This window comes from Gopherus flavomarginatus, chromosome 3 (assembly GCF_025201925.1).
Source record: "Gopherus flavomarginatus isolate rGopFla2 chromosome 3, rGopFla2.mat.asm, whole genome shotgun sequence".
Lineage (NCBI taxonomy): Eukaryota > Metazoa > Chordata > Testudines > Testudinidae > Gopherus > Gopherus flavomarginatus.
Genome location: NC_066619.1, coordinates 70,121,575 through 70,409,932, shown reverse-complemented (window position 1 = coordinate 70,409,932; position 288,358 = coordinate 70,121,575). Strand labels below are relative to the sequence as shown.

The 288,358-nt window shown below is 40.7% G+C and overlaps 1 protein-coding gene across 2 annotated transcripts; it reads right to left on the bottom strand.

Moving 5' to 3' along the window:
* Positions 1–73,234: 73,234 nt before the first annotated feature.
* MAN2A1 (mannosidase alpha class 2A member 1) lies at positions 73,235–273,442 on the bottom strand. 2 transcript variants are annotated; one of them, XM_050945619.1, is made up of 22 exons: positions 272,783–273,441; positions 260,810–261,070; positions 251,117–251,261; positions 215,838–216,009; positions 206,595–206,722; positions 205,066–205,239; positions 200,599–200,785; positions 198,191–198,368; positions 189,877–190,079; positions 176,384–176,569; positions 173,778–173,892; positions 169,904–169,971; positions 149,338–149,503; positions 145,197–145,433; positions 144,965–145,087; positions 139,535–139,649; positions 128,794–128,927; positions 126,775–126,916; positions 120,454–120,587; positions 98,072–98,266; positions 77,755–77,865; positions 73,235–76,320 (listed from the first exon to the last, which is right to left on the bottom strand). In XM_050945619.1, the coding sequence occupies exons 1-22, from the start codon at positions 272,915–272,917 to the stop codon at positions 76,168–76,170; spliced, it is 3,462 nt and encodes a 1,153-aa protein (XP_050801576.1). In that variant the 5' UTR covers positions 272,918–273,441; the 3' UTR covers positions 73,235–76,167. The 2 variants fall into 2 exon arrangements, with proteins under 2 accessions (XP_050801576.1, XP_050801577.1); XM_050945620.1 differs by lacking the exons at positions 73,235–76,320; positions 77,755–77,865 and adding an exon at positions 96,792–97,935 and having other exon boundaries at positions 272,783–273,442.
* Between the last annotated feature and the right edge of the window lie 14,916 nt (positions 273,443–288,358).

The window sequence follows — 288,358 nt, the reverse complement described above, 5'->3', positions numbered from 1 at the left end:
TCCAGAAAGTGTGTGTTTATCCTATCTATCCTATCTAACAGAGCTGGATAAGTATCTTCCTGCAGGAAACAGAGCCAATCATTTAGCTGCTGCTTAGCTAGATCTGCTGGCTCTCACTGAAGTCAATGGGTTTGCACAGGTATCGCTAAAGACAGTACTCAAAGACAATGGGGTTGCCCAGAAGTAACTGAGAGCTTAATTTTCTTTGGAAAATCTTTTTTATGGGTAATGTTAAGCAAGTTAGAAAAAAATCTAACCTGCCTTTCAGTCTGGTTTATGAATTTCATTGTTGGCAGTTAAGAATAATAATTATTTCATTTATAAACTGAGCACATTTGCTGCAGAAATAACAGAGACAGATATGGAACCACATGTTACCATTGTCACAGTCACTTGTCAGGGAAGAACTGTACGTTAATATAAGATTTTAGTAACTTTACTGATGAAACTCTTATATCACACACTTAAGGTTTACACATGCCCTGGATGCAGTCCATATAAAACATAAGGCAGGCCCTATTAGATATTACATTGTACACCCCCTACAGTACTAAGAATTGGACACTTATCAAGTCAGACATTTCATGCAAAGGTCACGCTTTAAAAGTTTATTCCAGTTTTGGAGCTTTTATCAATTCCAGTGGTATACCCCACTTTTAAATATAGAAAAACCACTGTCAAACCAGCAGAAGCTTCCAAAGAGAATGAACTTTTAGTGTAATCACTGTATGTCAAATCAGCCACCTTTTAGTGAATTACTATAAATGCACCAGCTATTGAACCAAAGTTATTACCTCATAAATCATATCAGTATCAAGTCAGTGTCAGACACAGTGCATAGTTGAATAGATATATTCCCCCTGTAAATTAAAAAGCTGATATCTACATCAGCTAACATTTACGAAAGCAATTATACTCAAAACTAAACTGAGGGTTTAACTTCCTGGGAAACTCTTGATATATTCTCTTTCTGGGATGACTTCAGTACAACCAAAGAGAAGTTACGAAGAGCAGAAGATTTTTTTCATGGCCGCAGATGTAATATAGACTTTCACAGATTTATCATGCTATTTTAGAGCAAATTACTTGATAACACTGTCAAATACTGCATTCTTACTTTATCTGTGCAATTATTTGAATGTAAGAGATTGTTTGTTAAATAGACTGATTAGCAACATGTTTACTGAGGCTTAATAATTACACCTGATATTACAAATACTAATTTTCATATAATGGTTAATAATATCTGTTCATATCCATATATATTAGGATGAACAATGGTTGCCATTAAAATCTTTGTAACTGCTGCTCGCAAATAGTAATGTTTACTAGATAAAATGTATAATTTAAACAGTTATTTAATGTGTTATAATTTTATCTACACACATTCAAATTAAGATAATAGAGCTGGCGGAAATTTTCTGATAGACCCTCTTTCCATTGAAAAAATGCCAATTCATTGAAATAAAAATGTTCCATGGAAAATTTTCTTTTAAAAAAATTTGAAATAAAGTATTTTGATAAGGTCAAAATGTTCTATTGTGACCTCAGCAGAATGGCATGTTCTGATTTTTTGCTTCAAAATGACTTTTTGTTTAGAAAATTATTTTATTTATAGTCTGTTATAATATAAAATAGAATATTGAAATCAAAATGAAACATTTTGATTTTATTGAAAAGAAACATTTCAATTAACTGTAAACAATTTTTCCCCAAAAAATGTCATTTTGCAGAAAATTTCAAAATTTGATGTTTTGTTCTGATTTGGAATGAAAACAAATTTCAAAATTGTGGAATTGGGACTGAGTGTAACCTCAAATGAAAGAGAAGAGTAGCAGGTGTGTGTGAGTGTGTGTGTGTGTGCGTGCGCGCATGAGAGAGAGAATGAACAGGATAATGTTCAAGTTCTATTACTGATAGCTCTTAATTATATGGATGAGGTATCAAGAGAAAAGTGACACATGAACAAAGTAGTAAAATTCTTATATAGACTAAGCATATTTTCTGCAGGAGGAAATTTTTCTTTCAGAAGGGAATCTGTAAGTTACCAGAATTTACTAGGAAAACATCCAAAAAGTTTTACAAACGTGTAAAAGAAAAATAAACCAATTTTCAGATACATTAAAACTCCACTTCTGGGCACATCACAGGACTCCAGGTTTTGATAAAGTTTTTATTTTTCCTGGCTCACTTTGAAGATTGCTACTTCAGAATGATATTTCAACATAAAACAAGATAAACTCAAAGAGTCCTCCATGCAGGCCTTGGAAAGTTTGAGGATATGGTAGTTCCTCTGTTAAATGTTTTATAATGTCAAGAATTAGAGGGGATATCTGGCATCCTGGAAAATGCTAATAATTTAATTATTTGCTAGAACAACTAGATACTCATTTCTGGTTAGCAGGGCCATGAGAAAACCAATTCAAATGGCTCCACTGGGTTCAAACAGCTCCAGTAGAACCATGCCTAGGACCTCTTCTCCCCCCACCCACTCACCTTTTTTTTTTTTTTAAACTTCTCCCTCCTTTCTTCCATTGTGGGTCCTTAGCCTTCTCTGAAACGTTTCCCTTCACCTTGATTAACCTTACCTGCATTCTTGAGCTCTTTCTCATTAGTTTCACCTGATATAGCGCTGAGTTTCTCAGAGATATGATGACTTTTCACCTTCTAGTGCAGTCTTTCCAAACCTAGCAATTAATTAGTGAAGAACTCAGTGGGCAAATTCTTATGGTCAACTGTGATTTCCACCCTGAATATCTATAAACACAAGAGTGGTACTCAAAATGCAAGTTGTAGCAGGCCCATGAAAAAGATGATCAGAAAAGTGCAAGCGGTCTACAAAATATCTTGAAATGTGCGAAGTTTGACTATGTTGCTGGTGAACTATCTGCAGATGGTTCTGCTACTTGCATTTCTGGCCCTTCCTTAGCTAGTGAGGACATCAATTTGGATTTGTCAGGCTTGTTCGTTTCTAGATTCTCTGATTCTGGCACAACACTTGGCATTGTCTTGTTGGGTCCCAGTCTCTCAGATTTTCAGGAGAAATATGCCCATTAGTTGCTAGTGCTACTGTTATGGACATGGACTCAAAGTGGTTTGGTTATTGGAAGCAGGGGGCAGAATTTTGGGGAGGGAGATCTGGCTATTCAACCACAAGAGACAGATTATGTTAATTTAAAACAAGACTTTTTGCCTTGCAAATGCAAATGAAGGCAAGTATTAAAATTGTGGCTCTTTGTCAAAACTCCTAATGGGGTGTTGCACCGGTGATCTGGGTTGCTATGCAACTTGATTCTTGCCTTCTTGTTCTGTTTTGTTTGTTTGATTTTCCAGACAAATTCCTCATCTTTCTTTCCAAACTGTAAAACTGGGTCCACAAACTTTTTCCACTTTAGCAAGGGATTATGTCTACATGAATGTTCAAAAGAACACTTAGTGGCCATTGCTCTCTGGATGAACTTGCAGAACGGCTGGAAAAGAGTATACAAATCTGCTATCAGATACAGGAGGACATATGATGCAATATTTTGCATTACTCCCATGAGAGATGCTTAGCTCTGCAAGATTTAGAGGAGAAATTAGACAGTCATTATGGTAGTTTTTTGCATTTACTTTCATTGTTTGCATGGTATGATAGTGTGTTGTGAGATCATGTGGAAATTATTGTGGCCAGACCAGTACCTCAAAGATGATGTACTTATCAAACCAAATTCAAAATGAATTTAATCAGTAAAATAGCAAGAAAAATATGTAGACTATTGTTGACAAATTTAGGAAAGTAAAATACTTCTTAATTATGTTTGAGTGCACTCCAGACCTCTTCCAAATGGAACAAATGTTTCAGGTGTTAAGTTATGTTGAGGTTTTGAAAGACTGAACAAAGGTTGATGACAGCTTTGTAGATTGCATTGATATTCACACCCAAACAGGGGACAGTATGACAGAGGTTATTTTAGAGACACTGGAAAAAGATCATTTAGGTACGGTTAACTGGAGAGGACAAAGCTATGACAACACAGCTAACATGGCTGCCGCATACAAAGGTGTTCAAAATAAAGTTCAGTAGATAAATCAGAATGCATCTTTTGTCCCATGCTGCCCACTCACTGAATTTTTTTTTGGAGAAACTGCTGCAATGGTTTTTCCCATAGTTTTTCTGTATTTTAGAATTGTTCAAAGATTGTATTTCGCTTCTACTAGTTGTTGGAATGTGTTGAAAATTCATAATAGAATTACATTAAAATATCAAAGTGCAACAAAATTGTCCACAAGGTTAAAGGCAATCTATCCACTATGAAATTAGATTGAGGGGATTCATAAGAATGGCGATATTGGGCCCAGTCTTCTGACAGGGGCCCGTGCCAGATATATCAGAGGGAATGAACAGAACAGGACAATTTTCAGTGATGCGTCTGGTTGTCCAATTCCAACTTCTGCCAATCAGTGGCCTAGGGACACCCAGAGCATGGGGTTCTCTCTCTGACCATCTTGGCTAATGGCCTTTGATGGCTTTATTCTCCAGGAACTTATCTAATTCTTTTTTGAATCCAGCTATACTTTTGGCCTCCACAACATCTGATAGCAGTGAGTTCCACAGGTTGTCTGTGCATTGAGTAAAGAAGTACTTCCTTATTTTTGTTTTAAACCTGCTGCTTATTGATTTCATTGGGTGACCCCTTGTTCTTTTGTTATGTGAAGGATTGAATAACGCTTCCTTATTCATTTCTCCACGCCATTCATGATTTTCTAGACCTCTATCATATCCCCCTTAATCATTTCTTTCCTAAAGCTGAAGAAGCCCAGTCTTATTAATCTCTCCTCATATGGAAACTGTTCCAAATACTTAAAATCATTTTTTTTGCCCCTTGTCTGTACTTTTTCCTATTCTAATACATCTTTTTTGAGCTAAGGCGACCAAAACTGCATGCAGTATTCAAAGTATGGGGATACCATTGATTTATATAGTGGCATTATGATATTTTGTGCCTTATTATCTATCCCTTTCCTCTCCTCTTTACTAGGATATAAAGAATCCCTTTTAATAAATTTTCCTCCATGGAATGTCTCTGTCCTTTGTGCTTCTTCTTGATGCTTTAAATGAGATCAAGACTTCACTCAGTCATGCTGCAAAACTTAAGTCTGAAGCTAACAGCTTGCAAATAAAAGTTTCAGAGTTTTCATTTCTTGTTTTGGCCAAGATGTGGTATACTATGTTATCAGAAATTAACGTTGTGAGCAAAATCTTGCAGAGTCCAGATCTTAACATTTAAATGGTTCATGGTTTGTTTGGTGGCCTTCAAGCCACTTTATTAGAATTACGGCTGGTATCAGAATTGAAGGCTGAAACATTAGGAATACCCATGCAGTTCAAAGAGAAACAATCCTGAAGGAGGAAAGTAATGCCAGATAAACTTGCAAAGGATGAAAGGTCATTAGATCCTCAAGACGGTTTCGAATGAGAGGTTTTCAACCCCATCTTAAACCAATATCAACACATTGGGCAATAAGATGAGTAAGGACGATGGAATCTGAGAAAAATTTGCTTTTTTGACAGGTGAGAAACTAAAAAGTCTAAGCTTCAAAGACCTAAAGAGGCACACTCAAACCTTAGCATGTAGCTACCCTGAGGATTTAAACTCAGAGTTCTGGAGACAAGATTGAGCCCTTCACCTTTTCTGCAAGCGAAGCTTTAAGAAAATGAAAGTGCCAACTGATTTCCTTAGCTATGTTCCCAAAAGGTCATTAAATGCCAGGTTTCCGAACACAGAAATAACACTGAGTATTTTTATTTTTTTTTGGCTGATGTCTTGTAACAGTGGCTGATAATGAAAGGAGTTTCAGCAAGCTAAAATTAATCAAGACCTATCCAAGTACATCCATGGGCCAGAAAAGGTTAAGCTATCAGGTGGTTATTTCTGTAGAGGACTCGGAAGCACGGCAGATAGACTGGGATGAGTTAGTTAATGAGATTGCTTAAGAGAAGGCTAGGAAGGTCCCTTTGTAAAAGTACTTAGTGGTGATTGAATTTTATTTATTTATTGGGAGGAGGCATAGAATGGCACCGCACTGTTGGTTAGTGGATGATGCATTCTGGTATTTAACTACAATTAGAACTGAGGAGTTGCTAGCCCTATAGTATATGAAATAATATTTGAAAAAAGAGCCTTAAAGAATCCATGGACTTTTTGAAGGGCAGATTTATTAAATCCAGCTCTACATACATGTAGAACAGAACAATTCATAACACACAATTGGACAAATTTCTTCTCTTTTGCTTGCAAATTGTCCACTGACAAACTGTTCCATTTTCAGATTTATTATTCACAATTATTTTTTTATTCAGTCAGTTAATAATTCTTGAGCTGCAGATTGGTCAGGACATTTCATTGTAAATTAAAAAATATAAAACTGAAATCCACACAGTGTTGGGTACGTAGATGCCTGACGTATTGTCTGTGTGCCCTGGCAGGATGACTTATGTAACTAAATATTAGCAGTGTGAATTTTGAATTGCATATCTGTGTGTTAAATGCACAATAGTTTTCTATTATTTATGCAATTTGAATTTCACTTTTGAAGAATATTCAAGTTTAAAATGCAGTTTTTGCAAGTATTTGTGCTGGTAAAGCTACTTCACTAGAACTGCAGAAAGCAGAACATAAAAGGGGCTCAAACATATCCAAGATTAATTCATTTAAAAAATTAAATTCATCTTTTTTGTTACTGTTTTTGATATTCAGCTAAGTCTACCTATAAGGAGGGACATGGAAAGCCATTCTTCCTAGTTAGAATCATTAGTTCTGCAACTGACCTCTTAGAATGTAAGGCAGCACAGTCTGTGTTCTGAAATATACTTACAAAGAGACATTTTCCCTCTACACAAGGGAGGAACATTAGTACAACTTAAACTAGAGATATGTTCATAAATAGAAAAATTAAAGCTTAATGAACTTGGAAAAATGATGGTTATATTTCTCTCCTGAGCATGGAAGCAGTGAAAATTAAAACATTTTAACGATCCTTTAATAAAAAGAAACAAAAGATTAGAATGAACATTTACTGTACATAGTTAATTTATCTCTTGCTTTTTAATAAATCAGTTTAGAAAACACTATTGGTGCAATAATCTGGGAGATAAATTGTCTTTCGATTTTCTGGAGCCTAGTTTCTCAACACAGAATCTTTTGTGAAATTTTCTTCTGCAGAGCCCACTCCACTGACCACAACACTGCAATGGGAAATCTAAACCTGTACCATTATTATAAATTAAATAAAAGTGCATAGTTGGTTGATATCTGTCTGTTTCTCTTATTTGACTATATTAAAAATAGGAATTTTCCACTGAAATGTTTTTCAAACAGAAAATGTGGCTTCTGCCAAATCAAAATTTTCCATGGGAAAAAGCACATTTTTACAAAATTGACAATCAGGAAAATGTAAATGAAATGTTTTGTTTTGGGTTGAATTGAATCAAATCCATACTGATTTGTTGAACTAAATTGAACCATTTTATTTTGGGTCAGGCTGACATCAATTTGCATCTTCCGCTGTGCAGCTGACCAGTGCCATTCAATATCAAACCAACCTAAAACTAACGATTTCAACGTTTAAGAATAAAATTATTTTGGAACTTTTCATTCTGTATAAGGATAGCTATTGTGTTACCAATATAGATGAGCATGATAATAGCTATATTAAACCTGATCCAAGCTAGCATGTTGCAGCTAGCATGTCTAGAAGACATGAAATAAATGGATTTAAGCTGCAACACTAAGTATTTCTGGAGCAGAACAGAAAAGGGAATATAATGAAAAGCATGAAAGTGGGCTTGAGATCAACCAAAAAGGTAGGTTTGCTGGCCAATTTTTTTGATCATATATTTTTTATGTCCATATATATTATAAACACACACGGATTGGAGCCTCTGTGTCCCACATAGTAAACAATCCAAACTAACACTGTTAGAATTCTGTATACTTTTTGGACAATGTCATTTAAGAGCGTGTTTGTGTGCATAATTCAGAGCTCCTGAGCTTCAGATGACAAATAATTAATTACAAGTGCTAATAAATTACTATATTTTTATCTGTATTCTTTCCAGGTTGTACACATTTAGATAAATGAACCAAGGACTTTGACTAAACTACCTTCAACCTGAGAGCAACATTCCAATTCTTGTCATAGGCAAGTTTGGCAGTGCCACCTATTAGGCCATGTCTACACAGGAGTTCCTGCACAGAAAGCCACAGTGTGAATTTACAGAGCATCAGCTACTTGCACAGTAAAGTCCCATGTGTACCACACTACGATGCAGTGGAAGTTCCAGAGTGCAGCTTAGCGACTACGCTTTCAGACAGTAGTGCACTAACTGTACTCTGGGGCTTTCACTGTGCTATAGCAGCATCTATATGGTGAATTAGTACATGGTAAGCTGGTGCACTGTAGATTCCCACGCTGGCTGGCTGCCAATGGCATACCATCTATGCATGCATTGCATACCTGGCTGGCTGGCTGTGTGCTCAACTGGCAGCCTGCAGGCTGGATCTGGTCCAGCTATGACTCCATCTGGCCTCTATGCAGGATGCTATTTTGTGTACAGCTTGACCTTGCACAAACCACACAGGTGAAGACATACCGCAGAGAGGACACCATTTTGGCCCACTGAAGGCATGCAAGTGAGCTATTGCATGTCTTCACAATGTGTCCACCACTGTGGATGTTTAATAGTTACATTGTTATGGTTTCAGCATTTCAGATCCCCATGGGTATCTCTACTACAGTATTCTGCCTGACTACATATGCAAAACTTCCAATCAAGATCTGCTGCACTGATCGAAGCAGAATATTGGCCTTTTAATTGTTTTGTTATTTCCTGGAGCTGCTGATTGTGCATTCATGTTTTTGTTGGATTAAATACCTAGTGTCTTGTCAGACCCAGTTCCATTCCAAGAATCAGCCAGCTAGAGGCATGTGTGAATTGAGAATCTGTCACTCCTCCCTCCTAAGCATCAAATAAGTCATCTTTCTAATGCACCTGAGAGCCATGGTCCAGGAGATGGAGAAAACCTCTCTGAGCACTCTTGGAAACGCTGGATATTCAGCCTCCTCACTGGCACTTTGCTCGGCCATTTATTAATTAAACATAAATACTGATACAGTTTTAATGAATAGTAAAGTGGTTCCAGTGGAGGAGAATTGGCAGCTGCTATGGGAAGATCAAATGGTTTAATAATGGTTGAGTAATAAATTATTAGAATTGCCAACTAATGTAATAAAAGAGCATTTTCTTGATTAACTCTTTAGAATACTGACAGTTTTTCCAAACTAGCATGACATGAATGCTTATTTGCATGTTTGTGTAATACACACACAAAGAGCATCCAAAGGGGCTATTAAAAGAGTTCTGTTTCCTCATTCAGAATGAAGCAGAGCAGCAGCTGTTTGCACATAAAGTTCTTTGCATAGTATTCCCTTGCTAAAGTGGGATGCCTATAGGGAACAGAAAATTTGTCTTCCTCTGGAAAATTGAGATAAGCTCATTTGGTGATTAATTCAGTTCATTTCCTGGTATATTTGTTTCTGTAAATGTTATATTAACAATGACGTGTGCATTTGATCTGTCAGGTGATAACGCTATTCTAACGTGTATTACAATGATATTGAATATTGCTATGATGTAGTACGCAATATTTTGTATTGGGTAGATCTACAAAGTATTCTCTGTAGGTACAAAATGAGTGTAATTTATTGCTTTTATATATTATTGCACCATTGTGAATTTTTACTTTTCTTTCATAGAGTTGGCAACTCTTTTAGCTCTCTAAATTCACTCTTCTGCAGAGTCAGTTGATGTACTGTTCATTATTAACAATAAGAAGCCGGGAAGAAATTGCATTCTCATCATTCCAGGGTCTAAATCTTAATCAAGGTGACAGGTCCTGTCGCTGTTTCAAGATGATGGACTCAGGGTACATTGGCTGAAGCAGAACTGTAAGCCTACAATCAGCTAGTGACTAAAGAGAACTCAGGTTTGGGTGACAGGGAACAGCTCAAGATGATCCTTTTGCCTTCCTCTCTCCTCCCAGCATAAGAGAAACACACCCTTTCACCCCAAGCTTCTGAGACCATGCAATGTACAGGTAGCAGCACCTTCTTTCCCCTACACACACTTGCTACCTTTTCACCCTTATGGAAGCAGCATGATGCTAGGCACCCAGCTGAGCCTCTCACTTAATCCCTCTGGGAAGCAAGCAACATGATAACTGACTATCGTTCCCTCGCCCCATCTCCGTGGGTTAAAATAACAGCAATAACCTTTGTCTGTGGGCAAGAAGTGCTACAAAGGGTCTTCCTCACCCTCCCTCCACCTTACTGTTTCAGGTAGCACAAGCTGGGTAATAAGCTGAGCAGACTGCACGTATCTAACACTGGCCTGGCTCATTATTAAAAGAACTATTTACAGAGGTGCACAAGTGCAGCTAACATTTCAGTTACAGGTGCACAGATTACCTGGTGCCTCCTCCTAAACTCTGCCTTCCCTCCAAGTTCCAAGCTGGTTACTACAGTAACTGCCTTAATATTATTAAAGTAGACTAATGAGGGAGGGCGCATTTCCTCATCCTTTTCACTAACTCCTTCCTAGACTTGTCACTCTTGGCAGGCAGGAAGTTGCCATACCCTCAAAGCTTTTGCCAGTTCAATTTGTCTCCCATAGGAAGGCGGCTTTCCCAGGCCTTGTGCGCTGAGCATCAAGAAAACCAACCAAAAAGAGATTCTATTTGTCTTCATATTTGGCAGATTGGCTTCTAAGGGTATGTCTACACTATGAAATTAGGTCGATTTAGTAGAAGTCAATTTTTTAGAAACTGATTTGATACCGTCAATTGTGTGTCCCCCTACTAAGTGCATTAAGTTGGTAGTGTGCGTCCACAGTACCGAGGCTAGCCTCAACTTTCAGAGCATTGCACTGTGGTAGCTATCATAGACTCATAGACTTTAAGGTCAGAAGGGACCATTATGATCATCTAGCCTGACCTCCTGCACAACGCAGGCCACACAATATCACCCATCCACTCCTGTAGCAAACCTTTAGCCTATGTCTGAGTTATTGAAGTCCTCAAACTGTAGTTTGAAGACCTCAAGCTGCAGAGAATCCTCCAGCAAGTGACTCGTGCCCCATGCTGCAGAAGAAGGTGCAAAATCTCCAGGGCCCCTGCCAATCTGCCCTGGAGGAAAATTCCTTCCTGATCCCAAATATGGCGATCAGTTAAACCCTGAGCATGTGGGCAAGACTCACCAGCCAGCACCCAGGAAAGAATTCTCTGTAGTAATTCAGATCCCACCCCATCTATCATCCCATCACAGAGCACTGGGCATACTTACCTGCTGATAATCAAAGATCAACTGCCAAATTCATTGCCAAAATTAGGCTATTCCATCATACCATCCCCTCCATAAACTTATCAAGCTTAGTCTTGAAGCCAGATATGTCTTTTGCCCCCTTGGAAGGCTGTTCCAGAACTTCACTCCTCTAATGGTTAGAAACCTTCATCTAATTTCGAGTCTAAACTTCCTAGTGTCCAGTTTATATCCATTTGTTCTTGTGTCCACATTGGTACTAAGCTGAAATAATTCCTCTCCCTCCCTAATATTTATCCCTCTTATATATTTATAAAGAACAATCATATCCCCCCTCAGCCTTCTTTTGGTTAGGCTAAACAAGCCAAACTCTTTCAGTCTCCTTTCATAAGATAAGCAGCAAGAAGTCCTGTGGCACCTTATAGACTAACAGACGTTTTGGAGCATGAGCTTTCGTGGGTGAATACCCACTTCGTCAGATGCATGTCACTTCATGCAATACCCACTTCGCCAGATTCATGCATACCTGACTTTCATAAGATAAGTTTTCCATTCCTTGGATCATCCTAGTAGCCCTTCTCTGTACCTGTTCCAGTTTGAATTCATTCTTCTTAAACATAGGAGACCAGAACTGCACATAGTACTCCAGAGGAGGCCTCACCAGTGCCTTGTATAATGGTATTAACACCTCCTTGTCTTTACTGGAAATACCCCGCCTGATGCATCCTAAAACTGCATTAGCTTTTTTAACCATCATATCACATTGGCAACTCATAGTCATCCTATGATCAACCAATACTCTGAGGTCTTTCTCCTCCTCTGTTACTTCTGACTGATGTGTCCCCAATTTATAACTAAAATTCTTGTTGTTAATTCCTAAATGTATGACCTTGCACTTTTCACTATTAAATTTCACCATATTACTATTACTCCAATTTACAAGGTCATCCAGATCTTCCTGTATGATATCCCGGTCCTTCTCTGTGTTAGCAATACCTCCCAGCTTTGTATCATCTGCAAACTTTATTAGCACATTCCCACTTTTTGTGCCAAGGTCAGTAATAAAGAGATTAAATAAGATTGGGCCCAAAACTGATCCCTGAGGAACTCCACTAGTAACCTTCTTCCAGCCTGACAGTTCACCTTTCAGTATGACCCGTTGTAGTCTCCCCTTTAACCAGTTCCTTATCCACTTTTCAATCTTCATATTGATCCCCATCTTTTCCAATTTAACTAGTAATTCCCCATGTGGAACCGTATCAAATGCCTTATTGAAATCAAGGTAAAATAGATCCACTGCGTTTCCTTTGTCTAAAAAATCTGTTACCTTCTCAAAAAAGGAGATCAGGTTGGTTTGGCACTATCTACCTTTTGTAAAACCATGTTGTAATTTGTCCCAATTACCATTGACCTCAATGTCCTTAACTACTTTCTCCTTCAAATTTTTTTTTCCAAGACCTTACATACTATAGATGTCAAACTAACAGGCCTATAGTTACCAGGATCACTTTTGTTCCCCGTTCTTAAAAATAGGAACTATGTTAGCAATTCTCCAATCATACGGTACAACCCCTGAGTTTACTGATTCATTAAAAATTCTTGTTAACGGGCTTGCAGTTTCCTGTGCCAGTTCAATATTCTTGGATGAAGATGATCTGGGCCCTCCGATTTAGTCCCATTAAGGTGTTCGAGTTTGGCTTCTACCTCGGATGTGGTAATACCTACCTCCATATCCTCATTCCCATTTGTCATCCTATCGTTATCCCTAAGCACCTCATTAAAGACTGAGGCAAAGTATTTGTTTAGATATTGGGCCATGCCTAGATTATCCTTAACCTCCATTCCACTCTCAGTGTTTAGCGGTCCCACTTCTTTCTTTGTTTTCTTCTTATTTATATGGCTATAGAACTTTTTACTATTGGTTTTAATTCCCTTTGCAAGGTCCAACTCTACTTGGCTTTTGGCCTTTCTCACTTTAACCCTACATGTTCTGACCTCAATAAGATAGGAGGGATTAGCAAGGAAAGCTATCTTCCACTCTTTGTAGGCTTTCTGCTTTTTCTTAAGCACCTCTTTAAGATGCTTGCTCATCCAGCTTGGTCTACAACTCCTGCCTATGAATTTTTTCCCCTTTCTTGGGATGCAAGATAGTTTCTGCAACTTTGACTTGAAGTAATTCCAGGCCTCCTCTGCCTTTAGATCTACAAGTTCTTCAGCCCAATCTACCTCCCTAACTAATTTCCTTAATTCTTCAAAGTTAGCCCTTTTGAAATGAAAAACCCACAGTTCCCATAGTCTCTGCCGCCCACTGGAATTCTGGGTTGAGACCCAAATGCCTGATGGGTCAAAAACATTGTCGCAGGTGGTTCTGGGTATATGTAATTAGGCCCTCCTCCCTCCGTGAAGCAACGGCAAAAAATCATTTTTCCTGGGTTACCCCTGCAGATGACATATCACGGCAATCATGGAGACCGCTCCGCACACTGTTGCCATATGTCTCCTGTGCGCTGCTGGCAGATGCAGTACTGCAGTGCTACACAGCAGCATCCCCTTGCCTTGCGGACGGCAGATGGTACAATACTAATGTTAACTGTCATCGTTGTCCCATGGGTGCTCCTGGCCAATCTCATTTGGGTTGGTTGGGGGCGCCTGGACCTAAATGAGAGTGACTCCAAGTCAATTCTCTTCTTTAAGTTTTGTCTAATGGAGATTCAGTCCTGCCTGGAATATCATGCGAGCTGAAGGCTTCTGCCTCAGGCTGCTCTCCCAGTCAGCAGCACCACGTGGTCGCGCCAAGCCCATCCTACCCCTTGCTCCCATGGCTTATGAAGCCTGGACAGTAGTAAGGAGCAGTTCAACTGTAAGCTGAGCAAGTGCATAATGGCGGTAGAATGTGCCTTTGGACATTTAAAAGCTAGCTGGTGCAGTTTACTGACTCAGTTAGACCTCAGCCTAACCAATATTCCCATCGTTATTACTGCTTGCTGTGTGCTCCACAATATCTGTGAGAGTAAGGGGGAGATGCTTATGGCGGGGTAGGAGGTTGAGGCAAATCGCCTGACCACAGATTACGCGCAGGCGCACAGCAGGGTGCACTGTGCATCAGAGCAGCTTTGAAAACCAGTTTCATGACTGGCCAGGCTAGAGTGTGAAAATTCTGTTTGTTTCTCCTTGATGAAAACCCGCCCCCTTGGTTCACTCTACTTCCCTGTAAGCCAACCACCATCCCCTCCCCCATTTGAGCTCCACTTGCAGAGGCAATAAAGTCATTATTGTTTCAAATTCATCCATTCTTTATTAATTTGTCACACAAATGGGGGGATAACTGTCAAGGTAGCCTGGGAGGGGTGGGGGAGGAGGGAAGCACAGGGGTGGAGTAGTTGTAGAGCACCCCCTAGAATGGCATGCAGCTCATCATAGAAGCGGCACATCTGGGGCTGTGATCCGGAGCCTCCATTTGCCTCTCTGGTAGGCTTGCCTGAGCTCCTTAAGTTTCATGCGGCATTGCTGTGGGTCCCTGTTATAACCTCTGTCCTTCATGCCCTTGGAGATTTTTTCAAATATTCCGGCATTTCATGTTTTGCAACGGAGTTTGGATAGCACAGATTCATCTCCCCATACAGTGATCAGATTCAGTACCATCCATTCAGTCCATGCTGGAGATCTTTTGCGATTCTGGGACTCCATGGTCACCTGTGCTGATCAGCTTGCGACGCTGAGCAAACAGGAAATGAAATTCAAAAGTTCACGGGGCTTTTCCTGTCTACCTGGCAGTGCATTGGAGTTGAGAGTGCTGTCCAGAGCAGTGAAAATGGAGTACTCTGGGATAGCTCCCGGAGGCCAATACCATCAAATTGCATCCACATTACCCCAAATTCGACCCAGCAGGGTCAATTTCAGTGCTAATCCCCTCATCAGGGAGGAGTACAGAAATTGATTTTAAGAGCCCTTTAAGTCGACAAAAATGGCTTAAATGTGTGGACAGGTGCAGGGTTAAATTGATCTAAAGCTGCTAAATTCAACCTAAACTCATAGTGTAGACCCAGGTTAAGTATTAACAGGCTGCTATAGAGGCCTGGTCTATACTACGCGTTTAAACCGATTTTAGCAGCGTTAAACCGATTTAACGCTGTACCCGTCCACACAGCAAGGCCCTTTATATTGCTATAAAGGGCTCTTTAAATCGGTTTACGTACTCCTCCCCAATGAGAGGAGTAGCGCTAAAATCAGTATTACCATATCGGATTAGGGTTAGTGTGGCCACAAATTGACGGTATTGGCCTCCAGGCGGTATCCCACAGTGCACCATTGTGACCGCTCTGGACAGCAATCTGAACTCGGATGCACTGGCCAGGTAAACAGGAAAAGCCCTGCGAACTTTTGAATTTCATTTCCTGTTTGCCCAGCGTGGAGCTCTGATCAGCACGGGTGGCGATGCAGTCCCAAATCCAAAAAGAGCTCCAGTATGGACCGTAAGGGAGATACTGGATCTGATCGCTGTATGAGGAGACAAATCTGTTCTATCAGAGCTCCGTTACAGAAGACGAAATGCCAAAGCATTTGAAAAAAATCTCCAGGCTACACAGTGCTGCGTGGCAAGCGTAATGGGAAGCCAAAGAATCAAATGGAAGCTCATGGAGGGAGAGAGGGGGTACTGAGGACTCCAGCTATCCCACAGTCCACAGCAGTCTCCAAAAAGTATTTACATTCTTGGCTGAGCTCCCAGTGCCTGTAGGTTCAAACACATTGTCCGGCGTGGTTCAGGGAATAGCTCAACAATTTACTCCCTCCTCCCCCACGTGAAAGAAAAGGGAAAGAAATCGTTCCTTGACTTCTTTCAATGTCACCCTATGTCTACTGAATGCTGCTGGTAGATGTGATGCTGCAGCAGGGAACAGCAGTATCCGCTCCTCTCCCCTCCCTGGTGGCAGATGGTGCAGTAGGACTGCTAGCCGTCCTTGTCATGAGCCCGTGAGTGCTCCTGGCTGGCCTCAGGTGAGGCTGGCTGGGGGTGCCTGGGTAAAAATAGGAATGATTCCCAGTAGATGGTACAGAACAGCTGGTAACTGTCATCATAGCAACTGGGGGCTGAGCTCCATCAGCCCCCTCCCTTTCCTGTGTAAAGAAAAGATTCTGTACTGCCTGGACTATCATAGCAGAGGGAGGCTGGGCTCCTCTCTCCCGCACTGCTTAATGTTCTGCCTGGACTGTCATAGCACCGGGAGGCTGCCTCCCCCTCATTTTATCTCCCTAACAAGTCACTGTTTCTTATTCCTGCATTCTTTACAACTTCATGACACAAATGGGGGGATACTGCCACGGTAGCCCAGGAAGGTTGGGGGAGGAGGGAAGCAACGGGTAGGGTTGTTGCAGGGGCACCCCCCCCCATGAATGGCATGTAGCTCATCATTTCTGCGGGATCTGACATGGAGCAGCTGTACTCTCTGATACACTGGTTCTCTAGTACACTTGCCCCATATTCTAGGCAGGACTGACTATTTTTAGAAACCATAAAGGAGGGACTGACTCAGGGAGTCATTCCCAGTTTTGCCTTTGCGCCCCTGGCCGACCTCAGCCAGGGGCACCCATGATAGCAGCAGACAGTACAGAAAGACTGATAACCGTCTCTGCTATCACACAAAAGCAAACGAATGCTGCTGTGTAGCGCTGCAGAAACATCTCTGTTAGCGGCATCCAGTACACATATGGTGACAGTAAAAAAAAGCTGACTGGGCTCCATGGTTGCCGTGCTATGGCGTCTGCCAGGGCAATCCAGGGGAAAAGGGCGCAAAATGATTGCCTGCCGTTGTTTTCCTGGAGGAAGGAATGGCTGACGACATTTACCCAGAACCACCCGCGACAATGATTTTTGCCCCATCAGGCACTGGGATCTCAACCCAGAATTCCAAGGGGCGGGGGAGACTGCGGAAACTATGGGAAAGCTACACAATAGCTACCCACAGTGCAATGCTCTGGAAATCGACGCTAGCCTCGGACCATGGACGCACACCGCCGAATTAATGTGCTTAGTGTGGCCGCGTGCACTCGACTTTATACAATCTGTTTTACAAAACCAGTTTATGTAAAATCAGAATAATCGCATAGTATAGATGTACCCTTAGTCTGCAGCAAAATTTCTGGAAACCTTCTTATACTGAGGTAGCTGGCTGCTGCAACTTCCAGAACACCATGTCTTGGCAGCCCTTTTTGGCAGGAACACCTCACATACGGTAGAGAAGCTGGAAGAAATGCCTGCCAGGCTAACCAGACCCTGCTTATGCTGTGTCAGCCATGCCACTCCTGATAATCATGCTTTCCTCAATCCCCTCCAAACAGCCAGCCCTGGAGGGATGAGAGAGAGCAACCCAGTCACAGAGGAGCAAGCAGACAGTGATGGGCCTCTTGACTAACCATTCATCTCTGACTATTTTCCCACCCTCTTTAAGAAGGAGTGAGTGAGCACTTATGTAACATTGCCTGGCTCACTGTGGGACTCTGAGATAACATGGCTGATGTCAATGGCTATGTAATATTGCCCATCCCTAAGACTCAGATTATTGTTTGTTTTTTGAGGAGAAGTGATCTGAAACCATTCTAGGGAGTATTATGCAGACTCTGTATTCCTCCAGAAGAGCCCCAGAAAAAGGAAATGCGAGGAAGTGGGAGAGAAAGGCAGTGAGTCCCAGTCACAAGTAAATCGGTCATGATTTATCCTGCCAAAAAAGTTGATTCATGTGTGAAATGTGATTTTTCAAAGATGTATAACTTGGCCACATTTGTGCAGATTTTCATTGACTGAAAAAGGACATCCCTGATACTGAGGCTACCCCCCTCAGCCAAATTTCAAGTCCCCGCTTCAAAGCATGAGATCGCTAGAGCCTTTCAAAGAAAAGGTTGCCAGATTTTTTTTTTTAACATGGATGAACCATTTTGGCTGCAATTAAAAAAAATTAGCCTGAGGCAGACATCTGACATGGTTATAAGCAACTTAAAACAAGGTCTTATAATGGGAAGTGTTGGGCAACATTAATAGGCAGTGCTACCAGACCCATCTATAATGTACTATTTCTTTTAAAAGACATCCATCACCTCAAGCATCTTTTAGTTCTCTCCATTGCAACACACTGCTATTGGACAGCACATTTTAATGCATCTTTTCCTTGTGAAGAAGAATAAGAACCTCTATCTTAATATATCCAAAAAATTCCTTTCTTCTAGCAGGAATGTTCACAGAACCAACCCACCCAGCACAAGGATTCTGATTCTGAGGGGGACTTTTGGCTGCACTGACTGTCTGTGAGCCCCTAGAAGACCAGGAGTTATGGGCATCTTTCATGACCACAACACCCTTCCAAGTGGACTTTTAGCTGCTAGAGTTCTGTACGCTGGGTTACACTAGTAGAAGCCATCAAAAACACAGTGTTGAATCCAAGCTATCAAATGAGTCAGTAAACTACAGTTTCTTCATATACAAGCAGCACTGGGTGAAATCCCAGGTATTTACAGGGGAATTCAATACACAACTCACTAAAATCCACTTTCTTAAAACTCAAATGACTAATTTAAAATGTACTTTACACATGATCTTTAAACATCTGAAAGGAGAAAATAGTCACTGAAATAGCATAGAAGTAGATTGTCGAGTTGTCACCTCTCTCTCTCCTCCTTACATATCATACACTCAGCACTACCTGTAGCCCAATAAATCTCACAGTTCACAGAAAAAATGACTTAAAATTCAACTAAACAAATTCACTTCAAACGTTGGTAACAAAAAACACTTTTTTATTGAACTTTCCTCATAACAAAAGATACCTTGACTTCTGTAACAAATTTTGTTGTATTTTTCCAGCATTAATCTCCTTTACAAGCTCTCACACCCAGGAGACCAGCACACCCATAATCATTCAACTCCAGCAAGTTTCTGATCAAGCAGAAAAGCCCATCTTTCTGTCAACATAGAGAGAGGACTTGAAAATGTCCTACAAAAATCACCACGAAGGTTAGAGGTATCAGAGGGGTAGCTGTGTTAGTCTTCACATGTGTCTGAAGAAGTGGGTATTCACTCATGAAAGCTCATGCCTAGTCTATAAGGTGCCACAGGACTCTGTTACCATGAAGGTTGTTGCTCACTTTGTAGCATTATTTGGCTGAAATCATAAGCACTATAATAACCCGTATAATATGACATATGTATCATCTTACCAACAGCAGAATGTAGACTAGGCTTCAGTGCACAAAGAAACAGAGGTCAAGGATCCAAGACTCTGTCTAAAGCAGGGGTCGGCAACCTTTCAGAAGTGCTGTGCCGAGTCTTCATTTATTCACTATAATTTAAGGTTTCGCATGCCAGTAATACATTTTAACATTTTTAGAAGGTCTCTTTCTATAAGTCTATAATATATAACTAAACTATTATTATATGTAAAGTACATAAGGTTTTTAAAATGTTTAAGAAGCTTCATTTAAAATTAAATTAAAATGCAGAGCCCCCCAGACCGGTAGCCAGGACCCAGGTAGTATGAGTGCCACTGAAAACCAGCGTGTGTGCCGCCTTCAGCACATGTGCCATAGGTTGCTTACCCCTGGCCTAAAGAATAGGTAGTGTATTGGTGATGTGGTAGCCAATACAGCATAGGGAGTAGGGAGCAGTGTTGGAGCCACTCCAGTGGACAGGAGCATTTGAAGAAAGACAGCTATGAAGGGCACAGTAATAGTCAAGATTGTTTATGGTAAAAGCCTGGCTGAGGGTCAATAGCATTTGACTGGAATATTTATCTTGGCAGTAAATCTAAAGTGGTAACATAAAACATGCTACAGAGAATTACAACTGTCAGTCAAACCTGCAGTACAGAGCAGTGGATAGAACACTGGGATTCAAAAGACGTGGGTTCTATTTCTGGCTCTGCTAATAGCTGTGTGTGTGACTGTGGGCAAGTCACTTCACCTCTCTGCACTTCTGCATACCCTCCCCTCCCACCTTTGGTCTGTCTTATCTATTTAATATGTAAACTCTTCAGGGGAGGAGCAGGCCCTTACTATGTATTTGCAGTGCCTGGAACAATAGGACCGTGATTTTAGTTGAAGCCTCTAGGTTCTGTTGCAATATAAACAACAATAAAGGTCACTTATAACATTTGTCAAACTGGGGCATTTATCAAAAAAGAAAGAACAATAAACCAGCCTTTTAAAACAGCTGTAGCTAACCTGCCAAAATGATAGGGGGGAGGAGGCAGGAAGCCTAATTAATGTTTCTGTCCCTTCCCTATGAATGGTTGAATTAAGTCAATAAAAATGTCTCTGAAATGCATAAAAAGCTATATTCTGAAAAAGTTGTCAATTTTCTCTTCCAAAACAAGAAGATGAAATGGCTGTCTATTGGGTTTTCTGTCTAGAAAATATAATTTATACAAACAGTACCCATATTTTTTTCCATAAAATACTCCAAGTAAGAATTGTCTGAGCCAAGAAGTCTATTTTTATTTGGGAAATCCATGAAGGAAACTGGATAATAAGCGGGGATGGGGAGGAAGAGTTTCTGATTTGGGTGTTTTATACTTCTTGTTTGAAGAAAATTAATTCACCTGAAAATTCCTAGATTCAAGTACCCCAAAGCTTGTAGGAATTATACATTTACTCTTTTGAATACTTATTTTCTAGTCACTCTCTGAACACCAAAGCACAAATCTAGAAAAGCTAGTTATCTGTTAGTAACAAAAATAATAGTACTATATAGCTGAATACATTTACATGGTGATTTACTACAATAACGGAGAAAGATGTTGTCCCTACCATAAACAGATTGTAATTAAACAGAAAAGATATGGAAAAATAGGTCAGACAAAGGAAAATGTGGAGAAAGTTGCAGTAAAATAAGATCTCCCTGGAACAAGTAGGTCAAAGAAGGGGTTTTTTTTTGTCCTAGAAAATCAAAGATTCTGAATACCCACCCACCATGATCCAACATGTAAAGACTTTCATTCCAAACATCAAGAGCACAGAAGAGACACTATTCACTATGGTATGTGTGGTATGGTATGTGAAAGCTTTACGTATGGTATGTGAACGCTTCTTTATTTCATTTACTGTACTCCAGGATATTGTACTGGTGTTTCATATATTTTCATTTGTCAGTAGTTTTTTCATCCTTTTGCATAGTGCATCTATTTGTTTATAAAGCACCTGGCACACATTGAGCACTATATAAATAATAATATGTATGTAAATAAGGACAATGGTGTTTTTTGATTTTCAGTTTGAACTTTTCACACTACCAGTTGCAATCTTGGAAATTAATTGGTTCCTTGAATCTTGGAATATCCCATTCACTGTAATAAAATATTATTATGAGGAAAAGAAATTCTTCTTGTTTAGTCTGCCAAGGCACAACTAATTTCTAACCATCGAGGATTCTATTTCCAGCTACCACATTCCAGTACAAAGACAGCTCTCTCTCAGGGTCAGAGGGAAGAAATGTGTAAATCTAGATATTATCTGTGACACAGTGACAACATAGATAAAACTGCTTAATAGTAGCTCAGAATGGTGACATGTGGATGCTAAATATGAGTGAGTTACAAAACAGAGTCCTGAAGGATTACAAATATAATTTGAACATTAAAAGATTTTCTTTTTCTAAGGGTTACAAATGAACACCCCTGAAAGCAAATTTCACCCCAAACAGCTAACACCATCACAGCAGATCAACAAAATACACCTCTACCCTGATATAACACTGTCCTCGGTAGCCAAAAAATCTTCCCTCATTATAGGTGAAACCGGGTTATATCCAACTTGCTTTGATCCCCCGGAGTGCGCAGCATCCTCCTGTCCCCCCCTCCAAAGCACTGCTTTACCATGTTATATCCAAATTTATGTTATATCAGGTTGCGTTATATCCGGGTAGAGGTGTATATTCAAGAATGTTGCAGACAGCTCACGGTAGAGCTCCTGCAATAACAGAGCCAGAACTTATTTTTAAGTGTCTTAAGCAGGCAAAACCCAACTGCCTGGTGTTACACACTTTTAAGAATAACAATTTTTTTTTCTGTAATATGATTAGCTTTAGGGAGAAATGTGGCTAGTAGTCAGAGCACAGAAGTGGAAGTCAAAACTCCTGGGTTCTATTGCTGGTCCTGCTGCTGACTCACTTTGAAAAGTCATTTAATCTTCATATAACCCACTTTGCTATCTGTGAAATAGATATATGTACCTATTTTACAGAGGTGCTGGGAAGTGTATCCTAAAGGAAAGGGCTTTGATATCCTCCAGATGAAAGATGTTCTAACTGAAAATCATTCAATTTTATTACAGAACTGTATGCAGAACTCTAAGGTACTTTAAGTCTGGGACTCCGATGACCATGCCAAGAATCTGTGTAGCTTTCTCCTCTCAGAACTGGAGGATGGGAAACATTTAGGGGGCATTGTACAAGAGTTTCTTGTGTTTTTTTTAAGAGACATCTAAGCATACATTTTGTGTTTCATTACGACTGAGGCCTCTTTACAAGTCAAAAGACTAACTTTTTTTCATTTCCCCACACCAGGTGTGGGGTTTGGTGCCCTCTCTGCAAAGTTGAGTCATGACAGGTGGGATGTATGTAGAGCGGAGACATTTTGAGACATTAACCTGACTGTGTTACACTAGGGTGCAGGTAGATCAGAGCAAAGATGTGGAATTTGCTAACACTCATACATATGCATGAGTAATTCTGCACTTGCAGCAAGACTCTTGCCAGAAGATTTATTGTTGCTTATTTTAGTTTAAGAAATACATGAATGAAAACTAATGATACACGGGAAAGCGCATTAATTACCGGACACGTTTATCAGTTAATAAGTGGGCCAGACTTACCTCGGAGGGCAATGGAGAAGGCATTTAATAACTACTGGACAGATAATAGAAGAGAAAAGATTAGACTGTTCCACCAGGCTATCAGTACAGATTTTCCCTTTCAGACCCACTGGAACCATTAACCATAAATTTAACAGTTTGAACCAAATTTTCCTTTCAGTTCTAACTGAGAGGAGAGTTTGATCCTGTGTGCACAGCACCTTTTCACTGTCTTCTTTATACCAGGAGTTGGTCCTCATCTCTCTCTTTTCCCTCTGTTTAGGTTTCTTTTCTCTGTTTTTTTTCTCACCATTCCTGCTTCCCACGGCTTGTATTCACAGATCTTCTTTAATTAGAATTTTGTTCCTGCTTATGCAGAAATATCCATGCTCTGTAGACAATTGCTCTTAGAATTGTGACAAGGAATTTAGTGCTTAGGGCCCTTTTTCATGCACTGTTATTTCTTGCGCTGTCATTCTTTCACATTTCCCCCTTTGTTATGCTATTTTAACTATGGATGAGGCAGTGTTGCCTAGTATGTAATTTGTATTTGTGACCCAAATCAATAAAAACTCCTGCCAAACTAGCATGCAGCCCATTCCATCTGGATATTTGATATGCTAATTATTATAATAACTTCTGCCATAATAGATTTGATTGAATAATATAGTGCAATGAACACTGAAGACAGGATGAAGTAAACATGAAATGGTTTTAATTTCATATTTTCAGGCCTCCTAGTCCACTGAAATATCAGAGTTAATGAGCATACTCATTAATATGCTTAAACATTGTTAAGAGGATTGTCACTGCTTATCCACATTCTGGTGTGCACATCAGTATGGTGAAGAGGAAAAGACCTTCCAGAATCTCTGAGCACACCTGAAAGATGCATCTGGGAGTGAACACTGGGTAGAGAGTAGAAAGCAAGTAATAGGGTCATTCCCATTCCTCTTCCTTTGTTTTTTGTCACAGCAAACATCATGTATTTGATCTGCATTTTGTAAAGCTACTTTGACATCTTGGATGTGAATACTTGCTGTGACTGTCACAGCTGTACTATAGACAGAAATGGACACCTTCAAGGTCATGCAGCAGTGAGAACGAATCACATTTTTCTGTCACCACATACCTGCCCCTTAGCCCAGCAAAAACTCTATTCTCCACATACCGTACGTAGGCGAGCCATTTTAATTTTCCATCCTAGCTAGCATTTTTAATGCTCTTTCCTATACAAGATCGCAGCCTAAAAACTGCCTTGATCAGTGAAGGATTTTCAGTCACTCTGGCCATGCTCAGAACCAAGTCCCCAGGCTGAACAGCTGCAGAACTTAATCCAGCTTCCCTATAATGAATTCTTTCAGCTCATTCATATGCAAGTCATGTATAAGATCACAACTTTAAAGTAAGACCAATCTTTTTAAATGGAGTGAATGTACAGTAGATCTAGACTGTAAAGACTTGTATAGAAGTCAAAAAGTATTTGCTGTGTTAATCAGGGAAGCAGCACACTTTGCTGCTGGATACCTCTCTTTCTGTGGTACCATTTAATTTTTTCTCTTAACTACAAATGATGCCAGCCATTGCTACATCTTAACTCCATCTGAGAGACAGGAACCTGAGACCATTTTGCACCCAAGAGGACGGACAAGCAACGTTACAGAACAAGTGCACCTTATCTCTGATGTGCCTGGTGCACACTAGTCTGGGTGTGGAAGCAAACAGGCCAGCTCCTCAGCAGGGTTCTCCCAAATGCCAGCTTAGATTATCACTGTCTCATATTTAGTCTAGTTAGTATAAATTCCTCCTGCTTCACCCCAGCCCCTATTTCTGATACAGCATCTGATACAGGTTTCTAATGGAAACCAGGGCTGGATTAAGGCTGGGGGTTTAGGAGCTGCAGCCCAGGGCCCCGGCTCAGGGAGGGCCCCCCAAAATAAATCACGGGCAGCGATCTCCAACTCCAGGCCACTAAAAGTCCCGTGGCACAGCAGGGTGCTCAGGCTGGCTGCCTGAATGCCGCAGCCCCACGCTGCTCCCGGAAGTGGTCGCCCACTAGCACGTCTCTTTGGCCCTTGGCGGTAGGGGCAAGGCGGCAGCTCTGCTCACTGCCCCCACACCCAGCACTGTCCCCACAGCTCTCATTGGCCGGGAACCAACCAATGGGAGCTACGGTGGTATTGCTTGCTGGCATGGGCAGCGCACAGAGACATGCTGTCGTCCTCCCCTGAGGGGCCGTAGAGACATGCTAGCAGCCAACTGCTTCCGAGAGAATCCTGGGGCTATGGCAGGCAGGCAGGCAGCCTGCCGGAACCCTGCTGCACAGCTGGCCAGCTGGGAGCCACCTGCTGTAAACACCTGTGGGGGAAAATTATGGGTCTAGACTTTTCTGCTTGTCCAGGGCCCGCCTGGCGGCTGACAGGCCCAAAACCTAAGTTAAGCTAAGTATTGTGCTCCCTGACAAAGGCAGTCAGGGGTTGGGGCGTGGGGGCAGAGGGCAGACAATGGAAAGCCCCCAGAACAGGAACAATTTGCAATATGTGCCTACTGCTGTTAAAATATAATAGCTGCTTGCATGAAGCAATAAGATAACCTATAAGTGTGAATCAGTCGTAGACCATACCTCCCCCTACCCCATTTGTGTAACTACCCCATTGTGTAACTGGATCCCGTAAAAGGACAATTGTGTAATAAGCACCCCATAAAAGGCAAGGTTGTAATAGCATTGAAAACCACCAAAAAGCCCCCTACTCACATTGCACCCATCCTAGGCAAGGTTGCAACAGATGGCTGGAAAGTACCAAAAGACCCTAACTCTATTTTTCCTAATAGGGTCACTGTTACTCAAGTGTGTGTAATTTGATTCCTAATACGGTCACTTATTCCTTAACTGCGTGTAATTTGTTTGCGACTTCAAGCTTTAAAAGCTGTTGTGTGTTTAACATCAGGGGAGCAGTTCCAACAACTGCTAGCCCCAACACATTGGTGTGTTCATCAATAAACAGGCCTCAGGCTGAGTCTCTGATCAAAATGATACATAGGTGAATCTGTCCACAACATGCCTCCCAGCTGGAGCATGCACCTCACACCCCCTCCTGCACTCCAACTCCCAGATCAGAACCCCCTCCTGCACCCAAACTGCCTCCCAAATCCTGCACCCCCAACCCCTGCCCAGCCCCCTCCTGCACCAAACTCCCTTCATGGAAAAGACTTGTATAAAGGAGCCCCACAAAATCTAATAGCCTCAGGCCCACAGGAGTTAATCCGGCCCAGCTGGAAACGGAACAATATGGCAGTAATACGGTAGTAATACCAGGCCCCAGTCATAACTCCTCAATGTCTCCTATCTATGGCTGTGGCCTCGCAAAGCACTTACATATGTGCTTAATATTAAACACATGGGTAGTCCCATAGATTTTAAAGGGACGATTCATATGCTTAATGGAAAATGCATATTTAAGTACTTTGCTGGATCAGGGCATTTATGTCAAGTTGTAATCTGGTCATTTCAGTGCAACTTCCACAGCATGCGATAATTTAAAACTCCCGATGTTAGTGAGGGAAAGCATGTTATTTGCCACAAGTGAAAACAGAAGTCTTCATGGGAGAGGAGAAAGAAGAGCAGAGTATGGAATATGAAGCAGAAAATTTTGTGTTAAAATTGAAGAGCAGGGAAAAGGATACAAAGGGGCTGCGTTATCTGAAGTAGGCATGGGAGTCGGAGTCAAGAATCCACATTCTAATCCCAGTTCTGACAGTGACACAGTCTGTGGCCTTGGGCAATTTCCTTATCCTCTATGACTCAATTTCCCCATCCACAAAATGCAGATAGTACCATAGTACTTGCCTAACTCATAGGAGTTGTGTGGATTAATATTTGTATAGTGCTTTCACGATGTTAAGCAGTATTATATAAAATTATGTGCACTAAACTTTGCTTTGTTAGGGATTCCATTTGAATCCTTTCTACATGGCTATATCTACTTTAGGCTTATCTACATTACAGAGACTACACTGGCACAACTAGGTGCTGCAGCAGTAGTTCCATAGTGCAGACATCAGCTACAGCGATGAAAGTGGTTTTTTCCATCACTCTACTAATCACCCTCTCATGTGGCAGTTGCTAGGTTGATGGAAGAATTCTTCTGTCAGTCTAGCAGTGTTTTTACTGGAGCATCCCCAATGGTGTGAAATTTTCACATCCGAGCAACATAGCTAGGTTGACCTAAGTTTTAGGTCTAGACTGGGCTTTAGTACCACTATGATGGGATCCCCAGGGTGTAGCCTGAGACTATGAGACCACTGTAGCTGAGCCTGAGCTGTCTATCACAATGCTTTGCCAGCGACAAGCAACAAACCCCTCCAGGTTTATCACCCGTACAACCACATTTGGAGCCCCACATACAGCTAGATTGCATGAATGATACCAGAGCCACTCATGAATCACACAGAGAAAGGCCAAACATGGGTCCACTGTGTTCTGTTTTATATCCTTAGTCCATGTGCTTGAAGAACACAAGCCCAGGCATGTCTGGTGGGCATTGTTGAGTCACCAATTCTACTGGTGTGGCCTTATGCAAGTTAGTTATTGCATTGTAGCTCCCTTGCTGGACAATGGCTGTTGATGGTTGTTCGACACACGCCCAGGAGTTGGTTAGCTCCTTTGTCACTGGAGATCTAATATCTGGGCAATTTCCCAACTCACAGCATATTTTAGTGACAACCATACAACATATTCTCACAACTTCATATGCATTAATTATATACATATTTAGATGGAACAGTGAGTTTCAGTCGATCATAACCTTTCCCACGATACCATATAGCATGCTTTATACGAAATATCACAATTATATACAAATGATGAATATGGGGCTACAGGGTGCTCCTCCGAGGTACAGCATGTCACAAACACATTAGGTCCAAGTATATCTCCAAATGCCCAAGATGAAGAGGTACTTGTTTCCTATAAGTGCATCTCAGAGGCCCAGCTTCAGCTGTGGTGCTAGATCCTTCTCCCAAGGGCAGTCAAACCAGGTTGCTGATAGTAAGAAGGAGAAAAGGAGTCCACTGCTAAGGTTTTGGCTACACTAGGAATTGTTTTCTGTCTGCTACTGTGCTATTAGTGCCCCTCCTCTGTGGTAGGAGTGCTAGTGTTGACCCAGCATTGGTGGCCACCAGTATTTTAAGCATCATGTTGTGCTGGAACCCTGTCTACACTAGTGGTGTCACCATTGCTAACATTAGTGAAGTTGACCCAGTGATAATGCTTGTGGAAAATTTTAGAGGAACAGGGCTACAGAAAAAAGCCTGATTCCAGCAGTGCTGGCCTATGTTTCTGTAGCTGGGGTGTTTGCTGTTATTGCCACATCTTATACTATGAGCATGTGCTAAGCAACCCTGTAGATCAATCAAAGATACATTAGTTAGGCCTATTTTAAACATTCCTCTCAAATGCCACTCTTAGGTCCAAAGTTACTTCTGTTCCTCACAAACTAGTGTCCCTTCCTTTTTTTGGTTGCAAATTATTTACATCAGAAAAAACTGAAACTGAAGATACTGCTGTAACTGTGTCAGGCCAAGGATATGAGAGAGACAAGGTGCATTAGATAATGTATTTTATTGGATCAACTTCTGCTGGTGAAAGAGAAACTTTTGAGCCATAGAGCTCTTCTTCAAGTGCAAGCTGGGACGCTTGTCTTTTTCACTACCAGAAGTTGGTCCAATAAAAAGTATTAGATATTAAAAGATATGACCTCATCCACCTTATCTCTGAAACTGAAGAGTTAGTTATTTGCATCCCAGACCATTTTACATTTCCTGCATGAATCATTTTTGTCCCCCTCAGTTTCAGCCTGTGTCACACCTAGTGGGCCAGGCTGAGAGGTATGAGGTTTCAATCTCATTTGGCCTGTGTAGTAGACTAGGTATAACCACTCTATAACAACATTTAAAACCCATGTTCAAGTCTAAAAAGGGTTCAGCTAACAGGGTTTCATCCCCAGTGTATTACTGAAGAGTGGATTATTTTTCTTTAAATGTCTCTTTTCTGAAAGCTGTACCCTCTTGACCTCATAAGAATCTCATTCTGCAATTAGGATTCTGTGTTTGGCTGAAGCACTTTTTTATCCAATTCTTAACACATGGCCAAAGCTACCCAGTTCAGAGATCCCTGAAATACAGTCACTAACCTGCAATAAGGAAAAACACATTCATCTAGTCCATTAGTCATTTGTAAGTAGTGAGCTCTTTTATGTTGGCAATTGCTCAAAACTGACATGGCTAAGCACCATCCTTTCACTAGGGTTTGCCCTATTTTCAGCCAAACCTTTAGCATTTCACTTTTTTAAAACAACACTTTACGCAAATTCGACAGAACTGTCATAATTCTGATGGAATTCAGCAGGCAGTGTGCCTGTAGGGATTTGTTTGTCTGAAATACTACTGTTGCCAGGATACAGTGGTGGCAGATGTCAAAAGATGACAAACTGAAAGGGCAGACTCTAGAGACTAGCCTGAAATTTGCTCCTCGCATACTTATAAACGTAGGGCCTGATCCTGTCCCTGTTGACATCAGTGAGAATAAGATCAGGCTGTTAGTTTCACTCAGAGATGTGCTACAGGGGGTCTTGGAAGCTCTCCTGAGCCTTTGTTAAATTTCTAATACCAAACTGAAGAAGGGGGAGTGAGGTGATTTCCCTGCTGCTGGTGAAGTTCACCATCTATCTGGATACTAAATCATTCCTGCCAGAAAGGACTTATTCCTGGAGCTCCTAAAACTGCTTCTGGAGAGCAAAACTCTATGCCTTTGGAGTGAACCACATAGCACAAAGCAAAACAGGACCCTGGGGAAAGTATCTCTTAATAGTTCTTGTAGGTGATCAGATACCATGGTTATGAGCTCAATATAAAAACTGTACACTTGGATCATGCAATCTAACCTGCCTGGGCAGATCCATTGAAGTCAGTGGGGCCCCATACATGTGCAGGAATCTGCCCAACATCCAGTGGCTGGAAGATGAAGTTAGACAAATTCAGACTGGAAACATGGCTCACATTTCTAATAGTGAGGGCAATTAACCATTGGAACAACTTACCAAAGGACGTGAAGGATTCTCCATCACTTGAAGTCTTCAGATCAATATTGGAGGCGTCTCTAAAAGATGCGCCCCAGCTCAGCCAGAAGTTACAAGCCTAATGCAGGAATCACTTTCTGAAATTCCGTGGCCTGAGTTACGCAGGAGGTCAGATTAGATCATCATATTGTTCCCTTCTATTTTTAAAATCTATGCATCTATGTGGAACAGATTGCAAAATGAGGGAGTCTAAGTTCTTTTCACGGCACTCATCCCCAACCTTACTGAACCACTTACATGATCACCCTCTCTAGACTCACTTTAATTTATAGGCATGAACACTGTGCTATATTATCAAGGTATCAGAATAGTTTTCAAATATTTATACAAAATACAAAAACCATTACCAAGTACATTTAAGATGTGTTTGTTTAGCTGCAAGAGAAAACAGATACATTACCCAGTCCTTCATCCAGCTTCATCTTTTATGCAGTACATGCACCCTGGGACACAGAGTTTATCACAGACTGCATGCAAACATTTTTGGGGAGCCCATTGTTAAAATATTGCCAGCACAACTGTACTTTCACTTTGTGCTGTTTATAGCCAGTATAATAAACATACTTCATTTAAACTCTCTTCAGGGAGCCACAATCAATCACTAAGGAAGGCAATAAATAGTTAACCCTCCCCCTCTATTTTAATATAACACTAACATGCAGAACGGGATCTTCTGTGATTCATTAACACATGACTGATTCATTAAAAAGCACAAATTCACAGGTCACTAAAATACATCTTGTCACATCCAAACCCCTTTGAAGTCATGGGCATAATATGGCTTTTTAGATTGCATGATTTCATATATCTTGCCTTTTTCTTTTGTTTTGCTATTTTATGGACTATCCCTTTTCACCATGAAAGAGACTATGTATGTTGTACAAAACAGATGGTATTTGCCCTAGGCTCTCTTCACTCTGAAATTCACCAGGGTATTTTACCAGCTACATTTATGAAAAGTTTGAGTGTTTCAGTTGCTGAACAAGTGGCTGTGATACATGCTTAATGTGATGCGACGTACTGAGGTCTACAGAATGTATTGTGTAGTATGTTTAAAAAGATCCCCCTTCTCATATTTTATTTAGCTTCATAAAAACATGTGCCCATTGCTCAAGTCTGAGTCTATACATAATATATAGGACTAAATAATAAATGATACTAAAAATGAATATATTGCCACCAACCCTTATCAAAAATATTATAGTGATTGCCAAAAATACTGTAGGATCGCCAGAATCAAATGCAGTGTCTGGGAACTGTACTGTAGTACTTTTAACAAAGGAAATGACAACATCAGACCAGTCCCCAAAATTATTTCAGCTCTGCTATAAGACTTAAAACAACCACTCTCCTAGATTCCTGAACCAATACATTAAATTATCATTCTTAACATCTACATTGCTTCACAGCAATGGCCTGAGCAAACAGATGGACCTTTTGCGGTGGCCTGAATGCAGGTCGAACAAATATGGGAACCACAACTGGAGCCTCAGAGTCAAAGGCCAGTGACTATCTCAATATATGACTGGTACATAGACATCCATAGACGGTAGAGTAGAACTGTAGTCAGGACATTTGCAGTTGCCTAATTAGAGTGCTGTCTTGTACAGGTTTCACTGTACTATTTCACAGCTTGTTACATTTGTTACAAGGTTATCTGCCCCTTGCCAAGCTAAATGTCAGCATTTGTGGAAGCAGAAGCTGCAGGAGACAGCACCGTTGTTATAAATGCCAACTTAGGAAGACAACAAAGACAGGAAGAACTTTGAAATCAACAATCTTGAAATGTCTTGAATAGACTGCAAAAAAATAAAATAAAATCATAGTCCAGCCATTGTACTCTGGAAATTACTGGAGTTAGAACTAATGAGTGACAACCTTATTTCTTGAAGTCCCTGCTGTGTTAATAAATGAAAAATGGAAATAAAAGTTTTTTTTGCTTGTGTTAAGTTTACTAAAAGCAGTAATTCCCTTATAGCACCTGAAATGGAAAATATAAAATCTGACTCTTTTGTAAAATTGTCAGTCTATGAAGAGGAGTACTGTGCTAATTCTTGCAAAGCCAGACAACATTATTAGCATGCTAAATTTACAGCATATTTATTGTTCAGTGAATTGATGATGATATCCCATGGAAAATGATCAATAGCAGGTAACTGCAACAGAAAAGAACAAGGAAAAATGGGCACAATTAACAGAATGGTTTTTTATGCAATTCCATTTCTTTATTTTATTTAGTTTTGTAACTTACAGTGAAATAGTACCTTGTCACATGGAGTGCATCAAACATAAAAGCAAACACCAATTTCTAACTACCTACAATGGGAAGCAATCCTACAGCCATGTCCACCAACCAGAAAAGAACTCAGAAGAGCAGAAAAACCAAGTATCTTAGTTTAAAGCCTTCCAGCAAAGACTTGATCTGAAAGAAAGTCCCATGCTGGGTTCTGAAGGTTAACAAACTTCGTTTTGGATAGACTAGCAATAGGAGAATGTTCCAGTGTTTGGCACTCTCCAACAAGATCACCCTTCCCTCAACCTCAAGAGCATACATTAACACTCTACTAAATTCACTAGATCCAGCCCTGAGTGGGAGATTTCTAAAAAGAGAAAATATGCAGAGAACAAGTGTGATTTTTTTGTTTTATTTTTGTTTATCTGTATTTAAAATCCAGACCAGGATAAAATTTCATGTAGCATATAAAGGATGGCTAAGTATCACGTTCTGTACTAAATATCAGGGAGACCAAAGGGAGTTTTTGGAATATAGTAAGAATACCAAGAAAGAATAGATATGATATTTTGAGAAAGAGGATATTTTAAATGGGGTAGAACAGACCATCAGAGAAAAAAGCCCACTCACAACTGACATTCACTTCTAATTGTATTTTCTCTTTATGGTGAATTTGATTAATTTTTTTTTAGTTTATGTATTTCCAAAGCATTATATTGTTTCCCCATGTGGGATATAGAATCATAGGTAAGAGGCAATTAATAAGCTTACCAGGTACAGATGAAGGATCATTAATAGCTGTTAGGTGATTTGTTGCCAGTTCCAATAGCACCTAAATCTTGAGATAAATATATTCCAGGGCTTTGTTATCTCAAGAGAGAACATGCATCATTTTTCTTTTATTAACACTGGAGCAGCAACAGCAACATATTTATTTATATGCACATTTCCAGGCCTAAAAGCTTGTCCCTTTAAAATTGCTAGCACTAAATTCTGATCTGCCCTTGATGAAAGGAAGAATTATGAATCAGCAGCAATCCTGCTAACATCTGTGCACAATGCATTTTAAAAAGAAACAAAAATCAAAGGAGGTCCTGTAGAATATATTAGTTTCTACTCCAAGAGGATTATGGAATAAAATGTGCAAAATTACTTACTGTTCTTAATCATACTAATCACAAGCATTAGTCAAGAACTGAACCTAGATCTTAGTAATGTTGGGATACCAATACATTTAGTAATGTGCAGTTGACCTCTTAATGATGAACACCAGCAAATCAGTGCTTCAACATCATGTAATAAATTAACAATCTCCACCTTATATATCTGTAAAGGTAAGCCTAGATCTGAATGTGTCCATCCCTTATTCAGTACTTCATTTTCAATCTATCGTTCTAGATATTTATTTACAATGTATGGTTTAAAAGTTAATTCCTTAATCTTCTAAATTATTGCAGTCCTTGTAGTGGTAGAAACTTTTAACTTCTTTGAGTACATCAGTGTGGATCCCATAGATGTGCATGCGTCACAGACGTGTGAGCTCAGAATCTGTATAGCCAAGCCAACTGGGGTCACATATTTGCCCTGTGTTTCCTTATGCTCCCTGACAAGGGCGTAGCAGCCTTAACCTTCCCTCAGCTCCCTTTTACCAACCACAATAAAGCAACAGAACCTGGACTATGTCTGGCCCACTTTGGTGTTTTGTCTGAGCCTCAAAACCTATATTGTGTGAAGAGATATTCTTCATCTGCTTAGTTTTAGTTGGGGGAAAAGAGAGAGCGCGCGCGCTCAAGGGGGAGGCCCCAGGGACCATGAAGTGAAGTGCATAACCTTTGGAAATGGTGGAGCCTAAGAGTCCTGAGGATTTAAACCCCATGCCTAGTGCAATTTTTGGCTGACCCTGACTGACAAGCATAGCAGCTGTCTTCTGCCTCACAGAAGGAAACGTCTCTAATAAATGCTCTATTTCACACTCCTCCTCCTGCATCTGGACAGATACAAGGCTCAGACTGCACCTCTTGCAGCAATCCATGAAAGTAGCCTCCAACTCTGGGGAGGATATGACATCTAAATGAAGCCAAGGAGGCATTCCTCAGCAGGTGTTTCAGCAATCAGTCCCACCACTGTGTCCAGCGTTGATACAAGGTCAAAAAGCATCAGCACCAGGATCCCCTGCATCACCAGTCATCTCCTCACCACCAAAGACATCAGTACCAACGTTCTTGGCGCCGACTTAATCCAGAACACTCCATGTTAGATGCAGAGCAGCACACGCACAAACACAAATCTGAGTGGGCATCACATCCATCCTGGAAGGAGGATTCTAAGGACAAAACATTGATGGCCCCAGTTTGAAGGATGGTAGCAAGGCACTGCTGATGAAGGCAGCCAGGGAGACTACAGTACTAATACCGACATAGACACTGAGAGCCTTATTGGTACCAACCTTGGCAGCAGCCTTGGCGCCTCTGGACCAGGGGCCAAGGTTTGCATTGAAGATCCACCCTCACCTTCTTTCCAGCACAGATCATGGCACCAGCTTTGACATCAGCACTAGAACCACTCTTGACAATGCCACAATTCCCTAAAGAATTCTTCTCCTCCTCTTCTTCTGATTCCAGCAGGTAGCCAGCTGCCAGTTATGAGGCTGGAACACTAAGTGATTATCCTAGGAGTACCCAGTACCAAGGACTGCTACAGGAGCGTCAATGGGCAGGTCACCCATACTCCAGCCAATACCAATACAATCTCCCACAATCAACCTACTGGAAGCACCATCCTGCCAGTCCTGCAGTGATGCCCCATTACATGTCTCCACAAATTGGAGGAGGTCCTGATCCCCTGCAGTGTCCTTAGTTAGAGCCTTGGAACAAGAAGAGCCTCTGTGTAAGTTGGTGTAACAGACCGGGAGATGCTCGGCTACCATCCCCACCTAAGGAATCCTCTTCCTCCCCTGACAAGGCTCCACCAACTGAGGATGACTTTTGCTTTGGATGAGAAATAGGTGCTTGAAACTGTTGCCATGGCTACTCCATCCAATTCCTTTCCTTACCCCCACCTACCCCTTTCTCCATTCACCTTCAGGGACCCTTCTCACAAGAACCTTTTACAAGAAGTGGCTTTATTGCTTCATTTGGGAGCTACAGATGTTCCTCAAGAATTCATGGGGAAGGGATTCTACTACCTTTATTTATCATTCCAAAGCAGAAAGGGGTTTTTTGGCCTACCCTAGAACTGAGGAGGCTGAAGAAATACATATGGCATAAAGTTTACTGTCATTCCATAGCTTCAGGCTCAGGACTACTTTGTGGTTCCTTACTTGCAGGATATATACTTCCACCCACATTTCTATCCATCCAGGGCACAGGAAGTACATCAAATTTACAGTAAGGCCAAACCATTGTCAGTACAAGGTACTTTCCTTTGGACTCCTCACTTGCCCAGCCTTTGTAACTACAGAAAAAAAAAAGGATTTCATGTCCACCCTTATCTGAAAGATCAGCTGTTGTCAGGAAACTCTGACACACATCAAATGAGCTTGTTCTCTTGCTCAGCTGGACCTCATGGTAAACCAACAGAAATCTTCCTTCAGTCTAGTGTGGACAATAAGAGTTAAGGAGAGACTGTGATGGCAAGGACATATTTACCTCAGGACATGTTCCTCTGAGTGCCATCACTGATAAATGGGGCACTCCCAAGCATGACAGTGCAGACTTGCCTCAATGAATTATGAGGCCAGATGTAATTAACATACAGAAATGCCTATCAGTGACTAATTCTAAATCAAAACCTTAAATCTTGGGTACTACTGGCTGCCAAGGCTTTTCAGGAAGCTGTGTCAGAAAGTGAGGGTGAAAGTGAAAGATCAGAGCAAACTCAACTTCTCTGAATTGAATTTCTCAATTGCCAGTATAACAGAATTACTGGTCTAGCCACTATCCAGTCACTGTGGCCTGGGCATTTATTATGGGAAGACAAGGGTGCCAAAACATTCCAAAGAGACATCCTTATCATCCATGAATCATGGGCAGGAGCAAGGAACACAGTTCAAATGGTGAACATGGAAAAATAAATGATCTGGTTGCATGTCTGTATAGCAGCTGTGACCAATAGCAGCATAAGTTGCTAGTGCAATATTTACATTTTGTTCTTTTGAATGCAAGTATAAAATAACTTTTTTGTTCTTTGCTATGCTCTAAGATACCAGATAAATCAATTTTTCACTAAAGAAAGGTGCACGTAATAAAATTAATATCCCAACAGACAAGTCATGTTTAAACATAAGACCTTCTACTCAGGCAAAACTCTCATTGATTTCAGTGGCACTTCATACCCTGAATAACTGTTTGCAGGAACAGGCTCAATCTCCAAATGTAGCTGAAGAGTCTCACTCTTATATTAAGTTAGCAGAGGCATAAGAAGTCTCTTTGTGCAGCTTGTGACATTCTATCCTTGTAGCTTCAAATGAGTTAAAATTCCTGTTACTTTTCTGAACTCTAATCATGGACTAATTCCTCTGATACAGCCACTCTAGTCTGCCATTCAGCCCAAACACTTGGCACACAGCCCTGAATCTGCTTTAGGAACTTACTGCCACTGTATCTCCTGTGACTGGAGCTCAGGCAATGACTTTATCACTCTTTGTTGAACCTTTTTAACCTATTTATTAGGACTATTTTTAAAAGCTTGCCAAAACAATTAGGGCTAGAGCTCAGCCAGAAATTACAAAGCCATTTAAGTATTAGGCACCATATATGACTTTTGACAGAGAATCATAGCAATTCCTTGTCAAATACACCCGACACTGACTCTAATAAGGCAATAACAACAATACAGCCTGTTGGATGTTCTTGCAGCAACATATTTATGAATTTCCATTACATTATTGCCAGCTGAGCCCTCCACTAATCCCTGACAAGTATATTGTTTGATATGTCTAGTTTAGTACACATGTAATATGCATTTCAGAATGTCTTCTGAAACCCTTGTATATTAATAATTTATTCTTTGCATCTTCCATCTGAGTTTCTCAAAATACTTATAAACACAAATTAAGACTCCATATTCAGTAAGGTAGGGGAAAACTTACAATTGAGGAGACTGATGCAGGAAAAGGTTAAGTGACTTCTTCAAGGCCACTCAGGAAGTCAGTGGCAGAGTCAGGACTAGAATCCATATCTTTTGACTCCTAGTCCTGTGCCTTGATAGCTCGATCATCCTTTTTTCAAGGGAAATGTAATTAAGGGCAGTTCTGAAACCCCTGAGATTTCAAATTCTGCTCTCTTTCACTGATTAGATCTTACTCTAATTCCATCTGAACAATTTCATCATTGGCAGAATCTCACAGAAAAGCAAAGGATATGCAGATATTTTCAAACACTAATTAATTCAGATGAAATTCATTCCTTAAAAATAGGCCGAGAATCCTAGGAACAAAGAAGAAGAACAAAATGCTAAAAAAATCTCCTGAGACACCAGAAAGGTCATTGCTATCAGTCTGGAGATACTAGCCTTTACTTTGTTTCATCATCTCCTTGCAAGAAAGAGAGAATCCAATTTCAAAGAACATTGTGGGCATGGCTACACTTGCAGATACAGAGTGCTGGGAGTTAAACCAGCCTTCGGAGACCACAGCAGGGAAAAGGCTGCTGAGTGTTTACACTCTCAGCTGGAAGCGCAGTGGCATGGCCACTGTCAAGGTTTTTTCCCCCACTTTGAACTTTAGGGTACAAAAAGTGGGGACCTGCATGAACACTTTTAAGTTTAATTACTAGCTTAAATCTGGTACGCTGCCACCAGGCAGAATTTAGTGTCTGGCACACTTTCTGTTCCCCCAAAACCTTCCCTGGGGAACCCAGACCCAAACCCCTTGGGTCTTAAAACAAGGAGAAATTAACCATCCCCCTCCTTTCCCCCCCCAGATTTTCCCCTCCCTGGGTTGCCTTGAGAGGCTTCACACCAATCCAAACTCCTTGGATCTTAAAACAAGGAGGAATTAACCATCCCCCTCCTTTCCCCCCACCAATCCCTGGTGAGTTCAGACTCAATCCCTTGGATTTTAAAATAAGGAAAAATCAATCAGGTTCTTAAAAAGAAAGCTTTTAATTAAAGAAAAAAAAGAGTAAAAGTTATCTCTGTAAAATCAGGATGGAAAATGCTTTACAGGGTACACAGATTCATATAGACCAGAGGAACCCGCCCCCCAGCCTTAGATTCAGAGTTACAGCAAACAGAGGTAAAAATCCTTCCAGCAAAAAGACACATTTACAAGTTAAGAAAACAAACATAAGACTAATCCGCCTTGCCTGGCTATTACTTACAGTTTTGAAACATGAAAGACTGATTCAGAAAGATTGGGAAAGCCTGGAATCATGTCCCGTCCCTCTCAGTCCCGAGAGCGAACCATGAACCAAACAAAAACCACAAACAAAGACTTCCCTCCACCAAGATTTGAAAATACCTTGTCCCCCTATTGGTCCTCTGGTCAGGTATCAGCCAGATTTACTGAGCTTCTTAACCCTTTACAGGTAAAAGAGACATAAACCCTTAACCATCTGTTTATGACAGCCACATTAGCAGCTCTTGCAATGCCACAAAGAGCAGTGCATTGTGGTAGCTATCCCAGAGTTCAAGTGGCTGCAACGTGCTTTTCAAATGCGGGGGGTGGGATGGAGTGAGACAGGGAGTGTGTTGTGTGTATGTGGAGGGACAAAGTGTGTCAATATGCTGTCTTGTAAGTTCAGACCCCACTCCCCCCGCCTCTCTCTCACACACTCACAACAAGCAACATTCCACACTAATAGCTTGCTTTGTCCCGGAGCAGACAAGCATGTCAAAAACAGAGCTTTGAAAGGGGATATCCGCATTCCTACAGCCGATTCCAAAACAATGACAAGAGTGGCCATTTGACTTAAGGGGATTATGGGATGTTTCGGGTGGCCAATCGCAATAATGCAACACCTTATTCACACTGATGCTGGGGCATTTCAGCTGAGGTGCAACAAGCATTATGCTTCTCTTGGAGGTGGAGTACCAGGAGTGCTCCAGTTGCAGAATCCAGGCGCTCTAAGTGCTTTGCCAGTGTGGATGGGTTGGGAGTTAGGGAGCCGGAGGCTGCTTTAATGTGCTCTAACTTGCAAGGGTAGCCAAGCCCTTTGTTTCCTACTATTCTTCTTTCCCTTTGAAATAGCATCATCCCCAATCCAAACATAATAGGGCAGTTATTTTCACTTTAGAAAGATATCCTAAAGTAAAATATTTTCAGAGCATCCTGTCTTCTGTGTGCAAATCGATACCTTTGCAATGGTAAGACTGTTGTAGGAGACATGCCTGTTATCAGGTTTATGTGAGATCAAATTTGGTCATTATCTTGGAAAAGAATTATCTCATGTTGACAAAAATCCCTTAGAGTTCACTGTGGAAAACTTCTAATTTCCACATTGAAATGAGGTTTGAATTTGATCAAGCATCAATTAAATGCTGTGCATTCTGACAACGAACTGAGATTGAGATAACAGGTTTACATAGCACTGCATCACTATGCATGCTCACCCTAGCGGGTTTATTTCCTTCCAGAATTAGACTCAAAAGTCTTAGGCCTTGGAAGGATGGCCCTGGTTCAGTTGTTCAATAATAGAATAGCTAATACACCGATTTAACTTAGCTGCAAAGCCTTTTCACTTGAACACTGGTCCAGTCTGCTTGTTTGCCCAGTTAGTGGCCAACACCAGCTGCTTTAAAAGAAAGAAAATTGTCATAATGAGCTTCATCAAGTGTGAAGTGCTGCCCATAAAATGAAGGGATAAAAATTCCACTACTGTCCCTTGTGATAACCAGCTTACACCCTGAAGTGAAAAGGTTGATTACTTTGACATAATTGTTTTAACTATAGCTACAAATGTAATTAATGGTCATAATATTATCTGGTCCTTAAGAAGCAGTAACATTGTGATTCAATGACTGCCACAGTATATACTGGTTCACACATTTTCTTTTAAATGTACAGCTATGCATCCTTATTCTTATATTGAGGTTAAAAGACCCAGCTTGTTTCCATAACCACCTTTATCATTATGTATAGCAAAGCGTATAACTCAATGATAAGCCAGAGCAAGCTTGCCCCTGCCAGCCTCCACAATGCTCTTAGTGCCTAGTGATGTACTGTTCTATTTTGAGCCAAGTTGTGATTATACCTCTCGCTCCCTCCCAGTTTGTCTGCTCTGCCTTGCCCCCCCCAGTCACATACACCTGATCACAGTACCCAGTCAAACCCTATGCTAGTTTCTAGGCAGACTCTATTAAGCCTTCTTTTAGAAGTGGCCTCTTAATTATTTCTTACAGTTACATTGAGTGAATGATGTATTCACACATCCGTTTTAATAAGGCTTTAATTCAACCCATAACATATTGCTCATAACAACCCAGCTCATAACAATACAAAAGGTTCTCTCTCTCTCTCTCTTTTAACCCTTAGACTAATCCTGTTATTTCCAAGTGAACATATGGATATATCCAAGTGGATGTATAAACCTGTGTGTGTTATAAAAGAGTTAGAAGGTTGGAATTTGTCTTTTCAGGAAGGGAGTGGTATCAGATGAGTATTTCAGCTGAGAAAGGACGGTTGTCAGGACAGATAACTTGGGAAAAGAGTGTTAAATGAGGATTTGGTCAGATAGGTTGTCTGCAGTAATCGATGTAGGAGAGTTTGACAAATGGGAGGGGGACTTTTGTCTAGGAAGGGAGTTAGCTGAAGGTTCAGCATGTGCCAGGGATGGGATCAACGCTAGGCATTTCTGAGAGTCAGAATCAGACATTTATGAGGTAAGTTTGACAGCTTGAAGTGAGTTTGGGATGAGGCATTTATGGCTGTGGGGCAGCAGGGGGGTAAAAGATCAACAAGCAGGAGTGAGGATCTGAGTGGAGAGGTTAGCGATGGAAGGTTTTGCAAGTTAAAAATTAAGAGAAAAGTTTGGAACTGTATGTTTGTCATATGTGGTAAGGGTCAGCAGAAGGACAAGCGTACATATTGGCAAGGACAAGTATACATGTTATCAAAAGCAAGGGGCTGAGAATTAGGAGATCTAAGTTTTGTTTCCAACTCTGCCATAGACCTTGCAACTATGCATTTCTACCATGCTTATTGTTACGTTCACAGCATACACACTGAAGTTAAATAAGAACATGAACACTTTCGCTGAACAACTAGTTTATTTCTTAGAATTCAGAACAACAACAAATGAGAACCCAAAAAAATCTAGACATACAGATCAGGCTGCTCCCAAAAATGGAGAGGCACAATTCCCCACCCTCCTTACTCTAAGCTGTTTTTCTGCAGACTGACTGCTGCTAGGCCCAGATTACATGCTTCCTTACAGAGTCCCCAAGACTGCAAGTGGGAACTGGAAAGCTCCCTAAAATGTAAAGTGACAGCCTACAATTTTAACATAGTTTTCACACACCACCAATTATCACTATAGTATCTGATTGCTGTGTGACTAGATAGCTCAGGCAACCTTGTGTGCCCCTCTTTTATAATACTTCCCTACCTCACAAACATTTTGTAAGGCCTTTGAAAACTTCGGATGGAAGGCACTATAGAAATGAATAGTTATCATTACTACCACCCCAGTACAATTTCCAGACAATCAGTATACCAGTTCTTGATGTCCTAAAGGTTCAACGTAAATTTTTACTATCTTTTTGTAGATATGCAAAGCACATGGCCATATAAAGAAAATTCAGTATAATAAAGATAATAATAAATCATACTTAAGTGCTTTGTATCTTCAAAGTACCCTACAAACACTAACTGATAAATCAAATAAACACAATCAGACAAGTATGCTTATTTTCCAGGATAACAACCCTGCTGTAACTGATTTTATAGTTAGCAATTTAAAGAGCTTAAAAAAGTAATTAGATCACAATTGTGTCCTATATCTAGATCTGTCAGTCAAAAATTAAGACTGGGGAAAAGCTGCCTGCCCTGGGAATACAGGATAGCATTACAACACTAATTACTGGCAAGGGGGGTGGGGTGGGGTGAGAGACAGGAATATACTGTACACAACTCTAAATATTTATTGCATGATATTACCTCTAATAGAATCGCACGTGCTGTGTTTTCAGATTTCTCAAGAGAGGAGCAGTTTGGATGTTGATTCTGTATGCTTAATGTTGTTTTATTCTCAACATTTTGCTGTGAAGAAGACTCTGAACATGTATTAAACTGAATTAAAAGCAGTAACATTGGTTCTTAACTAGTTTTTAAATTTGTCTTTTTTTCCTGACCTTCAATATCAGTGTGAAATAAGTAACTTGTACGGACATTTCTGAGCACCATTTATGCGTTTTTAGTCTTCACATGTACATTTCAGTTTAAACTACCCCAAGATTTAACAGAACTGGTTAATACCGGAATGATCTTCTGAAACTTGTATTTTCCGTCTTGGTGTCTGCACTGCCATTTTTACAGATACATAGCTTATTCATTTGCCCTCTATGCTACCAGCACTTAGATGTGTGTGTGTGCTACTATTCTATGGTATTTTTCTAATCTCCTCTCTGTTTATTTAGACAGGATATTACTTCATGAATATTTTTAAACTATATAATAACAACTAGCTAAATCATTTGGAATTTCTAGCCTTTGACATGTTGACAGTTTTAGCTCTATTTGTCTAAGATATTATCAGCAGTGTCTCATGCAGAATGCCCATCTAAACAAATAGGTAGATAGCCAGTGGCCCATGAAATAAAGGGTTAGTTTGCCACTTGTTCCATCAAATGGCAGCTGAGGCAATGCCATGTAATACAACTCACTGTTGTACCGATATTCATCTCCTGAAACAGTGCCTCAGCGGTGGTGTTTTTGGAAATGAGATTGCAGAATGGCAGGTTAGTGGGTAAGTACAAGTACAGTACCTACACAGAGAGGTATCTTACTACCTGTACTGCCCTCCAAGCTCTGTTCCATGTAGGGTAGTAGGTGGGAAAAGGACACCAGAAACAGCTATGACTCCCTGATCCTGTGACAGACAGGTTGCTGCACCAGTTTGAGCAGCCTAGGGAACCAACCAACATCTGAAGGAAGGGCCAACTTCCAGATCGGAGAGATTGGCCACAAGGGGAGGGACCAATAACAGCTAAAGAATTGTCAGACACACAAAGCTTACCTGTTGGGCAGATTTGTCCTTTCCTATATTAAAACCTTTTGACTGGTGTATAGGGTTAGTGACAACTGGGACTGATAAAATCTTTTGATAGGAGAACGTAAACAAAAGGGGGCTGACCTCTCAGGTCATTTTAGAGATAGGATTCACATTAGGATTATTTTTGTTCATTTAACAGTAATCTGATTATTTGATAACTGGTTGAATTTATTCTTTTTGATGGTTTCATTTCCAACAGGAAAGATAGTGTTAGCTAGTGGAAGATCTGGTTTGTATTTTTTTTTTATTTTATTAAATAATAGCAGAGCCGGTGCTTCCATTTAGGTAACCTAGGCGGTCGCCTAGGGCACCAGGATTTGTGGGGGGTGGGATTTTGCCACCCTCGGAGGCAATTCAGCAGTGGAGGGTCCATCCGCACTCGGGGTCTTCAGCCGCAATTCTGCAGCAGGCCCTTCACTCGCTCCGGAACCTGCCGCCAAAGTGCCCCAAAGGCCGGGAGCAAGGATGGACCCCCGCCTAGGGCACCAAAAACTCTGGCACTGCTCCTGAATGGTAGGAGGGACTAACAAAGCACATCTCAAATCCATTTCTTTAGTTTAAACAAGGAGATTCCACTCAAACCATCATGTGGAAGTAAAATAGAACCTTGACTATTGAGTATGGCTTTGTCTACTCTACAAATACTTTGCTGGTATAGCTATAATGGTATAGCTATAGTGTCAGGGTCCATCTGTACAGATTCAGTGGATACCGATAGAAGGAATTTTTCCATCAGCATAGTAACACATCTACACAAATGTTAGCTATGCCGATAGAAGCGGTCTTTTATCAGAATAAATGTGCCTATGTTGGAGTTTTTGCTGGTATAGCTATGTTGACTGGGGGGGGGGGGTGTAATTTTTCATATAAATGACCGACATAACTATAAGGACACAACTTTGTGGTGTAGACCTGGCTTTTTTCTCTAACTGTTCTCCCAAAATAAATTACTTCTAAAAATGGAGCTTTGCCCAACTCCTGATGCTTGGCCAAAAAAAAAAAAAAGAAAACAGTTTAAAAACAAATTATGTGTTAACTCAATAATTGAAAACATTATTCAAAACATATTCTTGAGTTTAACTTAAACAGTTTATACTAGTAGCAAAATAATTTTTTCTGTATGCTGAGGAATTGTAAAAACTCTCATTTTGAGCTAACAACTGAATAAAACTCACCCTGAAATATGAGAGCAAGCTTAACTCATCTTTAACTAATTATTTCATTAGCAAAGAGTGAAGCTGAACGCACGTTAAATTAGACAAGTGGAACTTAATTAAACCCCATTCACAGCTCTGTCCATGTGACTGTGTTGCTTCCAGTCCAGCTCCTTATATTCATTGTTTTCTGTGGTCCCATCAATAACAGTCCCTCCAGGGAACATGTTCCCACTGAATCCAGTTCCACTGATCATGATACATTACTGATGTTATTTTACTGTTGCACTTTATCTTTGACAAGGCACCTGAGGTATATGAAACAAAATGAGAAGGCTGTAGAAATTTAACATTTCCTCCCCTCACCCCACTTCCTCAAGTAAATATCCTTAATATATAGGAGAAACAACATGTTGAATTTTAGGTTGCTTGTAGCTTATCAGTATTTAATAGTTTTTTGCTTCAGTACCCTGAATTAATTTCTAAAAATGCAGGGCTTTACAGACATGGTTAACTGCTTATCCTGGGCAAATTAAATTAAGCCTCTGGCATATGAGGAAAAGTTTGCTTCACCTAATTGAGCATCTAATGGATATGGATGAATTTGAGCTACAGATAGAAATATTGTTTTTCAAAGCTTTTTTGATTAACATCCATTCAAATGGGTTAAAAAGCACATCACATTTATTTTTGTGTTTTTGCAAGAAAGCTCAAAATAAATTGTTGAGCCCTCCAGAAGGCTTCACACCACTCTATGTCATGTCTTGTGTCAATACCTGTGGTATTCACATATTACTACAGACATTCCCCATACCCCACTTTTCCTGTTGAATATAAAATTGCCTCTTGGTTTTTTCAGTGAGTTTTTCCACAGAACAAAGGGCACAGCCATTAAAAGATTATGCTATTCAGAAGCTTTTAATTATTCTGATCAAATTCAGAATCTTAACTTTTTCTTCTATAGATTATGCACCTGGCAACCAGATGCAACTTCCTTGCCTCCTCAATACGAAGTAATGGGTAGATGGGTGAGCAAAGTGCTGGTGATGAATCAACCTGAGGGTTCTTTTGAGATTTCAGAAATGTTTATACTCTTGAACTTGTAACTCTTCTCTGAATTCATCTTAACAGTATAGAATGTGTACAAAAAATAGAGGTGGGCTCTTGATTTCTTTTCTCATCAGTGCACATCAGTAAAACTCAAGAATATGTTTGTCTTCGGGTCCTGGATAAACAAAGAAAATCTCTAATTGATAAAAGCCACATTTAGATTTCATCCTAGAACTGTTTTCTCATTTAAGAAATCCATATGCTTTTAGTGTGGATTTAAATGAAGTGTGTGAAAAAAAAGTTCAGTCATTTTTCTCACACTGTACAGCTTGGTTACCAGTCCCTTTACTAAGGACTCTCATGATAAGCTACAATTGTTTTCTTAGGTTTCAGTTTAAAAACATGCCTTACAAATCATTCCAGATTTGACCACGTAGCTTCCCTTTCTGAAGGTTAGCACTAACTTTCCCCCTCTTATACATTTTGTTCTAGCTTCACCTCACTTTCAAATTATTTATTGTGCTCCTGCCTACATCTCTGCCTTAATCTCCTCCTATAACCATTCTGCCCTGCTCCATTTTTTATTTAGTCTTCCTTTCTTATTGTGTCCTTCATTTCTTTTTCTTACTCTTGACTCGTTGCCTTTCCTTGGGCCCAGAACACTTTCTCATTCAATATGTATCATGCATTCTCCTTTTCTTTCTTCAAAAAGCTTCCATAAAAAGAACATGACACTGTGGGCTTGGCTACATGGTGGAATAATGCACACTATGGGTATGTTTTGTCTAAAGCACATTAAATTAAAGTGCACTAGGAAACATTTAGTGCACACCAGCAGGGTCTACATGGACCAAATAATTCACAACAGGCTAGTGTTTAGAAGTGACACTTTAGAAGTCACATCTCCTGGGAGCACATTACCCCATCATGTAGACAAGCCCTGTATTTGACTGGCTTGTTACTTTATTTCTCTCTCACATCATTTAACACAGCTGTTCAAATAAGAATATTGTTAACAATTCTCCCCTGGACACAAAGAGCTTATATTCAAACACTAAAAGAGATCCCAAGAAGATTATCACCTTAAATTAAATGCTAAGCAATGAAAGTGGGTCTCACTCCCAAAGAACTTTAAAAATGTAAATGAGAAGTCAGCGAAATTTGGCCAAGAATACCAAAATTCCTCATTATATATACACCTTTTTGGAGTGCTTGATACTTTTCATATAATCTCTGTCTGTGACAGAACAGAACTTGATCACAGATGTCCTTATTAAATCATTTACCTAGTATTAAAAATAATCACCTTTGTGAAATGGGAATGATTTAGATTTTTCAGTAACTTTGTGTGTTGATAATCCATAGAAAAGTTGCACAGTCTCTAGGTTTTGTTTATACTTAACAGTTTTCTTGTGCAGTACCTACTCTCCATTTTTTGGTCAAATTATCTGCTTTAATTTCTCCAGCTAGTATGTTAACTATGAAAATAAAAAGGCAAAGGCATTATCAAAGTTTTCAATTTTGCTATCTATCCTGGATACTGCAACCTTATTTGCTTTTGAAAAGCAAATTTTAATATAATAGTTGGGCAGAGTCTTTATTTAGACCTAGCTCATATGTGATCATTAAATTACAATAGTTTTCCTCACAAAATAATGGGTAAGACTTTCTTTTTTAATAGGTTGACATCAGGATTTTATTGTCTGAATAGGAGCAGAACCTAAAGTGCTTTTGCTGTTGAACTCTTGGAAGAACAAATCCAAAAGTTTTTATAAGTTAGTCCTCTCTCTAGTTGTTGGGCTATGTAAGCTTGTACAAAACTGACTCATCTCTTAGATTTGATGAAAAATGTATCTAGGACATCTGCTATTAAATTCTGTTGGCCTCCAGATGAACTGCAGTTTGTCTACCAGTGCTGATTTTTGCTTTCTACAAACTAGATTAAGATTTCATACGATCCATATAGGTTTTAGCATCCTCCAAGGTATTCTTTTCACCAGATTTCCAATTCAAGACAACTGCATTTTGCACTCTGATGGAGTCTATGTCCCCTTCAATTCAGTAGTGGAAGATTACTCAACTCCCAATTTTCACTGCACTACTTTTAGAACAAAAAGTAAAACTGCAGATCTCATTTTAGGTGGCTTTAAAAAAACAATACAGGTAGAGCTGTTTTTCAACTACATCTCTATATATTTACAAATATTTAACATTTCATTTTTATTAGAAAGCCATTCATTATTACACCTGCATGAATCTTGGATTGCATCTACTCACTCTTTTTTAAACGAATGACAAAAATGTGAATGCCTGTGGATAGAAAAGTCAATATAAAGACTAATCAGCTTCCTTTTTCTGTATAACTTCCATTTCAAGATCTTCCTTTCTCCAATTAGTTTTCCCAAATGGATTGTTTAATGTATAACTAATCTTGAACTTGCTCTCTATCTTGCTGATGGAAAAATTACAGTTCATTTTGTTCAAGCCATGGTGCTTATGTTGCACATTTATCAAATGGTGGTATTTTAAAAAGCTTCATGGCAGCTGTTTTGCTTTTCCTCAGTGGAAATATTAGAGTCAATTGCATTGATAAATATGCAAAGCTCTCCTTTGGTATATACAAGAAAAAGAACATTACTTTTTTCTATCAGTTCAGAATCTTCCCTGCATGATCCTGGGAGTTATATGCCCATGTATAGTGTTATTGGAAACATATTACAGCTTGAGGTGGGCAGAAAGTTGGCAGAAAGGGATAAACGTTACTTTCTCCAGGCTAGCCAAAAAAGTAGACATGGAAGTTTGTATTACATCTATTATTTTGGCCACGCTAGATAGATCTGAACTACAGTGAACCAATAATTATAAGTCATACATTTTCACTGAAAGTGAGTTTGAATCAAAGTCCCAACTCCAAAACCCCTGGGGCCCTTCAGAACTCATGACCAAAGCCAACATCTTTGCATAGGGCCTTTTTAGGTTGTACTGTTCCAAGGTTGTTTTTTCCCCCCTCAAGCGGTTGTTTCATATAGTACTGGTAAAGACTAATACGGTCAGCACATTTTATTCAGAAGGAAATTGCAGCACTTGTTTTCACTCTTTTTTGCCACTGACGCAAATCATTTTGTAAATTCTCTTTGCAACACAAAGTTCAGAGTGCAGCGTAAGGGTAAGTCTGCTGGAACGGTAAAGTAAAATGCATTGCAGAGGAATACAGTGAAGATAAAATATACATAGGACTAAAGCCTCATTATTGGAAAACCACAGAGGGGAGCTTGGCTGCTGATGGGTGTAGAGCACCCATCAATTTTTCCCCGTGGGTTCTTCAGCCCCAGAGTACCCATGGATTCCGCTCCTATGCCTACAATCCATCTGACAATACTTCTGTATAGAGAGAGGCTATGGATTTTGATTTCACAGGACACAGAAGGGGTTGGAGTCTGTTTCATGCCCTCAATGCAGACATATATTTTTTAAATGCATGTAATCGAATCAGGCAAGATCTCTATAGAAGCATCACTTCAGAAGTTTCCACATAAAGACACATATAGTGCCCTCTGCATAACTAGATCATGCTTAATTGGGAATTACTCCTAAGGTGGATGAAACTGTCCACTGAGGATAGCTATTAAGAGGATTCTATTGTTTGTATTTTGTATTATTGATATGTACTGTAACACACAGACTGCTGAATCGCAAAAGAAGCTGTGTCGAACAAGTCACAGAGTCCCTACAGTGAAGTGTTACAAAGGCAGGGGAATAATATATAAAAAATACATACATCACTTAAAAGTACTAAAAATAAAACATATCTTTAATTAAGGGTATGGACCCACCCACTAGGGCAGACAGGCAGAATACTTCTTAAAAGTATACTACAGTAAGGACCCAAGTAACTCTTGTTCAACATTTTTTATTAGAACTTAACTCTAGTAGTGCTGTTGTAAGCTGTACCATGTCAAACTATTACTAACTCACATTGACTTCAGTGGGTCCAGGATGTAACAGGAGTGTGGTCTTCAATTTCCTACACAAATATTTGTCCCACTGCAAGTATTTCTACAGTAGAATATTCTATAGTGTCTCCTATAGATGTCTGTAGAAAGTAAATAACAGGTTAAGTAACGTGTCTGAATAAAGGCAGTGCTGTATCATATGTCAAATTATTTAAGCATTTAAATTTGGAAGACTTCAGAGAACAATGAACTATGAAAATGTTAAAGAACAGCTCAATCTTGTCTGGTAGTGTAGTGCACAGACACAGGAACTATAGGTAAGATCTCCTCCCACTCATTCTTTCCATAGCTTCAGGAGAGTCAGTCCAGAAGGATTTGATCAGCAATCACCAAAAGAACTCACACTAAACTGGGCAGGTGAGAGAACAATTATTTTGCAACTGTCACTGATTCCATGTATCAGCTATGAAAAATTAATGAAAAAAACCTACAATGAAAGTAATGAACAAATCCATAAGGCTATTACTCTCTCTCCTCAAAATCCACTTCTGCCAAGATGCTCACACCAAAAAAAAAATAAAAAAAAGCCAGCGCATGTTGGTTAAATGATGGGACAGTCAAAGACAACTGATATTTATAGGTAAAAAGAAAACTTGCCAAGAATTAAGAAATCCTAGGTCATGCCTGTGATGGAATGGAGCTACTCTGTAGTAATACTGTAGGCTGTCCTGATTATTGAGATGTTTAGTGTACGAATATATTGGGTTAGTTTAGAGGGTGGGGGATTAAGAAAAACAAGCAAGAAGGAAGGAGATACCTGAAGATAAGCCACTTCTGGATAAACACTTAAGGGTTATTAAGAGACAGTGTCATTCACAGGAAAAGACATGGGAATCAGAAGATCAAAAAGACTATGGATATTTCAGATGACACACACTCTCAGGCAAAGAGGGCTTGTCATGGTATAATCCCTCACTCTGAACCTTAGCATCCAAAAGATGGGGTACCAGCATGAATTCCTCTAAGCTCAATTACCAGTTCGGTACTTGTAGCGCTGCCGCCAACCAGGAATTCCAGTGCCTAGTACACTCTAGTCCCCCCAAAACCTTGCCCGGGGACCCCCAAGACCCAGACCCTCTGGATCTTAACACAAGGAAAGTAAACCCTTTCCCTTACCATTGCCTCTCCCAGGCTTCCCCTCCTTGGGTTACCCTGGAAGATCACTGTGATTCAAACTCCTTGAATTTTAAAACAGAGAGGAAAATTCACCTTCCCCCTCCTTCTCTCTCCCCATCCCAGAATCTCCCTGAGAGAGACATAATCCTAACACAGAGAGAAATTAGCCTCTCTCCCCCACTTCCCTCCTTTCTCCCCACCAATTCCCTGGTGAATCCAGACCCAGTCCCCTGGGGTCTCACCAGAATAAAAAAACAATCAGGTTCTTAAACAAGAAAAGCTTTTAATTAAAGAAAGAAAAAACAGTAAAAATTATCTTTGTAAATTTAAGATGGAATATATTACAGGGTCTTTCAGCTATAGACACTGGGAATACCCTCCCAGCGTAAGTATACAAGTACAAATTAAAATCCTTTCAGTAAAAAACAAATTTGAACTCCTTCCAGCCAAATACACATTTGCAAATAAAGAAAACAACCATAAGCCTAACTCGCTTTATCTACCTAGTACTTACTATTCTGGACATATAAGAGACTGTATCAGAGAGATTGGAGAGAAATCTGGTTGCATGTCTGGTCACTTTCAGAACCCAGAGAGAACAACCACCAAAAACTAACAGCACACACAAAAACTTCCCTCCCTCAAGATTTGAAAGTATCCTGTCCCCTGACTGGTCCTCTGGTCAGGTGACAGCCAGGCTCACTGAACTTGTTAATCCTTTACAGTCAAAAGAGACATGAAGTACTCCTGTTCTATTAACCCTTAACTATCTGTTTATGACAGGGCTGCTGTTCAGGCTGTAGTTCAGAGAAACCAGGATGACACACAGGCATCTGCTAGGGGCATCTGAAGATGTGATGCCTGTCTAGATGGCAAGCCCCTACATAAGATAGATAAGAACTTTGACTTATTTTAAATCCCCTTTCCTCTATATCCTTTGTTTCTCATAGACCTTAAAGTCAGAGGGGACCATCAAGTTTATCTAATCTCATCTCCTGCACATCGCAGGCCACAGAACCTCACCCACTCACTCCTGTAACAGACCCTTAACCACTGGCTGAGTTACTGAAGTCCTCAAATCATGGTTTAAAGGAAGGCGGACCGAATGCTGCAGAGGAAGGTGAAAAAAACCCTAGCATCTTTGCCAATCTGACCTGGGGAAAATTCCTTCCTGACTCCAAATATGGCAAAGTGGGCAAGACCCACTAGGCAGATACCTGGGAAAGAATTCCCTGTAATAACTCTGAGCCCTTCCGATTTAGTGTCCAATCTCCAGCTGTTGGAGATTTTTGCTACTGGTACTTGCTGATGGGCCGCATGTAATTGTAGGCAGTCCCATTGTACCATCCCCTCCATAAACTTATCAAGCTCAGTCTTAAAGCCAGTTAATTTTTTTCCCCACTGTTAAAACAAACAAAACATTGGTTTTAAGAAAGCTGTTTTGTCAATACATACATCTCTCCTTTGGAAAACACCTCACAGAAAGAATTGCAGCGTCCAAACCCAGTCAGACCTACTGGGCAAGCACAGTTGATACACAGGGCACCATAGATCATGGTGTGGTCTGTGTGGAGGAAAAGAAGAGATAAAGGACTGAGACCTGGGGGGAAGGGTGCATGTGATGCTTCCCAGCATTGCCCAGTGTTGTGAGGCACCTCAGTATCACCTGCCTTTAGCATGAGGAAGTCTTGTCTGTGCCTGCTGTGGGTCAGTTTCCTGACTCCACCTCTCTGGCAACACAAGCACTGCCTTCCAGGCCTCCACAGAACCTCACTTTCTCTTTACAGGTGATAGGCAGTCCTCCAAGCATCCTGCTGGACTGCTCAGCTGCTGTTCCACTGAAAACTCTCAGAGTCACTACTTCCAGAGGAATAGTGCACACCAGCTTACAGGGATTCCACTCAGGAACACCACTCCACTTAAAACAGAGAGCTGAGAAGAAGGAGAAGGAGAAGTAGTTTATTATCAAGAACAGAGATTCAAATGATAGTAAGAAAGAATATTGGAAACAAATGGTTACATACAAAACAAAATCATAACACATTTTCTAGATGCTAAAACTTAACTGACAGGACATTCCCCTGTCTTCTACAGGTAGCTTACCTCAAGTCCTTTCCCACAGTGTTTGCAACCCAAAAAGGCTGAGAACCCCTTTCATAAAATGAAGTCCCCTGGTAACTTGTATTCTCAGACTGAATGATGCCAGGGTGTCTCTTTGTACCCTCAGTTATACCAGACCAGGACTTTGATGCTCACCTGAAAATTAGGTCCCTCTCCCCTTGCTGTTTACCTCTTGTTAATTTCCTTCTGAAGTCTCTGCAAGCTCTTCATTAGCATTTGACTAATAGACTTCTATTGTAAGACACTCAATACACAATGGTCCAACAGAAGATAAGTGTCTCCCACCTCCTGCCTGGAGAAATTTGTCTCTTTGAGTGACCTGCCTTTACCCAAGGCCTAGAGAACATTTTTCAGAATGTACATAACTCCTCATGTGTTTGTTGTACATACATGATTATGATGACCGGTGTGACACAGACTTTACATGACATCATTTTGCTGAACCCTCTGTGCCCTCTGCCAGTTGGCTTCAGGAGGTCCTTGGGTCCCAGTGCACTTAGAGAGACTAGGAAGAAAACAGAGGTGCAGCTAGTTCTGCAATTGTGATAATATATATAAGCTGCCTCCATTACTGTAGGACCTTATTACTGTCACAAATGGCATGGGGGAAGACCCTCACTTGTATGTTGTTTCAAAATACACTGCAAACTTTTTAGAGCAGGGAGTGTGTCTGCACTGGGCTTAGCACAATGGGATCTGTACGTGCTACCACAACATAAATTATATAAAAAAATAACAGATGGTTGAGACACCACATCTGCATCTACAGGAAAAGAAATCCCAAACCTTTCAAATTAACAGGTCTCCATGATCTGTGGAAAAGTTGCTAGCACTTCAGAAGAAAAACTTGTCAGACTTAGCCTTTAAGAAGCTACGTGGTCAGCTACAGATGTTCTAAAATGTGGTAGAGTACTGGGACTTGGTGATGGTGAAGAGAAGGAAGGCAAAAGGAACGGGTGATATATTTGTACTTTGCTGAACTCATCAAGCAGAGGTACTAAAGATGGGAGGCAATATTCTGATTGAGCAGCTAAAAAATTAAAAAAATGGGTGAAAGATCAAGCAACACAAGAAGAAATCACAACTGGATGACAATGGCATGTTACCAACACCACTGCTAGCTTCTCCTGCCTGCACCTATGGGGGTCCCCGCCAAACAAGTATTCTGACTCTGGAGGCTTCAACTCAGGCCCTGGTCTTGACTTGCTGGAAATGTGGCCTGTCTATGCTGATGAAAGCCAGGAAGGGGGAAACCACTTGACATGAGAGGTGTCTGTTGGTGGAGTCCCTTAGGAAGCAGGTAAGTGAGGTGCTGGAGGAGGCTTCTTGTCCATGTAGCATCTATAAGCATAAGAACTTCATTGGCAGGATGTACATGTAACCATTTGGGATAGAGGACATTAGCTGTCTACAGATGACTGCAGCATTACTAAAGGAGGAAGCAGACCTGGCTGCTGGCCACCTAAGGTAGTAGAATGTTTTCCATACCCCACTCTGGTCCCCTGTCCATCACAGTCAAGAACTGTTTCGCTGTACTCACAACAGGAGGTGAGGAACAGACACCAATGATGGAGAAGGTGAAGCCACCTGCCTCCAAAGCTTGAAGGCTCATGATCTCCACACCCAAGAGAAGGCATAAGGTGCTGGTGATTGTCTCCCTCAGAAGTGAGTCCCAGAGGCATCCATCTGCCAACATGACATGATGTTCTGAGAGGTGCGCTGCCTGCCGAAAGCCCACATCTGAGATGTTACAAAAAGGTTGCTGAGGTGCATCCATCCCTTTGACCACTGTCCCATGCTGCTCATCCATGTGGGCCCTCATGATACTGCCAGGTTTGACCCTGAGCAGATCAGCAGTGACCATAGGGCTCTGGGAACAAGGGTGAAGTAGTAAAGGACACAGGTTGTGTTATCATCCATCCTTCCAGCTGAGGGTAAGAGTCCAGACAGGGACATGTGCATTCCGGAGATTAATGCATAGCTGCACAGATGGTGTTGATGGCAGGGAGTCTGCTTCCTCAACTATGGGATGCTGTTCCGGGAAGGAGGACTGCTAGGAAGAGATGGACAAGAAAGTCATACACTGACTTGCCAACCAAGTAAGAAGAGCTTTAAACTAAATTCAAAGAAGGCAGGTGACAAAAGGCACAGGTAATCATAAAAAGGCAACCTTAACAGAGAGCTAGATTTGGGGGAAGGCTATTGAACAGGTAATAAGGTAATAGAAGCCACAAGAATGAAATAGGTGGGGAAATCAGCGCATCTCAGGTGTCTATACACAAATGCAAGAAATATTGGTAACAAACAGGAAGAACTGGAAATATTAGTCCAGAAGCTAATTTCTGGATTTAATTGGCATCACAGAGACTTGCTGGGATAAAACTCATGACTGGAATATTGGTTTACAGGAATATGGCTACTTAAGGAAGGACAGGAAAGAAACAAAGGGAGGAGGTGTAGCATCAAAAAGGTCCAGAAAGAAGTGACAGTCAAACCAGCTGAAAGTCTCTGGGTAAAGATAAAGGGGAGGGGGAGAATAAGGATGATGTCATGGTAGCAGTCTACTATAGACCACCAAATTAGGAAAAGGAGGTGGATGAGGCATTTCTAGACCAAACAACAGAAATATCCACAACACAAGACCTGGTAGTAATGGAGGACTTTAACAGTACCTCATGATTGTCCACACACTCAGATGGACAATATAAAAGGAGGACCAAGCTCCGTGACAGGGAGGGTGAAAACAGGAGAGAATAGGGACCAAACTTTCCCATAATCAGAGCAGAAGGCTACAGGCAGGTGGGACTGTGGATCCTCTCACAGTGTAGGGGAAGTCCCTGCTCAGAAGTTACAAGGCAGAGGGCCCAAGTCAGAACCCACAATTTTTTTGTTTGGGAAGACAATAATCAAAGCCCCAAAGGAAGGTACAGAAACTAAGCTGAGCTTGATTATTTGTTCCTAGCTGGCACTTAGGACCACCAGCCTACACCAACCTAATTTCCTTATTTGATAGCGTTTACTGGTCTAGTGGATGGAGGGAAGCAGTTGACATGATATATCTTGATTTTAGTGAGGCTTTTGACACAGTCCCACATGACATTCACATCTGCAAACTAGGAAAATGTCGTCTAGATGAAATAACTATAAGATGGGGTACCCAACCAGTTGAAAGACCATAATCAAGGAGTAGTTATCAAAGGTTTGCTCTCAAACTGGGAGGGTTTATCTAGTGAGGTTCTACTAGAGGGTGTATCTAGAGGGTTCAGTACTATTCAATATTTTCCTGAACAACTTGGATGACACCAAGGTAGGTGAGGTTGTAAATGTTGTGAAAGACAGGATTAGAATTCAAAGCAACCTTGACCAATTAGAAAAATGGCCTGAAATCAACAAGATGAAATTCATGTGCCATGTATTACACTTATGAAGGAAAAATCAAATGCACAAATACAAAATGAGGAATAACTGGCTAGGTAGTAACACTGGAGAAAGGGATTTGGGGTTAGAATGGATCACAAATTGAATGAGTCAATGATGTGATGCAAAAAAGGCTAGTATTCTGGGGTGTATTAACAGGAGTGTCGCATATAAGAAAGGGGGTAACTGTCCTGTTCTACTTGAGTGCAGTACTGTGTTCAATTTGGGGCACCACACTTTAGGAAAGATGTGGACAAATAGGAGAGAGTCCAGAGGAGAGCAACAAAAATGATATAAGGTTTAGGAAACCTGACCTCTGAAGATAGGTTAAAAAATGGGCCTGTTTAGTTTTGAGAAGATAAGACTGAGGGAAGTCTCAAACAACAGTCTTCAGATATGTTAATGGCTGTTACAAAGAAGACTGTGATCAATTGTTCTCCATGTTCACTGAAGGTAAGGTAAGAAGTACTGGGCTTAATCTGAAGCAAGGGGGATTTAGATTAGATATCACTAACTTTCTAACTATCAAGGTAGCTAATTTCTGGGATAGATTTCCAAGCGTGGTTGTTGAATCCCCATCATTGGAGGTTTTTATGAACAGGCTGGGCAAACACTTAGTAGGGATGGCCTAAATTTACTTGGTCCTGCCTCAGCACAGGGGCTGGACTTGATGACCTCTTGATGTCCCTTCCAGCCCTATATTTCTATGACTATGTAAAGGTGTACATGGGTGGAAAAGAAATCAAACTGGTAAGAAGAGTTCTGCTATTTGGGGAGCGTGATGAGATTTGAAGGTGGTTGCAATATGATATTCATGAGAGAATAGGAAAAGCAGACACCACTTGTTGAAGGACAAACATCTGCTCAAACAGAGCTCTGCACACCATACTGAAGATTAGACAATACCAGTAGTTCTCAACCTGGGGTACACGTATCTCTTTGTATACACAGAAGTCTTCCGTGGGATACATCAGCTCATCCAGATATCTGCCTAGTTTTACAACAGACTACATAAAAAGTGCTAGCAAGTCAGAACAAACTAAAATTTCATATAGACCAGTGGTTCCCAAAGTTGAACAACCTGTGAACGCCTTCAACTAAAAGGTCGTCTCGTGAACCCCCTCCTAAAAATTAATATTTTCAGGGATTTTCTCCTTTACCTGAGTATAAATTATAAAAGCAGTGATCTTGGAAATATAAAATTTGTTTTTATGGCATGCTTATTACACACTTTATTATTAATTATTATTACAGTATTTTTATTGCATTATGAAAACAGCAACACTCTTCCAAGATCTCACTTTTGTAGCTTGTATCACTTTGAATAAGCCTGTTATAAGACAAGGCTCCTATGTTTCATCAAGGAGTATCAGATGTAAAACAGCATGAAGGTACTTAGGAAGCCAACTCAAAGAGTTCCTCCTACACAAGCATTCAAGTCTTGAGCAGTCCATGCAAACATCACACATTACAACAAAGCTTAGCTGCCTATTTAATTTTAAAAACAGCAAAATATCAACCTCCCTTTCCTTTTTCTTATAAGGAGTCTTGAAGTTTAAATCTCCTCAGCGTGATTGATATACTTGCTTTGATCTGCTTAGCTCTTCAAAGTCCAGGGGCTCTGGGCTGCTGGCCCCGTGCTGCCCAGGGTCCCCAGAGACAGCTCTGTCCACCATTAGGGATTTTTTCCCCTCAAGAATCCCTTGTAACGTTTCGAGAACTCCCACGGGTTCATGAAGCCCAGTCTGGGAACCACTGATATAGACAATTACTTGTTTATACGAATCTATATACTATACATTGAAATGTAAGTACAATATTTTTATTCCAATTGATTTATTTTATAATTATATGGTAAAAATAAGAAAGTGAGCCTTTTTCAGTAATAGTGTGCTGTGACACTCTTGTATTTTTATGCCTGATTTTGTAAGCAAGTAGATTTTAAGTGAGGTGAAACTTGGGGGTACTCAAGACAAATCAGACTCCTGAAAGGAGTACTGTAATCTGGAAAGGTTGACAGCCACTGGATTATACCAAGCGACTGTACTGAGCATGCTACTGTACAAAGCAGAGACTTAGCTGATGACAGTGGCTAACAAAAGGAGACTGGAAGTTGCCCATCACAGATGGTGGAGGAAGATACTACACCTTTCATGGAAAGATAAAATAAATACAAGATTAAGGGAGCTGACAGAGAGAGATGCATATATTCTAAAGCCAGAAGGGACCATCATGATCATCTGTATATCACAGGTCATAGAAACTTCCCCCAAAATAATTCCCAGAGCATATTTCAGAAAAACATCCAAGCTTAACTTAAAAATTGATATGTTAGGAAATATCATCCAAGAAAGAAGAATCAGGTAGTTGGAACATGTATGTTGTGTGGAAGATAGGAGACATCGTAAGCAACTGGATATTCAATGGAGGAAAGAGAAAATGAGGAAGACTAAGAAATAACTATCAGAAGCCTGTGACAAAAGCTATTGAATGCATTGGCATTACCTGGGAAGAAATACTACAGATAGTAAGTGCCTAATCAATGGAGGAACTGGATTGCCTGATGGGTCAGTGGCAGAAGAGGAATGAACGTCTAAGGGATCCAGCTACCTTTTCTTCAGGAAGGAAACACATAGTGACCTGTTATTCTGTCACTTCTAGCTTTCTTCAGGGTTTTGTAACTTATGTGTATTGAGGAGAAAGCATAAGTCAAAGAGAAGGAACAGGAGATATCTACTGCAGGGGCTAGCCAGCCTTTGCACTCTGGGAAATGGCTAGAATCCAGGATGATTAGATTCCTTTTTGGCAAATATAAATGTTATATTGAGACCTGCACAATAACAATCCCTGCTAAGATTATAAGTGATGGCGTAGGCATGCTTGACATTCTCAATAGTAGCAAGTCATTATGAATGACAAATATAGCACATGGACTGTAAGTAAAATCTTGAGATTTCACCCAGATTTTTTCAATGTGCATACTTTTCCGTCATCTTCCATCCTGTTAGGACAACCTGAATGATCGTCCAAAAGAATTTTGACAAAATATTTTGTAATTTCGAGGAATTGCGGGGAAGAGGTTTTATAAATCTCATATAGTCAAGAGATTTTCGATATAGCTCAGGCCATTTTTCATATTGAACCATTTTAAACTGTCTCAAACAACATAATTAAAATAGTGAAGTAAATGACAAGCCATGATCATATGGATACTTTCAACAGACAAATCTAGTTTTGGAGACCCCATATCTCAAATAGTCAGAATGAACATCTCAAAACTTTAGGCCCTCGTTTCCCAGATACAGGTTTTTGTGATTTAGCCAGGCCACCTGTAATTCATCTCCACCATTCTGATATATGCATACACATACATTTCTTCATAGGACAATTTCCCCTGAGCAGCTCCACAACACAGATATGCACCCCAACCTCAAAGACAGTTATTTCTGGTTATTGTGATCCATTAAGATTTCTGAGTGGCATACTATTGTGCAAAGGTGACTCAGGCTTCCTTAAGCAATGGCATCGATGAGTGAAGCAAGATACATTGCTTCTGACATAAGAGGTGAACATCCAGGCACCACTAAAATAAATGGGAATTTTGCCATTAACTTCAAAGGTCCAGGATTTTACCCAAGGTTATTCACTCCTTTCTGACTCTTTAAAATATTCTCTGGGGAAGAAACATTACAGCTGACTTGCCATTAAAGTGAGAACCTAAATGAATTACTGTAGCTTTCACACACAATCCCCTCCCACACCCCTCTTCCCCCAACCTAAACACTGGCCTGAGGCACAGAACAGGCAATATTCTGACCTGCACTATGGAAAATTTCAGGTTTACTATCTAGCAATCCATCATGACTAGACATGGATCATTTAACCAGTAGGAAGAGGAGGCACCAGGCTTTCCAATGGCTACATTTGCTTGTAGTTCTGGAGGGCCACAAGTTAATGAACTTTTGAAATTGTGACTTCTTAAAATAGAAAAGGTGATGGAAGTGGAAGTTCTAAAAATGTATTAATTAGATTTTTTCCCTCTCCCTCTGAGGTCTGTATATGTAAACTCTTGGTAAAGTATTCTGACTGTAAGGGGAATTGATATAAAAATAACCCCAATAAATTTTTGGAAAAAGTCTCTAAAATATACCAGAAATAGCTTTTCTGTAAACAATATAGCATATACAGTCCAATACATGATAAGACAAAGATTTTATTAGCATTCATAGAATCATAGGGTTAGAAGGGAGAGCAAAGGTCATCTAGTCTAATCCCCTCCCAAGAGGCATGATTTGTTGCATCTAAACCATCCAAGAGATAGCTATCCAGCCTTCTTTTGAAAACCTCCAGAGAAGGAGATTCCACACTCTCCCACGGTAGTCTGTTCCATTGTTGTGCCGTTCTTACAGTTAGGAAGTTCATTTATTAGCATTCATTCATTTCATGCTACAGTGCCCCCCTGTTCAGGGAAAAAGATGGCAGAACTCTTTGGAAGTAACCTGAGGAACATTGGGGAAAACATCCCAACATACCTCCCACTCTCTCTTTTGGGCAGATTCCCTGTTGGCCACCATCATAATGATGTAACATTTCTTCATAGCATGGCAAAGCTGTTTGAAGTGGATTGAGAGGTGAATTTTGGGCTTGTGCTAAGAGATCCCTAATTGGATGGATTTGCAGAGGGACCCAGTTTTGTTTGAACCAGCTTTACTTTATTTTAGTGGAAATGTTTATGATATATATACACACACAAACACACACATATATATACATACATATATACAGAGAGAGAGAGAGAGAGAGAGAGAGAGAGAGAGAGAGAGAGAGAGAGTGAATGAGTATCTGTTCTCTGTACAGCCAAAGAGTGAGATCCACTAACACTATCTAGGAGCCAGAGTCTGCTCCATGGAACATTTTTAGCAGACGTGAGTAGAGGAATTAGGAACTTTGCTTTTCTAATATGTATTCCATGCACACTGATACAGATCAAGCAGGGCATATTGTGTTTGTGATAGCCACAAACTGTAAGGAAAACAAATGCCATGTTTCAGAGAGTCCTATACACTTTTTGACCATGAAGCATTTATATGAAAATTTACACAGGGAATTTTTGACATAAGTAGCCAGCCCTGGACAATGTTCTCAGAAAAGCTTATCAAGTAATAGTGAAAGGCTGCAAGGGGCAATAAGTCCTTCTCTAGGACCATTTGATGGAAACGATGATGAGTTACCCAAGGCAGATAGCATAAATTTAATTAAAATAAGGAACCAACATGAATGGTTTGGACTGCATCTACACAGCGAAATTTAGAACTTGTAATTCACCACCTGTAATTCTTGGAATTGCAAGAGTGGTAGAGGATATTCAGAGAGCCCAGAAATTATTTACCAGTGTAATCTAAGTCTGCTTAGAGCTACATGAGACAGTGGTAAAAATGCATAAGTCCTGTCTATCCTACAACCTCCATCACTACCACGAGTGCAGCTGCAATGATGGTTCACTACAAGTCCTAAATTTGCCATTGGAAGCGGCTGGAAGTGGGGATCAGAGCCGCCGCTTTGGTTGATTGCTCACTCCGTTGAACAGAAATATGGAAATAATGTACAAAATACAAGTTGAGTTGGCACAGAAGTGAAGAACACCTTGCAGTCTTTGTTGTCCAAGGATTCATCAACACTCATCAGTGGGACACTGTCTTACAGAGGTCCATGAGTATGAAATGAGAGGAGAACTTGACAGAGCTGAAACATCTCTTATTCCAAAGTACAAAGATATCATCATGACCCTTGCTAATTTATATTCACTCTTTCTACAGAAGCAGAAATGTCCTGACAGACCTGGTCACTTGCAGACCTAAAGTTTAATCTATTCTGTATTCACATGTCATCATTTTTATTTCAAGACTTAGTTATCAGTCATGTTTTCTTATCTTGTTTGCTGTTAGTCTTCTATTAACTTTCTTATCTTATCTTTTCTTTCTGTAAGGTATTTGGAGCAGGAACAAGCTGAGCATCAAGCTCTGAGGAAGAAGAGCAAGCGCAGAATAAATGCTAAGCATGAAACAGAGACCAGAGCCATTGTCATGGCAACAAAGATCAGATGTGAATGGTTCAGCTACCACTGTGCCAGTGAGTGGGTGAAAATCCTTACTTCTGGACTCATTGCTGAAATCTTTGGTTAAACATTTCAGCTCTCTAAAATCTGTAACCTTATTCACAGAAATTCCAAATTAAAAGATCTGGAAAAAGAACATTTGGATACAAACTAAGCCAAAAACAGCTTATTATTGTAGAACATGGATTACTATACTGCTATATTATATAGGGCAAAATTCTCAGAGTTGCTGAGCACCTTTCAAGATTTGTCTCTTCTCATTTTATAGGAATTGTTACAGTTTTCCAAACATATAAATAGCTCCTAATAGAATATCCTTAAACATTTTTTTCCCCAAAGTCCAAATACAAACAGAATTTATATAATGAGTACAGCGTGTATGGGGCCTGTACACTACATAGAAAAAAGACATGATCACTGACACATGGGGTAAACAATATAAAAAAAGAATGATTTCTAGAAAGTATTCTATTTACCTTTTTTTTTTGCTGAAAAGGTCATGTGTGTTTGAAACAGCTTCTCAAATAGGATGGATCTACTCTCCCTATACCAGCCAACAAACAGCTTGCCTGCATTCCCAAAGTTCAGTACATTAGCTACTTAAAAAGAAGTACTGGACACACTGATGGAGTCTCAATGAAAGACCTGTGAATCCAGCCCATGCTTTTCCTGGCTAGTGAAAGAATGTCATGAGAAACTGCCACTCGTGGTGGAAATAGACAACTCATTCAGGGAAGTAATCTTTCCCTTCCTCCTTTAAACATGCAGCAGTCCAACCAGCACAGAATAAGCTCACCTTAGATATATCGATTCTAGCCAATTATTGCCCAGTATCAAACCTGCTGTTCCTGAGCAAGCTCAGAGAAACCAAAGACCAACTACAAACACATACAATTGAAGCTAACATTCTACAATAGTGACAATATAGAAAATAAGGAGCTTAACAACAATAATGCCAGACATCCACATTACACCTGAATCTTGGCATAACTTAGGCCTAAGCCTTCAAAACATGTTGAACATCAGATGCTGTTTTTCTCTGTTTCACGCAGAGGAGATGTAGGCTGAATCACTACAACAGCTATCTATCTAAGCTTAACCACAAACTCTTGCTAAATTGTGAAGTAACTTCCTTTTTTACGCTTTTTCTTCTATTTTATACATTTTATGCCTATAAATTTATAACAGATATCATATCAAATAATATAACTTTATCTAGTGTATCCTAAGTTATATGATTTTATTACCAGATAAAATAATTTTTTTAAATGTTAAGATTTAAGAAACAAATATCAGAATATTAAAGCTTCCTAAAGGCATTCTGAACCAGACCCCCTTCAGTCTGAGGTTGTTTCATTGCTTAGGCAATGTGATCACAAGGTATGGCAAATAGTATAGGCCATGCTGTCTATTTTAAATAGAAATGGATCAGGAAGAAATATATGACTGATCCTTAAAGTTATATATACACAAAATATTTTTTTAATTAAAGAAGCTGATACATTAAAATGGTACGCTGAGAAGCCAATGAGAAGGGAAAATCTTTAAGGTGAACCAACCACAATGATGTAAGGTCTAAATGACCATAAGGCCTGATCAACTGTGATTGGCAGTTGCACAGAAAGACTTTAACATATGAAGCAAACCTACTAACTTTATCACTAAGGTGTAGGGAAAGATCAATCACTAGTATAGAGGAGTATACAGTTATTTTGTATTATTTCATTGATTATAATATCCTACTGGTGATATAACAAGCAAAAGGGTTATATAACTTTATATTGCTGCATCATGAACTACTTAAAGCCAGAAACATCAAAGAGTGTCAAGAGAGAGACTTTATTCTAATTTCAAAATGAACTTTCCTGCAGACAGCAGAGTGCTGGATGAAAGAGCATGGAGTCATGCAAAGTTGGCCAAAGGATCACAGTTCAAAGCCCCCCTCTGCCACCCCCCCCCCAAAAAAAACGGTAAGAGATGGGAGTTAGGCCAGCAGGTGTTCAATGTGTGGTCTAACATGTCTTACACAAATAGGTACGACAAGATGTTTTACATGAAGACAACAGAATTTTTCAGACAATACTGCAAGAAACCATAAAGGAGATATCTTGTTTTCTCACTGGATGATAAGAATAGGACCGGCTCTAGCTTTGGCAGTTTCACTATCGGAGATGTTTTTAGTTTTTTTCACTTGGGGTGGCAAAAAACCTAAAGTCGGTTCTGCATAAGAAGAGACATAGCTTGTTGGACATTTCAGATCTTTGCCAGAAACACAGGTCACTCTGATTGTCCCACATCATCTTTGTTAAGCAGAGGAACCAGGTCATACCACCCACGAGAAAACATAGAAAATGCCCCGTGTTGTTCAACACATTACTCATTGAAACTGAAACATCTGGATGAGGGAGCAGGAGAGGACTGATGTGAGCAGGACAGTTATCACCTGGCCAGGGAAAACACCCCCAACCAGGGCCGGCTCCAGGGTTTTTGCTGCCCCAAGCAGCAAAAAGGAAAAAAAAAAAAAAAAGCAATCACGATCTGCAGCTCTACCGCTGCCGCTTTAGTCTTCAGCAGCAATTCAGCGGCTGGTCTTCCGCTCCGAAAGGGAGTAAGGGACCTGTCACTGAATTGCTACCGAAGAGCTGGATGTGCCACCCCTCTCCGTTGGCAACTCCAAGCAGCTGCTTGCAGGGCTAGTGCCTGGAGCCGGCTCTGCCCCCAGCTTGGTAATAACTCAAGTCTTGTCTCTGATAAGCATCCTGTTGACTCTCTTTTACAGTCCTATCTAGGAACACCACTGAGAAATCCAGAAAGCGAATAGGAATACAACTGTCATGGCAGTGAACTCTATCTTGAAAAACCAGTCATTGCAACTGTGAAACTGAACTCTAAAACCAACCTTCATTCCAGTCTGATAAGTGAAAAATGTGTATTGTTTACCCAAGTGACAACATGGTTACATTAAGCTAAATGCTACTACCAAAGTATGTGTATTAGTTAAAATTCTCTAAATGATTAAAATGTATGATGTGTACTTGTCTTTTACTAACAAGTTTAGCCTAGTTGTCTAGAAGTTATGCTTAATCAAGAATTGAGAAAATTGAGGCTGGGGGAACTCATTACACTAGCTAAACTTAGCATTGATTGCAATAGGTAACTGCGCTTCCCTACAGCAAAAGTTAGTTCTGAATACAACTGAGTATTTCAAAGAGTTCAATTCCAAAATCACACAATTTGTGGTCAAGACCTTCTTAGACAAAAGCAGCAGCTTTGGCTTTTAAGCTTTTACCACTATTTGAAACTTTAGTTAAAGTGGCATACGAGCTTACAGCAGTAGTGAAATTCCAAGAAGTTAGAGTAGCTGCAACATAATTACTTAATTATGTTTTGGGTTTAGTGTGTGATAGTCTTGTGTGTGTACAAGTGGCAAAGCTTGGTTACGAGTAACACCTGGTAAGGTAATGTTGAACTGAATTAAATTTTTTTGATAAAAAATTGCTTGTCTAAATTTGTATATCTGCTTTAGAATGGTTTTGGTTGAACTGACATGAGCAGACCCATAATTACATTGGCATATAAACTTGAAGATCAATAACAATCAATATTGAAGGATCCATAGTTCCACCATGATATCAAAATCACCTGCCCAGACTAGTACAGAACTAGGAACTCACCTTTGTAATATGAGTATAAGACGACCTTGAATTGATTGAACAGATTTATTAATCTCTTACAAACTGTAACATCCCATGTTGAATTTAATTTTGATATTGTAAACACTATCATATAACTATCTTTATTTTTCTTTCTGTAATTCTATTTTAATTAAAAGCTATTTTGGCTAATAAACTCAAATTTATAATAATCTGAGTTTCTACTTTAGCTAAAGAACACAAATCTAAAGAACAAAATGCAGTAGGGGTAACTGGTTAACTATTTAACCAATGTGTATTTTATCATGAAGGCACTTCATTTTCAGTTTTTTTGTTTAAATTTCCCAGGAATTTAACAATTTTTATAAAAAATTTGAAAACAGGTGAAAAATATTGCAAAAATTAACTTCAGTTTTCTGAGTAACTATCACTTTCCTTGGTGTGTTTTTTTTTTTTAAACAAAACCAAACCTTCTTTCCTGAAACAGCCAGATACAGGTTTTTGGTTTTGATTCTCATTAGTCCACTAATTGTAATTTGCCTTGAATGCTGGTAATTATTCACACTATCTGTAAAAGCTGGTAATGTGTATATCATAGACATGGGATTGTCTACAATATGGACACCAGCGCTTGAGTCATTCTGGCCTAGCTTTTGGCCCCGCACCATTTTGGAAGAAAGACAGCGGCTTGATAGTCTGGGCTACCCCAGTTACCAAGGCACCATCTCTTCCTGAAGTGAGCCTGGAAGTAGAACAGGTGAAGAAGGCCACATGAGGAGATGACAGCTTCGCCTTCTCCAGCCTCTTCCACTTTTGGGTCTGCTCTGGAAGGCTAGGTGGTGGCTCAGTGACTTGGGCATCCCAGGGTAACCAAGATTTTGTCATGGTTATTTTTAGTAATAGTCACGGACAGGTCGAGGACAAAAGCAAAAATTCATGGAAGCCTGCAACCTGCCTGACGTTTACTAAAAATTATTGGGGGGGGGGGTTTGAGGACTTGAAGGGGAGGCGACTGAAACCAGAACCCTGCTGTGTGTGTGTGTGGGGGGGGATGCCACCACCCACCATCGCTGATACCTCTGGGGCTCTCACTGCACCCCCAGCAGCTCAGAGCTCCAGGGTCCACCAGCTGACAGCTCCAGCTCACTGTCCTGGGGCACGGGGCTGAAGTTTTCACATAAATCTCAAAATCATGGAATCCGTAACCACATCTTATCCTTACTCATGAATCTGAAGCTCTGAAACGTGTGATCATGAAATATTAGTATAACTTTTACTTTTTTGGGTAGCACAAGCTACAGAGGTCATATTCAGTAGGGAAATAGTTGTTTTTTCTATTATACTCATTAACCTCAGTGTTATTAAATAATTCATATGGACAAGGGAAAGTACAATAATTTAAATAATACATTATTGATACACTAATCTAACCTTTTGTATTTCAAACACCAAATCCAATAGTACATGATAAATATTAATTAGTTCATAAAATGTAGATATTAAAGAGAATGATAATTAGACCCATAATCTAAGAATATAATCTGAATAATGTTTAAAGCGTTGCTGTGAAAAGTTCCCCTAAAAAGGAAGAGGAACAGGAAGCAATAAAGCAAACACCTTTACACCTCACGAGTTCCCCAATATGAACTATGTCTAGGGTCCTCTGGTATATTTATGTTTATATATCTTTTCAAGGAGATAAATTTACCATTTATCAAAACTTTGTTATTTGTTTCTTAAATCTGTACAGCCAAATACCATGAGGATAAAGGAATTGTGCCAAATTATATAACAGTTTGATCTATATAATTTCTCTTACCATACGCAGTTTGCTGCCACTCAAAGCCATTCGTCATAAATCAGGGGAATTTGTTTACGCCCCTTTACAAGGCTGCACATTTTAGAGTATGGCAACAGAAATCAAAGCAGTTATCTAAAGAGAGCTATTTCATTGAAAATTACACCAGCAGACCAAGTGTGAAATATACTGGACAGTACTTTCACAGTATCTTTAAAATATGTACACACCTTTCTCACATACATATCTCCAATATGGAGATATGAAGCACCCATATTTGCAGATTTAGATGGATTCTAAAATGTAATATATTGACTTTACTGTCGACCATGATGTTTCAAAAAGGGAAAGAAAGGTTACTCACCTGTAACTCGAATTTTCAGAGTACATTCTCAATGCACTCATCCACTTCAGATGTGTGTTCCCCTTTATTTTGTAGATGGTTGAGTTCTGAAGTTTTTTATTGGCATACCACCTTACTTAACAACGTCCCTACTGGGTCAGACCAAAGGTCCATCTGGCCCAGTATCCTGTCTTCTGACATGACCAGTGCCAGGTGCCCCAGAGGGAATGAACAGAACAGGTAATCATCAAGTGATCCATCCCCTCTCGCTCATTCCCAGCTTCTGGCAAACAGAGGCTAGGGACACCATTCCTGCCCATCCTGGCTAACAGCCATTGATGGACCTATCCTCCATGAATTTATCTAGTTCTTTTTTGAACTCTTATGGTTTTGGCCTTCACAACATCCTCTGGCAAGGAGTTCCACAGGTTGTAAGTTGTATGAAGAAATACTTCCTTTTGTTTTAAACCTGCTGCCTATTAATTTCATTTGGTGACCCCTAGTTCTTGTGTTATGAGAAGTAGTAAACAACACTTCCTTATCTACTTTCTCTACACCAGTCATGATTTTATAGACCTCTATATCACATCACCCCCTAGTCATCTCTTTTCCGAGCAGAAAAGTCCCATTCTTTTCTCTCTCCTCATATGGAAGCTTTTCCACACCCCTAACCATTTTTGTTTCTCTGTACCTTTTCCAATTCCAATATATCTTTTTTTGAGATGGGGTGACCACATCTGCACACAGTATTCAAGATGTGGGCTACCATGGATTTATACAGAGGCAACATAATCTCTTCTGTCCTATTATCTATCCCTTTCTTAATTATTCCCAGCATTCTGTTAGCTTTTTTGACTGTCACTGCACATTGAATGGATGTTTTCAGAGAACTATCCACAATGACTTCAAGATTTCTTTCTTGAGTGGTAACAGCTAATTTAGACCCCATCATTTTATATGTATAATTGGGATTATCCTTTCCAATGTGCATTACTTGGCATTTATCAACATTAAATTTCATCTGCCCTTTTGTTGCCCAGTCACCCAAGTTTTGAGAGATCCTTTTGTAGCTCTTTGCAGTCTGCCTGGGTCTTAACTATCTTGAGTAGTTTTGTATCATCTGCAAATTTTGCCACCTTACTGTTTACCCCTTTTTCCAGGTCATTTATGAATATGTTGAATAGGACTAGTCCCAGAACAGACCCCTGGGGGACATCACTATTTACCTCTCAGAAGTTTGACATGCTGCTGTAAAGAGATCCAACTATCTAATCTGCTGTCCAGTCCTGGAAGATACTAATTTAGAGCTAATGAAACAAATGTCCCCTTGAAGATGCTGCTCCTCCTTATATTGCTCTTCTCTATTACAGTGTCAGGAAAGACCTCTACAATTCTCTTAAAATCATGGTTTTTGAGTTCAGCTTATATCCCTAGCTAAACAGGAGATGCTCTCTCAGACCATGAACTGAATCAAGTAATCCAACTTATCAGGATGGGATTCTAAAAAAACTGACCCACTGCAACCAACTGTTGTGATACACCACTCCCCTCTAGGTGTCTAGGAGATGTGCTCTGAGCACCATAAGCTTGAATGCAAGCACTTGCACACTAGGTTGACCAGGCTCTATACTGGGTGGCTCACCATTAAGAGTCCAGATAACAGAGGATTTACTTTACTAGGGGTCCCAGAAAATAAAAGGTGCAAGCAACCTAGGTATAATTACTTTTATTGCTACAATACTCATCAACTTAAAATTGCTATGTCAGCTCCTGGGGCAGTCCAGTACCTGGGTATAAAGGTAACTGTATTCCGTGGGAATCTTCAGGCTTAGTGCCAGGGATACTTTGTCTTTTCCTCTCACAGAGGAATGAAACATGGCCCGCAGACCTAAGTGGCTAGAGCTCAATTCTTCTGTCCAGTCTTGTTGGGCCCATCTGCATGGTCCTAGTGTCCACAGGTGCAGTTAACACCTTCTGCCACTGTGCTGTTTCCTGTTGCTGTGACTCCTGCCAACAACAGGGTGGTTTACTATTCAGCTCTCAGTTCCCGGTCACAGCTCTAAGGCTGTTGACTGCCCAATCTTCTTTCTGATAGCTAACACCTAGGCTAGAGTTCATGTGCAGCTTCTTGTTCTCTGCCAAGCCTGATCCCTTGTGATCTCTTTCCTATTCTCTCAACATTGTGGAGGTCTCTACTGACCAGGTTTTGAAATAGATAACAGTCCTTTTCCTTCAGTTCACTCTGGATGGTTAGAAAGCATCCAGTAAAGAGCAAGCAAGATCAATATGCTATAATCCTCACCAAAAGAGGAGATTAGTTTAACATGGTTTAGAGATCTGCAGCTTAAAATTGACAAGAAAGGAAGGATGGGTGGAAGTATGATCCCTTTCTTGTTTCATGGTCACCTTGTGTCTCAGCACCAGCACAAGACCAGCCAGATCTCCACTAATCAACAGCAGTGGTCCATGACGACATTTTGGAGACCATTGCTTTAAATTCTACTACTGAATGCTTTGTATGTAAGTGGCATCCATGTGAGCTCCCACATTTCTTTCCTGATGGTGCTGAACAAAAACAAGTAATTCTGAAAGGAGAAAACATTTGCTCCATCACTGGTAAACTATCTGTAACCAATTATGATTCCACAGTAAGGTGATCTTAGAAAAGGTGCTTTGGTACTCCAGAAATGATCAGCATGTGCCCAGTGTAGTGCATGCCGCACACTGCAGCGCACACAGTTAATTTTGTTCTTTATTCTCTAACTTCTGATTTAAAATCCTGGAGCTTGAGATTTTACACTTTTTTATCACCTGGTTAAACATCAGTTAACTTCTTGGCTCTGGCTGAATGTGTCCTCCCATTAAGCCAACTTTCTGCTAATTCTCTCAAATAAACAGCAGCCATTGCTATTGACTATCATTATGCTAAATGAGCTCCTTGGAAGATGTTCTAATAAACCAAGCATCTGTCCCAATTAAAGGCGTCACAAATAAATGGTGTATGCTGTAGTTAGTTTTAAAAAATGCAAGACATTCATAATCATTTTAATGAAAAAATATAATCCAGTTAGTGTATTGTCATTTTGACTGCATTTTCTAACAGTCTGCACTTGTTAATTTACTTAACGAAGTTGTTGAAGTAAATTGGGAGTAGTCTCCACTTAAACACTCTCGAATGCATAAAAACAGAACTGAGCTGAATTCTTCTTTTAAATCTTATTAGAAAACAACTATAAATTATTTTAAAGCCACTCATTCTCTATTACTTGGTACAACATTTTCCTTTTTGATATTACAGAGCATCTCCTTTTGAATTAAATATTCTTCTCATTTCCTTTGGTCAGAAGTCGCATATATTTAGTTTTCTGAAGTTAGTATCTATCCTTTATCTACTTGACCCCAGAGAATAATGAATGAGATCTCCTCCTCAAGGCCCTTCATTTTCAGTTTTTATTTATTTTTACCAATTTTATTCCCAGTTTTCACAAAAGCCATTATGGGGTTGTTTTTAAAAAACAAACAAACTGATTTTCATCATATTTTGGAAGTGCTGGAACTCCCTAAACCCATCTCCCTGCTCCAGGAGACATGGATGCTTGGCAGCCTGGGCCACCCAGGGTACTGAGCCACCATCTCTCCCCTAGAGTGGACCCTGAAGGAGAAGAGGTGAGGGAGATAAGGGCACCATCTCCTCATGCTGCCTCCTCCACTTCCAGGTCTGCCCCAAGAGAGATGAAGACTCTGTAACTAAGTTACTGAAATGCCATTTCTCTTTCCAAAAGAGGGTGTTGGCTCAGAAGTACCAGAAAGACTCGAGTGGGTACGTCTACACTACAGGATAAATTTGAATTAGCTTAAACCGATTTTATAAAACAGATATTATAAAGTCGATTGTGCGCATCCACATTAGGCACATTAATTTGGTGGTGTGCCTCCGTGGTCTGAGGCTAGGGTCGATTTCTGGAGCGGTGCACTCTGGGTAGCTACTGTAAAAGAATGAGGCTAATAATGTCAATTTGCGTCCACACTAACCCTAAATCGATATAGTAATATCGATTTTAGCGTTACTCTCGTTTGGTAGGAGTACAGAAATCGATTTAAAGAGCCCTTCAAATCGATATAAAGAGCAGTGTAGTGCGGACGGGTGCAGCGTTAAATCGATTTAACGCTGTTAAAATCGGTTTAACAGAGTAGTGTGGACCAGGCCTTGGTCTCCAGATTGCTGTCAATCCCATTTCCACCACATACATACTACCAGCTTTACAGATAGCAAGGATAGTTATCAGCATGCAAAGCGAATCTAAGTTAGTGAATTACTTTTCATGTCAAAATGGGTCAAAAACAAAAAGTCATCTGATGTTTGATAACAAAAGGATTTTTTCAAAAGTTAAAAAAAAAAAATCAGGAGAAGAGAGTGATATTTATCCAGAAAACTGTAAAGTCAGTTTTCGCACTGATTTTCAAGCGTTTAATTTTTGTAACAAACACTGATATATTCCTGGGAAATTTTAAACAAAATAAAAACCAAAAATGAAAGGTCCCAGGCATCCTTCACTAGCAATGCATTTCACAACAGAACATCCTTATATCCATGAAATGTTACTGAAGTTTCAGCCTTTTTAAAGCACCTATATTTTCTGTTTTTAATCAACTGTGGTCAAGACATTGATGACACAGACAGCATATCACCATAAGGTTATCTTTTATTAGAGATCTTATATTCCATTTCCCCAAAAAGATATAAAACCTTCCAAGAGAAAATATCAAAAACCTTCCATTTAAATCAGTTTGTTTCAGAGATATAATGAACAAGAAAAATCAAAGACATTTAAGATAAGGGAATGTGAAAAGAAAATCTCAGTACAGGTACAACTCTGGTCTGGAAAATAAGTACAGTGTTTGAAACCATATCTTCAACAGCATTTTATTTAAATCCATATTTGTGGAAAATAAGGATGCTTGGCTCTCTTAACCACCAGTGCAGCTATGAAAATTAGAAAAAATGTAAAAGAACATGATTAATTGGCGTATATAGTGAATGAACAGAAAACCAAAAATGTCACCAAACCTGCAATAATACAACTGAAGTATTGAGTAACCATTCCCAGGAGGCATGGAAGAAAAGCAAGAGCCCAATCTTGAATTGATCACCTAGGCAAAATCTCTGTTTGCTGACTTTGGTGGAAATTTTGATTGGTATTAAGGAGTTCAACATTGGGCCTCAAATTGACTCAAAGTCATAATTTATAACTTAAACAGAATGCATTTCAGTTTTTCCTTCTGATAAAAAAAATAAAATTATTAGAACAAAGCAGAAGTCTGCTGGTTAAGGAGTATTCAGGCATTATGATTGTACAGCTGGTGACAAATGAAAAACTGATACAATACATTGTTTAATTATATTGAAACATATCCTTTGGAAACAAGTCCAACACGCAAGAATACTTTAAAATTTATTGCATCAAAATTTTAAATTTTCTGCTTAACAGAATTTAAGATATTATTTTGAATATCCTCTTTGCACAGAATCTACAGAGTGCTCTGAAGATTTCTCATCTCCATATGCAACAAAAATAGAAAATGTTACCACAATTTTCTGCTGGCAAGCATAAAGATTGTAAATTTTAACTAAAAAGGGAGAAAAATTCATATACTGTAATGAAGAAAACTTACAGTACATGTTTATTGCATGAAAACATCAATTTACTGTTCTATATACTCTCAAATTCAGTTCTTACTTTTCATAAATGGTTAGTGGTCAATATATCTTTGACGTAATTCACACCAGATTCTGCTAAATATTCTACTCTTAAGTACAAAATATTTAGCAGATTGAACTAAATTATGAATTATGCAATCATGACAAAGAGAGATCCAAACCATGACAATACATACAAAAAAATGTAAAAATTTAATTTTATGTTTGAAGTTGGATGTATGGCTACAAGATATAAATTGATATCCACAGCACCAAAATTACCTAATTAAAATAGTACAGCAGTCAATTTTAGAGTTAGACAGTATGTCTTTTCCAGTTAAGAGGATTTATCATCTGTTAATATTAAAGAAAATCACTGATGAATGCATAAATAAAGCCTAAGCAAAATGAAGTCAGAGGTACAAAGATTAAGGAAGATTAGTAAAGGGAAAAATACTCAGATGCAAATTAGTATATTTTAATTGTAAACAGTAGCTGTATTCAGGGAAATAGAATTTTCATACTCACATGGCTTCAGCACTCAATGCAAAATACTTGATATGGTGAAAATGAAGTGAGAGGAGTAAGATGCTATTCCTCAATAAGGTAAACATTGACAACATATGTAAGCATGATTATTAGGTTTGAAGAGCGACATTTTTAAAATATAGGCACGTGATTCTCAATGCACAGTTTACTACAATCTGTGAAATGTAAATACATTGTATGATGGGTTTTGCAAACTATGTCTTATACGCTATCAATTCTCTGCATCAAGTTGCAGTTTCCTTGACAGTGGCTGAATTTGAATATTACAATATTCCTTATTCTTCCAATATTTAGTTTTATGACATTGTTTCAGTACATTCAAATAGTCAAAATGTTCAGAACAACACAGCACAAATTTGGTGCTGGAGGACATAGATCAGAGTGTGGCCAGCATGGTCAAATAGAAGACACACAGTTTAAGTATTATATAAACTACCCTTTTCCCCAAAACAGTGATGTGGACAGTAAAATACTAATGGGACACATTAAAAAATAAGGCACATTTATCTTGATATGGTAATCTTGATATAGAAAACCCATTTCAGAGAACATCAGTATCCAAATGAGTTTTGTAAAAAATCTTATATTCATGATTATTACAGATTTATTTTTTTATTGTATATGATAATGGAATAATTGCACATATCCCAATGTGTCAAATAACAAAATGGGACTTTTATTAAATATTTCTATAGTTTTCCATTGCAGGATTAATTTGAAAATCTCTCTTTTCTTAAGCTATGAAATTCATGAAGTGATGGTAGGGCAAAAAGTGTTAAAATCTACCATCGCTTATGAGACAAAGTCTCCGGTCTTTCACTTTACCACAGAATTCAAATCTCCATCCCATAGAATAAATTGAAATTCAATATGGAATAAACTGAGATTACGGTCACTTACATAAATGGTTTCAAATATTTGGACATTAGCTATTACACAAGAGCTTTTTATTCCATTTAAGTTCCAAGCTTTATTAGTGATTTCAACACTGCAATTTGTATATAAATTAATCACGGCTCAGCAAAAAGAGTCATTTAAGTCCCACTCCCTCTCCCTTCAAAAACAAAAAACCCCAGAAACCATTAATTATCATTTAACCTGAGATTCAATTTATTGTCGAGAGGTTAACATCCTTAGAAATTTCTTCATGTGTTGCGTTAACTTACACTGCTGTTGGTATTTTATGTAAAAACAAAAAAGTTGTTTGCAACATGGCTATTCACTGTGTTGGTCAAAAAAATAATTCTAGAATGCATGTTTTCTCACAGTATCCAGAAGCTGGAATAACAATGTGCTTCTTTATTGCACGCCAAACTTAGAGGAAATATAATTGCAGACTCCTCCTCACTATATGAATATTAAAGCCAGGTTTCATCTCAGTCGAATCCGGAAAGTATTTATCTCCATAGAACTCATATCGATCTCACTAATATTTCTGGCATCTGGAGGCGAATGCATCAAAGATAAAGATGTAGGTATAAGACTTTCAACGATTAGCTTATTAAAGAGTTTGTGCACCTTTATCTGAAAAACACAAAATTAAATAAAGTCAATGATATTTAGAAAATTTAATACAAGTTTGAAAGCCAATTTTAAAGTAACTAAGGGCTTGTCTACCTGACATAGCAATGAGCACTATGGCTGTATAAATTCTAATGCACACTAGAGTATTGCACACTAACTGGCCTGTGTTGACCCTGCTGGTGTGCATTACAAGTTCCCCACTATGCATTAATGTAGTGATGTCTGAAACAGTACTACATGAATGTGCACTAAGGAACTTTTAGTATGCACCATCAAGGTCGACACAGGTCAGTTAGTGTGTGATACCATAGTGCTCACTGCTGCATCACGGAGACAAGCCCTTAGTTATTGTAAAATTGGTTTTCAAACTTGTATTGTAATTGCATTTACTGCACACTGCAGAACCATGTAGACAAGCCCTAAATTAACTTAATTTTAAACCTTTATAATGATCATTATGTCACATCTCATTACAGGCAACAGCATGCATGACAGGGAATCGTAACCCCAAAGTCATTGAAAATTCCTAACTGACCATATTTAAAATGTTATAAGTTATGCTAGAAAGAACCCATTAGACACTAGTCACTTTGTGTCACATTTGAAAGCAACTAATTAAAATTTATCAGTACATAGGTTTTATTATAGGCATTATATGTTTGGCAATATTATAATGAAAATTTTAACCAAGAAAACATTTCATCTTGCCCCACTAACCTTCCAGACAACCCTTCAGTAAAGTACTTCCAGGTTGGATTAAATCTACTCTGTGAATTTTATGGATTCATTACCACCAAACAAATTTCTATGACCCACTCCCCCAAATCTGATTACATAATCAAAGAATCAGAGATGGTAAAGTCATTAATGTTTGTGAAGTGTTCAGATACCACAGAGATGTGGGCCACACAAGTGCCTAGATACACAGAGAAGTTGACAGAAATGCTTGGGTTGCTATGCTGTTTGCTGCAACCTTCAAGGCTGCATTCACATGGGAGAATTCATATTTATGTTAACTAATCATATGTGCAGAAGAAAAATACATTTAAAACTGCATAATAAGTATTTCTGTAGTATTTATGTAGTAAACTCATTTTAAACAAAAAGCTACTATTTGAAATCATATTTACAAAAAGTTAATAAGATTGAACTCCAACCCAGAAGTTTATGGCAACATTTTACTAGGGTATTTTTACTTGCCAATACCAAATTAATCTACACACATCAGAATCTTCATATAGTTGTCAAATATAGAACATGTTACTTGGTTTTCAAAACACATTAAATCACAAGCATCCTGAAAATATGACATTTTAAAAAATTAAATAATTATTCAGCCAGAATTCATACCATAACTGTTTTAAAATATTTTAAATTAAGCATGCATGCAAAAATTACCTTATAAGCTAAAAACCCTCTAATATTTCAACATACCTTTCCCTGAGTAGTAGAGCATAATAGCCTTGTGTCTTTGTTTGAAAATTTACAGTCAAATCCTTTTCTGTGAAGGATCAAGGCTGCTTCATCAGATGGCCCAGAATCTGCCTGCAAACAAGCAAAATGTAAGTGTACCTTGGAAACTAACTGCTACAAACAGGAGACTTTTAGAACCACAGACTAATCATTAGCATTTGACCTTTGGGCCACTTATGTTATGAATACCAATCTCCCTAAGCCGACAGAACACATTTCATGTAATAGTTTAAAAAGACAATGTGCAAGAATTTTCTTTATTTTTCAAGTATCTTAAAAACCTGGTCCTAAATTTAAATGCACTGGTAATAGTTGTATTAACAGGCTTCCCAGAATAAGCAAGGAAGTAAAGGCTTCATAATTATGCAGGCACACCTCCAGGTTTAATTACTGACTATGACTTTGGTCCCTGCCAAGCTTTAAAACTGTAGACTTAAAGAACAGGAGTACTTGTGGCACCTTAGAGACTAACAAATTTATTTCAGCATGAGCTTTCGTGAGCTACAGCTCACTTCTTTGGATGCACAGAATGGAACACACAGAAAGGAGATATTTATACATACAGAGAACATGAAAAGGTGGAAGTATGCATACCAACAGGAAGAGTTTAATCAATTGAGAAGAGCTATCATCAGCAGGAGAAAAAAAACTTTTGAAGTGATAATTAAGATGACCCATAGAAAGTATGAGGAGAACTTAACATAGGGAAATAGATTCAATTAGTGTAATAATCCAACCATTCCCAGTCTCTGTTTGCATATTAATTCGAGTTCAGCAGTCTCTCTTTGGAGTCTGTTTTTGAAGTTTTTTTGTTGCAAAATTGCCACCTTCAAGTCTGTCACTGAGTGGGTAGAGAGGTTGAAGTGTTCTCCCACTGGTTTTTGAATGTTATGATTCCTGATGTCAGATTTGTGTCCATTTATTCTTAGAAACCTAGCTATTAATCCGTTACAAAACTTACTAGAGACTATGACCAATAATGTACAACTATGAGATTAACTGTGCAGGTTGGTACATGGGCGCAGAACCCACAAGAAGGAATATGCAAGAGTTCAGGTACTCATTGAAACTCAGTTGTGTTTCTAATATGTAAAGTCTCTTCAAGTAATCATCACCACAATTATTATTACTAATTGCTTATATTACAGTAGCATAAAAAAGCCTCAATCAGAACTCACCTTGTTAGGTATTCTACAAAAACAAAGACAGACAATACAGCTGTCTGGGAAATAATTTCACTTCCATGAAAAATTCCCAAATTGGAATGAAAAGCCAAAACTCCAAATTTTTTCATGGAAGTTAACTTCTGCAATAGTTTGTTTCAGAAATGAAACATGCTCCCAGTACTCCCAAGGAGTCTGGCTGGCTGCAGAGGAGCCAGGCAACCAAGCTGGCAGGATACATGGCTTGAAACTGAAGGACACCTGCCTGGTTTTAATCAAAAGTTTCATTGAAATCAACACATTTCCACAGAACATTTTGATTTCAATGAATTGGTGTTTACTGAATGAAAAAACTTCGCACTGGAAAATTCCAGACCAGCTTTAGCAGAGTATACCTGCTTTAAAGAGCTTATAAACTCAGATGACAAATCATGCAGGAAAGGGCAACAGACAGGAAAACACCAAAACATGTACAGTTTTTACGTACAAATACACTTTTTTGTGGCCACTGAGCCTAAGAATTTGGTACTATGGAGTATTTGCACAATTTTAGAGCTAATCAGAAATTTTCTGACAAAACACTTTTGCATTGGAAGATGCAGATTTGTTGACAATTAACTTTTCTGCGGAAGTGTGTAGATTTTGGTGAAACTTTCAATGGAAATCAGGCAGGCAATGGAAACCCGTCTAGTTTCCTGCCAGCTCAACCACCTTCCTGTCACCTCCACACAGTCCACTAAATGAGTTGCCACAGAATCATGGTGCCCAGGCTTCCTGGCTCTGCCCTTTAGAGGCAAAAGATTTTTTTCAAAAATTGAACATTGGTCATGGATGGGAAAGACTGTTTTCCAGCTAGCTCTAAACAAAATACTTCACTAATTTCACAAAATCAGAGTAAATTCATTCTTTCATTTAGTTCTTCCCCATTAAGTATTTCTACTAATAAATCAAAAACAGATTGTAAGTCAACAAATGCTGCAAAACACGAGATTTATATTTAATGTGTTTAATAAACAGTAAAATATTCAAGTAATGTCATTTTTAGAGTAAGCATCCTACAACCATCCTGCTATTCAATAATTAAGTCCATGCATTCTATCCAGTGTTAAGATCCATCAATGAACATGTGCCATATATTTTAGCAGAGATATCAGTACACTTTCACCCACTTTACAAAAGAGCGGAAGTATAAAAGGAAAGGAAGGGAATGCATAAAGATGTCCTTCAACTGAGCAGAAGGGTAAGTTATCTGATAAGCCCCTTCCATTTCTTGCCATTTGAACACAAAATATGGTAACATTTGGCCTTCGAGTATGAGATTAATATCTGGACTGCAACAGTTACTGAGCAGTTGGTCTGCAACCGATTGCCAAATTGCACATATATGTGAACATTTGGAGACTTCTAAGTCTATTGTGTACAAAAGTCCTGATACTACTATCTATGATGTAGGAATAGCCCAAAGGCAGGCCTTAAATTGTTCTGCTTTTAAATTACCATCTGCGAAGGTAAATGCTACATATATAGCCACTAGCATAGCCCTCTGATAACTGAGAAGAAGGCTGCTGGTAATAGGAGCCAAGAGTTCTAACAAGTTTGCTTCTATGCTGACTTCTCCTTGATGAGCTCAGCCTGAGGCTGCACGACCCACACATGGGCTTCTCAGCATAGGTTTGAAGCTTTTTCATTATGGTGGGTACATGAAGTTCAAAATGCTAAAAAACTATTATTACAGAATATACACAGGGCCTCACCAAATAGCCAAAACTATGGATCATCAGCAGGAGAGACCTCTGAGCCTAAGTCCAGAGAAGCAAAGAAAGTGGAAACTACCTTCCTATCCAAATTTTTCACATTGTCAGGTGCTAGACTGGTCTACTAGGAGCTGTGGAACAGAAAAAAGAGGAGTTCGAGTGATCTCTGGAAAAATAACTCCGGATCCAGTCCAATGGCTCAATACACATGAATTACTGTGACTACAGCAGAGGGTAGCTTCTGCTTTTTTCCTTGACTTTAGTATGGCTTTTGATACCGTCCCACATGATCGCCTCATAAACAAATGGTAGAAATACAGCCAAGATGGAGCTGCTGTAAGGTAGGTACGTAATTGGTTGAAAAAAACATTCCCAGAAAGTAGTTATCAGTAGTTCAAAGTCAAACTGGAAGAGCACACCTAGTATGGTGTCGCGAGGACAGGTCCTGCTTCTGATTCCATTCAATATATCTTCATCAATGATATAGATAATGGCAGAGAGAGAACTCTTATAATGTTTGAGGATAACAACAACCTGGTAGGGGTTGCAAGCGCTTTAAGGACAGGATTAAAATTCAAAATGATGTGGACAAACTGGAGAAATGGTCTGAAGTACACAGAATGAAATTCAACAAAGATAAATACAAAGCACTCCATTTAGGAAGCACCAATCAATTGCACACACACAAAATGGGAAATGACTGTCTTGGAAGAAGAAACATGGAAAGGGATCTGGGAGTTATATGGATCACAAGCTAAATGAGTCTGTTGCAAAAAACAACAAGTAGTAATTCTTCCATTCTATTCCATGCTGACAAGGCCTCAACTGGAGTATTGTGTCCAGTTCTGGGCACCATATTTCAGCAAAGATGTGGATAAACTGGAGAAAGTTCTGAGGAGAGCAACAAAAATTATTAAAGACATAGAAAGCATGACCTGTGAGGAAAGACTGAAAAAACTGGGTTTGTTTAATCTGGAGAACAGAAGACTGGAGAGAGGGGGGACAAGATTCAAGTACATAAAAGATTGTTACAAGGAGGAGGGTGAAAAATTGTTCCTTGTAACCTCTGAGGATAGGACAAAAAGCAAGGGGCTCAAATTGTAGCAAGGGAGGTTGAGGTTGGACAATAAGAAAAATTCCTGTCAGAGTAGTTAAGCATTGGACCAAATTGCCCAGGGAGGTTGTGGAATCTCTGTCACTAGAGGTTTTTAAGAACAGGTTAGACAAACACCTGTCAGGAATGGTCTAGTTATTACTTAGTCCTGCCCTGAGTGCAGGGGACCTGACTAGATGACCTATTGAGGTCCCTTCCAGTTCTACACTTCTATAATTATGATTCCTGAGCTCCTGGAGCAATCCCTTGTACAGCTGGCCACAGAAACAACTCTCACACAGAAAGGCTACAGGCTCAGAAAGCTGTTCAACAGCCCAAACTCTGTGTCTCTGTTCTCACAACAGAGTTCAGCAGTCAGATCACAGGTTCTGGGAGCTATACAATGATTCGCCCTACTTTGAGCAACTTAAAGCCTTCTAGCAAGTAAGATTGCTGGCTGAGAAGCAGCCAGTGGCAAGGAACAAAGAATCTGATATCACAAATAAAAACAGAAAATGAAAACAGAACAATATATAAGATAAGGAGAACAAAAGAAAAAGCAGTCATACAACAACAGTGCTAGGTGTAAGGGGTATCATGAGTGTGTGGAGGTGGATGGGGAAATGGCGTAAATGACATTTATCCATCAAAAGGAAACGCCAACAAAAGAAAACTGGAAATGACTGATCCAAGACACTTTCAATTCAACCATCACTGTACTGACAAAACCCACTGTTAATGTGGATCAACCTGGAATAATGAAGATGAGGTTGAGCCTAAATCAACTCATTGTCATGTTTTGGGTACACCTGAAGATTCAGTTATTGAGCAGAAGTTGCCACTTGCCACTAAATATCCTTGATGCAAATACCCTTTTCCGGGTGGAAAGACAATACCATGTCTCAACTGGCTTCCTTGCTCAGTTAAGACTAAAAGCATTTTCTATGAGACTCCTGTTATCAAGATCTTGAGTATGGAGAGCACTAAACCAAGTACTACAAGAAAACAACTATGGCATTCTGGATCACCTTATTGGTAAAACATCATCTCCCATAGCACAGTGTCTCATAGTAGAATAAAATCCCAAGCACTCATTACTGACTGAAAAGAAAAAAAAAAGTGTAACGATATCACTAAGTAGAACTTGAGCTTTACTTGAAAGTTCCTCACTGAAAATAAGATCCTTAATTACTGAGTTGTGTATACATTGTAGAATAGTATTAAGCAAGTATACTGTACTTAGTACATCTGTGAGTCAAGATTTTCTCTATATTGTTTATTAGAATAATAACTCATTAATATATTATTGACCAAAATAAAAAGAATGGGATAAAAATAATCAATATTGAGTTTCTAACTATGAAATACCACACTTAGTATTAGTTCAAAACATAATTTCAGAAGTTAATTAAGTTACACTCAGAAAACTAGACAAAACATTTTTGTTTTGCACACAAAATAATAATGTCTGTGTAAAGAGCAGGCTAGAGAAACATTACTGAAAATTCATGGTGCAGAAGCCTGACTTCCGTATAGGGGTGAAGTGATAATAGAAATGACAAGCCAATCATCCAGTGGACTTATCTTGTAGTGATCTACATAACAAATGATGGTATGAATATTTAAACTCAATTTTAAATTAAAAATTATTCTAATTAAGAATTTGAATCTATTAAAATATAAATGTATTAATAAAAACAATTACATGTTAATGAATGGACTTCAAGTAAAATATAGGCATGTCTATGGTTTAGTAATCATATAGGCTATGCCTACGCTGCAGAACACTTGTTTCAGCATGTAGGGGCTGGGGTTAAACACAAGCCACACTGCAGTGTATAGCTACAAAATGCAGTGAAAGTCTCTCACAGGAGCGAGGCAGCAGGAAAAGGTTCTGGCAACAGGGAGCTGCCAGAGCCTTTCCCTAAAGCCTCCATCCTAACAGAGTTTTGCACAGCAGTGGGAGACAGGGACAGGCACCGCTTGGGGATATAGAGAGCTCCTTATACCACCTTGGCATGTAAATTAGACTGACCACAATTATGTCTAGGGGAGTGACTAGGTGTAAGGGAATCAAACTTACAACATCTCATACCTCACTTATGAATTTGGTTTGATATGATTAATGTATGAAAATCCACTTTACTCTTCTCAGCCCTGTAAAATTTTATACTTTGCTATGGGACAAAAATTGCTAAGTTACTGCACTATCAAATCTCCCAACTTTTCTGTACAGCTGCCAACCCCTTCAACGCTGATTTAATTTTGAACCCTCGACAGTTTAGAACTGTCAAGTTCTTGGCTGATAAAAACAAAAAAGCCCTGTGCCATGAATTCTCATAAGCAGCATCCCAGGGCAACACTGCTAAGATTTTTATTTGAGTGAGGGAGAAGCGCCATTTCAACAATTTTTAAGTGATTACCATAAGACTTATAGTCATTTATTGGGACGTTTAAGCAACACTATAAAGATACACATTTGCTATAAAAGAGTATTTAAAAAGCAGTTTTTAATGTTAAAAACCAATTTATTTATAGTATATCATTTTACATCAATCCACTTTTGTTAAAATAAATGTTCCATACCCCTGAGGCACTATGATAGGAAGGTTGAAGTTTTACAATATTATGAATTACCATTTTTTCCTTAGAGGAACAGAATTTAAAAATTGAAACAACATTTTATCATAGGATTTTCTCATTTGTTCTTTCATGGACTCATTTTGATTTCTGCTGTCTTAAATCTAAATAATGCTTTCCTTGTAATTTTGTAAGGTTCTTTTTAATATGTAAAATGGTAACACACTGTAACTTCTCTAAAATATGCATCAACAGCTAGAGCAGTGCAAAGAATTTATAACTGCAAGAAAGACATATGTTTTATAGGTTAGCAAATAAAAATTATGACATTTATCATTTTCACTTTGAATTTTCTGAAAAAAATGAAAGACTGTTTCTTTGTATAAGAAATTCATTTAACTGAGTAATGCAGTTTTTGCTACGGAAAAGAAAGGTTTCATACCTACAAATGTTATTCGCTTCACATACTGTCTCGGCAGATTTACACTTTGCAAGTGCACATATCAGTACTGCAAGCCCTGGAGCCCTCTATAAAGCACTGATTGAACACATGCACCTTTGTGGTTACATAAAGGATCACAACCCCAACCAACCCATCCAAGCTCTGGATCAGCAGTGGCACTTACAGACCAGTTATAGATTGGAAAATAGAGAATTCCCTCTGTAGATGTTCACAGATGGGAGTAAAAACCTCTTGAAGAAGGGCTGTAGCAAATAAATGAGGCTAAGAACTGGGTCGCTAACCAGAGCCTCCTTCAGCGCCCGGAAAGCCTCCTGGCACTGCTCAGTCCAGATCACCTTGTCTGGCTTCTCCTTTTTGCACAGTTCAGTGATGGGGCCGGCTATGGCACTGAAGTGGGGCACGAACCTTCGATAGTACCCCGCCATCCCAATAAAGGCCTGGACCTGCTTTTTGGTTTGGGGAGCAGGCCAGTCTCTGATCACCTCCACCTTGGCTGGTTCCGGCTTCAGGCAGCCGCTCCCCACCCGATGGCCCAGGTAAGATACTTCAGCCATCCCCACCTTGCACTTCTCAGCCTTTACTGTTAACCCAGTCTTTCGGAGTCGGTCCAGGACTTGTTTAATCTGGGACACGTGGTCCTCCCAGGTCTGGCTGAAGACGCAGATGTGGTCAATATACGTCACGGCAAAACTCTCCATCCCCCTCAGTAGCTGATCCACCAGGCGCTGGAAGGTGGCCGGCGCTCCCTTGAGGCCGAAGGGCAGGGTCAAAAACTCATAGAGCCCCAGAGGGGTGATAAAGGCCGATTTCAGCCTGGCATCTGCATCCAGCGGCACTTGCCAGTAGCCTTTGGTAAGATCCATAGTGGTGAGGTACCGAGCACCTCCCAGCTTGTCTAGGAGCTCGTCAGGCCTGGGCATAGGGTAGGCATCAGATACGGTGATGGCATTGAGCTTTCGATAGTCCACACAGAACCGGATTGACCCATCCTTCTTGGGAACCAGCACTACTGGCGAGGCCCAAGGGCTGGAAGACGGCTGGATCACCCCCAAAGCCAGCATGTCCCTGACCTCTCTTTCAAGATCCTGGGCAGTTTTACCAGTGACCCGAAAAGGGGAGCATCTTATAGGGGGATGTGACCCGGTCTCCACCCAGTGGACAGTCAAATTAGTGCGTCCAGGCTGGTTGGAAAACAGCCGTCGGTATAGATGCAGCACCCCTCTGATCTCAGCATGCTGGCCCGGGGTCAGCTGATCAGAGAGGGGAATCGCCTCCAGGTGGCAACCAGCTTTTGTCCCAGGGAATACATCTACTAAGGGGTCTCCCTGCCCCTCCCAATGTCCACACACGGCCAGCACCACATTCCCCCTGTCATAGTATGGTTTCATCATGGTCACATGGTACACCCGACGGTGATGTGCCCGGTTTGACAGCTCCACCACATAGTTTACCTCATTCAGTTGCTTGATAACTTTGAAGGGGCCTTCCCAGGCGGCCTGGAGTTTGTTTCTCCTCACGGGGATGAGGGTGGGGAAGGCCCGGGGCAAGGGGAAAGCGGCTTTGAGGCCTTTACCCATCATAGAAGAACCTTTCCAGAAGGTGGCCATGACCGGGTCATCTTGCTGAGGGTTCCCACTATGTCCATGGCCACCTTCTGGAAAGGTTCAACGGGACGCTGAAGATGATGCTAAAAACATTTATGAACCAGCACCCGCAGGACTGGGACAAGTACTTACCTCACCTGCTGTTCGCGTACAGGGAGGTGCCCCAGGAATCTACCAGGTTTTCACCTTTCGAACTGTTGTATGGAAGGCGGGTAAGGGGGCCCCTAGACCTGATGAGGGACGAATGGGAGGGGAAGGCCTCTCCCGAGGGAGAGTCAGTGGTGGAGTATGTCCTGACCTTCCGGGAAAGACTGGCCGAGCTCATGGGCCTGGCCAGGGAGAATCTGGCCCGAGCCCAGAGGAGGCAGAAGGTCTGGTATGACCGCACGGCACGGGCCCGTGCCTTCGCCACCGGAGATCAGGTGATGGTCCTCATCCCCGTGAGGAGAAAAACTCCAGGCCGCCTGGGAAGGCCCCTTCAAGGTTATCAAGCAACTGAATGAGGTAAACTATGTGGTGGAGCTGTCAAACCGGGCACATCACCGTCGGGTGTACCATGTGACCATGATGAAACCATACTATGACAGGGGGAATGTGGTGTTGGCCGTGTGTGGACATTGGGAGGGGCAGGGAGATGACCCCTTAGTAGATGTATTCCCTGGGACAAAAGCTGGTTGCCACCTGGAGGCGATTCCCCTCTCTGATCAGCTGACCCCGGGCCAGCATGCTGAGATCAGAGGGGTGCTGCATCTATACCGACGGCTGTTTTCCAACCAGCCTGGACGCACTAATTTGACTGTCCACCGGGTGGAGACCGGGTCACATCCCCCTATAAGATGCTCCCCTTTTCGGGTCACTGGTAAAACTGCCCAGGATCTTGAAAGAGAGGTCAGGGACATGCTGGCTTTGGGGGTGATCCAGCCGTCTTCCAGCCCTTGGGCCTCGCCAGTAGTGCTGGTTCCCAAGAAGGATGGGTCAATCTGGTTCTGTGTGGACTATCGAAAGCTCAATGCCATCACCGTATCTGATGCCTACCCTATGCCCAGGCCTGACGAGCTCCTAGACAAGCTGGGAGGTGCTCGGTACCTCACCACTATGGATCTTACCAAAGGCTACTGGCAAGTGCCGCTGGACGCAGATGCCAGGCTGAAATCGGCCTTATCACCCCTCTGGGGCTCTATGAGTTTTTGACCCTGCCCTTCGGCCTCAAGGGAGCGCCGGCCACCTTCCAGCGCCTGGTGGATCAGCTACTGAGGGGGATGGAGAGTTTTGCCGTGGCGTATATTGACCACATCTGCGTCTTCAGCCAGACCTGGGAGGACCACGTGTCCCAGGTTAAACAAGTCCTGGACCGACTCCGAAAGGCTGGGTTAACAGTAAAGGCTGAGAAGTGCAAGGTGGGGATGGCTGAAGTATCTTACCTGGGCCATCGGGTGGGGAGCGGCTGCCTGAAGCCGGAACCAGCCAAGGTGGAGGTGATCAGAGACTGGCCTGCTCCCCAAACCAAAAAGCAGGTCCAGGCCTTTATTGGGATGGCGGGGTACTATCGAAGGTTCGTGCCCCACTTCAGTGCCATAGCCGGCCCCATCACTGAACTGTGCAAAAAGGGGAAGCCAGACAAGGTGATCTGGACTGAGCAGTGCCAGGAGGCTTTCCGGGCGCTGAAGGAGGCTCTGGTTAGCGACCCAGCTCTGGCAAACCCAGATTTTGACAAACCCTTTATGGTGTTCACCGATGCCTCAGACACGGGACTGGGGGCGGTGTTAATGCAGGAGGATGAAAAGGGGGAGAGACACCCCATCGTGTACCTGAGTAAGAAGCTGCTACCCCGGGAACAAAGCTAAGCGGCCATCGAGAAGGAATGCCTGGCCATGGTGTGGGCCCTTAAGAAGCTAGAGCCATATCTCTTCGGGCGACACTTCACCGTGTACGCCGACCACTCTCCCCTGACCTGGCTGCACCAGATGAAAGGAGCCAACACCAAGCTCCTGAGGTGGAGCCTGCTCCTGCAGGACTATGACATGGACGTGGTCCATGTGAAGGGAAGTGCCAACCTGACAGCGGATGCGTTGTCCCGGAGAGGGGACCCTGAACTTCCCCAGGTAACTGGGCAGAGTGACCCCGCTCAGTTCAGTCTCGAAGGGGGGAGAGATGTGATGCAGTAGGGACTGTCTGTGTGGGGAGCGGGAGAGCAGGGGAGGACTTTAGGGGATGGACGATGCCAGGGCCTGTAACCTGAGCTAGGTAAGGGAGGGGAAAGGTCAACACCTTTTCCCCGGGAAGGGGACAAAGGAAGGGAGTGGCAGGAGGGAAGCAGTTTGAGTTTGGGCTTGGGGCTGTGTGGGCGGAATTCCGGGTATCCTAGCTAGGATCCAAGCACCCTGAAAGCCCAGAAGGACTCGGTGGAGGGGTCCTGACTGTGCCTGCAAGCTCTGCTGTAACCTGTGTTCCTGTTGTCCAATAAACCTTCTGTTTTACTGGCTGGCTGAGAGTCACTGTGGATCCCAGGAAGAGGGGTGCAGGGCCGGACTCCCCCACACTCCGTGACAACTGGACTAGCAATTTGCTCTCCTAAAGGAGCATCTGCTTTGGCCTCTAAGGGTATGGCTACACTGCAATTAAAAACCCGTGGCAGGCCTGTGCCAGCTGGCTTGGGCTATGGAGCTGTTTACTTGTAGTATAGACATTCAGCCTTGGCTGGATCCTGGGCTTTAGGATCCTGCAAGATGTGAGATCCTGCAGCCTGAGCCCCAACATCTACACCACAATTAAACAGCCCCTCAGCCTAAGCCCTGAGAGCCAAAGTCAGCTGACAAAGGTCAGTCACAAGTTTTTAACTTTAGTATAGACATGACCAGAATCACATAATTAATGGTAAGAAAATTTATGGATTGAGCTGTTGTAAATGACATTGTAAAAATAAATCTGAGGAAACAGTGGCTTGAAAGAGTAGATCCTGGAGTCGTCAGTTATAAATTTAACTCCAAAGAAGGTGGTTGGTCCTGCCAAGGACTGATGTGGGCTGGGCTCATGTATCTGTCTAACATTCTGTTGAACACTTACCCCCACATCCTAAGTCCTTGAGGCTCATGTGAGGGGAACAAAGTCTTTGAATTAGAAGATAACAGGTTGCTATTGGTGCCACATATCCTGTTGAACATCATGGTAGCTCGTTAATATTAAAATCACTGAATAACCCTATGTAGGAAAGGATGTGGGCAGAAGGGGAAGATATGGGTCCCTTGCATTAAAGATAGTATTATCTGTTCTAGAGTTATTGATAGTTCAGAAAGACAGGACCTGTAATGCTTATGTATCAGTTACTGCCTGATAAATCACAAAAAGTGGCACAGGTGTGGTTTGCTGAGCAAATCAGATGAGGAAACAGGACAAGCTGCACATTCAAAATCTATCTAGAATATGTAGAAAAAATTATGGGAGATTTCAATCAGAGACATATGCTGGAGGTCTCATGCTGGTGTAAAACATCCTGGGAATTTCTAAAAATTATAGGTAACGAAAATTAAACACTGCAACCATCTCCAGGTAATTCTATATCAGATTTCATTCTGATGGATATAGATGTAAGATCATTGAATTAAAACTGACGGCTGCTTAGATTCAAGTGATCATGATCTAATTTCATTTGCTATGTGCAAACACAATAGTCCTGAACAGTAATATATACACTTGTTGCTTTAAAAAAGGAAAAAATTCCCAAAGCTAAAAACAATTATGAACAAAAATTAAAGTACAAAATATGAAGGATAATTGGGAATTGTTTACAAAGGCCTTATTAGATGCCAATCTCCACCCACCCATTCCACAGTCAGTAAAGAGGTCTTCTTTGGTTAAAAAAAATCATAGTTAGAGGGTAGGTGAAAGCAGCAATACAAAAACAACAAAAATCCAATATGTAACTAATGGAAAAAGAAGAAAGTCAATAGTAAATAGTATACATCAGCAATTACGAGTTACACAGACAGACAATCATAAACAAAGCTAAAAGTATCACTGAAAAATCTGTGGCAAGTAGGGTGAAAAAAATTATATTTTAAAAAATATATCGGGAACAAATTCAATTCTTACAATGGTACAGATCTGACACTAGACAATGATGGTAAAATTATCAATAATGATGCAGAAACGGGAGACATACAAGAATATTTCCGTTCTGTATTCAGAAAGCAGCAAAATGGCTGTATCCATATCTTACAGGAGTAAGAAAATACTTTCCTCATCAGTAACCAGGGAGGCTATTAAACAGCAACTATAAAAATTTAGTGGGACCAGATAATTTGCATTGAAAAGTACTAAAATAATAGGTTGAGGAGCTATCTGAACCATTAATATTGACTTTTAACAAAACTTGGAACACGGTTAAAGTTTTAGAGGACTACAGAAAAACCCAATATTTTTCCAGTATTTAAAACGCATGGAAAAACAGGATGACACAGGAAACTATTGGCTGATTAGCCTAACAACAATTCCAACTATATCATGGAACAGCTGATATAGGATGCAATCAGTAAAGATTTAAAGCTTGAAACATAATTAATGCCAACCAATTTGTTTTTAATGGGAAATAAGAAAGAGTTTTTTATCTTTTATTTAAATCACAAGTTTGGTTGATAAAAGTAACTGTGTTGGCATAATATACATATTTCTGTAAGGCATCTGATTTAGAATCACAGAAGATTAGGGTTGGAAGAGACCTCACGAGGTCATCTAGTCCATCCCCCTACTCAAAGCAGGACTTAATCTTCTTTGATATTCCAATTTTAAAAAAAATTGCACTATAAAAAGTCAATGCAGACATTTTAAATGAATTTAAAACTGGCTGATAAATCCCAAGAAGTAATTGTAAATGCAGAATTGTTGTCCAATGGTCTAGTGGGATCCTGCAGGAAAAATTTGGTGGAGTGGCCAGTTACACAGACCACCCTAGATCTCTTGGTATGGTGGTCTCATTTAAATAACACAGCCAAATGCAAGATCATGAATCTAGCAATAAAGAATGAAGGAAACTAAGAGGGTGTGTGTGATTGTATCCTGGAAAGCAGTGACTGTGAAAAAGGGCTAAAGAGTTCTTGGGCATCAGGAAATAGCGGGGTCTTTCTTCTATGCCCCCCTATAGATGGAGGAAATCTTCCTCCAATAGGCTTCTCTCATGAGATGTGTCTGCAAAGAGGAAGGAAGAAAGGAGAGGAAAGTGAAGTGGCCTGGTGCAGAACTGTATGAAACAACCTTTGCAGTTATGTTTAGTACTCAACAGTTGGAAGTAATCCAGGCACTGATAAAGGAGAAGACATAAGGTCCGAAAGATGGAGGCACAGGTGCGTAGTTTTCAACCATCCTACCAAAAAGCTGTTGATTAGAAGCCAAAGTTCAGCTGATGAGCAGTGAGGAATCCTCCTTCTATATGGATATTTTTTATTAGAAGCAGGCTTAGTCAAGGAAGCAAACTGGCCACCATCTCTGAGGCTGCATCCCCTTGTTTCTGCAGAAAGGGAGGCTTTTGGAAGCCGAATGTTGGATTCAAATGTTTCCTTCTTATAGCGGACAGATTAAATAAGCTTTAAGGATCGGGCAGTGACTGTGTTCTTCTGATCTTTTCCAAAGGCCTCGGTCTTCAAAGAATGTTCTTTGATGTTCTTTTGTGACTCAGAAGAAAGGCCAGAAGACCTTAACCAGGAGTACCTTCCCTAAGGCTATATAGACACTTCCTGGTCCCTGAGTCACATATACCTTTGGTTATAGCTCTCGCAATAGTATCTGAGGCATTACAGGCTCCTCTGAATTTTCTCTAGCATTCAACTTGGGTAATCAAAGGCTTCATAGCCTCCTTTTACTTCTCTGGTAAAGAGTCCAAAATGGGACTCCTGGTGTCCCATAGTGTGTAGTTATATTAAGACATCATGGCCTGATAATTGGCTACGTGAAAACCCAGGGAGTGGAGCAAACAGGTCTTTCTGCCAAAAGTGTTCAGTTTGTATCCTTTCCTGTCAGAGGGGAAAGAGTGAGATGTCTTGTTACGACTGGCAAGATAACACCATGGAGTGCTGCTTAAAAATGTTATAGTGAAAATTGATGACCCTCAGTAAGTACTGGGCACATTCTGCCAGCTCTCTTTGATACTGGTGCTGAGGAAAACAAGAGAGCCAAATGTTCTTGGATCATTAAGATGGCCTGGATTAATAGGAATAGTCAATTTATCTTCAATATGCAGCTGCAAAATATCAAAAAGAGGATCAAAGCAATTCTGTTGCCAAAACAGCTGGTTCAAATTGAAGAGTGCTAACCATTAGCTCCAAAAGTTCATGGAATTGCCTTTGTTCATCCAGGAAGAAGCCCATCTGATCCTCTTTGATGGGTGACTTGTCAATTCCTTCAGAAGGGGTCTCATCCCACTCAACAGGTACTGACAATTCTTCTTGAGGAGAAGAAATGCCAATGCAGGTTGTGATTTTCAGTTCTGAGTTCTGCAGCTCAATACCATATCCCACAAGTAGGAACATACAGAGGTTCTCAAAAAGAAACTTGTCCTATAGTCAGAGACTAAAGAAACTCAATATACTTAGTTTATCCAAAAGGAAGTCAAGAGTTGTCTTGATCACAGTTTCATAAGCATCAAAATGGGGAAGTGATTTCTAATAGTAGACTTCTCTTTAAATCAATCAGAAAAAGTCATAATGAGATCCAGTGCTGGACTGGATGGTTGTCAAGATGAAGGCAAACTAATTCAGATTAGAAATGAGGCACAATTTTTTAACAGTGAGGCTAATTAACCATCAGAAGAATTTAGCATAGGGATGTGGTGCATTCTGCATCAAATGAGGACTTTAAATCAAGACTGGATATCTTTTGTATATGCTATACCTGAAACATAAATGATGGGATTGATGTACACATTTTTGGAGGAGGTTCTTTGGCTTGTTTTATGCAGATGACCATAACGATCTTTCTTCTGGCCTGAATCTCTGTGAATCTATGATTTGAGGAAGGAAAAAGAGACAAGTGGGAATGTATACAGGCTGCATCAATCTAATGTAGGACAAATGCATGGTCAGAGTACCCTGCCTGCTCTTTACAATAAAGAAGGTATTTGGCTTTGAAAGGAGTAAAAAAAAAAAAAAAGTTCTCATTAGGGTTGTAACCATTTTCTGAAGATTCTTTTGACCACCTATGTATTTTAAGGGACTATTTATTCAGATGTCTACCTCTTAAATTGTCTCTGAACGATTCTCCCTGATCCCAAGTGCCTCCTTGTAGTTGAGCACCTTAACACTGGAGTTGCCATACCCTTTCCCCTCTCAAGTTCCAAAGGACTCCACAATAGGCTCTCTTGCCTCAGTAATACCCCTCCTTGGGACAGATTTATTAGAACAACGTAGTGTAAATAATCTATAACAAACTCGCCAAACAGTCCATCTTTCACCCACTGTGCATTAGTCCTTAAAAATCCCATGACTTCTAGTCCATTGATGTAGCACATATAGTTCACCACATCTGGGCTCTTCTTCACTCTTGACCCTACAAGTCACTACAGGAACCAAGAAGGATGGCTTCCCCACCTGCTGGAAGCTACTTTAACACTTGCTCTCTGGAGATTTCATGGAAAGATTTAATTAAGCCTTCTGATATTAAGTTTACTTTGCAAGATCAAGTATTTTTTTCTTGAAGAAAAGCTCAGGTAGACCAAAGATTTAGTTGCTAACTTGCTCCCTTAAGTTTTAAGAGTTTCATCATCCTGCTAAATAGGTCTGAACCTTCAAAAGACAGTTTAAAAATTTAGATTTGAGGGATAGGCTGGAGGTCCCAAACTTAACAGCCATTGTATTGATCTTGTGGCAGCTCCCAATGAACAGCTGAATCAAAGTAAAAACTGACCTGATCATCAATGGACTGACAATCAGTGGTGTGGAGAGTATTAGAAAATTATAACTTTGATCCACATAACCTAACCTCCTGGATACTCTTCTGAGGTAAAGAGAAAGATTTACTCCACTACATTGTGTGTGTCAAACCTACACATCCCACTGAACCATTTACTTCGGGCTGAAGCTCTCTCTTCACTCTCCAAAGCATTTGGACCACAGCCACTGCAATTCAAAAGGACCAGAGATATAGATTGGCAGGACTGAACAAGAAGTCACTCATCTTGTGCAGTAATGATGGTTCTTTGAGATGTGTCCTCCTATGGGTGCTCCACTGTAGGAATATCTGTGCCCCTGCACTTCTAATTGGAGATTTTAGGTAGCAATGTGCATTCAGCCTTTACATGAGCTCTCCCTGCCTCATGATCTGCCTCGGGGCTATCTAGCAAACCCCCCTCAGTTAGATAGCCCTGAGGCAGACCACAAGAGAGGGAGAATCCATGTATGGGCTGAATGGATACTGTTACCTAAAATCTCTAGTTAGAGGTGCAGGGGCGCAGATACACCTACAGTGGAGTACCCATAGAGACACTACTTGAAGAAGAAGTAGGAGCTCATGCTAGACTGGTCAAGAGCAATTGAGCTTCTTCCTCCCTATCTGCTTCCTTTCTCTGGCTTGCTTTCAAGAGGAACTCTTTCCAAGACTTTTTCCCCACCTCCTTGTTGGTGCTGTGGCTACTGAGCACTCCAGAAACAGAATTAGGAGAATGGTTTCTTCACTCCACCCCTCAATTTCATGTTGATCCAACAAACCCAGCCTCAGGGAACAGTTGTCTATTCAATTCCCATCCCTCAATGACCACTCCTGATCCTGCGGCACCAGCTCCCAGAGGCTGTGGTGAATTAAAAGAGGAAGGAGAGGCCAACTGCCCAAGGGGGGGAATTGAAAGAGGGAAAATTGACAAGAGGGGAGACAGAGGGAGAGCTGTTTATAGTGGAAATATATGGACACTTAATCTATTGGACAAAGATAAAGAGGTTGCATACAATGTACTTTAAGAAATTATTTTCTTTACATGCATCATTTAACTTCACTGACTAAAGAGGATTATTATGCAGTTGGCCAAGACAGCAACATTTACCTCTTGCCCATGACATTTTTACTTCCAGCCCACATACTAATAAAGAATAATTTTGCCCTCAATACAGAATGAGTTGGACACTCCTGCACTATATCTTTATGATGTTAAAAACGAAAGTATTCTTAAAACAGACTGACAGAAGAAAGCCAAAACTTTTTCCTGAACTCCAGTGATTAAAAAATCACGTTAGAAAATAGCTGATAGAAATAAGCACAAATTGGAGAAAAAAAGTTATATAAATGTAGTGTGTTTTTGCTGAAATATGACTGGTGAAATTACTTCCAAAGATGTCTACCACAAGTTGGCATAATGATGTACAAGAAATTCTTTGAAATGGAAAACAGTTATGTTTGGGGCATTGGAATTATTTTTATTTGGTTAAAGTGACGAGACACACGACTGACCATGCCTCTTCTGAAAATCTGAGAGTCCTGCACAAAGGCATCTTTGGGACCTTAAAATCCTCAACATCCTAATCTCACTCAAGGGACAATACTTCTGCATAAGGACTCTGGTGAAGCCCTCAGACACACCCAACTCACAAAGATTAGTGAGGATGTCAGGCCATCACTACTGGATTGACTGAAACGTATGATAATAGTTGCAAGCCATACTTTCTCTTAAATGTTATTTCACCTTTATTCTATTCTCTCTTTCCTATCCCCCTTTTTGGCTTCTGTGTAATCAAGATCAAGCTTGACTGGTTTTGTATCAGCTGAAATCCATGATACCATCATCATATCTAGCATCACAGGTTAAAGCAGCATAAATAACCTTGTTCAATTATCAAGACCTACCAGTGGTGTGAAGTTTCAGAGGCTGAAGGGCACAGACCTGTATGTGTAACATATTCTGTCTCCAGCATGTGAATAAAGCAAATATCGGTGAGACAGAAGTTAGTCTTTTCTATTCTCTCACTCCCTCTTGTGCGTTTGTCATGCTTGTTTAGGGAGCAGGAATAATTTTAACAATAACTATTTATCTAAGAAAGAATGACTCTTTCTTTGCCCCAAGAAAAACTTAGTATCAGCAAGATTTTTGAGAGAGATATTTCATTCTGAAGAACTTTGCTAAACACAAATTAAATCATTGCCAGAATTAACAGCCTTTTGACTTTTAAACACAAGTATTTCAACATCTGTTTTCTTTGTTCTCTTTATATGCTCTGTAAGTATTAGAATGGACCTGTACAGCATGGTTGCTACTTTGTATGCAGGGCAAAAGCTCATTATACATACTCATGAACCATAAAATTAACTCCTGTGATAGTAAAAACCAGAGTTCTAGTAAGAAATTAACATTTTTAAGGCGGATACTCTTTCACTCCCATCCATCAGCACAACAGTAATGAGGAGGTCAAATGAAGCCTTTTTGCCACTTCCTGTCTTGTACCAGCTTCATGGCTTCACTCATCATTAAAATGCTTTGTTCTATGTCATTTTTCACTGTGTTTATCTAATGCGTGCTCGGTCTTCCTCTATTTCTAGTTCCTTGCACTCATATGTATCACCATGTATGGTATACTTTCCGAGTTCATTCTTGACACGTGTCTAAACCACCACAGTCGTCATTTTTTAGTCTTCTGTCATAGCATTATTTTTTGCCCTACTTGTTTTCTTTTCATTTCATTTTTTCCAGCAGTCTCAAAACTCTCAATAGTCTCCTCAGCCAATTCATTTCTGAGGTCAATATCTTTAGTCCGTCAGCCTTCTTCATACTCCAGCATTCCAACCTGGTACAGCAGCAACGGCACAGCAGTTGTTTCATATACACTGATTTTCATTTTTATCAACATTTCTTTAGCTTTCCAGTTCTTGCAGAGTATTCTAAGTGCAGTAGCGGCTACTTGGATTCTTCTTTTGATGTCATCTTCACAGTTCCCATTCTTCGATACTTGTCCTCCAGGGAACACATTTTTTTCTCTTTATCCTGGTTCTTTGTCTGCAACTTTGATCTTTATTTCTTCCTCTTGTCTTGCAATTGAAGTAATTCTTGTCTTCTCTTTGCCAACCTTCAGTTTGAATCTTCTGCTTCCCTGTCTCCCTTGGCAATTATTCTCTGTAAATCCTCCAGTCTATGAGGACAATACAATCAAGTGAATAACTTAAGATCCAAGGAAGGCACATATGGACCTCTAAGCGCATGAAGTCTCCTATGGTTATGACACCAGCAATACAACTTTTAAGGTATAACATTGGCAGAAACAGTGCTGAAGCAAGCTTGTGGAATGAAGAGTAGAGATGCAGACAGATTACAGTACACTGGTCAACCACAAAGTCAAGGAGTTGTGGTTAAACACTTAGTGAATATTGGACCCTAGATTGCTTTTCTCCATCTTCCGAGTTCTCTCACTACTGCTGGAGGCAGGATGGACTTAATACACATATATGTGATGTGGAACATCAAATCTTATGTTTGTATGATGTTTCAAAAATAGTGACTGGTGAGAAGATGAAAATCCTTCAGCTGTTGCAGAAGAAAAAGACCTGGTGACTACATCCTATGCGGATTCATAATTTACTTTTATAGAATGAAATATTTTCTAGAATACATGGCTAGTTATATCATACATTTGTTCATAACATTAATATTTTGAACATACCTTTGATTGTATTGTCCTTAGATTGACCACATGCATGTCACAAGGCATGGAAGAAGTGAGTGGAGAAAAGACATTCAAAATCTGTGGGACACCAGATTCTGCATATGTAGTCATTGGAATTACAGGATGATTTATGAAAGAAGAAGTCATATGGCTCAGAAGAGAGGGGAAACTGACTGATGACTTCTCTTCTTTCTATAAAAAAGCAGATAAAACCTTAATTAAATGCAAGTCTGTAAATTAAGACTATTATTTACAAAGACAAAACTTCTCAATCAGCTACTCATCTGCTTCTCTAATAATAAAAATGGTTACGTACTGGCTCGGTAACTGTTCTTCAACGTGTGTTGCACAGGTCCTTTCCATTTTAGGTGTGTTGATTACCTGTGCACTGAAGCCAGAGAACTTTTTCCGATAGTGGTACCTGTTCTTGTGGAGCATGTGCCCTCTGCACATTTGTTCAACTAGCTGAAGTTATGAAGGGGCGGAGCCTCTCTGACCTCACTGAGTTCCTTGGCCCAGGGAGCCAGAGTTTGCTGTGGCGCCCATGTAGAGAGCAAGGAGGATGGGTCATGGAATGGACATGTGCACACATCTTAAAGAACAGTAGTTTCTGAACTGGTAACTAACATTTAAGTGCTTGCATGTGTCCATTCCACTTTAGGTGTCTGACTATTTCAAATGGAGGAGGAAATTGGTGTCTACCTAAACAAGGACTCCCACACTACTCTCCCAAACATATTGGCTCTTAGGGCATAGGACCAAGTCATAGCCCTGCAAATATCACTATGGGAACATGGCCTAGGAAAGCAGCTGACACTGCTTATGCTCTCATAATGTGCTAAAACTCTTTGAGGTCATGGACATTATCGTAGCACAGATAAATACAAGAGCAGATCCAGGAAGAAATCATCTGTCAAGAGACGGGATGCCCTTTCATCCTGTCAGTGGACATGAACAAGAGTATAAGGTGGAGATGCCATAAACTCTTTAATTCTGTTCAGCTAAAAGGCCACATCTTATAAATGCCCAAGGTATGAAGATTTCCCCTATCTTTGTGGGTGTGAGGTTTTGAAAAAAAGGTAGTAAGTATGCAGAATTATTTACATGAAAATCTGACATCACTTTAGTAAGAAATTTGAGGTGTGGATGCCAATTAACTTTACTTTTATAAAACAGTATCTAAGGAGTGTCAGCTACCAAGGCCTGAAGTTCTGCTACCTCCTGGCTAAAATAGTGGCCACCAGGAATACTAACTTCATTGAGAGATGAAAAAGGGGGAGTAGCTATAGGTTTGAATGACGGCCCTGTTAAAATGGAAAGAACCAAACTCAGATTGCAGGATGATGTGGGATCCCTAATAAGAGGCAAGTTCTGTCCAAACCTTTCAAGAACCTAACAGTCTTAGGCAACACTGCCAGAACCGTGGCCCCACCTCTGCTCTTCCTCATTCCCCATAGCCATGTCCCTGCTCCTTCTCTTCCCCCCGACCCAAGGCTCCACCCTGAGGCCAGCCCAGAACTTGGAGTTGGGCCATGCTAAGAGTCACCCAGGGAGCCCAGACTGTTGTGGGGCCCATGTTCCCACCCATCCCGGTGCATTGCCCAGAGCAAGTGGAGGGTCCATGGCTCCCCACAGCGATTCTGGATCCCTGGGAGGCTCTTATTACAGACCAGCTCAGACTTTTGGCCTTGCCGGGAGCAGGGTCTTGGAGGGGAAGAGAGGAGGGTCCAGGTCTCAAGGCAAGGGGGACTAAGGTCCCCTTTAGTACCCCCACTGGAAAGAGGCTGGCACTGCCGGCAGGGGCTGCACTTCATGGTGGGGGAGCTGATCAGCTCCCCTGACACAAAGCACAGGTGCTGCAGTCACCACTCTGCACCCCCAAACTACACCTATGTTAAAAAGTGGGTGGGCAGTACAACTTAAGATGCCAGAGTCTATGACTCTACATTTCTAGAATGCGGCACTGGAGAGCACCTTGCAGGAGTTATCTTAACTATAACTAACTTCGGTACTGGTCATTTTATGTGAGTGTGTTGAGGACTTAGCCCTCAGAGAAGAAGAGGTCTATGGGCTGTGCTTCTGCTGCCTGCATGGCACCAGAGACGGAGAGTGGTGTCTTCTCACCAGCTCTCTTCCACTCTCTTCCAAGTCTGGTGGTGCACTCGGAGATGGAGTTAAGTCCAAATGCCTGCATACTTAGCATGGGTTCTGAATGAGAGCACAAAAGCTGTTTCAACCAGGATGTCTTGAAGTTCAACTTCCTACTCCTTGTTTTAAATACCTTACAAATAGGGCAGTTATACCTGATGTGTCCTTCTCCCAAACACTTCTATCAGTGGGAGTGAGGATCACGGACTGGCCTAAATTTGTTATAGCCAGAACAGTAAGTAAATCTTGAGCCCAAAACAAGTACCGCTATCTAAACTACAACTATACTAAACTACTTACAATAAAAGACCTCTAGAAAGTTTTCTTAAAGGGAAATACGGGAAAGACCATAAGACTCACACCCACACACTCTGACTACCAACCGTGGGTGGTCAGAAGGAACTAAAGGGGGGCTGGGATGGTTCCAACCCTTTATGTTTTCAGCAAGCAGCATGTACTGTCCCAACAAGTACAACTATTGGGAAAAGTTCTCCAGCTTCAGTGCACTGGTGTGAACACACCTAAAGTGGAACGGACATGTGCAAGCACTCCAAGAATTATAATTCTTATTCTTAATGGAGTACTTATACAAATAATCAGTAGCTTTCTCAAAAAGTTTGCAAAGGAGGTATCATTAACAGTTCTGTGCTTTTTTTCCATGCCACCCGTCAAACCTCCTGTAAAATCTGTAAAGTCTCTTCATCCTCCTTCAAGTATCTCCTTAAGACTTACTAATGCTGTAATGTCTACAAAACACTCCAGATGATAATGGCTAGACAGTTAGCAAAAAGACTATGGTCTCCTAGGAAATGTACCATTTACTGTTATCTTGTCTTGCCATTCCACTTGTCTATTTCATTTACCTACTCGGTCTTGTCATATATCTAGACTGTAAACTGTGGAGCAAGGATTTAGTTGTACAGCACTAATTTCAGTGGAGTCCTGATCATTTAGTGTAATACAAATAATTAATAGTGCCAGCAAATTAAAATTAAAGCAAGCTACAGAGTTCTATACAATTTAAAATGAAGATGTTTTGATTAGTTCTCAACAGATAAGATACATGCTAACTTTTTAAGGAAGAAGTGAGTGTTGCTCTTCCTCCTCTCGGTTAGCAGCACAACACATTTTTAATTTTTTTTGTGTGTGGGTACAACAAACAGCAAACATCTGATATGTGATTCAGCTGAGAACTAAACAAGTAAACATATCTAAATTACAAACAGGTTGCTCAATCTTAATGATAGGAAATGGTATAAACATTTCAAGTATATTATTTCATATATTTTACTGAAGATATTACTGCATATGTCAAAAGAAGACAGAAGGCATAGGTTTCTGGAAGTGAATCACTGGCTAGGTAAGTGGTCTAGGCTCTGGTTTTGTGAAATATTGGCCCATCTTCTATGGAGGAGAGGAGGCTATATTGTTTGGATGGTCACCACCTCAACAGAAGGGGGACCAAACTTCTTGAGGACAGGCTGGCTAGAGTAGTCAGGAAGGTGTTAAATTAATAGCATTCGGGGAGCGTAAAAAGAGGAAAGATATGAGAATTCAGCACAAAATCAAGATATCGAGAACAAAATTTACCAAGGAATCAAAGGACATAAACAGGAGAAATGCTTCAATTACGTATACATTAATGCTAAGAGTCTGACCAACAAACCAGAGGAACTGGACTTGGTCATTTAGGAGCAAAAATTCAATCTACAGTAGAAGCTCAGAGTTACGAACACCTCAGGAATGAAGGCTGTTAGAAACTCTGAAATGTTTCTAACTCTGAACAAAACATTAGGGTGGTTCTTTCAAAAGTTTACAACTTATACACCTTTGAAACTTTATTATGCAGAAGAAAAATGCTACTTTTAACCATCTTAATTTAAATGAAACAAGCACGGTAACAGTTTCCTTACCTTATCAATTTTTTGTAAACTCTTCCCTCCCCCTTTTTTTTTTTTTTAGTAGTTTACATGTAACACAACACTATACTGTAGAGTATATGGGATTTTTGGTCTCTGCTGCCTGATTGCATACTTCCAGTTCCAAACATCCTTGGAATTTCTAAACGTTATAGATGAGAATTTCCTAACTCAAAAGCCATCATGGGGGAATTCTATGTTAGACCTTGTTCCAACAGATAATGAGGAACTGACCACAAGACTAAAAGTAATATATATACTTGGTGCTTTAATAGGGCCAATTTCACAAAGCTGAAAACAGTATGAGCCAAATAAGCTGGGGAAAAGAATTTAATTAAAAAAACGTGAATGATTATTGGGAATCGTTTAACACCTTACTAAATGCACCAAAAGCCTCAATCCCACAATTGAGGAAGAAGGCTGTGCTGCTTAAAAAAAACAACTGTTTAGAAAAGAAGTGAAGGCAGCTTTAAAATATAAAAGAAATAATATATAACAAATGGAAGAAAGGGGAAGTTAACATTAATGAATAACTCAGAAGTTGGGAATTGCAGAAAATCGATAAGGGACACAAAAGGAGAAAAATGTATGGCAAGCAGAGTTAAAGACAGTAAGAGTTTTTTAAACACACTAGGAACAAAAAGAATCCTGACAATGGTATAGGTCCATCACTAAATGGAAACGCTAGAAAAATTATTAAATGATTAATTAATAATAATAAGTAATACAGAAAAGATGTTCAATAAATATTTGTTCTGTATTGGGAGGGAGAACAGATGATGCAGTCTCATAATATGGTAATAACAATGTTTTTTTCCATTCCACTAAAGTCAGAAATATTAAAATCCGCAGATCCAGATAACCTGCATCCAAAGAGTTTCGAAAGACTGGCTAAGGATCTTGCTGATTCTCAATAAGTTTTGGAACACTAGGAGTTCCAGAAGACTGGAAGAAAGCTAATGTTGTGCCGATTTTTAAAAAGGGTAAGCGGAATGACCCAGGTAATTATGGGCCTGTCAGCCTAACATCAATGCCAGGCAAGATAATGGAATGGCTGATACAGGACTCAATTAATAAAGAACTAAAGGAGGATAATGTAACTGACAAATCAACATGAGTTTATCGAAAATAGAGCCTGTCAAACTAACTCTCTCTGTATTTGGCACGACGTGACCACTGCCAGGGCTGCCCGGGGCAGGGGGAGGCAGCTAGTGGATGCCCTTCAGTGCTGCCAAAGATGAGGAGTGACTGAAGGGCTCCTCGCTGCCAAAATGCTGCTGAAGACCAGGACCGCTGCCGGATGAATACAAGCGTCGCAGCTCCCCCACTTTGCCCCAGATCCCTTGAATCCTCTGGACAGCCCTGACCACTGCTGGAATAACGTGGGCACTTCTGGTGCCCACAACTCAAGAAAGTTGTTGATAAATTAGTGTGGGTTCGGCAAAGAGCCACAAGAATGACTGAAGGATGAGAAAACATGCCTAATAAACATGTCTCAAGGAGCTCAATCTATTTAGCTTGACAAAGAGAAGTGTAAAGGGCAAGAAGTTGTAGAACAGCTGACTTCAAATGGTCCATCTTGAACCACAGGTGGGCAGGTCCACACACCCCTATATATCCTGGTAGGGCAGCACAAAGAGCTTTTCTGTGCAGGTGTGGGCCCACAATCACTGGTTTACAATCTCCAGTTGAGAGTGCACATGCACATTCTATGGTGGAGCACCCACAGGGACATAGACTCAAAAAATGCAGCAACTCCACTGAACAGTTCTGAACAGTTGTTCTATACAGTACTACTGTTTGTATTTCAAACAATTTTTCTAAAAATATTTTCAATCACATGTAGGACTTTTTAAAACTAATCCAAGTACTCAGTTCTATACTTAAACAATTAGGATAATAGCAAACAGCTTTAGATATTCAACTAAATACCTCCCGGCACAAGCTTAGTTTTCATCTAAATATTTTACCACACTTAAAATCCCTGATCTAGGATCTCCTAAATTTATAAACACATGCAGGCAATGTTTATGGTGTTGTTTATCACGGAGTTCTCTGGAATTATCTCCAACAAATATTTCATATGACACCAACATAAAACTAAAATAATGAATTGTCAAACTGAAAAAGTACTTGAAACATTTACTTACTTCTTGTCTTATGCCACTGTCAAACAGATAGCTAAGGGTTAATGTTCTTTTAAGTGTTCTTAAAATGTAGAAGTCTGTTAGTTACATACTTAGTGGTATATGTAAAGGTGCATGTGTTGTATTAATCTGTTTATTTTAAAGTTCTAGGAGGAAATCGCCGCCAGTGAGGTTCCCCACTGTCTGCAATTTGGGGTGTGTGTCATAAACAGATAACTAAGGGTTAATGTTCTTTTACCTGTAAAGGGTTAACACAGGGAACCTGAAACACCTGACCAGAGGACCAATCAGGAAACAAGACTTTTTCAAATCTGGGTGGAGGGAAGTTTTGGGTGTGAGTTGTTTGTTCTTTGTCTTTTGTCTGGGCCCTCTCGGCTCTGAGAGTGATTTTTCTATCTCCTGCCTTTCTAATCTTCTGTTTCCAAGTTGTAAGTACAAAAATAGTAAGACAATAGGTTTATATTGTTTTTTTTTGTATTTACATGTGTGTAGTTGCTGGAGTGTTTTGAATTGTATTCTTTTTGGATAAGGCTGTTTATTCACTTTTTTTTCTTAAGCAATTGACCCTGTATATTTTCACCTTATACAGAGACTATTTTTAATGTATTTTTCCTTCTTTTTATAAAGCTTTCTTTTTAAGACCTGTTGGAGTTTTTCTTTAGTGGGGACTCCAGGGAATTGAGTCTGCAGCTCACCAGGGAATTGGTGGGAGGAAGAAGTCAGGGGGAAAATCTCTTTGTGTTAGATTTACTAAGCCTGACTTTGCATACCCTCTGGGTAAGGAGGAAGAGAGATTAGCTCTCTTGGTACTTGTGTTTCCAGGACTGGAAACAGGGAGGGTGGAGTCCCTCTGTTTAGATTCATGGAGCTTGCTTCTGTATATCTCTCCAGGAACCCAGGGAGGGAACACCTGGAGGGGAGGAGGGGGAAGGGAAATGGTTTATTCCCCTTTGTTGTGAGACTCAAGGAATCTGAGTCTTGGGGTCCCCCATGGAAGGTTTTGAGGAGACCACAGTGAGCTAGGCACTGTATAAATCCCTAGCTGGTGGCAGCTTTACCAGGTCCAAGCTGGTAACTAAGCTTGGAGGTTTTCATGCTAACACCCATATTTTGGATGCTAAGGTCCAGATCTGGGAAAAAATGTTATGACAGCCACTAGCACAAGACTATGTTAAGATAAATATCTCTTGATTGTGAAAGTTATCCTGCCGTTCCAAACAGTTTTATAAATTATGTTGAATAAACGCTCTTGCCAATTCTGTTCAAGACAGACTGACGATCTCTCTCAACTCCAAAATATTAAATCTTTTCATTATTTAAAGTTTGAAAAAGTCATGACTTGTTAATTGTTACAAAATTATATTTAATATTTTTCCTTCTGCTAACACTCCTTATCCCCCATTTAAACCTTTCCCCTGCATAATGCCATTATTTAGGAGTAAATATGTTCTTTTAAATCACTGATGAATATACAACATGCAGCTGCAAGTAAGGAAATATACACTACATCCTGTAATGACCAAACAATACTACTGGATAAGAAAGGATTACATGACTAATGACAATTTATCATTATTACCTCCGCAACTAGTCAATGGCTGAATAGTCACAGCCAACTAGTTAGTCTTGACTTCTGAATATTTCCCTATTCTTTTTCTGCATAATCTTTCCCATTCCATCTAATTCTTCATCTAATTCTCAGCTTCATCTTATTGCCATGTCCCACTTCTCCATTTTTATCTGCCTTCTCCTCAGAATTACGTTTTCTGGAAGCAACAACAGGTAGTGCCATCTTTGTCTGAGTCTCAAGTATTTTAGGATTACGTCCACCAGTTGTGTTTAAGGCCATGGCAGTAGCCACTATCAAATGCTCCAAGATCTATAGCACAGCAGTTGCAATGTTTAAAAGGAGCTGCAGAAGTGGTACCAAGGATCCTGACATGTGTCTAAAGACGTATACATTTGCACTGGCTGCTACAGCTCCCCAGAAACCTGCTTTTAAGGAGAAAGTATGTGAGTACAGGAGTAGAAGACTCGGACAACTATTAATTTTTTTTTAAAAAAGGTAGAAGGAAAGATGTCATGAGCAAGAGGTTGGAAAAATGTGGGTAGAACTATTTCTGCTTTCCATTTTTTTAGGAGAGGTGTGTGTGTATGTCATTTATTTGTAACAAAAATTATTGCTTTTTGTGATTAAATACAACCTCCCTTATGCAAGAGCATTCACAGTCAAATGGCTGAAAGTACAATATCCAGAGTTACATTAGATTCATAGATTCTAGGACTGGAAGGGACCTCGAGTAGTCATCGAGTCCAGTCCCCTGCCCTCATGGCAGGACCAAATACTGTCTAGACCATCCCTGATACACATTTATCTAACCTACTCTTAAATATCTCCAGAGATGGAGATTCCACAACCTCCCTAGGCAATTTATTCCTAAATTTGTATTTGAAAGTAGGTTGAAAAACACACAGAAAGATTAAATAAATGGGAGAGATTCAAAGTTTTATTTGATCAGTTCCATAATATTAAAATGAATGAAATTCCCGGTTTTATAAAACATTTCTATTTACCTCATGCAGTTACAGAAATACCAATTTGTCTGGGAATTTAGCAACTGAAGTCAGAGAAAGGAGGGATCAGGGCAGTTTGATACATGGGGAGAGGAAAAGCTAAAAGTTTCTGTCATTGGGATGTGGACAGGATTTTAAAGTATTGAGCACCACACCTCTGCCTTCTTCAACTCAAATATTTAAAATATCTTTCCAAGTGGTGACATGGGAATATTTATTAGTAAATACTAAAACTCTCCACAGAGGATTTCAAAAAGCTTTACAAAAGGCGTGAAAACATGGTTTGACTAATGGAGAAAATGAGGTTGAGAGATTCAGTGGCCTTTAGTATACATTTAGTAAGGTTGAGATGAATGATGCGTCATGAGCTTGCAGATAGAGAACTCTGAGAGCTGTAAACTCCCTCTATTCCTCTCAATTGTATATTAACTCTGAAGTTTAATAATAAATAATGAGGGGAGATTTTCCAAATGCACAAGAGACTCCCACGTTGACTTTCAACTAAAGCTACCTGCCTGTTTGCGTCTTTGTAAATCTCTTCCTTAATAATATATTTTAACTATTTCAACTAATCTGTTTTATTCACTGTTGCTGGATACAGTGACAACACGTAGACAAATACTTTGTCTCAGATTTTAATAGAGGTAATGAGGAGATTAGAGGTAGTGGTAGGATGGCTAATATCAGTGAGGATATAGAAGTAGAAATTACCACATCTGGATGTCAAACTCAAACAGTTTAAATGAGAATAAACCAGGGGCCCCAGATAATCTCCATTCAAGAATAGTAAAGGAACTGGCACATGAAATTGCAAGACCAATAGCTAGGATTTTTAATGAATCTGTTAACTCAGGGGTCATAGCATATGACTGGAGAATTACTAATATAGTACCCATTTTTAAGAAAGGAGAAAAAGTGATCCAAGAACCTCAGGCCTATTAGTTTAACCTCAATTACAGGCAAAGTCTTGGACCAAATTTTGAAATAGAAAGTTGCTAAAAAATATAGAGGTAAATGTTAATTGGGATAAAATACAAAATCGTTTTACAAGAGGTAGATCATGCCAGACCACGTGATCTTTCTTTGAGAAGATAACTGATTTTTTTAGACAAAGGAAATGTAGTAGATCTAATCTACCTGGATTTCAGTATAGCATCTGATAGAGTTCCATATGAGAAATCAGTTAAATTGGAGAAGATAAGGTTAAGGGGGGACAACGGGTCATGCTGGAAGGTGAACTGTCTGGCTGGAGGAAGGTTACTAGTGGAGTTCCTCAGGGATCAGTCATGGGACTAGTCTTATTGAACATTCTATTGTTGACCTTGGCACAAAAAGCAGGTGTGCGCTAACATAATTTGCAGATTACACAAAGTTAGGTGATATTGCCAATATAGAGAAGGACTAGAATATCACACAAGAAGATCTGGATAACCTTGAAAACTGGAGTAATAGAAATGGGTTGATATTTAATAGTGGAAAGTGCAAGGTCATGCACATAGGGATAAGAATTTTTGCTATAAGTTTTGGGCTTATCAGCTGGCGAACTGGATGATGGCAGGATGATTATGAGCCACTAATGTGATGCAGCCATGAAAAAGGTTACTGAAATCCTAAATGCATCAGGCAAGGTATTTCCAGTAGAGATAAGGAAGTGCTAGTACCATTATACAAGGCACTGGTGAGACCTCATCTGGAATACTATGCGCAATTCTGGTGTCTCATGTTTAAGACAGATGAATTCAGACTGGAACGGATGCAGAGAAGGGCTAACTAGCTTTTTCATTCCTATGATCATCCTACCTTATGAGATAAGACTCAAAGAACTTGGCTTGTTTAAAGTAACCAAAAGAAGGCTAAGAAGAGATACAATTACTCTATAAACACATTAGAATGATAAATACCAGGAAGGGAGAGGAGTTATTTAAGTTAATTGCCAATGTGGACACAAAGACTAAATGGACATAAACTGGCCATTAACAAATTTAGTCTTGAAATAAGACAAAGTTTTCTAAATATCAGCCTTCTAAGGGGAGCAGGAGGGGCAAAAAACCTAAATGGCTTCAACATTGAGATTGAAAAGTTTATGGAGGGGATGGTATGCTGAGACTGCCTACAATGTTATACATCCTATCTGCAACTGCTGGTAGCAAATATCCCCAACAGCCAGTGATGGGACACTGGATGAGTAGGGCTCTGAGTTACTACACAGAATTCTTTCCTGATGTATGGCTGTTGGGTCTTGCTGAAACTCTCAGGGTTGGGAAGAATCTTCCCCAGGGTCAGGCTGAGGTGGGTTTTTTTTTGCCCTTCCTCTGCAGCATAGGGCAGGTCATTTGCAGGTTTAAACTAGTATAAATGGTAGATTCTCTGTAACTTGAAGTCTTTAAATCATGATTTGAGGACTTCAGTAACTCAGCCACAGGTTATGGATTCATTACAGGAGTGGGTAGGCAAGGTTTTGTGGCCTGCAATGTGCAGGTCAAACCAGATGATCATGATCATCCCTTCAAGCCTTACAGTCCATGAGTCTATGAGGCTGACATTGAGGTGTAAAACAGTGGGGTGGCTGGCTGTTGTCAAGGGTTGTTGAGATAGAGGAAAACTCATCAAAAAGTTTCAAATGACTATCTTTTCTTCCTATTTTGGGCCAAAGCTGAAGTCAGTTATTTAATACTTATCGAATCACTGTCATATTCAATAAAAATCCACCATTTTTTTCCCCATGTATTTGAAACTGTCACATACCCTCCACTTTGGCACATAATTTATCACCAGAACTTTGCAGGGAAAATCTTTCCACAGAATACTGGTCTAGCTTGCCACAGAGTACATTTTGCTTTGATCATGACTATCTTCTTGATTAGAGAACTAAGAGGAGAATAAAGACATCTGTACGCCCTCAAAAACACTAGAAAATCTACTTTAAAGGAACCAACACGCACTGAAAGTTTGGACCAGATAACATAACCGGCCTTTTTCTTCCAACATCTATGATTCTGTGCTCTCTCTCTCTCTCTTTGAATAGAGAGATTCCTTATCTCCCTCATGTTAAAATTGACTCTTAAGAATCATCACAGACAATGAAGAAATATCAATGTCTTTTAAAAGTTGTATCTGTGATTTTTGCAACACTACAATTAACGAAGATGGGTTTAAGCAATATCGCATCAGTAACAAGAGTTTATTTGCACAGATTATGTACTTTATAGTTGTAAAATGCTTTTATTCTTGTAATTCTTGTGGGACTCTTATCCTGTAGAAGTCCACATCTCTCTGATTCTAAGATATCCTTAAAAGCAGCAAAGAATCCTGTGGCACCTTATAGACTAACAGACGTTTTGGAGCATGAGCTTTCATGGGTGAATACCCACTTCGTCAGATGCATGTAGTGGAAATTTCCAGGGGCAGGTATATATATGCAGGCAAGCTAGAGATAATGAGGTTAGTTCAATTAGGGAGGATGAGGCCCTGTTCTAGCAGTTGAGGTGTGAAAACCAAGGGAGGAGAAACTGGTTTTGTAGTTGGCAAGCCATTCACAGTCTTTGTTTAATCCTAAGATGATGGTGTCAAATTTGCAGATGAACTGAAGCTCAGCAGTTTCTCTTTGAAGTCTGGTCCTGAAGATTTTTTGCTGCAGGATGGCCACCTGAAGGTCTGCTATAGTGTGGCCAGGGAGGTTGAAGTGTTCTCCTACAGGTTTTTGTATATTGCCATTCCTAATATCTGATTTGTGTCCGTTTATCCTTTTCCGTAGAGACTGTCCAGTTTGGCTGATGTACATAGCAGAGGGGCATTGCTGGCATATGATGGCGTATATTACCTTGGTGGACGTGCAGGTGAATGAACCGGTGATGGTGTGGCTGATCTGGTTAGGTCCTGTGATGGTGTCGCTGGTATAGATATGTGGGCAGAGTTAGCATCGAGGTTTGTTGCATGGATTGGTTCCTGAGCTAGAGTTACTATGGTGCAGTGTGCAGTTACTGGTGAGAATATGTTTCAGGTTGGCAGGTTGCCTGTGGGGGAGGACTGGCCTGCCACCCAAGTGAAAATGTGGGATCATTGTCCAGGATGGGTTGTAGATCCCTGATGATGCGTTGGAGAGGTTTTAGCTGGGGACTGTATGTGATGGCCAGCGGAGTCCTGTTGGTTTCTTTCTTGGGTTTGTCTTGCAGTAGGAGGCTTCTGGGAACACGTCTGGCTCTGTTGATCTGTTTCCTTATTTCCTCATGCGGGTATTGTAGTTTTGAGAATGCTTGGTGGAGATTTTGTAGGTGTTGGTCTCTGTCTGAGGGGTTAGAGCAGATGCGGTTGTACCTCAGTGCTTGGCTGTAGGCAATGGATCGTGTGATGTGCTCGGGATGGAAGCTGGAGGCATGAAGGTAGGCATAGCGGTCGGTAGGTTTTCGGTATAGGGTGGTGATAACGTGACCATCACTTATTTGCACCGTGGTGTCTAGGACGTGGACTTCCCGTGTAGATTGGTCCAGGCTGATGTTGATGGTGGGGTGGAAACTGTTGAAATCGTGGTGGAATTTTTCCAGAGTCTCCTTCCCATGGGTCCAGATGATGCAGATGTCATCAATGTAGCGTAGGTAAAGAAAGGGTGTGAGTGGACAAGAGCTGAGGAAGTGTTGTTCCAGATCGGCCATAAAAATATTGGCATATTGTGGGGCCACACGGGTGCCCATAGCAGTGCCACTGATCTGGAGATATATATTGTCATCAAATTTAAAATAGTTATGTGTGAGGATAAAGGCACAGAGCTCAGCAGCCAGTTGTGCTGTGGCATCATCAGGGATACTGTTCCTGACAGCTTGTATTCCATCTACGTGTGGGGTGTTTGTGTAGAGAGCCTCCACATCCATGGTGGCTAGGACGGTGTTTTCTGGAAGGTCACCAATGCATTGTAGTTTCCTCAGGAAATCAGTGGTGTTACAGAGATAGCTGGGAGTGCTGGTGGCACAGGGTCTGAGTAGAGAGTCCACATATCCAGACAGTCCTTCAGTGAGAGTGCCAATGCCCGAGATGATGGGGTGTCCAGGATTTCTGGATTTGTGGATCTTGGATAGTAGATAGAATAATCCTGGTCGGGGCTCTAAGGGGATGTTGATTTGTTCCGGTGTCAGTGTAGGGAGTGTCCTGAGTAGATGTTGCAGTTTCTTAGTGTATTCCTCAGTGGGATCTGAGGGAAATGGCCTGTAGAATTTGGTGTTGGAGAGTTGTCTGGCGACCTCCTTTTGGTAGTCAGACCTGTTCATGATGACAACAGCACCTCCTTTATCAGCCTCTTTGATAATGTCTGGGTGGTTTCTGAGGCTGTGGATGGCATTGCGTTCTGCACGACTTAGGTTATGAGGCAAGCGATGTTGTTTTTCCACAATTTCTGCCTGTGCACGTCGGCAGAAGCATTCAATGTAGAGGTCCAGACTGTCATTTCGACCCTCAGGAGGGGTCCATGTGGAGTTCTTCTTCTTGTGCTGTTGGTGGGAGGGTACCTGTGTATCAGTGCGCTGTGAAGTGCTGTCCTGAAAGTATTCTTTGAGTCGGAGATGGCGAAAGTAGGCTTCCAGATCGCTGCAGAATTGTATCATGTTGGTGGGGGTGGCAGGGCAGAAAGAGAGTCCCCGAGATAGGACAGACTTTTCTTCTGGGCTGAGTGTGCAGTTGGATAGATTGACGATATTGCTGGGTGGGTTGGGGGAACCACGGTTGTGGCCTCATGAGGCAGGTAGGAGTTTAGACAGCTTACAGTCCTTTTTCCTTTGTAGAGAGGTGAAGTGAGTAATGTAGATCTCCTGTCTTATTTTAGTGAAGTCCGTTTGTATGGAATTTTGGTTATTAATGAGAGTCTCCAGTGTGGAGAGCTCTTTTTTGATGTTTTCCTGTTTGCTGTATAGGATGCTGGTCAGGTGGTTCCTCAGTTTCTTTGACAGAGTATGGCATAATCTCTCACTGTGGTCTGTGTAGTATGGAGATAGCAGTGGATTTTTTACCTTTAGTCCATTTGGTGGTGGCCAACAGCTTCCACCCCACCATCAACCTCAGCCTGGACCAATCTACATGGGAGGTCCACTTCCTAGACACCACAGGGCAAATAAGTGATGGTCACATTATCACCACCCTATACCGAAAACCTACTGACCGCTATGCCTACCTTCATGCCTCCAGCTTCCATCCCGAGCACATCACACGATCCATTGCCTACAGCCAAGCACTGAGGTACAACCGCATCTGCTCTAACCCCTCAGACAGAGACCAACACCTACAAAATCTCCACCAAGCATTCTCAAAACTACAATACCCGCACGAGGAAATAAGGAAACAGATCAACAGAGCCAGACGTGTTCCCAGAAGCCTCCTACTGCAAGACAAACCCAAGAAAGAAACCAACAGGACTCCGCTGGCCATCACATACAGTCCCCAGCTAAAACCTCTCCAACGCATCATCAGGGATCTACAACCCATCCTGGACAATGATCCCACACTTTCACAGGCCTTGGGTGGCAGGCCAGTCCTCCCCCACAGGCAACCTGCCAACCTGAAACATATTCTCACCAGTAACTGCACACCGCACCATAGTAACTCTAGCTCAGGAACCAATCCATGCAACAAACCTCGATGCTAACTCTGCCCACATATCTATACCAGCGACACCATCACAGGACCTAACCAGATCAGCCACCATCACCGGTTCATTCACCTGCACCTCCACCAATGTAATATACGCCATCATATGCCAGCAATGCCCCTCTGCTATGTACATTGGCCAAACTGGACAGTCTCTACGGAAAAGGATAAACGGACACAAATCAGATATTAGGAATGGCAATATACAAAAACCTGTAGGAGAACACTTCAACCTCCCTGGCCACACTATAGCAGACCTTCAGGTGGCCATCCTGCAGCAAAAAAACTTCAGGACCAGACTTCAAAGAGAAACTGCTGAGCTTCAGTTCATCTGCAAATTTGACACCATCAGCTCAGGATTAAACAAAGACTGTGAATGGCTTGCCAACTACAAAACCAGTTTCTCCTCCCTTGGTTTTCACACCTCAACTGCTAGAACAGGGCCTCATCCTCCCTAATTGAACTAACCTCATTATCTCTAGCTTGCCTGCATATATATACCTGCTCCTGGAAATTTCCACTACATGCATCTGAGGAAGTGGGTATTCACCCACGAAAGCTCATGCTCCAAAACGTCTGTTAGTCTATAAGGTGCCACAGGATTCTTTGCTGCTTTTACAGATCCAGACTAACACAGCTACCCCTCTGATATAAGATATCCTTGGTGCATTTGACCTGTGTTTACACTGCCATTGTGCATTTCCTAAGTTCTCACAGGTCTCATGCCTTCCCATAACTTTCTTATACGTTTTGAAAGTGCACTTAGTATTTAGAAACCCAGGGTCTTAGCTCCATTTGTTAAAGGCAAAACAACTATTCTGGCAGTAAGTAATTCATCAGTACATTGGATTCTATCAAACCATATGGAAGCTATTTTTTTGCCTACCACTGTGCCTAATCTTGAAATTCTGTATTTTGATTACTTCTGCTGCATTCACATTCTCTCCATAGAGCCTTTCCCTGCAACAATCTCACCCCTGCTAGAGCCTTTCACTGCCTGATGTAGCTACACACCACAGTGTGGAGGCAGCCTGCTTTTCACTGCAGTGTGTAGCTACACATAATCTACATGTCATTAAGAGGTCTGCACTGTAGACACAGCCTTATTGGCTTCATTCATGCATTTAACAACAGAGTCCCACATATGAAATTTTGCAGACCATTTAATGTATGCTACTGCATTTAGGCTCTTTGAATACAAAAAAGTGTAAGAGCGGATTTGCCCCCTTTGTACATTTCCACGATTATACTAGGTAAAGTTCATTATGGCAACTTCTTGATTTTTCATTTGATAATCATTTTAATCTAAATTCATCTTTGGTAAGTTTAATTAGTCAATTAAGACCCAAAGTACCACTCAAAATATCTGCCTCAAATACTGCTAATATAAAATAATTCAGAGAAATGGCGATAAGAAAATATTTAGGTAGATGACAAGTATGACTAGAAAGGCTGTCAGGGCCAAACTGAAATATAATTCACTACGCTTTAAAATGGTCCATCAATTTATTTTATCCCCAGATTTTCTTTATTCTCTTCTCTTTCATTTTCTATAAAATGAGTTGATAGCTTGCATCTGAAAATGATTTTAAAACAAGCCAATCTTACACTAAACAATCATAAAAATATTAGTTGGTAGTAACAGAATATACTCATCCTATTATAATATCTAAAACCTAAAAAGTGCACTAGCCCTTATGGCTGTTGCCTGATTGTAGGAAAGTGTCCTGAGGACCAGAAAAACCACTCAGCCACTATAGTGCAGCCTTCTGACAAATGATGCACACTCCTGGCTAGGAGGACTGCCACTGGTCAAACTCGGTGAGCTATAGCTCCTGCAATGACATATGCCACTAAGCCTGCAGTAAGCCTCATTAAAATCTGCCCTCCTCCAATGCATGAAGATTGTAGTGCAGGGAGAGAGTAAGCATGAGTCCAATGATTTTAGCAGCTTCCTTAGCCCGTTTATGTGAATTTTTTCACTTCCTCACTCAGTCCAGCTCCAGCTTCTTCCTCTGCCCTTTTGTTGTTACTGTTGTGTGCATGTCAGTTGCTGCCTCATGCAGTATCTGTGGACCACCTTTCTTTCTACAGATTTCCTGAATTTTTGGCCTAACATTCTCTTTTCCTCCATTTTCCTTTTTCAATTTGATTGCATTATATGTTCCTCATCTCATAGATCAGGATCCTGAGAGTAGCAAAGAGATACTTGGTGATGCATATGGCTGGTATATTCAAGAACCACTACTTACTGCTATCTGTGTTGTTCTGCTAGATGACTGCTGGATGGATACATATCCTGGGTGACAGTGTATATCCTGATACATGAGATCAGATGTTCCTGGCTAAGAGAGTTCATTGAGACTGTGCATACACACTTGCAAGGGTCCTCAGGCCCTCAGCCAAGACTATATATGGAGTGCAGCCCCAACATTCACTACATTTCTTACACTAAGTCAAGAATTTATTATCAAATTCCAAAACAACAGGGAAAGGTGAGGGAAGTCTAGATAGACTGAGGCAATCATCTGAGAAAGGGTCACACTATGGTAAGCAATTGTTTTTTCTCCTTCACTCAGTGGTGTTTAATAAGCAGTGTAGAACTGAAGGAGAGTGCAAGGAGTTTAAATTGAATTCTTGATAACAAGACTGTGCACCTACATAGAGTGGTGTAATTCTCTCAACCACCACAAATGTTAGAAATACTGGGAATTTAAAGTTAATGTCACACATCATAACCATTAGAAAGTATTAATATGAACAGTTAAAGTCACCTAAACAACCTCAACTTTTTCTGCTGCCAGCCAACCATTTCCTCTCATATACTCATTTGGCCTTGCATTTAGGAAGGAAACATTCTGATGAAGAACTTCTGGATAAAGAAACTTTAAAGTGTATACTCTGCAGCTTCTGACATCTTAAATTGGCACAGTTTGCCTATGGAGTCTAAAATCCTATGTATTTTTGTATATATGAATTCATGATAAACAGTTTAAGGCCAGAAGGGACCATCATGATCATCTAATCTGGCCTCCTGCACATTGCAGGCCACAGAACCTCACCCAGCCACTCCAATAGTAGGTCCATAACCTCGGGCATAGTTACTAAAGTACTCAAATCTATATATAAGTGTGATTGCCTGTCGTTCTGCACCATTGTTGTGTAAGTTACCTAATTTTGGTCCAATAGTCAGAACAGGGTCTTAACTAGAGAAAATATTATACAAATAGAAAACTATCTACGCTAACTCTCACAATATGGCAACGTTTTTACATATGACCACCTCCAACTCTTGCCCATCTGACTTAAACAATGGTTCTGATTGTGGGTATTTTTTCTGGCAACTTCATATAGTCTTAAATCAGGTGGGAGTAGTTTGCTGTAAAGACAGGTGCACTTCAGTAAATGCTAGAGTACTGTAGAAATGAGAAAGGTTTAATAACTAATGATTTTTAAGTGAGCTGCTCCCTGCTATGCCGAAGAGATATTAACCTTTCATATTCATGACCTGTGTCATGTGACTGAAGCCAGGAAATGAAGATAACACTCCGACCAGCACGCCTGTGTATCAAATCTATTATGTAGTGTCAGAAGAAAACTGAATCTTTGGCAAAAATTGAGCAAATGAAGATAGCTGTATCCCTCAGTCTGCAAAGGAAACTGGAAGAGAATTGGAAGTGGCAGCAGAACTTCCAAATTTTCCTGGAACCAGGTGGTATTGCAGAGAAACTGGAGATGGTGAAATTCTTTACAATGCTACAAGTGGCAGGCCTAGAGACTTAAGATCTATAATGCAATCCAGTAGAAGCAAGAAAATGATTGTAAACAGCTAACCAACATTTCAAGAATACTATGAGCCATGCAAAAATGTCACTTACATAGGCACATTTTCTTTACTAGGAACGAGTTGCCAGGTGTATCATTGAGCCTTATGTTAAAGAGCTATGTATTAGACCTAAATCATATCAATTTGAATTGTTAACTAGATGAAGCAATTAAAGACCAAATCACTTGTGGTATAATTGATAAGTCAAAGCAAAGTTATATTATGAAAAACTGAAATTAGTGATAGAACTGAAGTTCGTCTAATTGCAAATACATACCAAGGCATAAAAAAATAAAACAGCAGAGACCATATATATTTGTAAGAAATGCAGAGGCAATCATCACACAAAGATTTCCAGCACAAGGAGTGCAGTGTCATGCATGCAATAAAAACAAATTAAATATGTCACTCTCAACACAAATTGCAAAAAAAAAGAAAATATATTCAAGCAAAATATATTAATGAACATATAGCTGAAGGACAAATCACTGTGGTACAAAAAATCAATTTTGTTGGTGCTCAATAAATTTGCAAAGCAATTTTCTACAAAAAGACTGGTGTGTGGCATGAGAAATAAATTAAAAATTTAAAATTAACTTTTGAAGAATGTGGTGAGATGTTTAATGGACTGGGATGCACTATGTATATAACATCACACAGAGAGATCCCCAAAAACGGAAACACTTTCCAGCTTCCAAAATTACATCTTTAATGCACTTATCAACTTGCCTTAATAGTCTGCACTACATTTTTATTATATCTATCTAAGCTCAAGAACTTTCTCTCTTATGTAACAGTGCTAGCAGATACTCAACAGATAGAGCTGGGGTCAGCAACCTTTCAGAAGTGGTGTGCTGAGTGTTCATTTATTCACTTTCATTTAAGGTTTCGCATGCTGGTAATACTTTTTAATTATTTTTAGAAGGTCTCTCTATATAAGTCTATATGTTATATAACTAATCTATTGTTGTATTGTAAAATAAACAAGGTTTTCAAAATGTTTAAGAAGCTTCATTTAAAATTAAATTAAAACGTTGATCTTACACCACCGGCCCGCTCAGCCTGCTGCTGGTCTGGGGATCTGCTGACCTAGGTCGGTAGCGGGCTATGCGGGCCTGCGGCCAGGACCCCCTCTGGCAAGGCTCCAGCAGCCAGAACCTGAGACTAGCAGCGGGCTGTGCGGGTGCAGTGCTCAGCCCACTGTCGCTCAGGAGTTCCATCCGCTGGCTCCTGCCAGCAGGGATTCCGGTTGCTGGGGAGCGGAAGACAGAAAAGAGAAGGCCGGGCAGGACTTTTAATGGCACGCTGGGTTTAATGGACTCCGGTGGCAGCAGCGTGCCATTAAAAATCCATTTGCGTGCCGTCTTTGGCACACGTGCCATAGGTTGCCAACCCCTGGGATAGATGATAGCCTTTTTATTTGGAAGCAGATTGACAGGTAACACTGAATAGTTATATGACTGATCTGAATGGCACAATGTCATCTGGAAACAGTCCAGGTAAGGCAAATACATCCACTTAGGCCTGGGCTGCACTAGTTGGGGGGTTCGAACTAAGATACGCAACTTCAGCTACTCTATTCGTGTAGCTGAAGTCGAAGTATCTTAGTTCGACTTACCTGGCCATCCTCACAGCAGCGAGTCGACTGCCACGGCACCCCCACTGACTGCGCTTATTCCTCCTCCCGAGGCGGAGTACAGGCGTCAATTAGCGGATTGATTTATCGCGTCCAGATGAGACGCGATAAATCTATCTTCAATCTGGTGGGTAGTATAGACATACCCTTAGATACATTTATAAAAGATTTCATTAGCAGGTGGATATGTTACAGCCTGAGGATGAGATTTTCAAAGCAGTGAAGATGACTTACACGTGTTCCTTTGAAACTGATGGAAGACGTGTGGCTAGGACCCCTGTATTGCTCTGAAAATCTCAACCCTAGTTTTCACTTTTGTTTTTGTGAAGTCAAAATCAGGTTTCTCAGGCTTACCTGTGAAAATGGATTACAAACATATAGTATTTGAAATATGTCTGGATTCAAGTTGTAATGGGAACCTTACTTTTTGCACTACCTATCTTTAGTTCTAAGATTCATAACCTTAACGTTGCATTTAATCTAAATATGTCAAAAGTGATTGTGCAAAAAGTCTCAACTTCTATGTTATAGACAAGAAGATCACTGTTTAGCTTACCAGAGAAGCTGAAGAGGTGAGTATATCACAGTCCATAAGTACCTATGCAAGGAAAAGCTTTCTGATAGTAGATGCCTCTTTAATCTATCTGACAAAGAATTAAGATTTGAAGGCTGGAAGTTGGCATTAGAAAATTGAAAATGGTAATAAGGCATAATTTTTATTTTATTTTTTTAACACTGAAGTTAATTAATATTTGGAACAACTTACTGAGTGATGCAATGGATTCTCCACTCTCTGCACTCTTTAAATCAAGACCTGATATCTTTCTAAAATATCCTGCTCAACAAGATGTTATGGGCTTAATGCAGGAATTATGGTGTAAAATGTTATGGCCTGTTATATAAAGGAGGATGTCGAGTAGAGGATCACAACAATACCTTTTGGCATTAAAAAAATAAAATCTATGAATCAAATGAACATTGGAATTTAATTTTAAGTGGTATAGTGTAAGTATCCTCATCACTCCAGTAGTTGCTATCACCAGTATAAAAAAGTTAATTCCAGCTCCTTTGTGTATTACAAATTCATACAAAATTCCTCATCTATAGAAACTGCCTTCTGATTTTAAATCCACTCAGCACTGTAACTGCTGTCATTAGTCTCTACTCTTGCAATATGATACTCGATTGGTCCTTCCCAGGCTTATTTCCCCACAGTGACAGGGAAGAAAGGAGAGAAGAGAAAAAAAAAAAACAGAGGGAATAAGAGGATACATACAAGGGTAAATATTTGTAAAAGGAAAAGTAAATCAAACTGACCAATACTATTACCACATATAACATTCTCATATCTTCCTGGTTTACATAAATTGAGACCATTTAGATAGGTCAGATACCTACACATCAGGTATTTTTGCTTAAATATTTCTTTACAGAAGTATCAAATATTTGTATCTTCAGTTTTATTGAAAATACAGCAGATAAACCCATGTGATTACTCCTACCTCATCTACTTCATTTCTTCTCTCCAGAAGAAGTCGGAACAGATTAGCTGTGATCTTGTTATCTTGGAGACCCTGTCCAAGGCCACGGTTGTCATCCTGCATAAGTCGACGGTCCATAATGACTTCTAACTGGCCTGAAAAACAAATATTGAGGTTATGTTGATGATAGCAGCATGTGTTGCTTTTATTAGCCACATGAACCTTATTACTGTAAACAGCAATGGTAAAAATAATCCAGATAATATTTCTTACAACTGGAGAGTCTGTGATATCTATGATATTGGGAGGGTTGAATAAGCATTTTAATAATGCCCTTGCTTTGGTTTCTTATAACGTTCTCAAATTTTTACTTATCAGGCTAACATTTTCAAGCAGTGGTCTCTGGATAAGACTGGGTTTTTTTCCAAGTTTGGACAAAAGTTAGTAAGATGTTTGAGCTGCAGGAAAATGACAAATACTTTTCCTATTATAAAAGAAAGCCCAAAAATTTCTATTTGAACAGCTCTAGCCCTACAACGGGGGATGTGAAAGTTGAAAGTTTACAGGAAAAGAGGGGTTACTTAGGTGTAACTCTTGTTCAAGAGTTGCCTCTGCACATTTACACTTATGAGATATGTCTCTGGCAACAGGTTGATAAATTGCCTTGAAAAGCTTGTGCCCATAGGGGTTGCATGAGAGATCATGTGAGGGTGATGAAATTGGTCTATTCCATGTAACAAAGTGCACCTCCAACATTCCTTCTTCCTAACCAAAAAGTTACACAGAACTCTGACGTACAGAAGATGGGCAGATCAATTCTATGAAACTAAGACCAGAAGGGAATATTAGATTGTCTATCCTGACCTGTATATTTCATCCCATACCCCTACATTAAGGCCAAATACTTTATTTAGACAAAGGCCTAAGCAGCTTTCTGCACTGTAACTCCTGAGGTGTACACACTGCCAAGCCACTTAGTGCACAGAAACTGCGCAGTTGTAGTGCTCTAAACAAAAAACACCCCAACAAGAGGCGTAGAGCTTTCTGTGCCAGGACTACAGAGCTGTGGTGCCAGTGTATACACCGTGGCAATTACGGCGCTGTAACTGGCCTCCAGGAGGTGTCCCACAATGACTGTTCTCACCTCTCTGGTCATCAGTTTGAACTCTACTGCCCTGCCCTCAGGTGACCAAGCATCAGTCCCCCAACCCCCCGTACATTCCTTTGCAAATTTGAAAGCCCCCTTCCTGTTTGCTCAGTGATGTATGTAGTGGTCTCAGCACATCTTTCCAGGTGGTCATGCCTGCTCCACGCACCAGGCGATTCCCTGCTTGAAGCTGCTGGATCTCATCAGCATTTGGGGAGAGGAGGCTGTTCAGTCCCAGCTGCGCTGCAGACATAGGAATTATGACAACTACCAACAGATTTAACGATGCAGGATAGAAAGGGGCCATGACCAGAACACACTGCAGTGTAGGGTAAAAGTGAAGGAGCTGCAGAACGCCTACCACAAGGCGCGGGAGGCAAACCACCACTCCGGTGCTGCGCCCAAGAGCTGCCAATTCTACCAAGAGCTGGATGCGATACTTGGTGGCAACCCCACCTCCACTGCGAAGGCCCCTGTGGATACTTCGTTGGCTTGTATGCAGTCGAGAATGGACCAAACCAGGGGCGGGTCTATGTATTTTGCCACCCCAAGCACAGCAGTCAGGTTGTGGAAGGTCTGAAGGCAGCCTGACTGCCGCCCTCACGGAGACTGGCACGCCGCCCCCCCGCCGCTTCCCGCCTCACGCATGCACTTGGTGTGCTGGTGCCTGGAGCCGCCCCTGGATTGAGCAAGGAGGAGGATATCTTGGACGAAGCACGGGGTCGGGGGGAGAAAAAAGAGACCCAGAGGCAGAAGATGACTCGGAGGCCAAAAATGCATGCAGCCAGGAGCTTTCTTCTACCTTGGAGGAGCCTAGCCAGTCACAGCAGGAGAGAAGGCCCCCAGCAAGTGGATCTGATTTTGGGAATTGCTGAAGCGAGTTGTTGGGGGCAGGAGGGTTGCAAAAAGTTGGCTTGTCTCCCATCGCATGCCTAGTCTGAGTGGCGGAAGAGGCTGTTGATAGACTCCCTCACTTCACAGGAATCTCCCTCAGAGATAGCCAGGAAACTCTTGAGCAGATACTGGGCAATCCACTGCTGCATGTTCCTTGGCAGAACTGCTTTATTTCTTGCCCCATTAATGGTAACTTTCCCATGCCACTGTGTCGTCACGGTGGGCAGGGAAGGGGGACCATTGCTGCACACGAGAGCCACATCGGGGCCAGGGTGGAAGCTGCAGGCTTGGAGACGACCCTCCACTGATTCTCTGCTCACCCTTAGCAGTGAGATATCTTCCATAATGATCACAGCCTGTGGAAGGTGTGGGGACAGGAATGATTATCAGCCTCCCCCACAGTGCTGGCTCTCCACAAGATCTAGGTGCTTAGAGTACAGCAGGGTCTGGGACGAGGGATTTACCCTGCCCCCGCGGCTACTCACCATTTTGGGGGTCTTCTAGCTCACGAGTGCTTGCCTGAGGTCAGCCAGTTAGTGACAGGTTTGAGTGTACTGGCTATGTTCTAAAGCACTGAATCAGTGTTTTCTGTGTTGCAAACAATACTGCTTCTGTAAAATGTTGCATTTAAACTTCACAGAGTTGACCTTGGGAGCCCAGCCTCCCTCTTTGTTATCGGCAGCAGAACGGCTGTGCAGAATTAGAAAGCGGCCAAGAAGTACTAAGGAGGACTTCTCTGTGAAGTTATGATGCACTCCACTGCCGAGAAACAGGAATTGAAGGAGAGGTGGGTCAGCTAGAAGAGGGACCTAACGGAGAACACAGCACACCAGAAAGAAGCCATGGAGCGGCTCATAAATGTTATAGACACACTCCAAGCGATACTAGCTCTTCAAACCAAGGAGCTCCACACTCTCCCACCCTCGCAACTGCTGTTGCAACACTCTTTCCCATGCACCCCACACAAACCGCCAACACACTTATCAACCTTCTGGCTCCAGTCTCTACCCGCAGCATTCCACTCCTCCCTCCTCACAATCCAGCACTGTGGACCCCAACTACCCATTGCACTGAACACCCGTCCCGCTGCAGTTTGGCCCTGCTGAAGTACAGCACCCGCTGCACTGTACTCCAAAGGAGAAGGTTGGGTATGGACTCTGGACATACATAAATCTGTAGCCTTCCCGGAATCCCTACACTTCTTGAGACCTTCCCTTCTCTCCATCCCCCTCCCTGCTGATGTATTTTTTCATTTGACTCTCTCCTCCAGTTGTTATCTTTTAATAAAAGCAATCTTTATTCTATTAAGTGAAATTAAAAAGACCACTGCAAAGCAACAATTATGTTAAGCCCCCTTCTTGCATCATGTGCACCAATCACCACCTAGCATTACAAGCTTTGCAATCCCAAGCATAGCAACAGATATTAGCGGCTTTCAACTTCAAATTGCTGTCTCAAGGCATCCCTGATCCTTATGGCCCTGCGCTGTGCCCCTCTAATAGCCCTGGTCTCTGGCTGTTCAATCTCAGCCTCCAGGTGCTGAGCCGCTGCAACCTAGCCCTGAGTGAAGCTTTCACCCTTCCCTTCACAAATATTATGGCTATGGCTATAAGCACAGGAATATCGTAACCGGCCAGGTCCAGCTTCCCATATAGGCATCACCTGCGGGCTTTTAAATGGCCAAATGCACTTACTCAGCCCATTGTTGAACCACTCCTTGCTGCTGTAAAATTGCCCCATGTATGGCTTCGTAAGCCACGGCATTAAGGGGTACGTGGGGTCTCCCAGGATCACAAAGGGCATTTCTACTTCCCCTAGGGTGATTTTCTAGTCCGGGAAGAAAGTCCCTGCTTGCAGCCTCTTGAACAGGCCAGATGCATGCGTCACGCACCTTTCCAGACCAGCCTGCGTTAATGTCTGTGAAACGCCCACAGCGATCCACAAGCGCCTGGAGAAGCCTTGCGAAATACCCTTGTGATTAATGTACTCGGTGGCTAGGTGGTCTAGTGCTAGAATTGGAATGGGCGTGCCATCTATTGCCCCTCCGCATTTAGGGAAGCCCATTTGTGCAAAGCCATCCACAATCTCATGCACGTTGCCTAGAGTCACGGTCTTTCAGAGCAGAATGCGATTAATGGCCCTGAACACTTCTATCAACACGACTCCAAGGGTTGACTTTCCCACTCCGAACTGCTTGGCGACCGATTGGTAGCAGTCTGGAGTAGCCAGCTTCCACTGTGCAATCGCCACACTCTTCTCCAGGGACAGGGCAGCTCTTATTCTCATGTCCTTGCACCATAGGGCTGTGGTGAACTCATCACACAGTCCCATAAATGTGGTTTTCCTCATGCCAAAGTTCTGCAGCCACTGCTCATCATCCCAGACGTGTATCATGATGTGATCCCACCACTCATTGCTAGTTTTCTGAGCCCAAAAGCAGCGTTCCACTGTGGTCAGCACCTCCATGAATGCCACAAGCAATCTCGTGTCGTAGCTACTGCATGTGGCGAGATCAATGTGGCACTCCTCTTGCCTTTGCAGTTTAAGGAATAACTCCATTGTCACTTGTGACATGTTGGTCAGAGCAAGCAGCATACTGGCCAGCAGTTCGGGATACATTCCTGCAACCTGAAAGAGGTAGCCCGTGCTGTACACGAACTGTTGAAAGATGGTGCCAAATGTGGACCGAAGCACAGAAATTGCTATGTTCCTCATCTCATAGATCAGGATCCTGAGAGTAGCAGAGATACTTGGTGATGCATATGGCTGGTATATTCAAAAACCACTACTTACTGCTATCTGTGTTGTTCTGCTAGATGACTGCTGGATGGATACATATCCTGGGTGACAGTGTACATCCTGACACATGAGATCAGATGTTCCTGGCTAAAAGAGTTCATTGAGACTGTGCATACACACTTGCAAGGGTCCTCAGGCCCTCAGCCAAGATTATATACGGAGTGCAGCCCCAACATTCCCTACATTTCTTACACTAAGTCAAGAATTTATTATCAAATTCCAAAACAACAGGGAAAGGTGAGGGAAGTCTAGATAGACTGAGGCAATCATCTGAGAAAGAGTCACACTATGGTAAGCAATTGTTTTTTCTCCTTCACTCAGTGGTGTGAGGAATTGCTATGATGCGAAGCAATGCATCACAGGGCATTAGAATAGGACCCAGGATGCACCGCAGCCTCCTCTGCCTTCCCACAAGACTTAGCATCAAAAGAGAAAGAGGTGCTCTGTGGGACAGCTTCCCAGAGTGCACCACTCCAAATACCGCTGCAGGTGCTGCAAGTGTGAACATGCCATTGTACAAGCAGCTGCCAGTGTGAACACACAACAACAGTTTTCATTCTGCATTCTTTGAGTGACACTGCAACTGCTGGTGCTGTAACTTTGTCAGGATAAACATGCCCTAAAGCTTTTCAGTCCTCAGGAAAATAAGCTATTTTGTGCCACACCAAGAAAGCAGACAGGGCACTCGATAACTGGTGGGGGTTGGGGGAGGGAGACAGTAAATAAATAAAGATCTACTGAGGATAGCACCTAGAGTACTATACACATCTTTCAGCACATCTTTCATATGCTTAAACAGGATTTATTCATGACCACTTTTATGCCTAAAAGTAAATACTAAAAACTAGTTTTATGAACTGGGTTGGTATATAGGAAACTTCTATTCACCACCTCTTACAATGCAAGAATAAGGGGATATTCAATTAAATCAAAAGGTAGAAAATTCAAAACTGAATAAAGAACATACTTTTTCCAGACAACACAAAATTAGATGGTGTAACTCACTGCAATAAGGTACATTGAAATTGGAAGCTTAGCAGGATTCAAAAAACACTTTTATAGATAAACAAAACTATCCAGAATCATAAAAGCAAACATTAAAAAACCCCAAGAGCAATGGATTGGATATAATCCCATCTCCTTAAGGACATAAAATAACTTCTAACTAATGGGAGTTAGGAAGAGAGTTTCTGTGGGAGTAAATCTCGTATCTGCCTACTGCATGGCTTCCTCTTAGCAACTAGTGCTCGTCACTACTGGAGATAGGATACTAGAGTAGCTGGACACTAGTATTCTGATTCAGAATGGCCACTCCCATGCTCCTAATATATTCCTCACACTACAAACTGTAATGTTTTAGATGTAGTAAAAATGTTCCTTTCTTTACATTCTCAAGGAAGGGATACTACACAGCACAGTAATCTGTGAAACAATCCTCTGAATTCCTGAGATGATTTAATATGTAGGTCAGATTTTGAAAACCTTTCCCATACTGTACTTACCACTTTTCAAGCTTGTAACCCCTAGAGACTGAGCAGAATGTAGAGTCAAACGAATGCCACCATCCTGGATATAAGCCATTGTAGTCATTGGATAGATATTTGCTTGAAGAGGCAATTTGCTCATTGCCACTCTGGGCTGAATCTACATCATCAAAATTAACATAAGTACATTCCATTGATATTTAAATATGTAAAAAAATACAAAATATATCTTTCTAGGCATTTATCTTATACGCTTTGGGAGCAACAATTGATAGACACCAAAGCAAGTCCCTCCACTGTATCGTTCAGCTTAGCAGGGACTTATGGCCAACATTACTTCAGAAGTGGTGTAACTTACACGTACCTGTAGTTCAAAGTAGTTTTCAAAAAATGAAAGGTTCTTCAATGGAATTTGCATAAAGAATTGTAATGGCTCTTAGCATGAGGAGCAGTATTTTTGAGAAAAGTAGATTGTGAATAAGCTCAAAGTAGTGTAAAAATTATTCCTAGGGTTTCTAGCATGGATCTGTGTAGATGAAGGTATAGTACTATCAAATATTCTTTAGTTCTTTAAAACTTCACTTGATTTTTTTTTTATTTAAGTGCAGTACTACTTTGAAATAATTAAATAAAATGGCCAGTTCTTACTCGACAGATCTGGGTCCCTATGTACTCAGAATTATATCTGGTGAGAATAGTGAAACAGAAGTTTTTACTATTTTTTACTTCTACAAACACCACAGAGCCAACATAGCTAAGAAAAATGATCTGCATTCTTTCCCATCAGATGCATCATCAATACTATGGCTTACTATGTTCCAATAAATTATTATATAGTTTATATGCATCACAGTAGCCACTAGAGGTCCAAAATAAGATCAGGGCCTGCTAGGCACTGTGCAAACATATAGTAAGAGCCAGCATCCACTCCAAATATCTTATAATCTAAATAGACAAGACAGAAAAGGAAAGGAATACAACATATCTATAGTGTGTGTGATGATTTGTTAATGACCTATTAGTTCAATGTATTTTTATGCTTTGACCCTGAGAATTGTTTCAGGTCATCACAATGTGGACTGAGAAAACTATATGGTTGCCAGAAATGTTCTTGATACAACCGACGTAGCTTTGAAGTCCATTTTAAGGGTGGATTCTACTTTCCTGTTTGCAGGGGTTTGTTCTTTGTTGGGGCTGGTGGGTTGTTTTGCTGTTTTAAAAGAAGGCACCTTCCTCAGGAAATATCACATCCTTTGCCACGGATAATATCACTTTATCAATGCTGGTATGAAAAGGGAATTTTGGGGTTCTTAGATTCTGCAGAATTTCGTGGCCTCCTGACAGAGCAGATGCCAAAATACAAAACTCTGAAAAGTTATGTAAATCTTAAATTGCCTTGAAATGGAACACATATTTCTCTTTGAAAGTCTCACCAATATTTGTAACATGCTAATTTCCATGATGACTAACATCTACTTTAGTACCTTATGTAGGCTGAAGTTTCTGAGACAAAAATCTGAGTCTTCTACATATTCTGCAGCATACACAATGCTGATAGCACTCAAAAATAATGAAAAATGAAATACTTCATTTTTTAAAATATCTCCTCCTCCTTCCAATACTCATGCACAGAGGAGATTATCTTTGAAGAAGCCCAAAGCATCATACAAAACTAAAATAATAATAACAATAATAGTCTATAAACAAAGGATATACTAGTACCATCATATTGTTATAACCAAACACAGTTTTTGTATACAACGTATGTCTGTCTGTCATGACAAACCAGCCTAAAATAAACATTTTTTAATCTTGGAAAAGCCATCCACAGCATTTAAGTGCATCTAAGTCATGTCAGGAAAAATATTATATATTTAAATCATTGCCTACTTTCAAACTAATTAACATTCTCATACTAAACTATTATTTGCTTGGGTAGATAAGACAAAAAAAATCAACTAAAAAACCCATATATTAAGCCATGATGATTCTAAATTGTCATAGTTACTATATTCAGAATTAACAGATGGTAATTACCTGATATCCATTAAGGTCAGTGTAAAACCTGTTTTGGCTGTTTACGTCAGATGAAATTCTCATTGCAATCTCACGATTGTATTCTCCTCTAATGTCCACAATATTGGACAGCTCAAGAGACTCACCTTCCAATCCTAAATTTAAAAGTATATTTACAATTTCTGATTATTAAAAAATAAAAACCAAGTTCTATAGAGCTCTCCCCATAGCATAACAATGTTTCAACTCCCCTCAATCAATTTTCCTTCCATGTTAATGTCTACCTTATAGAGAGGAGTAATTTTAGAACCCAGTCCATGTATCAGTATTATAGAATGGGGTAGCAGAGGCTCTCTACATCACTGCTACCTACCAGATTTGCCATATAATTTTGAAAGCTTCAATAACATGGAGTAGAAAAACGATGTGGATTATTAAAATCTGCAGATTACAAATAGCCAAAACCAGTATAGAAGTCAGCACACTCCCGCAGGCAATGGAGTGTGCAACATCATTGCTGAGTACAGCCCCTGAGCACTAGCTAATCCTCTGGAACAGGCTGCTCCTCCACCTTAAATTGTTGGTGCCTGATGCTGCTGCTGCTCCTTCTCCTTTTTGGGTGTAGGCATGCTGCTGCTAGTCTCCTACCACTCCTATGATAATAAATAATAATAGGAGATATACCAATCTCCTAGAACTGGAAGGGACCTTGAAAGATCATCGAGTCCAGCCCCTTGCCTTCACTAGCAGGACCAAGTACTGATTTTTGCCCCAGATCCCTAAGTGGCCCCCTCAAAGATTGAACCCACAAACCTGGGTTTAGCAGGCCAATGTTCAAACCACTGAGCTATCCCTCCCCCCCCAACTCTGATACAATCATAGGACTGAAGAGAAAGTACAGAGTCATTTGAATATGAGTAAATAGGGCTTTCAAGGGCAGAGAATTTGAAGACTTCATTTTGATGTGACTGGGAACACAAAGTATGTCTATTGGGCGATGGAGAGGGGAGGGATGAGAGCCAGATTTTAAAAGTTAATTAGGTGTACACAACCTATGAGGAGTTTCAAAATGGAGCTTACAGGTTAATGTTTTATAAGATAGTATGCCACATCTTGGCCAAAACAAGAAAAGAAAATTAAGAAAAGATTTGTTTGTAAACTATAAGCTTCAGACTTAAATTCTGGAGTAAGATTGTGTGTAGCCTTGATCTCATCAAAATATCAAGAAAATCCTCAAGTTAATTTCATAGTAAATGGATTACTTCTACCCTGGTTGACCATCTTGTCATGGTTTGGCTTTCCAATGTAATTCTAACATGTTTTTCAACATATTTCAACAACTAGTAAAAGAGGAAAACAGGGCATACAATCTTTGAACAATTCCAAAATTTAGAATAACTTGTGGAAAACACATTTCAGCTGGTTCTCCAAGAAAATTTAGTGAGTCAGCAGCACAGGGGACAAAAGATGCGTACTGATTTATTTGGTGAATTTTATTTTGAGCACCTTTGTATGCTGGAGCCATGTTAGCACTCTTGTCATAGCTCTGTCCCCTCCAATTAGCCATATTTAAACAGTCTTTATTCAGACTCTCTAAAGTAACCAGTCATACCCTTCTCTGTTTTGGTGTGAATATCAATAAAAATCTACAAAGCAGTCACCAACCTCTTCTCCATTTTTTGGATATCTCAATATACCTTAACACTTGAGACATTTGTTCCATTTGGAAGAGTTTGGAATACAAATACGATGGAGAAGTATTTAAACTTTCCTAAATCAGTCAAAAAAAGTCTACAACGCTTTTTATAGGACTGGTCTTAATAGTGTCTACATGATCTCACAACATGCTACCATGCCTTGCAAGCAATTCAAACACACACCAAAAATTACCATTATGACAACTTTCTAATTTCTCATCTGAACCTCTCAAAACTAAATCTCTCACCCAAGCATAGCAAAATATGCAAGAAATAACGCAAAATACTGTATCTTATGATAGCAGATTTGCATATCTTTGTCAATTGCGTAGTCTTTTACCAACCATTCTGCAATTTCCATCCAGCGAGCAATTGCCTCCACCCGTTCTTTGAACGTTTATGTAGGCATAATCAATTGCTAATGTGGAAAAAGTTTGTGAACCCAGTTTTTCAGTTTGCAAAGGAAGACAAGGAGTTTGGCTGGAAAAGCAAACAATTGAAACAGAACAAGGCGGCAAGAGTCAAACTGCATATCAACCAAGATCGCTGGTGCAATTCCCCATTAGAAATTTTGACAAAGAATCACAATTTTAATATTTGCCTTTATTTGCGTTCACTAAGCAAACAGGTTCATTCTAACTGAACAATGGGACCATTTTCTACCAAAAAAACCAAACAGAATCTGTCACTTTTGTGGCCAAGCAGCCAGATCTCGCTTGAAGACAAAATTCTGCCCCATGCTTCCAATAACCAAACCACTTTCAGAATCCACATCTATAGCAGTTGCGCTAGTAACCAATGGGCAACATTCTGCTGAAAATCAAATTCTGGGACCCAACAATTCAATGTCAAGTTTTGTGCCAGAATCAGATACTCCAGAACTGAACAAGCCTGACAAACCCAAATCAACATCCTCACTAGCTTAGGGTAAGGGTAAGAAATGCAAGCAGCAGAACTGTCTGCAACATGGTCAAATATTTCAAGTTATTTTGTAGACCACTCATACTTTTCTGATTATCTTTTTCATGGGCCTGCTACAGCTTGCATTTTTGAGCATCACTCTTGTGCTTGTAGGTATTCATGGTGGAAATCACAGCTGACCATAAGAATTCACCCACCATGCTCTTTATGAATGAATTGCTATGTTTGGAATAACTGCACTAGAAGTTGAAAGAGCTAATGAAACGTAAGGAAACCAGGTAAGAGATCATAATACCTCTGTGAAACTCAGAGCTGCATCAGGTAAAACTAATGAAAAAGAGCTCAGGAATGCGGATAAGTTTAATTGAGGTCTAGTGAAGGGAACAGTTACAGAGAAGGTTAGGACCCCAAAATGGAAGAAAAGAGAAAAAAGTTAAAGAAAGAGGAACAAGGCCTGGTTTCACTGAAACCCCTTGAACTGCCTTTCACATGGCCATTTGGAGCAGGTGGTGCTGAGCTCTATTCCTACTTATAAACCATGAGGTTCAAACAGTTTAAAATTTTTACAGTGGACATAGATCATCATTTGTATTCTCAAATCACAACTAATTAACAGGTTTCAGATCCAACTCTGAGTGGCGAATAATGATGGGAACAGGTCAGATGTACAGACCAATCTGGACTGCTTAGTAAGATGCCATTGTGTGTTTTAACAAAACCAATTGTGAGGTCATACATAAAAAACAAAGAATGTAGGTCACACTTACAATATACATGGCTGAATCCGGGAATGCAGTGACATTGACAAGAACTTAAGGTCATGACAGCGTGATAAAGTTCCTCCTCTGCCTTGGAGGGTTCTGCGCTTTCTGGCGGATTTGCTCGCCTCAGAGGTTCATGGCAGTCTTCAGTTTGGCTCCTTTTGTTAGTGGCACAAAACTGCCGTTCACTTGGCTAACCTCTTCACTGGCCAGGATTGGGAAAAGGAGAGGAACAATCCCCACAGTCTCTGCTGGCCCACCTAATGTGTCAGGGGACAGGCCAGAAACCTTTCCCTCTGATGGGACCCACAGTCCAGATCAACTCTTCTTATATCAAATAGGGAGTTGAGGGGATGGGGGGAACCTGGGCCCGCCCTTTACTCTGAGTTCCAGCCCAGGGCCCTGTGGATTGCAGCTGTCTATAGTGTCTCCTGTAACAGCTGCGTGACAGCTACAACTTCCTGGTCTACTTCACCATGGCCTCCTCCCAACACCCTCTTTATCCTCATCACAGGACCTTCCTCCTGATGTCTGGTAATGCTTGTACTTTGCGGTCCTCCAGCAGTATGCCTACTCACTCTCAGCTTCTTGCACCTCTTACTCCCAGCTCCTCACACGCGCGCCTCACTGACTGAAGTGAGGTCCTTTTTAAACTTGGTGCCCTGATTAGGCTGCCTATCTTAACAGATTCTAGCAGCTTCTTAATTGGCTCCAGGTGTCCTAATTAGCCTGCCTTAATTTATTCCAGCAAGTTCCTGATTGTTCTGGAACTGCCTCTGTTATCTTACCCAGGGAAAAGGGACCTGCTTAACTTGGGGCTAATATATCTGCCTTCTATCACTCTCCTGTAGCCATCTGGCCCAACTCTGTCACAGTAGGTAATCAGTTGAACATGAGCTTCCTGTGCAATATTGTAGCTAAGAGGGTAATTGCAATCCTTGGAGAAGAGAAGTGGCATTACCTCTGTAATACTGCACTAGTGAAACCTTATCGAATGTGTCCCCACTTAAAAAAAGATGGCGGAAAAACTGGAAAGGGATCAGAAAAGATAGAAGAATGCTTCAAGGTTTTGAAAGTACACAGTGAGAGACTTAAGCTGTGTACTTTATCCCAGAGGAGATTTAAAGATGCCTTGATCAGAGTCTGCAAGTACTTACATAGGTATGATCAAATATGCCCCTGTACCCACAACCTACACACTATTGTAATAAATCTTTGTAACAAAAGTATGCCTTGGAAGGTCTGCCTTGAAAACTCAATTTTCTGATCAGTATTGTCTTGGTAAAATTTGTATGGCAACACTGTATGTAAAGTTATAAGATTTTCCTATATGATGTTATTAATACTTGTTCCAAATGCCACAGCGCTGCCCAAACAAGTCAGCGAACAGGTCTCTCTTAGACAAAGAATGTGTGCATGCCTTTCGTTGCATTTAAGCAGTAAACAGAATCATCAAGCAGGAAGGGAAACAAAGAAAGCTCGAACAGTTGAGAAAAAGCCAGCAAGAACATCCTTCCATATGGACTCTGTCTCCTCGTTCCCAGCTGGAAATGTTTTTCAAGATAGGGACTGAAACTATAAAAAGGAGGAACAAACACCCCAAGGGACATCTCACTTTCCCTGAGCATCTGAAGTGACAAAGAAAGCATTAGTTGAACTTCGGGGGAGAGATCGTGACCTACTGAATTTGGTCAGTAAGACTGCTGGAAGCACGTGGTGAGAAACTTTGTTTGAATCTGATTAGTTTAAGTTAGGCATTAGTAAAAGTTTTATCCTTATTTTTCTTGTAACCATTTCTGACTTGTACATTTCTGACTTGTACTTCATTACTTGTAGAAACTTAAAATATCTCCCTCTTTGTAGTTAATAAACTTATTTTACTGTTTATCTAATCCAGGGTGTTTAAACAGAAGTGTCAGAATAACTATCTGAGATAATAAAATGGCATATTCTATTTAAGGAATAATAGACTTAAACTATTTTGTCCTGTCCAAGAAAGTACAGGACATACATTTTTGAGGGAAAATCTAAAACTAGAGATGTGTTGGGGTCACCCTGCAGTATAACCAAGGCTGGTGAGAGCCAGCGCGTAACCCAAGTGTGGCAGGCAGGCTGCAGTTACACACAGACACTCAGGGTGTAGTTTTGCATGCTGGAAAGCTATTTGTGAGTGGCCCACGTGGAAGATATTTCATCAAGGCATTGTAAGATATCTGAGGTTGCAGGGTAGGGTGACAGCTGCTCGTTAGTCTGGATTGTGCACTGCAACATGGAAGAGAAGTATAATTACTTAGAAAAAAAATTGTATTTGAAGAAATGTATTCAGGATGCAAACTCAAACACTGAAAAAGAGTTACAAACTGCCAGGCTGATGCTTGCCTATGCTACTAAAAGTTCTGATATGACAATAAGTGGATTCCCAACATTTCTGTCTTGATGTTCCCAACTGACTTCAAATAGACAAATCTTTGCATGCTGTGCTACTCCAGAAGCCATTCCATGAAGAAAACACAAACTAATAAAATTGGTTAAGCAAGTCGAGCAATATGGCTGGATATGAACTCTGGCTGTCAGAAGAAATTAACCCTATCAAAATAATTTACATTTAAAAATCCAAACACTATGATAAAGAAATCAGAAAAAAAAAGTAGGGAATAAAATATTCTCTGCACTCCTCCAAACACTATACTTCTGTTTCACTGAGCTACAAAAAAATGTCCATAGGGAGGTGGTGATGATGGAACAGATTTGGGAAATTCTCAAAATATTACAATTCTCCCTCCCTCATTTTAGCAATTACAACTTAAATATTTATTATTTCTATAGTAGGTAGCCAAAGAACCTAGTAAGGATTGCAGACCCATTAAATGCCGCATGCAGCTGAGAGAGATTTAGGGAGGCACAAAGAAGCCATTCATACTTCTCATTGCTGGGGCTGGTTCTACCAATGGCCTGCTCCTCAGCACAGGTGCAGCCTCAAGGCCAGTCTAATCTAAAATAGCTGCACAGTGCCAGAGCAACAGGATGTCCCAGCTACACCACTGCTACATCCCTTATCTCAGGAATGCTAGCTGTGCTGGGTGTTGAGTGGTGTAGGGATAAAGTGAGAAAGGCCAAAAGCCATGTAGAGTTGGACCTTGCAAAGTGAATTAAAACCAATAGTAAAAGGTTCTACAGCCATATAAATAAGAAAAAAAAGAAGTGGGACCACTAAACACTGAGGATGGAGTGGAGGTTAAGGATAATCTAGGTATGGCCCAAGAGCTAAACAAATACTTTGCCTTAGTCTTTAATGAGGCTAATGAGGAGTTTAGGGACAATGGTAGGATGACAAATGGGAATGAGGATATGGAAGTAGATATTACAATATCTGAAGTAGAAGCCATACTCGAAGAGCTTAATGGGACGAAATCAGGGGGCCCAGATAATCTTCAGCCAAGAATATTAAAGGAACTGGCACACGAAATTACAAGCCCCTCAGCAAAACATTTTAATGAATCTGAAAACGCAGGGGTTGGACCATATGACTGGAAAAACAGCAAAGAGTCCTGTGGACGAGAGCTGAGGAAGCATTGTTCCAGGTAGGCCATAAAAATATTATTGTGGGGCCATGCGGGTGCCCATAGCTGTGCCACTGATCTGGAGATGTATATTGTCATTAAATTTGAAATAGTTGTGTGTGAGGATAAAGGTACAGAGCTCAGCAGCCAGTTGTGCTGTAGCATCATCAGGGATACTGTTCCTGTCAGCTTGTATTCCATCTGTGTGTGGGATGTTAGTGTAGAGAGCCTCCACATCCATGGTGGCTAGGATGGTGTTTTCTGGAAGGTCACCAATGCATTGTAGTTTCCTCAGGAAATCAGTGGTGTCACGGGGATAGCTGGGAGTGCTGGTGGCATAGGGTCTGAGTAGAGAGTCCTTCCTCAGCTCTCGTCCACTCATGCCCCTTCTTTACCTACGCTACATTGATGACATCTTTATCGTCTGGACCCATGGGAAGGAGTCTCTAGAAAAATTCCACCACGATTTCAACAGCTTCCACCCCACCATCAACCTCAGCCTGGACCAATCTACATGGGAGGTCCACTTCCTAAACACCATGGCGAAAATAAGTGATGGTCACATTACCACCACCCTATACCGAAAACCTACCGACCGCTATGCCGACCTTCATGCCTCCAGCTTCCATCCCGGGCACATCACACGATCTATTGTCTACAGCCAAGCACTGAGGTACAACCGCATCTGCTCTAACCCCTCAGACAGAGACCAACACCTACAAAATCTCCACCAAGCATTCTCAAAACTACAATACCCGCATGAGGAAATAAGGAAACAGATCAACAGAGCCAGATGTGTACCCAGAAGCCTCCTACTGCAAGACAAACGTGAAGAAAGAAACCAACAGGACTCCACTGGCCATCACATACAGTCCCCAGCTAAAACCTCTCCAATGCATCATCAGGGACCTAACAAACCATCCTGGACAATGATCCCACACTTTCACAGGCCTTGGGTGGCAGGCCAGTCCTCGCCCACAGGCAACCTGCCAACCTGAAACATATTCTCACCAGTAACTGCACACCGCATCACAGTAACTCTAGCTCAGGAACCAATCCATACAACAAACCTTGATGCCAACTCTGCCCACATATCTACACCAGCGATACCATAACAGGACCTAACCAGATCAGCCACACCATCACTGGTTCATTCACCTGCACATCCACCAATGTAATATACGCCATCATATGCCAGCAATGCCCCTCTGCTATGTACATCGGCCAAACTGGACAGTCTCTACGGAAAGGATAAACGGACACAAATCAGATATTAGGAATGGCAATATACAAAAACCTGTAGGAGAACACTTCAGCCTCCCTGGCTGCACTATAGCAGACCTTCAGGTGGCCATCCTGCAGTAAAAAAACTTCAGGACCAGACTTCAAAGAGAAACTGCTGAGCTTCAGTTCATCTGCAAATTTGACACCATCAGCTCAGGATTAAACAAAGACTGTGAATGGCTTGCCAATTACAGAACCAGTTTCTCCTCCCTTGGTTTTCACACCTCAACTGCTAGAACAGGGCCTCATCCTCCCTAATTGAACTACCTCATTATCTCTAGCTTGTCTGCATATATATACCTGCTCCTGGAAATTTCCATTACATGCATCTGACGAAGTGGGTATTCACCCACGAAAGCTCATGCTCCAAAACATCTGTTAGTCTATAAGGTGCCACAGGACTCTTTGCTGCTTTTACAGATCCAGACTAACATAGCTACCTCTCTGATACATATGACTGGAGAATTGCTAACATAGTTCCTGTTTTTAAGAAAGGAAAAAAAAAGTGATCCGGGTAAATACAGGCCTGTTAGTTTGACATCTGCAGTATGCAAGGTCTTGAAAAAATTTTTGAAGGAGAAAGTAGATAAGGACATTGAGGTCAATGGTAATTGGGACAAAATACAACATGGTTTTACAAAAAGTAGATTGTGTCAAACCAACCTGATCTTCTTTGAGAAGGTAACAGATTTTTTAGACAAAGGAAATGCAGTGGCTCTAATTTACCTCAGTTTCAGTAAGGCATTTGATACAGTTCCACATGGGGAATTATTAGCTAAACTGGAAAAGACGGGGATCAGTATGAAAACTGAAAGGTGGATAAGGGACTAGTTAAAGGGGAGACCCCAACAGGTCGTACTGAAAAGTGAACTGTTAGGCTGGAGGGAGGTTACTAGTGGAGTTCCACAGGGATCCGTTTTGGGACCAATCTTATTTAATCTTTTTATTACTGACCTTGGCACAAAGAATAGGAATGTGCTAATAAAATTTGCGGATGACACAAAGCTGGGAGGTATTGCCAATACAGAGAAGGACTGGGATATCATACAGGAAGATTTGCATGACCTTGTAAACCGAAGTAATAGTAACAGGATGAAATTTAATAGTGAAAGTTGCAAGGTCATGCATTTAGGGATTAACAGCAAGAATTTCTGTTATAAGCTGGGGATGCATCAGTTGGAAATAACAGAAGAGGAGAAGGATCTCGGAGTACTGATAGATCACAGGATAACTATGAGCCGCCAATGTGATATGGCTGTGAAAAAAGCTAATGCGGTCTTGGGATGCATCAGGTGAGGTATTTCCAGTAGAGATAAGGAGGTGTTAGTACCATTCTACAAGGCACTGGTAAGACCTCATCTAGAACACTGTGTGCAGTTCTGATCTCCCATGTTTAAGAAGGATGAATTCAAAGTGGAACAGGTACAGAGAAGGGCTACTAAGATGATCTGAGGAATGGAAAACCTATCTTATGAAAGGAGACTAAAAGAGCTTGGCTTGTTTAGCCTAATCAAAAGATGGCTGACAGGAGATATGATTTCTCCCTATAAATATATCAGAGGTAAAAATACCAGGGAGGGAGAGGAATTATTTAAGCTCAGTACCAATGTGGACACAAGAACAAATGGATATAAACTGGCCATCAGGAAATTTAGATCTGAAATTAGATGAAGATTTCTAACCATCAGAGGAGTGAAGTTCCATAACAGCCTTCCAAGGGGAACAGTGGGGGCAAAAGGCATATCTGGCTTCACGACTAAGCTTGTTAAGTTTATGGAGGGGATAGTATGATGTGATAGCTTAATTTTGGCAATGCATTGGTCTTTGACTATTAGCAGTAAATGCGCCCAATGGCCTGTGATGGGATGTTAGAGGGGGTGGGATCTGAGTTACTACAGATAATTCTTTCCTGGGTGCTGGCTGGTGAGTCTTGCCCACATGCTCAGGGTTTAACTGATTGCCATATTTGGGCTTGGTAAAGAATTTTCCTCCAGGGCAGATTGGCCAAGGCCATGGAGTTTTTTCGCCTTCCTCTACAGCGCGGGACACAGATTACTTGCTGGCAGATTCTATGCACCTTGAAGTCTTTAAACCACGATTTGAGGACTTCAATAGCTTAGACATAGGTTAGGGGTTTGATACAGGAGTGGGTGGGAGAGATTCAGTGGGCTGCCTTGTGCAGATGGTCAGACTAGATGACCATAATGGTCCCTTCTGACCTTGAAGTCTATGATTCTATAGTGTAGGAGCCACTTTGGCAGCCCTACACCATAAGATGATTTGTCAACGTTGAGGGAGTCCTTCACGAGAAAGATTTATTGGATTTAAGTCTGCCTTTAGTTGAGTGACGGCTGCAAACCACAAGAATAGATCATTAAACCCAGTGACTGCTGCAATCAGAAGCAATTCCTAGACCAGCACTGTACTAAGCATAAAAAGTTATGAAAGCACTGGAAAGCCAACATAAGGTCCAAACTGAACAACAAAATTAGACAGAAAATAAAATGACACATGTAACTGCAGTTTTAAAACCTCTTACCCTGAACTTTGTAGAGTCGCACTGTGTGTGTCAAATGATGGAAAAAACAAGTAACTTCTGAGAAAATCCTTCCATGAGTAACTCTTATGGTAGGTGGATCTGTGAAAACATAAGGCTGAAAAAAGAAACACAAAGTTAAAACAATGGTATGAAAATTGTTTTCAGGATAAAATATTCACAGCAGATCAGTTATTAAATACGTTTAAATCCTAATTTAAAACCCCTCCAAAAATAACTTTTTATCTATATTAAATGAGTGTAGGGGTCATCTGAACACAAGACTGGGCGCTGGGAATTCATAACTTCTAATCCCTACTTTGACATTGACTTTCTTTGTAGTCTTGGGCAATTTTCTTAACCCTACCTTGTCTGAAAATGAGGATAATCTTCATTAGAGACCTTACAGATATGTTGTGAAAATCTAGTTAAAATTTGTGAAGCATGTTGGAGATTAGAGCAATGTAAGTGTTAAGTAACATATTACTGTGATTACATATATTTTAACTTCAATTTTCTCTCTCACAAAGTTATACTTGTCAGCTGCTGCTTACACACTTACGACTTCATACCCAAAGCCCGAGTCACTGTTAGATGATTTCATTTATTTTTAACAGTTGATTTCAACATAGTTTCTGTTCACATTTAACATATCAAATGAATGTACGGATTGAGCAAAGCAGGAAGTGTGAACACAGCTGAAAAAACAGGAAGAATTTTTTGTCTGTTTGGTCCAACCACTACGGAGTGATATATAGTCACTCCATCGTTAAAGTTGCAGCAGATCATCTGTTTAAAGCATGATGTTGGTCTCCTTAAAATCCACAAAATAGTCAAATATATCTGGAAATTAGTAGGTCAGTTGTGGGAGCTAAAGTAGAATGTTTCTAAAAATCTGAAGTCAACTGGACAAGGGATTCCTGATTTCGGATATCCAAAAAAGAATGGGAATTCCTGAAGTTGTCTAATACTTTTTTGCCAGTTTGTACATGCACGCGCGCACATACACACAAAAGAGGGGAAAAAATATCATCACTGGTCTGTCTTAGCTTAAACTCAATGCACAATTACTTCTGGAAAAACACAGGAGGAGCCACTACAGCATAGACTTAGCTGAACCATTAACTGCACTCCTGACAAAGCTTTAGTTCTAGTTCAGCCTTGCCCCATCCCATTCCATCTGAACATTACAGGGGATTAGGAGGAGACAGAAGGACATCTGGGTCCAGGAGCTGAAGCTGTCTCAGGAGCACAGAGCCTCTCAGACTTTCAACTCCTAGCCCCGGTTTGCTGATCCAGAGTGGGTTTGTCAGACTGGGACTACTGGTAGGAAGGCTGAGGATAGGAGCCAAAGCCCAAGGGTCATTATTGAAGATTAAAGGTACATTTCTATAAGATTCAGAGAGATGAATATTATTGTGCATGGATGTAAAAGATGAGGGTAGAAATAGGCCCCTTGCTTTTTTAGCCTCCTTCCTACTTGCTCCCCATCATCCAACCATGGGGTTTGTTTGTATTGCACTAAAAGATTTTTCCACTTGGACTTGTATGTCCTTTTGCTAAATGTCTTTCTGGCACCTCAGAAGTCAAGAACCACCTTCTCAGATACACCATGCACATGAATCTCTATGTCAGAAGCAAGCTCTTTGGGAGAAGACTCCCATATTGTGATGAAACAGGTATTGTGCTTCTGAGTGACAATCTGAAACCAGACTCAACAGCATGAATCATACTGACTATGGCCATTTGCAACAGAGTAAAGAACCATACTTGTCTAAGCAATAAGAGCTATCATCTTCAAACCATTGTCTCTTCTGAAATTTGGCAGTACATTTACAACAGAGTTTAGTATAAAGCCATATAACAGTCTCTTACAGAGTATCATGTTACTATGACCTTTTTGGTACCATGATGAGAAGCAGAGATTCTTGTTCGGGTAATTTATGATGAGATCCACTGCTGGTGTCCTCAAGGGTGGCTCCAGGCACCAGCGCTCCAAGTGTGTGCCTGGGGCAGCAAGCCATGGCGGGGCAGCGTGCCGGTTGCCGTGAGGGCGGCAGTTAGGCTGCCTTCAGTGGCATGCCTGCGAGAAGTCAGTTCAGTCCCACAGTTTCGGCGGCGGGTACGCCAAAGGTGCGGGACTGGTGGACCTCCCGCAGGCATGCCGCCGAATCCGCATTACCAGCAGACCTCCTGCAAGCGCGCCGCCGAAAGTTGCCTGACTGCTGTGCTTGGGGCGGTAAAATACAGAGCTGCCCCGGGTGTCCTGTAGTAGAGGAAAATCTGATCTGCCAGTTTGTGAAGATCTGTTTCAGCTCAGCCCTATCTGTGATTGTGATCTCTTTCCCCCCTCGGATATATGGTGACGGGGCTCATCTTGTAGGACACACAATATTCCACACCTGCACTGTTTCACAAAAGAGGGATCACGACCTGGTGTCTTCCTCTATGTTTATGTAAAACATGGTGGCCTAGCTTTCCATTTTAAACAGGACAATTTTTTGGGATACTGAGTCTCTGAAGGTCCTTCGTGCCTACAAGAACTAACCTCATCTTCAGAGCACTGAGCTAAAAATGCTATTGGGACCAAAGTCTTTTGATGGAACAGCAAAACAGACCAACAGTCTTCCAAACTTGGGGCAAAGATGTTTTCATTGTCTCATCTGCAAAGGTTGCCCAACCCTGAAGCCAGGCCAGGTCTACACTCTTACAGACTCAAGCATCCAGGGTGGAGGTCTTTTTCCATCAGATCTTTGGGTCATAGCTCACAATGTGAAGTGTAGCAGTCAAGATCTGAATTCTTTTTGCTCAATTCATTATCAACACCACCACTTAATTTTTGGGAAGGCAGTACCATAATTGTGTTTAATCGTCCCTCTAGTTATGGCTGTCCCTACCTCCCCACAAGCTCCACAAGCTACCTCCCCACAAGCTCCACAAGCTACTGATTGCTGTCCCTACCTCCCCACAAGCTCTCCTTGGGGAGACTATATCTTTTCCTCATTGCCTTGAAGGTTAGTATAGTGAGGTGAGGTTTTTCATAGAATCATAGAACTGGAAAAGACCTCGAGAGGTCATCTAGTCCAGTCCGCTGCACTCAAGGCAGGACTAAGTATTACCTAGACCATCCCTGACAGGTGTTTGTCTAACCTGCTCTTAAAAATCCCCAATGATGGAAATTCCACAAGCCCCTTAGGCAATTTATTCCAGTGCTTAACCACCCTGACAGTTAGGAAGTTTTACCTAATGTCCAACCTAAACCACCCTTGCTGCTTCTTGTCCTATCCTCAGAAGTTAAGAACAACAATTTTTCTCCCTCCTCCTTGTAACAACCTTTTATGTCCTTGCCACACATTCTTCAGCAGCTGGTTCACAGTGGAGTGCAAGGATGTGGCATTTCTATCTGATAGGGGTTCCTGACCCACGTTACTAACTATTGTAGCTCCTTTAAAGTCCTGTACTATTTGTCTTTCAAAATCCTGAAAGAAATATCTGCCATCAGAAGAGTTCCCTGTCAAAGAATGAAATTAAATTGGTTTGGCATGATTTGTTCTTGACAAATCCATATTGGCTATTACGTATGACTCTATTATCCTCTAGGTGCTAATAAGCTTATTGTTCAATAATTTGCTCCAGTATCTTTCCAGATATTGAAGTCAAGCCGATTGGTCTAAAATTCTCCAGGGCCTCTTTGCTTCCTCTTTTGAAGAGAGGTAGTATGCTTGCCCTTTTCCAGTCCTCTGGAACCACACCCTTCCTCCAGGAATTCTCAAAGACAATTCCTAACCGAGATCGCTTCAGCTAGTTCCTAAAGTACTGTAAGATAAATATCATCAGGCTCTGCCAACTTGAATACATCTTACTTATCTAAATATTCTTTAACTTGTTCTTTCCCTATTTTGGGTTGCATTCCTACCCCGCTGTTAATTGTGTTGAATATTGGGTCACAAATTTACCTTTTTAGAGAAGATTGAAGCAAAATAGAAATACTTCAGCCCCCTTTTTGTCATATGTTTATTAGCTCTCCTTCTCTGCTAAGAAAAGAGCCTACATTTTCCTTCATCTTTCTTTTGCTCCTAATATATTTAAAAAACATCTTCCTCTTACCTCCTTTGCCCAGTATAAAACTCATTTTGTGTCTCAGCTTTCTGCTTTTGTCCCTACGTGCTATTCTTTTGTACTCCTCAGAAATCGGTCCATGTTTCCACTGGGGCTCGTAAGAGTACTGAGATGTGTACTTATGTCAACCTGACTGATGCATTGTTTCGAGTTCAATGATGGCTTTACCAGGAGCCTTGTACGTGAAGCAGCATGCTGATTCACTGCCCCAGGAAACTGACTAGGACTCAGTCACAGTCTGCCTTTCCCACTACAGAAGGGAGGGAGGAACTTAGTGGAGGGGAAGTGGGATATACCCTATGTGAGCCCTACATATCCCCAAATCTAAGGTGGTGGGAAGCAGCAAGAATACAAAAGTTGCTCCACCCACAGTATGGCTAGCCAATACAAGGGACAATAAACATGTTACATGCCCTTTCTTCCTTGAGCAAACACACAGGAAGGGCTTCAGTCTGACCCTACATTAGTAATTAAAGTTCCTCCAAGGGAAAACTGAAATAAAGAATGAAGAGAAATATTAAGCTGCATGCTATCATTTACCTTTATAAAATTGTTTTCTACACCATATTCAGTTTATAGCATTTCTCTGAAAAAATATTTTTGAATTCCGAGAAATATTTCATTAATATGAATATACATGGTAACAAGTACAGATACACGGCATGTTTCTGAATTTCCAAGGAAGCTGAAAATAAACAAGAGTTAACTGAAAAGAGTATGTGATTTTAAAAAAAAAAATTGCTGAACTAAAATAATGCCTGTTTGTAGTAGATGATAGCTGAATTAGACAGTCACTTGCTCTTCCTTTTATGTTTATCATCATTTATGATGCAGTAGTGCTGAACATCTCAATGAAAGTTGGGCCGCATCGTGCTAGGCATTGTATAAACACATCATAAATAACAGCCCATCCGACAAAGAAGTTACAAACTTTAAAAAGTTTAGCATATTCACTATGTTATTCCATGTATAAATTTAGTATGTCCAATCTCAGACTAAAGGGAGAAAAAGAGAAATAGAGAGAAAGGAAAGCTGGGAAAAATGAATGAATATCCACGATACACTTTTACCATAAGATATGAAAATGAGTTCTTGGGCACTTGTGGTCATTGAAAATCCCATGGCACTTTCTGCCAGGATTTTCAGTGTCCTGTTAAAATTCCCATATGCATAATTTGAATGCAGTGCTTCACAAAAGATGTAGCTATATTTCAATGGTGGGTCAACTACTGCTTTTCTATATAGTTTGCAAAGTTTTTGGGGATCTTTCCGGATGAAAGCCTTTATTTACAAAAATAATATGTGTACTATTACCTTGGCCTCTCCATCTGGTAAGAAGAGATAAGCCCCGCTCTTATCTCTGTTACTTGTGGTTCCATACCAAGCAAGCTCCATTTTTATTTGATGGTTTTTGCCATCTTCTTTTGTGTTAATTTTCTAAAAAAAGATAAATAATCACAATGAGAGGGTGACACATTTATAGTTTTTATGCATTAATATTCTTATAAATAAGAAACACAATATTTCAAACTGTGAGCCAACACACCTTCAGAAGGCCTGAGATCCCAGAAAACCATAGTTTCATGTAGGAGTTCTCTAAAGTAATGTCATCTGCAGAATTTTGCATCTCCTTGATCTTGAAAACTTTATCTGGATTCACCTGCACATTATTTCCTCCACTAGTATATATATTATAATCAGCCAAGACCATTTCTGAATTCAGAACCTCCAAAAGCTGATAAACTCCCAGACCTAAAGGTGGTAGGTGCACCATGAAAGAGATCTGTTGGAGCAAGAAAATATATTAAAAATTTACTATCATTAAAATAAAATTTTGAAAGTACTGCACCAAATTAATGCCTGCTACATTTCTATTCATCTCAACAGTTACACCAGCACTGAATGTTGCCTAAATTTCCAAGAACGCAAATTAGTATTAGATATTAATAAGAATGTTTCCAGTTATTAAATCCAATGTTCTAATATTTCATCACAAATGAAAATTTTGCTGCTATTCATCTGATTAGTAATATTTCAGAAGGATATGATCATTGTTTACTAAAATGAACAACAGTTACAATTTTTAGTCTATTGCTATAAAGAAATATGATTTGTAATCTTGAGTTGAGCATATTACCACATATTAAGGAGATGAGCATAAAATTGTTGCTAAGGGTCAGAAATATTCTAGAAAGCAGAGAATGTTGGATCACAACACTAACATACCATTATGGATCAGAACTGGAGGATATAATGGCATGTGGCTCAAACTGCCACTGATTCTTTGCTGCTTACTTATGAAGATCTTTATATGGCTTCTAACAGAGAAACAGGGTGGGTGGGTCTCTGGAAACAATGTGCCCAGAACTCCATATGTAAAACTTTCCTTTCTCCTTCTAGAATAGCCTCTGCAGAGCCCCACACTTGAGATTTATTAGCAGTAATTAGCCTCTTAGAAGAGAGTTGAAAATAATATACACTGCAGGAAAAAGATTCTGAAATAGGAATTCAATCTGGTTTCCAGATCAAAAGAGTAATGCTAAGTAAATATCTGAACAGAGCTCCATGTAACTTTTTTTGGACAAATCTCAGTGCGAAGTTCATAGTAAAATACAACTACTGGCACATGATGATTGAGAAGAATCTCTATGATGCAATACGGTTTGAAATTTCCCAGAATTATCAAACAGAACCAAAAGCAAGCATTGACTCCAAGGCAAGGATCAAGTTTGAGTACAGAGAAATGGAGACTACATCAGAGTCCAGACCCAGAGGACTAGGGATCCAAGATCTTACAGCTGAAGTCTTTGGATCTGAAGGTCCACTTAGCTCAAATGTCATCTCAGATCCTCCTCTGATAATGCTTTTATAGCCAAACACACATACCCCTTAGTCAATAGAGTGGTGGAAACTATGCTTTTTCTTCTACTTCAGGACAACAGATAGTGGATCTGACTGTACCTGAATTTTACTTCTACATTATTCTTTGAAGTCCACATTACCCAGAGCTTTTTCTATCTGAGATGAAGATAAGACAGAAGAGCCATACTGGAACTCAAACTTTTCAATTTTGTTTTTTGCTACTGGATACCATTACCACTATATTTGTTGCATTCCTTAAATTTCCTTACACTAAGGAATATTGTGATAGTGTTGTTCATTTACAAAGACAATTTAAATTATTTTAAATACAATTTTATTGACAGAATTAACAATCCTAATTCTGAAGTACAGTATTTATGAATAAGAACATAACATAAGAACATAAGAATGCCCATACCAGGTCAGACCAAAGATCCATCTAGCCCAGTATGTGTCTACCGATAGTGGCCAATGCCAGGTGCCCCAGAGGGAGTGAACCTAACAGGCAATGATCAAGTGATCTCTCCCCTGCCATCCATCTCCATCCTCTGATGAACTGAGGCTAGGGACACCATTCTTAACCCATCCTGGCTAATAGCCATTTATGGACTTAACCATAATTTATCCAGTTCTCTTTTAAACACTGTTATAGTCCTAGCCTTCACAACCTCCTCAGGTAAGGAGTTCCACAAGTTGACTGTGCGCTGCGTGAAGAGGAACTTCCTTTTATTTGTTTTAAACCTGCTGCCTATTAATTTCATTTGGTGACTCCTAGTTCCTGAACCATGGCAATAAGCAAATAACTTTTTCTTATCCACCTTCTCAACATCACTCATGACTCTATACACCTCCACCATATCCCCCCTCAGTCTCTTCCCTTCCAAGCTGAAGAGTCCTAGCCTCCACAATCTTTCCTCATATGGGACCCTCTCCAAACCCCCAATCACTTCAGTTGCCCTCCTCTGAACCCCTTTCAGTGCCAGAATCTCTCTCCTGAGGTGAGGAGACCACATCTGCACACAGTCTTCAAGATGTGGGCGCACCATGGAGCCATACAAGGGCAATAATATATTCTCAGTCCTACTCTCCATCCCCTCTTCAATGATTCCTAACATCCTGTTTGCTTTTTTGACCAATATGTCTACAAGAACCCAACAATCCAAAATAATGTGTTAAAGTCCTATAGCATATAAATTTTAGCCTTCCAGTTTAACATTCTTATAAGTATAAAGTGTTCCTATTTTCTTAGGATTCAGCTGTACTTTTATATTGCATATACCCTGCCAGTATGAGACCTTCTAAGAATATAAAGACTTGTATCAACATTTCTTTCAACATTTTAAAAAAAATTTAGTCTTAGTACACTAATATACTATTATATTCACATATTACTATTACTATATTTCTTTGTATGCCCTGTTACATATGAATTTGCTGTGTTGACTTCTCCACTACAATCATCCCCCTATCCCCTCTTTTTTCCCCCTACCAAGAAGGAGTAAGGGGAGTGTTTTTCTCTTCTGAACTTCTCATAACAGAAGTTATGATATTAAGGCTGTGTACTCCAAAAAGCTGATTGATTAAAATGGTAATCCAAGAAAGATTAACAATGGATTCTTAAAATGCACACCTTATGCTATTATTTTTTTTAAGAGTTCCAATACATTAGTTTAATAGTTCTGTGATACTTACTTTCACACCAAGTATAAATGTTCACATCTCTCAATACTCCCTTCAACAGTGAGCATTGAATAGTTTGGAAAAAACATTTTTTGTTTGTTGGAATGATAGTATAGTACTATTACCACCATTGTAGACTTAAAGAAAGAAAGAAAAAAAGTCTTCATATCTGAGCCTCTCACTTAGTAAGAAAGGGGCCTTATTTCCTTGGCGTGAGTCTTTAATCCTCGCATAAGGAGGAGCTCAAATCTATATTTTTAATAAAAACAGTTTCCCTTAAGCAAAATACATTTAATAGTGTGGCCTGATACACTGCACACTGTAAAAAACATAGCCTTCCAGAGGATGGGAGTTTTCATTCCACTGCTCTGTGAAGCTCTAAGAGACTAAGATTTGAATCTGTGATATTGTTATTTTGGGGTAAAAGAAAAATCCTTGTATGTGTAAGACTATTAAGAAGGAAAAGTTACAAAAATCATTACTTGAAACACTTCAAAATTGGTCTCGGGGCTCTACTTGTAACCAGGGTATCGAATTCAAGTACTTACATCGCCTCAGAAATGCAATGAATGGCTATAACATCCCTGTGATGTCTAATTGCCATTTAAATTAATGAGGCTAAAGAAATGAAGTATCTAACACATGTACACAGCAGCTGCTCTTCAAACAATTTTCAACAACGTTAAAACAAATATTGCAACAAATCCACTTTTCTGACTCAAACATGGATAAACAGAAATGTAAACAGAATACAGAGATCAATGCACTTGTAGAAAAGTTAGGGGAAAAAATTCTAGTTAAACACATACACACTAAGTTTCAACCCAAAGCAATTTTAAATGATACCAAATAATAAATTCCTCAAAATGAGGCTCATTACTGAAACACTTAATTCAGTATTAAGCTTTGGTAATATCATGGAAAGTAATGAGGTTTAGAAAGTTGGTGCTATTTCTTAGACCTAAATGAAGACCAAAATGATTTAATTATTCCTTCTCTCTCACACACAGAATCTTCTTTATAAAATTGATACACTTCATATATATGAAGTCTAGTTCTCTTTATTTTCTCCTCTAATGTGAAGCTATAGTACATATCTAAGTGCAAATCAGTATAACTTACACTTTTTATTTCAAGTGACATACCTGATATGCTTCATGTGATACTGTAGTTGTTCCATCCCATACTCCACTAACCTGGACTGTAACAGGTTTCCCTGAAGGAGATAATACTTTAACTTTGGGTGAATTCACATAGACCGAAACCACTGAGAACCGCTCCTGTTCTGTAGGATTATAAACCAAAAGGTACCTGCAAAAACATTTTTGTCATATTATCTTCATGAAAATAACATTTTCTTTTCAGATTATTGTACTATTTCACACTAATTATATAAGTAGAATAATTAAAACTATAATATATATGTATACAATGAAAATGCATGAAAACTAAACAAGAAAAACAGTGGACATCTTTCTTAATGCTACTCTCTCTCATAGGCTTTAGACAGAAAGACTTATCTTATGGTACTCAGAAAAATTTTATATATGTTTAGAAAATGAGATGCTTAGGAATTTTCTTTAGCTATTACAAATACAGTCCTAATGCAAAGATTGCCCTTAATGTAAATATTTTTTAAAAGCCTGAATTATTGAACACCAAGAGTAAAAGTTTGTTCACTGTTCAATTCTGCATTGTTTATTTGTAAATTATGCAAAATAAGAACAATAGCTTCCTAGTAGGTTCAGTGTAAATGGCAAAAGAATCACAAGGCAAACTGTAAAGATTTAAAAACATTTAGTAAGAATTTGTTAAGACCTTTGTTTCTTAAATAAACTTTCAGCCTCAGCAGTGGGTTTGAGAGGGGGGAAAAACAAACAGTAATAGGAAAAATAATAGCCTTTATTGAAACTTGGTTATAACTACAGGTAAGTCTTATCACACGCGGGGGTTCTGTTCTGCTGTTATCGCGTAAAGCAAAAACCGTGTATACTGAAAATTATATCCCCAAGCCCTTTAAATCCCGCCCACAGCTCCAGCGGCTGGACCGGGACGCCATTTAAAGGGCTCCTCTGGGCTCCTGTCGCCGTGGGGAGCCCAGAGGAGCCCTTTAAATGCTGGCCCCGGCCCGGCTGCCAAAGCCGCGGGCGGGATTTAAAGGGCTCCACCGGGCTTCCCACCACAGTGTAGAGCCCGGAAGAGCCTTTTAAATCCCACCCGCAGCTTTGGCAGCCGGGCTGGGGCTGGCATTTAAAGGGCCCAGAGCTTCACCATGGCTGGAGCCTCGGGCCCTTTAGTTTGCCCCAGGGGCTACCAGCCACCTCTGTAGCTGGGAACCCCCTGGGTGATTTAAAGGCCCTGGGACTCCCAGCCACAGCTGGTGCCCCAGGACCTTTTAAATCTTGAAGCCACGCCCCCACCTGACTCCAGGCCATTCAGCGTAAACCTGAAATTGTGCATGTTAAATGCGCGTAAGTTGCGACAGACTTGTAAATTGGATATACATTCTGGTTATAACTAGATTGGTTACACATTCTTCTTCCATATGAATCATATGAAATCTGGTTATAAAGAGATTGTATATACATTCTTGTTCCATATGATCATATGAATGCAATTTAAAGTATCAATACTCATTTATGTCTTCAGAGTTACAACCTTAACTATTTCAGGATAATACTGCATGGAAATATTTCCAGGAACTTTGGATCTATTTGTAAAACATGTTTGTGTGTATGTAATCTTTCCACATAACATATTTATTATGAGAAGTGCAAAATACCATAAATTGGACTGATAACCGTATTCACCAGAAAATACAGACCTGACAATTTACAACTTGACAGGCTACAAGCCCAAGTTATAGGAGTATTCCCTTGCTATATGGACACAGACAACATGGCATGTGAAGTTAAGTGCATAGAATACTAAAATCTCCAAGGTATGATATAATGGCATAACTCCAATTATTTTCCTCAAGGTGTGTGTGAGGGAAGGGGAAGAAGGAATAAGTTTAGAGTTATACAATAAGAAGATGAAGGTAGTAATGAGTGCTGGGCAAGTTCCTAAGCACAGGAGAGAGTTGGATGACAACAAGGAGTTGCAGTAAGCCAGAAAGATGAGGCAGAAAGGATAGCTGGGAAAAAGCGATAAACTAGAAAGGCAAGAAAGATGAGAAGAGAAGGAGAGAAAGAGCATAGAGAAGGAGAGGAGCAACAGGGTAATCATAGGCCAGCTAGTCAGTTTACAACCTCTGGCTTTGCTAACTAGTTTAGAAAAAGTACAGCTTCATACCAGGCACCATGAAACATGTCACTTGTCAGCTGACAGCAGGGGAAAGATTAACTTAAGTAATGAAGTTTCAGAGACCAGCTGAAGTCCTCCCACTCAATAAATAAAGGGTTTCACCACTCTGGGTATATACCAACTTTTATTCCCAGACCAATGTTCCCTATGCAACATAGTTTTAAAGGTTAAGGATTTAGAATTATCTTTATTACATACTTGTTTTATATTTCACATTTAGATTCTCCTTTTGAATAGAAAGGTGGGAAACTAAAATCACAGTTCAGATATTATTGGATGGAGCTACAGTTAATTATGGAAGAGTTAACTTAATGGGGAAAAGTCTTGGAAGAAAAATACAATTATATCAATATATGTAGTATTTTTCTTGTGCCTGGATGTTTAATTAATATTTTTTCAAGTTCTACTTCAGTAGAACTGAAGAATTTATTCTCAGTATATAATTAAGTTATGCACACACTACAACAGTGACTAATAACTGCATTTATTTAGAATGCCATTTAACTCTAACCCTCAAATCACATACCCAGAATCATTAACTGCAAAAAAAAATTCTAGATTAATTATGAGACACCACATTTACACAGGACTTACTTCACCTATATAATATCATCATGCAGAATGCATGCATACAGTGTGGAATACAACTGCTGCGTATATCCTGCCCACATGAAACATGGAGGTAGTCTGGCACCATCTAAAGGTCTTATAATCTGAATTTATAGGTAAGAACTTGTAATAATTACCTCTATTTAAGAGGCAATTTGCAGTTATGCTACTCTCAACATTCAGAGCACTTTTTGTGGCACTGCCTCAGGGTAAACTAAGTCATATCTCCTTGGGACTGTTACCTGACTTGATGGAATTACCTCTGAGGGCTTGTCTACATCACAAAGTTGCAGCGCTGGTGAGGGGGTTACAGCGCTGCAACTTAGGAGGTGTACACATCTGCAGGGCATCACCAGTGCTGCAACTCCCTGTTTGCAGTGCTGGCCGTACTCCCGTTTTGTCTCGGGTGTAGAGGATCCAGCGCTGGTGATCCAGCACTGGTAATCAAGTGTAGACACTTAACAGCGCTTTTCTTGACCTCCGTGGAATAAGCAGGTATCCCAGCATACCTGAGGAAGCCTCTCTGGTAATCAAGCAGGTCTCCTTCCCCGCGGTTTGCTCCAGTGTTCTCCAAATCCCCCCCCCAAGCGGGTCTCCTTCCCCGCGGTTTGCAGGGGGGTTTGGGGAACACGAGAGCAAACCGCAGGGAAGGAGACCTGTTTCCCCGCGGTTTGCTCTCGCGTTCCCCGAACAAGCAGGTCTCCTTCCCCGCGGTTTGCTCTCGCGTTCCCCGAACAAGCAGGTCTCCTTCCCCGCGGTTTGCAGGGGGGTTCGGGGAACGTGAGAGCAAACCGCGGGGAAGGAGACCTGCTTGCTCGGGGGTTCGGGGAACGTGAGAGCAAACCGCGGGGAAGGAGACCTGCTTGCTCGGGGGTTCGGGGAACGTGAGAGCAAACCACGGGGAAGGAGATCTGCTTGCAGGGGGGTTCGGGGAACACTGGAGCAAACCGGGGAAGGAGACCTGCTTCCCCGCGGTTTGCTCTCGCGTTCCCCGAACCCCCCTTGAAGCCGCCCAACAGCGCTGCAGTGTGGCCACATCTAACATCACTTGCAGCGCTGGTTGCTATAAGTGTGGCCACTCTGCAGCGCTGGCCCTATACAGCTGTACTAATACAGCTGTAACAACCAGCGCTGCAAAATTGTAGATGTAGACATACCCTGAGCCCGTTTTCCCTGGCAGCTTGGGATTCCAGAACCCTGCCTTGTTGAGCCAGACAAGTTAGCCTGCTCCAACACAGACCCAGGTCTGGTCCATGCCCCCCAAAGCTGCAGACTTTAACCAAAAACCGCTCAGCAGGTCACCTATCTCCAGCACCCAGACACCCAGTTCCCAATGGGATCTAAACTCCAAATAAATCCATTTTACTCTGTATAAAGCTTATACCGGGTAAACTCAAACTGTCCGCCCTCTAGAACACTGATAGAGAGACATGCACAGCTGTTTGCTCCCCCGGGCATTACTAATAAACAAAAGTGATTTTATTAAGTATAAAAAGTAGGATTTAAGTAGTTTCAAGTAATAACAGACAGAAGAAAGTAAGTCACCAAGCAAAATAAAGCAAAAACATGCAAGTCTAAGCCTAATATATTAACAAACTATTTACAGGTAAAATCTCACCCTCAAAGATATTCCAATAAGCTTCTACCATAGACTAGACTCCTTCCTAGTCTGGGCCCAATCCTTTCCCCTGGTGCAGTCCTTGTTAGTTCCAGTTCAGGTGGCAGGTAACTAGGGGTTCTCTCATGACTGACAGCCCGCTTTGTTCTGTTCCACCCTCTTTTACAGCTTAGGCACAAGGCGGAAATATTGTGTCTCTCTGGGTCCCCATCTCTCCTTCTAAATGGAAAAGTACCAGATTTAAGATGGATTCCCGTATCATGTGACCTGGTCACGTCCTGTGAGACCTCATTCCTCATTGCCCACGGGCTGGCCCACACGCACACAGGAAGGCCATTTACAGGTCACTGATTCTGAACAAGGGCGGCTCTAAACATTTCGCCCATATGATAGAAGCTTATTGGAATATCTTTGAGGGTGAGATTTTAACTGTAAATAGTAAAAGGTCTCTTTTTATGGGAATATATCCTAGAGGTGCTCTTTATTCGAGTCATGTTTGTTTTGGAAGCCTCATTCTTTCCCTTCTCTAGAAAAAATAGATTCTTGTTAGCTTGTTACCTGTTAGGTACTGATCTATGATTTTATGACTGCCTGATGCAATATTTTATTGTTTGTTTTAATTTTACAATGTTCCTTAAGGAACTTAGCCCAAAACTATACTAAGAATTTATAAGAAGGGACAATTGCTTGACTGCAATTCTCCTTCTTCGAAGATATGCAGGATTCACATTCCACAATCCTACACCAAATTAGAGGCTGTTTTTGAATTGAGGTACTGTTCAACATTGTAGTTTTTATCTGAAAAATTTTTGTTTTTGTTCATATAAGAGACATTTCAGTTGGTTATTTCAGGAGCAGGAACTGACTGGAAGGTTGTAGAGGCAGCTGTTGGTGTACATTGGCCAGAGTGTCAAAAAATCTGTATGATGCGTGCTGCTACAGATTTTGCTGCTTTCAAAATTTTGGCCAGCTCAAATAAGGATAATCTCAAAACAGGGATTAGGAAAATGCAGGCACCCCTTCTTTAGAAGCAGCTCTATGGAACAGAGCGAAATAAGATTCTACGTTGGAAGGCAAATACAAGAAAAAGTACCTTGAAAAAAATATGTAATGAACATTATTGTAAAACCATGAATGAAACATTCTTGAGGCTTGCAAGAAGCTGCTTTGCCTCAGATAGCATGATCCAATGAGACCCAACTGCTGGCTAGCCAAGAAATGACAATAAAAGACACAAGCCTATAGTCATTTAATCTATTGAGATTGTTGGCAAGAATGTTTACCCAAAAGGAGAAAGAAAAAAAAACAGTTGAGAGGACCCTGAGATCTTTATTTCATTTCAAATAAAGCCACATGGACCATACTGCAGCAAACCTGTGATGAACCACCTCACTGGTATGGGCAGGCTCATAGGGGAAGAATATTCACAAAATGATAGGCTCATTAAGGTGTTATTCCATCAACAACTTGGAAAGGAATCTTGGATTAGCTTGCAGATCCACCTTGTTCCTGGAAAATATGCCATGCAGGGGTTGGAAAATTTCTACTGCATTGGGAGATCTGATAAGCCACATACACTTTCATCATTAACTCACCAAGAGTAGGTCACTGAAACCTCTATATCTTCAATGTCATCTACCATAGGATTGCCACTTGCACTTAAGCAGTTTACTATGCTTCACTAAGATGTAGGACCATTAGCACTAACTTGACAAATGATGCTTCCGACTGCTTCTAGACCCTCCGCATCAAGACCAGTGATCCTACCGATACAGCCAACTCTCAAGAGTCAGGCATCAGCATTAGTGAAAAGAGCACAGCTCTTGCACAAGAATTCTGACAGTCTTTGATGAAGGATCTTCCAGCTATGTGCTGAGGATAAGACTGTTGCTGAGGCAGCCTTAAAAACAAACCTGATGAATCTAACTAGGTCTAAGATCATACACTGCCCCAGAAGTTCCCTGAATCTGTTTCCAAGTCCTGGCTTGTGTTTTAACAGTGGCATGGTGAAAGGCAACTTCTCAAGAACCAGAGCTAATGTACCACCAATTTGAGGCAGCATTAATGCCACCTCTTCAAGAAACCTGCATTTATGATGCTGTCAGTGCACATTGCTTTGAGGCAACCTGGGGGTTGAATCTGTATCAACATCAAGTCCTGGTGCTCAGTGGAAGAGTCTGATTTGGGTTTTTAGTTCAAGGATTGATCCTTTGAAGCAATGTAAGTCCGATACTAAACAGTCCATGGAGTCCCTCTGGGGAGCTTCCAGGAAGAATTTTTTATTTCCCACAAAATGTGACTACTCTGAATGACATTTCCAGACAGATCTGCTCAATTATAATGCAGCGGACACAGTCATAATGCTCATCCATGACTAAAACTTTTCTACTACAGGTACATTGCTTGAAGCCGCTGAACTTCTTTCCTGGAGATGCAGAAAGAAAACCTAAAAAAAGAAAGCATCACTGAAAGTGAGTATCCAAGGCTAACAAGAGATGCAGCCAAGAATCTAGAGTATGCACCAAAGCAACAAATAATCCTGTGCAGAAAGGGAAAAAAAAGGGATGACAGAAAAAGAGCCAATAAAGTGTGAACACAGAAAAAGCACTGAAAGAGCAGTGTACATACATATTTTAGTGACTTACTCTTCTTTATTATATTTCATTATTAAACGCAGTTGTAATGGATCATAGAGCATCTAGTGCCCATGAGAGAGAAAAATTATTGTATACTAGAGGAGAGCTATGAGTCTAGAGAAATCTTACCTCTAAGATTTGAAAAATAATTACAGATTACATATAGATTTATGGTAATCTTGGAAAATGGCATTTTAATCTTTACATCATGTTACACAGTGAACTAATGTGCTATTTCTAGTTTATGAATATTTCTTCTGTAGTCTCAACTTATTATAACTGGGACAAGGGATAGCTCAGTAGTTTGAGCACTGGTTAAACCCAGGGTTGAGAGTTCAATCCTTGAGAGGGCCATTTAGGGAACTGGGGTAAAAAAAACCTGTCTGGGGATTGGTCCTGCTTTGAGCAGGGGGTTGGACTACACGATCTCCAGAAGTTCCTTCCAACCCTGATATTCTATGATTCCATGATTAAGGTTAAACATCCTTATTAAACGCTACATGCTACAGTATGTTTTTCAGCTTGGAAAAGAGGAGACTAAGGGGGGATATGACAGAGGTATATAAAATCATGAGTGATGTAGAGAAAGCAAATAAGGAAAAGTTATTTACTTGTTCCCAGAATACAAGAACTAGGGGTCACCAAATGAAATTAATGGGCAACAGGTTTAAAACAAATAAAAGGAAGTTCTTCAGACGGTGCACAGTCAACTTGTGGAACTCCTTGCCTGAGGAAGTTGTGAAGGCTAGGACTATAACACAGTGTTTAAAAGAGAACTGCATAAATTCATGGAGGTTAAGTCCGTTAATGGGTATTAGCCAGGAGGGGTAAGGAAGGGTGTCTCTAGCCTCTGTTTGTCAGCAGATGGAGATGGATGGCAAGAGAGAGATCATTTGATCATTGCCTGTTGGGTTCACTCCCTCTGGGGTACCTGGCATTGGCCACTGTTGGTAGACAGGATACTGGGCTAGATGGCTTTTGGTCTGGCCCAGTACGGCCATTCTTATGTTCTTATATGTTCTTATGTGATGCATACAGGCCAAATAAAATCAGTCAGCTTGCTGAGTGGCAGATGCTTATGGAGAAAATGTGGAGATAAGGCAACAGGCACACTTTTTCCCCTTTACCCTTATGGATACTCTCTGGTGACAATACCACCACCTTGGGTAGTTTCTGCCGGAGCAAGCAGATGGCAGCAGGAATTCAACAGCACTGCACTATCAGGAAACAGAGCTAGTTAAGAGATACAGGACCTCTGAAGAGAGAGCCCTAACTTTCTGCTGATCCTATAAAATCTGCATGGCTCCTCACAGATCTGCTAAGTTTGGAAGTGCATCCAATGGGCTTTTCTTAAGATGACAAATATGAGGACATCTCCATGAGGAAACAGTTTGAGACTTCCTCCCCTCAGATTCCCATCCCAAGAAGAAGAGACATTTTCAAAGAGCCAACTATTCACTTTCGCATTTCAGAAATCCTGCTGTTAGTGATTTGTTAAAAGAAGAGAGGTGTAGCATAGATTGAAAAATGTAAATATCAGAGGAGAGTCTTATTTACTCACTTAAAAGAGTTAACCATTTGCCCTTTGACACATGCCATGGAAACAAACAGATTTGGGCCATGTGATTCAACAATGTTATGTGACCTCACTTGAGCAATATCACTCTATACAAGCAAGATTACATTATAAGAAGAGATTTAGAAAATGTATTAGAAAATTTAGAAAATTCTCATTCTTCTGTTGAGGCCTACCTTCCACATTAGTCAACTACTTCAGCCAATTAGATATGGAACACCCTCAAGAAAACAGCACTCACAGTGAACACAGATACAATGGCACAATAAATAAGAATGATAAATTTTCAGAGAAAATACAAAAAGCCAACACCAACCTAAGACAACACTTTCTATAAAAGTTACACATCTATGAGATATTCCAAATACAGGCACTTCCTGTGATTCAGACGCAGCATTTATATCCTATTCTAGAGCACAAAGCTACTCTCTCATTAAGGATAAAAGGATTAAATCCAAAGGCACTATTTTAAATTTTTCTTTTACCACAAAGCTGTGAAGTGTTCTGAAGTCCAAGATGGGCTTGAAGCCCCCTGACTTTTTCAGGATCAGGAAGTACCTTCACTAAAATCCTTTCCTTGTTCCTCTTGTAGTGCAGGCTTTATTAATCTGTATTTAGAGGGAAAAAAATCTGTTTCAGAAGAACAGAAGATTTGAAATATGCCATATCACTTCAGTCTGTGCCCTGACAGTGTTGGACTAACTACAATGTTGATTTAAGCAACATGAGAAGAAAGACTGAAGGAGAAGACCAGACACTGCAGCTAAGAAATAGTATACAAACATCTTGATATACTGAAAGGGAATATTCTCTACTTCCAAAAAAAGACTTAAAAATACATGCACAGGGTCCACAAGGTTCCATTTTTTGTAACTCTTGGCTAGAATAGTTATTTTAATCAATGAAGAGCATTCTCTGCTTTGTGAAAACACTTCGCAGAAAGATATCTTTCAAGCTCAAGTAGTGGTACTGCAGTTCACAAGCCATTTCCATAATAAACCCAATGCAACTTATTTGTAATGGGTATCAAGAACTTGTTTCTAAGAAGATGCAGCATTCCTCAATTTCGATATTATGGTCTTTGCCCCGGAAAGAGAGATATCATTTATGAGTGTCAGAAAATGACACCTTCATAATGCAACAACTGCACTACTGTTGCAATCAGAAATAAAATAAGCTACAAAATTGTCAAAATCATAGAATCATAGAAGTGTAGGACTGCAAGGGACCTCAAGAAATCATCAAGTCCAGCCCCCTGCAACATGGCAGGACCAAGTAAACCCAGACCCTCCGACAGGTTTGTCCATTCAACCTGTTCTCAAAACCCTCCTATGATAAGGATTCCATAACCTCCCTTGGAAGTCTATTCTAGAGTTTAACTATCCTTATAGGTAGAAAGATCTTCCTAATATTTAACGTAAACCTCCCTTGCTGCAGATTAAGCCGGTTACCTTCTTGTCCTACCTTCTGTGGGACACCATTCTCTTTATAATAGCTCTTAACATATTTGAAGACTTATTAGGTCTCCCCTCAGTTTTCTTTTGTCAAGATTAAACATGCCCCATTTTTAAAATCTGTTCTCATAGGTCAGGTTTTCAAAATCTTTCTTCAATTTTGTTACTCTCTTCTGGACTCTCTCCAATTTGTCCACATGTCCCCTAACATGTGTGGCCCTGAACTGGAGATATAGTACTCAAGCTGAGGCTTAATCAGTGCTAAGTACAGCAGGACAATTACCTCCTGTATCTTATATACAATACTCCTGTTAATACACTCTAGAATGATATTACCCTGTTCCACCCCCTCATAACATTGATGACTCATATTCAATTTGTGTCCCACTATAATCTCCAAATCCTTTCAGCAGTACTATGACCTAGCCAGGTATTACCAATTGTGGAGTTTTGCATTCAATTTTTCCTTTCCAAGTGAAGTATTTTGCACTTGTCTTTAGTGAATTTCATTTTGTTGAATTCAGACCAATTCTCCAATTCGTCAAGGTCGTTTTGAATTCAAAACACTACATAGAAAATCTTAAATTTTAATTCATTTGTGAAAAGTTGCAAAGTTAAACAATTTAAAACAATGCATAAACTAGTTTCTACAGTGTACTTTTGAAATTGTAACCACAGCAGATAGACTACTGAAAGAAACTAAGCAAATTAAGAATTCAAAACAGACTATCACTACTTCATCAAAAATAAGAAACCAATAACTAGAGGACAAGGATAATTATATACAACCATTTCATGTAATAATGGTTTATGATAAAAGTTTGAAAACTTTAGAATTTATTACAGTACTTGAACTCAGAAGCAAAGGGATGCACAGTCAAAATCGGATATTCACAGAGAAATACGTTAATTTCTTACAACGCTTTGAAGAGTAATGAGTCACTGAAGAAGAGAGATGTTTTCCTGTATTATGTTTTCCAAAAATGAACCAAAAGCAAGTCTTCACAGTGATTATCTTTCTTGTTTTTATAGGTCAAAATATGTTTTTTTTCTCTATTAAAGGAACTGTTTTCTGACTTTTAATTTTGGTTGGCTTCAACAAACAAGACTGCCCCCTCACAACAAAATGCATATACATACCCTGATCTTATTTATCACTTAGTTTTCAGTATTCCAAATAAGCTGTTAATAAAATACCAGTTACTTATGCAAATTACACAGAACCAATACGGAGGTCATGGGGCACTTAGAGTTTATTTAAAAAAATAGCAGATATGTTCACTCATACAGTAAAAAGTACTCTTCCTATCTAAGACATTAAAAAAAACAACCACCACACACTGAAGAGAACCATCTTTGGTTTTGTTCATTTTCAACAACCATTTCTGAGAGAGCGTTTGGTGTGAGAAAAAACAACAACCCAATTTCACTCATGTGCTTGATGATAAACTATCAAAATCAATACTCAGCATGAACTGTCCATCAATTTCAGTGTTATATGAAGTAGCTAAGTAGATTATATCAGAGAAATTAAAAATGCAGCTATTTAATCACAATAATTATGCTCATAAAATTCCATGATTGTCTTAATTCTAAAATATTTGAACTACTCTGATGTGATGAAGTGATCATTCAGTCCAAACCTATAACTAAAATGTCATAAAAATGCAAATACTTTCTTTTGAAACGCATACTTTTAAATGGTCCCTCTCTCTCTCGCTTGTCTGAGAATAAAATAAAAGCAATAAAAGTCAGTGAGAAGTTCAACTTTAAAACCGCTGGCAAGATATAACCCTTTTTGCAAATGTTACTGCAATCTTATTCAAAACAAAACTCAAGCAATATTTCTATCAAAATTCAATTCCAAACCAGTTTGTTATGCTAAGGAAGAAAATTATAATATTATAATTATAAAATTAATTTGCAAAAAAATATTTGCAAACTCATAGATGACAGGTGAGGTCCCAGAAGACTGGAGAAGGGCTAATGTAGTGCCCATCTTTAAAAAAAGAGAAAAAACGAGAAGCTGGGGAACTACAGACTAGTCAGCCTGACTTTGATACCAGGAAGCTATTAGAGCAATGTATAAAACATTCAATTTGGAATACCTGGAGGATAAAGGGGTAAACGCTAGCAACCAGCATGGATTTATCAAGAACAAATCATGCCAAACCAGCTTGATTTCTTTCTTTTACAGGTAACTATTTTGGTCCATAGATGGAATGCAATGGACATAATATACCTGGACTTCAACAAGGTTTTTGACATAGTCCCACATGACATTCTAATAAGTAAGCTGGAGAAATGTGGGCTCAACAAAACTAACATGAAGTGGATACTGTGACAGACCCAGGCCAGTGAGGTGCAGGAGTCTGGTATAGGGCAAATATACTGGTCACTGGGTGAGTAGTTTTCTGTTCCCTGAGTGACCAGAGCAGGGTCTGCACTAGAGTAGTCAGGAACTTGCTAGAACCAATTAAGGCAGACAGGCTGATTAGAACACCTGCAGCCAATCAAGGCAGGCTAATCAGGGCACCTAGGTTTTAAAAGGAGCTCTCTCCAGTCAGATGGGGAGGAGCCAGAGGAGAGGAAGTGCGTGTGAGGAGCTGGGAGCAAGAAACACAAGGAGCTGAGACTGAGAGGGTGTGCTGCTGGAGGACTAAGGAGTACAAGCGTTATCAGACACCAGAAGGAAGGTCTTGTGGTGAGGAGAAAGAAGGTGTTTGGAGGAGGCCTTGGGGAAGTAGCCCAGGGAGGTGTAGCTGTCACACAGCTGTTACAAGAGGCACTATAGACAGCTGCAAAATCCATAGGGCCCTGGGCTGGAACCCAGAGTAGAGGGCGGGCCCGGGTTCCCCCCAAACCTCTCAACTCCTGATCAGACACAGGAGTTGATCCAGACTGTGGGGGAGATCACTGAGGTGAGCAAATCTGCCAATAAGCGCAGGACCCACCAAGGTAGAGGAGGAACTTTGTCACAATACATAATTGGTTAAACCACCCCAAACAAAGAGTAACTATTAATGGAATCATGTCAGTCTGGAGGGAGGTCTCAAATAGGGTTCCGCATGGATCTCTGCTCTAGGTCCAGTGTTGTTCAATATCTTTCTTAATGATCTGGATGTAGGAATAGAGAGCATATTGAACAAATTTGCAGATAACACAAAGCTAGGGAGGGTTGTCAACACTTTGGAGGATAGAGCTAAGATTCAGAGGAATGTTGATAAATTGGAGAACTGGACTATAGACAACAAAATGAAATTCAGCAATGACAAATGTAAGGTGCTTCACTTAGGGGGGAAAAACAAATGCACAAAAACAGAACAGGGGATAACTGGCTTGGCAGCAGCACTGCTGAGAACGATCTGGGAGTTGTGGTGGATCACAATCTCAGCATGAGTTAGCAATGCAATGCTGCTGCAAATAAGTAAGTAAGTAAATAAAATAAACAAACAAATGTCATTTTAGGTTGCATTAACAGAGGCCTAGCATGCAAGTTACAGAATGTGATAGTACTGCCCTACTTGATGCTGATTAGGCCTCAGCTGGAGTCCTGTCTCCAATTTTGTTCACGAATGAAAGGATTTGGAGAAACTGGAAAGGATCCAGTGTTGAGTGACAAAGATGATCAAAAGAATGGAATGCAAGCCATACAAGCAAAATCTAAAGGAACTGGATACAGTTAGTTTGGAAAAGAGGAGATTGATAGGGTCTTCAAATACTTGAAAGGCTGCTTTAAAAAAAGATGACAAGAGAACAACTTTTCCCATTTGTGGCAAGACAAGAAGCAATGAGTTCAAACTACAGCATAGCAGATTTACATTAAATCTCAGAAAAAACAGTAAGAACAGTAGGACAATGGAACAGACTGCCTAGGGAGCTTGCGGAAGCTCCTTCTTTGGAGGTTTTCAAAAGGAGGCTGGATAACCATCTGACTTGGAAGGCTTAGACAAAACAAATCCTGCATCTTGACGGGGGTTAGACTAGATGACCCTTGAGGTCTCTTCTAACCCTGTGATTCTTTGCAGTTTATTAACTCTGTATAGTTTATACACAACACTAGTATTCTTCATTTATGCTCATATTTTACATGCTAGAATATAATATTTAAGAAAGTCAAATGTTATTTTTATTATGCTAGTCAAAGAATTTACTCTTATACAGTTTTTTATTCATATGTAGTTATAAGAATCATTTTATCACTTATCTCAGGGTCCATGTACAAATGTAACAAAATCTACATGGTGATCAAAATACACTCTTATTCAGAACTCCATATCCTTATGGAGACTCACGTAAACTCATCCTATACCTGAAAGATGGGCAACACAAACAGGACTTGAAATTAGACTTGCCAAATTCTAAGATTATTATGCCTCTGGGTGATGTTTTAATCTTTGTAGTTCAGCAAGACACCTAATTTTCCAATAGCACTTTCCACTGCAGCTTTCTCAGCCTTGGCTCAAGTCCTCAGCACAGGCTTTACTTCCCATCATTTCACACTACAAGTCTCCTTTACAACTAAGTTACAATTCTTGTGCATATATTCCTTACCACATATTACATGGATAATGTACTCTTAGCATGCATTACAATTGTGTATTCTGACAACAGTAGCAAAAAAATCTTGTCAAGTTCTTTCTTTGAAAAAGTAATAGCAACTTTACACTGACTTTTTTTTCCAGAGGTAATCAGTGAGGTTGATTGACCTACTGTCCAAATGAGATCAGAATCGAGATGAGAACTGATTGGCTACGTATCATTGTGAAAGATGACTGATGTAATATTTGAGGGCTGGGGAGGACAAAGGCAATTAATTTCCTCAAATAAAAGTATGCCCACTATTTGTTACTCAGGTTGGGAAACTGAACTTCTGCTGTATCCATCTGCAGCTAGATATTGAGATAGGAGCCATAACTAAGGGGGGGGGGGGGTTAAATTTGGTCTTAGCAAGACAACTGACTTTGTATTTCAAGAAACAGACCTGACTGTAATTATGCATGGCTTTGTCACCTTGAGTATAGTCTAATACAATGTGTTCTACATAGGGCTAAACCTTAAGACAACTTAAAAAATTCAGCCAGCACAAAAAGTTTGCCTGCTTATTAAGAAATAGGTCTCAGAAATATTACATCTGTGCCCTATGACTTGCAGTGAATCATTTCATTTCTGGATAAATTTTAAGAAGCTTGGTTTGACCCTAGGAAACCTTATGTTATTTGAGAGCTAGATATGTTAGAGACTACCTCTCTCTTCCTGTGATATTCTAACAACTTCAGTGAGATGGGGTACCTGACCTGACAGACCTTTGACTTCAATTCGATGGAGAGAGGTTCCAACCTACCTGAAGACCAGTGATGGTTGACCTCCTGCCATCCTAGCAGCAGGCTCCTACATGAGAGTCCCCTGTTACCACTAATTACTACAGGCAGGGGTTGCACTGTGGGTCAGGGTTCCCCCTGTGGGTTGTGGCTCAGGCTCCAACAGCCCAGTCCTGCTATTCTCCATTGTTAAGAAGCCCTGTGATAAAGTAGGATGATGCAGTTCCTCATTCACCAGGCCTTCTGAATCCTGGAACTACTTTATGTAGGACCAATTGTATAATGTTCTGTACTTCGATATGTGCACATGAGATTGTTACTTTAGCATATACCACATTACATGAATGCCTGGCAGTTATGAGAGCTGAGCTGACCTCTGTTTTTCCCAAAGTTCTTATTACTCACACTAAGCTACATCCCATAATACCCTACAATAGCACAACTGAGCATCTGGCTTAAGCCAACAGGAAACTAGTCAATCAAAATACCTTTGTTCTATGTCTTAGTACAAGACAGAAAGGTACCCTCAAAGGCCAATACCTGGAAGGCTAGTATTGAAAATAAAGATAAGGAAAGGAAGAGAACAAAAAGGAAAAGAATTAAGACAAACTAATGGCTTGGGATTGTCCGAGACCAATGCAGGTTCGAGTAAGGATTTGATTGAGAGAGGAAAATCAAAACAAAAAACAGATTGTAATTCAAAACCAAGTGGTTGTTTATTAATGGGGAATAAGTTGAAACTTGGGCTGGGGAGGAGCACTTTTACCAACTAACAACACTATCAGAACAAGAATATACACACAACTTAAAACAATCTATTTACATTCAACAACAAAAAATCAAGCAGTCTATGATCAACTGCTTACTAAAATCCAGAACAGATACACAAAACTAAGTAAACTGTGCACACATTAACCGAATATTGTAAAATACAATAATTAACCACAATAGCAATCAATACAACAATTTAACTTTCATATACTATATACACATCTTGGTATCAAGTAAGGGAGGGGAAAAAAGAAAAGAGGCTAAACAGACAGAGTATTTACAGCACACTCCAGGCACAGCTGACTAGCAGTACAGACACCAAGGGCATGATGAATTGGTGGGAAAATAATCCAAAAAAGAAAGCAAATCGACACGACCCGAGCCGGCTAAATTCGGAGGAAATCCTGGCTGAAAGGGTGATCAGGCCGTTCAGCTAGCCCGTGGATACTCCTGCAGATTTTGGCAAGAGACTTAGTTTTATTCAAAGACTCTTACTTGTGTCAGCGTCTGATTGGTCCCTAGCTCCTTCATCAACCAGGTTCCGAGCTGGTGCCCTCTACATCAATGGGAGCTGCACCTGGCACACTACTTTTGCACACAGCCCTATGCTTCTGCACACAGCACCAACTTGACCTTTTAACTGACAGACGGTTCAAGAACAGGCACATTGGCATTTTTGCACACGGCACTAGTCTGACCCTTAGGTGACCAGGGAAAAGAGCGGGAAAAGGCACACGGCACTATAATGTTGCACACCGCACTACAGTGTTGCACACGGTACCAATGTGACCTTTTGACTGACAATTGGCCAAACAGATGCCATGTTAGAGCATAGGCTTTAGGGTTGCGACAGATGTGGTCACAATGTGACATTATCCTTAAAGACTGTGAACCCCTATTTCTCAAACTTTTTGAGCAGAAGTAATGGCTAAGAGAGAGGCTGTTTTCACAGACAAATGTAGAAGAGAGCAGGTAACCACAGGTTTAAAGGGGGCCTCATAAGACATATAAGTACCAAGTGGAGGTCACAAGTGAGTGTAAGGCATCTGACTTGTGGAAAGATTCCCCAGTCCCTTGAGAAACCTCATCATTGTAGCATAAGCAAAGATGGAAAAACCCTCTGTTGTATGAAGGAAGGTTGTAATAGCTGTCAAGTGTACTCTAATTCTTCTTGTCATTTTCAGCTCCAGCATGTAATCTAATATATAGGATAATGGAGAGGATGTAGGTCAAAGATGCCTTAGGCCACACCAGTGACTGAATCTCCCCATTTTTACAGGTAGGTATTAGGAATGGATTTTCTCCTTCTTCTATGCAAAAGCACTCTCTATGTCCTTAGAACAAGTCATTTTCAACCCTGCAAACCATCCATCTGCCATGCCTTGAGTCAAAGAATCTTGAGGTTGAAGGATCTGAACTCCAACAAAAGTGAAAGGCAACCCCCAAGGAGTAGTGATTCAGACTGCCTCCAGAGCAGAACTGGGAGCTCTTCTTGTTCTTGGCTGTGGCAAACAAGCCTATCTGCAGGATACCCCAATAATGAAATAGGTGGTGGAGGGTAATGGGATCTAACTCACTGCTTCAGTGCAGAGGGAGGGTGATCTCGCTCCCTCTGCATGGTTGATATAAATATGCATGACATGTTAGTCATGATCTTCACATATTTGCCCCTGATTAGTGGAAGAAAATGGAGACAAGCATTTCAGACTGCTCCGAGTTCCATTAAGTTGATGTGCAGTGTGGACCCAAGAGGTGACCACTTGCTATGACCAAGGTGCATGTCTATAGGAGCTCCCCATCCCAGTAGGGATGCATCTGTTATTACTGACATTGGAGATGGCTGTGCAAAGACAACCCTTGTGCAAACACTGTGAGGGTCCTTCCACCAGTCGAGGAATGCTTGAAGGCACAGAGTAATTTGTTCAAACTGTGTTTGCTTGGCAAATAAACAGTTCTGAATCACCCCTGAACCCAGTCTTGTGCGTTTTATTGAGCAGACAACCACTGAAGTATTGGAATATCAGAATTCCTTTTCTGTGAAGATGAGCAGAACTCTGCACTGAAAATGCTCTTGCCCAGAGTGAAGTATAGGAATCTTCTGCAGGTAGGGTGGATTGCTACATGAAAGTAAGTCTCTTGCAGGTCAAGGGCCAAGAACCAATCCTATTGGAATTGCTGCTGCAAGAGTTAACTCCAAAACCCACTTGTCCATAGAGATATGGTCCCACTTCTGACAGAAATGAGAAAGATGATTGTCAAAACAAGGGAGACATGTAGATTGTTGCAGCAGATATGAGTGAGGACGGTAACTCAGCACCTTGACCACCTCAAAAAAATTGATATTTCAAAGTTGTAGGTTGTGAGCCTGATGCCCCAGATGTAGACAGACAGTCTTCTCTTCTGGAACCGTTGTCTCTTATGCTGAGAATTCGTAATGTCTCTGGGAGAAAGGAAGCTGAGTGGGAAGAGATCTCTGCACCATCTGGGACTCACTAATTTTTTTTTTTTTTTTTTTTTTTTTTAATGTGCAGGAGTGTAAATTCTGAGCGAAAAGAAGATGGTCCTAGAGTTCTAAGTTATGCAGGGACTCAGTTTTTTCAGCAAATAGCTTCAATCTGTCAAAAGGAAGGTAATCAACTGTATTTTGGACTTTCCTCTGAAACCCCAAGAGCTAAAGTCTTCCTTATGACTGGGATCACCTCACAACATGAAAGGCAGTGTTTAAAATTTGGAGGACTGGGCATGCTCTCCCAGTATTTAAGTTCTCCTAAGAGAAGACAATAAAAGGGAAAGGACATGATCCTTACACTAAAACTATAATAAAATATATGTATATGAATAAAAATATTAAATATTTTAATTTTGTATTAAGTTATAGAATTCCTACAACTAACTAATATAAAGCCAACACTAAAGTACTAACATTCAACTAGCTAGTTAGATAAAAGAAAAACACAGTTGAGGTAAACTCAACTCAGTCACTGCTGAGGCTCCAATATTGGAACACACATGAACAGAAAAAAATGTACTAAACATCTACAGGATAACAGACCATGAATAAACAGCACATTTATAATTAATACATTATTGATAAATTATAAGGCATCTGGTAACAATCAAGAGATGTTAACGCAACTGAATTTTAGTAAACCTCTGATACCAAGTCTTGTGATAAAGGACATAGTATTATACATGACTTTGAAACTGATATGGAAACAAAAAAGGCCACTAGAGATTTAGCTTGTCAAACAGCAGGAAGGGGGTTCAAAAGAGGATGGAGCTAGCCTGTTCTCGGTGGTGGCAGATGACAGATCAAGAAGCAATGGTCTCAAGTTGCAGTGAGGGAGGTCTAGGCTGGCTATTAGGAAACACTATTTCACTAGGACAGTGGTGAAGCACTGGAATGGGTTACCTAGGGAGGTGGTGGAATCTATATCCTTAGAGGTTTTTAAGGCCTGACATGACAATGCCTGGGCTGGGATGATTTAGTTGGTGTTGATCCTGCTTTGAGCAGGGAATTGAACTACACCTCCTGAGGTCTCTTCCAACCCTAATATTCTATGATTCTAAACTGGGGTTCAAATCTACCCTGCATTAGCCTACTGCACACTACGTGTCTGTGTGGACCCTGCCACTGCTCATTATAAGTTACAGAGTGTACTTTAATCTATTCCACTTTGAAATGGGAGTGGATTAAAATGCACCAGGGAAGTTTTATCGACCAGAAGAAGGGTCCACACAGAAACTGAGTGCGCAGCAGACTCATGCAGAGTAGATTTACACTCCAACCTGCCACGAGCTAAGTGTTCGTATAGACAAGCCCTTAGTGAAATCTAATAGGCTTTTGAGTAGTCTCCTAAAGAAAGTGATGGAAACTTCATCAGTTGGCACATTAGAAAATAACCTGGAAAAAAAAAATACTCCTCAAGCCATCTTACATTTGCATGGAAGTGGGTTATCTGACCGCCTGATTTTTTTCCCATCTCTAACTCCTATGATCCTCTCACTGTGGAACTAGTTTGTGGGACATGTTGAAAGAAAGAAGACTGATCAAATCAATATATAGCTAGGTTTTTATACATGTTATATTGTATAATTACTAGGCCAGATGTAGCTGAAATAGTATTATGAGAGAAATATTTAAATTTTGTAATTTTTCAACTTGGGTGCCTTATTTTGCAATGTTAGCATTCCATTTATGCTAATTTTTAGCATGAATAAAGTGGGAAACTTCCATTGTGCAATTAAAAATGGGAAATATTTTTAATTTTGGAAAATTCAACATCAACTAAAACTTTACCAAAATACTAATTATTTTAGAGCAAAATAATGTTAAAAACACTAAAAAAATTAAGTGATTAGCAGAAGAGACATTGCTATATGGAAACTTTCAAATATTGCGTATTAATACATTATTTACCTTGGCTGTATACTCAGCTTTATAACTGTCTTGCGTGGCAGAGAATCTTGTGAGGACTGATCATCATCCTACATGGGAGAAAACTTTAAATTTACATTTCAATGTATATAGATCAAATTAAAAATCATACATTTCAGTTTTGGAAGAACCAAGACATAAAGATGCACTAGCCACATCACACCAATAGTGAGTTCCAATGAAATCTAATTTATCACAATATGCAGGAAGACACTAGTCCCCACCTCACCCAATCATCATCTCCAACCCCGTACTTAAGGCAAGAAGATTATGAACATACCAATTTAAACAGATTTTGATATAAAGGAAAAATGTATACTTATTCATCCAATTTGAAATCATTGTTCCCATTAAGTCATTTATTGTTATTCCCAACCTTCACACTCACTGACCCCTACATAGGTTTCTACAACTATGTATTAGACATTCTAATCACTAATAAAGCTGGTGTGGTTTACAAACAGTTTCAGTACACTGAAATTAACTTTCGATTGCTGGAGGTTTACCCTTTCAAGCACTACAGCCTTACCGTTTAGTTGCAGAAGCCATAGGTTTACTCTTTGTTAGAATTCAACAAACTAGTCTCCCCCTGCTCCACCACTCAAGTTTACACACACACACGCACACACAAAAGAAGGGGGAGGAAGGATTGTGGGGGACTCCAGATAAATTAAGGTTTGAGAGAGTTTATGTCAATAACAGTGTAAGTTTCTCTATAAAATGCTAAGACTGTTTGCCTGTCCTTGCACAAGGAGTCTTTATATAGCTCCCCCTTATGATCATGTCACCCTCTAGTAGTCACAGCCTAAAGAAGGTAAGTTTTTGTAAGCATAAGCAGTAACATTTGTGTTACTGCTAGTAAATCATTAAGGGTTGTGGCCTACAGATCTCCATTTTGTCTTAAAAATGTGAATGAATATAATAAAATAAATAAATAAAACACCTCTTCTAACATTGACTTGATAAGTTCACATCTATAGGTTATTTATACTGGGAGTAGCAGCCATTATACTTAAAAATAGTAAAATGGTTTTCATTAGAACTCTCTAATTTCAATTATTCAGAATATTCTCAAAGTTCATCTCTACGGCTGAAATTTTCCATGTTTGGTTTCTACCCAAAGTTATGTTCCTAAAGGTCTTAGTAAAAATTGCCTGGAAGAGATGCTCAGCTAGGATCTGTGACAACCTCTTTCTTTGCATCCCTCCACTGGCTCCCCCTTCTCTATCACACCAAACGTAAACAATGTGTCTTCATTTTGAAAGCTCTCCATGGCATATCCCCACCTACCTATTATTTCTCATTTATTATCAAAATGTTGACTCCACCTCCATAACTCTCACTAGCTACGTTTTCAAACAAGCACCCTTGTACCTTTTTCCATGCTGCTCCTCATGCTTCAGAGAAGCTCCTCATAAACATTCACACCTTATTATTCTCCTTCAAATCACTCCTTAAAACTCTCGATTTCCCCGATGTCTACAAAAAAAACTTGATAATGGTTAGGCCATTGGTATGGAGAGACTATGGCCTACCACGCTGACCAATACGGTCTCACTGTTTCCTTGTGTGTCTGTATCCATCAGTTGTCCCTTGTCTGATAAGATTGTAAGGGGGAAGGATCATCTTTCTGTGCTGTTTCTAGAGTGCCTAGCACAATGGGGCTCTGGTCCACGACTAGGACTCTTACATGCTATAGTAATAACCATACTCCTATACTACACGATTATAGAGTAAGAGTAATACTGAAAACTCAGCATGAGACATGACCACAGCACAACTGCCCTGAAATGTATTTCAGGAGAGGAAGCAATTACCTGAAGTAAATGTAACAGTTAACTGTTTAAATCCCTGAATGCACTCCCAGATTACATTTTCTTTCCAGCTAGTAAAAAAGCTTAGTACATATGTAATGATTTGGGGAAATCTGTGTGCATAATTTGTGAATGCTGGGTGAGATTATAAACTCTCTGTATGCATCTTTACCAAGCTGCAAACTTAATTTCAAATGTGCAGTACTTTTTGCCTTCTCTATGGTCTGTTTGCCCCCATCTTGGACTGGAATTACTCAGGTGGATGGCAAAGGTCTAGTAAAAAAGAGTTATGTGCACAACCATTGAAATGTAATCGCTCTTAAGAAAAGACTGGCTCCCAACCAGGAGAGCTGGTTTATCAGGGGAGAGGTTTCCTAGCTCCAGCCCAAGCCCAGATGTTTACACTGAAATTTTAAAGCCCTGCAGCACAAGCCCTCTGAGCCCAAGTCAGTTGACAAGGGCCAGCTGTGTTTTTATTGCACTGTGGACATGCCCTCAGAGATCTAGAAGCAGGATTCTTCTCACAGCAGAGAAATGAGTGCCCATGAGAAGGGCTGGTGCAAGGATGTTTCATGCCCTAGGCGAAACTTCCACCTTGCGCCCTCCCTCCCCCACAGCCTGAGGTGCCCCCGCCCCCGTGGCAGCTCCCCACCCTCCCCCCGAGGCACCCTCCCGCGCCAGCTCATCCCTGCCCCGCCGTCTCCCCGAGCATGCCATGGCTGCTTCACTTCTCCCGCCTCCCAGGCTTGCAGCACCAATCAGCTTAGGCGCCACAAGCCTGGGAGGCGGGAGAAGTGAAGCAGCCACGGTGTGCTCGGGAAGGAGGCGGGGCAGGGGTGAGCTGGGGTGGGGAGTTCCCCTGCGTGCTGCCCCATCCCTTACTTGCTGCAGGCAGCCCTCCCTGAGCTCCCCTGCCCTAGCTCCCTCCGCCTAAATGCCAGCAGCAACTGGGACGGCCGAAGATCCGGCCACTGTGATTGCTGCCGAACAAAATGGCGCCCCCCAAATCCTAGCGCCCTAGGCGGTCGCCTAAATGGTTGCACCGGCCCTGCCCATGAGGGTGCTCTTGATTGGTTCTGTGACAACACAGATGCTGACCAAATTAACATGTGCCTTAAAAAGTTCAAGTTATTGAAGATATGTAAAAACAAAACTGTGTAAGTATATATGAATGAAAAAACATTTCAAGATGTTACTTATGCACATTGCTGATTGTAGAAACATTTTCATGTATTATATTAAATTATTTAAGTGTCATATGACCATGTAACTAGAGACTGCACTATAACACTTATGTGCAAAGGCATCGAGTTAAGATGTGTATAACCTTAACTATGTTATTTTCTGTCTTTACAGTGTTTAACCAGGCAATTTTTAAATATTTCTAACAATAACAAAGGGTTTTGGTATGGAATAATATAGTTTGTTAAAGATGGACACTATTCCTTTAGAATATTTCTCTTCTGAAAAGTGACTCTTCAAAAGTGACGTGCAGGAATTTTGAGCTCATTTTTTCCTCAGTGGATTCCCATATCAAATTCTCTCAATTTACAAATAAAAGTATGTCTGTTCTATATTCCAGTTCTGCAAATTCAGTCTGGGCTCAGATTCAAGATGGACTCTTTCTTCCTCCTTCATTATCATAAGTAATTATGACCTACTAGTCAAGTTAGGCCCACAATTACACTTGTGCAACCTCACTATCATCAATTTTCACAAGCAGCAGGTATAGATAATTGGATAATAGATAAAAAAATATGTTGATAATGCAAAACATGAAACAGAGTCCAGTATGTTCACTTTCGGCTATGTAGGTTCTGCAGGGCTAACTGCAAAAAGTAGTAAAATCTATTTTTGCTGTCAACAACCCCTGTAATTCGAACTACATATAGAGATCAAATCAGTTGAGTAAGAAGGGACGATCTTTACATAGTTAATTTTCAAAGTAGAAGTCGAACTTCTCCACACCATTCATAATCAGTCTTAAAAGATTATTCATATAACTTTTAAAAAATACAAAAAAGGTAAGTAGGAGAACTCACCATCTTAAGGAACGGGGCTGATGGGTTGTAGCTGTAGGTATCTTTGTCTTTTAGGATAAGAATATGAGTAGAGTCAGTGATCACTCTCTTCAAATTCATTAATGAGTGGAAAAGCCTGTTGATTGAATTTTCAATTGTTACTAGTTTTGAGATATGTTTATAAAAAGCCTTTATAAGACCCTTGGAAAAAGGATACAGAAATAGTATTAACTATTAAAAGTACTGCTTTAGCCAAGTCTAATTTTTTTATTCTGACCTAAATTTCCAAAAATGACTAGTTATTTTGGGTGTCCAACTTGAGATACCTTGAAAGACCCTAATTTGGAGGAAGTACTAAGCACTTGTCTCCTGAAAATTAAACCTTCCCTTTACCCTGTCTCAATTTGGGCACCCAAAAATCATCACCATCCTTGCCACACTATCAGAAGCATATGAAAGAAGGCAAATGGACCTAATCATCCCTACTCTGGGCTCCAGTGGCTAGCGCTTTCATATTTAGCTGAAATAATGCTGCTACAGCCATTATTGTACTACAGAGCGTGCCTCCAGGTCAACATCTCCATCTCCATCAAAGCAATTTTAGTTTATGTAGCATATTACTGGGCATTCTTAAAAGATGTCCAAAATATGTCCAACTTTCTTAGGTACTACTTGCCTGGTATGTAGGTGTGTCCATTTTAAGCCCTCCATTACTTTATATAATCAGTCCATTTTACTTTGGATAGTCTATGCATACAACTGCACTGAAAGCTGTTTCAAATTTGCATGGGACAGAATTACTTTTCCAGGACTCTGCTTCACAGAAGATAATTAAGGTCTTTACAAGCAGTCAGTGTGATGTTTTTGCTAATCACACTGGGCTTCCATACGGCATAAAGTTTTTTTAAATACAACACTTGTGTTACCTATTCTGGGTTTCATATCAAACACGTAAACAGCAATATTGTGAATGACGCTACCCAGATAAGCTTACTGTTGGTTTTCCCAGCTTCACCTTCCCAATTGGTGCTCCACTGTAGGTGACTCCACAACAGTGCCACTGATGGAGGAATGGGACTTCGGGTTCGAATCTATAACTGATGCTAATACTGTGGAGCCAAATAGAGCATGGGATGATGAGCACAGAAAATTGCATAATGTTTTGAAAACGTATGAGCAGATGCCCAAGTTTCTGCCCTGCATATTTCTGTAATGGGAATATTTCTGATCAAGGCTAAAGAAGTGGAAACAGATCTCATGAAATGAGTTCAGACTCCAGATGGGGACTGAAGATTGCAGGCATGAGAGCAGTAGTTATTCTAGTTGGATATCCACCTGGAGAGTCTCTGATTTGATATTGCAGATTCCCTGGATCTCTCTGCAATTGAGAGGAATAGTTTAGGATAGTGGTTTTCAACCTGTGGATTGCGGACCACAGAGTCCGCACACTATGTCTAAGATTTTCAAAGGGTCTAACATCTCCATTCTAAATGTTTTAGGGGCCCTCAAATGAAAAAAAGATTGAAAGCCACTGTTTTAGGAGATTCCTGGAGTCTTTCATTCTATCCAAATACAATGCCAAAGCTCTCCTGACATTGAGTATGTGAAATACTGCTTCTCTGTTGTCACGGTGCTCTTTTAAGTGCTCTTTTAGAAGGGTGCCCCATTTTCCTTATATAATAAACAGAGATAAAAGGAAGTGAATAATTTATAGAATATTGAACTCTTTCACATTCCATGCTTTGGAGAATTAATGGTAAATTGGGACTGATCCAGCTTTCCCTATATTCTGTGGCACAGATAAAGGTGGAGAGCAAATAGAGTTTGGGGGATTTTTTTTTAAATACACTCTCTGAATGTAATAGAAATAGAAGAGAGTGTTTTAAGGGTACTATTTCAAACAGTGGCTTATTTAATATAGTACTCTCTCTCTACCAATAAGACATCATTCAGCAAGGTCACCAGCATCTACTTTTCATATTTCTACACATAAAAATGTTCTAAATGAATTATTCATTCACATAGCTATAGGTGTGTGTGTGGGGGGGGGGTGTTTTAAAAGCAATATCTCTACTTCGTAACTACTCAGGAGAATATTACAAATTATTCTATCAAAATATAGAGAAAGCAATTCACCTCCCAAACTTGACAAAGAATCAATCTACAAATGAGCTAATAAGCACAACAAGAAAATGATGTCCCAGGTTGAAGATAGGAAATTGTATAGTGGGAAAGATTAAGATAATCACGTAATACCTAGTCAACATATGTTTCTTGATTAGTGCTTAACAGTGGCAGAGATTTAATGCAACAGTACCTAGTTTTGCTTTGAATGATAGCCCTGTGGTTAAGGTACAAGCTGCAGACTATCTTCAACCTCCCTTTGCAACTCCCGTCCACACTGTAGCCTCTATGTGCCTCAGTTTTACACTCTACAAAATTGGGGAAATAAGTTCCTACTTAATATAGATATGCTGAGATAGAAGAGAATATATAAAATATATATAATAGTAGTAGTAGTATTTTCTCAGTGGTATATGTTTTGGTAGCTATATTAAAAACACAGTATATTCATAACTAAAACAGAAGAAAATAAAGGTAAATATTTAATTTAATAAGTACATTACCTAGTTCCATAATCCACAACTACCCAATCTTTAGATGTTCCTGTGATGGCATCATGGTGCTGAAAGAGTCCTAGGTTCCTCCTAGCCTCCGTCAGCAATTTGTAATGGCCCACTGAAGGAAATGCATTCATCTTGTCAGATTTTTTAGACTCTACTAGTGCCAAAGAATAAAGCATCTCAGCAGCTCTGGAAAAAAATCAAAGAAAACAATTATTGTAGCTACTTGTTTACACATAAACATGCACACACAAAGACAAACACACACTTTAAGAGCTCAATTACAATGCTTTCATAGCTTCCCCCAAAAGTGGTCCTCTAGGTTCTTTAAACTAAAAGTTAAAATCTGTCAATTACAATATAATTCACTATTTACAAATAAAGCAACAAAAAGTTAATTTGCACAAATATGTAATGATCCATGTTCAAACCTTAGATGGATGCATTCAGGATAGCTTCTGTCTCAGAAGGAAAATTAAACTTTCAAGAACACACAACTTGTTTAACCAAAAGAATTATTCCTCTCAAAAGGTACATACTGTATATATTGCATGCAGTATTCATGAAGTCTTATTTGATTTTTTAAGATGTCGGTTTGGGTCTTAGCTTGGTCATTGAGAACCCAAACTTATTTTTTCCTAAATACCATAACAGTTAAAGTAAAAGATTATAACAACATATCCAAACTGTCTGAGGAAGGGATCCATCGACTGACCACCAGTACCAGACAAGGTCAAATACCTCAAGACTCTGTACCTTAGACAAAAGTAGATATAACTTAGATAATGCTTTCACACCTCTTAACTGGGTGCTCTCCTGGACCCTGAGTACAAAGCCCATATACACTGGACAGCTCAGGGGCACTTGGGGAAACTTTGTGGGCACCAACCACATAGGACATCAAGAATGACCCAGAGTGAGTACCATCCACAGCCACAGTGTCCTCAAAGGGAACAGAGCAGATGCTCTCCATAGGGGGTCGCAGACACTTGGACCACACCCAGGACTTCAAGGAGGAATGAGAAAAGAAGGAAGTGGCAGCTGAAACAGCATCACCTCAGCCATGTAAAGACTTGATTCATGACTGTTATGATTGGGGGAGACATGACATAAGGAGTTCATCAGTGCCTCTGTAGAACCAATCTATACAGGCTTTAAAAATGTCACTTGGTATCATCCCTTCAGGGCATGGAAAACACTATTCTCCACTCCCTTCTAGCATCCTGAAGGCAGGTTTCAGCTACTGCCACATCTACAGTCATTGCTGGGCATGGGAAAGACATCTCCAACCCTCCCCATTTATGCTGTTTGTATGCTCCCTTGTGAATGTGAACCATCTCTCCGCCCCCTTCTTTTGGCACCCAGAGCACAGGATTTGGGTAACGATGTTTGCTGTTTCAACATTTCCTGCTGGACGTGGGAACCAGCATTACGCCATCACCCTTCGTCTCTACTATTGGTCCCCCGCCGGCACCTACATGGGATCCAAGATAGATTCCAAGGAGGGCGGGGGATATAAACACTGTAACTGAGATTTATTGTGAAACACACCGCTGCACATACAGTCACCCACTCAAAAGGCCACTGACAGTCAACACTAAGACCTAGTTCATATATTCAGTAGGCCCTTATTCTTAAATCCACTCAAGGTACTATAATAGATCCACATTCTTAGTTCACATCGCTTCTGAAGTATCACATTAGGTGAATTAATCAATCTCTTAGAGCAGTTTAAGGCTTTTGCTTTCCACACCAAAAAAATAGGTGACTGATGGGCATCTCAGAAGGGTGTATCTGTAATATTGCAATCTCTTAAACCACGATTTCCTTTTAAACCTCAACCTTACTCTAAATTTTAAGGTGGATCAAATCTCTAAGGATATATGAACTGAATGTATGAAAAACTACATTATTTCTGAGAAATTTAAAACTTCAGGACAGCAATTTTCTTCTAATTTAATCTCAGTCTAAGGAAAGATAGCAGAATATCTCTTTACAGAAGCAAGGGTCAATATAGCATATCCCCAACCAGCAATGAAAACTCCAGTAGTGAGAAAAATATCCTACACAGGGGATCTTAAAAATAAAGAAATAATTCATGTCATAGAAAGACAAATCATACCTAACCAAAATAAAACTCTTCTTGTTTTGAGTATTTCACCGGAGAACTATAAACAATCAATCCATCATTTATCCCCAAGCACTTTTGTAAAATTAGCTAAGAATAGGATTTGAGAAATCCCAAAAGCCATTGAACATTGGGCAACAACTTTGAAATGAGCCACTTTGTTACTTATTGATCCCTTTTGATCTCTCATTGATACAACCTGTCTCAAGACAGTAATGTTTGGCATGAAGTTATAGTATGGAAAGAACAATACAGTGCACCTTTGCTAATCTCATTGGACAGATCTGATTTAACTAACACTGTGCAATTGCTCTAATGATCCGTGACAACTAACAACTCTGCCCTACAGGTATTGAAATAGAAATATTTTGCACAGTAAATTCAGCAACTTTTTGAAAAATAAAAATAATTAATTAGTTGTAAAATTTTAAAAAATAAAGTGAACAGCCTGAACAATGAAATTCATTTTAATTTCAATAATGTACAAGTCAAAAAATGAATGTAAAATTCTCTCAAGGCTACCCATTTGACTTCTTAAATTTTCTAATGAATACTGGACAAATTCATATTTACTCTGCTATTCTAATAACTCCCACACTATCTTGTTTCTTTTCTTTTGAAGCTTAACTCATTTAACAATTTTGCAAATTTTTATTAAAAGTTTTAGCCTGTTCAGGTTGTTTACTTACAATGAGCCAGAGTATTGTAGCTACCTTGGTCTTGTTTTCCAGCCTCTAGTAACACAAAACTACTCCTCTGATTATTTTTCAGTTCAATGTAAAGCTATACCTGCACTCTGTCTTTCAAGTTCTTGCTACAGCTAATCATACCATTGTCAACAGTTCAATCTACCATCATCATCAATTGTATAAAGGCTTTTCCTGGGGAGATGGGCTCTTCCATCTTAAAAGAAAAGGTGACTACTTCAAACCCGTAAAGTTTTACCCTGTGTCTTTTCCTGATACACCAGTATCTTCAGAGTAAACGGTTCAATAGGATGACCCAACTTCATAATTAAATATTTATTTTAGGAAGAGCTGGTAGGATTTAGGTTGCCCAACACTTTGCATCATAAAGTATTCTTGCAACCTTCTGTTTGAGAATTTCACACCTCTGTTGTTTGCAGCAGACCTTTGATATTTAGCAGGGAGAATAGCCTTAGGCTACAAAAGAGTCTTTTCTCTGTCTCATGAAATTCTGTTCAGCTTTTGCAGAGTGTGACAGAGCGTGAATAGCCTAAGGCTGACTCATTCTGTGTACTTTGGAAGCATCCCCACAAGCAGTAAATGTACAAGGTAATAATTTTAAGTACTAAGTGATTAACTAATTAGAGGTGATTCAGCTCATCAGCTGGAAACAGTGAAGAGAGGCAGGAAGAGATAGTATACCAGGAAGGCTAGAAGGAAGGGCCAGAGAAGCCCAAGGTCTCAGAGAGGTGAGATTACCTAATACCAAAACATGGGGGGAGTGAAGACTTGGGGGAAAACCTTATGCTGTCGGGAACAAACATTTAGAAAGCACATTGTTAACAAAGCTCTTGGTGTTGAACTCGCCTTTGGTGTTCACGAGGACAGTTTGCAGAAAAAATCCAGGGTGAGGGAACTCTGGACTGAATTGAGATACGTGTTATTTAAAATCACTATTTCCCTTCTCTCACTTTCTTTCCTCAATGAAGTTTTGGCAGCATGACAAAATAATATAGTATTTTAAAGCCAGATAGGGGAGGGCTAGCTCAGTGGTTTGAGCATTGGCCTTCTAAACCCAGGGTTGTGAGTTCAATCCTTGAGGAACCATTTGGGGATTGGTCCTGTTTTGAGCAGGGGAGAGGACTAGATGACCTTCTGACATCCTTTCCAATCCTGATATTCTATGATAATCCTGCTGCCAAAGCAGCAGGAACCACCACAATTGTACTGGAATGCCTTGGAACTATAGGAAGGAGGTAGGGTGACCAGATGTCCCGATTTTATAGGGACAGTCCTGATTTTTGGGTCTTTTTCTTATATAGGCTATTACTCCCCCACCCTCTGTCCTGATTTTTCACATTTGCTGTCTGGTCACCCTAGAAGGAGGAAGCGGGAGAATCTGGGCTTCTCCCTACTATGAGACAGCACATGGCCCATAACACATTGCCCTCCCAAGACTCAGCACCTAGACCCAACAGTTCATCCTCCCTTTGGGGATCACAGCTTTCTGCTGCCAGAAATTATTATTAGTCCTGTAGCTCAAGTGGCAGTGGTCTGTGCAACAATAATATACATTCACAGTTCAAATGATGGACAGTTTTTAGTTGCACATAACAGAATTTGTTGTAACCTTTTCCTTTTTAAAAAATTAGGAAGTTGCATGCAGAAAAGTTGAAAATACTATTTAGGCTGCAAGTCAAGCAATCAAAAGTTAGGAAATGCCAGATTACAGTTGTTCACAAAACCTTAACATGGTCCATTGTGGATATGCATTATGATATAGTCTAACTCTATGATCACATTCCTCTCGCCCCTCTTCCCCACATAAATCCTGATTTATTCATTTAACAGGATTAAGGTCACATGACCAAACAAATCTCAGCACTGCTCTACACTTTCCCTGGAGGAATGTGCTCTCTCAAATGATGGAGGCTCATCAGCCCTTCTCCCCCATAACTGCACTCTATGGCTCTTCCTGGAAGAGACTACAATCTACCACCCCTCTTTCTCTCATTCCCACCCCTTGCTACTCTCTCCTCTGTAGTGCTGGCAAAACAGAAGCATCAGTCAACTATCACAAAGGACTGTCCATTAAAAGAACCAAACTAATGGGATTTACCATGTGTATTCTATCCCCCATTACCAAAAGCACAAGGTTCCCGGGCACATGCAAATGAGTGACAGATTTCCCGGCCTCTCAGTCTATAACTCTTGATATCATTAAGCCATTGCTGCAAGGCTGACTTATCCCTATATCTTAAAAATGTTTCTGCAAAGCAATTTAATTATATAAATAAAATTGTGCTTTGGAATGCACCAGGCTATACTAAATAGCAAGCACTTTTATTATAAACTCAGACTGAATTGCCCCTGAATCAGAGTGGATAAAAATCAATCATTTTTTTTAAATTAAAAAAAATCAGATTTTTTTTTAATTTAAATTGGATTTTTTTGGTAAAATGCTTATTGAGGAAAAAACCTATCTAAAGATAGTTTTAACTAAGATACATTATAGCTCAAAGATCTCTCATCATGGAATAGGGATTATAAATTCTAATTGGGCTTAAGAGAAATGTTGAACACTCACTGAATACTCTGAAGCCTATTTCTGTAGTTTTGAACAAAATGCAGGGAAATAGCTGTTTTATTGCTAATACTGTTGAAATTTGGAAGGAACTGAGTGAGATCTTAGAAAGAGAAATATGCAATGACAGAATTAAATTATAAGCATTAAAAACACAAATGAGACAAGCACTATCTCCAGCTCATTTTCTTGCAAATATTTTCAATAGTCGGTATCAGCGTCAAACCTTAACTGCTGAAAGGGGAGTTGGCTATGACATGGACATCCAATAATCATCCCTCCATAATATCAACTATAATAAACTTCAGAGCCATTCAAGAAATGTATGTTTGCTGATGATGCTTTAAAGTAAGTCACACCAGTGAACTGGAAGAAGTCACTTAAGCACTTGGATTCAGAGACTGTTGAAGTGATAATCTCACTTTTAACAGCAGTAGCTTCTTCTGACAGTGTAGAAAGAAATTATTTTTCCCTTTGGACTAATTTATTCCAAATTGAGAAATTGTTTGAGACCTGAAAAAAGCAGGAAAGCTTGTTTTTCTTTTCCAGATTATGAACAAACAGGAAAATGAAGATGAAGATAACCGAGTTAGCTGCAGAAGCCAACATTTTAAGTTTCTCATGTTGACCTGGCTGACAATCGATTTATTATTTTTTTAAATATTTCATTTAACTATTTTAGTTAAACAATTTTAAGAAGCTTGAATGTTTAACTAAATTCAAGAAGTCATATGCCTGTTTTGTTAAAATATTATATGTTTGCTGTTGAAGAAAAAAATCCAGAATACATAATGTTATTTTAGTTAAATAAAACAATTTAAATGTTTGTCTAGTGATGTTATCCTCCTAATACAGCATGGCAAGAAAATCCTCCAAATATTAATAAATTAACCTGTTGAACTGGAGATAGTTCACCTCCCAATGACTTCATAAATATCTGCTTCAATTACCCTTGGTAAATGAAATAACCAATCATTCATTTTTTGATATAGCTGTAAAACTAATCTGAAAAGTCTTCAAAATAAATCATTTCAAAAAATGTCTAGTGTGTACCTTCCAAAAATGAAACCTACATCTATATTTGAGTTGTGAATACGTATTAAGGTTATAACAATAACTTTTATGTAGAAATCTGTGACTTAAATCATTAGGAAGATTCGATTTAATCAAATCTGCCCTGTCCTGAATCCCATCTAAAATATTCTTTCCCTGCTGCAAAGTAGTTATCTCAGAGGTTTTTCATAAGCCTTATCTATTTGCAGCTACCAACACTCTACGCTCCCTTCAAAAATAAGAAAAAAAAGGCCTGCCATACAACAAATTGTCACAACACCAGAAACATACAGGGTTTATTACAACTGTTTACAAATCTAAATAAATTCAACACACACAAAAGAAATCTATTCCAGGTTCTGAGGGCAAAGGTGTACTAATTCAAAATTGAACCAAACAGGAAAGACTAAGCCAGCAGCTACTACCCATCCCAAAACCAGAAGAAAATTAAGCCAAGTGTTAAAATCATCCCCTTTGCCTCAAAACACCAGCTCTTGTTGTGGTCCTTTATCCCCTGTGTAAAAGCCTGTGTAAATGAGATGGAACTTTCAGCACACTCTGAAGGTCAACAGTTTCAGACTATTTTGGACCAAGTGGTAGAACACTACAAATTCCAAAATGAAGGGCCATCTTACACTCAGTGAAGATGCTTAAACTAGAACAACCTAGACATAAGGAGGCGGCCTCTTGGTGAATTTACTGCAGATAGCCCCCTCTCATACCCAGATGGTTCCATCTTAAGTATTTCTATCACCACAACCATTGTTGAGGGAGAAATATAGTCTCTCAAGGAGATAGATCTCAAACCATTTACATACAGCTTTATTGATCAAAACCAATACCTTAAACCTCTGCCCCAAAACAATAAGCAGTCAGTGTCAAACCCTGCACATTTGTGGCATGTTCTCTCAGTGAGATACATTACACAATATGCAGACTGCCACATTCTATGAAGAATTCTGTGTTGGGGTTTTTATTTAAAATGTAGCTGGATGTAGAGCACATTGCAGAAATCTAACATGACAGATATGGATGGCAGTAACAGCACCACATCCAAAAGAAATGGTTTCAATCTCTTTGCCAGACAGACGGAAAAAAGGCCTTCCTAGAAACTGCTACTTTGTGATTGTGTTACATAGGAACCAATAAAACCTTCAGACTGCAAACAAAAAGATATAGTCCTGGCTGAATACCTTCTGGCTGCCTCCCAACAACATTCCAGCATTCCTTTAATCTAACCTGGAGTGATCTTCAGACAGTTGGCACTTATCCATGCCACAATCTCAGACATCTTGGGCTGTTCTACACTGTAGGGTGGGTGTCAATGTAAGACACGCAACCTCAGCTACCGGAATAGCGTAGCTGAAGTCGACGTATCTTATCTCGAGTTATCTCTCATCCTCACAGCGCGGGATCGACAGCCGCGACTCCCTCGTCAACTCCGCTTCCGCCTCTCACTCTGGTGGCATTCCAGAGTGGACGGGAGCACGTTCGGGGATTCATTTATCACATCTAGACAAGACGCGATATCAGTCCCTGATAGATAGATAGATAGATCGCTACCTGCCGATTCAGTGGGTAGTGCGGACGTATCCCTTGAGTAAGGCTTTCAACAGCACATACAGGGTCAGATGAGACAGAAAGCTGCATGTCATTGTAACGCTTTGGGGTTTCACCTAGATCAGTAAGGGGGTTGTGTCACTGCCTGCCCTGTAATCCTGGGTGCTTCTGTGCAGTGCAGAGCCCTAACAGCATCAGCTTGCTTACAACACAATATCCTGGGGTTCTCAAACTGGAGGCTGGGATCCCTCAAGGGGGGTCATGAGCTGTCAGCCCCCACCCCAGACCCCGCTTTGAATCCAGCATTTATAATAGTGTTAAATATATTAAAAAGTGTTTTTAATTTATAAGGGGATCGCACTCAGAGGCTTGCTATGTGAAAGGGGTCACCAGTACAAAAACACCAGCCTGGTTACTCCTTGCTGGGTGACACCAACAGCCCTTCCAGTCTGTAGTCTCCCCAAAACCATTTCCCCTGCCTTATCCAGTCCTTTTCAGTCAATATTCACAGAAATTATGTTAATTGCGTCCAAAGAGACAGAGCACACACCAGTTTGTTAATTTAGCTAAGGACCTCACTCTTCAGTTTAATACACAACACTGAGCTGATTTTGTAATAACAAAACTAGGTTTATTAACAAAAACAGATATTTACGTGATAAGAAAAAATGCAGATATAGTTACAAGTAAAAACAAAACAAAACTAAACATGCTTTCTAGTGAAACAATTTCAGCAAGTTAGAACCCTTGTCTAAGCAGGTTTCTCACTTATACTCAGTTCCAGCTACTCTTGGTTTTCAAGCCAAGAGGATCCACTTTTCATAAGCTGAAAAGGCTCTGCTCTTCCTTTGTCCCCTAACTGATAGCAATTACTGATATCAGTTTTTAACCTTACATTGATTTAAAAGTCCAAACATAACTAAGTAGCTCAAAGATCAGTAGTATGTATACCAGAATTGAGCTCTAAATGTTCATTTTAATGCTCAGGACTAATTATTAATGCAAACTTACTTTCAAATTTTGAAGGCATGTTTTTTAATTCTAAATTCAGATAGATATTGTGTCACCTGTGCAATGGGCAAAAAGTTTTGTATCTCATGAACCTCTGCTTTTTAATAAATATTTTCTACACTAATTCCTACTACATTAGTGAGGAATGGTAACTACTAATATTTTCACAAATAAGGACTGGCTTCAATATATTCTGCATGATTTAGATATTATATTTGCATATAATCTTAATTATACTTTTAATTTGCATAAAACTATGCTAAAAGAACATTGACATTTTTTAACTTGAGTTCTTTTCTTTGTGGTGTTACTGTTACAAAGTCAAGACCACAAAAGAACTTAAAATTAGGATTAACACTGCCTGTAGCAGCAGCAGGTCTCCAAGTCTATCTATGACCCATCCAGAGTTCTGTTTTGCGTTGCATCCAAATAAGATAGCTGGAGAACATTAAGCAATATTAGCACCAAATCCCTAGCAAGCTCTACTGAGCATAACACAGATTGAAAATAGTGTTTATAATTCTTTATAACTTGGCCAATCCTGAAAAGATTTTCATGGTAACTGCAAAAGGTACCTCCCAGGCCTATCTATTCTCCCTTTCTCCCCCCTCTCCCCCCCCAAAACTAATTACAGAATCCTGCTACAAACCAGGGAAGCATTGGGCGAGGGGAAGGTTTAATTTAGTATCTTAAAAGAACTGTTGAAAAAGTTTCTACAGTAGGAACTATTAGCATAGGAGTTGCTACTATTCCCTCTATATCTCTTTAAAGAGTATTCCTAATTCTTTTGTATCTATGATTCAAAATGTATTTAGTAACTATTTTTTTCTAGAATTTGACAGCTGCATGGTCATTCAAATGGAAAGGTATTTCTCTCTCATGAGGAGTAAGGTCCAACACCCTATATTTTAATTACCAAATTCTTAGGAATATCCTATACTTATAAGGGACTACTTTAAGGAGCAGGAAAGCCTTTCCCAATCTGTTCTAATGAAAACATCATGAAGATAAATGTGTTTTTTGTTCAGTTTGTAGAGGCTGGTAGGGGGCAGTGTCCTGTAAGAGAAGCTGAGTCCTGATTAGGAGGCCTATAAAGGCAGCCAAACAGCCAGCCAGCGGCACAGGCCCACCAAGCAGAACTGTAAACAGGAGAGTTTGAGTGGGAATTCATAAATGGAATTTGGAGTAGGAGGTGCAGTGTGGTGTTCTGGTTTTGTTTTGGTGTTCGTTTGGGTCTTGTTTTTGTTTTCCACTTGACAGGAATTTAGGTGGAAAGGCTATGACTGGTTCAGTAATTCCTCGCTTAATGTTGTAGTTATGTTCCTGAAAAATGCTACTTTAAGCTAAACTATGCTAAGGGAATCCAATTTCCCCATAAGAATTAATGTAAATGGGAGGGTTAGATTCCAGGGAAATGTTTTTCGCCAAACAAAAGACTGAGACACACACTCACATACACACATATATGTGAGCACAAGAATACCAAGATATATAAATTATAATATATATAATTATATAATATTATATAATATATATATATATATATATAGGTATTCTTGCACTTCAGGGCAGGGGAAAGCAAGTCGAAGTTCCATGAAAGTGCCCTTATGCATGCGAAAGTTTCGCAGCCACTGGGAATCATCCCAGACCTGCAACACTATGCGGTCCCACCAGTCTGTGCTTGTTTCCCAGGCCCAGAATCAGCCCATTACAACCATAATGTCCAAATTGCCAGGGCCTGTGCTTTGGGATAAGTCTGTGTCCATGTTCTCATCAACTCTTGTCACCGCGCTGCCATCACCTCCTTACCTGCTTGTGAAATTTCTGGGGCTGCATATACTGAAGAATAATGTGCATGGTGTTTACAGTGCTCACAACTACCACCATGACCTGAGTGGGCTCCATGCTTACTGTGGTATGATGTTTGCAGGAGAGCAGAGTGGCAGTGGAAGCAGTTGTTCAGTGACGACTGTTTGCAGTCTTACTGCACCGTCTGCTGTCATCAGCACCCAGGACACAATAGCAATGGCTGAGCTGAGCGGGTTGCATGCTTGCTGTGGTATGCCGTCTTCACAGAGAAAAGGTGCAAAACGATTCTCTGCCGTTGCTCTCACAGAGGGAGCAGCGACTGATGACATCGCTTACCGAGTTGGCTTACAGGGAGTTAAAAATCAACAAAGGGGGAGGGTTTGTATCAAGGAGAAACACACACAACTGTCACATCGAAGCCTGGCCAGTCATGAAACTGGTTTTCAAAGCCTCTGTGATGCGCAGCGCACCTTGCTGTGCTCTTCTCATCACAAACAGCCTAGTCAGCAAACCACGCCAGCGAGCTTTTAAATGTCCAAAGGCACATTCTACCACCATTCTGTACTTGCAAAATGGAGGAACTAGAACTACTGGTGCAGGAAGTGAAACCAGATATTATAGGGATAACAAACATGGCGGAATAGTAGTCATGACTGGAGTATAGGTATTGAAGGGTAAGTTCTGTTCAAGAAAGACAGAAATAAAGGCAAAGGTGGTGGAGTAGCACTGTATATTAATGATGAAGTAGACTGTAAAGAAATGGAGTGGGTGAGGTTCTGTGGCCTGCAATGTGCAGGACATCAGCCTGGATGATCATGATGATCCCTTCTGGCATTAAAGTCGGAGTCTACTAGTTCAAACCTTATCAAGCCAGGTTGCTTTTAGGGTTCCTGCATCAGGACTGCTGAACCAAACATTCTATTTGGCAAAGGCTTGGTTCCTGAGAATGATGGGAAAATTCTACCTTTGAACAAATGGCACCCTCTCTTGAAGAGAATCACACTTTCCTCTGCAATACTATTTATATCATCATCAAGATGTTCCTTCTGAACATGGCAGCAGCCATTACACTCTGCAAAGCCCTGTGAGATGCTTCCTTCAAGATGGTCCCAGTCCCACTCCATTATGCAAGTTCTTCTCTATTGAGAAGTGGACTAGCCGAGATCCTGAAACCCCTGAAAGATGAAATTCCAAAATGGCCCTTCTAGAAGCCAAGATGTCTTCTGAGCTATAGTCTTTTTGGAAGCAGGGTTCAGGTGGAAGCCAAGAGGATTCAGAAGGTATGTGCCAATCCAAAAATCAATCCTTTCAGAGCCTGCGATGGGGTCCACAGGTGACACTTCCCTTTTGCACTGGAGATTAGCTATTTTAAGGTGCTGGGCTCTCCTCTCACAGTCTCTTCACCAGTCTCACCTCCGAGGCCCCTCTCGCCCCAGGAGCTGCAGCTTGCTCTTCATCCAGGTCACTATGATCCTCCCTCCCAAGGTACCAATGTTTTTCAAAGACTCTCTCCACACTAGCAGTCTCAGGCAGTTCTCAGCCCATGGTGCCACTCCCTCAGTGGCTGGCAGAGGTACCTGAGGCCACCCTCTTCTCAGGGACCATCTAAGTCAGCAGCCAATGTCTGTTCCCTTCTAGACTTAACTGCCTTTCCCTGAGCCCTTTCCTTACTATCTGGCACTCCCCCACACAAATCTCAACTCCCAAATGCCTCCTACCACGGAGTAACTGTAGGGTACCCGTCTCTGCAGCCTCTCAACACTCCTCCCTTCTCCCAGGGAGCAACTGTAGACTTTCCCAGCAGTCCCCCTCTGCTTCCAATTTCTTGGCTTCATAAATCCAGCCCAGCTCCTCGCTCCTCAGATGGGCTCCCCTCACTCAGTCATGGGATTACTTAGCCACCTGATTTCCCCTCAGCACTGGTCTCGCATACTAATTAGCCACTTTCTCAATCTGCATTAACGTTTTCAGGGCAAGTGTGGGGTAAACACCCCATCACAGAGCCCTAATTGCAACTAGTTCTGCTTTCAGTGCCTCTTGTAGCTATTTGGAACAGCTAAGTAACTGCCAAAGAGAAGTACCAGACTAATGATATAGGTCCTCAAGTACTCCCTGCCTCATTTTAAGCAGATTCCAAAGAGCTCTCATCATTTCACTGGGCACACAAATACCCTTGACTACTTCAGATTTGCCACAATGTCCTGGCAAAATTCATTCCTTTCATCTCCCTGTCCAAAAAGCAAAGCATTCCAGAAAATGATGGATCATCTGACAGCAATCAACACAATTATTAAAGTCCCATCTACAAAGACAAGGATCAAGAATACATTTGCTAGTTTCATGGTATCCAAAGGGACTGGTAACTTCCATGGTATCTTAAAACAAATAAATTAAAGGTGGAACTTTTTACAAAAAACTGTTTAGACTGACAAATATCCCATATATTTGTGATTCCATTAAAATGCCACAGACATATTTTTTCTTCTACACAGATTATGACAAAGTCTAAACTTTTGATGTCAGTTATATATTCCCTGGTGAAATATGAACCTTAATTACAGTATAATCAAAATAAGCTTCAGTTTATTTGAAAATGACATTTGATATCTCTGCAGTATTATACATAAATATTTACATGATACATATATCAGATGACTACACCTACCTTAAATAGGATTCCAGAACTCTATCTAGTCTTTTGTAGAAGGGTCGTGACGTAAAGTATCCACTCCAATAATGATTATCTCTGTCTGCATATGTGAAGAAATCTCCACTCAGAACAGGAAAAACTGAATTGCTGTTCTTTTCCTCCAAATTACCTGCTTTGCGCAGAGCCTCAAAATAATCTGATAAAGTCCCAAACTGGGCCTGAAACAAAATAAGAATGGTTCATGTGACTGACAGATTTCCATTTTCTTAGTTTAGAAATTTAGGGTTGAAGTGTAGGAACATGGTGACTTTAAATAGGTACTTCAGTATGCCTTCTGCAAGTAAGGTCATCACAGAAACATTGTTTTTTAAATAAAGCAGCTTAAAAATTTCCCTTGACATCTTTGATTCAGGGATGACATACATATCCCATCAGTAATTATTTCCAACTCACAAAATGAAAGCTAACTTTTGTGTTTCCAAGTATAAAAATATTCTCTGTAAAAAGCAACAACAGTTTAATCGAGAGTCAGATGAAGAAAACACGTTTTTCATTTCTCTCTTATAGGCACATATCAGGGACTTGAGCAAATCTAGGCTCCTGCTGTAAGAAAACTACCCTACATTTCTCTTGTGTCTCTAAAAGCTACCTATTGGAGTTTCGTAATCCAGCATCCAGCAATCCAGTTTATGTAGATGCCTGAAGAGATTACCTCTCATATAATGAAACAAAAGCACCCTTTTTTCCTTGATTCATTATCTTCAGTTTATTAGCTCTACTGTGTCACAGCACAAAGCTTGTTATGCTTTCAAAGCTATTTACAGACCATGAATAAAACCAACTAACATCTGCTTTCAAAGACCTTCTGCATTTTTCTTCAAAAGTATGCTTACACAAAACAGTTACATTTTTATTCAAACTTAGTGTTGAAAACAGGAAACTGAAAATAAGTCTAAAATCTTTACGTTTACTTTTAAGTGTAGTTGTTTTAAAGAGACGACAGTTGAGCTAACTGGAGTTCGAATCACACAAAAAAATAATAAATGGAGAGGGAACAGCACGGAGACATAAGACAAGCAACCTCCCTATGATCAACTGAGAATGTATATACTTGAAATACAGTAATTAAAAAGGCAGTACTACACAAATAAGGAGCTTTATAAATCAATCCTTTCATAATGTTTATATTAAATATGGAAACAAGACTTTTTCACAAACTTAAGTTAACTAGCAATTAAGATGTACTATTGTGAAAATAATGGTGTCTAGTTTGGGCGTTTTGAAAAAGATATTTGCAAATGAGTGATTTTGAATTATCTTCTTACACTAACATCCTTTGTTTTCTAAGCTTGCTTGTTTTATAATATGTACTTCAGTAAATTCACGTTGGGAAAAGAAAATCTCTTAGAAGTACAGTATTTCCACGTGGATGTTTTTGGTGACTCAGGCCTTTTACTTTTAATTTCTTTGTTTTTCAGCTCAGCTAATCAACACCTAAAAATCTTTCATTGTGTGAATTATACATCCATCCTTTCATTTATAATTTACATTTTTTTTTTGCTTTAGGAATGACAATATAGTTATAAAATAAGGCTAAATCAAGATTCATTGTCAACTCCCAGAACCCAGTACATGCCTGATCCTGCACCACTGAAAGCAACAGGAGTTTTACTATTGACACCAACAGACACAAGATCAAGCACATCGCATGTAAGTGAACAAATAGCCCTACTATAAGGGAGGATCAGCCACTTCGAATACTTTCTTGTGCATTGATAGTGCTTCTACCACACTACAGGATTTACAGATCTTATAGCTCAGTATGATTTTGCTATGATGCCCACTAAGAAAGAGATGGTAAGGATTACTAATTAACGTTTATTTTAGTATGTGTACTTGCCTGAGAATTATACTAGAACAATTTATCTTTCTGCAGGTATATCACTTGTTCACAAATGTATTACGTTTAAGTTTTAGCCTACTCAGCTATTAGTATCAAAGAGATAAAAACTCAGTTTTAAAAAAATATCAATACTTAAAGGAAAGCAGGATCATCAAATATTTTCGAATCATTAAATACCAATACTCACTTTCAAAGTGCCATACACCACTTTTATCTGAGAAACCATAAAGAACTTACATTAACAGACAAAGAATAGCTGAAAATTACTTTCATATAGAAGGTAGTTTAGCATCTCTCAAACAAGGAGATTGTTGCTGAAATGCATGTGAATGAGTGAGACACAAAAAGTGCACATTCCAAGAAGTCAGGAAGCAAGAATTTACTCACCTTGTGCAGTAACGATGATTCTTCAAGATATGTCCCCCATGGGTGCTCCACTGTAAGTATGCTTGTGTCCCTGCACTGCTGATCAAAGAACTTTGGTAGCAGAGTCTGTTAGTCCCGCACATACGCTGTCCCTCCTTGTGCACCGCCAAGGGAACTGGGTGGCTAGTGAAACACCCATAGGGACACACATCTTGAAGAATCATCATTACTGCACAAGGTCAATAACTTCTTCTTTGAATAGTGTCCCAATGGGTGCTCCACTGTAGGTGACTCCCAAGCAGTAATTCCACTGAAGGGCTGGCGGTTCAGAGTTGGGTCAGTTCCAGATGACAATTCTCTGGAGCTAAAGATTGAATCAGAGGCAGAGTCCCCATTGATCGCATAATGTTCTGCAAAGGTATGGACTGACACCCAAGTCATCGTTCTACAGATTTCTGAGATAAGGACATTCTTGGGGAAGATGACAGATATAGAGGTTGAACATGTGGAGTGTGCGCAAATACCAGCTGGAGATGTTATGTTGCAAACCTGACAACATTGCTTAATGCTGTTTGAGACCCATCTGGAGAGCCTCTGGGCTGATATTGCTGAGCCCTTGGATCTTTTTGAAATAGAAAGGAAAAAGCTTGGGAGACTTCCTAAGAGCCTTCGTCCTATCCAAATAAAAGGCCAGAGCTCTCCTAATGCCTAACACATGTAGCATAGCCTCCTTGGAATCACAGTGAAGCTTAGGGTAAAAACTAAAAAGGTGGATCAATTGGTTCGCATGAAAAGGGGAAGTCAGCTAGGGTTTGAACTTCGAGTGTGGTCTGAGTGTAATCTTGTCCCAAAAGAATACTGTGTAGGGGGATATGCCATGAGAACCACTATTTGCCCTAGTCTCCTAGCTGAGGTGAGTTTTCATTCACACTTACGTAAGTGAACAGCTCATGGGTTCGAAGGGAGGTCTAATCAGTCTTTTCATCACTAGATTTAGATCCCATGTAGGGGTGGTATGTTGGGGTTGTGGAAAAAGGTTTACTATACCCCAAGGGAAACATTTTGTGATTAGGTTTGATAGCATTGAGTATCCACTTACTTGTACATGAAAGGCTGCTATAGCCAGTAGGTGGACCCTCAGTGAATTGAAAGATTGTCTCAATTTTTTAAGAGCCCATACATAGTATAGGATCTTGGGAAGAGTAGCAGATGTCAGAGAAATTTGTTGGGAACTACATCAAGTCTAAAACATGGAACACTTTTACAGTGTGTCGTGTAGTAATTCCTCTTGTACCTCCTCCGGGCAGGAGCTTTCTATGCATTGGAACCATGAAGGAGACAAGCTTTGAAGTGGAGAATCCCCAGGTTGGGATGAGTGCGTCCTTTGTTCTTAAAGAGGAGGTATGGAGTGGATTGGAAAGAGATCGTCAAGCACATCATGAGCTGTGACAGTTAAGGGTTACCAAGTCTGTCTTGGCCAGGTGGGAGCAATCAGTATGACATGTGCTCCTTCTCTTTTTATTTTCAATATGACTTTTGACAGTAGGGGAAATGGGGAAAACGCATAGAACAGGTTCTTGTCCCACGGAAGAACAAGAGAGTCACCCAGAGAGTGCTGTATTATCCTTGCTTTGGAGAAGTAGTGTGGACATTTCCTACATAGGGAAGTGGGGAACAGGTTTGTGGTCGGTGTACTCTATTGCCTGAATAGGTCATGAAGAACTGCTGGGTTTATCTCCCATTCATGGGCATGTGGGAACTTATGACAGACTGTCTGCATCGAGTTTTGTATGCCAGGAAGGTAGACTGTTGACAGTATCATATTATGGGAGATGCATCTGTTCCATAACTTTAATGCTTCTGCACAGAGGGACAGTGACCTGGCTCCTACTCATTGATTTATGTAATACATACAAGCTATGTTGTCTGTTAGGACTCTTGCTGACCAAGAGAACACACGAGAGAAACAGGTGAAGGCATTCCTGACAGCCTTGAGCAAGAGGAGGTAAATGTGGAGGGATGTCTCCACCGATGATCTTTTGCCTTGTGTTGTAAGGTCGTTTACAGGGATGCATTGGCAGTGAGAAGTAATGACAGGGAAGTTTGCAAAAAGGGGATCCATTGCCAAACATTTGCTGGGTTTTTCCACCAGTCCGGGGAGCTTTTGACCTTGGTGGGCAGCAACAGAGATTTTCCTAGTCTCTCTCTGGTCAGTACATCAAGCTGAACCACATCTGGAGACACCGCGTGTGAAGCCTGGAATGAGGTATCCCTGCTGCACCAGCCGCCATATGCCCCAAGATTTGGAGGCAGTGTCTGGCTCATATTTGGGGGCTCTTTTGTACTGTCTCTATAAGCATGGTCAAGGAGAGGAACTTGTGGTGGGGTAGGAGTGCTTTGGCCTGTAACAAGTCAAAGTCAGCCCCTATGCATTCCAGGAATTGTACTAGGGCGAGAGTTAATTTCTGGCTGTTGATCTATAAGCCCAGTTCTGTGAACAAATCTATTGTGGTTTTGGTAATCGAGCAAGCCTCGCTGAAGTAGCGGGCTCTGAGGAGGAAATCATCCAGGTACAGGTAGACCATGAACCCCTGAGATGGTATGTGAGTGGCCACTATTGACAGTACCTTGGAGAATACCCTCACAGTTGATGACAGCCCAGTTTCCTATTCTAATGCTGGAATAAACATTGCTAGAGTGACCATCTTGAATTTTTGAGCTGTGACAAACTTTGAGCGCTCAGAGGTCTAGCACGGGTCTCCAACCTCCCTTCTCCTAGAGCATTAGAAAATAGTGACAGTAAAAAAAAAAAAAAAAAAAAAAACTTTGCCTCATAGTTGTTGAGGTACTGGATCCATGGCTCCTAACTGGAGTAGCAATCTCCTGTCACAGTAAACTCTCGTGAGAAGAGTTCCTGAAGAGAGACGAGGAAGGATGTTGAGGTGGTGGGAGGGATAAAGTAAAAGAATATCTCCAAGACCCATCAGTCTGATGTTATGTGTTCCCAGGTGCTGCAGAACGTGGCAAGGCAGTAGCCAAATGGATGGGATAGAATGGCCAACTTTAGTGATCGAGGGGAGTGGTCTGTCAACACTTCAACCAACATGTCAAAATTGGTGTTTTGAGGTGGAAGGTTGAGACATGGAAGACTGTGGACCTGATGGTTTACATCTGGAAAATCTAGATTTCTTTCTTTGAGGTTCATAAAAGCATTGAGTCAGGTAGTGAGAGGTATGGGATTTATGTTGACATGGCAGACTAAAATCTCTCTTTCGTCTGGGTGTATACATCTCTAATGAATTCCTAACACAGTGGTTCCCAAACTTGTTCCACTGCTTGTGCGGGGAAAGTCCCTGGCGGGCCGGTCCAGTTTGTTTACCTGCCGTGTCCACAGGTTCGGACGATCACGGCTCCCAGCGGACACGGTTTGCTGCTCCAGGCCAATGGGAGCTGCTGGAAGTGGCGCAGGCCGAGGGATGTACTGGTCGCCTCTTGAGTGCCAGAATTCTGGCAGTGCCATTGGTGGTACGGAGAGAGTCAGGGATCTCTCCTGCACCAAAAGCTCTGGTGCTGGATGGGGCACTGATGGCAGTGCCAAAAAGTACAGCACGTACTGGCAGTGTCTCCTTACTGGAGTGCTCTCTGCTCCAATCTTTTTCCACTGGGTACTATTGGCTTGGTGCATGTACCCATCAGGTCCTTAGGTGCATCGACAATACCTGCCACTCTAGATCTTCATAAGCCATAGAAACCAGGCTTGGATTGTCTCAGGTTTCAATACAGGAGATCTTCTACGGCTAGCTCAGGGCTCACTCTGGGGACTCAATGCTCTTTTTTGATATCTTATGAGAGGTGTCTGCAACTGGTTTCTTCGACCCACAGTCCTCAGATTTTGAGGGCTGTGGAGAAAACCTACACTTTTGGGTGACGCCTGGCATGGATCCAGAGAAGATTGGAGGACTGCCTCCATGAAGATGATCTTCTGTCTTAAAATCCTGTCCTTTCAAGACCTGGCTCTGAGCTGTTGGAAGAGACCACACTTCTGTGTAACGTGGCCTTCCCCAAGGCAGCATATGCAGCAAGAGTGTTTGTCTGGCAAAGGGACGGCCTCTTTGCAAGACCAGCACTTCTTGAAGCCCAATGAGCCAGACATACCCCGGTTGGAAAAGGGTCCCCAATCAAAAAAAGGAGGAGGGTTAACGTTTTTTGTTCGTTTTTTGAAGAGAAAATAAAGAGAAAAAGCTACATCTAAGACTAAGACGACTGACTACTAGAAGTGTTAAAGCAAACTAACGATCGCAAATGGACTGCTAAGGGCTTTGTCTCTAGCCGGGGCAGTTGAGAAGGAACTGAGGGGGGTTAGTCCATCATTGCTTGCTAGCCTCGTGGCACGGCACAAAGAGGGACAGCGTCTGTGCAGGCCTAATGGACACTACTACAAAAGTTCTCCACTCAGCAATGCAGAGATGCAAGCACACTTACAGTGGAGCACCCATAGAGACACAAATCAAAGAAGAACTGGAAGATATTCAAAGCAATAAGAGAGGTAAGAAACTCTCTTAAACTTAAAGGCTATTGTTTAAAGTAAACCACTATGGCCATTGTTTATATTTCTTACCAAGTGCTACATATAGAACAATTTCAAGCCTTGGAAGGAAAAAAATAGTCTGACTTGTCATTAACCTCAAGTATACTCAAACTCATCTATCAGCTAAACTATACACTTTTATTTTAAGCAATTTTCTTCTATTTTTAATTTTATTTTTACAGTTGTGGGATGAGTTGGGTTGGGGTAGTGCTGACAGCGGGTCTGCTGGGGCCCAAGATACCACAGCACAAAATGCAGGGGAGGCAGTGATCATCCTGGTTCCGTGAAGCACAAGGTGCTGGCCAGGACTGTAAGAAAGAGAAAGAGAATGAGCCCCTAGCTGTATGGGAGGCCAACCCACCGTTGAACAGTTTCTGCCCAGGGACAGCTCCCACATGCCTGGCTGTGGTGAGTGAGTGAGCAGAGCCGTGACAACAGAGTTGCAGAAGTCTCCCTGCACTGCCACAAGAGCCACTCAACAATATTGTGGTCTCCCCATGGCAGGGAACTCACCCTCTTCCTCATGCAAGTCATGACCAGGGGTCTCTGCACTGCCTCACCAGGATTGCAGCCTTCCTCTGAAGCTTGAGCCTGTCATAGACTCATAGGTCAGAAGGGACCAATATGATCATCTAGTCTGACCTCCTGCCCACAGAACCCTACCCATCCACTTTTATAACAACCCCTAACCCAGGACTGAGTTATTGAAATCCTCAAAATTGGTTTGAAGACCTCAAGCTGCAGAGAATCCACCAGCAAGCGACCCATGCCCCACGCTGCAGGGGAAGGCGAAAAACCTCCAGGGCCCCTGCCAATCTGCCCTGGAGGAAAATTCCTTCCCGACCCCAAATATGGCGATCAGCTAAACCCTGAGCATGTGGGCAAGACTCACCAGCCAGCACCCAAGAAGGAATTCTCTGCAGTAACTCAGTTCCCATCCCATCCAACATCTCCCCGCAGACTATTGAGCAGACTTATCTGGTGATAATCCAAGATCAATTGCCCAGATTAAACTATCCTATCATAACATAACAGCCTGTAGGGATTTAGCGTCACTGACCCTGAAGTAGTAAATTAGCTCTCTGTAGAACCACTATCATGGACCTGCTCACTCTCTGCCCTGACAGGAGAGCTGCAGAGGGCTGTTTAGGCCAGTGACAAGCATCCATGCAGGTATGCCACTGTTAGAGATTATTTTTCCATTTACTGACAGTTATTGATTAAAATCAAATCCTGTCAAGCCTAACTATAAAACTTGATCAGTACTACCTTCCTTATTCACCAAGAGTTTCAGTTAAGCTATAGCAGCATTTAACTAGCTTTCTTCATGATGCACAACAAATTCATGCAAAATCTCAGTACATCAGAAGGTGCTAAGAAATGAAATAGGAGTACACAAAAAGTTTAAAGTAGGGCTCATTAATGTTAGTGCAGGACTACAACTATTTGAAAAAAATAAATATGCAGTTTACCTTAACATGTAACTCAGGATGAGAGTTCATAAAATCAAAAAGCTTTTGATAATTCTGGTATTGCTGATCCCATTCTGAGCTCTCACTGTAGCGGAAATCATCCCCTAATGGAGTCAACAAAACTTTAGTACGGAAAAGCTTTGACTTCTTTCTGTACTGATCTAAAATCATCCAAGCCCTTGGAAAAAGAAAATTATAAAATTTAGAATATAGAAAAGTAATCACTGGACAAGACAACAAATGTGTAAAATATATTCTATACCACACCCTACAACTAGCCTTGCAAAATTCCACTTGTCCTCTTACTTGTGATAACTAAAAAGGTAGGTTTTTTCCTCCCTAATAGCAACATATTAAATAGTGGGTAAATAGGTTTAGCAGCTGAGCTAGTAAAAGTGTTCATAAATAACCATGACTGCCACTAAAATCTTTTCAGTACTGGTTTTTTTCTAATTAAAAAGTTACCTAGGTACATTTAATATAAGAAATACTGTCAATATTGCAGTTACGTTAGTTACATGCCAACGGTAGCCAAAGATTTTAGAGAAACTATAAATCTAAAGGTTTTTAAAACAACTTATCTACTTTTAATGCATGTTCTCAAAGAGGTTGCAGCATGTACACATTTAGAATGGTCTGCAAACCATTAATGCTTAAAATTTGGGAAGTGGGAGAGTTAAATGTTATACGTGAAAGTTTCTCTGAGTTACAAATATTTTTCCAATATATCCAAAATCTGTAAAAATTTTAATAAGTTGTTTATTTTTTTAGCTATATAAACTGTTTTTACTTAGAATAAGTTTTCTGTTATTGTCATTAATAGGTAGTTTTAAATCATGAATGAATAAACTGTAGTCATTGAGTTACATGGTCTGCTGAGACTAATATAACCCACCTAGAACCAACATTTTCTTGTCTGCGGCCCCTTTTGTAGTTTGTCATTAGCCAGACTGAAAATGTTGAACTGCCTTGCCTGAACCAACACCTCTGTGAGGTCAGACAGAGGTACTCTGAATCTAGGGTACGTATAGTCCTCCCCTCAGAGAAGCTGGTATCCTATCACTTACAAACTACAGCAATTGGCAGTATAGAAGAGGAATTCCAAAAGAAGTTCATTTGTGGTTCAAATTTTACATGTGCACTCTGAGGCCAGACAACATTTTGTCAATATCTGTGATCACCTGCCCAAAGCTACTTGTGTGATGTGGAAAAAAATAGGTTAATAAGCAAGGGATTTTCCCTTAGCACCTCTTCTTTCCTGTCTTCCCTCTCCAATTTCTTTCTCAATCAGTTGCACACATTGTCAATGGGTTTCTATAGCATAGGGAGGATGGAATACTCATACACTGAAGAATAATCAGGGCAAAACCCACCAAATCTTAGATCTGTTGGACACGAGAAATATCTGTGTTATGGAACCATACCTCACCCCACCTCTGAGGCCCCCGTCTCCATCCCTTCTGGCTCCCTGGCAGCACAGTACCAAATGTGTACTTCCATACATTCAGGTGTTGATTTCTGTTATATTTGCCTAAACTCTGAAATCTATTTTTTCTAATCTTTTGATTTTATAAACACACAATTTTTTTCAGCTTACATTACTGATAGGTACTATCAGCATAACTATTTTAAACATTTTTTTCCTTCTTATGGGAATATTTAGGGTTTTTTTTAATTAATTGGATTAGATGTGGGAGTTATATGCAAAGATACACTGTATGCTCCCACTGCTCACCCTCAGAGGGTATATCTACACTGCAAAGAAAAACCCATGGCGCTGAATCTCAGAACCTAGGTCATTTGACTCAGGCTTATATGGCTAAAAGTAGCAGTGTAGACATATGGACTTGGGCTTGGGCTCCAGCCTGAAGTGCGAGACCCTCCTCTCTCTTAGTTTCTGAGCCCGAAAAGCTACCCTGTTGCTTTAGGCCCACAAGCCTGAGTCAATTGATCCAGGGTCTGAGACTCAGTGTCACTGGTCTTTTGTTGGAGCGTAGACAAACCCAGAGAGATCCTGACGTCATCCTGGCGCCTGACAGTACAGAATTTGGAAAAACAGATATGATCAAATAGTCTGATAAGCAAATTGTTTGTACCTCTTCTTGGTACTCATAGAACATAACTGACCCAAGAGTTGTAGACTTGTTTATCACGAACTGCAGAATTAATACACTAGCTCAATGTATTAATTTTAATTTCTCTTACGGTTACCACTTTCATAAATTGTACTAGCAACTGTTTTGGGAATTGACACATACAGTGCATATGTAATAAAAATTATTTCTCCTATGACAATCGTCTTTTTTAAACATTAAATCAAGCAAGTTGTGATGTTAATAAGCATTGCCTTCAACAAGCACAAAAACACTTTCAAATTACTGAATTCCACTATACTTATAGTACTGTACCTGTGCTGAACATTCCCAGTATGAATGGCCTCAGGAGGAACTCTCCAGGGACAACTTACTCTTCCTCCAGGAAGACGCTTAAAATCAAACTGGCAACAGATTTTAGGATCTGGACCACAAGTATGAGGAATATCATAGCTGTAGAAAGGCATCATGTGGCAAAGGATATCTGTACTGGATCCCAAATCTAAAAGTACGTGAACAGAAAACATCTATAAAATAAAGCCATATTTCATTGTCTAAACTAAGTTAACTGTCTGGGCCTCATCCAGGAGTGCTTTTAATATGTCAGCCTAAAATACAGTGCCATTTTGGAGATCTGGACCCTGATTCTGCATCATTTAAGTCACTGGGAGTTTTGCCATTGACTTAAATTAACGTAGGATCAAGTATCTAATGATTAAGTTATCTTAAAGACAATACCTCACTGAATAATTAATTGTAATTGAATTTTCCTAAATTCTCGTAACAGACAAAGTCCATTCTTCTATATGTTTTTATAATTCAATTTTTCAGTGGTGCTTACCCAAAAGAATTCCCACTAATTAATTTGCATGGAGAAATAATTTATTTAGCTCAAATAAGACAGAGGTACATTTTTCCAAACAGGTCAGATTCTCTTAAAATAAGAAGTTAAAATTTTAGTGAACATCTCAGGGTTTTCTCTTGAAGAGGTTCTAAGTAAAACAGTATCAGGAAATTACTATAAGAAGATACTAATAAAAAGTAAATTAAGCAAGAATTACTACTATCATGATTTTCTAGAACTGTCAACATTTACAATCCTTTGATTAGATATTAAAAAATAGGATTGTGTTTGGTAGTTGGGTATAACGTAAGTCAACTAGAAATTCTGACATCTGCAGAATCTGGATGCAATGTGAGTTTAGTCATAGGAAGCAACAGGTAGAGCAGATTGCTGACTGTAAAGCCTATCTATCTTTGTGTGCCACCTATTTACGTCCTGTGCTTTCAATATACCTGAAAACTTCCGAACACAAGAACTCACTAGACAATTTTGCAACAGAGTTTGGAGCTTCCCACTCATTTCTACTTTAAATATATGAATAATTCAGTAGAGAGGACAGAAAGAGGGGTTTGGTCCTGCAGCTAAGAATAAAGGTTGCTGTGATATGAACTGCTATACTGTAGGAAGAGGGACACTGTAGGGAGTGGAGACAATGAGTGAAGAGTGAGGGGAAGCTAACCCAACCAGCAGTCCGGTTGGGGCCTGATTTTCAGTATAACCCGACAAGAGAAAGAGACACTTATCCACTCAGAACTGACTCTAGTAAATCAAAATATCACATCACCATGCATATGAGAAGTGAAGTTGTAGGAGTTCTACACTGAAACCCCAAAATAAAACATCTGAAAGGAGTGCTGAATTAAAATGTACAGCCTCAAGGTCCTTACCTTGCAGACACATATACATGTGCTTAAAGAAACACAAGACTACTGCCAAGCAAATGAACAGGACCATTCACTTCAATGGGCTTCCTTCCACATACCTCTTAAATGCTGCACATTCTGCTTAGAACAGCCTTCCCAAATCTATTTGCCAAACCACCTCCCTCACCTCACTCAAGCTCTCCTAAACATTCAGTGCTGCCATTTTGCCTATTAAAAGCAACAGAAAAGAAAAATATAAATATCAAAAAATTCAAGATTTCTGAGGGGTGAGGAGGAATAAAAATCATGATTGTCACCCTTCTTTCAATTTTCCCCTTTATTACACTTTACACTTGCCAGACATCAGAATTTAATTTGCAAACTTTTCAAGACAGGGACCATGTCTCCACTTGTTTTGAGACACATCTCTTTTTAAAAATCATCATTCAAAACATTCTAATTGAAGGAGCAAACCACAACGCAGTTGGCTCTCCGATGGCCCTTTACCCATCTATCAAATAAGCAACATCCGCTTGGCTGGGATTAAGATAATGGTATAAAAATCAATGCTGATGTAGTCATCTAAAGTAGGGACACATTACAGATTTAGATTTCTCTTTATTATTGGAAGGCGACATAATTATATTACATACTAATGCTATGCTTTTAATACTTCTGCATTATTAGACTGTAAACTGATTGGCACTGAGTCATATTTCTCAGCATACTACTACACTGGGGTCCCAATCTGATCAATGAACAAACACTAACACTCTAGATCCTCTGCCAACTTTTGGTAGTCAATTTATGCAAAACTAATACAAGCTTTAAAGTTAGCATGCAAGTAATTTTTAACAATAATTTAGTATTTCATAGGATTTTACCAAGAAATATGCTTAATAGATTATGCACTAGATTGTTAAGAGTTAGCTACTTTTTCTTGATGAACTTGTTCAGTCTTAATTTCTAAGACCTTACGACCTCTTATCCACTCAAATCTAATTTCCCACTCTCATTCATATCCCTTCAGGACATCTAATATTAGGCAAAGGGTGATCAATTAATATTTTTAAGTCTGCAGGCGATCAGCTTTCTAGGTGAGCTGAAAAATGGGGGTGGGAATTGGCTTTTTACTTCTTTATGGATATGAAAAAAGACCTGAGTTTTTTCAAAAAATTGTTTGATTTTTACCTTCAGGTTTTGGTTACACTTGAAAATTACTGGAGAGTTAGAGAAATTACGACAACACAAGAGACTGAAAACTGAGCAGGTGAGAAGAGATTTTGATTTTTGCAGCAGGGGTCTTCTTAGTACTTATTTAATTCCAATGCCTGACAAAAAGATATGACACCTTCAACTGAGGTCCTGGTATTCACAATACATATACTCAGATATCCCCAAGAAATCCTTTGCAATTCTAGGGAAGAAAATATGCAACATTCCTGACGTTTTTAAGATAAAACAGCAAAAATAAGACAAAAAAAGAAAACCAGAAAAGTGTTTTGTTACCTATCAAACAAAAAAAGCCGAAACCATTTTAAAAAAATCATTTACAGGAAGAATTAAAAGTGACTTCAATTCAGAAAGACTAGAATACTCTGATGCGAACCCAAACCCTAGGACACTAAGGTATCATCGGTGTTTATTTCGACTACCATTTAGAATAGCTATGTCAAGTTAGAAATTGAGCAGCACACATGAAAAAGTAAGTTTAACAACAAAAACTACTCCAGGATGAAGACTATGGTTAACAACTTCACTCCTCTGGCACAATGGAACTTTCAACAATAAGAGTAAAACTAGCTCACGCAGTACACAGAACTTTCTCTGGAACCAAGCCAAACCAAAACTGTGGAATAAACTCCCACAGGAACTAACGACCATTACAAACCTCACCAGCCTCTGTTTTAAGTGAAAGGCACATGTTTTTGATGAGGTCTACTCTAAATCCAACAAATAGCAATGTTAATTATTTTTTTAAATTCTGAAACAAAAACATCCCATTACACACTCTCCTCTCCCTGGGGAAAGAATGAATGAACTAATACATAACAGATTTTAGTCATGCTGCTTAATGTACTACTGGAAAGCACTCACACTATGTAATGAGCATGGTGTAAAAATATATACAAGAACAGAATATACATTTCTAGCCAATATCCATCTGCTGACATTTATATTCTATACTGGATACTTAACCTTTAAACCTGATCTATATCCCGCTTGTATTTTTGAATAGGGATTGTTTGGCTAGAGCTGTTAATGAGACTAAAGTTTTTTTGTTTCGTTTTGTTTTTGTTATTACAGCAGACCAGAATACTCACTTAACAATTCTGATGTACTAGATTAAACTTTATCCTTTGCATTCTAATTCTACCACCCCAACTGTCTGAGAAGATTAATTACTCTGAAGAATCCTGCTTAGTAAAATTCTGTTTGAGAAGATTAATTATTCTGAAGTCTTGCTTGATAAAATTAAAAACAAATGGAAGAATCATATCCCCTTCTACACCTTCAAAGCTCATCAAAATACCTGAAAAATTTTGTTGAAATTTTTGTTGTAAGAAAAAAGTCTCTCTCTGCATCCTCACTCTACTCTTCCCTCTTTTCCCTTACTTTTTTCAGTTGGGGAAGGGGAAAAAAAAAAAAAAAAAGAAAGCAAAAGAGAGAGAAAGGGGAGAAAAAAAGTTTCCCGCTTTTTACTTCTTCCTGCCCACTGAAAATATGGGGAAAAACATGTGTTTTGTTTTAAAATGTGAGAAAACAACAAAATTCATATTTTAAATTCAAAATTAAATGACGTTTCTCTCTCATTTTTGACAGAAAAGACAAAAATTCTGAAAAAAATCACAATTTTGAACACAATGTAATGTGTTCCTTTCTTTAAAAATGTTTTTTGCACCAGTAAAATATTAAAACTTTGACCAGCCCTACTTTTAATTACTTAATACATTCTGCACTAAGTAATCTGCTTGCTGTAGAGGTTTTCACAACTGTTTATTCAATGCCTATTTCCAATTCTCAGGAGGTCTGAAGCAATAAATGACAGAGTGATACCAAGAAAACAATACATACCCCAGTTCTGTCTCCAAAAAAATTCTAGCGTCTTCTGGGTTGCAAAATATTTTTTAACTGAGTAATGGACTCTCTGTATAACCATGTTGGAAAATCCTGAGCGTTTCAGAAGGTAAGTCATTGTTGGCGAATAACCAAAGGGATCAACGGCCCAACCAGACTTCGGTTTTACTCCTGTTGAGTAGAAGAATATGTCAGAAGTTTGTGTCTTTCCTTCTTATTTCTCATTTCAAAGAACACTACATCCATATTATTCAACCCAGTGTTCAGAAGTCAAGTGGTGAAAAGCACTTAGTTTAAGAACGCAAGAACGGCCATATTGGGTGAGACCACAGGTCCATCTAGCCCAGTATCTTGTCTTTGAACTGTAGCCAATGCCAGGTGCTTCACAGGGAATGAACAGAACAGGTAATCATCAAGTGATCCATGCTCTGTTGCCTATTCCCAGCTTCTGGCAAACAGAGACTGTGGATACTTCAGAGTGTGGCTAATAGCCACTGATGAACCTATCCTCCACGAACTTACTTATCTAGTTCTTTTTTGAACCCTGTTATAGTCTTGGACTTCACACATCCTCTGACAAACAGTTTAAGTAGATAAATGAAAGAAAGAAAAAGAAACTAAAGTCTGTTTAAAACACTTTATCATTACAAAGTATAAATAGAAACGAAGCATATACATATACAATTACAAGTAGGCCAATCTCTTGTCCTTCATAAAAACCTGTAAATAGAATCTATAGTATTTCTACTATTGCTGTCTATTGCTTTTTTGTTGTGTCATAATATTTCATATTTTACTTAAAACCCCATTAATCAATTAGAAATATATAAAAATCTCAGTTTTCATAGAAAAAAGTAGTAGTAAGCATCTGGCCCGTACTTCTAGAAAGAAAAGGTGGAAAATGTGAATGCCGTAAACTCAAAAACAAGATGGCAAATAATAAGGATCCATGCTTATTATTTTGAAAATCTGATGATATTTTGGACCTGATTCATGAATTTTGAAAAGTTGGTAGTGACAATACTGGTGCTTCCCAATTCCTTCATTCCACAGGTTCTTCACAGGTGCTATATTAAAGCAAATGTTATTCCTCATTTATTATGCTTAAGTAATATAAGTTTCTTCCACAGATCAAGACAGAAAAAATAATAGAAATGATCACCACAAATACAGGTGACAATCCTGCAATTTACAACGTATAGGCAGACCACTGCACCCACGCAGTATCAGTGACTGCCATTTCAGAAATTGTGAATCAGGTCCAAAGTCACTTTTCAGAATTATGGCTGTCTTAACAGAGTAGACATGAACAATATTCCTGACATATAGGCTTTCAGAGTCACAAACTCAGCAAAAATGTAACTATCTTTGCACAGATTTGTTTCTCTGAAAATAGTTTAGCTTGCAATGATGCCTACTTATAGTCAGTCATCAAAACATTGTATAACACTTGCTGACTGACTTAGTTCTTTGTCAGTTTTTAAGTTTAAACATCAAGTTGTGGGACAAAAATTACACATATATACCTAGAGTCTTCTCCAGCCACTGATGTCCTTCTATCAGCTGGTCAATTAAAGCAAAGTAATGAGAAGAAGCTTCATCAGGCATGACCCATCCTCCTGTTACTATTTCAAACTGGCCATCTTCTATTAATCTGGGAGAAAAATATTTAGTAAACTTGTGTCCAGAAGTGCAAATCTGATTTAACAAAATAATATATCTATAAAGTAAAAATCCATGAAATTTAGCATTCACAGTAATAGCACTGAGCATGTAAAATTTGAACTACTATAGCATAAAAGGGAATATATTGTAGCACTTATAGAATCCATTAATTTATTGCAATAGATGTTCACATGAGAATAGCGCCAAAATATCTACATTTAACTATTTCACTGAAATCCATTTTAGCAGAAATACTAATGAGCTTATCCCACAATCTCAATCCCTTTCCCATAACCAACCTACCTAGGGGACAAAGTCACAGAATGCCCTCCACACTGTCAAATCTTCAACTTCCCATTTCTTCACTTCCATTATACAATTATGCACTGTCAATGCAAAAATCTTGCACATGCAAATATTGAAAGTCTAGGTCGCTGTAAATTAAGCTGAATTTAACAGAACACCATAGGGGATGCTGTATTAATTGTTCTTTAAATTTCAAGTGTAATTCAATAAAAGCCTCCATTTTAGATAATTAATGAAACTTGTAAGATTACCTGTCTGCCACACAAACCAGGTATTCTGTCTCAGAATTTAGATCCAGTTTAATGCAGAGTACACAGGGACTTGCTTATAGCAGTCACTGCCACTCCCACTATAAAAAAGAGCCAAGGCTATAAGAGCTGCTCAGCACTAACAAAAATGGACACTAAAATCAACCCAAACAAACATCAAGTAAAACATATTTTGATGCTATTGTGACCAAACATTTCTGTATTCACACCGTAAGCACTACTGCAATAATCTTGGTACAAAATATGCCTTGGGAGGTATCATTTGAAAACTAATAACTCACTGGTCGATAATATCTTGAAATGAATGTCGCAACACTGAGTAAAGTTATGAAATCTCCCCGTATAATGTTAAAGGCATACATTCAAAACTCATGTAGCCCCAATTAGGTAGAACTGGTCAAGATAGCCTGTGTTACCAAGGGAATGTATGTTTAAGACAATTTGCATACAAGCTGTAAACAGAGTCCTCAGACAGACAAAAGAGTGAAAAAAGAAATAAAATCAGCATTTCATCATATACAAGTGAAAAGAAACAGTATAACCCCTCTTCTCCATCAGACTCCATGTATCCTTGCTCTCAGCTAGTCTGAATTGCATCTCAAAATGTCATAGCTATCAGAGAAGGCTGTCTTTGAGATAAACTGTTGCACAACAGAGACCAACACAGAGACCCTAGATAGTTGTTAGCAATCTAACAAAAAATCTTAGTATAGACTGATTTTACTATAGATCAAGTACAATAAAAGCGACTCTGCACTTTAAAAATATTTTTCTAGTGCTTGTAAACACTATATACACATATATAAATAGCAGGACCTAAAAAAAAGTAGATGGTCTCAAAGCACTCTGACCATTTTTAACTTTCATAGCTAATTCACGCTACTTTTAAGCCACGAAGATCAGTGCTGAACAATTCATATATAACATGGGTACTGAGTTCCACTAGTAATATAGCACAATTCCTTTCAAAAGAGTAAAGAATTAATTGTACATTAGATTGTGGGCTCTTTTGTTTTTTTGTTTGTTTTTCATCAAAACAAGACAAGGTTAATTTGTTTCTCTTTGCTGAGATACAGTAATAGATTTCAAGTATAAGATGGGTAGCCGTGTTAGTCTGGATCTGTAAAAGCAGCAAAGAATCCTGTGGCACCTTATAGACTAACAGACGTTTTGGAGCATGAGCTTTCGTGGGTGAATACCCACTTCCTCAGATGCATGTAGTGGAAATTTCCAGGGGCAGGTATATATATGCTAGCAAGCAAGCTAGAGATAACGAGGTCAGTTCAATCAGGGAGGATGAGGCCCTGTTCTAGCAGTTGAGGTGTGAAAACCAAGAGAGGAGAAACTGGTTCTGTAGTGGGCAAGCCATTCACAGTCTTTGTTCAATCCTGAGCTGATGGTGTCAAATTTGCAGATGAACTGAAGCTCAGCAGTTTCTCTTTGAAGTCTGGTCCTGAAGTTTTTTTGCTGAAGGATGGCCACCTGAAGGTCTGTTATATCGAAAACCTACTGACCGCTATGCCTACCTTCATGCCTCCAGCTTCCATCCCGGGCACATCACACGATCCATTGTCTATAGCCAAGCACTGAGGTACAACCGCATCTGCTCTAACCCCTCAGACAGAGACCAACACCTACAAAATCTCCACCAAGCATTCTCAAAACTACAATACCCGCATGAGGAAATAAGGAAACAGATCAACAGAGCCAGATGTGTACCCAGAAGCCTCTTACTGCAAGACAAACCCAAGAAAGAAACCAACAGGACTCCACTGGCCATCACATACAGTCTCCAGCTAAAACCCCTCCAACGCATCATCAAGGATCTACAACCCATCCTGGACAATGATCCCACACTTTCACAGGCCCTGGTGGCAGGCCAGTCCTTGCCCACAGACAACCTGCCAACCTGAAACATATTCTCACCAGTAACTGCACACCGCACCATAATAACTCTAGCTCAGGAACCAATCCATGCAACAAACCTCGATGCCAACTCTGCCCACATATCTACACCAGCGACACCATCACAGGACCTAACCAGATCAGCCACACCATCACTGGTTCATTCACCTGCACATCCACCAATGTAATATACGCCATCATATGCCAGCAATGCCCCTCTGCTATGTACATCGGCCAAACTGGACAGTCTCTACGGAAAAGGATAAATGGACACAAATCAGACATTAGGAAAGGCAATATACAAAAACTTGTAGGAGAGCACTTCAACCTCCCTGGCCACACTATAGCAGACCTTCAGGTGGCCATCCTGCAGCAAAAAAACTTCAGGACCAGACTTCAAAGAGAAACTGCTGAGCTTCAGTTCATCTGCAAATTTGACACCATCAGCTCAGGATTGAACAAAGACTGTGAATGGCTTGCCAACTACAGAACCAGTTTCTCCTCTCTTGGTTTTCACACCTCAACTGCTAGAACAGGGCCTCATCCTCCTTGATTGAACTGACCTCGTTATCTCTAGCTTGCTTGCTAGCATATATACACCTGCCCCTGGAAATTTCCACTACATGCATCTGAGGAAGTGGGTATTCACCCACGAAAGCTCATGCTCCAAAACGTCTGTTAGTCTATAAGGTGCCACAGGATTCTTTGCTGCTTTTACAGTAATAGATTTCACACTAATTTTGTTTTCACTTGCCATCCTGTTGATATATTTTTTTCTTGTCAGGATTTAGTGAGACTGATAATATAACAGATCTCTAAAGAAGCTCGAAAGCTTGTTTCTTTCACCTAAAGAAGTTGGTCCAATAAAAGATATTTCACCAACCTTGTCTCTCTAACATCCCAGGACCAACACAGCTAAAATATTGCAAAAACAAATGTAACTGACCAGCGTGACTGGTTTATAAAACCAATACCTGTAAAACCATTCTTCCCCCAAAAACAATCTCAGTGACAACTACTGTAATAAATATTTGAGAGACAGATTGAGAGAGAAAACATCAAAACAAATCCTAGAAAAATGTGATCTCTGTAAGTATTAAATATCAACAATAAGGATCTTTCTAAACACAGCCAGAAAGTAGCTTGCTTCAAAAGATAATACCTCTGCAACCCTCTGCCAAACAGCTATTGGTCAGTCAAGAAGATGGTTACCAGGAGGTCTCCTCTAATAAATCAGTAAGTTCAGCAGTACTTTAAAAATTCCCATTAGCTTGCTTTACCATGCAAAGCAAAGGGAAAGATATGTAATTATGCACACATTCTAGGACTAACTCCCTTACTTCAGACTTCTGTAGATGAAAAAGATCTAAAAGGAGACTATGAAATCTTGGACACAGACCTTTTTTCTCTCCTTGTAAACATAAATGTTGAATTTTTTTAGTATGCTACATTATTCCAAATGGCTTTATCACAGGGGATTTTAGATCACTTGGTGAATTGACTTTAAATTGTAGGGCCAAATTTTGCCACTCGTATTTACCTGGAGTAGTACTGTATTCTGTAAAAAATCTCATTGATTCAGAAGCGACTCACATAGTAAGGTACTAAAGCCAGATTTTAAAAGGTATTTAGGAAACTAAAAATGCAGATAGGTTGCTTTCAATTATTTCACCCAGGTGTTTTTGAAAATTCCACTAAATCCCTATCTGTATCATTTGATACTTAAAATACATTTTAAAAATTTGGCCTGTAGTCACTAGGAATAGAGGTGGCAAAACTGAGTATCATGGAAGTGGAGGCCACAAGCATGGCAAAGTCCAGAACAGACTGGTAAAGTAAATCTGCTGCTGCCTGATATGCCACCAGCATGGAGACTCTTGGTGCCCGTGTTGCGTAATCAGTATTGCACTACACAAATGCCCCACGGCCAGAATCAGAGTCAATGGTACCGTGTCCTGGAGGTTTCAGCGTGATATCAGGGAGTGGTTTGACAGACCTGCTCCATCCCACATGCTGGAAGTGATATGGTAGTGGTCTGTACTCTTTTTAGAGGAGGAAGAAGAGTTCCCACGCGCGCTGGTCCCAGTCAGTTTTATGGGACTTCTTTCTTGGCACCCCTATGAAGGGTGAAAGACCCCTCCTTCTCTTGGGGGAGATGGCAGCACTGGAACACAGAGCAGCCTCATTCACCAAGTCTGAAGGAGACCGCCAATCAGACACAGGGCTTTGTACCAAAACGGGTCTCATGGCCAGCTCAAGAAGGTGCTGCTTCAAGCATAATTCACTGACTGCCTGGGTTCTTTTGGTGATCAACTTAAATATAAGAGCACCACTCCTTAGTACGCCCCTTGCCTGAACACAGCAAGTGCCTCATGTAGGGATCACTATTAGGAATCGCTACACACACACACACACACACACACACACACACACACACACACTCTCTCTACATGTAGTACTTGAACCCTACTGTGGGCATCGCACAGGGCAATAAGTATCCTAACACTATCTAGAATACTACTAACTACATAAAAACTATATACAGTACATGGAAAGGTAATTCTCAGAAAACAGATAAGTTGAATGTGAAGTGATAACCACTGAGTGTCAACTCCAGTTATGGGCAATGAGAAGGAACCAAGAGGGGGTTGGGGTGGCACCACCTCATATAGCCAGAGGGTGGGCTACACCCACAAGGCATGAATACTGTCCCTACGTTTACTGCTAGGCAAAATTCTCCAGCTCTTGGTTGGAATACACAGCTGCATCTACTTGAAGAAGAAATAGTATTAACTAAGCTGATTGGCAATGGTCTCAGCACACGAACGGCCTAACAGTTAACCTTCTAGAGGTTTTACGGAAAAGTTGTAAAAGAGGGGTTTTGAAGGAGGATACCAAAGTAGTTGTGCAGATGTTTATAAGATGTCCTTCCCAAGCATGAAGGTTCACATCCCACCATGAAATACATAAATAACGTTATCAACTCTTGTGATTTTAATGAGAGTCTTGAAATTTGTTCTTTTTATCAGAGTCCCAACTGTTGGAGTTTTATGATTACATGAGAATATCAGATTTATTTAAGTTTCTAGCCCACATCTTTGTAAAGAAGTTTGAAAATGTGAAAAATGAAACTTTACAGGTTAAAAACCAGAAGACAAATACTTCCCCTCTTCTTTCAGTCTCATGATTTTTAAACCAATCAATTTTGGAGGAGAACCTGACTCAGGCTTTCTGATCACTTTCGGTTCACAATAATGGGGAAATCTCTTAAACTTAATCTGTATTCATCTTCTACTCTACATTCTCAAGATAGATGGAGCAAACCAACTTATTTGAGAACATTAATTTTGGTGGAAAGTTCTTATTCACTCAGAAGCCCCTCAGGTGATCAGCTTACATTTTCAGGACTATCCCCACAAATTAAACAGAGAGGCTTGCTTCCCCCCCCCCCGCCCCCTTTTTTGTTAAGGGTAGCTTAAAATCACAGAGATTATCCTATTGACATTAATAAAAATGTTGACACTTTCTCTAAATTTGTATCAGAGGGGTAGCCGTGTTAGTCTGGATCTGTAAAAGCAGCAAAGAATCCTGTGGCATCTTATACACTAACAGACATTTTGGAGCATGAGCTTTTGTGGGTGAATACCCACTTCGTCAGATGCATTGATTTGATTGTTCTCAAATAAAAAAAGTAGTCCTTGCACTAGAGTTCATCTAAGGAGGACAATTTATTTTTTCTTGCTACAGAGTGTTGTCAAAAACATCAAGGATTTAAAAAAAAAAAATCTGATGAGCACCTCAATTCCAGAAATGACCACTTAAAAAAATGTAAGCACCACAAAGAATTTAAACTATCAAGGAACCCATTATCCCAATGGTTTTTAACTTAGACTTGATTTTAACAAATAAGGAGGAACTTGTTGAGAATTTGAAAGTAGAAGGAAGCTTGGGTGAAAGTGATCATGAAATCAGAGAGTTTGCAATTCTAAGCAAGGGTAGAAGGGAGTACAGCAAAACAGAGACAATGGATTTCAGGAAGGCGGATTTTGGTAAGCTCAGAGAGCTGACAGGTAAGGTCCCATGGGAATCAAGACTGAGGGGAAAAACAACTAAGGAGAGTTGGCAGTTTATCAAAGGGACGCTATTAAGGGCCCAAAAGCAAGCTATTCCGATGGTTAGGAAAGATAGAAAATGTGGCAAAAGACCACCATGGCTTAACCACGAGATCTTGCGTGACCTACAAAATAAAAAGGCGTCATATAAAAAATGGAAACTAGGTCAGATCACAAAGGACGAATATAGGCAAATAACACAGGAATGCAGAGGCAAGATTAGAAAGGCAAAGGCACAAAATGAGCTCAAACTAGCTATGGGAATAAAGGGAAACAAGAAGACTTATCAATACATTAGAAGCAAGAGGAAGACCAAGGACAGGGTAGGCCCACTGCTCAGTGAGGAGGGGGAAACAGTAACAGGAGACTTGGAAATGGCAGAGATGCTTAATGATTTCTTTGTTTCGGTCTTCACTGAGAAGTCTGAAGGAATGTCTAGTATAGTGAATACTTATGGGAAGAGGGTAGGTTTAGAAGATAAAATAAAAAAAGAGCAAGTTAAAAATCACTTAGAAAAGTTAGATGCCTGCAAGTCACCAGGGCCTGATGAAATGCATCCTAGAATACTCAAGGAGTTAATAGAGGAGGTATCTGAGCCTCTAGCTATCATCTTTGGGAAATCATGGGAGACGGGGGAGATTCCAGAAGACTGGAAGGGGGCAAATATAGTGCCCATCTATAAAAAGGGAAATAAAAACAACCCAGGAAACTACAGACCAGTTAGTTTAACTTCTGTGCCAGGGAAGATAATGGAGCAGGTAATTAAAGAAATCATCTGCAAACACTTGGAAGGTGGTAAGGTGATAGGGAATAGCCAGCATGGATTTCTAAAGAACAAATCATGTCAAACTAATCTGATAACATTCTTTGATAGGATAACGAGCCTTGTGGATAAAGGAGAAGCGGTGGATGTGATATACCTAGACTTTAGTAAGGCATTTGATACGGTCTCGCATGATATTCTTATAGATAAGCTAGGAAAGTACAACTTAGATGGGGCTACTATAAGGTGAGTGCATAACTGGCTGGATAACTGTACTCAGAGAGTAGTTATTAATGGCTCCCAATCCTGCTGGAAAGGTATAACAAGTGGGGTTCCGCAGGGGTCTGTTTTGGGACCGGCTCTGTTCAATATCTTCATCAACAATTTAGATGTTGGCATAGAAAGTACGCTTATTAAGTTTGCGGACGATACCAAACTGGGAGGAATTGCAACTGCTTTGGAGGACAGGGTCAAAATTCAAAATGATCTGGACAAATTGGAGAAATGGTGTGAGGTAAACAGGATGAAGTTCAATAAGGACAAATGCAAAGTGCTCCACTTAGGAAGGAACAATCAGTTTCACACATACAGAATGGGAAGAGACTGTCTAGGAAGGAGTATGGCAGAAAGAGATCTAGGGGTCATAGTGGACCACAAGCTTAATATGAGTCAACAGTGTGATACTGTTGCAAAAAAAGCAAACGTGATTCTGGGATGCATTAACAGGTGTGTTGTAAACAAGACAGGAGAAGTCATTCTTCCGCTTTACTCTGCGCTGGTTAGGCCTCAACTGGAGTATTGTGTCCAGTTCTGGGCACCGCATTTCAAGAAAGATGTGGAGAAATTGGAGAGGGTCCAGAGAAGAGCAACAAGAATGATTAAAGGTCTTGAGAACATGACCTATGAAGGAAGGCTGAAGGAACTGGGTTTGTTTAGTTTGGAAAAGAGAAGACTCAGAGGGGACATGATAGCAGTTTTCAGATATCTAAAAGGGTGTCATCAGGAGGAGGGAGAAAACTTGTTCACCTTAGCCTCCAATGATAGAACAAGAAGCAATGGGCTTAAACTGCAGCAAGGGAGATTTAGGTTGGACATTAGGAAAAAGTTCCTAACTGTCAGGGTAGTTAAACACTGGAATAGATTGCCTAGGGAAGTTGTGGAATCTCCATCTCTGGAGATATTTAAGAGTAGGTTAGATAAATGTCTATTAGGGATGGTCTAGATAGTATTTGGTCCTGCCATGAGGGCAAAGGACTGGACTCGATGACCTCTCGAGGTCCCTTCCAGTCCTAGAGTCTATGAGTCTATCATATGCACATATTTTACAGAAATATTCTCTCTTAGCTTCAGGCCCAACTTATCAATGTCGAGGACAACATAACTTTTTTGTGTGCTGAGGATGGGAAGTATAAGTTAGACTTAAAATGAAAACTTAATTGCAACATGAACTATGGAGCAGCTGCTACTTGATCCTAATATATGTACACAGATATTTTTATTTTGTTCTTTGCCAAATACAGTTGTCTTATGTGCAGCCTGCCTCCATTTCCCTGAAAACAACCTTATTAAAAATTATGAAAAAAATGGAAGTATAACCATCATCCAGCATAATATTAAAAATAAGATATCTTTAAGAAATGTATACTTCTATCAATGATGCTCCAAGCTTACATATATTTAAGCACATCATTAAGAGCTACAAAACTCTACAAATATGGTATATATCAACAAATAAACAGAGGTTCAAACCTTTTAACAGCATCCTTTTTTTGGCTATCTATTCCATCCCACCACTTCGAAAAGTAAGAGATTTCAGACCACATGAACTTCCTCTTGTTGTCTTCTTGCAGTTTTACCACCATGTTGTTTAGTATATGTTGTGTCTGATCTCTAAAGTAGTCATCAAAAGTCTTCAACCAACCTAAGTCAAACATAAGAATACATGGCATAAAATTTAAGTTTAAATGGTCCTATCTGAAGATTTCATCCCATCAGAAAAAGCGTTAGTTTTAAATATTATTGTGTAGCATTCATTTAAATGTTCAAATGTTTCATACTATGGGCTATATTGCAGTGCTAGACTTTCATAAGCAATAGGAATCCTCCTAAGCAGTTTTAGAGTGTGTCTATTTTTTGGCTTTGGTTTTACAATTTTTATATCTTGGTTTTTCTTTAAAAAAACATGCTCAACTTAAAAACGTAACATTCCAGCCAGTAGTACCATATTTACATAAAGATAAATTGTCTAACGGCTCAGTTACAAAGAAGTTTTGTAATTTTAGCATAATCCATGATGAAGTAATTGAAAGGGTAAGGAGTTTGGTTATAGTGGTGGGGGAACACAGAAAAAAATTGGAAGAAAACACAGAAAGAAAAGGTTTAAACAGAGAAGGCTTGAAGCTTAATATTTGAAGCAGAAATGACCACTTAAAAAAATGTAAGCACCACAAAGAAAGAATTTAAACTATCGAACCCCTGTAGCCTGCACTGCCTAGAAACCTTCAGCTACTGCCTCTTTTTGGTGGGACATCACCACCAAGGAAACACACCAAGGAAATAAGTTGCCTGGGCCCTAGGCAGTGTGATTCCTCTCAACCACTCCCCCATCAAGGCTTAAAGGACAGGGAAGACGTTTCCAATAGCTCGCCCATCCGTTTGCAGAGAGGGGATCTGAAAAAAAGCCAGCAGGCCACACTCCCTCCCCCTCGCCCCCAACGCTTAAGAAGGGAGGAGAAGTACACTCAAATCCTCCTCTTCTCTAAAAGATTGGGGGGGGGCCTGGATTAAAGATGCCCCTGCTTCACCCTACATCCATGGCTGGGGAGGAAGGTAAAGAGCCATGTGTTTTCCCCTAGAAAAAGGATGAAGAGGAACGTAGCCAAGCACCAGTGACTTATGTTCTATGGCTTTTAAGAGAAGCTAAATACAGATACTGAGGGAAAAGATTTATTGCTAAAGGTAACTGAGAATGGAAGATGTGCTTTGTGGATGCATATCAATTCTACCAGCATAAAACATGAAGTGGAGAGTGAGGAAAAAGGATGCTCTGCAGGAGGAGCTTAACCACCTGCTTAGGCCTCAAGTAGGGTTCTGAACAGTCAGGACGTACATTATTTAAATAGAAAATTGCCTGTCCCGTACTAAATAACTATAGGACGCCTTTTATCCAGTATTTCAACATAATAAAAACTGGCTTTGCATAATGATATTTTTATTATTACCTTACCTTCCAATGATACAAAGTTTGCAAAATTAGACAATTTAGTAATGTAGAATCAGTCCCATGATTTACTGAACCGATGTACCTACAGCACAGAGGTTCCCAAACTATGGATTGCGGCCCCCTGGCGGTGGAAGCAATAAGGTTATTGGAGGGCACGAAGACCTGATGGAGCGACACTGAGAGGCTGGAGTCAGGAGGGGACTCTGTCCAATCAGAAAAGCAGACAGTCTGTGCAGATGGCCTCAGCTGCCAGAACCAGGGTCCCTGCCCACCTCGCTCCTCCACTGCTGCAGCTGCCACCAACCAGTAATTATGCTCCCCTGCTGGGGGCATTGGCAGAGACTCTGTGAGCAGGAAATGGAAAGTTACATCCAGCAAGTCACCTGATCCCCCTGCCAGACAGAGCCCCTTCCTGACCCTGGCCCTTCAGCACAGCCCCAGGGCACACAGCCCCATCCACTTGCCCTGCCAGACAGAGAAGGCACAGTGACAGCAGACAGGGAGACATTTAAGGGCTGGAGTCAGCAGAGAGCCTGTCCCGCAGGGGGCCATTACTCACAGATGCATCCTCCGCTCCCCTCCCAGTCCTGCCCCTTCAGTGCTCCCTTGTTCAATTCCAGAGCTGGACCCCAGCAGTCAAGATAGTCTGACTGGCGCAGGAGGGTTCCTCAACTGGCACATGGTTAGTTCTCCCCACCCTCTGTGTTTCTGGGCATCCCACCCCTGGCCCTCATGTCTTGGGTACTCCTTCCCCAGAGGATTACTAAGAAAACAGCCCTGTATTTTTGAAATACAATGTTGGTAATCCTAGAAGGGAGGGAATCTTGCCATGAGATTCTTAACCCACACCCCGAAGACCCTACGAAAGTGCACAGGGAAATATTTCATATCGCTCCCTTTCATGCTCCTAGCAGGGCCTGTGGTTTCTTCACCCTCTCTCCCAGGAGTGAACAAGGAAGGGCGATGATCTCTATCAACCTAGAATACAAGTAGTCTCTTCTTTTTCCTGATGTCTGTAGCAGCAATGCATATTGCTGTATAGTGATGACAAAGGAAGGCAACAGGTGACTCTGGAATGAAAACAGCAGCTGCAGAGCATCCCTCAAGAGTAAGCAACAGATGAGAAACTTGTCTCTGTAATGTTTAAACACTAAAGGGGATTTTTCATCGAAAACCCACAACTCAACACACTAGTCCCATACTGCTCTGGCACTACTAGCATTAAATAATGCTTCAAAGCCAGCAGATTAATACAAAAGAGTATTTTAGTGTGTGATATCAAACAGAAAACCAACTATCCAAAAAAAGCTTCCTTTATACTAAACAGATCTTCTCTGTCCAGGTATTCAGATCCTATATACTTATCTTAATGACTCAATTTTTTTTTTTAAATAAAGTTTTACCTCTGTCAGTATTGCAAAGCCAATACACTTTGCAAAAACAAGGTAATTCTTTTCCAGCTCACATATGCAAATTGTTAACTAAGTTTCAGATGCAAAACTTTTATTATTGGTGATGTATGATAGCCACAAAGACTAAAGCTTGACTTCCAGGTTTCAGATTGAGGGTATGTCTGCACTACGGGATTATTCCAATTTTACATAAACTGGTTTTGTAAAACAGATTGTATAAAGTCAAGTGCACGAGGCTACACTAAGCACATTAATTCGGTGGTGTGCGTCCATGTACCAAGGCTAGCATCGATTTCCGGAGCGTTGCACTGTGGGTAGCTATCCCATAGTTCCCATAGTCTCCCCCGCCCCTTGGAATTCTGGGTTGAAAGCCCAGTGCCTGATGAGGCAAAAAACATTGTCGTGGGTGGTTCTGGGTACAGCCTCACCTCTCCGTCTCTGAAAGCAGCAGACAACCGTTTCGCGCCTTTTTTCCTGGCTGAACTGTGCAAACGCCATAGCACAGCAAGCATGGACCCTGCTCAGATCAAGACCGCAACTGCGGACGTTGTAAACACCTCACACATTCTCGTGTAGTCTATGCTGAACCAGGACCTGCAAAGCCAGGCGAGGAGGCGGTGGCTACGGCAGAGCAGCGACGAGAGCGATGAGGACATGGACCGAGAATTCTCTCAAACCGCGGACCCCTGCGCTTTGGAGATCCTGCTGGTAATGGGGCAGGTTCTAGCCATCGAACGCCGATTTTGGGCCCGGGAAACAAGCACAGACTGGTGGGACCACATAGTTTTGCAGGTCTGGGATGATTTGCAGTGGCTGCGAAACTTTCACATGTGTAAGGGCACTTTCATGGAACTTTGTGACTTGCTTTCCCCTGCCCTGAAATGCCAGAATACCAAGATGAGAGCAGCCCTCACAGTTGAGAAACGAGTGGCAATAGCACTCTGGAAGCTTGCAACGCCAGACAGTTACCGGTCAGTCGGGAATCAATTTGGAGTGGGAAAATCTACTGTGGGGGCTTCTGTGATGCAAGTAGCCAAAGCAATCATTAAGCTGCTGCTACGAAAGGTTGTGACTCTGGGAAACATGCAGGTCACAGTGGATGGTTTTGCTGCAATGGGATTCCCTAACTGGGAGGGGTCGACAGATGGAACCCATATCCCTATCTTGGCACCGGAGCACCAGGGCACCCCGTACATAAACCACAAGGGGTACTTTTCCATGGTGCTGCAAGCACTGGTGGATCACAAGGGATGTTTCACAAACATCCACGTGGGATGGCCAGGAAGGGTTCATGACGCTCGTGTCTTCAGGAACACTACTCTGTTTAAACAGCTGCAGCAAGAGAATTACTTCCCAGACCAGAAAATAACAGTTGCGGACGTTGAAATGCCTATAGTTATCCTGGGTGACCCAGCCTACCCCTTGATGCCATGGCTCATGAAGCCATACACAGGCAGCCTGGACAGTAGTCAGGAGCTGTTCAACTACAGGCTGAGCAAGTGCAGAATGGTGGTAGAATGTGCATTTGGCCGTTTAAAGGCACGCTGGTGCACATTACTGACTCAATCAGACCTCAGCCAAACCAATGTCCTCATTGTTATTGCTGCTTGCTGTGTGCTCCACAATCTCAGAGAGTAAGGGGGAGACCTTTATGGCGAGGTGGGAGGCTGAGGCAAATCACCTGGCCACTGATTACGCACAGCCAGATACCATGGCAATTAGAAGAGCACCCCATGAAGCGGTGCGCATCAGAGAAGCTTTGAAAATGAGTTTCATCACAGGCCAGGGTACGGTGTGACTGTTGTGTTTGTTTCCCCTTGATGAATCCCTCCCTTGATTGACTCATTCCCTGTAAGCAACCCACTCTCCCCCTTCAATTACAGCTTGCTTAAGGAAATAAAAAGTCACTATCTTTTAAAAATCATATTCTTTATTTAAAAGTCTTTATACAGAGAGAGAGAACTGACAAGGTATCCCGGGTGTGGTTTGGGAGGAGGATAGGAAGGAAGGAAAAGGTCACTAAAAATATTTCGAAGTAATGACAGCCTTTTGGTTGGGCTGTCCACAGAGGTGGAGTGGGCGGGTGCACGAAGCCTTCCCCCACGCATTCTTACACGTCCGGGTGAGGAAGATGTGGAACATGGCGAATGGTGAGGGTATTACACAGCAGCTTCAACGGCACTCTGTGACCCTGCTGCTGTTCCTGAAGCTTCACCAGACGTCAGAAGATGTCAGTTTGATCACACAGCAGCCCCAGAGTTGCATCCCGCCACCGCTGATCTTCCTGCCTACACCTCTGATCTTCCTGGCGCCACCTCTCATCTCGATCATCCCTCCTGTCCTCACGTTCACTGGCATCTTTCCTGTAATTTGATACCACGTCCTTCCACTCATTCAGATGAGCTCTTTCATTGTGGGTTACTTCCATGATTTCCGAGAACATTTCATCTCGCATCTTTTTTTTCCTCTGCCTTATCTGAGATAGCCTTCGGGATGGAGTAAGGAGGCTTGAAAAATTTGCAGCTGCATGAGGGATGTAAAAAAGGGAGAGAAGTATTTTAAAAAAGGTACATTTTACAGAACAATGGTTATACTCTTTCACGGTGAACAACATTATTCACCTTACATAGCACATGTGATTTCACTACAAGGTCGCATTTTGCCTCTTAATATTGAGTGCCTGTGGCTCTGGTGTTAGAGAGCTCACAGATGCAGGTCCAGGCAGCAGAATTCAGCTTGCATGCGGCCACGGTAAGCCATTGTCTTTCAGCTTCTGCAGCCTTCATATACACAGTGCCCTCCTTTCTCAAATACCAAGCAAATCCCGTTCAGTGCTGCTTCTTTCCTGTTAATGTGCAGCAGCAGAAACCACTCCCACATCCAATTCTCTGAGATGATCGCTTTACCCCTCCCCCCACCGCGTGGCTGGTAGGAGGGAAGATCCCTGCTAGCCAAACGCGAAAAAGCTCAACGCCATTACCCCCCTTCTCTCCCCCCGCTTGGCTACCTGCAAGGAAAGATTTCTTTGAAGCAACAGGCAAACAGTCCAGTAGGAATGGCCATCTCTGTCCCCTTAATTAAATTCCTGAATTTCAACCAGGTTACCATGAACGATATCACTCTGCTGAGGATAACACAGTGAGATAAAGAACAGAACTTGCTTGAATGCCAGCAATCACCGGGACCATACGCAGCTAGGCTTTGTCATGCAATGATACCAGATTACTTGCTACATGCATGGCGTGGTCAAGTGTCCTACCATGGTGGACGGAATAAGGCTGCCTTGCCCAGAAACCGTCTGCAAAGGCTTTTGGAGTACCTCCAAGAGAGCTTCATGGAGATGTCCCTGGAGGATTTCCACTCCATCCCCAGATATGTTAACAAACTTTTCCAGTAACTATACTGGCCGCAAATGCGTTCCAAGTCCTCAGGGCAAATCAATCATTAAAAAACGCTTGCTTTTAAACCATGTTTTATATTTATAAAGGTACACTCACCAGAGGTCGCTTCCATGGCTTCATTGTCTGGGCTACTGGCTTGGGAGGGTAATTCCGTCTGGGTGAGAAAAAGCTCCTGGCTGTTGGGGAGAACGGAGTGCTGTGTGCTCTCTGCAAGCTCATCCTCCTCTTCACCCTCATCTTCCTCATCCGCAGAATCCTCAGCCATGGCTGACATTACCACCCCAACCTCGGAATCCACGGACAGGGGTAGGGTAATGGTGGTGGACCCCACTAGAATAGCATGCAGCTCAGCGTAGAAGCGGCATGTCTTTGGCCATGCCCTGGACCTTTCATTTGCTTCCTTGGTTTTCTGGTAGGCTTGTCTGAGCTCCTTAACTTTCACTCTGCACTGCACTGAGTCCCTGGTGCGGCCTTTCTCCATCATAGCCTTGGAAATTTTTTCAAATGTTTTTTCTTTTCGTCTTTTGGAACGGAGTTCTGTTAGCACAGAATCCTCTCCCCATATAGAGATCAGATCCAGTACTTCCCGTGCGGTCCATGCTGGAGCTCTTTTTTGATTCTCAGGAGACTGCATTGTTACCTGTGCTGATGAGCTCTCCACGCTGGCCAAACAGGAAATGAAATTCAAAAGTTTGCGGGGCTTTTCCTGTCTACCTGGCCAGTGCATCCAAGTTCAGATTGCTGTCCAGAGCGGTCACAGTGGTGCACTGTGGGATACTGCCTGGAGGCCAATACCATCGATTTGAGGCCACACTAACGCTAATCCGAAATGGTAATACTGATTTCAGCGCTACTCCTCTCATCGGGGAGGAGTACAGAAACCAGTTTAAAGAGCCCTTTATATCGATATAAAGGGCCTCGTTGTGTGGACGGGTGCAGCATTAAATCAGTTTAACTCTCCTAAAAATCAGTATAAATGTGTAGTGTAGACCAAGCCTAAGTTTGCAGAGCTTGCGGGGGGAGGGGGACAGGGAGAGACAGCTTTTTACTCATAAATTGAGTAAAATAGATTTTTTTAGGTCACAGAGGGAAAAACAAAACCACCCTCAGTGCCAGTTTTCAGAGTGTAATAGCACTTCTATGGTTTCCTTACGCAGCAGCATCTCTTTAAAACCTCAACTATGATTATAGCTAAGCTTTTTTTAATCATATTTAAAATCTAGAGGAATCACTCCACAATTCTAAATTTGAATAGATTTACTAGTAGGGGCCCTAAGCTGTTTGACAGGGTCACTTAGTGGAGGGAAAGTACATCTTACAAGAAAAAAGTAATTAAAATAAGACTGCTTAAAAACTAAATATAAAACATACAAATTGTTTGAGATTGCAATAGGTTAACAAAAGTAGACAGTGAATTATTATATGCAATATTTGCAAAGAGACTGAAAGAGGAAAAGTAACAAACCAGAAAAATGTCTTATTTTCTCTAACTTGCTACTTATCAGAGTTGTAATTTGCTGTGAACAACATCCATTCCAGAGAATGTTTTGTTGTGGAAGTTTTCATGCAGTAGGAAGTGGGTTCAGAATTATTAATTGATTTTCCTTTCACATTTCAACAAAGACAAATATTTCAAAAGATATTTATGTGAACCAGCATACCACTAGAGGATTATGAATTAACAACTGTTTACACCATGAAGTTCTTCTGGAATAGTTACAAATATTACTAAGATCCCTTCTAGTCCTATGATTACCACATCACACAATTAATAGAGAATGGATTGAAAGATAGCGTGTTACGCTTTTACCTATACACAGTAAAACTGGCACAATATAACAGTAAATTAGCTTTTATAGATGCTATACAATAGAGTAATCAAGAGATTGTTGAATTATATTTTAATACATTAATGCAAAATGTAATACATTAATATGAGATCAACTAAAAAAAACAAACAAGTAGTGTGTATTCAGCAAAAGAGGCTGTATGTCAGGTATTACAGAGGACTAGCAGCAACCCTTAAAGCATTGTATAAACCATCTGGCTTTAACTAGTCCTTAAACCCTCTCTGTAGCTCACAAAACTAAACATCCAAAAGCCCCTAAAAATAGAACTAGAAATATTCCCCTTGAATTTTTGATAGTACTGGGAATACTGACAAGCACTCCTAGACTTAGTTACAAACCCTCGTAACTGTCCCTTTTCTGAAATTCTGGAAACATGTCTTACACTTTCTAGTATTCTGTAACTAATCTTGGACCCTACTATGTCCATCCATCACCAGGTCCTGTGGGTAACATAAGGAAAACAAAGTCCAAAATATAGCAAAATAACTGCATTGCCAACTCCCTCACTTCAGATCTAGAGGAATCAACTAAGGCACAGTGCCTGGAGACAATATGTACTAAGGACCTGTAGCAGCTCTGCAGATCTCAGACACTGGGACATTTTTAATTAGAGCCATAGATATAGACAATGGATTGAGCTGACATACCAGAAGAGGGCAGGAACACTAGCAGCACTGTAACAATCAATAATACATGGACAACCTTTACATCTGTCGCCAAAAGAACAGTTTAGTAGATATTCAAAATGATTTAGCCCTATCTGGATAGAAGGCCAACACCCTTCCAACATCTGGAGTATGGAAGGACATCTCAGGACTCGAATTACATGATTCTGCAAAGAAAACTTGTTGGTAAAAGATCTGATCCAGGTGAAACCCAGAAGACATTTTAGGAAGAAATCTGGAGCGTAGCCTTAAGGAAAACTTGTCCTTGTAGAATATTGTGTAAGGAGGCTTGACGGGTTCCCCCACCCTTCAGGGTGCTGCCTGGAAACGTGTTATCACTAAGCACACCTGACCCAACAGTCACTTAAAATCTTTTGTAGTTAAGGAGTACGGCAGAAAGGGATTTAGGGGTTATAGTGGACCTCAAGCTAAATATGAGTCAGTGTGATGCTGTTGCAAAAAAAAAGCAAACGTGATTCTGGGAGGCATTAACAGGTATGTTGTGAGCAAGACATGAGAAGTCATTCTTCCGCTCTACTCTGCGCTGGTTAGGCCTCAACTGGAGTATTATGTCCAGTTCTGGGCACAGCATTTCAAGAAAGATGTGGAGAAACTGGAGAGGGTCCAGAGAAGAGCAACAAGAATGATTAAAGGTCTTGAGAACATGACCTATGAAGGAAGGCTGAAGGAACTGGGTTTGTTTAGTTTGGAAAAGAGAAGACTCAGAGGGGACATGATAGCAGTTTTCAGATATCTAAAAGGGTGTCATCAGGAGGAGGGAGAAAACTTGTTCACCTTAGCCTCCAATGATAGAACAAGAAGCAATGGGCTTAAACTGAAGCAAGGGAGATTTAGGTTGGACATTAGGAAAAAGTTCTTAACTGTCAGGGTGGCTAAACACTGGAATAAATTGCCTAGGGAGGTTGTGGAATCTCCATCTCTGGAGATATTTAAGAGTAGATTAGATAAATGTCTATCAGGGACAGTCTAGACAGTATTTGGTCCTGCCATGAGGGCAGGGGACTGGACTCGATGACCTCTCAAGGTCCCTTCCAGTCCTAGAGTCTATGAATCTATAATATAAGAAAGCAGATTATCTAGCAAATAAAACAAAAACGCAACCTACGCTTAACGTACTAATAAAATGGATATGAGCAGCAATTCTCACCCTAAACGTTGTTCTAGGCAGTTTGCAGATAGTCTTGAAGGCACGCTGCACTTGCTTACAGCTTAAAACTCCAGATATTCCATTCACGGGCTAGACCACCCTCTAGCCTGGGTTCAGTCCTTTTGTTTCTCAGTTGTTTCCAGGAGTCTTCTTTCTTGGGGGGCAGGGGAAGTCAGAGAAGAATGAACCACGATTTCACTCCCCTGCCTTAAATAGTTTTTGCGTATGGCAGGAATCCTTTGTCTCCCAGTTTGATTCCCATCCCCCTTCAGTGGAAAAACACTAGTATTATCATGGAGTCCGGTACCAGCTGACTTGGTCACACGTCCCTGTAGGGTCAGACAGCCGTAACTCAGTGGCTATTTGCAGTGTCCCCAGAAAGGCTTCTCAGGAAGGCTACCCAGTGAGTGATTAGCATCTTTTAAAGACCTATTGTTCTCCCTAATGACCCTTCCCAGCAAGTCATCTAGACTGATTTCACTGTGTCTAGTGGGTGTTCCCCAGATGTAAACACATTTGTAGCAGATGCAGACAATATTCCTTACTTCAGATATGAAAATTCATGCATACAAATAGGATAATCATATTCAGTAAATCATAACCCTTTCAGTGATACCTCACATGATCTGTCCTGTATAAAATACACCATAGTTAGGCTATAATCATATTATGACAATATTTCTATGAAGAATATGGGGCATCAATGTAATAGGCACTAAGAAGGCTCTTCTCAAACAAATACAGTAAGGAGCAGATCACCATTAGGTCAAAAGGAGTTTCCATGAGATTTTTTTTTAAGAACCAAATTAAGATCCCAAACTGGGATGGAGACTTTCACCTGAGAGAAAAGATTTTTCAGACCTTTCATGAACCTTACAGTTGTAGGATCAACGAATACTAAGAACCCTCACTCGTATACAAAGCTATGAATTAAGGCAGCCAAAGAAACCTTGAGAGAACTAAAAGGCCCATTTTCTTTAGTTGCAGCAGCTAATCTAGAACAAAAGGAAGCGAGGCAGATTCAGGAACAGCTTTCTGGAATTCACACCAGTGTCTAAACTTTCTCCACTGACAGACTCTTCTGTTATTTAATAATATCTGCTGTACCTCTGCAGAACAGGCCAAGTCTAACCTTACAAACCATGGAGGAGCCACATTTTGAAGCAGTGATTACTCAGTTTGTGATGAAGCAGTCAACCAGTGTACTGGGAGAGGAGCTGAGGAGTGACTGGAAGATTTATCACTGGACAAAGAGGTAGGTGAAACAGATAAGGAAACCATGCCTGCCTTGACCACATCTGGGTTATTAAGATAACTCTGGCCTTATCCTATGATTCTGTTCACCTCTCTGAGAATCAGAAGCTTTGGGACAAATGTGCGGAACAGCTACTTTGCCAAAATGAAGAGCAAAGTATTCCCCAAGTAACTGCAATCTTAACACCCTTCCCTCCCCTCCTCCCCCCAACAGAATAGATGGCAATTTATTTGTAGCTGTGGCAAAGACATTCACTTTTGATGATCCCCAGGTCTGAAATACGCTGACAAGAAGCTGGGAATCCAACTCCCATTTTTAGTCTTGGGAAAAACACCTGCTGAGAACATTGGCTGTGACATTTTGACTGCCCAGGAGATATATTGCTGAAATTCCATGCAATATTTTATGCACTAGTTCCATAACCTTATTGCTTTGGCAAAAGGGGAAAAAGAACCTTGCTCCTCCCTGTCAATTGATATAAAACTCGCCGGTCATGTTCTCTGTCAGAACTCTGATAGACATAAAACAAAGGCAAGTATTTCTGACCACTCTGAGATCCAATAGGTTGATGTGGAGGGTGGGTTCTTGGGGGTGACCTTCTGCTCTGTACTGTTAGGACGGGTAGTGCACTTCAATGCTCTAACAAAAAGATGCATTCATGCTTACAATTACCACTAGTGTTGGTTGGAGGAAGGGAACTCTCACCCCTCAATTGCCATGAACCTTCCACAAGTCTCTGGAGTGTTTCACCTATTGAGGAACTGACACCTGTTTCTCTGGACTTTGTTTGCATGATGAGTAAACTGATCTGAGCCATCACTGGAAACAGCAAGTCTTTTGTTCTGTCACAAAAGTTCAAGACACCATCTAACTTAGAGGTTGAAGACAGTTTTTACTCAAGTCTGGGGGCTCCCTTGACTAGTTCTGACACGGTTTGATAGAATCATCAATCTGTCCATGCCAAGGAATTCAGGGATGCCAGAATAAATTGTATAGCCTGTACAGGAGTCACTGTGGATTTTCAATTGAAGACCCAAGTCCAAGAACAGAGAAAGTGCTTTCTGCATGGAGCTCAACATTTATTGATACAACCAACCCTTGAACAACTAATCATGGGAATACTATGATCACCTGATAATGCAGGTAGGAAGCCACTACAGACAGAACCTTTGAACACACTCAGAGCTGAGGAGAGACATAATGAGAGTACCTTGTACTGAAAATGATCCTGACCTATGACAAAACACAGGAACCTTCTGTGGGACAGTTGTATTGCCACATGGAAAGATGTCTAAGGTCAAGGGTCAAAAAACAATCCCCTGCACTGAGAGCAGGAATTATAGCTGTCAGAGTCACCATTATAAACTTCTGAGACCTCACAAATTTGTTTAGGTGTCTTAAATCTAAGATTGGTCTCCACTCCCTCATTCTTCTTTGGCCTGAAAAAGAACCTCAAGTAGAAGCCTCTTCCCTTGTGTTGAGCAGTGAATGGCTCCATCACTCCTATATGAAGGGAGTTCATTTCTGGTCTTAGTCAGAATTCAGAATGGGGTCCCGGAAGGAGAACAGGGAAGGTGGGTGAGAAGAAAGGAAGTAAAATGGATTGTGTAGCACAATGATATTATTTGCAGCACCCATTTCTGAGATATGTTCCCATGCTTGCCAGAAATGAGTTGGTTTCCATGTGGGGGGAGGCAGGCCAATCGTGGCAGCTGACAGGCTAAACCCTTGACCATCCTGTCAAAACTGGCACTTTGAAGACGAAGCCTGCAGCGAACTTTTGGTGGGTTAGAGGATCTTTCTCTGGAACCCATGTTCCTTTCTTGGAGCTTCCAACAGTCTCTAAATGCCAGAGAATTGCACTGGGGGTGGGGGATCTTTGAGCTGGTGATCTACTAAATTCTCTTTTGTTCACAGGAGTGCAGATACGTAATGAACATAACATGATCCTAGAGTCTTTCAGTACAGGCAATGTGGGAAAGAGTGGCATCCAGGGCTGCTTCACAAGAGCAATGAGGTCCCTGGACTTCTTCCTTGTCTCTTCAAGACTGATGAAACTGAAGGGAGATTTCCATCACTGTTCTGTCTCTTCTTCCTTTAACAAAAGAGCTCCAACCAAAGAGGGAGGTGGATTAAACAGTACTGGGGATATATCAGAGTCCGAAGGCCATGTGGTTCTTGATACTCTGGTGCAGCAGTCACTAATAAGTTCTTCAGGTACCTAAAGTTTTGTGGTACCAAGCAGACTTGTGGAACTGAATAGAGTTGCAGCACTCACTAAAGTTGTGACAACGCAGACTGCTATGCTCATCCCTGCAGGATGGTACCAAGTGTTTTGAGCGCTCCACAGACATCACTGACATGCATAGAGGCTTAGTCTTAACATGATTCCGAACAGCCTGAGAGGGTACTGGGAGAGAAGTTAAGGCCGAAGGTACTGATCTATTGCACTTGCTCTGACCATTTCTGACAGACTGTACATACCAGGGCCTTCTCATAGTCATGCTGACTTTTCAAAATGCTGCAAGAGCTTCCCGTCTTGGTGGTACCAGAGGAGTCCTTCACCTCTACAATACCAAGTCTTGAGGTCTAAGTCTCTGAGGCTGCTGACCTGCTCAGAGAGCAAGGTCTTTTCTTAGGTGGATTCCTTAAGAAGCAAGTTAAGCTCCTCTTCTTGGAATCTTTAGAAAAGGATCTGAGACTTACCTCTTTCTAGGAAAGTGCTGTGCCAAGGTCAAAGCGATGTCAGAGACCTCAGGAGACTGGTGTACAGGGAGATTTTCCTGACCTTACTCCCAAATAGGGACAAGGGGAGTGCTCCATGATTAATAGTTACAGCTTGATTTCCTGGTTCTATCATGCCATGAATTTGAGGACTACACGAAAGTCACACTTCTGTGGAACACGCAACTCCCCTAGGCAGCAAATGCACTTAAGAGTGTCCTTCGCTGACTGGGATAGTCTCTGTACATTTCAGGCAGCATTTAAATCCTGGTGAACCAGGCATACCGCTCAAAGGGGGGATTTCCCCAGAGGCAATAATGCAATCTTCAAGAAACTCACAAATTAACCTAATTAACTAATAACCAGTAACTAAACTAAGCTAATCCAAAATCAGCAAGCAGCCACGGTGCAGATACAGTAAGCTCCATCCCTGACCAAAGTGGAGGAGAAGGAACCAAGGGTGATTTGCCCAAGAAGCCTGATGTATCCTTGTCCTCCACACCATGGCTATGAGCAGCGCATGAGTGGGTTGAAAGAACACTGCTAATGAAAATCTATGACTGAAGGCGTATGTGGCACACACACCTGTAGTAAGATGAGGCCCTGAAACAAACTCATGTTAGAGGCCCAGTCTGAGGCCTGAAGCCTGAACCAAAGTACTTCCAGGCATTGCTAAGCTGAGCTGTGAACCAGAGGCAGGCCCCACTCACAGAAGTTGGCAAGAAGAGGGTTGCTAGAAGCAGGTGCATCCACACATAAGTGCTAATAAGAGGAACTTGTGACAAGATGGCATCAGAACACTCCACAGAGATAATGAAAAACAGGCAAATGCATCTTAAAGACTGGGTCAAAAGAACAACATGATGGATAGATTTGTTTGAACCAGCATGTAATGTGAGAAGTAGCACTCTAATGAATAAAGGGGCTGCACCTCAATAAGTCAGGAGGGATGAGTAATCTGTTCTGCACCTGCATAAGAATAGGTCTGGAAGTGCACATCATCGCCCATCTTAGGGGGCAGTGGAGCATCCCGCCACTGACTGAGCTGTGTCCATTGCCGGGGGCACATATTCGTAGTATGTCCTGTAGAGTCTATAGGAAATTATTACTGTGCTTAGTTTGACAATAAACCTGGCTGGATGCCTTTGTACCTTACTAGAGTCTGTGGTCTTTGGAGGTTCTCTTGGGATCTGCGGTGTCAGCTACCTGCACAGAGCTGGGGCAGCACAGAGAGGGAACACACGCAGCCAACTGTTATCATCGAACAAGAGCAGAGCCCCACACCAGTAGCTACTAACCTAAAGTGCAGCACCCATTGAGACACTAATCAAACAACATCAGGGAACTATGCCAAGACAAGACCAGGCTTACACCAGAAAAGGTTTGCTAGTATTCCTTCTACTGTAGATGACAGACAGACAGACTAAATAACTAAATACATAAAGTGTGTTTTTGTTAATTGAGCTTATGCCAGTTCCCAGAGCAAAAAAAGCTATACCAGCAAAAACACTTTTTTGGCAGTATAATTGTGTTTACACTTGGGCTTTTGACAGTATAAAAATGTAGCAAAAAAGAGAACAACACCTCTATGCAACATTACTATCCCAGTAAAAGTTTTTAGTGTAGACCTGGTCTTAGCCTGCATTGCTGAACCAGCAACTTTCCATTTGTATCCAAATGGAAATGTCGGTCTGCACTGTTAAATTGCTTAACTGGTAATTGGTGTTGCTTTTGTGGTTTTATGTCAGGTGAAGTTTGTGGTAACCTTAAACTTTTTAAATAATACAAACTTTTTTTTCTGGAAAGTACCCTCAACATACCCCTGCACAGGCCTGCACCTCCCAACTTGCCCCAACTTTCAATCAAATCCATGCTTGTAGTATATTCAGCAGAGATAGCCCAGGCATCAGGTTAAAGCACTTCATAAGGAATATAAAGTTTTAACATAACAGATATTGTTTCTACTATTCCTGTTTCCGTCAGCTCCTCTCAAGATCACAATCCAGTCTCCATCCCCTACTTCAAGTCAGAAATAGTAAACAAGAGAAAAAGAAATTGCCTAACATCTACTGCTCCGGCCATTTTTCATCTTATAAACTAAGTCCCAGGCCAAAATCTAAGCACAGGTTACTTTCTCATTTTCATGATGTTTATTACCATTGGTAGCCAATACGGTTTCTAGCTACATCACAAGCAATATTAAATATTTTTGTGTTATAATATTTTTGATGATTAACTGATGCTTCAGAACCTAAGCTTGCATTTTAAAAGAATGCAGCGTTCCTAACCTTCTAAATGAGACTCTACCATGCGGTGCTGTCTGCGTGAGCCTGCACACAGCCTAAAAAAAAATAAAATAAAAAAAAAAAGTGTTCATTGCCTGCCTCCTGCATTCAATGGATGGTTAATATGAAACCAAAATATGGCCATTTAAAACATCAACAATGTTAACTTTTTCATTATTGATTGTTTTAGCAGAAACATCAAAATGCATTGTGTGGGCAGCATGCATGGGGTAAGGGAAAAAGGCGTTCATGCAAGAGGCTTGTCATTCCTAATCCTAATAATAAAGCTTGCTTCAAAGAGAAGATTGACATTATACATAACTTGAGTACTTTATCATTTATCACACTAATGCACCCAAGACACTTTTCTTCTATCTAGTGGGCTGCCCATTTCTCCTTTTTTTAAGATCTTTAAAGTCATTCAAATTCAATTTCAGTGAACCTGAGAGTTCAAACATAACAGTACTAACAGCTTCCATTGATCAAAGTAATTTGTACAAGAAATTTTTTTATAATCTTGTGCTTCTATCGGAATTAAATGAATAAAAAAAAAAACCACACTTTTGAATTTCACTTAGAGGACAACTTCCCAAAAAGCAAGACAGCTTACCTCCTCAGAAACGTGGCACTTTTCTCTGTCAAATATACCAAACTAAAAAGTGTACCACTAAATTTATCAACAATCCACAGCATGTAATCTTTTTGTAAAGTTATCTTCATAGTCCATTGGATAAGACTAAAATACCACCAACTCTTAGCAGAACACAACCATTAAATATACTTGACAGTCGGAAAAGCCAAAGAGGCCAAGATTAGGGACTAAAAGGAAGAGGTCTCCATTTCTGGTAACTACATTAATGCTTCAAGATGAATGTGAAAGCCTCAGATACAAATGTCCTCAAAAAAAGGACTAATAATGAGTTCTTGTCATTCTAGGCACGAAATGCTCAACACTAGGTCCTTGTCCATACTCCCATATAAATAGTCTGGAGCATGGTTGCCTAGCTGATCATATTTTGTATACACTAATGAGAATAACTACCATAAATGTAGTAAGCAGTTCAAGAAAGATGACCTCCTGAAGGTGGAAAAATATCTATATTATCACAGAACAAAGTTTAATGTTTCAGTTTGCATAGCTAAAATGACTGCACAATTCAACATCAGCACTTATGTGACTTAATCAATGGGAAAAATCCCCCTTTTCTGAAAGTTTCAAAACTTGGGCACAAATGTTCTGCCTTATTTTTGACGTCCCATAACATTGTCACCTTTGCATTTCATATAAACCTGCAGCAACATAGTCAAAGTAGATAAAACCAAATCAGATAAAACAAACTAGCTACTGTTTTACAAATAGTGTCTGATAGCATCAAACACTTGTCTGTTTTGTACAGGATGGGTGTTGGCCCTTATTTTATAAGTCAACAGAATCAAGCAATTCAGTGGCCAGGAATCAGGATTTCACTTTTGCATCTGAAGAACCACTGGCTGTGATGACACAATCTAGAGAAGAAAACAGTAAGATTACAACTCATGAGGAGGCTACCCTATGGTAAAATAAATAAATAAAAATTAAAAGATTCGGGCAAGAGCTTTACTTTCCAGTTTATACTCTGTCAGTGAGGAAAATGGAAGCAAAGGAGAAAATTAATTGGAACATCACTGAGTTCCAGTATTAGTAATAGTACACTGGAAACTGGATGTTTTGGTAGACCACTTAAAGCTCCTCTAGAAAATATCTTGGAAGTAACGCCCACTAGCTAGGAGGAAACACACTCCTGTTGAAAGAGTATGACATCAACTTTAACCTTCTGGACAGGTGGTATGCCCTAACTTGAGAATCATTCCATAGTCACCTGCTATGGTTGTGTGTTCTGCTAAGAGTTGGTGGTAGTTTAGTCTTACTCAACGGACTATAAAGATAAATTACAAAAAGATTACATGCCATAGATTATTGATAAATTTAGTGAAACATTATTTAGTTTGAAGTATTTGACAAAGAAAAGTGCCACATTTCTGAGGATGTAAGCTGCATTCTGCTTCAAATGTGTATCTAGGCATTCAGTGACCAGATATTTAACCAAAAGCAAAATGTCTGTTGTAAAGTGTGAAAGGCCAGAGAGATTTCTTCTCTAGAATTTTTATGTGATAGATTTATGGGCCTTTGGTCATGGCAAATGAAAACCCCCCAGAATTACACATTTGTATCTCCAAGAAGAAACAGCTTGTCTAGTTTCAAAATAGATTCTCACCCTTGTTCCACCAAAGAAACATTGTCATTCCCTAATAAGAGAATTCTGATCCTGAGTATTATTGATTTTAAACGAAAAGAACGCTTTTGAAGGATTCACTCAGCAGCCATTTCACACTGAGTCTAGAGTTGTAAGCAGCAGTTCTGTCCCACTCCCTCCTCCCTCCGGCCTAGTTCAGTGGGGCTCCGGCAGGCTCAGGCATCAGTCCTCCCTTCTTGGAGTCATGTAGTAATTTTTATTGTCAGAAGTGAGTTGTGGTGCAATGAAATTTGAGAACCCCTGGTCTAGAAAACATCACCTGTGAGGAAAGATTGATAAAATTGGGTTTGTTTAGTCTGGAGAAGAGAAAAATAAGGGGCAGGGGGGAATGACATCAGTATTCAAATACAGAAAAGGTTGTTACAAGGAGGTGGGAGGAAAATTGTTCTCGTTCACCTCTGAGGATAGGACAAGAAGCCATGAGCTAAAATTGCAGCAAGAGACAGTTAGGTTGGACAATAGGAAAAACTTCTTGTCAGGGTAGTTAAGCACTGGACCACATTACCTAGAGAGGTTGTGGAAACTCCATCACTGGAGGTTTTTAAGAGCAAGTCAGACAAACCTCTATCAAAGATGGCCTAGAATTTAATAACAGTCCTAGCTTGAGCGCAGGGGACTTGACGAGAAGACCTCTCAAGGTCCCTTCCAGTCCTACACTTTTATATTTCTAAGTTTTGTACCTTGGTAAATTGCCTTGAGCTCTATTGATGTATAGCTAGGTATTCTTATCAATACCTGTTCACAGTAATGTCTCAACTGCAAACGTACACTACAACTGCTTAAGTGACAATTAACTCCTATTCACATTTATCTTTCTGTTAAAAACAACCAGGAAATTCACTGACAAAAAAAATGAAGGCTGGCTGGTAACGTATAGTCCCTTTCCAAAATGCTGAGGGGAGAAAAACTCAAATTTCTGAAAACAAGGAAATACAGATCAGTGTATTCAGGTTTGGGCAACTGACAAGCCAAATAACATCAAAAATGGTCAAATATTTTAAAGCAGTAATTTATTAGACCGAAAACAAAAAAGACAGACTAGGGTCTCAAATAGCCTTAGCCTTGGATACGTACTTATGCCTAATTACAAAAACAAAGTTACCTAAGTTATTTTAACTCAAAAAATGCAAAACAATTAAATGAAGTTTTTAAAAGTGGAAGAATAATTACTTTTTAACAATGTTAAGTCAGCATTTAAATGCGTTATTCAAAACTGAACAGTTACAAAAGAAAAAATTACACAGAAAAAAACATGTAGCCATTATAAAAGAAAAGGTCATTATTAAATGCACTTAATGCTAGGCACACAGGAGGCCAACTCTTCGAACAGCTTAATGGTTGTGAACCCTCCTCTCTACCCCTCCACATTCACACCATTATGTGTTAATTTTGGTATTTGTATAGGTCAGTTTAGACTGTAAACTCTTTCAGGCAGGAACTTTTAAACTTGTTTAATGTGCTTTGTAAACCACCATGTATATAGATGACCTGGTATACAAATAAAGATATAAATACATAATGTTGATTCTAGAAATTTCCAGCCAATCGAGATGCTCAGCTTTCAATTAGTTGAGCATTTTCCCAAAAGGTGCTATTAGCATATAGAAAAGTGAGTAATCAAGACATTTATGTAGGCTTAATAATGCATGGCATGATGATGCAATTAAAACACAGGCCACCACCTAAATTTGGGCTTTCTGCTGGAATACTTGCCAGTACTGGACAGTGGTCAAAAACAGGTGGTGAACTGACATTATTTGGCCGGTCAATTGACCACACTGGCAAGCCTACATACATGCCCACAGAACATTAACTCCGCCTTCTGAACCATGTCCCAGTATACCCATAACACACAGTCACATTCTGCCTTCACACTGTGCTGAACAGGAACTACCTATAGATGCCTTCTATTCAAACACAGTCTACTCCACATCTGCTAAAGTTTTATAACCTCTTTACCTCACTTTACAATCGCTTTACCTAGGGTTGCTAGGTGTCCAGTTTTTGACTGGAGAGTCCGATTTTACAGTCTCCAGTCAGAAGTATGGACCGGACACCAAAAGTCCAGTTACCACAGGATCTTAACTAGTGTAGAGCGAGAGGAACAGCTTCCCCGGGTGTAGAGCCGGTGGAGTGCAGCATCAGCACCCAACCCCCTGCAGTTCTGGGCCCAGCAGCATCAGCCAGAGCCCAGGGCAGAGCAGCACCTGCCAGGCAGGAGCAGAGAGCACTGGTAGGGGTCAGTCTGCGTCCAGCCAGAGGCTCTTTTGGTTCTGCTCTACCCCGGCCCAAGCAGGGCTGGCCTGGCTACTGTAATGGACCTGGAGAAGCCACCCATGAGGTAGGAGAGCAGGGCCTGGCTCTTTGCCGGCAGCTGGGCAGGGAAGGATTCCTGGGGGGAGCTGAGCGTTCCATACAATTTTGACCACAGCTGTAGTGCTGGGGCACTGGAATGGGGGCGGTGAAGGAACCTGGGTCCCGGAACTTTCTGCTTGCCTTAAGGGAAAATAGGCGGGGGGAAGGGAGGCGCCCGTCATCAACCTGCACCAACCCCTGCTCAGTCGAGGCCACCTCCTACCTGCATCTCATGGGCAGGAAGGCAGGCTCTGCGTCAGATTGCAGCTCCCAGCCCTGGCTCCATGGTGGCAGACGAGTAGTCCCCTTCCAAGCAGAAGCAGCTCAGCTGGGGGAGGATGGGAATGGGAGAGAACAGAGCAATGGGGAAGGGGGAGGCGAAAGAGGGGAGAGCAGTGAGCGAGGATGGGGCCTCAGGGGAGAGAGGCGGAGCAGGGGAGGTTCCGGTGCTCCTGCTGGAGTGTCCAGTTTTGAGAAATTGAAAAGTTGGAAACTCTACCTTTACCCTTATGTACACAAGTATACTTTCACTTGCCCTTCATTATACTCGCAGTGCAAACTCACCTCCCACCTAGCGCTTACAATTCCCATAGCAAGACCACTCCTATGCCCAGATATTGGCACAACCTACATCAGAGGTGGGCAAACTACGGCCTGCAGGACCATCCTGCCCAGCCCCTGAGCGCCTGGACCAGGAGGCTAGCCCCCAGCCCCTCCCATACCGTCTGCCCTCCCCAGCAGCCTCAGCTCGCTCACTCTGCCGCCAGCACAATGCTCTGGGTAGCTGGGTTGTGAGCTCCTGGGGCAGCACAGCTACAGAGCCTGACCTGGTCTCTGTGCTGCATGCTGGTTGCGGCAGCACAGCTGTAGCACTGCCAGCCACCGATGCTCCAGGCAGCACGGTATGGGGACAGGGAGCAGAGCAGGCTGAATAGAGGGCAGGGGAGTCTGGAGTGGTGGTAAGGGGGCGAGGGGGTGGATAGGGGTCCAGGCAAACAAGGGTTTGAATGGGGCAGGAGTCAGGGGGAGGGACCAGATAGAAGGTGGGTGCCTGGCCACAACCCCCTCCTCTAACCAGCCCTCCATACAACTTACAAAACCCGATGCAGCCCTCAGGCCAAAAAGTTTGCCCACCCTGACCTACATAATACAGTACCGAAATGAGGTATACTGAATCTCTGAAGGTACACATGCATTTTCTTTCCTTTGATCACATACATGAGGGTGGGGTCACACAGAAGGACTCATATTCCTACAAGGGCAGAACCCCCCCAGATCACCTCATAACAGTCATAGCTCTGCCAAATTTGCTCTATACAACCCTTCCATTCAATACAGCTATACATAACACTGTGAATGTAGCTCGAGTGCATGCAAATAATTCCCAGTTGCTGTTGCCCGCTCTAGGAGTGTGGAGTTAAGGTTGCAGGGTTGTGTACCTTAATTCATTATTTCCTGGTTCTCATGTTTGAGTTCTGCTGAATTCGACACTATGGATGTGCACGAGATATCACCAGGCAAGCTTAACTCTCTGTAAATGAAGTGTTCTTTGTCCGTGAATAGCTAGGTATTTGCATGTACTAAAGCAAAAATATTTTTATGGAAAAACTGAAGGCTTTTTTTCATTTGAATTTAATCTAATTTCTACATTAATCATCATGGGCTTGGTTCTTCACAACTACTATATACACAATAGATTACACAGCTCTATAAGATTCCAATCTACTACATACTGATAGTAGAAAACAAAACTTGCAAGTCAAGCTGCTAGTGGAGAAAAATGAAATTGCAATTATCAAGATCCTGGGGGCCAGTTGAGGAACATTAGATGTGTTGATATTTAATATAAGCCAAATAATATTTTAAGGTTTGCCTGATAGACTCCCAGGATGTTTTGCCATTAAGATGAAGCTAACTTTAGAGAGTGGAATTTTATCAAGCAGTAACCCTTAGCATGTTTTGAAAGCTGTTGTAGGAGAAATCTCAGCATTGTACTAACCACAAGATATGAAACAAATAAATGTCTAAAAAAAGGCTTATGTGACTAACCAACAGGTGTTGAAATGGTTGGAAATTTGCAATGGAACAGAGAACCCTGGAAATAGCCTGTTTTAACAACTGTGTACCAAAACGAAGGAATAGATATGGACCAGAATGATTCAGAGGAAGAGTAAAAAGGACATAACTGCCCCTAAATCGCAGGAAAAGTAAGACCATCTGCAGACTGGATGCAGGCTGTCACAAAACTACAGGAAACATCTTCCATAGCTGTTGGTAACTGTAAGCCTCTCTGTGTATGTGCTGCCTTTTCTAATTGTTAAATCAATAAATCCAATCAAAGCTGAAGTTTGTTTTTATTAAACTAATCCATACTTAAAGTAACTCCTCTCGTTAAACATATAATCACAGTTAAAAGATTAACCATTACTGGTTATCAATTAATTGGTTCTTGATTACTGACAAATTACTGATCATTATCACAAACAGATGCTCTTCAGGTTCACCCAGAAAGTGAAGGGGAGATGGAAAAAGGTGACAAAGCTATCTTTGCACTCCTCCAGTCCTGGGGCAGGTCAGCATTGAGACAGTCCCCAGGCCCAAATTAAAGCAGCTCAAGGACTGCTCTAATTGCCACCAGTTGCCAACACCACAAAAGTACCATTATGACAACTAGTGATTAGATCTATGAAAGGGATCCCGGGCCACACCTTTTTCCCCAGCCATGCCCCATTTTCCAGTCAGAGGGAGAAGGGGCAACACGGGCACCTCACATTCCTCCTAAGGAGTAGAATTCAGTTAGGGCTAGTTAACCTGGATTTAGAACAGCTTTCTAACAGACCAGCACAAAACTGCCCCATTGTACCAGAGGGCCTGACCTCAAAATTTCTAACAATGTTAAAATGGAGCAATACTGAAGACATGAAAGAGACAGAACCTTATTTACCTTCCTCAGTGGGCAACGTTTCCAGAAACAAGGTCTGTTTTTTTAAACAGGACAGTTTTACTGTTACTGAAGACTATTTTTACAACAGTCAGAATCATTATACTACAGTGCTGTATATCCTATGTAACTAGTTACGAGTCATGTTACAGAATTGCATATCAAGGTAACTCAAACACAGTTTGACCAATTCTCAAACTCTGAATGTTCTACCATACACAACAAGGTCAAAGTATTAATTCAGAATGCTTGGAAATTGGTAGGTTGGAGTGCATAAAGGAAACTTGGAGCCATTTCATCATGTTTCAGACTCTGAGAGAACTGAGGAGCCAGATGGGAAACATTACAAAATTATGTCTGCATTTGAGTGACCTTCAAATTCCAGCTGTCATACTTCCTACCCCTACCCCCAATAATTTGCAGAGAGTATCTCTCACTTTTAGAGCAATCCAATTTCACTAACCAAAGTTATAAGAGGGTTAAAAATAAGCCACAAAATGAAACCTAGCTGTAACATTAAACATGGAGACTATGGCCAAGAGCTTCAAAAATGGATGCCCAAAGTTAGACTCCTAAATCCTTAGGAACCCTTTTTGTTTGCTTGCTTAAGTTGGGGCCTTTTAAAAGAAATTAAATATATGTTAAACACACACAGTCTGAAGGTAATAGCCACACAATAATTTGAAGATTCACGTGATAACTTGCATTTATCCCACATTTTCAAATGCCTCTACCACATTCTCCCCCACTAAACCATCCTCTTTAGGACTACTAAAATTCTATACTTTCTAAACATCTTCACCAGCCACCTCCACCAAAAAAAGTTTCCTTTTCCCACCATATGGAACTTTCAGTCTCATGGCACTTCTGTAAGACAGGCAACATTCAAGTTCCAGGTCATTAAGAGGTTGAAGATCTGCTATTTCACGATCCTTCAAGACTAAAAATGCAGGGTTTGTACCACTGAAAAGAAGAAATTCTCAGCTTTCCAGAAGATCCCCAGCATTTGTTTCTAGTTCTGGAAAGTCAGTACATATGAAACTTAAAGTAAACAGATACAAATAATGATTTTGCTCTCTCAGAAGTCTATACATTTAGATTCATAGCGCTAACAAAGTCAGGTTTATAGGTAGAGGAATTTAAAGAAATTATGACAATTTTTTTAAACAAATCAACTTTTCTTAACTGATTTTCCTGTAAAATGTGGTGTATATGGACTATATAATTGTGTGGTCTAAAAGTCTCAACAGCACTCATTTACCATTACTAGCATAGACAAATAAACTCAGAAGAGAGAAACTAGGATGAGAATCCAAGGCTTCTGCAAGTAAAACTGAGTATACCTTTTTTAGTATATCTACTAGTTCCAGCAGAGAAAGTCAGTTGCAGGATCTTGCCACTGGACAAATCTATGTTTTGTAATGGCCCAGCTAGTGCTGTCAAGTCAACTACAGACAGGGATTGATGAGCCACCTCTTTCCCTCTCTGCAAATTATTGGGGGAAGGGGTAGGAAGTATGACAGCTGGAATTTGAAGGTCACTCAAATGCAGACATAATTTTGTAATGTTTCCCATCTGGCTCCTCAGTTCTCTCAGAGTCTGAAACATGATGAAATGGCTCCAAGTTTCCTTTATGCACTCCAACCTACCAATTTCCAAGCATTCTGAATTAATACTTTGACCTTGTTGTTTATGGTAGAACATTCATACTCCACCTTTAGAATGAAGTCTTCAGTTTATGTGCCTAAAGACCTCAGAAAGGTAAGCTAAGTATACCACCAAGATCAATTATTGAAGGCATAAGCAAAAGGCAATCACTAACCATTAATGAATACCTGCACTTCTGCAGGTGCTTGGGGAAGCCACACCAGAGAGGGGCAGCTCGTCTGGCTTTTAGGCAGCAATTCGGTGGCAGGTCCCTCACTCCCACTCAAAGCAAAGGACCTTCTACCGAAGTGCTGCAGATCGTGATCGTAGCTTTTGGGGGGGGGCGCTTGGGGCAGCAAAAACCCTGGAGCCGTCCCTGACTTCTGCTCATAATTAAATGAGCCAAGATAGCACTTTACTTCATGCATAATCTAATTTCAGCATAAAAAACAGTTGATAGTTACAGAAACTCACATAATCACAAATCAATTCAAAAGTGTCATGAATGTACAGCACCAGACACTGATAGCTCTTGAACATCTTTAGAACCTTTGAAGCCATTTCTATTATGCAGGGAAGAATATGATTTTTCTCTGGTAAATGTGCTGTACATTGTGCAAAATAAGATATCTGAAAAAGTTCATGTTGACATTGCCAGTTTGAGTAACCAAATCTTGATCAGCTTTGGAGGCTTAAGTTTTCACTGAAAAATGTCTTCAGGTTTACCTTTCACTGATATATGTCCAGTTTCTAGATCAGAGGTGGGCAAATTACAGCTTGCGGGCCACATCCAGCCCATGGGACCATCCTGCCCAGGCTCTTGAGCTCCCGGCCGGGGAGACTTGCCCCCAACCCTTCCCCTGCTGTCCCTCCTCCCCTGCAGCCTCAGCGTGACACGACAGAGGAGGGGGCTGCACTGTGGGGAGCAGGAGAGCAGGGAGGGAGGCTCACCTGCACCCTCAGGGGAGCAGGCGGGAGGTGTGGATGGCAGGAACGCTGAGAACACAGGCGAGGGCTCAGGAGGAGCACTGGGCAGCTGCACAGCCGACCAGAGAAAAGCAGAGCTTTGAAGGGGAAACTGTCACTTCTCTCTGGCTGTGCTGCTGCCTCTGCTCCTCCTGAATCCTCCGCCCATGTCTGCAAGGCTGTATTCTGAAAGGGGTTTGGGGGGTTGGATTCCAGGGGGGATATCAGGGCACAGGGGTGTGGACAGGGGTCGGGGCAGTCAGGGAGAGGGTGGGGGGGTTGCATAGGAGGTGGTGTTCCAAGGGGGCGGTTGGGGCAGGGGTTCCCAGGAGGGGTTGGTCAGGGACAAAGAGTAAAGGGGGTTGGATGGGTCGTGGGATCTAAGGGGGGCAGTCAGGGGGTGGGAAGTGGGACGAGGCGGATAGGGTTAGGCTTTGGGGAAGCAGAGCCTTCCTTACCCAGCTCTCCATGCAGTTTTGGAACCCCAATGTGGCCCTCAGGCCAAAAAGTTTGCCCACCCCTTTTGTGGATTCTGAAATAACACTGAAGGCTTCATACTTCTGGCCTACAGCACTTTAGGATGCCCTATATTTTAAACAATCTATATGAAAATGCTTTCCACACACTTTCCTGTCTTCTCTTTCAGCCATTGTTGGAGCAAACTGACACTGTCCTTTTCCACAAAAGGATCTCTTTCCAAATCAATGAGCTCCAGCAAAAATGAGCATATGCAATGCTTTTGTGTAAGGCTCAGTGGTGCCCTCAGGCCCCTTAAAATTTACAGCAGGAATATCTAATGTTCTAATTCAAGGACACATTTTTCCACAATCTATATGCTTTGTGTTGTACATAATAAGCAACATTTGAATAGGGCATGTTCTCCTATATAAGGCAGCTCTTGTGGAGCATGTAACATCTTTTTGCAGGGTGCTTACATAGAGCCCAGCAGAATGGGGTCTGATCCATGACTAGGGTTCCTCCCAATTACCCCAATAAATAATAAATAATACTGTTTTATTAGCAGAAGTGTTATCAGCCTGCTGCACACACTCATATCCTTTACTGAACCACTAGCAGGGGGTCTCAGAATACAATACTTTGGTGCCCTTCTAGTGAAACACTATTAGGGGGCTACATGCATTTTCTCCTCCATTTTACTTTTTTGCACGAACTCCCACAAAACCCTATAAACCCTCTTTGACCTGCAATCCATAATGTGGGAAAACTCAGACCTACAGATATAAACACACTATAAGAACTAAGAATTTTTATTATTCTTATAATATAGTGTAAGGCTTATCTCGTCACCAAGAGGCCAATTAGTTTACAGTACTGTATGAAAAGTTAATATAAACTCAGACTGTGTGACAATAACTCATACTATCTGATTTGTTCGTAAGAGTTACCATAGTTTGTTTTCACTGCTAAAAAAAGGGTGGATTTTCAGCAAGATAACTAAAATATGTTCACTATTGCGCTGTAAAATCCTAGTGAAGACAAAATGTAATTTTACCACAAGGTAGCCAAGCCAGGTTAACCATAGTTGGGGTAGCATAGTGTTAACCTCTTCCAGCAACCCGTGGTAAAATTATTGTCTTGTCCCCCCTGGGATTTTATAAAGCAATAGCTAATACACATTTACCTACCCCACTGGGAAAAAAGAAACGGCATCTTTTTTGCAGTAAAGACATAGCCTAGGATTTATGGCACAAACTGAAATTTTAGAGTGAGAAATAAGCAGTAGGACATTTAGTCTAGTGAAAAGCCTGGGCTAAGATAAAAAGAACACATGGCTGATAGATGGTCTGTTAATGACTCAGTGCTTCATTCCCTATGGAGCAGACCAAACCAACTCTTTTCTAGACAACAGGTCCCAAATATTGAAAAGGCAGAAAACTGCTTCAATTGTTCTGTACACTTGGACAGTTCTAAATATTAACAATGGCACCTAAGGGAAACCTTTGTTCTGAATTTTTCTGATGTAATCTCTTCCAACTCTTTAAATCCTGAACTCTGACAGTAAGTTATGGGCCCAAGCTTTCGTTACACACACACAATTTCAAATGCACCTATTGTTGACACTGATAGTCAGCAGTCTAGACAAAAGTTTATCATCACTGTTAAGACTCAAATGCTATGTTCATGAGAATTATTAAAGATACTTGTTATGCAGGATTCATGGTGGTCACAGTTACAGCTGCCACAGGCAAGAGATGTAATTACCTAGAGCCTCAAATATTGTTATACCTGGTATAAGCTTCTAGCCTCTTCAAGAAATTACAATTGAAATTGCACATAAACTCTAACCTCTTAGCATAATTTCTGACTCTTTAGCAGCACAGAGGAAATTCTCAAATTATAGGCAGCATCCACTAATCTGAGTTATGTGAGCACAACAGTGTGACAGTCAGCAGCCCACCCGAACAGCTAGTAGCCTTATAATAGCTGGCAACCATTAGGAGAAATTGGACACCTCACGGACACAGTAGCCTGAACTTTTGAACTGTCTTTCCTTATCAGTCTTGAGGCAGTTGAAGCTGGTCCAGAGCTGGTTTTTGCTGAGCAGATTGCAGAAGTGCAGGGTTTGCTAACCACCAATCAAATGCTAACATGACCGAAGCCTGTGTGTGAGTATGTATAAAAGATTCTTGGTTTTTGTATGGAGTAGAGTTTTTTTGTACGAAAAGTACAGAACTCTCCTTTCTTCTGCAGAATAAAGCAATCTTTCCTTATCCCTGTCTGGTTGTCATTGGCTCTCAGCTAGGTAGACCTGACATTTCGGTAACAATAGGCTTTTTCTCTTTTTTAAAAGGTTTTGGAAGAGGGAAGAGAACAGTCACCCTATTCTAACTATGGCTCTTCAAGATATTGTAGTTACTGTGGATCCCACTATAGGAATAGGTGTGCATGCACTTCACCTGCATAAGATCAGCTTCTTTTGAATAGCAGTGTCCATCAGGGCTGCACGTGCACCCTTTGCCTCTTCTTGCTCCCGTGTGAAGACACAAAAGGCATAATACAAGACCCTCCCTCAGTTCCATCACAATTCAAAGCCCATGATAGCAGAGGACTCCAAAAATCAGAAATGGAGGACTACAGGGAAAGTAATGAATATCTCTTTGAGTATGTGTCAGCCTGGATCCAATCTGTATGTGACTGGAAAGCAGTATCACCTCTGGATGGGCGGGGAATGAGGAGTCTCGTATCAGCTGAATTCCAATTGCAGTACAGGTCTCCCAACTTTGGCATCTGACTTGGCATCTCTGTCTGACAAAGGTCAGTGAGTTACTCCATATTGCTGCTCTACCAATTGTTGATACTGGCACATTTCTGAAACAGAGAGATGATGTTGCTTGTGCTGTGGTGGAGACAGAAACATGATGTTCAATGGGAGCAGTATACCAGCTAACTGCTAACACAGCAAAATATGTTCTCTCATCCATTTTGATAGTCAAATGAGATGGCTTGACCTTTAGATTAGTCACTATAGCAAGAAACAACCAGGGGGACAGCTTGCATAGTTGGGTTCTGTTAAAATAATAAAACAAGGCCCTGAAAACATCAAGAGTGTGCAACTGCTTCTTCTCTCGGAACAGAGTGTGACTTAGGAAAGGAAACTGGCCCCAGTGGTTTGCTGGGGGAGGAAGCAAGAGACATGATATATCTTGATTTCAATAAGGCATTTGACATTCCCACATGACATTCAGACAAGCAAATTAGTGGAAATTACTATAAGATGAGTACAAACTGGTTGTAAGACCGTACTCAAAGAGCAGTTTTCAATATTCTGCTTCAGACTGGGAGGGTGTATCTATTGCAGTCCCACAAGACAGTGTCCTAGGTTCAGTACTCGTCAATATTTTCATTTATGACTTCGATAGTAGGGTGGAGAGTATGCTTATAAAATTTGTAGATAAGCATCATCACCTAAGTAAAAAAAATTTTTTTTTTTTAAACCAAAACTATTTGGCAAATGTCTCTCAAATTCATCAACATTTTCAGGCATTTACCTACCTTTTTGGCAAATAAGTTATTTGTCTGAAAAATTTCAGCCCACTCTTATCATAGATGCTGGCTTTATTGCTTGGCATGCTGGCTTCAGGCTGTTCATGCCAAAAGATTTCATTAATGCTGAAGCTTTCAGTGTCAATGTTGCTAGTGCCAGCTTCATCAGCATCCTCTTAGCCTTCCTTTCATTGTCCAATCCCAGGGGTCTGGAGCATGCTTGAGGGAGTGCTAGCCGATGCTGTCTTTTCCAGACTCACACTGGCAGTTATCACCTCAGGGACTGAAGTGACCCACATGCACTGCTCTAGCAGAAACATGAGCCGAACATCCTTGGTTTTGCAGGTCCTTGAGAAGGACTTTTACATAGAGCACCTACCAGGTATGTGGCTCTTTTGTAGGTAGAAGAGGTACCAATTACATCCACCTTTGGTGGGATTCAGTCCGTCGCAAGACAGGCACTGTTTGAATCCTAATGATTTACAGTCTGCCAAGAGGCATGGCCACTGGCATGCAGAATCTTCCTCCATTGTACAGAGGGATGCACAAAGCGATAGCTGATAGGACCTCCCAAAGAAAAGAAAAACTGAGGAAAACAGAAGTGTGAAGATGAAATTTGTTTCACACAGAAGAGTTGAAAAACTGAAATGAAGTCTTTCAGGTCAGATATTCATTAAGTTTCAGATTGCTGTCATAGGTGGTAAGAAAAAAGAAAGGGAGGGTCATGGCCACTCTAGCCTTTATGCCTTTGCACTGGAGTATGAGGCAGTGCCAACAGAGACAATTCTTCAAAAGGTTCTGCTCTTACATGAATGTGCATCACATTGGGATCCACACTGACACATACTCAAAACAATAAGGCTTTTCCAGACTAAAACTTCATTAAAAGTTAAGAATGAAAATATATTCTCTTTTAAAACAAAGTAAAACATTCCTGAATCAGGACATCTGCTGTTAAGTTACCAGCCAACACACAATATTTACATTTAACTTTGTTTAATTCCTAGCATTTCATTTGTTTTTGTTGCGAGTTTTATTGTTTTGTTGGTTTTTCCTTTAAAATGTATGCTATTAGCTTTGTTTTCAAAAAGGACAGAAATCAACTGATTCTTGATTAATCTATGTCTAGAATCTAAGAATAGATAGATAATCTTGTGAGAATTGTTAAAGTATCAAAGCTAGGGATCTCTTAATTATCTAGGACATGCTCCCCATAAGAAGGTCTAACACAGCTCATTTTTGGGCAACAGAGCCCAGAACTCTGAGGAAGAAAGGAAATCTGTTTTTAGAATTGAACTAAAAGTTGAACTAAGCTTTTTTCAGAACTGTGGCTAATTAACATCACGTAGGTGAAAGATTAAATCAAATCATTTCCCCAAGAATGTGAAAACTCAAATCTGTGTACTGAACACCTTTTAAAAAAAAAAAGGTCATTTTAGGTATGAATTTGTTGATCAAGGAAGTGAAACACCTTTATTTAACTTCAAAGAACACAGAAAGATATTTTAAAAACTCAGAAACCAAGTACTGGCAAGGAGCCATCAAGCATATGGCTCAAACAGGCAGCTCCAGAAATATTCATTAGTAGCAAAAAAGGAGAGGCTTCTGAGCAGAAACAACTTCAGTTCCTTTTTATTAGCTTTTGAATATTGTACCTTTTTCAAAACTAAATTCTAGAAAAAGTCAAAATAGCAATAGGTTAAGAAGGGCAAATAGGGCAGTTAAGTTTTAAAATCATTTCTTTCTTGTAATCTTTAAACTGTAATTAATTTTTATTCCTGTGTATATCATTTTGTTATTTATACAGACTATAAAAGGAATGAGTTATGTCTTCTGACAATTTTTGAAAAAAATTGTACCAAATTACATTTTGCCTGTCCTCTTAGGGCTCTTCTACATGGTGCATCAGTGCTCACTACGTGGGACATGATTTCTAAAGCACACTAACTTGCTGAGCATTAACTGGTCCATGTAGACCCTACTGATGCATACTACAGGTGTGCTTTCACTTAGTGCAGGCTACTCTTTACTCCAGTATGTCTGGGAACGTTTATGAAATCACAGTGGGGTACTGTCATAACATTTCTTCCCAGATCTGGACCTTAGCGTCCAAAATATGGGTGTTAGCATGAAAACCTCCAAGCTTAGTTACCAGCGTGGACCTGGTAATTGCTGCCACCAGCTAGGAATTATACAGTGCCTAGCTCACTGTGGTCTCCCCAAAACCTTGCCTGGGGGACCCCCAGACTCAGATGCCTTGAGTCTTACAACAAAGGGCAATAACCCCCTCCCCTTGTTTCCTTGTTACTTCCTCCCTGGATGACCCTAGGAGATTCCCTGCTTCCAGTCCTGGAAACACAAGTACCGAGAGATCTAACCTCTCTCCCCCCTCACCCAGAGGGTATGCAAAGTCAGGCTTAGTAAATCTAACACAAAGAGATTTTTCCCCTGACTTCTTCCTCCCACCAATTCCCTGGAGAGCTGCAGACTCAATTCCCTGGAGTCCCCACTAAAGAAAAACTCCAACAGGTCTTAAAAAAAAAGAAAGAAAAAGACATAAAATGGTCTTTGTATTAAGGTGACAATATACAGGGTCAATTGCTTAAAAGAAAATGAATAAACAGCCTTATCCAAAAAGCATACACTCCAGCAACTACACACATGTAAATACAAAAAAACAATATAACCCTATTGTCTTACTATCCTTGTACTTACAACTTGGAAACAGAAGATTAGAAAGCCTGGAGATAGAAAAATCACTCTCAGAGCCGAGAGGGCACAGACACAAGACAAAGAACAAAGAACTCACACTCAAAACTTCCCTCCACCCAGATTTGAAAAAGTCTTGTTTCCTGATTGGTCCTCTGGTCAGGTGTTTGGTTCCCTGTGTTAACCCTTTACAGGTAAAAGAACATTAGCCCTTAGCTATCTGTTTATGACAGGTACTTAGCAAAAAGACAGACAAGAAGGGGCAGCTCATAATATGTTATATCAGATAATTTAGATAACATACAGTGTGCTTAGTGTTTGTTTTTTGTGACACTTCTATCACAAATGTATTATGCAATACGAAATAAAGAATTCTTTTTATTACCTGCTATTTCTTGGTGTCTGGTAATTTCAAAATGAGTCACATATATTTCAGTCTGATCCATAGTATTACAAATATTAAAAAGCTGTTTAGAAAGAATTCATCAATAAACTTATATTTGGAAACAAACATAGTAGGAAAGGCTTAATTATTTAAATTGTTACATTCAAATTATTATAATTAGTGCTAAGTAGATTCCCCTCCCGCCTCATCAACTGAAGTCGTGTGTGTGTACAAACCAATGAGCAGGGCTAACCTTCTCAGGATTTGTCTACATAGGAAAGTGTTACAGTTATACTGGTATAGCCTTCTTGTATGGGCATATTATGGAGTAAAAGTAGCTTTTTGTTCCCTCCTCATCACTTATTCTTTTAAAAACATTAATTCACACCTCTTCATAACAACATAAGCAAAACAGAAAAACTCTTATTCCAGAATAACTATTCACACAGAGGGTTATACTGGTAGAACTATATTGGTTTAAATTCACATTTTAGTTTATAACAGTATAAAAAATTTTTCCACGTAGACAATTATAAAATAAATCAATCTGAATATAAATAGCATACTTACATTTCAGTGTAGAGTATATAGAGCAGTATAAACAAGTCATTTTCTGTATGAAATTTTAGTTTGTACTGACTTCCCTAGTTATTTTATGTAATCTGATGTAAAACTTGGCAGATAACTAGAGGAACTGACGTACTCCCTGGAAGACCTCTGCGTACCCCCAGGGGTACACGTACACCTGTTTGAGAACCACTAATATATTTAGTTGATACAATGTTTAAAATGGTAGTGGCAGATGGTGGAGATTCTACACTAAAGTCATCCCTAGATGTTGCAAAACACTGAGGCTGGAGCTGGGTTCTCTCCAAATTCACCAAGAAACGGTGTTCTTGAAAACAGACCTTTGCTCCATCAGTCCTAGGTCATCTAAAAATGGTGACATACATCCCTTTCTCCTTCAGAGGAACACTAGGTATCTGACTTTAAGCTACTTCTTCCCTACTCTCCCCTCAGGTGCATGGAATGTAGATTTGCTGAAAAGAAATCTAAATTGCGGCGGGCAACTTACCTGAATTTTAGTTATATGTACCGAACAGGTTGCCTTTTGCATTTATTGCTCTGTTATATAAACTTTATAGGTCTCTGGAACTTTTAACTTCACATAGTCATTAGAAATGTTAACTCATCTCAGGGGAGGGAGGAAATTACATTTGCTAACCACTTTAAGTATGAGCAATGAAGACAAAAACCAGAGAACTTTAGATTCCCCAGTATCACATCTTCCAAAGATACAAGACTATTAATAATTACTGGCAGCTTGCACTAAAAATAATAAAACAATTATCAAAGTTGAAATTTTTCTTATTCTACATGCTGGTAAAAAAAAATCTTATTAAAATGAACTTAGTTAATGCAGTAATGTGTAGTTCCATTTGACTTAACAGTGGTGAGCATCTAGAAATTCCATACTACATACCAATGCAAAATGCCACCACTAAGGCTCTGATCCAGCTAATAATTAATCATATGCACAGATTTAAGCATTTAGTAGTTCCAATGAAGTCAATAGGCTAAATTAACACATGCTCAAATGTTTTGGTGAATCAACACCTAACACACTAGGTAGCATGATTCAGGAAAGCCCAAACCCTAACACCAAAAGAAGGCTGCAGTCCTACATATCTTAACTCAAGTTGCTAAATACCCAGATTTCAAATCCATATGGCAGTGTATTACCTGGATCATTATGTGAGTGAGGCACAACAAACACTTGAAGAGGTTCATCATCCCATTCATTTTCATTGTACGTGATATCAAATCCTTGTTTCCAAACTCCACCATCTGGATTATCGAAAGGAAGAATATCATAGACATTCAACATCTAAAAAGAGTAAAAGGAAGGTACAGCATGAATTCACAGAATGGATATCGCGTATAGTTCGATATTAAAAAAATTCTGTGTTCATTAAAGTCCAGTATTAAATTCTGGCTGTTGCTCTTAAAAAATATATTTTAATAGAAAACTGAAGACCAATCTGACTCATAGCAGCACAAAACATGCTTAGTATGATAATGACTGGGGACCAATCAAGATCAAGGGTTAATTGTATTGAGCACTGTTCATATACACAGCAGTAGATAGTCCTTGCTCCAAAGAACTTACAATCTAAACTGCAAAGACAAAAGGGTAGGGAAAAGGGATATATAAACACAAGTAAATTGACCAGCATGATGGTGGCATATGTGATGTCTAGTTCCATAATTTTTTTTGGTGGGGGAATCTATTAGGAAGGGATTAATGAAATGGGAAGTCAAGGGAACGGAGAAGGTGAGGGGACAAAACAAGTGAGGAGAGAGAAGAGGATGGTCTGAGGACAGGTGTGATGTGAAGATGAGGTAAAGAGTCTACAAAGACAGCAGACACAAGGGGGATGGAACAAAAAGACCAAGTCCAGTCAAAACTATAGGAAACACTCTTGCTGCTTGATATAATTAAGGCTGATTCTGTAGCTGCTCTCTTCCTTAGTAAAATACTTGCTCAAGTCAAACAAGAGATACGAAGTTTATTCAGATAATTGAGGTCACAGTAAATGAAGCTCTTCAAATGAGGTGCCTACAGAATTTAGACACTAATGGACAATTTTCTATGGAGAAAATCTTGTGTTGAGGTCATACTACAGGAATTATATCTGACTTTGCTAGTTAGGGTTTGGAGAACCATGTTTTTACTCTGTAACCAATTTTAAAAACACAGAGCTGTTACCTACTTATTTTGTTAGAAATTAACTTTATATCCTCCATATTACTGAAGGAAAAAGATCATCTAGGAAGAGCAAATATCACATTGTTTGAACATATAACTTTACGGTTTCAAATTCTGAAAAAAAAATAAGTTATTTCCATTTCCAAAGAGAGCTCAGCTGGATCCCCATATTTCGCAATGAAATCAAAAAGTTTTTTTTTTTTAATATTTTAGGTCGTTAATTCAGGTCTATATCAGTAATGCACTCCGTGAAAGCATTATCCATAAAACCTCAAATGGTTTTATATTGTGGCCAGAGTACCAAAACAGTTAACAGAACATTAAAAGGCTGATTCAAAAATCATATACAAAAGATTAATCTTCTATTAAGTTTGGGCCAACTCTCCAGGTGCTTGGGTTAGGCAAAATACAATTAAAGCATAGGCAGTCACCAGATAAGATTATCTTTAGGCAACCTAAAAAAGTCATTAACAAAAACCGAGCAAGGATCTCAGGTTTTGGCACTAACACCAATCTATAGAAATCAAACTACTTTAAACTCTCTTTATAACAATATGCTAGTGTGTCTAAGGGCACATTGAGTAAATTTTCTTTTTCTAGCTCACAGATTTAACTTTCTTTACAGACTTAAAATTAGAGAAACAAACCACAATGGAATGTTGCAGTTATATTATCTGATCCCAGTCATATCCCATCTCAGAAAAAGTTTATAGAATGAATGTTTACATAGCACAATAAGAATTTATGTGACTAAACAACAAAACTCATGGAAAGATGGTATCAATTTAGAGAAAACTGACTTGTCACTAACGAATCAGAGATGTCAAACTTATGAAATTGTGTGCTATCTACATGGGGCCAGGATTTCATCCGTAGAGATCTGTTGGCAGTAAGATCTTGATCACTCAAAAGGTTTATTCTTTTGTTTTAAGATAAAATAAAATAAAGATAGCTCAGTTTGGGCTGATCACAGCAAATTTGTCATTTATGCTATGCTATATTATAATTTATGGACAACAGCAAGAGTACAGAGACCAGTCAAGTGGTTTGGTTTAGACTGCCACAAAGCTTTGTCTACACTGGACTCACCTTTCCGAAAATTTCACAATATTGATACTAGAGATGCAATTCAACTAATAATTGTTGCTGGTTATTCCTAGATCTCTCAAGCAGCAACAGACAGCATTTTAACAATATAGTGTATGGTCTACATCTCTTTTTGAGCAGTCAGACAAATTTATGGTTGAATTGCTGATCTATATTTAGTAGTAGAAACAGGAGGAATTTTTTAGGGAAAAAAGGCTAATGTAGACGCTCCCTAAGAAGTATACGAGAATTAATCTAAATTTTTTTTCTACAAAGAGAAACTGATTCAGGTCTCTGGAATTCAGAATAGTCCTAACCCCTTCCAACTCTGATTCAAAACACAGTGCTTCTATGACAAACAAAAGGACTACTCTGAGGTACTAACAAACTATGCCCCAACAAGGACAAAGAATCAAGACTCAAAAGCAACATTAAGACCATGGTAGGGTTCACCGTTCAGGTACAATTGTACTAAGGCCCTTACGCACTGAGGACAACTCTGTACTGTGAATGAACTAACACCCTAAAAGCTACTAAGGGTAAGACCAAGACATGGAGGTCCAATGCACCCAGGTGCTGATGCACTCAGCTGGCCTTTATTTCACAAGGGCATTGTGCGAATAAAATTCACTGATTGTGAGGCACTCAATATATTGTTGAGGACCACATAAGCACTGAGAGACTGAATGTTCCTAAGCATAAAGTAAAGACCATGTAGCCTCACATCTACGGCTTACAATGTTTATACTGATCATTCAGTCCCTTCTCACAAAAACAAATACAGCCTCACCTAATCTAAAACAAAAGATTACTTATCTATAGTAACTTATTTTCCAGCTGGTTTGCATCCAGGCACACACTGCTGGAGTCACTTGCCTAAAGACATGCAGGCACAGGCATAAATACCACATATCCCATAAGAGATCTTCTAAACTCTCTACAACCACAAGGGGAGACAGTAAGTGTGGCTTCAGGTGGCAATACAGTTCCAGAACAAGTGTCTCCACAGGTAGATTAACCACTTGTTCCTCCTACATGGAGTTTCCCCCACAAAGCCCCAGGGTAGCAATGACATCCTTGAGAAGGTGGGCTGAGGAGCTCCAATAACTCAGACTAAATCACTGTCTTCCCAAAACTCTCATCTGTTCTTCATGCATTGTCAAGAAGATACAATTAAGATAGGTGTGACTCAAATGCCACATAGAACCCTAAAGATTTCAGTTAAGGGTACACATCAACTACATTCTTTTAAATCTGTCATCCCTTTGGCATTCCCTAAGGCATTCAGGCACAGAAGGATCAATAGTTAGTTTGTAACAGGACTAGATGCTGAGTCTTCTCCACTTACACAGACTGAACCAAGATCACTTGACCATTACATTTTTCTATGAAGGCCACAAACAGTACAAGGACATTTAGAAAACCAATCAGACTAAGTAAAATCTAAAGTTGTTCTGACATAAAGGGTGAAAAAAATTGCCTTTCAAGGACGGTATGGGGTTATGGGGGCAGGGGTGGAGGGACAGGCTTTGACGTTAGCTTATTCAGATGAAAGTCAAATATCACTTTTGTCAGATATTGGTGTGAGGGGCAGTACCACCTTCTCTTTGAGAAATATGGTTTAAAATTCATGAGGCTGTCTGGGACTGCATCTCTAAGACCCTCCCGTCAAAGGTAATGGACACCAATTTTAATGAGTAGGAGGATGAAAGTCTAAGATCCATTCAATATTGTTTTGCCAAGATCTCTTATCTGTCCTTCACAGCAATATGATAGGCAAAAATAGTGCCTAAATAAATCTCTACAATTGCTAGGGATAGCAGAATAGAAGGATGGTCCAGCAGACGGGGTCCTAGCCTAAGACTTGAGAGATGCAGGTTCAATTCCTTACTCTATCACATACTTCCTGTGTGACCTTGGTAAGTCACTTAGTCTCTCTCCTCCTCAGTTCCCTATTTGAACAAATTACTTAATAATTGCATCTGATCAGCATAGCATTTCTTAGTGAAAGGCCTTCTGCACTACAACAGAACTATCTTGGTTTCCTCACAAGATCAGGACGTTTTGCATAGGAATCCAATAACCATGTTGTTAGAATAAAGGACTTGAGATCTGGACATACGACCCCTGCCAGACTACTGGGTCAAGGGAGCTGACTTAAAGAGGGAAAAGAATGGCCCATCTCTGGACAGAGCCAGCAGCTCTGAAAAATAGCCTGCAGTGTTCAAGCAAGTATGTCTGAGGTCATAAGGGCTTAATCTTGCTCAATATTCTAGTGGAAAGAGGAAATTGAGGAAAGACACAAAAGAAACCCAACACATCTCAACATAAAAGAAAGGCGTTGGTATGCACCAAGGGTCCTTACCCACTCTCAGACAGGACCCCGAACACCTGCTGCTCTACTTCATATCAAACAAGGATATGAATCCAAATGAGCCCCATTCCAAATATTAGAGCAAACACACTGGGTTTGAGCCATCACTCAAGCCTATCCAAAATCTCCCAACTCAGAGCATCAACAATGGTATGTTGAGAGGCAGGTAGGTTGTTGTTCTGCAGACAGCTGCAGAAAGCAAACAAGACACTTGATTTCAGATGCCTCATTCCTGGAGAGATGGTCGAGCATGACATGTTCAAGCAATATATTTTAACCATGCTGTCTGACAAACTGCACTGGATGTCATATAATCTATGATAAAAAGATAAGAGGAGCCTGCTGGCCCTAGCTCTAACAAATTTATACGAAGTCTAGACTCCTGAGGTAACTGAAGGCCACAAATAGTGGGGGCTCACAGATGCATTCCTGAACACATCTGTGCCTGTCCTTGTCTACTTCTTAGATAAGGAGAAAGGTATCCATTCTTTTCAAAACACACTCTCTAGTTGAGTCAACCACAGCAGAGTCTCAAGCACAGACGCCAGTTCCGTGGGTGCTCCGGGGCTGGAGCACCCATGAGGAAAAATTGGTGGGTGCTCTGCACCCACCGGCAGCCAAGCTCCCCACCCCAGCTAACCTCCACCTCCAACTCTACCTCCTCCCCAGAGCACGTCATGTCCCTGCTTCTCCTCCCAGCGCCTGCCGCCACGAAACAGCTGTTTCGCAGCATAACAAGCTGTGAGAGGGAGGGGGGAGGAGCGGGAACACGGAACGCTCAGGGGAGGAGGCAGGGAAGAGGCAGGGCCGGGGCGGGGATTTGGGGAAGGGGTTGGAATGGAGGCAGGGCAGGAGTGGAGTCAGGGGTGGGGGAGGGGTCGAGCACCAACTGGCACCAGGAGAAGTTGGTGCCTATGGTCTCAAACCTATCAGGAGCTAGAAGGGATTCATTAAAGAATGAATACTTGATTTGTGCAGCACATTTAACCACACCTGACAGCATGGTATCATTAGACCGGCAAAGACGGAGACAAAGGTGCAATATGCCATCAGACTGAACACGCTCAGGAAAATCTCACATGGAACTGATGAAGGCCTAAATTAAAAACAGAGGGAAAGCAGCTGAACTCACCAAGCAGAGAGTGAACTGGAGTTGCGAAGAGCTGGAAGTACAGTGCTCTTTTGCCCAATCTATGTTTACGTTTAATTTAAATGTTAATATGTTCTTTTGATCTCTGAATTAACAGAATACAGCGCAGAGAGGGACTGTTTGACTACACTGTTGACCACTACCAATGTATATGTAAATACACACAAACATCATATGTTTTTAAGGGTTGAATTTGAGTCATTTATCCTGCAGGACGCTTAACCCTTTCTGGTCATGCGTTACACAAGACAACGTCTCTCTAAAAACGTATGATTTAGTTCAGGGATCGGCAACCTTTGGCACGCGGCCCGCCACGGTAAGCATCCTGACGGGACAGGATGGTTTACCTGCCACGTCTGCAGGTTCAGCCGATCGCAACTCCCACTGTCCGTGGTTCACCGTCCCAGGCCAATGGGGGCTGCGGGAAACGGTGCAGGCTGAGGGATGTGCTGGTCACCACCCCTCACCGCCCTTATTGGCCTGGAGTGACAAACCATGACCAGTAGGAGCCACAATCAGCCGAACCCTTGGACGCAGCCGGTAAACAAACCGGCCCAGCCAGAGTGCTTACCCTGGCGGGCCGTGGGCCAAAGTTGTTGATCCCTGATTTAGTTCAGCCAGAACCTGGGTGAAGTTACAAAACCTCTGTAATGCAGAAGCCCAGATTACATTATTGTGACAAATAGGGCAATTTCCAGTCATATCCTTGAAAAAACATTACTGAATTACATTTAAGTATCTGTGGACCCTATTGTATCAATTGAAAAGTTTATACATTATTGTGGGATTGGATGTAACTTCTTTAGTGGGGAAACGTGGCCAATGTAAACCTTGGAAAATGTTGTGAGCTTCAAAAGGACTATTTAAAACAATGTGTGAGGCAAGAAGTAATTTTCGGGACAAACAAAATTAAGTGGGTTCCCTAGGAAATTCCTAAGGGGAAGGTGAATGCTAATATCCACCACCAGACCCAACCTTTGGAAACTATACCCTGAGGAGACAACCATTATTTACAAATTACTTGTCTTAGGAACCTGGAGTTCAAAGGCCAAGGCTGCATACAAGAGATACTTGATTTATTCATGAGTGCGCTTGTTCTGAGCTGTTATGAACTTGTAACCAAAGAAAACTGAAGTTGCCAACTTTCTGATCACAGAAAACCAAACGTCTTTGCCTCAACCCCTGCCCTGAGGCCTCGCATCTGCTCCACCCCTTGACCAAGGCCCTGTCAGCCACTCACTCCATCTCCCCTTCCTCTGTCCCTTGCTCTCCCCCACCCTCACTCACTTGCTCAGTTTCGCTGGGCTGGGGCAAGGGATTGGGGTGTGAGAAGGGATGCGAACTCCAACTGGGGGTGTGGGCTCCAGGGTGGGGCCAGGGATGAGGGGTTTGGGGTGCATGATGGGGCTCCAGGCTGGGGCAGGGGGTTGGATATAAGGGTGGGTTGAGGGCTCCAGCTGGGGGTGCTGGCTTCGGGGTGGGGCTGAGGATGAGGCGTCTGGGGTGTCGGAGGGGTCTCAACGTTGAGGAAGGGGGTTGGGTGCAGGCTCTGGGAGGGAGTTTGGATGTGAGGGGGCTCAGGGCTGGGGGCTGAGGTGCAGGAATGGGGGCAGGCTCCAGGCACCACTTACCTCAGGTGGCTCCTGGAAGTGGCTGGCATGTACCTCCAGCTCCTAGGCACAGAGGTGGCCAGGAACTCCACAGGTACCACCCCTGCAGCTCCCATTGGCCACAGTTCCCAGTCAATGGGAGCTGAGGGGCTGGTGCTCGGGGTGGCACCCGTGCTGTGGGCAGAGATGGTGCGCAGCCCCCTGGCTGCCCCTGTGCCTAGAAGCCTGAAGCATATGCCGGCTGCTTCCAAGAGCCATGCAGAGTTGGCCTCTACAGCTAAACGGAATTTTAGTGGCCCGGTCAGCTGTGCAGACCAGAGCCACCAGCGTCCCTTTTCGATCAGGCATTCTAGTCAAAAACAGGCAACCTGGCAACCCTAGAGAAAAACCCCTTGGCAGGGTTTGAAGGACTGACTCCTGCAGAAGCCCCTGCTGGAGTTGGAGAGGAAGGGTGATCTCTGGGAAACTTATCTGCATGCTTGGAGATTCTTTTATTGTTTTTGGTATGTTTTCTCTGTAATGCTTTCACCTTAAGAAGAATGTTCCTGCTTATAAAGAGCTGTGTGGCAGCTTACAACTGTTGGCAATTATAACAGAACACTGCATAAGAAGGCCTGCTCCTGCACTTTGCTTTTTCCTCAGAGGCTGTCTGACCTGCTGGTGAATAACACAGACAGTATTGGAAGGGAACTGTGCAGCCTGGAAAAACCTTGGTTCTGAGGCAGAGAGATGTGGTCTTCACCCAATACAGGTAGGGGAGCCAGAAGCCTGAAAGCGATTGTCCTAAAAGTGATTGCACAGAGTGGAACTCCAAGTGCAGTTGAGCTGAACTGAGACAATCATCATAATTATTCTTTCTGGCCTTGAAATTCTATTAATATTTCCAGCTCTGACACCTTTTCTAAAACTGCAGTGCTCTAAAAACTTCCTCCCCTACCCTCTGCTACCAGTGTTCATGTGTATTTATAACCTTATTACTAGCTTAATTAAGTTTTTATCTGATCACCTTAGAATGCATTATAGAAAGATGCTGACACTTGTGTAGATTACTGATTTTAAAAGATGAATCTATTTCTCTCTATATATGAAGTATTAATACAGTATGAACTACTACCAGGATCCCTGAGGGGCTTATAAGTATTGTAATAGGTGCAGCAGATTTTATAGATGTTATGCCATTCAATTATCCAGAGTCAACTGTTTCCTAGATATTGTTGCTGTTCAGAGACTGATTTCTAGATGCTTCTCAGTGATCCAGGCTTCACAAAATTTAATCTTTGCATACAGGATCTATAGCCACCTCTGACATCCAAAATAACAGAGTTCAGAACTAAATAACACAGAGTACAACTTTGAGGTTCCCCTACTCTTTAAAAGTAACCACACAATTAAAAAAAATAAAAGACTCCATTTTTCACTGATAACTGTAAAATAAACTTAACTTGTAGAATACGACTTTAAAAGATGCTGAACACCCAGAGTCCACGTTAAAATAAATTTAACAAGCATCAATCACTTTTGAAAAGTCAGGCCCAAGTTTCTAAGCCAACTTTTTGAGACATGAATATTCCAAAAAACAGAAACAGTTGTCAAAAAAAGGAAACAGTACTCAAGATTTTCTCTCTCCTTCAAAATTCCACCTCTTACACATGCATTGTTTCCCCTCAAAAGTAAATTAAATTATCACCTCTGCCACTCATCTCTAAAAGCAGCATACAAGAGAAGTTTCCATATTTCCATTCAAGTGGTTCAATTTCAGAAACGTTTGAGAGTAGGATGGAAGGAGAGTCAAAAATCAACCAACCCAATACACTCCTGTAACCATGGAGAGACTACTATATTTCCAAAGTATAATCCGTTAGAGTCTTGCAACCCCGTATCAGGTTTGAGTTAAGTTATCTAAAAACAACCTGACCCTTTTGGGCTCAGGTCATCTCTGATCATCTCCTGCTGCTTGTGTGTTTGGTGCTGCGTGCCTCACTCCTGCCAGTGCCAACTCATAAGTCACAGTGCCTCATTTTATAGCGCACAGCGCAACGGCCATCAGGAGCAGGGCACATTGCTGCCACCACACCAATCCCACCAGCAGGAGGCATCCAGAGATGGATCATGGGTGTGGGGAGTGGAAAGTCCCACCAGGCCAAGCCTACCAATCAAGAGGCAGTGGCAGCACAGACAGGTTCAAGGGGAAGTGTCCGGTTTCAGTCAGGTCTAAAATTGACTTGACACGCTCGAATCAGGTTGGCTGTGCTCGAGTCAGGCTTTAAAAATAGGCCCAAGCAGACCTCTATAATCAGTATTAATGTTTGATAATGAACTATAAGAATTTGAACATCGAGGTAGTAGATTCTGTGACCTAGTAGTAGTGCTTTGCAGTGCCAGGTGGTATATCAGGGTTAGATTTCTAGTTACTAGGAAGGTTAATACTTACTTACATGCTTCTTACCTGTACATTTGAAGCTTGACTTCCACTTTTTGAAGCAAATGAGCAATCCTCAGGATCAATTGTGAGAGATACTAGAGCAGATGGCAGAAGCTCAGAAAAAGATCCTTGACTGAAATTTACGGCCTCTGGGTTTCTTTGACCATCCTTCACAGATTCACTCAGATTGATCACAGAATCTCTTATGTTGGAAATAATCTCATTATTTTCTGCCAACAAACGTTCTAAGTGGTCTATTTTCTCTTGTAATATTGAAAGCTGGCCCTATTAAAAGAAATTTAAAATTCTATTAGTCCTCAGATTATCTCCTTGCAAATCTAAATATTTGGAATTCCATTTTCAATTCTGCTAAAGTGGTATTTCCTGACAAACATTTTATTGAATACACCATTATTTTGTGTTCACTTATAGAAACAGAACTAATTATGGAAAAGGGCTCCTAACCATCTTGCAGTGCTACATGGAAACTTCAGCACCTGAAAGAAAAACAAAGCATGAAAACATGCCTTATACTTTGCTATAAACTTGAACTCATGCTACAAATGTTTAACCAACAATATAAAGGATATTCAACAATGACAAAAATAGCTACATTGGGTTTCAAATACCAAATTAATCATGGCAGATAATTACTAGTTAGTTGGGAATTTCAAATTTAAAACTTTCTTTCATGCCTATCAAAATCTTCCAAAAACCCAGCCTTTGCATATACTAGCATGTCTTTATCTGAAGAAAAATCTGTTTTCATTACAGAGTTAGTTGCATTTTGAAATGGGCTTGAAAACAAGGCACAAAGTTTGGTTTTCCTGTATGTGCAGATGGTCTTTCAATGTAACATTCCATAGTTTATTACCTTTCAAAGATATAGCTGCATAAAAATTTGTACATGATTTCATTGTTTAAAAAAACACAGCAGAGGTCTGAGGAAGAACAGAAGTGGTACGTAATAGGAAGAAAAATATAAATTGCCTTATCCATACTAGCTAATCCTTTTACTTAGATTGAGTACAAGCAGTAGGATAATCTTACAGTTATACAAATTAAACCTAAAATTAAACAAGTTACTTCTATTTGGCAGCAGCTACGAAAGCTCTCTCAACTTGATGGGGTCTTCAGTCATAGGGTTATAACCAATTTTGCAGTGATCAACTGATCTAGTTCTGGACCTTGCTGGCAGGCAACATAAGGAAAAGAAGCTGACCCTTCCTCCAGGAAGACAGGGATGAGTGGAAACCAGGCAAAACAGAAGGACAACAATACCTATCCGTACCTATCAGCCAATAATCTTAGACTGGCCAGTGGGAGTTGGAGCAAACGGTGCTGTACTTCCTACCAGGGTGCTAACCCTTAGACAACTCTGCCCCGTCCTTTAATCTCAAATCACTTCCAGCTAGTGAGTAGGCAGTACATTTACAAACTCCAATAATTTTTTTAAAAGATGTTTTATACAACCACAAGAAGCTAGATGGCATCATTTGGGTTTTTGACATGTGGATATATTTGCTCGCTAATTAGTTTTATCTCCACCCTAGTATTTTGGGTCCACAGGTCCCACCATCAATAAGAAAGATTGAGGGACAGAGGGACTTTAAACAAATTCTTTAAAAAATCCTTGACCTATTCCAAAAGAATAGAAATCATGAGTCATTTTTGCCAAACAAACATTCTCTCTACATCAAAAAAAAATTATAGGTCAAGATTTCTGCCTAAACTTTGTTCATTATGTTCAACATATAGCTAATACTGTCATAGAGCAACTGCCCTTTAATGAATCATTTTAGTGATCTGCCTGTTTTAGCAGAGTTTATGACTTAACACTCAAATTTTTGCTGGTACCTTGCTGTTTCTATTTTATAATACAACAGCTAACAGCCATCGTCAGAGGGATTCTTACTTGAATATAAACAAGCACTCGTTTTTAAGATGAGTGATGAAGCTTCAATGTTCTATAAACAGCATCAGGGCCTTCAGTGGCAGAAAGGACATAATCCTCAAAATCAGCGATAGAACTCCAAACTGAATGTTTTCTCTCACCATTCACCTGAAACATGCTCTTGCACATCCTTTGGAAGGCCCAAATTGTTTCCTTAACATGTAAAAACAGTGCAGAGATCTATACTTCAATTTGAAAAGACTTAGGCTATGTCTACATTGCACACCTTACAAGAGCATGGCTGTGCCACTGCAGCCACACCATTGTAAGGTGTGCTGTGCAGCCACTCTTTATCGCTGGGTATCGAGAGTTCTCCCAGTGACAAAATAAAACCACCTCCAATTAGGGGCAGTAGCTTCTTAGCCAGGAGCACAACTATCCACACCAGCGCTGTTCATCATTAAAACATTTGTCAACAAGGGGTGCATTTTTTCACACCCCTGAGCAACAAAAGTTTTAATGGTAAAAGTGCCAGTGTAGACAAACTTTTAAATTTTTTCCAACTATTGCACTAAGCCATGGGTCTCGTTTAAATTATGAGGCGTAGAGTTTTTTTGTGTAATTCCCTGAAAAGTGTTTACTTTGAATGAGTTTGTACCATGAGGACCATTCCTCATCCAGATAAGACAAAATGGCCTTTTTGACTACCTTATCTAGTAGGCATTTCCATTACTTTTAAACCTTAAAGCAGTTCTTTGCAATCATGTGGAAGACTTGTTTCATGATTTTATAAGCTTTTCCAGTTTGTCTCTTCATGTTTTTGGACTACATAGTTGGTTTTGAAATAGAATCTGTGTTCACTCAGCCTGTTTAAGTTAATCTTCTCTGAATACTCAACTTTAAAATGTAACTTTCTTAGCAGAATACTTTGTTTCTACTCACTGCTTCACAAACATATAACATGGCTGTGGCCCTGCCAATATTCCACTTGTTTTATCATGTTTACAAAACGTATCATGATGATGACTAAATTCCCACCCTTCCATATATTACAGTTCGGTTAACCAAACAGGGATACAGGTCTACCTCACCAAAACAATATCCTAGATATCTGTAAAGGTTATGACTCCAAAACAGAAAACTGATATGTATAATGACAGAATACTGTGGAGAAAAATAAGCGTAGTTTCATGCCCTCTGGTGGTACAAAAGACAAACATCTGAGGCCAAAATCTCTGCCGGGTTAGAGCCTGTTTTAAAGCAAAATCCAGACTAATTTATACCTCAAGACAGAAAACATGCCCGGGTTCAAAGTATATATAAACCTGGGCAAAAGGTTTGTGTGCGTGGATGGTAAGGGTGGGTGGGCTAAACCTCTGGTAAGAGCACAGGTTAGCTCTGCAGTGAAGTCATACCCTGAGAACCCCACTCATGTCAGTCAATTCAGTTCCGTGCAGGCACTTAGATCCACCTGCATGGATCAAACTGCAGAACCAGGATCTTGATTTTTTCTATAGTTACACTTTAAAATGGACATCCATATTTTAACATAAATCAGAAGGCAAAAATAAACCTATCAAAAGGTGAAACGCATAAGAAAGCAACATATATAGAAATTATTTTTAATACATTACTCTTCAGAGTTCTAAATTTAATGTAGATTCTATAGCAAAATGTTTCTTAACTTTTGCTGTTGCCTAGTGCAACACTGCAAGATTCTACTTTTTCTCTCACCTAATACATTGGGGGAGGCAGGGTGAGAGAGGGCAGACAAACACAATATTATTTGCTCTCTATTAAAAAAAGATATAGCAGCCACCACTATAGAGAAGTCTGTATGATTGCTTCCATTCTAATCTTGTTTTTAGTTGCTCATAACTTTCTGAAATTTTCACTTTTCAAGCTATTTTCCAGGCCCAGTTTCTACTTGATAGGTTATTTTTAAGTGTTTGAGCATATAGGGTCCAACCCTTCGTGTTTTTTTTTAGTACAAGTGGAACTTGAATACTTTTTACTTTTTAAAAAGCTATCTAGTTGAAATGGCTTGGAGTAGACAGCTGAAGTTTGGCACAGAAATAGCTCTCTTTGGGAACTGAGTGTTCTAGTGACGTTTATTTATTTGACCAAGTCATGACTCCTTAAAAATCACATGTACAAAGTGTATTTATGTACATTATTTTTCACTAAGCCCATAAACAGTGTAGCTACTGATGCTACCCATGTTTGGCTAATCTGACTGTATAATCAAAAAAGTGTGAATGAACTCGAGATATGAACTCAGTCCCTGTGGTTAAGGTATTGAGGCATTAAAGATGGTTGCTTCACTTTACTGATCTCTGCAATGGACTATGAGTTCCACAACTCCAAATGTTTGCAAAAGAGAGACTCCTTCCTGTACAGCATTTTAGGCATATGTGCAAACCACTCTTGTGATATTCATTTGAAGAGTTTCAGATTATGGAATTTGTAAGCGCTGTTGCCAATTTTTTTTTTTTTTGTACAACCCAGCAGAGTTTCAAAGCTCTAGAAAATGAAGATCCTTTTTGTTGTCTTCTTCACTCTTAAAGCCTTTAGAATATCATACCAAGATGTCATTATGCTTGCACATTTCAGCACTCAAAAGTCAAGAAATGACAATGTTAAGGTTATATGCAGCAACCACCTTAACTCAGCTGTCTTGGGAATATGTTACACACTAAAGTTTGATATTCAAACTGCTTCTCAAATACAGAATCATACAGTTTTTCTACATCCTATCACACAGACATGTACCATTTTGTAGCACTGTATAATACTTTGTAAGCCAGAAAGCTAATTGAAAATGCACAGTCAACCACACTTAGACGGCATACTACTGTAACAGATTCCAAACTTCTGTGAGGTGACCCAAAAGCTGAATCCCACATGCCTTTAGCTTCCTGGAGGCTGGGCAGAGTTTAGGCACTGTCTCTGGCTTTGGACCTCTAGGAAGCAGGTGCAGACTTCGTGTCTGATATCTCTTGGCAGTGGGTACCCCATAATACAATATCTAGGCCCTGAAACAACTACCATCTCCCCGAACCCTCCCTAAAAGCTATTGTACATTCCCCAGAATCCCACTGAAGACCTAAGCTTTCTGGGTTGCAGTTTATTTCCTCAGGGCTACACAGTAGCAAAAAGAAAATAGATTTTGCGCAGAGCACCATTACTAATTACTTAGCATGAGAAATATACAGAGCAAGACAAAATAATAAACAGACGTATATGCATTTTCCCTGCTTCAGTTTCCTAACCACTCCAAATTGTGGAGGGAATAGGCCAGAGTCCTCTAAGGATCCTTTCTATGGCCCCTGCCCTCCTTCATGTGACTTCTCATCCAGACTGTGGAATCTCTGGTCTCTTCTGCTCTCTTTTACAACCTTCAGCTTCCCTTGTCAGGTGGCTCCTGATGGGCCTCAACCTGTGACTACCCTTAGCAGGTGACTTCATTTCCTGGTAACTTCTCCCCTGGTAAAGCAGCAAAGAATCCTGCTAACTAACAGATGTTTTGAAGCATGAGCTTTCGTGGGCGAATATATCTGATGAAGTGGGTATTCATGCTTCATGCTTCAAAACGTCTGTTAATCTATAAGGTGCCACAGGATTCTTTGCTGCTTTTACATATCCAGACTAACACAGCTACCCCTCTGATATTGGTAAAGCAGTTTTAAAGGGTAGTAGCCAGCCTTTTGTCTCAAGATATTTCCACCATAATAGAGGTCTAACCAAACCATTGTCCCTGGTCTAGTAAAGGTATGGTATGTGGTCTGCAAATGGCGGATTGCACAGAGAGGCATTCCATGACAACAATTTCATAACTACCACCAAAACTCATAAGTGGTACCCAGACTCCCCGGATCGTCACAATCATGATAGTGAACATGTACTAATTAATATAGGCCATTTAACTTCAAAATGAAATTAACAGTGAACTTAGGTACAATTCAGTGCTGAGGTGAGCAATATAAGCTGTGCTGATGGTTGAAGAGTATGGTACATGGGTGCTGAAAAATTACTAAAATACATACCTAAAAAAGAATAAGAAGTCTAAGTCAAAAGAGAGATATTAAAATAATTATGGGCCAGTAATTAAAAAAATACTGAAAAATGCTGCATGTGCATATTTGAGAGTGTACAGGAACATGTAATTAAATGCATATGCAGGATGGATCAGAATTCAGATTACTTGTGAAACCTTAGCTCTTCCATTTTCTGACAGGAGTACTTAACTGTGCAGCTTCAATATTTTCTTAGCATGATTATTTCATATAAAAATCTTTAAGAGCAGATTTTGTGTCTGGACTGGTAAACTTTCATGCTGACTTTTCAGGAGCCAGTCAGGCACAAGAATATACATTTTAAAGGGATATATAGTATTGCAGTAAGCGTCTCCTCATTTTGTCTTTCCTCTTGCCATAAGTCTTAGGTTTTTGTAGCTGAATATGTACTCAGAAAATCATGCCTTTGACCAACGCAGTCACTTTAGAAAACTTCTAATACTGGAAGTCAATGCAGAGTTCACAGGTAAATCCAACAATTGCATAGTTCATGTGCTCTGGCTTACTGATTCCATACTGACAGATGAAAGAGCCACTGAATGATTTGTTTTCTTCAGATTTTCTGCCACTATACAATGTGAGCAGAATGTGTTGGCCTAAATTTGACTAAAACAGTATGATGAACAATTATCACATAACTATGCCTATGAGAAGAACCTTTCCCATTATTTAGTGGAGAGGTGGAGAGAGAGAGAGAGAGAGATACACACAGAGACAGACGGACAGACAAAGTGAGTATTCGTCTGATGAAGAGGGTATTCACTCACAAAAGTTTACGCGCCAATATGTCTTTTAGTCTATACGGTGCCACAGGACTCTGTCGCTATTTACAGATCCAGACTAACACGGCTACCCCTCTGATACTAGATGGGCAGACACTCCTTGGATACACACAGTACTGCAGCATTCCAGCCCTCGCTTACACTTTAACAGACTAACCTCAAATCAAGATAGAAACCTGTACAAGAGTGTTTAAAATTTAGTCTCTGTAGAGTGAATCCTTAGCTGCATTATCTGGGAAGACACTATAGCACAGGGGTAGGCAACCTATGGCACGGGTGCCAAAGGCAGCACACAAGCTGATTGTCAGTGGCACTCACACTGGCCGGGTCCTGGCCACTGGTTCAGGAGGATCTGCATTTTAATTTAATTTTAAATGAAGCTTCTTAAACATTTTAAAAAGCTTATTTACTTTACATACAACAATAGTTTAGTTATATATTACAGACTTATAGAAACAGATCCTCTGAAAATGTTAAAATTATTACTGGCACACAAAACCTTAAATTAGAGTGAACAAATGAAGACTCGGCACAACACTTCTGAAAGGTTGCTGACCCCTGCTATAGCAGCCATAAAACTTGGAGAGAGGCTGGCCATGGAACCCTGCAAGGTGGGAGTATCCCAGATCCTGGGCTACAGCCTGAGCCTGTTTGTCTACACTGCAAATAAATAGCCTCACAGCCCAAGCCCCATGAGCCCAAGTCAGCTGGCCCAGGACAGATGCAAGCTTTTAATTATCCCTGACTTCAAGCTACCTGGAAATGACAACTAACTGCAGATTAAAACAGTAAAAGGAAGGAGTTCTGAATCCTAGGACCAGAAAGGCTAAACTTTAGAGAGGCCTAGAGAGAAGAGCCCCCCTCCCCCCAAAAAAACAGTAATATGGTGTAAAAAGAATATGCTACCTTAAAGCCTACTGAACAAAACCTAAACTAGTCCACTTGGAGTCAGTATTCTGGGATTGGTGTGTTATGCTTGTGCCACTTTATTTTCTATAGTAATCTAACTGCTTTGATATGCAATACAAACACTTAGGGCCCAAATTTTGGTTTTCAACTGTATTTCCATAGTGCTCCAGCAGCATTAGAGGGGTTACAAACCACATAGAAGCACCACCCACAGAAAGGCCCCAGCATAAAGAGGGATCACAAGCCAGTAAAAAGCTTCCAGGACAGCTTTACTCCAGCCCTCTCCCCCGCTTCCAGCATAGGGGACATGCCAGAGAGGAGGAGCAGCTTTGCACTCTGGCTATTCTCAGTAGGTGGCCAGCCCATGGAAGCAATTACAACCAAAATATAACATCTACTAGGAGCCAGGCCAAGAATACCAGGACATGCAAAGATGACAGCCACCTTTGTCATCCTATATTCCTACAACTAGCCCCATTTGGTGGAAACAGAACTGAAGCTATAATCTTTAAAATTTCCATTTAATCCACCACATACATCCAATACTCACGAGCCTTTTACTTACTTCAGGTTAGTCATTGTAAACAAGGCAGTGATTTAAGCATCAGAATGTCATTAGCACCATCTTGTTCACATGACAATTGTATCTAATTATCAGTAATAAATATTTATTCTATGGTAATACCAAATGACCTCAAATTGGGATTGGGGCTCCATTGTGCTGGGTGCCATACAAAAACATAGAAAAGAGAATTTCTGCCCTGAAGATTTACAATTTTAATAAACAAAGGCCATACCTACACTTGGAAAAAAGGGATATTTTAACTTAAAGTAAAGTAACAAACATATCAATCACTTTTTCCTAGTGAAGACAAAGTCCTTGTCTTCACTAGGAAAAAAGTGCATTTTTAGCATGTGTTGGCTAAGGTGTTAACGAACATTAAAATTTGAGTGTAGACAAGGCAAGCTGAAGTTTTAACATGTAAACATGCTGAGATAAACATGGAGAAGGAAGCATATGGATACTAAGGGAGCTATGGGTTTACATGTCAGCCAACCTATTTAGACTTGATGATATAAAAGATGATTTAATATAGGTGAAGAGGTCATACAGAGTTCAAGAAAATACAATGAAAATATGTTTTATGGTAATTCTAGTTTGATCTAACATGCAGAACACAAAAACAACAAAATCCTTTCAAGAGATTACCTGCAAAGACCTAAGTTTCTCTACCTAGACCACAGCCTCAGACACATGGAGTTGGAGAAGGAAATGTCACAAATCACATCCCTGAGGACATGAATCTTGGTTAATTCACCACAGATGAGTAGGAAGCAAATAGAGAGAGCTAAACCATCAATTTCTGCAGCAGCTTTTCGTTTTTATAAAAATTAACTTTCTAGTATCTATGAAGATAAACTTCCAAATGTCAATAAAATACTGTGTTTTGTGTCCCCTGCCTGGATATAAACAGTATACTGCTACTCCAGTACACTGCAGCAGCAGCATGAAATTGACAAGACACTGGTCAGTTTAACAGATGCTATTCTGAACCCTGACAGCAACAGTGAACTCACAAAATCAAGTCAGTTAAGGTGCTACTGGGGCTGTTGCCCTTAAATCTTGTTGATGGCTTTTGCCTCACATCCTCATCTTTCATATCAACCTCAGGCTAACGTATCACTGGGATTAACTTGTGCCTAGTAAGTGTCATAGTTTTCTCAAATTATAATAAAGTGCAAAACTAGTAGTCTCTTCAGCTTTCATTGCTGACAGAAAAAAAAATTGACAAAAACAACATCAGTTTCATCTGTAACTGCTCGGGGAAGTAAAATAAGCAGCAAAAACAAGAAATGAAGCTTTTCACTCAGAAGGACCCAAATAGAGGATTGGTGGGGATACTACATTAAGAAAGAACTACCCAAAATGCTATTAGCAAGAGTAGCAAAAACACTGTCTCCTCCCCACCCCCTCACAGCAAACAAGATATTCTGGGGGTAAGTAGGGGGAACAGGAGTACTCTCTCTTTTAGGAACCAGAATGGGTTGATGGGGGGAGACAACTGTAAATTTAAATATCTGCTATCCAAATGCTAAAATAGATGAAAGACCTAAAACTGGTAGGAATCCCAACACCAAGGTACTGATTGTGGACAATGAGAATCCCCATCAAATCTTACATGTCCTACTTTTTTTTTTTCCAGGCCCTGAAGTTACTGTATAACGACATAAAGGAAAATGAATCAATATGTTCTTTTTCGGACTTTTTTCTGGACTTTATCCGTTTACTTTGCAGTATCTGCATCCTTCTCTCCCTTTCCTTCCAGAAAAGTTGGTAGATAGACTGATACACAAATATATTTTAGAGAGACTATAGCAGGTTTGTACCCTTCTTGCACACCCAAGTGGTGTCAATGTTTTGCTTTTTACCCCCGCTCTTTTTAGTTTATTACTACTATCATTTTAGCAGTATCTGAACAGCTAAGAGATTCTACTCAAGAAATAAGGCATTTTATTTAAAAAAAAAAACCTCATTTGAAGATTCACCTGTTTACTTCAAGCTTCTTGGGGGTCTTAAAGGAAATTTTTTGTTTGTTTCTGAAAATAGTGGAAAATATAAAAATGCTGTGCCTTTTACTTGACCTTTTGTACTTTATCTTGACAGATTATTGTAAAGGCAACAGGGATATTTATCTTTCCACAGACATATGCTGTCAGTATTCTGCTGTTTTTACAAAAGAGTGAAGGGAAGTGGTTGTTTTGTTTTAAGTGGCAGTTTTCAAAGCACAACATCTTATTTGAAAAGCATTGTTCCTTTTAGTTACATCAAAAAGAAACACTAATATGAATTTCAGGATTCCATACTAGTTGTAATGTTTACATTTTCCACATTAAAGCAACAGGAATACACAATTTCTCAACCACTCATGTACCAGTTTGGATTCTTTTTGTTGGTTTAGTTTTTTTAACTGAACTACAAACCACATTTTCCCTTTCTAGATAAGTATCTCCTAAATCAACAGTAACACAATGTAAATAGCATTTAAATTTCTCTCACACACAAACAGCAAGAAAAAGTGAAGGGCTACAAATGCCTTTCTGTACTTTATCATCCTCATGTAACATGCAATGCTGTTATGAATAGTAGTCAGTGAACAGCCCAAAGTAACTCTTAGAGAGCAAAAAAGACCAACACAAATCAATTTTTCTTTAGAACAGACCTACCTGTGGATCCAGATAACTGGACTCCAGGATAAAATAAACACATAATAATAATGTCTTTAACAATTATTTGAACTTCTGGATTCTGAGAACTAGCACTTAAGAATAAACTTTACATCTTTGGTTCCGCTCACTAACTGTGCTGAACATGAGTTAAGCTGTTAGGCATAGAAAAGTCTAGTTTGCCCAGTTAGGATGAACAGCACATAATTGAGCACCACACAGCTCATCTCCAAAGTATGACAGATGTTTTACATTACCTCAGTTACATATCTGCTACAAATAAAAATAACATTTAGAACACACTATGGCATTATGTCCTCCTCTCAAACAGGTGGTTTGCACCTAAACTAACCCCTATAACAACAAAACTTAACATTCATTTTCCTACAGAATGCCACAACAGTTAACAACAGACGGGAGGATATCTCCACTGACAAACTGTGTTAGTCTCATTGATACAGAAAGCCTCATGGGAATAGGGTGACCAGACAGCAAATATGAAAAATCGGGACATACGGTGGGGGGTAATAGGAACCTATATAAGAAAAAGACCCCAAAATCGGGACATCTAGTCACCTTCTTTACCAGCTATCCACACCACCATAAACCGACAAAGTCACGCACATGTCAGATGTGTGCATGCACTCAGCAGGGGCACCAGGAGAGACACTGTTGGCCCTGCGCCACAACTGCAGTTTCAAACGCACGTTTGTAAAACTAGAGTGGGTAGTTCCCATTACACCGATCTCTTCCCTCCTCCCGCATGAACGATACAAATACGCACCCCCGCGGAGCACGCTGTCCCTAACCTGACAGACCGCCAGTCCCAGCACCCGGTTGGCGCTAAGGTTTCACCAGGCGGGGGTAATGCCCCAAAGGCAGGACGCCTCCTCCCCCCAACAGCGCCCAGGAACCTTGGCAGGAAATTGCTAGACCTTACCTGCACCCGGGCAGCTGGGGTGGGGGGCAGCTGTCCCACCTCCAGCCAGCAGCACTGAGGGAAAAGGAAAGTCGAGTAACTCACCCATGCACCATTTAAAACCTTTGCCCGGAACTCTCCCCCTTCTGCTGGCAGCAGCGCCCCCCCCCCGGTGCCCTCTGCTCCGCTCACCTTGGGGAAGGTGCCCTCCCGGCGGGGGCTTTTGGCATCGTCGAAGTGGCCCCTGTCCAGCATCAGGTAGAGGGAGAAGATCACGACGCAGAAGATCGCGCTGCCGAACACGGTGAACTGCCTGCTCAGCTTCATGTCCGCGGGCAGCCGGGCCCCGCAGCCAGCAGCTCCCAGCCCGCAGCGCACTCACCCGGCCGGGACTCTGACAGCGCCCGCTCAACTTCTGGGGGCGCTCGCTGGCTCCGCCGGGCCCGCTGCCTTCCCCGGCTCACAGGGAAAAGTTTCCTCCGGCCGGGCTGTCCGGGAAGCGGCAGCGGGTGTCCTCACGCGACGGCCCCACGTCGCCGACGTTCCCCTGCTCCAGCCGCGCTCAGCCCCCTGCGCCGCCGCCTCCTTTTCAAGAGACGCCAAGAGTTTCCGGGAGCGGAGCCGACTTCCCCCCCCCCCGGACTAGTTATTGCCGAGTGGAGGAGCGGGGGCGGCGCTGCGGAACCAACTCTGCTGCACCCCAGCTGCTCCGCTCCGCCGGGCTGCCTCTGAGCCGCACCGAAGTCCGCCGCCGCCCCCCGGCAAGAGCGCCGCTACCCCGCAGCACAGACCGGGAAACAGGGACGGCGCCGCGCGCACACTGAGCTCTGGGAGCGCGGAGCCCCCAACCGGGCAGCACCAGCCCCTGCTGCAGCCGGAGAGCAACGCGCCCCGCCCCCCGCACGCACCGAGCCCGGGCGGGGCCTGCGCGTGACACGCCGCCAGCGCTCTGAGGCAGGGGCCGGCGCTGAACCGAGCGGTGGAAGGAGAAGCGACTGCTCGTCCCACCCTTGGGGGCGCGGCCGTTGCTGCTGCCGCCCCTCAGCTCCGCGGAACCTACTTGCGTGCGCGGCGGTTGCGGTTTCGGTAGGCCGCGCGGGAGCACGAGCTGTTGTTGTTGCTGCCGCTCGCCCCCTCGGGAGCTCGGAGCAGCGGGCGCAGAACTGTTCCCGCTGGTGCTTCCCCGCGGGCCCTGCGGAGCGATAGGAACCAGCGTGGCGGCTCATGCTGCCTTGAGTCAAGCTGCGGCGCTCTCGAAAGGTGGACGGGGCCTGAGCCGCCGTCTCTTGGTCATTGACAGCGCTGAAAGTAAGAAAACACCTGGCTCTGCCTGGGCTCAGGTGCTGGGACCCACCCCCCTGGCCTGCTCCAGCACAACAGGCACCGACCCGGATTTCCCCTGCAGGGACCCCCATGGTGATGATGGCAGCCAGCCTGGCTCCCTGCGTGCTCAGGGCCCTCCTGGGGCAGGCGGTGGGTAGCCGCAGCAGCTGGCACCGTGAGCGGCTTGGGAAGGGAGAAGAGAGGGAACACAGGAGCTGTCATTTTTCCGGATCTTGTATCCCCATCTGTTTCCCCGCCTTGAGTCCCTGTTCACCTGGATGCATTGGCTGGGCCTGCTGCAGTTTCAATTTAGATCAGTCATTTCACTATCTGGATAAGTTACCAAAACAAGCTCTTCTACCTCATTGAAATGGGGCCACAGTGCCCTTACAGATGGTGTAGCTAAGGCTGCCCACTATTAGGTCGCCCTCTCCCCCATTTCTCCTTATGACTTTGCTCAACTTAAACTGTACAGCCTAAACTGTACAGCCTAAATAGGCTACCTCATGCTGATACTTTTGAGGCTTTTGGAGTTGAGCCATTTCTGTGAATGTTAGAAGGGGAAAATATACTGATTTGTCCATGTTGATTTTTTTTTTTAAACTAACAGTTTCGGTAAGAAACTCTAATGCCTCCATGCTTTGGAGTAGGGATGTGAAATTTGGCAGGACGGTCACTCTGGCCTCATGCATATGCCTTTTGTCATTCTTGTGAAAATTCTCCCTCATTATAAGCCTCCGGAAAACCTCATGTTCACTCATGTTCTGGAGAGCCTTGTTAGAGTTTCGTAGCTAAGTTCTCCAAAGAGTCTGTCTACCCTGAGCATGCTCCAGTACCTCACAGTTCCTAGATGCCATCTGGAGCACACATACACCATCCTCCCAGAGCATCTGAGCATGCTTCATCCCAGGGCTCAAGGGGCTATGCAGCCCTTTCCCTGAAATATCTGCTTCCTAGCTGCTGCAGGCTGCTCTTGTGCTAGAGTGAGCGTCGCTCCTGGGCACTCTGTTTTGCCAGCTGCCCGTGGGCAGAATGGAGGAGAAGGAAAAAGCTGCCTGACTTGAATGCAGAGAACTGAGGAACAATGGATGGGGTAGAGCAAAGAAATGCTGAGCAAATGGACAAGAAATGCTGAGCAAATAGGAGCCTTGGGGTGGGAGGAGAGATTAGAAAGTGGGAGCAGAAGACTGGGATGAAGCGGGGAAATAGGAACAGAGGGAGAGACAGGAGGATAAGAGCAGTGGGAATGGGGAAGAAGCTGAGAGGGACAGCAACAGGGGAGGAGACAAGAGCAGGATGGTTTGTAACCACCGTAACACACACCCTTACAGAACCTGGAATTGAACTCAGGCATCTTGAATGTTTTCCATATAGCTATGAAACTCTCTGTCAAAGCATGTCTTCATCCCCTTCTAGTCATAGATTCGCCTAAAGGATAACAGGCCTACTTCTTTTGCCACTCACTCTGTTGGTTCAAGCGATAAAGGTAGTTCCTGTGGATTGAAAGATTCCAATCCTGCCAGTGGTGCATGTGGAAGAGGCCACTGTAGTTCCATGTGCTGAAATTTTTGTTCTTTCAATTTTTTTTAAAAAAGCTTAGGAAATTACACATAACTATGGGCTGGTCTACGCTACACAGTTAAAGTACATGTAAGGCAGATTACCTCTACCTAATTGCCAGTGTCTATACAATAGCCTTGCTCTCGCTGATGTAAGTGTCCTACTACACCAATTTAATAACTCCATAGGCATAGGGCTTATGTCAGGGTAGTTAGGAAGAAGCAGTGTCTGTGTAGATGGTGTGTTACTTACATCTGCTGTTGGCTGTCTTGTCAGTTTCATGGCAGGAGCCATGAAATTGACACGAAAGCCAGGAGCTAGAGCCCAGCTGCCGTGGCTCCTCTGGAGAGGTGAGTGACTGGACACCATTCCAGTCTTGAAGCTGGGGCAAGAAGCCTGGGCAGCTTCCCATTCACTTCTGGAAAGGAGCTAGGGTGAAAAGCCAGGAAGCCTTGGGCAGCTTTCTCCCTCCACGGGATCCCCAGATGGCTTCCCTCTTCCCTGCTCCCAGCAGGGAACGGAGAGGCGAGAAGCCGAGCGGCTACCCCTGCTCCCAGCAGAGAATGAGCAGCAGCAGCCCGCAACGAGCCCAGGAGGCTGTGGAGCTGTCAGAGAAGATGAGAGCCCAGTCTTAAGTCAATGGAAGTGCTCCTGTTAAGGACATGCACCACCAACCCAAGGAGAGTAGTGTGGACATGCACTACCTCAGTAATTACTATACCACTATAGTAGGTCGACTTACATTTCTAGTGTAGACATAACCTCAGTTAAAAGACCATTAAAGTTGCAGAATCAAGCACTCAAGATTTGGGAAGGGCCATAATTAAGGTTGCCCGTGTAACCTTAATTAACCCTCTTGTGCATGTGCATTATAATAGTCTTTAATTACACAGTCATATACTTCTTTTTACTCATGTCATCCCTGCCTCATTCAGTGCACAGGACAGTCTGTGCCCTGGAAATAAGTCGGGCCTGTGTAATGAATTAGGCTTTGTCTGCTAGATTTCTGCCTCATATGTTGAGGCAGTTGGAGGGGTATGTAGTGAGTGAGGTCAGAAAGTGCAGGAATTAGACAAGATGGTCTTATACTTAAGGTTGTGAAATGCCACCTTGAAGATTTAGATTCTATTCCTATTTCTATCACTGAGGCCCGCCCACTATTGCACTGGAATTGCAATTTTCAGATGGCCACTGTGTATTTCGGTTCTGTACTTCCAACTTGAGAACCTGCCATCTGATTTGCAGAAGTGCTATGCACTTGTATTTGCCAGTTAAGTCAATGGAAACCTTGTTTTAAACATACACTAGAACATCAGAGTTAGGAACACCTTCGGAATAGAGGATGTTTGTAACTTTGGTATGTTTGTAACTCTGAACAAAATGTTATGGTGGTTCTTTCAAAAGTTTGCAATTGAACATTGACTTAATACAGCTTGGAAACTTGCAGAAGGAAAATGCTAATTTTAACCATCTTAATTTAAATGAAAGAAGCACAGAGACAGTGTCCTTACCTTGTCAATTTTTTTTTAATTTTTCCTTTATTTTTTAATAGCGTATGTGCTAATATAACAGTCCTATTAAAGGATAGCAGTAAAGCAACGGTTTCCATGTGGTAAGATGCATAAGCCTTCTTTATCAGCAGCTGAGTAGCTATATGAACAGATTGCCTCAGTCTTTAGCCATGATGCTGTGGTATAAGCATAGGCCATTACTGCCAAGCTACATAAATAAACATTACTCTACAGCCAAAATGCTTCTGAAATAAATGTAGTCCAACTTTACTAATTCTGGGTCACTGAGAACGAAAATGATGCTTAAAATTGTTGATTGGCTCTAGTTTTCAAGATAGGCTATTGGATCAGTATATACGACCCTTGACTTGGGAATGGCGGAGGATAAGTGAGTTATAAAGGGAAGGGATCTCAATTTAAACCAGAAATGACTAAAATACATCTTTGACTGGATCTATGAATAAATCTATGACTGGGTTTGGACAGCACTTGCTTTTGGGGCAAAACAATGAATGATGCAATCTGAAGCTGGTATTGCATCATACATGACATGAATTGCATCATGTTATTCCTAGAAGTCTTGGATGATGCAATCATAACGAAGCTTACATCACTCTGCTGAACAAATTGCCCTATATCAGCTCTAGAAATCATACAGTGTCGTTCTCTCTTATTTGTCAGTGTTTGATTTTGCAAAGGGACGCATTTCTGTTTAGCCAAAGTGAGCAGAGATGCCTCGTACTTGTGTGAACAGTGCAGATAACTTCTGCTATGTTTGTGGTGAAGTGACTTTTGCATCACAAAAGTGCAGTCTAACCACTATGGTTAAGAAAGCCTATCACCTTTCTTTTGGCTGCAAAATTGGAGATCAGGACAAGAGGTGGGCCCCACACATATGCTGCAAACACTTGTGCAACAAATCTTCGCCAGTGGTTGAACAGGAAAAGGAAATCTATGCCTTTTGCAGTGCCAATGATTTGGAGAGAGCCAACAGATCATACCAGCAATTGTTACTTCTGCATGGTGCCTCCAGTTGGGAAAGGTGTGTCAAAGAAGAAAAAGTGGACTGTGCATTATCCAAACATTCCATCAGCTATACGCCCAGTACCCCACGGAGAAGGACTGCCGGTTCCTGATGCACCAGAATCATTCTCACTTGAGTCAGACGAGGAAGAGGAAGAGGATGAAACTTCTGGTCCTAAACCATCAATGTAAAAGGACCCACATTTTCTCCCATCCTCCTCCTCTGAACGACACCTCATAACACAAGGTGAACTGAATGACCTTGTCAGGGATTTGGAACTACCCAAGAGTAAGGCAGAGCTGTTGGGCTCCAGACCACAGCAGTGGAATCTCCTGGCAGGCTATCAGGGCAAATGGACCCCATCAATGCTTGCAGACTATTGCTGGACAGTGACAAGAGATGCTCCATTTAATGAATACAAGAGACAAGCCAAGAAGCGCCGAGTAGACACTGAATAGGACTAACCTATGTACATAATAGTTTTTTGCCTTTTGTTTCATAATACATTTTATTTATATAACCCTTTTGCTGATTTTTAAAGTGTTCCATAAACAGGACAGATGAAATATTATCATGTAAAGCAACCATAAACACATGAAAAGACCTAGGTTTACAATTTATGATTAAAACTCTATCTACGCAATAGACAGACATAAAATGTAAAAACTTAAATATCTTAGAAACAGTAGCCAATCAGTTGTTTTAATTGTCATATTTGAATTCAGCACATCAAAATACACAATAAATATCACATTTTCTCTCTGAAGCAGTTGACTTCTCAAAAATTGTACACCAGTGTAATGACCCATGGCTGTTATCTGAAAACCATAACTGCCTTCAGAGATCTTACATTAACCTGGCAACGGTTCTCATTCATCTTCACTCCTTCTCCTGTTTCTTGTATTAAGCATTTATAATTAACACTTACCTTGCCTTCTTAAGACCAATTCTACAATAAGCAGAAGAGATAAATGCCACACATTAAGTGTGTTTGATGGTTAATTAAATGCACGACTAGAGGGCTCAGGGACAGAATTTCTAGTTTGCTTAGGATCTGTTCCCAGAGTTGGTACTATACATTATTTTATTGTTTTGGAGATACAAACAAAAATCACTGCCTTTCTGAGGTTTCTTTGAATACTGATTTAGTTTTTTTTAAATATTTGATAAATGCAAAGTTAACCAAGTGAATGGCAGCACAGAAGATCACATGGCGAAATTCTGAGAGGTGGCATGATTATAGATGGTGACTTCTGTATACTTCAGCAGATAATTACAAAACATTCATTAGAAGAATTCACATCAGTTATAAAACACTTTCCAGATTGCAGGTCCCTTTGACCCTGACATGTTTTGATCTTATTTAAGCATGTCTAGTCTTGGAAAGTGGACTTGATATAAGATGAGGTAGGAAGGGGTTATTGTTTGAAATAAAATTATTGTAGGCTGCTTTCCCTCAGCAAGTCTTCACATTTATTGCCAGACTGGTTTATTTTCAATGCATCAATTATCTTTTTGTGATACAACTGAACAGTATTTAAGGTGTTTGGCAGCTACTCTTCAACAGTTTACTTGTGGTGGTTTCTGGTGTTACTGTGATGTTTTCTCAATTAGATTAAATATATAGGCACATTAGGCTGCTTCACAAAAATTGAGCTACAAGGATTCCTGAGGAGAAACTTTCAACAGTGTATGAGTCTGGCTGGTTTTCTTTAGCTTGCAGTACAAGCTTTACAGTTTACATTATCCTCACCCTAATACCAATTTCCAGAAAGTAGTCTTTCTAAAAAGAACTTAAAACCTATTTCCTGAATGTCAGTCAGATAAATCACTTATTTGAATCCAAATGAAAACTGTGACACTGGTAGACCAGGTGCTAGCTCATGTCAAGGCCCTTACGCCTCACTGAACACTTACAAATGCATAGCTGGAAACTAGTCTGGCTCATCTGTGTGTTAGCATTGTTAAAATAGATGTTGAGTCTATCAGAACTTGTTTAGTCTTTATGAAATGCTCGTAGGATGCTGCATGTATTGATCTCACTTATAACATGTATCCCATGTATTATATTGAGGATTTGCATTGTAAACCTTCGTAACTGTGTAACCCAGAAAGGAAAGTAGCATTAATTAATGTAAAATGCTGATCCTGTAACAAGCAGGGCTACTGAAACCAAATGAGCCTTTGTGATACATCAAAGGACAAAGACTTTGTTGACCCTCCCCCAACATACACCCATGAAGAGGAGATGGGCACAAACTCATTTGAACTGTAGGGAAAAGGAATAAAAACCGTGACCAGAATGAACTGTGCTGCTTGGCATTTAGAGGGCTATATTTCTAAGCGTAAGCAAGGGTTCCCCAAGCTTCTCATAGAAAGCTTGCATATCACAGCAGCTTCTATTACCTTTTGTAACCTAAGACTCTAAGTAATTTGTGTGTGTATGTTTACCTGCCTTAACCTTGTAAATAAATCATTTCTTTTTCTTAATGAGTACATCTTTTGTTAGTTTGTTGCAGATTGGCTACAGACATTGTCTTTGGTTTGAGATCTGAGAATAACTGGTCCTTTGGTAACCTGATTATTGTTGTGATTTTTATGTAAGGGACCATCTACCACAAATGTAAGTTTGCCTGGTGCTAAAATAGACTGAGTACCCAAGGGAGACTGCCTGTGACTCCATGGTTAGGCTGCTGTAGCGCATGAGGAGTTCACACTTGTTACTTGGTTGGTGAAATCTAAGTATAGAACTCATAACCAATTCCGGGTGTGTGCCCTGGTTTGTAACAGTTTGTCCTAAGGGCTGTAACTCAAGTTCATGAGCCACTCCAGAGGACTTGACAAAAAGACAGACAGACATATGTACATATACCCCACACACTCAGGAAACAGCTTAAGCAGTGCCGCATTGCCCACTGCTAACATCACATAAAAATACTTAACCTACATTGCATTTGTTGCTAAGTAGATTAAGGTATACAGTTTCAAGCTGGAGCAATTCACTTTCTAAGCATTCAGGTCCGGTCTGATCTAGAATGTTAGTAATTGGCCAAGCGAAGCAAGGCCCTACAGTCAACTTCATGGCTTTTCCCCGTTTGCTTCTCATGTAATGAGATACTTTTGAACGCTGCATCCAGGCACTTCCAGAGTTGCAGGGAATGTTCAAGGCATCAATAGGCAGAACCTATTGATTTTGCTGGAAACTGGAAAAGCCTGACTCAGAAGAAAAACCAAGCCTCCAGACTAATTGGTGCTGGAGGCCGAGAATCTCTCTGGCTCTCCCTGCTGCTGCCTACACATATCAGAGGGAGAAGAATAACTTGCTGAGTGGGAAGGTTGAACTCCAGGCTATAGTCAATAGAAATAAGAAGGTCTTAGAGAAAGGTTTTTTAAGGGGAAGTGGGTTTCAGGGTGGAGGTGGCAGGGAGAAGAGACCTGAAGTGGGAAGGAAGCTGGGGTCCCATGGAAGGACGGAAAATAGTGGTGGTGGGGGAAGTGTAGTTAGAGGGAAATGTAGGGAAGCAGGGACCCAGAGTAGAGACGGAGGCAAAAGCAGGGACCCAGTGCGAGGGAGAGCAGTGAACTTCTGGGGTCAGGAGGGAACGGGGTGGGGGCTCAGGTTAATGAGTCACTGGAGGGTAAAGGACAAAGCAACTCGAGTATAGGAGCTAAGGAGTATCTGTAACTCCACCTAGGCCCCCCATCATCTCCATTATTCCTCCCTCAATCCTGACACATCCTCTCCCCCACTAAGTTGCTACAGGCAGCAGAATCTTTGTGGTGCTCCTTGCTGATGCCTATACTCATCACAGGTGGAAATAGCTCACTTTCACATAGGTTGTACAGCTAGGCCTACAGAAGAAACAAATTGTGTGACCGTCAAGTTACACTGTTGTGAAATGGAATGCTATATGGCCATCTCTAGCATCTTTTTTGCTGAGCAACAGGTTTTCAGGGGGTGCTGGAGCTAGTGTCATGATTATAGTAGAATCTTCGGCCCCCTCAAAGTTAAATCCTGCCTGAAGCCAGCAAAGTATTTCCCTTTCGTTCACTATTCTCACAGCAGGAAAGGGAGGAGGAGGCAGCAGAGAGCCCAGCGTAGATCCACTCCCTCCTAAAAGAAAGAATGACAGAACATTTCTGCTTCTCCCCCTTCCGCTGTGGCAGACACTCTGAACATTCCAGTCTCTCCACATTCAAAACATTTAAGCAGGTCCTTAATCTGGGTCCCATCCCTCCCATGCTGCTGTCTTTTCTTTTGCTCATACTGCCTTCTGTTGCACTCAAATCTTCTGTGCAACAGAAACACTCAAACCACCACCTCTCCTTTTCTTATGGCCCAAAGTTTCTTCTCCTGCTGCCACTGCTACTCCAGCAAAAAAATTGCCTGTGACCACTTTTGCTGTTAGACCAGCAAAGAAAACATCTCTACTATGCCTTGATGAGAGGGGGTGCACAGGATCCTGCCAATTACACCAATTTCTAACTAGCCAGTCACCACTGACTGATGGCAGGGCCACCCAGGGGGGGCAAGTGGGGCAATTTGCCCTGGGCCCTACAGGGGCCCTACGAGCCCTGGCCCAGTGGCAGTCCGGGTCTTCAGCTGGCATTTCAGTGGTGGGGGGCCCTTCGGTCTTTCCGGGTCTTTTGTGGCGGGGGGCCCTTCAGTGCTGCCAAAGACGCGGCATGACTGAAGGCCCCCCCGCCGTCAAAATGCTGCTGAAGACCCAGACCGCCACCAGGTGAGTACAAGCGCCGCAGCTCCCCCACTTTGCCCCAGACCCCCTGAATCCTCTGGGTGGCCCTACCTCATGGCCAGTCACGGCTATATGGTATCCTGCCTGTTTCCCCTTTTCAGGGCCTTTTAAGAACTCCACACAATGCCTGGGGCTGGTTTAATAACCAACACACCACTCCTGCCTGGGGCTGGTTTAACAACCAAAACAATTCAAAACAATCCCTAAGGTCTCAAAATAAAGTCCATCACCACAACACAAAAATTCATACTCAGCTCTGGCTTCTAACATACACAGAGCTCTTCTTCTGTCCTGGTATGCTCTTCATAAACTCACTACTTTCAGTCCTTCCTAGATGGAGCTCAGCCTTCTAACTCTTTCTTTCAGGCCCAAACCCTTCTCCCAGTTAGTAATCTCCTGTAGAGACCTTGTAATAAATATAAAGGGAAGGGTAACAACCTTCCTGTACACAGTACTATAAAATTCCTCCTGGCCAGAGGCACAAAATCCTTTTATCTGTAAAGGGTTAAGAAGCTCAGGTAACCTAGCTGGCACCTGACCAAAAGAACCAATAAGGGGACAAGATACTTTCAAATCTGCAGGGACAGGGAGAGGCTTTGTTTTGTCTGTTCTTTGTCTGTCTTTCTTTGATCAAGAAAGCAAGCAATCCAATTCCATTAGAATTAGGAAGTACTAGCAAGGAAAAGCAAGGGCAAGGATCACACTAAACTGATAAGATCTGCATTTTAATTTAGGGTATGTCTACATCTACAATTTTGCAGCGCTGGTTGTTACAGCTGTATTAGTACAGCTGTATAGGGCCAGCGCTGCAGAATGGCCACACTTACAGCAACCAGCGCTGCAAGTGGTGTTAGATGTGGCCACACTGCAGCGCTGTTGGGCGGCTTCAAGGGGGGTTCGGGGAACGCGAGAGCAAACCGGGGAAGGAGACCAGCTTCGCCGCGGTTTGCTCTCGCGTTCCCCGAACCCCCCTGCAAACCGCAGGGAAGGAGACCTGCTTGCACGGGGGTTCGGGGAACGCGAGAGCAAACCGCAGGGAAGGAGACCTGCTTGCTCGGGGGTTCGGGGAACGCGAGAGCAAACCGGGGAAGGAGACCTGCTTGATTACCAGAGGCTTCCTCAGGTATGCTGGGATACCTGCTTATTCCACGGAGGTCAAGAAAAGCGCTGGTAAGTGTCTACACTTGATCACCAGCGCTGGATCCTCTACACCCGAGACAAAACGAGAGTACGGCCAGCGCTGCAAACAGGGAGTTGCAGCGCTGGTGATGCCCTGCAGATGTGTACACCTCCTAAGTTGCAGCGCTGTAACCCCCTCACCAGCGCTGCAACTTTGTGATGTAGACAAGCCCTTAATTTTAAATAAAGCTTCTGAAACTTTTTGAAAACCTTGTTTACTTTACATATAACAGTAGTTTGGTCATATAATATATAGACTTATAGAGAGATCTTCTAAAAAAACATTAAAATGTATTACTGGCATGCAAAGTCTTAAATCAGAATGTATAAATGAAGACTCAGCGCACCACTTCTGAAAGGTTGCCAACCCCTGGATTAGAGAGAGGATCCTCCCTATTGAAGCCTCTTGTTTACAAACTGAAAACAGGCCACAAATTTGTTTATTATGCAGTAAATATAATGGTGACACATTTTCCACCATGTAGATCAGAGAATAGCGAAAAATGCTCCAGAGATCCTAACTCCGGGGTTATAGTTGGTCTGAGGGAGCGTTTTCTGTACAGAAGTGAGATGGGGAAGGGGGAGGCAGTGAAAAGCAGCCCAGGTAGCAGTGCCAAGCAGCCACACAAATGTTCTTGACCCTCTGATTTATCCATATTCAATGCATATCCTGGAGTTTCTGTGCACTAAGGAGATTAAACCTTTTGCTAGTTCCGTAATAAACCTTGTCTCATGCTCAGACAGAACAATTCCAAGAAGTAGTCACAAGTAGATACAGAGTTTTGTTGTTCTTATGTGAGCGAATCCATGTAGGGATAGCATGTGGCTTAAAGTGTATAGCAACTCATGCCACTAGCTAATCGTGACTCTGTCTCTTTTGCTGTAAATATCAGATCTGATGACTGGCTTTTACTATTTTTGTTCTATAGCAGACCAGGCTTACAAATCAGCTGCTGACTCCCATAGCTGCCTCCCTCCTTCGCAAGTCACTGAACCACAATATGAGGTTACTGTACATATTGTAACTAGGGACATGAAAGAACTATGTATAGCACAATGATCTGAAATGAAAACAATACGGTCAAGAGTGTAGGCAAGCAGCTTCAGTTTAATTTCAAATCTCCCAATGCTTAGCACAGAACAGCTGTATCCTGAAGATAGTACATTTGGCCTATAGATAGGAAGAAGAAAGGATTTACCTGCAAGAAGATAAGTATAAATGTGTGCCAAAATATTATTGTAGGAGGTAGCTTTCTCTATAAAACTAATATAAATGACTGTGATATAAGTGAAAATAGGAATGTTGTCTTTGTGATGTAAGAGGGTCCCAGCCACATGAAGCAAAACCTGTAAATAACTTTTGGGGATTTCTGGCAAAATAGAGCTACCCTCCTAGAGGTCAGATCAGAGTTGGACACCTAGTCAAATAGATGAATATCCTCTGAGTTTGGGTGATGTGACTTAAGAGCCTGATCTAAAACTTATTACAGTAAAGGAAAAGACGCCATTTGACATCAGTGGACTTTGGATGACCCTGTCTTCCTCAATAGTGGAAAGTAAATAAGAAAGGGGCTAGGCTTTCCCAGTAATGGAAACTGGGTTCCTACAATAGACAGCTTCTCTTTACATTTTATCTGAGAAAAGGCAGGATAAGGTTGGGGAAGGAATGGGAGTTGAGAGCCTAACTACCAAACTAACAACTGTTTGAAATGAGCCACCCCGATTACCACTACAAAAGTGATTTTTTTGTCCCGTTGATAATAGCCCACTTTAATTGAATTGTATCAACCCTCCACTTGGTAAGGCAACTCCCATCTTTTCATGTACTGTTGTGTGTATGTATATATATATACACATACACACACACACACTTCCTACTGTATTTTCCACTCCATGCATCTGATGAAGTGGGTTTTAGCCCACGAAAGCTTATACCCAAATAAATTTGTTAGTCTCTAAGGTACCACAAGGATTCCTCATTGTTTTAACTACCATTTGTAATTTTTGAACATTGGCCCCTGGGTCTTCCCAGTTCGTTCACAAAGACAACCAGAGATTTTCTGAGTGATTGAAAAGTCAGAGTACCATATTCAAGGACACAACAAATCTAAGAGTCTAGCTCTGTGTATCTTGCACCTTCTTCTAGCACTCTCACCCTGCAGCTGTAGCAGTTAAGTCTCCTCTAGATTCACACCCAGTTACCAATGTGTAATTTGTTTCTCTCCTACAAACCTTTATACATTACCTGTGAATTTGGCTCACTAAGTATGAGAAATACAATTTATTAAATTAGGTTTAGTAAAGGACCAGTAAGTGTATTTCAGTGAATTTTATGCTCTCTTAATGAATTTCTGATCCCTTACACAAAGATTTTTAAAATTTTCATAATGACTTTGTGTTTCACTCTTTACTGTCCTTAGTTTTTTTATTTATAAAGCATGATTCCTTTCACATTAAACTGCACTGGGCTACTGTAGCTCTTCAAACACTGAAAACAAGATGTGAGCAGCAGGGAATTACAAAGCCTCTCACACTTCACTTGAAAACAAAACAATAGGAAAAGTATAAATATTCATGTTGCCTTAAAACTTGTGCAAAAATTAAAGATTTTTTTAAACAATACCCAAATAATAAGATATATTGAAAAAATAAATTTAGGTTTAGTATCATCCTGAATAACCTCTTGTAACATCCAACTTTTCTTTTGATACCTCTCTCAAAACCCATTTGCAGGGTTCATAAATTTTATTGGAGAAATTTAGCATCCGTGTTGGCATCCACTTAACAACAAGGATCTTGGAGAAAAATATCTTTTTACTAATAAATGGTAGATTTCCAAGGCCCATTCAGTGGTAGCAGAGTTTAGTAAATATAGTTTTCATGATGTTGTGGTCTTTGTGACAGACCATGTCAGCATTTACAGGGAATCTTGTGTGATGTTGGATTGGCCTTGGGGTTTCTTCATCAGTTCTCTCTCATTTTTTGAATGAATCAGTGCATGAATTTAAATGTCAGAATTATTTCTATTTCAGAAATTTTAGTGATGTTTCATACAATAAAATTAGTCTCCCATTTCTTCTGGATTGTAAGAATTTTCTTAAAGTTGTGCTCTACAGAATCCAGTTTTTAATTTAATAAAAGATGATATTGTTTGAAGGAAAGTTCCTGGGGTCTTGTTTCTTCTGTGGAAAGAAACTAGACTTTGTAATTCTAAAGCTTTGTCATCATTATCATCCATGTTAAAACTGAATCATTTAAGGCTAACAATTAATTGGTTCTATTCTAGTTTCCTGACAAATTAAGTGAGTCTATTGCCACAAGCTGTTATAAATTGCTCTATCATTCACAGGAGTCAGTTAAGATTATACTAGGTTTATCGCCACCAAAGTTTTGGACACTCTCTCACACACACACACCCAAAAAAATTAAAAAGTTGGCTTCTCCAGATAGCAGTGTGAACTATTTATGTTGACAAAGGCTGTGTCTACACTGCAAGCAATAGGTGTTATTTGAAGCTTGAGTAGGCAGATCTGTGCTAGCTTTAATCTAGCATGCATAGTTAAAAATAGCAGATGTGGTAGCACAGGCATCAGTAGAAGCCTGCCCAGTTCCTCTGGGTACACACATAGCTAGCCTGCACTATGGCCCATGCCACTACATCTTCACTGCTATTTTTAATGTGCCAGCTAGGTTAAAAGTAGTGCAGGTAAACCTACTCAAACTGCAAATCATCTTAAGTTAGATCCATATGACTTCCAGCTGTTTTCTTACCCCTAGTCTTAGCTTTTCCATGAATCAAATAACATGTCCTGACCGAACAATGGATGGGTACCATGAACTTAGAATTTATCTTCTTTTTTTAGCGGGTGGCCTGTTTCTATTAGCTGTACAGTATGCCAGCTGTTGCCCACTGTCTGTACCAGGTCCCTCTTTCACCATTAAGTCTGGAACATAAAGCTCCTGCCTTAATCCTCCCTGGACTGACTCAGTACATCTGAATTCTTGGGGTCAAATAACTTCACAGCAAATGGTAATTTAATGAGTAGGACAAAAAAAGCAGCATGTTTGGCTTCAAAGCTGTGTTGAGATCTGAAAGTAATCCATGACAGGCCATATGTGTGAAAGTCTTGATGAATGTGTATTAACCCACATGAAAGCTTATTGAAGTTTACACAGAGTAATAGTATATCATGCATATAACAAAGATCAGCAAGCACAAAATTCCAAAAGGGAAAAAGAATATTTGGAAATGGCTTAACCAACTCATCTAATGATGGATCAAAACTTACAGTGCATACTGATATGTTTTTACAAAATGGCTCCAGTTCATTTCTTCTATTTCTTTATGGAATTCTACCCGGTATTTCCTTTTTTTAATTGTATATTGACAACATGGAATTTCATTTGGCAGATA

Bases quoted from the DNA above. Each gene is read 5' to 3' on its own strand.
- MAN2A1 (XM_050945619.1), bottom strand. From the start codon at position 272,917: ATGAAGCTGAGCAGGCAGTTCACCGTGTTCGGCAGCGCGATCTTCTGC. The intron at 173,893-176,383 runs GTAATGTACTTA...TTCAATCAACAG, and splicing joins GTTGTGGATTATGGAACTAG to GCTTTTCCACTCATTAATGA. The intron at 120,588-126,774 runs GTAAGTACAGTA...TTTGTTTTTCAG, and splicing joins GGTTACAAGCTTGAAAAGTG to GCCAGTTAGAAGTCATTATG.